This window comes from Neopsephotus bourkii, unplaced genomic scaffold (assembly GCF_033783945.1).
Source record: "Neopsephotus bourkii isolate Nb327-2 ecotype Australia unplaced genomic scaffold, CSIRO-AGI_Nbou_v1 NB_234, whole genome shotgun sequence".
NCBI lineage: Eukaryota > Metazoa > Chordata > Aves > Psittaciformes > Psittacidae > Neopsephotus > Neopsephotus bourkii.
Window position 1 is genome coordinate 19465236 of NW_026900744.1, and position 216153 is coordinate 19681388.

The 216153-nt window shown below is 38.1% G+C and overlaps 1 protein-coding gene across 6 annotated transcripts; it reads left to right on the forward strand.

Moving 5' to 3' along the window:
* Positions 1-657: 657 nt before the first annotated feature.
* On the forward strand, positions 658-193840 carry HMCN1 (hemicentin 1). 6 transcript variants are annotated; one of them, XM_061345724.1, is made up of 107 exons: positions 720-1151; positions 34299-34369; positions 38383-38541; positions 40192-40314; positions 52155-52326; positions 53971-54077; positions 58167-58287; positions 58847-59110; positions 59378-59522; positions 63291-63412; positions 67878-68153; positions 79942-80083; positions 80778-80905; positions 81626-81739; positions 82957-83115; positions 83824-84018; positions 84872-84970; positions 86441-86568; positions 88473-88617; positions 90104-90216; positions 90793-90952; positions 91754-91928; positions 94368-94495; positions 97009-97281; positions 98334-98429; positions 98835-99029; positions 100083-100213; positions 100888-101035; positions 101595-101721; positions 102609-102763; positions 106112-106390; positions 106964-107245; positions 107834-107942; positions 108609-108778; positions 108992-109146; positions 109913-110036; positions 111390-111491; positions 113611-113787; positions 116200-116354; positions 117130-117253; positions 121702-121877; positions 122184-122280; positions 124328-124450; positions 126128-126289; positions 127413-127694; positions 128916-129083; positions 132219-132332; positions 135799-135885; positions 136266-136457; positions 137212-137385; positions 138383-138496; positions 139880-140025; positions 141935-142085; positions 142793-142996; positions 143648-143761; positions 144750-144937; positions 145434-145530; positions 148440-148601; positions 149634-149747; positions 149880-150082; positions 150312-150393; positions 150521-150652; positions 150874-151023; positions 152395-152554; positions 153146-153270; positions 155021-155204; positions 155369-155466; positions 155857-156135; positions 156789-156979; positions 158146-158227; positions 159027-159163; positions 162221-162362; positions 163405-163549; positions 164375-164502; positions 164887-165043; positions 165217-165338; positions 165541-165705; positions 165886-165993; positions 166374-166511; positions 166676-166810; positions 167076-167345; positions 167700-167890; positions 168240-168453; positions 169031-169165; positions 169638-169828; positions 170735-170816; positions 171625-171894; positions 172757-172927; positions 173128-173298; positions 174231-174401; positions 175621-175791; positions 176369-176539; positions 178129-178299; positions 178746-178895; positions 179228-179365; positions 179688-179809; positions 181381-181618; positions 182421-182483; positions 183036-183155; positions 183405-183539; positions 183999-184112; positions 184386-184511; positions 185310-185438; positions 187814-188164; positions 190438-190557; positions 191175-191301; positions 192428-193840. In XM_061345724.1, exons 1-107 carry the CDS (start codon positions 884-886, stop codon positions 192792-192794), a joined length of 16923 nt encoding a protein of 5640 aa, XP_061201708.1. In that variant the 5' UTR covers positions 720-883; the 3' UTR covers positions 192795-193840. The 6 variants fall into 6 exon arrangements, with proteins under 6 accessions (XP_061201713.1, XP_061201712.1, XP_061201709.1 ...); XM_061345729.1 differs by lacking the exon at positions 187814-188164 and having other exon boundaries at positions 658-1151; XM_061345728.1 differs by lacking the exon at positions 127413-127694 and having other exon boundaries at positions 658-1151.
* The last annotated feature ends 22313 nt before the right edge of the window (positions 193841-216153 follow it).

Consider the following 216153-nt stretch of genomic DNA (forward strand, 5'->3'; position numbering starts at 1 on the left):
CTTTACTGTGGAGGATGTTAGAAAGAACTTGTTGATTTTTTTTTTTTTTTTGAGAGAGCATTCTTTGCAAACCATGAAAATAATTATGTTGAAGAAAGGCAAAATTACTTGACGCAAGGCTTTCTGCCTGCAAATTTCAAAGGCCTGCTGTAAAAAATCTAAACTCGCTCAGCCTAGCCCACAGTAGCCGAGGCCAGCCCAGCCTAGCCCAGCCCAGCCTAGCGTAGCCCAGCCAGCCTAACCCAGCCCATCCGAGCCTAGCCGAGCCTAGCCTAGCCCAGCCTTGCCCAGCCTAGCCTAGCGATTTCATTCTCATATCAAACGTTTGTAATTATGAAACAATAAGTACACTCCTCTGTCCTCCTACGGACAAGGTCAAGTCATCATCTCCGTCCTCACTTCCTTTGCCAGGGGTGGAAGAGGCCCCCGGTCCGTGATGGGCTGAGCGGAGAGGCAGCCGGCAGCCAGGTATGAGGGGCAGCACCGGCCCAAGAGCGGCCCACTACCAGCCGCCGAGGAGCGGGTCCAAAGGTGAGGGGAGGGGCTGCGGCGGACCACGGGAGGCGGGGCCAGGGCGGGCACCGCCTCGGTTCGTAGCCGTGGCTTTGGAGGTGGTAGCAGGAGCCGTTCCGGCAATAGCTCTCGCACTCCGCGGCATGGATGGGTCTCAGCCTCTTCCCTCGGGGCGGTGCTGCCCCAGCCCTGCCCGGTAGGAAAGGCGGAGCGGAGCGGCAGCCGCGCTCAGACAAAAGCTGCGGCGCTTCCTGCCCTTCGTGCTGAGGGGAGCGGGAGGGCGGTGGGCGCCGGTCTCCGTGCTCCTCCGGGAGGGGCGTTCGAGTGCTTTTCTTGGCCGCCACGGGAGCTGCGCAGGCTGCCGGGGAAAATGGCTTTTTGCAGGAGCATCGGAGCTTGGGGAGCAGCTCTGGGTACGGTGCTGCTGCTCGCCTTGTGCCCCCAAGCTGCGTCCGAGCTCGGTGGCGAGGCGGTGCCGGAGGGAGCCTCCACCCTAGCATTCGTGTTTGATGTGACTGGCTCCATGTATGACGACCTGGTACAGGTTATCGAGGGGGCATCCAAGATCCTTGAAACATCGTTGAAAAGACCCAAGAGACCGCTTTACAACTTCGCATTGGTGCCTTTCCACGATCCAGGTAGGGATGTCTCAGTGGTGGGTCAGGGAGGGATCCGGGCAGGGAAGAGGGGGCTCTGCCGCCGTTTCTCGAACGACGAAGGTGGGCTGGGGACGGGATGGGCAGTAGAGAAGTCCACAGAGGGCAGTGGAGGAGCGACGGTTCTGCTAAGGGCTGGCCTATATGGACGGAAGGCTGTGTTTTCTGCTCTTCTAGGGGAGGGTAAGTATTTTTATCGCATCTTAGCCGTCCTTGCTACACGCCTCTCCGTTGCTGTCCTTAGTGAGCTTGTCAGGAGGGAGTAACACTTTTTGCACCCCCACCGTGTCTCCTTGTGGACAAATACCAGCAGACCGTCCAAGAGCCTTCAGGGTAAACTGAAGTGGGCTCTAGGCGCGCTGTATGCACCAAAGAGTAGTTTAGGGGGCCAAATACGCCACATAATAATTCTAATATGAGCTGACATGGTTTCTCTCTCTTAGTAGAGATCATGTATACTAGTAATGAAGCTACTGTGTTTTTTTTCAGTGTCATTCTATGGGAGCAAACTTACATACTTAATACAGTTGTACTTTTCCTCCAATCTTGCCCCATGATTACATTCAGGAACTTGCACTGAAATTATTTACATAGTTGTGTTTTTCAGCTTGGGTTCTTACTTCTTTCCCTCACTTTAGGTCTTTTTTTGGGGGGGATTTTTTTTTTTTTTTTCTTTCTTTATGCTGTGCAGTATGTGTTCCTGTCTTTCAGCATCTGTTTTCTATTCCCTTCCTATCCCTTTTCTCTGGCTTTCTTCCTCTTTCCTTGTCAAATAACTTCTGGTGACTTGAAGAGGAAATAGGATCAGAATGCCCCAGGCTGGTGATGCATCCTGTACTATCCTGTAAAACCTCCTTAAAATAAATTAAAAAAAATAAAATAAATCAAAGAGTGGGGAAAAGCCCTTGGAAATTACCTTTCTGGTTCTAGTTTCCGTGGGATATCTCAGAATATGATATTCCAGAAGTTAGTTCTTAAGAATTCTGTTTTTGCAGGGATGTCATCATACGAAAACAGATACATCTTCTGCATTCCCTTAGACATAAAATTTCTGCTTACAAGATATATGTTTGCTATGGTTAGAAATACCTTAAACAAAATGCTTGGAAAATTAGAGAAAAACTTGGTTTTGCAAATTTTGCCATTTTGCAATCCGTAAGCTTGTATAGGGATTCTTATTTTATTTTATTTTTACTCATAAAGAATTCATCATTTTGGTATCAGAGTGTCTTGTCACAAAAGGGTCTGTTTATGTACCTGACTGTTTTCACCCTTAGTGTTTATAGAACAAACATATGGGACTTAAAAAGCATCATACTACAGAAGTAAGAAGGCAGAGATTTTGGTCAAGTGCAGAGCCTAGAACTCATATCCTTTTGGAAAAACAAGTTGAGTGTTCTCTCTGGAACTCTTTCTCTGTGGATGGGGCAGAAAAATCTACATGTTGGTTTGGGTGTGTTTTGGTTTTATTTTCTCCACAGTCACAATTTATGCATCTTCCCTTTCTGCTTACAATGTGATTCACTGTAAGAACTGATAGACCTCTTTATTTCAGAGGCCTTAGTTATCTATACCAACCATGAAAGCATCATGCACTTCTAGTTTGCAGGTTTGTCTGGATGGTTCTTTTTCTTGTGCATCGTCAGTAGAAAGAAGTTCCAGCTTTTGTATCACAGATAGCTCCAGTGCCTAGGTTTCGACATGGGCCACTTTCAAACCCTTTATTTCAAAAGCTACTTTTTTCTTTCTTATCCCACATGTTTTCTCTTCCTCATTCAGTTTTTCTTCTGCATGTTTTCTCCATTTAATTAATTGTCTCCCATCTCCTTGACTATCTTGAGCTCCTCAGGATCCTTCCTTCTGTTACAGGTCAATTCCTTTAATCATGCTTTGCTGTATCACCACCTGCTTGCTCTGCACATACCTCACTAGCAGCAAATCCACTGTCACTTTCCTTGGCTTGATTCACACTTTTTCCCTTCAGTCTTCTTGCTTCCTTGCTTCCTCCCTCATTCCCACTCTTTCCACAGGATATCCCTTTCTTTGGCAAATGTTAGATTTCATTCAGTAGAGTAGCTGAAACTTAAACCTGTAGAGTGCTGACCTATACAGCAAAGAACTGCTGGCAAACATCTATTGGTGTATCCTGTTACATGTCTCTATATGGGAAGTCCAATTTCCCTGCACAGCCAGAGGAGGCCTTACTTTTTAGCACAATGAATAACTTTAGAGGGCACAAAGGTGTTTGAAAGCAGAGAACGTATACTTTTAAACTTTGCTTTGTCTTATTTCTGAAAACTATTTCTCTCTATGTTCTTCTCAGAGTTAGAAGGACGCAGTACATTCCAGTGTCTTTAATTTTATGGATGTAGCAGTTCAGACTGCTGGTAAACTGGTATCTTGCACCTGATGATGAACAAGCCTACGCACTTGAAAAAAAAACTGCAAGAAATACTGTTGTGACCATTTCTTTAACATCTTTGTTTAATCTATAGAGAAGTAACTTTTCCCAAAAATCTAATAAAAAATATTGCTTGGATTATATTTCATAGCATCCATTTCATTTGCTTGGTAGTGTTCTTTCTGAAGACTGCTCCACTAAATCAATAATCATGAGATCATAGATTCTTGTTGTTTGGTTTCTGCGGGGGGGGGCCCCCCCCCCCCCCAAGTTGTCTGGTTATTTGCTGAATTGATCATTTTTCTTCAGAAAAGAGTGTTGTATATAGCTGCCCCACAGACAAATGTTCTTACTGTTTTTGTGAGGTATCATGCCCCATGAGGCAAATCAGACTATACAAGGAGTGCAACATATAGTTGAATGTCAGATCCAAGGAACTTCTTTTCTGTGTAAAGTTGCCCTGACCCAGATACACTATTGAGAGGTAATTGCAATATAACACTGGTGTGGATTTGGCTTTTAACTCCACTGTTTTCCTAATCTATGTTGCACAGAGTATGCTGAACAGTGCCTCAGTCACTCATCTTGCAGTACTGCTTGATTTGTACTGATTAGCGAAACAGCTCAGGTGCTCTCTGAGCACTATGAAGAAAGAGCTGTTGACAAGGAGAGTGTATTCAACAAAATCATGTATTCAACAAAACCATGCAAGAATTTGTCTTGGAAGTGTACTTGATATAATAAAGTACAACTGAATTAAAAATAATTTGAGTTATTTAAAAATCCTCCTATATCTTACTATTCTACTGGACTACATTGTTACCAAAGTGCTGCATATTAATGCTGCATTGTGATACACCAACATATTGTGGTCTTTAATGGTAGATTTAAATGTAATGTTATGACTATTGCTATGGTATTTTGTTAAGAGTAATAGAATAGAATAGGCATAGAATTGCAGCCTACAGGAAAAAAATTATAATGGGTTTCACATTCTGATACTGCTGTACCATCTGGTGGTATGCTGAGATCTCCATTTTGAAACAGCTTTTTGTTTTGGATTCCGCTTCATGTGGAAGCATGTGCAATGCTTTAACACATTACAGGAATTTTTTATTGTGTTTTTTCAATGCCTAAACATGACCGCAGAAGTTTTGTAGATAGTGAAAGGCGCTGTTGACAAAGAAATCTTTTGCCAGACTTGTGTTCAATGGAAAAACTGGAGGGGGGAATAAAAATGTCCCAAATTAAGAAGAGTTGGCACAGGAAAATTTTGAATTGGAGCTAAAGCTTAAGATCAGCAAATGCTTTTGTAGTTGCGTGTTGTGGATCCTGATCTCCTACTAACTCCCATTGTATCCTGTGGAAACGGGATTGGACTTGGAATGTCTTTATTTAACATCTGTGGCCAGCTTTTCTTTTTTTTTTTTCTTTTTTCTTTCTTTTTTTTTTTTCCCTTATGCCATTAAGGAATTTTGGAATGAAAAATAAGCCAAAGTGGACAAATTCATCTCTAGTATTTTTCTGTAAAATGATTGGAGTTGTACTGGTAATAACCAATTTTGCATGATTTAATCAAGCATGTCTTTAGTGTGAATGACGGTTTTATAGACCAAACTCCAGTATTTAATTTTAATCACAACAAAATTCAAGGTAATATATTATCTCTGGACTTACTACTGAAAGTCCACTTCTGGCACAGTAGAATGGCTGCCTGTTAATACTCTGTATGTCTACTTTGATATGATTTATCTATGTATGATCTAATTATGTCTAAAATTTGCTATGAGCATCTCCTGACCCTTTTGCCTGCAAAACAGATAGGCAACATACTCCTTATATGAGAAAAGAGAAAACATTGTTGCTACTTTGTTCAGATGGGAAAATAGTACTGAACTGAAATCATCATCTAGGATCACAGAATGTGTAGTAGAAACAGAAATACTCTTTTCTTTTTGTTGTTGTTTTATTTTTTTATTGCTTGCTCTCACTCCTGGTTTTGAGAGTAAAGCTCTGGTAATATGAAGTAAAGGCAGTAATTACATTTAACTTTATAACCTGGGATCTCCTTTATTTAAGAGACTTGAAATACTGTATCCATAACAAGTTAGGCTGCTGGGCCACATATTATTTTGGAACAAGTTCAGAAGGTCATATGAAAGGTCTGAGAACTTTACTTTTTGCAGGTTTGATAGTTGTTTTTTAGAAGCTATAATGAAGAAGAAATAATGTATTTTCCAGAGGAGGAAAGTAAGAAATTAAAATTGGGCTATTATTGGAATTTAGAATTTTCATACTTCCTGACATAAAAAGTATTGTGATTATACAAATGGATAATAAAGGGAGATGGAAAGCTGTGTGCGGAAATGGAGAAGTAAAGCTTTCCCGTACATGTTAACTTTTGCCTTGAAATACTCACTTGTGAGTGAAGAAGAATAAAATTGTCCCCTGAGGGTAGCATTAAAACTTCTCTACCCCTGCTCAGCTGAAATTCTTCCTGAAATTCAATTGCAGTGGCTGCGTGGCCAGAGCCCTCCCAGTATGAACCACCACTTTGCCTTTCTGTATCTGCAAGTAATCAGTACCACTGCCTCTTCACTGCCCAGCAGATTTCTTACATCAGATTCTTCTTGATAACTTTTCTCCAACATGACGCCCTGCACTTAGCCTTTTGCATTCTTCTGTCACTTGAGGTCTTTAGCCTCAGGCTTCACACCCAGATTTATGGTTGCCTATTAAACTTCTCAGGCAAAGGGCGAATGTATATAAATTGGTTGTCTAAAACCTTTTTCCATTCAGGAAAGTTGAATGTTCCATTTGGTGTAGCCTGAAGAAGGTGGTCATTGTTTTCAGCATTCCCTCTGCTTTCTTTGGGTGGAGGAAGAAATGCTTCAAGGCTTGATATTAGTTTTACTAAAGAACAGGAACATGGCTGTGGAGAAACTGTGTGGCAGTAGCTTTCAAAGCAGGGAGGATAAGTTTAAGGGAAATGTGGTATTTTGGACTGGTATCTGAGTTTGTCTGCTCCACAAGTGGCATTTGTACAAGGCATGGGGACAGAATGAGAAAAGTCTAGGAGCTTCTGTAGTGTGCCTTTGTAGTTCTCATTCCGGGGGGTCATGTAGACCTCTTGATGTCATTGCATTTTTGGGTAAGTAATAGCACTTATGTGAGGTTGGTTTGTTATCAGCTAGGTTGTGGTGTGGTACAAACTTCTTTAGTACTTGGTGGGTTATATTCAGCATTGTGTGATGTAATATAGTGGGGTTTAATCGGGCGTTGAGTACACTGTGATGGAACTGGAGAGATAAGAGAAGTGGTGGGGGAGAGATGTTACCTGTGTTTTACTGTGTATCCTTTGCTTAATAAAGAGAAAGATTCAGTGGGTTGTTGCTGTGTATGTGTTCTGCACAGACCTCATGTGAGTCTGTTTCATTCTACAGACTACATAGATTAATTGGAAATCCCTGCCCATTAAAAATTGAGGACTTGGTAGATTCTGGGTAGGTCTGTTTGTCTTTGGGTAACAACTTTCTGCCCACATTCAGTGGGTCTTCTTACGTTTATTGCTAAGTAAAACTGTTTTAAAGCTATCTAATATATGAACTAGAAAAATTATAAAGTTGGCAAGGAGGAATAAACTGCTTGCTGATTAAGCTCCTGTAGGCAACTGTTTTGCAAACACTGCGTATATTCCCATAGTTTTTATAGGAACCAGAGAAGAGTTGTCCCCTCTTTCTTTGGCAAGAGTAAGGTCAGAGGCAAAGAAATGTATTCCCTCCACTTAATTCTAGAAGTCCTCTTATTTTGAGAACTTCATATTTAAGTGGATTTCATATTATTCCCAAAATCCAAGGTGTGCAGAGGGGGATGTGATGGTGGAAATGTGCTATCTTAACAGATCTGATCTCCATGTACTGGTGCAGCAGCTCTACTGATACATCCCAGAGTATCAGGTTAAAGCTATCATGGTTGATCTTTCAAGACTAGGTGGCCCCAGAAATTTCAGAACACCCTATCTGAAAAAGTCAAGTTATGTAAACTGTTATTTTCTGGGGGGAGGAGATTAGGGGATGGGACTGGTTTATTTTCAAATTCCTTAGTCATATAGTGACAGCAATAATGAGTGCATGTTCAAGCTGTGAGTTTTTCTTTCATGTTTTAGGAGATGTAATATAAATTTAGAACTGTTCAGTGCTGTCTTTATATTTGAAGACAACCAGAACTGGGCATAATAGTTGTTAAATCTGCTCATTAACTGTTCAAGTGTCACTATTACTTGTTATTTTACCATTTACAATTTTGGCAGGAAATACTCCATTTCTTTAAAGCCTAAATTCTGTGTCTATGTTGTTTTTGCTACGAAGTTTTATTGCTGCTGTCATCAGTTGAATGACAGTCACCAATACTGTGACTATACAATAGCAAATAAGTCCAAGTTGATAAGGATAAAGTTTAAAGCACTTACGGATATTTTCTATCTCTGAGACTTCTTTGAAAACCATACTGATTGTATATGAAATGATTTAAAACCTTATAGTCATCCTTAATGGAGCCTTCTCTGGAAGGATTTGTTTAGGGTACCTCTAAAAATAGCTGTTGTAGGTTACAGAAGATAGCATTGCCAGTACCAGAAGTTCCAAAATCTGTGAAGCAGTCAAAATGTTGTAAGATCATTCAAAAACCTACTAGAACATCACCTAAAACTTTTTTCTACTGTCTTAACTCTATCTCTCCAGCCCTGAAAGTATGTACAACAGTAAATTGCCCCTCAGTTTCTTGAATATTTTTTGCAAGGGAAAGGATTTTTATCCCTGTTTTTACTTGAAGATACAGTGGTGATTGTAATTTCCTTTAGGAAAAAGTGATAATGCCTCAAATCTGTTATTCTCTTCTGCTTTGGATTATGATTTATTTTTCATGTTCCATTTGAAACTGTTGACTGCTGAACTTATGCAGAAGCTACTTGTTGTATTTTGTTTTGCTATCCCCAGCTCCAAGTGGTGACAATTACAAGAACAGCTCTGTAGCTCATTAGTAATGCATCCCAATGTTATTCTGTCCCAGTAATTATTACTGAGGTTGTTCAGCAAATGAGGCTTGCTGTTTAGCCCTGTATGCCTGTTCTTCATAGCTTCTGGGTTTTGCATAAAGGATACTTGAGGCATTGTGTCACAAATGGCAGTCGCTATTACAATGCGGTTGCCACCTCAAATATTAGGTATGCAACAATGTAGCAAACAATTTTACAGAGTTTTAAATTCACTCCTGAATACAGTGGTTTTTAATGGGAGAGCTTTCTGTCAGTTGCCTTAGAAGTTTTGCTATTATACCTCCTGAACAACTTTCACTTCTCAGAATGGTAGGTTTTCCTTTGTATCACTTACTATTAGTAGATCCAAAATGTGGACTTCAGAGGATCACACAGCTTGCTGAGAAGGGAAGGGTGGTGTGTAGGTTCTGTAATCTCTGCTCCAGATATAATCATGTCTTTAGATCACCTACAGGGAACTGAACCTGTTGAAAAACTGCTGATCACTGTTCCTGGGGACATGGGTATAGAAGTGTAGGCATACGTCACAAAATACACATTTGAAGAGCAGCACAAACCCACACAATGGCATAATGAAGCTGTGGTTGGTCTTTCAGCTGCTGCTGTTCTGTGCAAAGAGATTTGCTCCTGCCTTCCCATTAGAGGCTGCTGCCCTATTATTTCTGCTACTTTAACTATTTGCTGATTGATCTCAAAGTAAATATCACACAATACTGAAGCAGATTAGAAAGCGATTAAGCTGGTGCCACTTAAACAGTGAAGCCTTGTCCCAGATGAAAAAAGGCTGTGTAGTATATTTCATCATGTCCTGAATTACCCCAGAAATGAGTATGCTTTAATCACTCGGAAATGCAATGTGGAAGGAGAATGTCTACAAGCTTTATTCTCTGCCTGCCTGGGCAGCTGAAGATTGTGCCTTCTCCTTGTTGTAAAGTAGGAAATGTTACTCTTAAGTAAGGTGTCAGTGTCTGATAACTGGAAGCAGTGGGGAGAAGGTAGATACTGATGGTGTAAGAGCTGAATTCATAGTCTTCTGACCGCCCCCATTCTCCTTCTTCCCTTCCCCCCCCCATTTTGAATTTATTTCTCAAAAGTTACAGTAGCTTTTTTTCCACACAGTCATGTATAGAAGCCAAGTTAGTACTATCCATGGCATTAATTGTTAAACAGTAGGCCATGTTGGCTACAAGTCTTGATGGGAGCTCTATGGTATGGCAAAAAAAGATAAATTTCTGATGATGTATGCATGTACTGAATTGGTTTAAGTATCCACACAGCAAGTTTCTAATGATTTATAAAAAGCAGGTATTTTATGCAAATCCTCAATTGCTTTTAAGACATGATTCAGGCTGTTTGTGAGATTGATATACTATCTCTTACCTGGAGAAAACAGTTATTAAATTAACAAGGAGGCATAAAGATCGTATACATCTTTAGCTCGCTTTAACTAAGGCAGTAGTGCTCATTGTAAGATGAATTGTCAGTGAAATATACAGAAGGAAGTTGACAAGGAGGCTAACAAGAAAACATCTGACTTTTGAACTGACAACCTTGTTCTTTTAAATTGGCAACGCTAAAGATCATGGAAAACAATGCTTTCTGTGATGTAGAGTTAATAGCGAAAGCCTTTACTCAAGAGAGGAGCCTGAGTTCTCAAAGAAGGAAGAAAAAAACTCTGAACAAACACAAGAACTGAAGGCTGCTGAAAGTGAGACTAAACCTTAATCCTTGCTGAGTGCACGTTCATGTGCCTTTTGAAAGCTCTATATTATGTGATACAGAGCTGGGGCACATGTTAACTGCAAGGGGGTAAACAATATTTGTCCTATATAAGGGTACATGGAGTGGTGGCACTCCATTTGCTGGTACAAATTATGTTTAAACTTCTCTTAACCAACAGTGATTAAAATGAGCTTATATTGGGTTGGTACTTTGCCATGTGCCCAGGACATTCTTTGTCTTGCCATACCAACTTGTTTAGAAATATTCATAGTATTTTTCTGACTTGGGCTTTACAAGCGTTTGGTTTTTTTTGTTGTTCGTTTGTTTGTTTTTTTTGGTTTGGTGTTGGTTTTTTTTTTTTTTTGGTGTATTGGAGGCTGCTTGGAATTTAGACTAGAGGGCATTCAATTCAGTCAGCTGAGGATCTGGATAAACTGGATTAAGGAGTATGGAAAAGGAACAGATATTTAATTTAGTTAATAAATTTTGAATGTGGCCTAAAGAATGAAAGGAGGAACCCTTTAGACAGTGAAAACCCTCAGATGCCAGTTAGTATATATTTTCCAATCAATGATTTGATTTTTGGCATATGCTGTAGACTTTGATTTTGAAGTCAATGCATACATCAGAGAAAATATTGAGAACATATGTTTTTCAGTTTGCAAATGGCAAAACAATTTCTCTGTTGAAAGAGACCGATGGTGTGACCTGATTGGCCTGCCATGCCTTGGTACATTTTGTTAGGAGAAATAGGATGGATTAAATGAAATGTGTTCTGGGCTGTCTGCTTCATTTTCTTTCCTTACTACTGCCAGTGAGAATGTGTTTTACCCCTTAAATACATTGTTGAATATAATGATTTTTTTATAACATTTGTCAGTGTTGTGTGTTACACTCAGGTCTGATTTATGAGATCTTTCAGTTCTGCCTATTGTGAATTCATGCTGTGCAGTTACTGTTGGGTGAACTCTGGGTCCACGATTTGCATTTTGAATAAGGATAGTTTGCAATGTTACGTTTTTAAGCAGGATCAGAGTCGTTTAGGTCACGCATATCCCCTCGTGGTCTATGGTTAAACTTCTCTTGTTGCCTTTTTAAGAACATGTGCAACCTATTCTTTGGTAACTGTAGATGTGAACTGCGCTTTCCCCTGTTTCTTGCCAGAGGAGAAGCACAATGACTTCATGTTCCTGAAGTAGTTAAGTGGGATCATGTCAAGATATATAAACCCATGACAAAGAGGACAGGATTAATCCCATTCATCAAGCACTCAACTGAAGAACCTTTTCTGAGAGCCTAGATACCCAAAGGTTCCTTCTGTAATTGACAAAAAGAAACTGGCACCTTTGTGGGGCAGTTCACTGCTTGTGAATCTTTAAATACTCATTGAATGTCTCGTTTGGTTTTGTCAGCTGCAGAGGGAACAAGTTAGTTCAGCTGAAGCCCTGAAAATAGGAGGTATGAAGTCAAGCGAGAGGCTTTCTTACTTTTTCTTGCTCTGGAGCTGACTGTCCAAATAATAGCACCTGAGATCTGATTCAGGCTGGTTTTCATCCTGCCGTATCAATACTAAGTGCTCAGATGAGACTAGATCACTGGGAGAATAAGTAGTGTCTACACTGTGATGTCTTCCCTGGTTCTTCAGCCCAGCTGAGAAACATTCCTTGGTAGGGCACTTTGAGCTAAAGCTGAGTGGCAACCTGTGAAGGCAACTCTAGCATAAACTGAGGCACTTCTGCAAATCTGCTTTGACAAGGGTGTTGGTGGATGCCTAATGATGTGGCTAATCAGAATGTCTTGCATCTCATTTGCCCTTACTGCATGTTGTCAGCAGTTTGAACATTGGGTGTTTAGCAGAGACCATTCTGTGTAAGCCAAGGGAGTAATACTAGTAGCTAAGAGGCTGATAATCACTGTGGGGCAAAGCCACAAATGAGGTTCACGGTGCAGACGCTTAATGTGTATTGCAAATGTAAACAGGCTGTGTATATTTATAAAGATATGTTAAATTTTTGTTCTATATCACATGTACCCTTCCATCTTGATATTCTTTGGTACACCTCTTTACAGAGACAGTGTGTGCAGTTTTCAAGCTCTGCTCAAGTTGTAGCCTTTTTCCTAGAATATACTTTGCCTCAGATCTCAGTCTGCAAGACATTACTGGTAAAATATATGCATATTTAAAATGACATATTCCCAGATACCAGGCCAACAAGCTGCATACATCACATGCAACAAAATATAATTGAAAATGTTGAATTTGTTTTCAGTAATGTATGCCTATTAGCAGTCTCATCTGTTCACTCTGGAATAGTGGCTTCCTTACCATATGCTCTTGGTAATACAACAGTTAGTGTGTGATATTAGGTACAATGAATCAAGTATATAAGTGTTCAAAGCCTGTGTATAACATAAAGGCACTCCCAAATTAAACTTGGATGTATGAGCACTGTGTGGAGAGAATTTTCAATTATTCTTTTGAGGTGCCTTCATGAGCCAGCTATTACAGAAGACAGCTGGACCCTTCATGGTGCAGAGCCTGTGTAGAATTGCAATTGAGGGAATAAACTTTTTCTCAGTGTTTTCATGGGAACTGTAATGCTTCCTTCCTCTGCTTGTTTTGGTTTTGGGGTTGGTTTTGGTTTTTTTGAGTTTTTTTTTTTTGTAAGACTACAAAATATGAAGACAACTTTAAAAGACAGTTTCATGTAGCCTGATACACAGTAGAGCCAAAACCCCAGTATCAACTTTAGAGCTACAGGATAAATTATAACTAGTAGAGCTTTTTCTGCAATGAGATCTAACTAAAAGCAGAATGGGCCTCCAGTTTTCAGGATGGAAAAACCCTGCTAAAGTGGAGTGAGTGGGGGTGGGTTTACATAGTTAAGTGAAAATGAAGGAATGTCTTGTGTTACTATAGTCCCAGCTAAATGTAGGGTCTGTTTGCTCAGGATAGCAGCTCTAATCTATGACTATAGGTTACTGCTGGATTCCTGCCATCTTGTTTAAATTAAATCCATAGCCTGGGGGAGGTAGGGGGTGTAAGCAGGAAGCCATTGTAATTTTCATGCTTTGGACACCCGTGTATTTTCATGAGCTGAAGTGAAGTGTCTCTGGGGATGCTGAATATCACTGAAACATTTCCTGAGTTCTCTTAAGCTGTACAATGGTATGTCCGAGTCTGTTTTCCAAAGGACAGAGCTTTTTTGTTTAGTTAGTGAGGTCTTAGTTCACTGAACTAGTATGCTTTTGTACTTATAATTTATTGAGGAACAGAAGAAGAGGAAAGTTGTGCAGGAAAAATGAAGTCCTCTGTCTTAGAACAGCTAGGAATACTGTGGTTTCTTTTATGCCTCCATATTCTATTTCTGCTTAGTAAAATCCTCAAAAGGTTGTGTCTTTATAGCCACTGTGTCAGACCTCGTCTTTTTAGACTGTAAATAAGTGAAATTGGTAGGCAAGCACATGCTTTTAGGTAAAAGAACAATAGATGGAGTACCCAGCTAGAAGAGATTGGTTGCTGCCAGTCTTTCGGCAAATGACTTTGCATTATGGCACTTCTTTTCCATTTGTTGTTGCTTAGCTTGTAGAGCACCAACACAATAGTAGTGTGGTTTTAATTAGAGATCTCTATTATCATTGTGCACACACTACCCACTGTCTTTCGCCAGAGTTTGGGTATAAGAAGTACTGCTAGCTGCCAGCAAGTGGCAAGGACAAACCCAAACATCACATCTGGCAGACTGCTGAAGTGACACATGGTGTACACTTGTTGGTGTAATGTTTTACCTGCTTTTCTACAGCATTTAAAGAGCATAGTATGGTGCTTAGGCAGCGGTGCTTGTCCAGGATTGTTGCTTCCTGATTTAACATCATATTACTTAAAAGTCTACATCTTCATGGTTTCTTTTTGTATCTGGGGATGTGTTGGGGTTGTGTGGTTTTGTTTGTTTTGGTTTTGTTTGGGTCATGTCTTCCCCTTTTAGATTTTACACAAACTAAATCAAAGCACAGAGAATTTATGTGACATACTCCTGAGTCACATAACAACTCTGTGTTGACCACAAACCCTTAAATCACTTACTTGTCCCTGTAATGTTTATTCCTCCTTTTCCTTTCTTTCCTAATCTTTCAAACTCCCACATCTTTTTATCTTTTTCATCTCTGCCTTCAGCTCATTCCTTCCTCAAATTTTCCATTGACACGTTTCTCTCAGAGGTTCAGTGCCCCTTCTCAGTGCTCCCTTTATCTCAAGATTTTTTTTGGCAGTCTGGAGTATCTTTCATATATGCAGACTGGATCCTGGTGATGAAATATGTTGCTGCTAAAGGCAATATTTTCTTGCTCTGAAAGAAGTGCTGTGTTAGCCACAAAGAGGTTTATGCAGGAGATAATGGAGAAATCTTTCCCTTCCTGATTTCAGTGTGTCTGATGGCTGATACTTGCCTATGCATGAAAGAGGGTGGTAGCAAGGACTTGCATTATTCTCACTTTTCATATTGGCCTTGCAAGCAAGTACTTCTCTAGAGTTTGTTCTGAGTATGAATGGGACAGACTGACTCCGATATTTTGTTCTCTGAGACTTTGGCTGAATTTGTGGGCATGCATTTTCTTAAATGTGTCTCTGTATTGGAAAAAATTACTGCTCTGAGTGCTATCTGCTTCCCCCTTTGAGGTTATGGCCTTTTCTGATCCCCAGCCATGAGGGTTTCTTCTGAATTCCAATTCCAAAATGGTCCAGGTTATAAGCTTGTTAGCTTGATTACAAAGAGTACATAAGCAAATTTGCTGCCCAGTGGAGGAGGTGATAACTTGTGTTAGGGCTGTTCTGGAGAGCAAGGCTGGTAGTTTGTTCAACTGGCATAGCTGTAGTGAGAAGGGAATGAATGTCCCTAGTGCTAATGAACTGAATTGGACTGGAAAGACTGAACTACACAGGAGCACTGTTTATGTAAATCTAGATTGTCAGCATTCACAGAGACTATGGGAGAAAAAAAAAACGGTGTGCTTTGTGTATCTAGCTTTGTTCTAAATATTGCTACTGTAGCTCATGCCTGGGGTGTGAAAGGTGGAGATCAAGTCATTACTGTAAAAACTCAGCCTTTTCCCCACCCTTGAAAGTGGACTTGTAGTGTTCTGTTACCTGAAGTGAATTATGCTATATGAAGACAAAAATAATACACATTGGCTAAATTGCATATTAATGAATTTGGCGGTTTTATCACTTCAAGTGAATGTTTTAAGCCCCTGGTGGTTTTGCATAGCCACTTATACTGACAGGTTTTTTCTTTTGGAAGGGAAGCACAGAAATATTGCAGGCTGGTAGAGGTGTGTGATAACTTATGGAGATGGAGCTCTAGTTTAAAAGTGGTGTAAGAGGATAATTTTTTTTTCTGTAAAGTTCATGCAGGAAGAATCTTCAGATATCCTGTTGTATGCCTATTTTACAGGGATGAGTCTTGTTCCATCTCACTCCATACCCTTTGCAAAACCATTAAGAAAAGCCCTAAATCACAGAATCATAGAACAGTTAGGGTTGGAAAGGACCTTAAGATCATCTAGTTCCAACCCCCATGCCATGGGCAGGGACACCTCACACTAAACCATGTCACCCAAGGATCTGTCCAGCCTGGCCTTGAACACTGCCAGGGATGGAGCTTTCACAGCTTCCCTGTGCAACCCATTCCAGTGCCTCAGCACCCTTACAATAAAGAACTTCCTTAAAAATTAAGTGAATAAATAAATGAAGCATATTTTATATGAACTGTTTAATTTGTATTAAGCTTGTGTAGAAGCAGATATGAAATACATAAAAGCTTAGAAATTTTTGCCATGATAACTCAAGCACATTTTGCTTCTTGTTTTGTAGCTAAGTAGCATTAAACAGTTTCTTAGTTGCCATGAAATGTCCCCTTGTGTAGCTATAAGAGTCATTTTCCCGCTTCATTTTTTGTCTCATTGAATGGGTTTTGATCTCAGTTAAATGGTGTAAATCCAGGGTAATTCCGTTTGTCCTGGGTTCAGCAGTAGCAGTCATTTTTCTCCTTCTTAGTAGCTGGTGCAGTGCTGTGTTTTGGATTTTGGCCAGAGAACACAGCTGATAACAATGATGTTTTGGTTTGGCCAAGAACTTTGTGAGCCTCATGCTCTGCCAGGGAAGAAGGGTAAGCTGGGAGGAAGCAGAGACAGGACAGCTGACCCAAACTGACCAAAGAGGCATTCCGTACCACAGCACGTCATGCCTAGTATGTAACAGAGAGTGACCCGGAAGGGCTAGGAGACTGCGGGGTTGGAGGAAATATTGGTTGGTTGGTGCTTGGTTGGCCTGGGGGGGTGAGTTATCGGTCGGTTGGTGGTGAGGCTTTGTATTCTCTTCCCTTGTTATTTCCTTTTTCATTATTATTATTATTGGTGGTAGCAGCAGTGATTTCCATTACACCTTAGTTGCTAAACTGTTCTTATCTCAACCCATGGGAGTTGCATTCTTTTTGATTCTCTTCTCCGTCCCTCCAGGAATAGGGGGAGGGCAAGAAGGGGAGGAGGAGTGAGTGAGAAGCTGTATGGCTGGGTTTAAACCATGACACCCTTACAGTAAGTGATGTTAGTTCGGGCTTACATCAGTATAACTGAGGTCAGAGTCTGGCTATATCAATTTGCTATGTATTACGTATGTTCCAAATACCATAGAATCTTAGAATCGTAGAATGGTTTGGGTTGGAAAGGACCTTAAGATTATCTAGTTCCAACCTCCCTGCCATGAGCAGGGACAACTTCTGCTAGACCAAATCACTCAAGGCCTTGTTCAGCCTGGCCTTGAGCATTGACAGAAACGGAGCATTCACAACTTCCTTGTGCAATCTGTTTCAGTGCCTCATCACCCTCACAGTAAGGAACTTCTTCCTTTTATCTAACCTGAACTTCCCCTGTTCAAGTTTAAACCCAAAGCTATCCTTTCAGATCTCCTGTTCAAACCTTGCTGGCTTTTCCTATTTTCCCAAATTCCAAGTGTAACAAGGTAGGTGAAATTTACTTGATGAAATACCGTTTATGCAGGGTCTGTTTTTATTAGCTCAGCTGGTTTTAATTCTTTTCAGCACTGTTTGAAGTTTCATTGTACTCTGGATAGGATCTGAATTCGTCATGATTTTGCTACCTGACTCAATTTTGTCAGAAGTATGGTGTTTTAAATTCCAGGGTGCTCTCCCATGTTATCATTGAGTAAGATTTGTATGCCTCAGTGATATTTCAAAGCAGTTCTTAGCTCAAACGATCAAAAAAAGGTTGTGCCCTAAGGTATTGTTGTTAATCAGCAACATAACATGTTTGAAAGAGCTTAGTAAATGCAAGATGTGACTTTGGAGAATGAGATGAATGATTTTTTTTCCTGTTTTTGTTTATATTTCCTGACATGATGCTGCACTTTATTACAGAGTATTGTAATTCACCATGTGTGAGACACATCTGGAATTTTGTCTGTTCTGTTAGCTAAGTTTGGATTATTGTTGAAGTTTAGATGTTTAAGTTTGGATTATTGTTGAAGTTTAGATGTTTGGACAGTTTTATCTGTGTTTATATAATTTAGCTGATACTTTGGGGTCTTGGTCTGTATAATCGGACCAGAAATGAACCCATAATTTCCGCATTAAACTCTTTACAGTTGGTTTTCTACAGTTGGTACAGTGTCTCTGCCTTCACATGATGATAAAAATCCTGGCCAGAATATCCAGCTAGGGATGAAGAATGGATGGGACATGGGAAACCTCATGTCCCTCACAGTTTGAAGGCCCTGGCCACAAAGAAACTGTCTGTAGCTAAGCAAAACAGGAGGGACAGTGGCAGATTTAAACCAGTCATAGTTGACTACTAAAGGTCATTTGCCAAGGTGAGTAGCTCCACAGGGGCTGCCTTCAACACCAGAGTGAGGGGAAACACAAGTGTCCAGAATAACAGGAAGGACTTCTATAGGTATGTAGCAAATTAAAGACAGACTATGGATAATGTGGGCCTTCTCCACAAGCTGTAGGGAGAGCCGGCTACCTTGGATTTGGAGAAGGCTGAGGTTCTCAGTGCCTTCTTTGCCTCAGGCTTCACTTGCAAATGCTCTGACCAGACCACGGAAGTCTTGAAAGGCAGATGCAGGGACTGTGAGAATGAAGACTTTAGGCCCACTTCAGGAGAGGATCACGTTCAAGATCATCTTAAGAACCCAAATGTGCAGAAGTCCAGTGGGACCTGATGAAATCTATCCACAGGTCCTGAAGGAGGTGGTTTGAATGAAGTTGCTAAGCCACTATCCATCCTATTTGAGACATCATGAAGTCAGGTGAAGTTCCCAACAACTGGAAAAAAGGAAATATAACCCCCATTTTCAAGAAGGGGAAAATGGATGACTCAGGGAACTGCAGACCAGTCTCACCTCTGTGCCTGGCAAAATCTTGAAGCAGATTCTCCTGGAAAGCAGACTAAGGCACATGCAAAAAACCAAGGTGATTGGTGACAGCCAGCATGGCTTCACTAAGGGGAAACTGTGACTGACCAATCTGGTGGCCTTTTATGATGAGGCTACAGGACTGATGGATAGGGGCAAAGCAGTTGATGTCATCTACCTGAACCTGTGCAAAGAGTTCAACACTGTCCTGTACAACATCCTTGTCTCTAAACTGGAGAAACATCAATATGATAGATGGAACACTCAGTGGACAAAGCATTGGCTGGATGGCTGCATGCAAAGGGTTGTGGTCAATGGCTCAAAGTCCAGCTGGAGACCAGTGACGAGCGGTGTTCCTCGGGGATCGGTGTTGGGACAGATCTCCTTCAACATCTCTGTCAGCAACATGGAGAGTAGGATTGAGTGCACCGTCAGCAAGTTTGCCAATGACACCAAGCTGTGTGGTTTGGTTGATACACTAGAGGGAAAGATGCCATCCAGAGGGTCCTTGAAACACTTGTGAGGTGGGTCAATGCCAACTTCATGAAGCCAAATGTAAGGTCCTACACCTGGATCAGGCCAGTCCCAGGCACAGCTACAGGTTGGTAAGATCATCATTACCCCAGGACTGCCAAGACCACCACTAAAACATGCCACTAATGCCTCATCTACATGTTTTTTGAACACTTCCAGGAACAGTGATCCCACCACTTCCCTGGGCAGCCTGTTCCAACACCTGATCACCCTCTCAATGAAGGAATTTTTCCTAATATTAAGTGTAAACCTCCCCTGGTGCAGCTTGAGGCCGTTACCTCTGTCCTAAGTTCCATGTGGTGACAGTCTTCACCATGACTACACCAATGAGCAGTTCATAAAGACAGATGGTTCCTTGAACCTGCACACCAAACTGTTTAAAGAGTTAGTTATGCGCTTATGGTGTTTGTTCCTTGTCATTAGTGTTCAAGAAAGTTAGCCTGACTATTAGTGTGAATACCATTAAAGCCTGCATATTTTTGTTGGTTTTTTTAGGCTTCTTTTTGGCGCAAGAAATGAGGCATAAACAAAAAGATTTGAGTAGCTGTAGCACAGTCATCAGTTTGTGTACCTGTGCTTTCTTTTCAGAAGTTCCACTGAAGATGGTGACATTCATAAGTATATTTTCTTCAGGCCTGAACTGTTTAAAAGTGTCTGTAACCAAGATCGCCCTTTTCTAGGACTGCACTTTCTTGCTTTATAGTTAGGCTACCAGAGCTCCAGAGCTCTCATCACTAACAGGCTTTTTACTGTAGAAGTATGTGTGGAAAAGTGTGTAAGTGGAGGTGAAATGGGCAGTTGAAGATTTAGTGTTGAGTCACTGGATAGTTGGACTTACAAGTCTTGCTTCTTATGAAGAACATTGGGCATGAGATTGGCACTTGAGGGTGTGCCAGAGACTCCTTGCAATGGGAGCACTAAACAGCTCACAGCAGAACAAAGACAGAATCCATTATATAAGCTCAATATCAATTTATCTTAAGACTAGCTTCAGCTAGAAGTATATATTCTGTCTGAAATGTATATCTAGTGCTCTTGTTCTTTAAACAAAAATGAGTGACATGTGCTGTGTGACAATTGGGGCCATTTAAATTCTGAAGTTATTAATCCATACAGTCTATTGAAAATTATTCCTTTTCATTTCTACTTTAATGGTGTGGAGGTTTTGGATGAGTTCTCTCTCCCTCATTATTTTTTGTTTGTTTGTTTTTTTGTTTTTTAGCACTGCTAGTATGTTATCAAGCTCTCATAGCATATAATATTGAACAGATTTAAAAGTTAAATTTTCACCTTGCTCTGAAAAGCTAAGGAGTGCTCACTAATATGCCAGTAGTAATGAGCTACTTGAGGGTGACCGTTGCTACACTAACATTTAGAACAACTGCTACTGTTTAGTAAAACTCTTAGGTCTTAATGATATTGGAAGACTACACACTGAGATGAGAAGCCCATGGAGAAAATATAAAATAAAGAAGCACTGAAACCATGTCCCTAGGCATTTCATTCTTTGATAGCACAAATAGGGTGGGGAAATTTTGATAACACTGAAATGGCATCAAGAGCAAACTTCAGCTGATGCGATCAGGCTGTAAGCAGCTGTATTTCTACTCAACAACAATAGTGAATAACATATTCCAGGTTGTATTAAAACCATACTTTTGGTGTTCACCATGGCATCCTTAGTTAATGTACTTGGCTGCCAGCTGCAACAACTAAGAAATTAGCACCTACATTTCACTTGTGCTGACTTGCAAGGGGAGTGGTTACCACTTAAAATATTTTTGTGGTGGTTTTTTGTTTGTCTGGGTTTTTGTCTCCCAAGGTCTGGGTTGTGCCTGGAAGAAATGCTTTTGACGGACTTGTATTAGCAGTACAAGTTAGGTTGTAGCACTGATTTTCTGAGAGCTTGATGGCTTCATGGCCACAGATTCAAATTCTCCAAAGGAGAAAGCTTTGTGCGTTGTGGTGTATAAGCAGGCTAAACAGTTTAACAAAAACAATCATGGTAAATTATTCCATTTTTAAAACTTAATAATTCTTTCATAGTAACTTTGGTAATTATGTAGTGATTCATCTATTTAATTTCTATGTGAGAGTTCCATGTTTTTCCAATAGTCACCTGAGTACGTCCCAGTTTTTTTGGACTCTGCCAAATACAAGGTGAAATTGGGAAATACAGGGGTGAAAGGCAAAGGAGCTAGTTTAAACTAATTTCTGTCTAAACATAAATACTGGCATTAATTTGGGCAATTTTTAAAATATAGCAAACAGAAAACAAGGTTTCTGCATAATATATTCCTGTTCAACCAATTTAAGTTATCCTCATGAAAATGAAAAACACTATTTTGTTTAGGATGAAAAAGTTATTGTTCTCTTTTTTTTTTCTTTAACTTTTCCCTCCCTCCTCACATCTGCTTTCTCTATTAGTTTGGAGCATGCTTGCATACTTATACCAGTAAAGCTCAGTGGAATTTAATAATCAACAGATAATATTTGATGTTACTCTTTACTTCCACAGCTTTCTGAAACTACTGAACACTCAAACCTGCAACAAGAACAGAAATATTCTCATGACTTCTCTTTTTTCTTCCAAAGCCATGAAACAGCTTTTCTAAAGCCATTAACCTCCTGTTCTGTTCAGGTGTCCCACTGCACATTTGGATATATAATGTCGTGGTCCCCACAGTCAGTGCCAAGGGTAATGAGCCTTTGCGAAGGGGCAATAGAAATCTGCACAGAACATGGTCTGGCTCCTGCCAATTGCATTGAACTGTGCTGTGTTGATAGGTGTGGTGTGGGTAAATCTGGACCGATTAGTAGCTACTCAGTTAAGCTCTCATGAATCTTGCTGTAATGAGCTGCCTAAAATTACTGCTTGTGTAGAAAAGTTGGCAAAATGCAAAATACAAAATGTATTTGTGACTGCCAGTAAGGAAGAAACAAATGCCACTTCTGGGACTCAGATGGCATCTCAGTTCTAATGCAAGCCAAGTGGCAGGGCCAGGCCCTGTAACCTACATGTTATTTTTGAGCCGTGCTCTATTGTCTTAAAGTTAGTTTCTTATAAAACACTTCTAGTGGCTTAACTTAAAATTTATCCGGAGCTGTTTGGCTGCCTCCTTGTGCTGGTAGCTGCTTACGTAGTGAGGGAAGATACAGCACCATAGTACTGCTATGGGTTAGCAAAGGCTATTCCTATGCCTGCTCAGAGGGTGGAAAGGAGTAACAGCCAAAGCTGAGAGTGTGTTTATTTTTTTGCTGTGGAGTCCAAAGCATTGATAGTCTATTCAGCTTTAAGCTGATTTATGAAATCCTTGGGTTTATCTTTTCTGTGGAGACACTTGTAATATCCTTCAGCTTAGTAGGCCTGCATCATCTACTTCAAAAACTTCTCATACTCAATAGAATTGTCCGTAGTCTGAAAGATGATTAATAAAGTGGCTGATAACCTTTTAAGATGCTGACTCCTGAATGGAGCTAGCTCACATTGAGATAGTAGCATGCTCTGCCACTGCATGGCTGAGCTCTTAGTTATGAAATCTGGAGCTGCTGTTTTACAGCTGAAGAAACAAGCTGAAATTGGTACTTTCTGAATGAGTGCATGACTGTCTTCCACCTTTGGTTCTCTTCTGGTCTTAGTTGATTTAAAAAATAATGTTTTTATTATGTTTTGATTGCTGAGATGTCGATGTTAGATAATGAATGATTGTCAGTAGAAATGATGGACAGACATAAATTGGGGAATTGTTTATGTACCATGGAGCTTACATCAGGTCAGTGAATTTTCAGATTATCTTTCCGGAGTTACCAGTAAACACATCTGGCTTTCAGACAAATCCTTAGCAGTGCAGTCAGAATCAGACACTTCTGCTCAATGGGAATTATTTAAAAATATCCTTAGATTAATTGTGTGACTCTTGGGGGAGCAAGTTCTAGCTTTTGATTCTTCCACCAGATTAAAAGGATGAAGTAAGTGCAGTGCTAGAGGGGAGAAAAACCTTTTGTTTCTCCCCATGTGGTTGTTAAATGGCTCCCAGCTGCTAAAGTCATGGAGACTGCAATGTGCCAGTTGGGAAAGTTGACTAAGTGGCTGGTCCTCCCCTGTGCAGCCTGCACTGCTGCCACAGAACCATTTGCACATTGCTGTTTCAGGTCGAGAACTGGGGAGAACCAGAAGCTACACTGGCAGATGTTTTCTCAGGTTTGGACTACAGACATCAACGACATGCATGGGACCACTGTCATCAACAAGCTATTCTGGCGGTGGTGGAGAAACTCCACAGCCCAGCTATGTGACTCCTTACTCTTTACCCTGAGGTTCTGGTGGCCATTCAATTTTCTTAGGCTTGGTTCCCTGTAGTTTTACAGTAAGTTTATCCCTTACTGAATGATACATGTCGCTTAAAAGTGCTTTGGTGCCTTTTAGAAAATTACACAATTACAAATGGTGCAGGCAGAAGTTAAAGGATGGGGGAGAGCTGCTTCCAGCTGGTCTGCCAGTTACCAAAGTAAACAGTGCTTTAATGAAGGTTTTGAGAGACTTGTTTGGCCATGAAAAACTTGCAATGTCTTTCTCTCTAAGTTGTCATTTAAATCCAAACCACATTATTTTTAAAAATAGAAGTAAAATGTTTCAGTATTCTCTTCTGCCCAGATTGGCTCTGTCAAATACCCGTTCTTGTGGTCATGTTTTCTGCAGCTTTTTTCCATTGCTTTCTTGTGCAATAGACTTCTATAACAGCCCAGGTTGAAAGGGATCTTGAAAAATCATCTGGCCCACCTATGAAACAGAGCCTCACCAGGAGTAAGAAATGTGTCTGTTTAAAAATCTTCACTGTTAAAATTAATAATGGGATTTTAAAAGGACCAAAAAGTTTACTTTAACCTGGTACACCAGTAACTGACCCGCTAACATCTTTAAATAGGTGCTTTAACTTAACAAAGTAACTGATGCTTCTTTATTCATAACGGTATCTGAGGCACCACTGAACCATTGCTAGAGCCCTGGGGGTACTATTTGAAACTGGGTATTGTCAGACTGAATAATCAGTATATACAGACAGTGTTATTTTTGTAATGCTTGGAAATACCCATCCTTGAAGGATGGCAATTGGGTACATTGTAAAGCATTTTTTAATATTAAAATGAATATGTTCATGGATGCATGTGTGTGTATATATATACACACACACATGCATGCACATACACAAGATGTCATCTTGTAGCTGTTTGCTTTCATTCTCCTAGGATCTTCTTAAAGATTGTTTTCTTTTTCCTCTGTACCTTTATGTGAGACACGTGGCTTGGCATGAAAACTGGAGAAAACTTTAGTTGTGTTTTAATTATGCAAGTGTAGGTAGGACTGTGGTTAGTCTCATCTCTTCTCTTTGTTTGGGGCTAATTGACTAATTATGTGGTTTGATAATTTGCAGATATTTAACTATCTTTTAAAGGATTGTGCCTGGCATCTGGAAGGATTTTAGGTCAGCCTTTATTCTTTCGTTTCTCTTATCTTCTATGAAGGGAAGAAGAAAAAAACCCCAAACCCGAAAACTTACTATGCTGTGCATGAGCTTTGTATCTAACAGTTGTACTGTTCTGTTTTATCCTGTGTCCTGTAACTCCTTGTCAAAGAAACCCCCAGACCCATATAAGTTTGATACACTATATTTCACCTCTGATTCTCTGATTTATATATATTTTCTCTTTTTTTTCCTTTCTTTTTTTTTTTTTTTTTTTTTGTCTGTTGCTACATGAAGGCATTACCACAGCATAAGCCTGTTAAAGAACAACATTGTATTAGTATGGTAACTTTCACTGGAAAGTCCTTGTTTTCATGTCCTCTTGATGGTTTTAAACACCAACAGATTAGTGGTGTGACCTCCATAAAGCTTAGCAGAAGAATGGCTTCATGAAAGCACTGATTCCCAGTTTATTGACAACTAGGTAGTAATTACACATTAAGTACTGCTCCTGACTTGGGATGTTGCTATATGGTATGAAATGTGAATGTGAAGTATTCCTCATCATGACAGTACTGGGTTGTCCTTCTCCTCAGATGATCAAGCTGTTGTTGGTAACTTTATTTTCTTAAGTGGTCTGGTTTTATGTAAATGTGGGTGCTGAGTGTGTTAGTAATTCCATATCCTTCATGAAAGCAATGTGGCTGCATTTTCAGCAGGAAAGAGCCAGTTTCTTTTTCAATTTTGATTATGTCTCATGATCAAAAAGCTGACTTGGCTATAGTAAGGTAGCCCTCTCCAAGGATCTTCCAAGTCTCTTTGAAGGAAGTAATCTGTGAATATAATCTTCGAAGCAGCAGAAGTTTTTAATTAGACTTCATAATTGGATTCGTCTATCCTGGAAAAATAAAAGAAGCTGTGACTTTTTTGACGATCAGCCTGTGCACCCTTCCTAGGGTGACGTACATCTGGGGGCATGGTGGGAACCAGATTACAGAGAAAAAAGAGAAGGAGCCTTACGGGCAAGCTTGTGGTAGCCTGCAGTGCCAAGAGGATCCCGATGGTGGAGCTCGGATATTCCCGGCCGGCAGCCCAGCAGCCAGCGATGGGGGCAGTAGCTCAAAATGAATATTTTCTAGATGTTGTAGTAAATAAGTTAATTTTGTAATGCAATACCAACCATAATTTTTTAATTAAAATTTGAGTTTTAAATAGTATTTCACTTGAATCCAGCGTGGTAAGGCTATTAATCACAAAACAGCACTGTGAAATTTGTAGTTACATTCATTCCTGCCCTTTTCTTTAGCGCAAGTTCTTTATCCAGTGCTGTTACAAGTGTTGAAGGAATATTGCCAAAATACACAGACCAAGAGATGAGACAGAAATAGACCTGGACTGAGCTGGAATTCAGTCTGGAGAAAGAATTTAAAGAGCATTATGAACTGAATTGTGCTCAGTTCAGATTGTTGTTAACAAGGGGAAATAAACAAAACCAGAAAGTAATCTGATGACCTTTTCAGATGTTCAGTGGGAGCTGAAAGCTTGGGCCAGCTTCAGTAACTGGTTGCTGCTCCCATGCTGTACAGTAAGGAAGCTGTGGTTGCAGTCCTTATCAGCTGTTTATTCTTTACTGTAGACTGAGGGAAGCACATTAGTCAAAGCTTGCATGCTGTATAGTGTCAGCAGATGTTGTCTGTTGTTCCCCCTTCCCTTGTGTAAGCTGGTGCTTTGTCATCTTAGAAAAGAAGCAAAATGAACTCTATTATTTGCAGTACTGGACAGGCAAGCATAATACTGAAACCTTTTATGCACGGAAGAGATGCGTGAAAGTATGAGCAGCAGTTCTATATGTGCTTAGCTCACTGGGACAGCTCAAGGCTTGAAAGTAGGGGACCACCTAGTTGTACGACACTCATAATCTCCATGGCTTTTCCAGTCCTTTGGCCTCTTAAGGACTCTTAGCTGAGATGCCAGCTGTGGCTGTGTGTTTTGTGATTTGGGCAGTCATCCACTGAAAGCTGGCTGGAGGCAGGCAAAGTCATTTCAGCAATGAGGGCTGCTGGCCCCCTGATGAGAGCAAGACCCCCAGGCTGTTCACATAACCAGGGGGAGGGAGGAGGAAGGTAGGTCTCCTGCAGATACTAGGATTACAGAATCTGCATGCTTCCATGTCACCAGAAAGGGGGGGAGGGTGTGTGTGTGTGTGTGTGTGTGTGTGTGAAATAAAATTTGCTGTTTGTAATCTGTTTACACTTGGGACCTTATGTAGCCACTGGCATTACTCTGAAATTTAACCACACGGAGTCAAGTTTTCTGCTGTCTTTGCCTCTAATTTGTATATTAGCAATAGACAAAATCTTGTGGCCTGCAAGTAGAAGCTGAGAGGGGGTGTTCAAGTTGATTATTTCCTTGGAATAATAATCAACCCACAGACCTATTTAATTCAAGCTTTCTTCTTATTCCTAAGAAGATAGTGGTTCCATGGTGAGTGTGATGTAGTACTACTTGTGCAAGGGTTTTGCGAAGCTCCAAGGCTGTTTTGTGCATCACCCATTCAACACAGAATTTGTAGGGAACAAATTTATTTTAACGGTCACTGGGTAGAAGAGGTTACTCTGCGCATCCTGTGGTTTATTACTGTAGTTTTTTAGAGGCTGGAGTTAGCAGTGCGCTGGTGGTTACTGTGCTGGGCAAATCTACATCTGATGTTTGTATTTTGTTACAGCATTTTGTTATAATTTTTAGACAACTGCACTTGAGGCCCATAAGCTAAGCTTAGCACTCGTTGTAGACAAAAGATGGTAATGGATTTTATCTGCTGTAGGTCTCCAAGCTAGCTTTGCTTTTCCAAGAAATGTAAGCATATATAGTGCATTTCTTTTTTCTTTTTCTTTTTTTTTTAACCCTTATTATCACCCCTTATTTTCTTTTTTTTTTTCTTTTTCTTTTCTTTCTTTTTTTTTTTTTTTTTTAAGACATAGGCTCATGAATCTTGTAACAATGGGAAACAACAGTACAAACATCGTACTTACTGAAGCACATTTTTAATAAAACTTCTGTCAAATATTTAGTCTCTGTGTTTCATTCAGGCTTTGATCACTGCTCTGAGGTGACGGGTGAAGAATTTGCAAAAGCATGGTGAACATTGCATCCATGAGGATGGAACTTCAGTAATGCCCCCTTAATGTTAAATTAGGCAGTTTAGCAGCACTTTGCAGTTTGTGTGGACTATATATCTGTTTTTTATTTGAAAACTAAAGAAAAACTGTGGGCAGTCAGACTCCTTCCAGTGCATTGCTCTCTTAAGCTAATTTCTGCATATTAAAGTTAATTGTTGTAAGTCATGAAGCTGAAAAATTATTTAAAGGGGAACAAAAATGTGGCTACACTAAGGAAACATGAGCTTGCTGGGGCTGTTTGGCTTTTTTTTTCTATCTGATTGAAAATTTGGTGAAAGTTGCTCACTGCAGTTCTTGGGCTCTTAAAAAATTTAATTATTCCCAGGTTAGAATCTGAAAACTAAAAGCAACAGGGTTGTGAGGGAATATAATTTAGGAAAAAATCTTTAAACAGCTTATTACATGTTCTAGTGCTAAGCTTCCACTGAGAGGGTCTTTCTAGAGGGGTGTGTGTTAGCCTTGATTGACTTATGATTGTAGGCAGCATCTCCAATGCTGCTTGTGCTTCTAGAAAACTTTAGCAAGGTGTTTATCTACACAGCTCTCATAATCTTTAATGTGAGTTGAGAGTGTCCTTTACTTCAGAGCAGAAGACCTTATGTTCTGTTTGATTTTCTTAGAAGGTGGTTAGTAATGCCTGTCTAGCTTATATTTTCAGAATCAGTGCCTGGTTTGGGTAATCTACTATGGAAACGTGCAGTCAGAAGTGAAAAAGCATTTTATTTGCTTTAATGGTTAAAACAATAGTAAAAGATACTCTGAATGTATGTGTATGACAGCTCTTTGAGGAATAAAACTGTTTGCTGTAAATTCACATGGGAATTAAAAAGTATTTTTTCATTTAGTTGCACCTGTGATTCGATACTGTGGTGTTGAAAAGGACAAGAGAGCACTGTGGAATGTTTCTGATGGCTGCTCATGGCATGCTCATGGCATGCTCATCTGTAGTGGGGTGAATTCCTGATGTGTAGGACTCAACTTGCTGTTAGAAAATTAAAGGTTTCTGTTTATGTGCCCTTGGGACAGAGAGCTGGCTGGAGGCTGTTTAAGAGTAATGGTGTTGTTATACTTATTTTATTAATTCTTCACAGGCAGATACTCCTAAAAGTCTTCAGAAGGATTATAAGTAAAGGTTTACAGTGAGTTGGATACAGAGAAGGAAGCTTGAGAATTGAGCATTAAATCAAATCAAGCTCAATGCTCAGCACTACTAATAAACAGCTCTTAAGGAATAGTTGCACACAAACTTTTTTGGCAGCAGTCTTGGCTTAAGCATTTTAGCTGTCCCAGCTGATCATTCCAGATCCTTTATCATATCTTCACTTCATGGTGTTGGAAGTACTTGAGAATACTTGAGGAAACAAGAGTGGAAGGCAGATCTGATACAAAAAGTATTTTTATACATATGAATAAAATATGGACAGGCAGGGGTGTGTATATATATATGAAACCCATGTTAGCCTTCTGATCTCAAAAACTGTCAAAGTTGGTGTAGGTAGGAAGCAATACTTGGAATGGGAAGATGGCAACTGCTTAAACTGGCACTAGTCAAGAAATGAATGTCTGTAATCATGCCCAGTGTGTGATTTTTAATTTTAATTTTTATTATTTTTATTTTTTTCCCTCACCATCAGGCATCCATCTCAAGAGGCAAGTCTTGATGTATGTTAGAAATGTATGCTAGGGTGCCTCCACTGCGTTACCTGAATCAAAAAGTTCAGTGTTCTGAGTAGATGAGAGGTGGGCAAATGGCTTTTGTATTCCTCTGTTAGACCTCCTAAACCATCCAGCTGTCCAGGGCAGATAGCTGGTGCAGACATCCTACATGGTCAGGATTAAGGGAGTACCAAATTTGTGATTACTGTAAGTATTAATTATGCGTGGTTGTATGTCATTGGGTAATTTGTGGTTTTATAATTGTGCTTGCTGTTCAGCCTGTATATAAACATGTAGCCACGTGACATGTGGCAGAAAGTAATGGAAAAATGTCACGGCCTTTCAGAATGGACAGTTTCTCACCTTACTAGGGAGTTTTCTCCTTATTTACAAATGAGATCATTTTATCAGATTTTCCCCAGAAAAAATTATCAAGGTTCTTAATCTCTATCAAATGGACTGGTACTCAGCTTTGTTATCATAATTGTTTAACTACTTATGTGCAAAGTACGTATGTTCAAATACCATAGTGGTTATGTTGAATGTTGTGATTTCAGTTTAGGAAGTCAGGGCTTTGTTCAGTAAAGTGCAGCCATTCTTTTAAAGTATGTTCCCTTTCTTATGTTATCAGTTTTGTGTGTGCGCAAATAGTCTTGAGAGAACAGACATTTATGTTGCATTTTTGTGACAAGAGAGTTTAGTTGCTGCCTAACAAAGACAAGCTGTGTCAGAACTGAGTCTGGTGTGATTTTTTTTTTCAGCTTTTGCACAGTCACCTCTAGAGGACTGGGGACAGCTTTGGAGTAGTGAGCAATTGGGAGACCTCCGTAAAGAACTGGTCCTGAATATTCCTATATCGGTGCCTGAGAAGGGATTAATATTTCACCATCAGAACAGGCATATTCTGTTAGAGTATTTCATGTGCCAATCTTTGCCCAAAGAACTTAAAAAGAAAAGAAGTTAAAAAGAAAGAAACGTTGTTTGGTTTTTTTTTTTTCTTCTGCATTACTTGGCATGTTTGCAGGATCTAGTTTGAGTAAATATTCTTTATTTAGAATGATACATTTGTAGCGATACCTTTGACACATCGTAACAATACATTTGTTGCAATACATTTTATACCTTTTAGCAATACACTTGAAACATTCATAGATACCTTTGTAACATATGCTCAGTTGAGGAATGTCCATTCTGCAGTTACGGGCTTGACTTCTCCATGCAGTTATTGATGCTGGTCAAATTTGGATGTGGATAAATGGTCAATTAGACCTGTGAGTTTACTGGCTATGTGTATGACACTAAAGATGCACAAAAGAACGAAGTTATGCTATTCCTGCTGTTCTGAGTACCAGCACATTGGTCTCTTTCTTTTTGCAATTTCTACTATTTTCTTTTAACTTGACTGTATGCTCTTTTGATATCTTAGTGTAGTTTAATACCACAAAGCTTTTCAGCATTGTTTAGATGCAAGGTCCTACACAAGGTGAACTTTTAGAGTGGTACTGTAAAGCTGTTAAACCCTTTAGAATTCCTTCAGAGCTTTTCAAGTTGGACAGGGGTTTGAGAAACCGGGACTAGTGGATGGTGTCCCTGCAAGTGGCAAGGGGGTTGGAAGTAGATGATCTTTAAGGTCCCTTTGAACCAAACCTATTCTATGAAATTCTGCCTGAACTTATGCTTCCTGGTTAGTATCATGAAAGTGCTAAGAACAATTCTCCATCATGGTCTTCATAATTTTTAACAGTGCTGTAGTTTAGCATTACACAGGCATTAGTGTCTCAACTACACTGATTCTCAGATCTGCCTCTCTTCTACAGAGCCAAGACCATATTGATGACTAAAGCTTGATTTAGACTTCCATTTTTTAGGTTCTTACTGTATCAGTAGTTTAACTTTCTATAATAGCTTTCTGTGGTCCTTTGAGAGAACTTGACATTCTTTTCTGAAGTCCTTTTTAGAAATAATTTCTCTTATCACTTTAATCTATTTTTGAATGCTTTGAAGGCCTGTGTTTACCTGCATTGATGAAATGGTCTTGCTTGGGATGCACTTTAAGGTAGCAGAAAGAGGATAAAAGGAATTAACTTGGTGAAGGCTACTACTGCTTTTTTTTTTGGCAAGGGGGTCATATAAGCTGGAGGCCCAGCAACATGTAAAAGATAGTAGATGCTGGGGTTTTTGGTACAAGTTGATGAGCATTCAGGTGGTGTGAATCAGTCAGGTCATCATTTGGACCTAGAACGGTGGGTTTGTGAGCTACATGGGAAAATTACTGAATAACTTTCATACAACTGAGAGAAGATCAGATTATGTGGACAGGGAAGTGATGCCAGCCCAGAGTTGGATGGTTATTGCCATTGCAGACACCTGTGTCAGCAACCAATTAACTTAGTGCTGGCAAACTGACTGTACCTGTGGTAAGTTTACATGAAGTACTAGCATCATTGCTTACAGCTGGAAGTATTCCTGATGTCCCTCAAATAAGAGCTCATTGTAGAGTGACACGGTTGCTGTCCTACACAGGGAGTGTCATGGTCATTCATATTGCTGCTGTTTGTTCCTTAGAGGTTATTACTGAAGCTGTGAATGAACTGTTCACTCCTTCTGGGGCTTTGTTCAACCTCAGTGGAAGCTGATGGACTCTGGCCTTCTGCAGAACTCACTGGAGAGTTCCTCTTTATGGCCCCTGTGAAGTTCTCAGTTCTGTCCTGACACCAGATGACTCCCTATTTGAGGCTGAGTAGGCCATATTCCCTCTCCAATATTTAATCTAGGTGCCATTTAAAATGACCTGCTCTTATCTGAGTTTACACCAGAGGGCGGCCAGAGCTTTGGCGTGATCCTGCTGGCAAGGGATTGGGCTTGGCATCCGTGCATGCTGCCTGTGGAGAAACAAGGCAAAATTCTCATCCAATCTAAACTGGATGTGCTGTTTGAGCCTAGTTGAAGTGATGTTGCTTTTCATCCCTTTATTTTATAGGGGAAGAAAGTCTTTCCAAGGGATTTACTGCTCTAGAATAGAAAAAAGTAATCCCTCAGCTGACAGGGAATAATGGAGCTAGTGGCTTCACTGTATGTATAAATTCCATTCTGTTAATGCTTTAGAACAGTGGTTGGGAAGGGATAGAGTTGAAGCAAAACAATTTGGAGATAGCTTTGTTACAAGCATTTATTTCAAAGAATACTTAAAGGAGGATAGTATCTGATGAAGTGGTAGGAGCAGGGGCATGGCAGGACAAAGTATGTGGAGGAATGGCAAATCCCTTATAATGGTTCTTTCAATGACAGTGTAGCATTTCAGTAAATAACGTACACAGAAAAATGACTCGAAGCCATACCCTACCCTGGCTTGCTTCCCTTAAAACCTTCACCTTTCCAACAGTTTAATATTGTAAGAAAGATTTTGTGTGATATCTTGCGTGACTTTCAAATAAATTAAAATGTACACTTAGCAAAAGGCAGTCAAAAATAGAGGCCCTCAAGCAAATGCATGTGAGATTACAGTAGACTTCAGGGATGGCTGTTACTCAAATATCAGTGAGATAAAATTGTGAACTGTTTAAAAAAGAAAAATGTCTAGGTTATATGGAATATAATTACATATTACTTTTAGAGAGCTTGGAAAGCACTGTATGGTCACCTAAGGCAGCAATTCCATGTAAGCTACAGTTGTATTAAATTGGTATCACTGCAGTTTTATGGCAGCATAATTGTACCCCATTTTAAGTGTTGGTACTCAGCTGATCTCTGAGTGGTTTGGAGGCACTAAACTAGCAAAAATCTATTCTTTTTCTTTTTTGTGTGTGTCTATTTATTTATTTTTGGCTTAGTACCCTAATCCAGCTTGCTGAGTGAGATGAATGCTGCTACTGGCACAAGGACAGGACAGGAATGCCTGCCCAGGACAGGGAAAGAATGAAGTGCACATATGCCAATACAGATGAAGGTTAACTGTCAGGAAAGCACAGCCGTAGGAAAACAGCTGGTTAGAATTACATTTGATACCAATTGGGAAGGCAATTGTTGAAGGGGCAGAGGGAGGGCTTGTGGTACAACCAGTGTGACTGGGAAATGCTCAAATGTATCCTGCTGTTACACACCCTGGTCCACTGCCCAGCTAACTTCAGTTTAATGTCCTGGTGTTTCTCAATATACAAAGACATAGCAAGCACCACAAATAAAGTTGATTTTACTTCAGCTTCCTGATAAGCGCTGCTAGATGTGCTGAGGTAGGGCACTGGGCTCATACCAGCCTTTTCCAGTTAAAGGATGCATTTTTTGGAAAAATACAATTTTTTTTTTGTTTTGGTTTGAGGATTTTTGTTCCCACCTTTGTTTGGGGATTTTTGTTCCCTTCTTCTTACTAAGAGCAGTTAAATGATTGGTCAGGATCAAATGCAAAAGAAACACAACCCAATGCTTTATTGCTTTATGTGCCTGTAAATGTTTAAGACTCCTAGAAACTGGTAATACTGGAATGATATTAGGGTTACTAAATTTGGAACTGTAGACTCCAGTGCTGGGACTATCATTCTCAATTACATCTTTCTGTTAAATGCTTTTTTTAACTACCAGATTTTTATGAATCTGAAACAGCTCTTTACTTGAAGTTGACTTTTGATACCTTTGTGTTTTTCACATAATTTTTCTTCTCTTTCTTTTTTTTTTTTTTTTTTTTTTCTTTCCCATCCTAGAAATTGGCCCAGTGACAATAACCACAGATCCCAAGAAATTTCAATTTGAACTTAGGGAACTTTATGTTCAGGTGAGTAACCTGTTTGTTCTCCACATGTTTCTAGCAAAGGCCCTGTTTCCTCCCTCTAATCTTTTCTTTTATATTGATGTTCTTGCTATAATGTTTTGTCAGGATGTAGGCCATTTATATCTGTCATTTTACCTGCACAAACTGTCATTTTCCTGTTCTCTGATCACCTTAATTTATCATTATGATCAATAACTTTGCCTTAGTTTACATCATTGTATGGGGACTCAGTTCAATAACTCAAGAAAGAATAGTTAGATAATGCTAATGTTTATTCTGCATTTTAGTTATTCGTGTCACTTGTTCAAACACTTATGAACTGTTTTACTGTGTTCTGGAACCCATTTCCCATAAAAACCCTTTATTAACTAATTTATGTACCAAATGATGGTAAGACTCATCAAGTATTAAGTACTGCCTTGACTGCCATGCATTACTTAGCACTTACTGATTCAAAGGTATCAAGTTGACTTGGATATTCTTGTTTTATTCAAACCCTGTGAATTATTTCCATAGCTGTGCTCAGGAGGCAAGTGGCAGTCTTCGTGTTAGCACACTGGCCTGTCTCACTTGTTGGATTTTCTCTGTGTGAGAATGAGCCACAAATGACACCTGGATCAGGTGATGGAAAGAAGATGTATTGTAATGGCATTACACTTAATGAAAGAAAACGTGATCCTATTGTCTTTTCATCAAGCAAAGTGCTGCTGACCTGTGAAGAACCTTGCTAGAGTCAGGGCTAGACAGGCTCTCCCTTTGAAACTGGCACATGGTGTAATCCCTGTAATAAAAGATTGCTTGAAAGATAATAGTGCTAGTTTGTGAAGAATACATAGCTCAAAATTTGGCATAAAGTTTGAAATTCAAAGAAAACAATAGTCTGTTTTCAAGGAGGCAGAAAATGCCAGCTGTTATGTTTTATTTCTTCGCAGAGAAATTTAAACTTTAAAAATCCTTACAGTCTTCATTTTTTGGTTTTCTAAATAGCTATACTGGAAAATAATTGCAGCTATTTGTAAAAGGTATATGATTTAGATGGAGCTTTCATTTACAAGCAAGTTGTTTAGAAGTTAATGAATTTAAGGTTGTTTTTTTCCTCTGATCTTGATTGAAGGCATATTTTGTAATTACTTTCAAGATGTGGTCATTCAGCTAAATTAAGATATTCACTGCCTTGCATTTGTTCATTATATTGGTGAAAGGCCAAAATATAAATCTAAGAAGTGGTTAGAGCAGGACTGATGGGTCATCTTCCAGCAGTTCTCCCAGAAAGTGTGAACACTTTGTACATGCTTCTTGTTAGTATTTTTATTAGAAAGCCAGTTAAAAAATACAGGGATTAATATTGTGGAGGTAAAGGAAATTTTAAGATATGTTCATCTTGAAAAAGCGTGTAGAGTAAATATTAACACATACATAAGAGTCCTTAAAATAAAATGTATTAGATCAAAATATGCTTTCAAAGAACACAGCAAAACTTGTCCTCCCTGGATGTCAGGGTAAGTCCAGTTCTTGTTTTCCAACAAAGTCCATCTGGTTGCAGAACAACTGGGAGGGTCTGTACATAACATTAGAAGTAGGCTTTTGACTGGCATTTGACATGAGGTAAAAATTAGTCTGTATACATCTCACTGAAGAATCTGGGCTCTGCTTCTAAATTCAAAGTAGTGAAGAAAGTATTCCTTTGACAGCTCATAAGTTGATCCTATATTGCCTGACTCTAACTAACCTTGCTTGAATCATTCTTATGGACAGCATGACACTAGCTTGTCCTTGCGTAGCAGTGGGTTGTTAGTGGCCTTCCCTCCCCCCCCCCCCCCCCCCCCGATTAAATACAGTTTTTACAATGGATACCTATTTGCATAAGCAATATACTTAAATCTTGTCTCCATCAAAATATTTTAAAGTATATTCACATAGTTTGAGTGTTACGTAATCCTATAATACAGATGCCAATACACTTGCATCAACAGTTATGGAAAGGCTTTATTTGAGTATATCTTGGTATAAAAGTGGCAACTTAATGAAAGTAGTATTCTGTAAGAGTTGTTGGTAACGCTTTCTGAATTGGATACTAAGCTTATCTTTCTGTAAGTGGATGCAATGCCATTTAAGCGAATAGTTATATACATATTTAAATTTAGACATAAGAAATGTGAATAGTACAGATGAGCTGAGCTAACAACCTAAATTTTTGCAGAAAATGGGACTTGCTGAGATTTACTCACCTCTGTCTTCCTAGAAAACTTCACAGGGTAATTGTAACCATATTTAACTGCAATTTGGAGAGAAAGACAGGAAAGATTTAAAAGAAATTTTTATTCTTTTTTTAATAAAGCTAATACATTTCTGTTCCATAGTTCTACTTAGCTGCCTTTTCAGAATATCCTTCCTGTATTTTATGAGAATAAAGAAAGTTCATGCTTGTTTTCTGAATAACATTTAGCTCAGCAGTGCTTTTCCTATTATTTGTAGAAAATATATGATGTCATATAGAGTATTACATGAAACAATAATGCAGTAAACTTAAAGTAGGAATACAGATTTTCTTGTTCCAAGTAGGTGTCTGTAAAAATTAGCTATTGTCATGATTTTGTTTACAAATTAAAGCTTTCTGTGGAGGAGTCTTTTGCTAAATATGATGCTCCCTTTGCAAAAGCAGGAAAGAAATAACTTGGATATACCGATCTGTCCCATAGGATTGTTCAAACACTGCCAAGGTAAATTTCTGATGTGTCAAAAATGTTTTTGGAGAACTATCTTGAATTTCACACTGTCTGAAGTTGACCACTTGCTTTTCCCACACAAATAAGACTACATTTAGGAAGAATCAGCTTATAGAAAGAACAACGGTGATGTACCTATTCTTTAACATAGATGAGAAGTTTATTGATATTCTTGCTTTGAAATGGGATTAAGGATACTGATGGATTAAAAATCGTTACTGACATGAATATTTCATTGGTGGCAGGTGAAATTCTTAAAGACTGGAGACTGTGGGGGGGGTTATTTGGTTTTTGTATCTGTGTGAATGTATATTTCAAAACAATTTTTGATGGCACCTCAAGCATTAAAATTAGATGCAACAATTGAATTATCTTTTTCTTCCTTCCCAGGATTTGTATGTTAGAAATAAAAGAAATAACTTTCATATTTAAACTTGAAAGTGCAGAAGTCTCTTGCTATTTTCTGGGGCAGGTTTTACAGTTTCTATTCATCTCTTTAGAAAGTTCTGTCGTCAGTATGCCAAGTTAATTTTTATGTAAGTTACAGTGTAAGTTATGTCAGTTTTATTTAACAGTGTTTTCCTCTAATTCTTAATTTAGGAAGAGATCCTTTTACATAAAGTTGAATAAAGTTATGCTTGGAAGCATTTTGATTGAACACATGGTCTGAAAAATCTCCAGCTGTGAAGCTGTCTACTTAGCAACACAGATCACAGGGAACAACTCACCTGTGCCCTCTCTGCTGAGCTCCCTGCACTGGCTCCCACAGTATGAAGTCTAGGTCAAGTTCTTACTTACAGGGTCCTCCTGGAACTCAGCACTGCTTGGTTGAGATCATTTCCTATCTGCTTCTATGACCATGACCTCCTGTGACTGCTGCATACTACAAGAGCAATTAAATTGCCAGCCAGGAAGGGAGTGTGTGATTATAGGAAAGGGAGCTGTCACAAGAGCGGGAACTAACCAAAACATGGTGCTCCCAAAGATAGGACTGATTATGACACCAAGCATTTTCAGGGCTGACCACAAAGCTTCCCTTGATTTTTATTTCCCCTAAGGAACTGTTGCAGTTGTTGCTTGTAAGTGTGAGCCTTGACAGCAGCCTGCAGAAACTATACAATGCTTAGGATAAAAAAGCTGAATAAGTTATTAGAAGCTGAGAAAATATTTACGTTAAATGTTCCAAAAGTAAGTAACTTATTTGGTATGCCCTTGTATTTATTTATTTATTTATTTATTTATTTTGTTCTTAGAAAAAAAATGCTTTATTTTTCTTCCAATTTTGAACAGGGTGGTGGAGACTGCCCAGAGATGAGCATTGGGGCTATAAAGATTGCTCTAGAAATTTCTTTGCCTGGTTCTTTCATCTATGTATTTACTGATGCACGATCCAAAGATTACAGACTTACCCATGAAGTACTTCAGCTCATTCAACAGAAACAATCACAGGTACAGAAGGGGTTTACATTTTGAGCTGGTTCATATATTTAATGCCCTGTTTTCTTAATATTGAAGGGTAAAATTTTTCTTATGTGAGACTTGGTGAAATCTTTTTACAGAACAGACCAGAATACTACTGTTCTAGGGATTGATTGATTGTTTTATTTACTTACTTATATTTTTTTAATAGAGAATTAACAGATCTGGTTAAGAAACACTTGAAGGAATATTCCTTTTAATACTGTGGATTAAATAGGGAAGGGAAAATGTGGGCCCTCTCCTTCAGGAAACTGGGAAACCTGGTTGGCTGGGATATGGAGAAGGCTGAGGTACTCAATGATGTTTTTGCCTTGGTCTTCACTGGCAAGAGTTCCAGCCATACTGCCTAAGTTGCAGAAAGCAAAGGCAGGGGCTTGGAGAATGGAGGGCTGCCCACTGTAGGAGAAGATGAGTTTTGAGATCATCCAAGGAATCTGATGGTCCTCAAGCCCATGAAACCTGGTGAGATGTATCTGCGGGTCCTGAAAGAACTGGTGGATGAAGTTGCCAAGCCATTATCCATCATGTTTGAGAAGTCATGGCAGTCTTGTGAAGACCCCACTGACTGGAAAAGGGGAAAAATGACCCTCATTTTTAAAAAAGGAAGAAAGCGAGAGCCAGGGTACTACAGACCAGTCAGTCTTAACTCAGTGCCTGGCAGGATCATGGAGAGGTCCTCTGAGAAACTATGCTAAGGCACATGGACAGCGACTGGTGACAGCCAACATGGCTTCACTAAGGGAAAATCGTGCATGACCAGCAGGTCGTGGGGGGTGATTCTCCCCCTCTACTCCACTCTCTTAAGACCCCCCCTGGAGTACTGCTTCCAGCTTGGCACCCCCCAGTATAAGGTGGATGTGGACCTGCTCGAGTGAGTCGAGAGGAGGGCCACAAAGACAGGCTGAGAGAGGTGGGCTTATTCAGTGTGGAGAAAAAAAGGCTTTCTGCAGATCTTCTTGTGGCCTCCTGATACCTAAAGGGAGCCTACCAGAAATATGGAGAGGGACATCTTGTAAGAGGAAGTAGCAGTAGGACAAAGGAGAACTGCTTTAAACTGAAAGAGGGTAGATTTAGATTAGATATTGGGAAGAAGTTCTTCACTGTGAAGGCGGTGAGACACTGGCACATCCCTGGAAGTGTCCAAGTCAAGTTGGATGGGGCTTTGAGTAACCGTCTGTAGTGCAAGATGTCCCTTCCTGTGGCTGGGGGTGGAACTAGATGGTCTTTAAGGTCCCTTCTTACCCAAACCGTTCTGTGATTCTAAGTAGCGTAACTGAGCCTTCTACCTGTGTATTCTTGGTCAGCTTACCCCTTCTGTGTATGTTTTTATGGTGTTCTGGAATAAGTATTCTGTGAAGTACAAATACAGATAGATGAGTGTAATTTCTAAAGCAATTCTTGTCTGTTTTTCCTTCATTGCTCTTTCCTTCAGTAGTGAGTGCAATATGGCTCTTTCCTGCAAAGTAATATGAACCTATGCCAAGTGATACAATTATTTTGTCATGCCTCAATGTTGTCTTTGCAACTTTTTTTGCAATGTTTTCCTAAGTTTGCACAATGTACCAAATGATATTTTTGTTGGTGGTTTGGTTGGTTGGATTTTTTTGTTTTTCAATGTAGGTTGTATTTGTGCTGACTGGAGACTGTGATGACAGAGACCATATTGGCTACAAAGTCTATGAAGAAATTGCCTCAACAAGTTCTGGTCAAGTTTTTCACTTGGACAAAAAACAAGTTAATGAGGTAACTTTGCTTGAATTCTTTAATATGTAGAGAATATACTTATAGGCTTATACTCTAAATCTTTAAATGACCTGATCATGGGTTAGGAAGCATAAAGGGAAATTCTGTGTTCTACGGTTGGTGTGTGGACTCTGATCCACCTTTCTCTTCCTTCTTTTTTCTATCTATTATATTGGGATGTTATTCTGTGAATTTTATTTATGTTAGGGAAGTGTAAACTGCCATATCTGAACAGAACCTCATCAACTCCCCTTTCCTATGCCAGAAGGCTTCCAGGAGGACAGCCTTTAGAATAAGGAGCAGTTCTGTGCTCTGAGTAGTCCCGTGGCTTTACTGCTCTGAGTAAGAGTGCAGTATTGGCTTTAAATGAGCATTTTTTTTAGCAAGGAAAGAATTACTAATGAGCCTGGACAAAAGTGGTCCTCACATCACGGACAGATAGGTGTGAGCCAGCACGTTTCCACTGTTCAAAGTGACTGTGGTAACTTTTTAATTCAGGTTATTTTAATACTTTTGACAGCTCTGCTGACCTACTGGTAATCTCGATTGCTGACCCACAGCCTTGAATTACTATTTTCTTTGAAAACTTCAATGAATCTTAGAGGCAGAAATGAAATTTCAACAGCACATGAGAAAATAATTTGCAGAGAGGTGAAATCACATGTTAGTTATTTGGCGAGCTGGAATTGTTTATAAGTGTTGTAAATATTTTTCCCTTGACTTCCTGGTATAAGGCAATAACTAGATTTTTTTATTAAAAAGTTACTTCAGTTTGTTCTTTTTTCTTTTTTTCCTGGAATTTAAACAATGAGAGATAAATTTGAATGAATGTTGGAGACAAATTGCAGTTTTCTACTGTTGTTGTCTAGAAATATTGAAGTTCTTACTGGGGATATTATAAGGTATTGGCAGTGATGATCAAAAGAAGGAACTTCCCAAAGGATTTATCCCCCAAAAGTTAGTCTGAGGAAAAGAAATTAGTTGTTGGAATTATGTAGTTCCTGACCTGTGTTTTGCTCTTATTTGTGTATGAAGGGTAAAACGTGTCTCCATGAGACTCCGTGAAATCCCTTTTTACAGAAGGGATACTGCCAATGGGAAATGCTCCTTGCCAGGATTGAAGTTTTAGGATATGATTGCTCTGTTTTTGTTTTCTTCTGGTGTTCAGAGGTGAAAGTAAGCAGAAAAAGCCACTTGTAGATAGTGAGCAACATCATGTTCTGAAGTGTCGCTGGCGTGAGCCGTGGTGTTGCTGCCTACCCCTGGCTTCTGAATTTCTTGGCACTTTCCTGTTTCCAAAAATACCAGCTTTTGCTGCTTGAATGGTTAGTCTGTCTTTGAGTAAGGTTTTAAGCAGAGGATTTAGTTAGCCACTTTCCCCTCCTGCCTGTCTCATCTTGTCACTTTCTTTGAGTAAAATGGACTCCTCATCTGCAAACTAGATGGCCCGTGGTCTGCACAAGAGCCAGAGACTGATATCAACAAGTAGTGATAGCAGTAGGTGCTAATTCTCACAGGGATTTTTGAGGGAGTGGGAAGAACACAGTGTTCCATATAATTCTATTTTCAGTGGCCTCTAAGAGATGTCCTAGGTAAAAAACTCCTCTAAATCACTTTCAGAAGTCTTTCACAATAACTGCTGAACAATTTGCATTAAAAAAAAACCCCAAAAGACTCTGAAATAATTTTAGTGATCATGGATCTTACATAAAGCTGTGTCTGGCATAAGGGACTGTGAAAATGAGTTGACTAAAACACTCATCCCAAATAAGACCTTTGCTGCAGACTTCAGTTCCGGATCAGAAATCCTAATTTCAAGGAGCATCTCCACCAATGAGTGGATGAAATGAACAGGAGATGTAGTAATCTGCATCAGCTGTTCATGCTATATACTTAGACAAGTTTCAACAGAAACAAACCTTGCTCTCCTTTTTATCTGATTAGTCAAAATGATGTATAAAGAATGAAGTTTATAAATGCTGAAACATATTGACTGTTTTGGGCCTAGAGACAGCTAAGGCTGAATTGTAAATTAGGAAAGATCTATAAAGTCACTGACTGAATACCCTGCCAAACTAGTGTCTTGTATTGTTAAAATATTCTTGATTGCTCTACCCTAGAAAAACCCCAAACAAAGCTATTTTTAGCATATAAAGTTTCAAACCATAGCTTTCATGCTTGCCCTTTGTGCTTTAAGTGGCGAATGAAGCAATATAAGCTACAAGGAACACGATGAACAATACCTGATAGTTATCCAATGCCTGTGTTATCAAGAAGACTAAGACAGCTTATTGCCTTTTTTTCCACTTCTGACAGTATGTTCTCAAATATTACAATTAACTTAGTCACTGTTATTGTTAGTCAAGAAAGTTGTGTTGGGTTCATTCCACCAAAGCATGTATTTATGAAGATATGAGTTATAATATAATATTTATAATATTATAGAAATATTATAAAGAATATTATATATTATATATATTATATATTATAAGAATATTATACTATTATATATTATATAGAATATTATAAAGTTATAATATAATATTTATTTGCTGAAGCTCTTCTAACAGTATGAGAGGAAGGTCATATTTTAAGGTATATTCACTCATCTTGATGGTAACAATATCACAGAGATTAAATTAGAGAAGAATTCTTATCTTGGATGTTTTTGCACACTAGTGGATCCAAACCAGAATGTCAGTGATGTCTTGGAGTAATCAGAAACATGTGGGTTTAAACAGGATCTACATTGTAATAGGAAGAAGACCAGATCCAACAAAGTTCCACCAGGATGAACTCCTTGCTCTGACAGAATCCAGACTAAGCCTGAAGGAAAACACCCCATGGCCCATTTCCTACAACAGCTCACTACATGAGGGGGGAAACCACCCCAGCAAATAACAGACTCTGGGCTGGGAGGCCTGGGTGATAAACACCAGTTAATTGTAGACATTAGCACTGCTGCATTTGCACTAGTTTCTTCTGGCTCTTTCTTTCATTGGCAAATGACTTTCTAAACCAAAGTAGACTGGGCTTACGGCACAAGTGTGTTTCTTCTCATTATATGTTAACAAATTCATGTACGTAATAGATACCATGAACACTTCCAGCTCTGGAAAAGTTCTCTTCAGAACCATCCCCTTATTACAGCATGAGAGAACACCCTTGTGGGTGATCTCCTGTGGGTGATTCCCAGATGTCTGATAGGACAAATTTTAATGAAAGCTTTTCCTGCAGTCAGGAATATTGCCATGAGTGGGTTTTCTGTGGCAAACGGCCTGATCTTACACCAGACACTATGCAGGAGACCAACTGAGTTTGTTCTACTAATTTCCACACAACAAGTATGCATTTGCTATCTTAGAGACATCTATCCCTCTCTCAGACTAGAATGAAATTGGTCCATGCTGCAACTGTTATAAAGTCACATCAGCAGCTTATAGCCTCTATGCTTTTCTTCAACTTGCCATGGTTTCTGTGCATTAAATTAATAGAATATTCTTAAAGTCCAAAACACAAGTTTTGTTTCTTTTAGATTTTCCCTTTATTTGGGATATCAGGTGTATCACCATCTTCAGGGGTAATTCTAGACCCAAAAACCATAATAGGTATCTAATAGAGGCCAAATAGGTTTTCATCCTATTTGGTAAAATCTGATTAATAGTCTGATTCCAGGTCTGTAAGGGAAGAAGTGTATTTTGTAATCTGAGCCTTTAAAGGAGAGAGCTTTATGTTCAAATTTTACTTTCAAAGTAGTTTTAAAAACTTGAGCATGCTCCTGTACTTAAATTCCAGTTAAGTGGTCTTTGCTTAATAGTTTTTCAAGTTGCTCTCTAGTTTTGAGGTTTCTGGTTGTTTTTTTGTTTTGTTTTTTTTCCCCCTTTTTATTTTTTATCTTATTGAATTAGTTCTAAAATTAATGTCCTTCCATCCAAAAGAACTGTACCATCTCCATTTTGCCTCCAGTGTCTTGGAAAGGTAGTTATACTTGGTTTAGGAAAGCATTTAAGTCCAGATCCTGAAAGGTGTTTTTTTTAGAGTAAGATTTCCTTGCCTGTGGTGAGGTTGCAGAGGTTAAATTCTCAGGTTAGGAACAGAATCTATATTTTCATAACCATATACAATTTAATTGTATCTTTCCAGAAAGTACTGATTTTGACTTGATGTTATATGACACAACACTTATTCACCTCATAATAGAGTATTGTAAGAAAATTCCTGTAAATAGTTCTGATGCCTAAAGGTTTGAACTGATGCCATAACTGGTGTTAGCACGAACAGTGATCATTATCAGAGTATGAATTTGGTACAGCTTAAAACCAGTGGAGATTAATTAGTCATTGGTGTTTCACACCATGCCTCCAGGTAATTTTGATTGTGGTTAAAATGAGTCATTACTGTGTCTGATGGATTGTATGGATAAAGCTGGGAGTTCACAAGAACTGAGAGTGAATAGTAGTTTTCCATTTCTTCTAGTATTGAAACACTTACTTTATTTTTCTTATTCTAGCCTTCCTGCAGGAAGGGAAAATTTTCCCTAGGCTGCTTAAAAATTTAGCTTTCTTACTGATTTTTGAAATAACTAGAAATAGATGTTCCATATACAGAACATTGAGCTGAGGAGAATTGAGAGCATTGTGTTGACTTTGGTGGAAAAAGGGATTTCGCAGAGATATGAAAGGTGGATGAGACTGAAGGGGTGGGTGATGGGGAAGAGTTTTGAATAGGTAAGAAGTCTGTAAATAAAGTGCTGATGTGAATGAAAGGAGATGGGGAAGGGACTGAAGACAGGGATAGGACAAGACTGGTAACAGAATATTTTAAAAAGAATGGTGCAGAAAGGTCATTCTTGAAAGGAAAGTGCAGAAGGTTAATGTCTGTAAGATCACGTGGATGTGAAATGGAATCCACTATTCTTCACACTCCTGAATACTATGCTGTGAATGCAAGTCTCTAAAACCCAATGGAAAAGCATCCTATTTCTCCTGGCTGCTAATTCTCACAGAGAATGGCAACTTGGGAGTTATGCTGACACAGCTTAGGTTTATGTTGGAGGTCTGTAGTGCTGTTATGAACTGAGTGTATGTTTGGATGATGCTACATGAGGAAGCAATTGTGAATTTTGTTTCACTTTGTTAAAAACATAAAAAGCCCCTCCACTGTTTTACAAGAATAATAGGAAAATGGCAAAAGCAAAACCTCAAAATTACACCTTAGAAAAAAGGTTTCTTGCATGGTCCTGCTTCTTGCCTTTTCTTCTCCCACCATCCCAGTCAGTATCCATTTTCATAGGAAAACAAGGAATGGTTTCATGGGAGAGACAGCTGAATGCTGCCTTGGATAGTACACTTCTGCTCTGAAAATATGTACTGTACAGTGAATGCCAAACAAGTGAGGAAAAAAAAAAGTTACAGCTGTCTTTTCTCTATTTTGTATGAAACTTGGGTTTTCTGGAAAAAAAGAGACTGTGATCATGTGCATAAGGACTGTCATGAACCAACTGCAAAAGGATCTTGTAAAGACAGTTGAAAGGAGGCATGCTTAATCCTTGTGTTTCTGAACTTCGAGGAGCTTGAGATCCAAATCTAAAAATATGCTTTATGATTTATTTTCGTAGTATAACTTTCACATGCACTGAATCATATTTTTAGATGTGCATTTAAAAGCATTGTTAAAATATTTTTCTCTTTGGGTGGAAGAGAAAAATAAGTATAGTAAGTGCATATACTTAAGCAATGAAACAGTTAACTTCAAATCCTGTTGCTTTGACTGTTGGAGAAATATTCTTGAGACCCAGAGTAAACAAATGGGAATAGAGACCATGCTCCATAGATTTTTCCAGGTTTCAATATGCATTCCAAGAAATGACCTGACAGCAGGGCAGGTTGCTAGAACAAAATCTCTGGAGGAATGTTATAAATTATTTCTGTATTTGCCATTACCCCTCAAATAATATTAATCAAGTCACATTTTGGCAGAACAACAAAGCTGCTGTTGTTTTGGGGGCTTTCTGTAAGGGTCCCAGGGCAAAAAAAAAACCCACAACAATCTACTTCCAAACCAGTGTTACAACAGTACTGCAAACCTCTGAGGAATGACAGAGTTGGGAAATGGATCTCCCGGAGTTGCATATTGAACTTTGGGGAAAAATTTAACTATACAAGCAAGTTACTGCCAGACTTAAGACAGCTGGGTTATTCTGTTGCTTTGCATTTTTATTTCTGAAATAAAAAAACTGTTAGAAACTGAAGTCAGGTTCTACTCTGAATTTAAGACTCTTACTTGTTCTCAGCAGCTTCCACTTCTGCTATATACTTGGGTTTACACCAAAGGTGTTCTTGCTTTCTTTTTTCTGAAAGGATAGTTGCACAATGTAATTCTTCCCTGGGATGATACATTTTATTTTAAAGGAATTTTAGCTAGGGTTTACAGCATTTGCTGTCATATTTAAGTACTTGATTGCTTTATCTGTTCATGTAACACTCCTGTGTGGTGTGGCTAATGTAACAACTTGGCAGTTATGCAAAGTAATCGCACAAACTAAGAATACAAGAATGAGGACAAAACCCTTGTGAACTTATTCTGTACAATTATAGGAACTGAAGGGTTTAAAAATCATACTTTATATAACCAGAGCAATATGCATGTATAAATAAATGTATATAAAAATACATTTCCATATGCCTGATGTCAGTCAGTTGGCATAATATATGCTTGAGAACCTATGCATAAAGCTTAGAGTTGGTTAGACTTCTCTCAAGATCTTGAGCCAGCCCCACTTGATTTACTGTGAATACAAAGTAAAAATATAAAATGCATATGTCTGCTCTTCAAGCTTCATAGATTTCAAAAGCAAACTTGTTTTTTTTCTTTTTCAAAGTAACAATTGGTAAGAGTTGCAGAAGTTGGAGGTACTTCTTTTAGAATCTTGGCAGTGATTTGTTTTCATGTCCTCACTACTCAGCTGTTGGAATGAAAGAAAAAAGATTGACCTCTCAATTGTATGCTGGGTGGAAGAGTTCAATCGTTTAACCACTACTTTGTTTGGAAAAACCCATGACAGCTAGTTCCTGTCATCTTCCACTTTGTGTGCCCCAGAAGACAAGGAAAGATAATAGAATTGTGTGTCATTAATACTGAAAGATAATCGGAACCAGAAGAACCTTATGATGTGCTTCAAGAGCACACGTAGGTTTTCCCATTCTGTAAGATGCACAGATGACAACCTATTATACTTGAAATTTGTTATACACCTGAGATGAAACTATAGCAATACTTCTCTTTTAATTTTATGTTTATTCCATTAGGTAAATTATCAAACTGTAGTAGGTGACCAAAAGGGTCTACAAGGCACTTGCAGAGTGGAAGACTGTTTTCATTTATAACAAAAACCATCTTGGTGAAGATTTAAAACAGAGAAGTTTGACCTCAGTTTCTGTTCAGGACTCAGATTGGATCTTGGTAAATGTTCAAATATTTTTACATCCCCAGAATTTGTTTTCATTGCCTGCAAATTATCTAGTTCCAGCAGGGACCACAAAACAGTGTGTACTCAGTTGAAAATTCCCTTAATTCAAACTCAGCTGGTTTAAATTGATCCAAAAATCCAAGACTGAGGTGTTTGTGGGTTTGTTTTGTTTTTTTTTTTTTTTGTTGTTGTCTGCTTTTTGGTGGGTTTTTTGGTTCGTTTGGTGTTTTTTTTTTTAAACAGTCATTTTGAACCCTTCTGAAAGCAGATGGACATTAAGAATATCCTCACCTTGATTAAAAAAAACTTGGTCACATACAGTGAATCCTATGTTTAATTGTCTCAGCAAAGAAACCAAAACCTAAAGAGCTGATTGCCTTCCACACCCAAAAATGGCTGATGTGTGGTCACTGGGAACATGCCCAAGAGGCCCTCATGGTCTGTGTTTTGAAGAAGGGTGGCCCCGCAGAAGTTGAAACTAGTCTTTTAATGCCAGATATGTTTCTCCTGTCCAAAGACCAGTAAACTTCCTTGAAAGAATCAGAGTAGAATCACATTTGCAAGTATACTGGTTTCAACAATGGATCTGTGAAGAGTTGGGGTGCAAGGTAGGCTCTTCTTTTCCTAATGCTTTGTGAATTGGTGTTCATATTTTTGTGGTAGTCTTGTTTGAATTGACTTTATGGCTAACTGAAATGACTTTATTGTCATCGACAGGGGAAAGGAGTATATTGAATTCACATCACTTCCTTTAGTGAAAATTCCTTTTCTAATCTGAAAATGTTCTTTATTCTCCTGAAGTACATTAGACTGCTGTGCATCATTAAGTGTTGCCTGTGTTTTCAGTGATAGGAGACAGTAAAGCAGTTAATTAAAGCCTCATATAATTAAGCTTTGAAATAAATGAGTGTTAGGAACAATTTCAATGGTTCAGCTCTCCTGTCTGCCAAAAAGGATGGCTGGGGCTCAAAAGTATCTGTTTTGACAGACTTTTTTTTTTTATTTATTTTTATTTGCTTGCTTGCTTTGAAATAAAGGGTTGCATCCTGATAAACTTTCCACAGCCTCCCATGTTTGTAGAAGTAACATGGTACTGCAGAGTGAAATGAACTATGCTGTGTGAAAGTGAGATCTGTTTTAGAGGAGATCAATAAGATGTAGTAGATCAAGAGATGTAATTGGAGGAAAAAAATCCCACAACAAACAAACACGAAAGTTTTAGAGCTGAAAGGACCTGTCTAAAATTCTTTCCCTGAAGTTGTATACTGTGGGGTTTTGGTGTCTGTGGTTTAAGACATTTTCCCCCTCTTTGATGGGTTGTTTTCAACCCAGTTGCTTTTAATTATTCTATGATTCTAATGATCTGGCTTGCAACATGTCCCCAGAAGCAGGTAAGTAGGGGCAGTGAACTTTAGAAAGGAGAATGAGCAGTTGCAAGGAGGAAAGAGAAAGGAATTCTTTATGCTGCTTGCACCTCAGAAACAATTTCCATATTCCTGTGGAATGGTTTGTAAGTTTTAGTAATGCTTACAGATTGATCTAGAATTGCATTTTCTTTCCACTGGTGTTTTCTAGCTTGTATTCACAGTGAAATAATGGTTTTAATAGAAAACTAAACAAGTGATAAAGAATCTTTTATGAGGTTAAAGTAGGGAAATGAACTAAGCTGCTGAAAGCTTAGACTTTCTAACTCTTTCCAAGCATGAGTAGTAAGCACAGAACTAATCCATGACTGCTGGAATGTGTGGGTTGCCATCTCCACCTTGCCAATTGCTGTGGTTGGTGGTTGCTGCTTGGGAAGAGTAATGTCAGACTGATGGTAAGGAGTTGGGGATGAGGTAGTGATTACTAGAAGACCCCTAAAACATGTTATGGGTGCTAAAACTGTTACCTGATTTTGTTGTCAAAACAAATGAACAAAACATCTGCAAACCAAAACCCGCCAAACCAAAAAGTAATTGGAAATAACTGATCACGGTGTTCTTTTTCTATCATACCTATGTTACACCGCCATTTTACCAAATATTTAGCTTGTTATCTTAACCCTTCTGAGCTTAAGAAAGAATTTTGTATATAATTACCAATGTGATTCCAATTCCTGTAATGATGCTTTACCTTGTGACTTGATTTCATTAGGGACTGTAGTGATAGGACAAGGGGTAACGGCCTAAAACTTAAACAGGGGAAGTTTAGATTGGATATAAGGAAGAAATTATTTACTGTAAGGGTGGTGAGGCGCTGGAATGGGTTGCTCAGGGAATGCTCCATCCCTGGTGGTGTTCAAGGCCCAATTGGACAGAACTTGGATGACATGGTTTAGTGTGAGGTGTCCCTGGCCATGGCAGGGGGGTTGGAACTAGATGATCTAGATGGTCCTTTCCAACCCTAACTATTCTATGATTTATTTCGCTGAAGTCTCTTGAAATGAGTTTCAGCTAGACTGGAAAATTCCTTTATTCTGAAAATTCATATTTTACAATTAGTTTAAAAACATACCCATGGAGTTAAGATTCTGGAATAAAATGGAAACTTTTCCATATACCTAATACAAAAAAAGTGTCATGCTCGTTTCTAAATATAGCAAGTAGAACAGATTGACATTTCTTTTGGAAGCATTTTTGGAACCAAATGTATAATTTCTAAAGGTAAAACTTAAAATTGTCTGGATCTTTCTGAAGCCTGTTGCAGGCTTGTCTAAAGTAAACACAGTTCCTGAATAGCTGGTGTCACTAGCTGTTGCAGAAACTGTATTCCAATCACGGGTCATGTTACTTCGTGGATTTTGAGTAGCTAATAGTTAATTTTACAGTTACTTTTTTCTGTTCTTTTGAAAGCATGCCTAAGTACCTTGCTTGCTCACACCCTTATGGAGAGGGCACACAGCTTTCTTGTTACATGGTCAATGCTGTTTCAGTTCACATGATTTGGGAGCATTCAGCATCTCTCAGGTTAGACATTACTGATAGGGGAGGACAATAATTTATGAAAATGCTCCCCCACCATTTCAAATGCATTTTAAATGATGCCTTTCACTTATTTAAACTTCTTTCACATTTGCACAGAGATTGCTGAGCATTCATACTATAACATATAACAAGTACACTTTTATTTAAAACAGCCTAGAATCTAGTTTCTATCACAAAGCTGTCTTACACAGAAACTGAGGGTATAACTCATATTTTTAAATTGAGAAAGTACGCAAATTATGCCCAACAAGCCAAGGAAAAGGCTTTTCTGGTCTAGTGTGTTGAATGGGGTCCTAGAACTAAAGACTTACTCTTAAGCCCTCTATTGTTGACAGGTGACAGGTTAGTTTATTGTTGGCTTCCAAGTCTTGCTCACTGACCAGTCAGATGGGTGTAACTGAATGCTACTTTGAAGGATGTGGTTAACTATTTTGACAGGCCAGGTGTTTTGGGGGGGAGGTTGGGTTTTTTTATTGCAGTGGGCTAGTCTTGACTAACACCTGAGCTCCCACTCAGCTGCTTGCTCACTCCCTGCAGCTGGGCAGGGAGAGAAAATAGAAGGAATGGGTGAGAAACCTTCCAGGTCAAGAAAAGACAGGGAAATAACTTACCAATCACCACTGAGGGCAAAACAAACTTGACTTAAGAAAAATTAGTTTTGTTGCCAATTGAAATAGATATTTAATTACTCATTCAGGTAGTGGGAAACAAACAAGTATGAACACCTTTCTCTACCCTTTCCCAAGCTCAACTTCACTCCTTTGGTTTCGCTTGGAAAAGGTGATACAGACCTCTGCTTTTCCCCCCTTTCCTCTCCCCCCTCTCCTCCTCCTCCCTTGATAATTACTGGTTGAAATATTTAAAGTTAAGGACTATACTTCTGTAAGGCACACATTGTTCCCCTATACTCTGACCTGCATGATGTGCCCAATAGTAATTAGTATTAGGTGTTGGGGGGTGTGGGGTGGAAATTGAAAAAGTCTGTAGATGGAAATTAGTCAGTACATATGAATAAGAGAGCTTTCCTTCTTGCTTCAGGTAATTAGTAGTTAGTTAACAACCACAAATATGCATATATTCGTGCCCCTAAATCCTTTTTAAAAGCGTACACTTGGGTGTTGTGTAGAGGTGTATCCAGGTCTATATCTGTACTCCTTTAAACATCATGCTGATTGTGGCTTCAAGTAGTATCTTCTATTAAAAGATACATTACTATGTTTGCTCAGGTTGATGTGATAGCTGCATGTCATAAGACAGTAGGATCATAGGTGGAAGTAGTGATCTTCTGTTATAATAGAAGTTAAAATGGAATCTCTAGAAGACAGTAGAGACAGTATTTCAACAGAAAATATTTCAACAGCAAATACTGTTGACGGCATAATAACAACTGTTGTTTTTTCTTCTAGGTATTAAAATGGGTTGAAGAAGCTGTTCAAGCCTCCAAAGTGCATCTCTTGTCTACAGACCATTTGACAATGGCTGTAAATACTTGGCAGATCCCTTTTGATCCAAGTCTGAAAGAGGTTACAGTGTCTTTGAGTGGTCCTTCACCAGCAATTGAAATTCATGATCCATTAGGTGAAGTATTTTATACCTGCTTTTGTAATAACAAGAAGAGGCGAATGAAAAAAAAACAAATCTCTACTGCTTCAAATAGGGAAACATTCTAAAATACTTGCACATTCTGAAAACCAGTATCAGTGTTTCAGGATATTTTAAATTTTGTTTTATTTTTAAAATATAGGAACTTTGGATATTTGCACTACTGCCATTTAAGTTAATCCAGGAGTTCCAATTCTTTGACTTGGAGGAGACTGGAAATCTCCCTGTTCTGACTATTTCATTTCAGCTCCATCTACTTTCTTACTGTTTGTCCTTGTATTCCAAATTTCTGAACACTTTTGTTTTTCATGTATTTATGTAGTCACTGAACCATTGTTTAAGGGTTATACATGGTGGTTGTATTTTATGTGGTGAAAGGTAAACTGAGCTCCAGCCTCTTTGAACCCTAATCAAACCCTGACTTGTGTCCATCTTTAGCTGAACCATGTGTGAGAATGTAATGGCAGAATTGGATATTAATTTGTAATTGAAGGAATTTTTTTAACAAATTTAATGTTTGTTGTTATGTTGATGCTTTAGGAACTGGCAATAAATTCAGATCGTACTTCATCTTCTTTGACTGGCTATTGGCGAAGGTTATAGCTTAAATTTTGTTGTCTTTGAAATATTTTATGCATTAAACGAGTTTCCTGCAATATAGCCTGGTCTGTTCTCCACTGAGGCATTCTTGTTTGTTTTCAGGAAAGAAATTTGCTCATACTGTGTCTCTTCAAACCATGATAATGCACAATCCTGGGTGCAACTGTCAAGCTTAGCTGAAGTTGACCCCATCTGATGTTTTCCTTAGCTGAAGTTGACACCTTGTCTATATGTTTTCCTTTCTTTTTGGTCAGCTCCATGCACATAAATCCAAATAGTTTCACTGAAGTTAGTTGGGCCATATCCAAAAAGGCCTTACAAATTGATGATGAGACATCCCATTCTCAGCTTCAGCTTTCCCTTTAGCGCTGATGGTACTTCATAGTTAGCCTTGAGGAAGAAAAATGCCTCTATAGAGAACCAGTTCCTGCACACAACCATCATATATTTGTATGTACAGGTCTACATATAAGGTGTGGTGCAGTATGAAAATTTACACTCTTTAATGAATGTCTAGCAGGCTGCTAATACCCTGTGAAGATTTTGTATGTGTTCCTTCTTTTAGTCACAGGCTTATGCCCCTCTGCCAGGAGAACCTGGCTTGTCAGTACTTTTACTGTGGAATTTATCTTGCTTGAAATAAGTCTAGAGGGTGGAAGAGTAAGTGGGCTGGCTGTTAGGTTAGGGCAAGTCTAAGATATCCTTCCAGGGAGTTTGCTTCTGTGCTGCCTTTTTTCACTGAAAGTGGAATATTTTCTGTGAATAAGACAAGTTATTTTTCTTACAGCTGGGTTTCCCACAGCTGTATTGCTGCAGGCTGTATCAATTTTCCCAAGTGAATGAAAAGAGTGAAAATAAATGAGCATTCTTACTATTTTAGCAAAGTATTACAGGGAATTTTGACTGTGGTAAATTGTCATTCACTGCTAAGTAGTAAGTCAAGTCCCAAAAATGCATCAGTACAGAACAATAATACTGTAGTTACTCCCTGGTTTGTTTTTTGTTTTTTGGTTTTTTTAGGCAAGCAGATCAGTAAAGGATCAGGACTGAATGAATTGCTGAATATCCATAACTCTGCAAAGGTAGTAAATGTCAAAGATCCAGAGCCTGGAACATGGATAATTAAGGTAAAATTATTGCAGAAATTATGTATAACTTGTCCTATAGCTTAAAAGAGGTTGTATACTGACTTACTACATTTAACATAGATATTTATCGATAAGTTTGTTTTATAATAAATATCCTTTCTGACCTATATGTTGTGACTTATTTAGAAGCAGTAGTACACAACCCTTGTCACCATAGTAACATATTAACTGTTACTATCTTACATCAAATTCTTGGCCCATTCTTTCCTTTGGATGGCAAGAAGATGAAGTGAGTACCAAAATTCTGGAGGGGTGCTTTGGTAGGGTCTTTGCTGTGTGTAACACGTTTGGAAGATGGGGAGAGGGAGACAATGTGCACATTTCAGGCCAGAGATTATATTAGTAGGATCTCAAAGTCAATAAATATATATTCAATTTGAAATCCTTATCAGTAAAGTATTTAAATACTACAGTATGGTAAATGCACCCTAAAGGAATTGGAAATGTTAAGAAGTTAAGATCAAAATGATCAGCATTTATACCCAACAAGAAAGTATCATGAACTCTGCTGAAATGATCTTGAAACTGACTATAGTGACCCCTAGATTAAGCTCCCTATGTGAAAGGTTGCTACTCCTACAATGGAATGTAGGACAATTCCTTGAGTTTTCCTGAAGGATCCTTACACTGGTCACTGTACTGAAAGAGATGAAGAGCAATCATACCTGCTGGTTGTGACAGTTGTAACAATCAACCAGCTCCTGGTTAATGATAGATTAACATACTTGTTTCTGAAATGAAAGAGCAAAATATCTTAGTGAGGAAAGGGCCACTTGGAGCTATGGTTCTAGAGGATTTTCTCTGGGTGGCAGTGCTAGTTCAACTGTTTGCTGTTGGACTCAAGTGAGTGCTGTATCATGGTTGTGAGGCATGTGGTAAAAACGTGTAATGGGAATAACCTCCAAAAGCACTTATGACCTGCTGTTACACCAAAGACTGTGGGGCTATGAGCTGAAGCCAGTGTAGGTAATAACTTTACCATTCATAGATCAGTAAATGTATGCGTAAAACAGGTATAAGTCAGGAACTGAAAGTGGATTGTTTAGACTACCCTTAACCCTAATTTGGCAGAGATTAAAGTTAATACAGTTTAGCAGGCCAAAAACTTGCATACCTGAAACTGTAACAGGAAAAAGGGATAAGCAAGAGCACTCTTACTATAATATGGTAAATTCTGAGACACCTTAAAATCTGTGCAAGGCTTAACTGTTTATGTAGAAATCACACTTTTTAACTATGTTTTGTGGACAAATTATCTTCAAACAAATGCAGTTGAATCTGTACCTTGAGTTGGTTTGTAGGGGACAGCATGTTGTGACACAGGTGCTTAGGGTGGGGGAGAGGAAGGAATGCATAATGTTTTCACGTAATCTTTTCAACTCTTGTGTGACTGTGACCTAAATTGACTCATGCTTTGTCTTATTGTTATATACTTTTTTACATAGGTAAAACAGCATGATCTCAGCTTTCTTAAATTGGTGTGGGAAAAAATCATACTGGTATAGGTCCCTTCCAAACGCACTATTCTATTCTAGAAGTGTAAATACTATAGTGTCATTTTTGAGGAAGAAGTCAACTGTGTAAGGTACCTTCATAGCCGCATTCACAATGAAGTATACTGAATGGATGCGTGCTGCATAGGGCTGTGTCCATGACATAAGCACAGAGGAAATTTGAAAATGACTATTAATTCAAATACATCACTGTAGGGACTTACTGATACCGTATTGAACTGGAGCTAGAAAGCATGCTGAGCACAGCAGCTCTGTGGAGAATTGTTCGGATATCTGACAATGCTTCTAGGACCAGAAATGCTGAGCCATGTGGAACTACTTGCATGTGCCTGCACACTGTGTTGCCCAAATTTCTGGATTCTGGTAATTGCTGGAAGAGGAGCTTGTCACTCTTTTAGGCTCAATACGTAATACCTTCCAGTGCTAATAAGGTCTTCAAAAGCTGAGCCTGGCACTCACCATGGTGCAAACTGCCAAATGGCTCAGTTGGAATCAGGCCAGCACGCTCAGCTACATGCAAACCAGTCCTGGCTAAAGCATCAGGCTGATCCTGTAGTGAGGGCCTTTTTTTTGTTTGTTTTTGTTTTTCTAAAATCAGCGTAATGCTGTCTCCAGTTCTGTAGAGAATAAGGTATTAAAATGTAAGCATTTTGGGTTAAAAAACAGCCCAAAAAACAGTATAGAAAACAGTTGAAATATTGTAATTATGATAACTTCTATGAGTAAACCAGGTCTCAATTAGGCTTGTGCAAAGAGCTTATATAGAAATTTATCACTGGAAGTGCAAGAAGTTGTCATTCTAGTATGACAACAAATCATGGTGACCTAAACAGCATTAGCCACTGCTAAATCAACTGGAGAATTATAAATCCAAGAAGATTTCACCATAATCCACAAGCAAGTGTTGGTGCTCTTTCAATGCTCAGTGGGTTCTTTAAATCCCAGCTTTGAGTAATATAAAATGCATAGTATGCAGTCCAATTGCCTCCTGTGCTGCAGAACACCTCCAGTTGCCTTGAGGTATTAGAATTATGAGGATATCAAATATGGGCATGTATTTTATAACTAAGTTTTCCTTCCAGGTCTGCTTCATTACAGATTTTTCTGAGGAAAAGGTAGCCAAATAGAAGCAAATAGAGGTTGTTTTAATCAGGTAGACATCAATTTGTCATACTGTCTAAATGGCTGTTCCTAGAGAGCTAGTTACAGGAAACAACTGCTTAATATTCATATGCAGCTGTATCAGAGGTGGTTACTAAACTGAAGAAATTGTGTATTTGAAAATGGATCAGATACTACTCCTTAGACATATAAAGTTCAGTGGAATTATTTCATTTTAATACCAATTTTCTTTCACATTGCAAGTCTTGTGTGCTGTATCATCTCACTGGACAAGATATCTGTGTAGGTTCTAATGCAGATTTGCTCTTGGAATAATATAGCTTAGCTATCACTCTTCACAGCCTCTTGATTCTTACACACCCCCCATTCTCTCCCGCTTTGAAATTGTCCATGGTTTTGCCATTGTCAAGTCTGTAAAAATCTAACTCATGTTCAGTACAGTGCAGTAGTGGTGGGGTTTTTTTTGGGTGGTGGCTGTGTTTGTTTTGGCTTCTCCCCTCCCCAACACTCTAAGGGTGCCTGTGCACTCCTGGCAAGTAGCAGCTGTCCTTTTTCTTTCTCAGCACAGAATGATAGAAAGTAATGTAAAGATAAATCGAAATAATTGTAAAATTGAGGACTTGCATAAAAACAACTGTACCTTCAAACAACATGAAGCTCAAACAACATAAAGCTAAGCCTTTTCAAGAGTGGGTGGACAGGTGGGCATTGTGATTATCCCACACACACCTCCCTCCCACCCCACCATTAAACCAGAATGATGACCTGGAGGTGGAGAGTAGAGATGAGAAGTACTTATGCATCCTGTGCTTTCCAATTGAGACCTTGGCTGTGAAAGAAATGAATCATTAATATACAGTATTGATTGAGGCTGGTCTCTATTCACCACTTTTTTCATGAAATGCAGTGCCTATGATGTCTGCACATCCCTCATGGGTAAAATTAGGTTTGTGTATGTTTAAAAAGGGAACTTACTAATAAATGAAAAGGCAAGATAAATTATCGTAGTACTGGAAATAAATTACTTATATATATTATCACTGAAAATTTTACACTAATTTTTCTGTTGACTTGTGTTTCACTTGCTGTTACATAGTATACTTCATAATGGTTAACATCTTAACTTCTGTGTAGTCTCCCATTACAGTAGCAGGCGTGTGACAAGTGGTTGTTGCTCTTGTGTATTTGTGGTGTGATTTATGCCTTGCATCTTTTTGCTGACACTACAATTATAGCGTCCAGTATCTAAAAGTAAAACTTTATTAAAGGCATTTTTACTTGCAACATTTGACATAAGTCTCCTTTCTATCTTTTGGGGTTTTTTTAATGAAAGCTGATTTCTATCTACTGAACTCAGTTGGCTGAATCAGAAACTCTGCAACTCCTGAAATGCTGATTATGCACATGGTCTTTCGATCTGTTGCTTTTTCAGACCTCGAGCAGTGGAAGGCACTCTGTTCGGATCACAGGTCTCAGCACTATTGACTTTCGAGCTGGGTTTTCTAGAAAGCCAACATTAGACTTCAAAAACACATCCAGCAGGCCAGTGCAAGGTTTGTTTCCATTTTAGTCCATGGTAAACAACATACATTTTTGAGCCCACAAAATGAAGTAGAACTGTGTAATGGTCTCTCTGGTGAACTTTAAATTTGGGGCTGCTGTTGGTTGGTTCTTGGGACTTGACTATGAGAGCACAGCCAACATTCCTGTTTTATCATACTACGGTATAACTTTCTAATTAGCTTTTTTTTTTTCCTTCCCTACAAAAATCTGCGTATTTTTACCTATGAAATGCTTCCAAATTGCCACACTGTTTCTCTTACTTTTGGAGCTTCAGAAAGTCTTTGGCTCTGAGGCACAGTGAGGAGTTAATAAAGAGGCTGCTATTTCAGAAACACCTGTTGGAAATCAGTAATTTAAACCCTAATCAGTGTTGTGTCTCTTGACAGCTAATAAGCAGAGCACAGCTTGGTTTTTTGCTGCTTAGTATGTAAAAGCTGAAGCTGAATGGTGCATTCATGGGGTAGTGAGCCATACATATGGAATTTAACTCTTAATTTTTAATTGTTTATTTTTTTTAGCACTTAAAATAGCATGTTTCTGTTTTTCTAGGGATTCCTACCTTCGTGCTGCTAAATACCACTGGGATCTTTCTTCCAGCTAGAGTAGACAGACTGGAACTTCTGAGTATTACAGGGGAACTTCTTAAAACCTTGCCTGTGAAATACTATCCTGACAGAAAGCCCTATGGACTGTGGAATATTTCTGACTTCATTCCACCAGATGAAGCCTTTTTTGTTAAAATAATGGGCTATGACAAGAATGATTACCTTTTTCAGAGAGTTTCAAGTGTTTCATTTTCTAGTATAACTCCTGGTAAGAGATATTAGCCTGTCTTGAATTTGTATTTCTTGTATCTAAGTAAGTTAAAATTGGTATCTAGTATTTTTTTTTTTTTCAGACATACAAGTACTTTCTGTGCTGTTTCCTTAAAGAGTTCTATCTCTACATTGTGATGGAAAGCTAATGTTATTTAGTAGCTATAACTCAGTCAAAACCTGAATATTCCTTCAATAAAAGGAAAAGATACAAGGTACATTCATAACTACCAATAATCTTTTGGGGAATATTTTCTTTCTTCAGACGCTCCAAAAGTTACAATGCCCACCAAGACTCCAGGGTATTATTTACAACCAGGGTCTGTTCCTTGCCATGTAGAAAGTCTTATACCTTTTACTCAGCGTTTTACTAAAAGTGGAGTAAAACTAGGAGTGGATCAGTTCTTTAAGTAAGTATTGATTTATATTTTTTCTTTTTTTCCCCAATGTTGTTTTATTTCTGATTTATAGTCTGTGATTTCCATTTATTATTTACTGTTATATACTGCTCATATCCTGTTACTTCCATTCTGTTATTTTTGCTGATACTCACTATGGAGGATATATGCATAAATGTTTCAGGAGGGTGTATAATACATATTGATGATGAGAACTTATGGATCTTGCCAAAATCCCTTTCTAATGTGTATTCTTAAATTGTGATAAACTGTAATTTATATCTATATTTCTTAAAAATTTTGTATAGTGTGGTAGCTAGTTTTATTGGTGTTTCATTTTTTATCTTTTTCTTTGGAGCATACCACCACCCCCACCCCCCCACTGCACAGATGATTATGTAACATACATTCTAGCATTCAGTAGTAGGTACATGACTACCAAAATAAATATACTGAGACACTCCTTTGTACACTGGCAGCGTGAAATACTGCCGCTTTTTTAATTATTATTTTTAATGAGGTGTCATTTACCTTTACTTATTCCCAGCACACACTTAAGCAGCTCTTTCCATTTTATAGTTATCAAAGCATCCACTTCTATCCCTTGCTTTTCACATATCTGGCACCTTTATGATTATGCTGCTTTTTTTATTTTTGTATTACAGACCAGGTGAATGAACAGCTTACTCAAGTTATTTTAATGAAATATTTCTCAAGCCAAGTATTACTGATCACATTTAAATAGGCTCTAATTTGTCTTGTCTGTGTTTTGTTAGTATCGAAGTTCCATACAGGACTTGTCCAGCTTATTAGTTTAATGCAGATTTGAGCTGTATTACTGAGTTTGAGTTTTGGTGGCAAGATTTTGTCTTCAGTCATTTTTTTTATTTTATTTTATAATACATATTCAAGAAGTAAATGGTTTCTATGTTGAGTATTATTTCTCTGTCTTGACAGTTGACTATGTGAAAATACCATTCAGATGAATATTCATTGTGCTCTTAAAGTGAACATACCCAGAATTTGTTTTTGGTTGTTTTTGTTTTTTTTTTTTTTTTCTATTCTGATTTCAGAGTTACCATGAGCTATAGTAATAATTGCTAATTTTAAATGAGTAACTTGTAGGAAAAAAAATTCTCTAAAATTGCAGCAGCTTTGTTTTTCTAGATTTCTGCATCTTGTCATGGTCTAGTAAGAAAATTTGGATGTCCATTAACATCCTAGTGTATTTCTGAGAAGTCTGATTTAGGTGAGCAAAACCAGTAGTAAGCATCTCATTTCAGTGAGAAACCAGCAGGAACTGAGCACTAATATGTCTTTAATATCCATGGGTTTTAAAATTAATTGTAAATGCCAGATCACACCCACCTTGCAGAGGTCAGAATCAGAAAAATAATGTATAAAATTCTGACAAGAAAGGGCAATCTGTGTAGTTAATTAAAATAATAACTATAAAAATAATTTGAAAACCCCACTCTGAATCAACTGATATTTGAGGTTGTTAGTCAAGTCCAGTATCCGGTTCGCTAAACCATGCAGGACATATTCCTCCAAACTATGTGTTAACTAGTGCAGTACAAATGAATGTGATGTTTTAGATCAATCATCTGAGCCACAGCCCGCTGCTGGTACCCTCCCAGGTGAAAATGTGATATGGAGTTTGGTGGTTTATGGTGAGGTTAGCTATGACATGAATGTCACTGTGCTGTCTGCCAGTGTTTATACAGCTACTAATAATGTAGTTAGGGTTGAAAAGGATCTTAAGATCATCAGTTTCCAGCCCCCCTGCCATGGTCAGGGACGCTTCACGCTAAACCATGTCACCCAAGGCTTTGTCCAATCTGGCCTTGGACAAATAACTAGGATGCAACTTGGCTAAGGGGACATGTTTATATTTTCCAAATCAACTAGGTAAACACATTGATCAGTCAATTGCATAATTGTAAAATGATTTGGGTAAATAAAGGACTTTGCTGCTGAGTTGTCCCAATAATAAATGTTACAAAGGGCTGTGTGCAGTTGCTGCTTTTTAGAGTCAGTGGCAAAGTGTGCAGCAAATGTCCTGAGGTGTGTGTTTGTCATTGCTGCCATCATTGCATCTAAATTTTATATCTATTTTCTAATAGACCACTGCAGGTCTCTGTTTGCCAAGCTTTTCCACTGGAACATTTCCTTTGATGCTTCTATTCTCAAGGCTTCCACGTTAGACATCTGGTCTATAGCAAAAGTCAGGAATGAAGAATAGGATTACATAACTTCATTTTTAATATACATTCCATGAAAAGGAAATTTCTTTCTTTTTACTTGGAAGAAACATTACTTTAATCTTTAGTGTTGGCAGTTATTGCCATGTCCATTTGCCGTTACTGCACTGTAAGAAGTCATAGATTTGATTTATGATATGTTACTAGGGTAAGTGTGAAGTAAGAGAGAATAAGTAGGAAGCTATTTAAGGTCACTATATAAAGTTTTCATTTATGGTGTAGTTGGATTGTCTGTCTTATGGTGCTACAGCGTTGAACTTTCATGCATATTCCAAGTCTCTTTCTCTTGTTCTTTTTATATTCTTTAAGGATTTGATTTATCTATCTATTCAGACAAACAAGAGACTTAAAGGGTTCACTAATTCTGTGTTTTCCCATAACGAAGCAATTACTTGCCAAAGCTATCGCGGCTATTTCTGTTCTCATCAGTTTTGTTTATATGCCATAGCAACAGGCCACACGGAGTGCTGGGACACTGCAGAACAACCACTGTTTTTCTCATTTATGACATTATCTGTGTGTCTGTTGCACCATTAGTTGTATAACATGTGGGTTTGAATCTTGAGAATCTGTAAGAGCATGTGTTTTTAGGCACTTGTAACCACCAGTCAATGTAGTTATACTTTTATCTTCTTGACTTTGACATTGTATGTGGTACATGGTGGTATTGCCTATCAGCTTGGCCTTGCAGTGTTATATAGAAAAGCTGCAAGTATTTAAATAAATTCCTGTTAATACTTCCTTGTTCACATTTCTTCCCCATTTTCTGTCTTGAATTCATCAATTCTGTGTTGTGATGGTTTTTTTCTATGACTAGACAATCATTGTGCAGAATATTAGATGATCATAATTATTGCTGGTAGTTAATTTCAGGGATGCAGCCAGCAGAGCACTGGTCAGAGTCATCTTCATACGGTTACTTCATAATTTTTTGCATTGTAAATGTTTGTGATGGAGGTAGTCCCTGCAGTTTATAAAGTACAGAAATCTCTCTTGATGTAGTCACCTTGTAAGAAGGTAGATGCTTCCCTCTCCACTGTATAAGCATAATAGTAGATTTGCATATGGGGGAAAGCAGATTGTATCTGGTAGAGGATGAGTTGTCTTTACGTATAGCCACTATATGTATCTCTGAGTTTGAAAAACTCAAAGATGAACCGTTGTTACCCTTACTAGTAAGAGCCACTGGTTTAGTACCACATATTGGCGCTAGGTAGGAATTTGTTGGTATTAAGGAAAGGTATTTTCTCAAACAGTAAAATAACAAGTATGAGCAGCTGAGTGGCTGCAGTTACAGTGGTTTTGGTTATTGTGTGATAACTGTTGACGTATGTCAAAGGCATGTTTGTAGATATGCATTTAAGACATTCTGCCAAAACCTTTCTTAATACTTCTATACATTGTCAAGCTGTTTATGTTGTGAAAATCTCCTGTGTCTATAGTCAGGGAACTAGGTTCTAGTACTTTTTGATTCTTTCAGGAATTTAGCGATTATGCCTTTTTTTTTACCCCCCAGAGAATCGTCTAGTATGAGTTGGGAAATTGCCAAGGTCTCTTTGTCTGATGAAGGTTTTTATGAATGTATGGCAACTAGCAGTGCAGGAACTGGACGTGCACAGACATTTTTGGATGTATCAGGTGGGTAGTAGTCCATCCTTCTACACTGAAGTACATTGTGCTGGAACACTTATCAGAGAGCAATGTCACTGAATAAAATACATTTCAAATTCTGAGTATATTTTTTATTAAATTGTATTTAATAAAACATATGTTAGTATGTTTAATATTTTCTCACTCATGTACAAAAGTATGCTGATTGTTTATTCAGCCTGTTTTATATATTCCCTTGCATATGTTTTGATTAATTTCTACTATTAGTTGGACTAGATATTGCTTGTAAAGAAGAAATTGAAATCTTAGATCTTGATTATTTTCACTTTTATTTCAAGCTGTAGCAATTATACGTTTACTTGATTGTATGTATGTATTATCTGATAGATGAATAATTACTGAAGTTGCATTTGAAAATCTGGTGTATTTTTTAAAAGAACAGTTCACTAAATTATTGGAAATCTCTTATCTATTACTTTGAAATTTTAAAAAGTGAATTAAATGAGGAATAAATTGGGCTAATCAGGAAGAATATTTTGAATAAATTGTAATATTTAGTTGCTAGTCTTAAGATGGCTAACAGTCATTATCTATCCAATAGGTAATTTTTATTAACTTTCTTGAAAATTTATTTTAAAATGTTCCTAACTTCATAAAAATCTCAATTTAAAGGACAATTACTTATAAATCTGATCATCCATTTAATATGAATTAATGTGCCTTGTATGTTAAAGCAGTTTCAAAGCATAAAGCACTGATATTTCACTTGTTAAGGGAGAGGTAATTTTTATTATGTAAGTTAATGACCTGTTCAGACTCAGAGTGCTAACAAATTATTCCCTAGTAATTATTACTGAAAGTTATCTGTGGCAAGAGAATCATTCCTGAAAAGTGAATAGTGTCATCCTGATCAAGTTTTGAGCATTAAAAGTTGGAGTGGGAAGAAGGGAGAGAGTTGGCCTTCTGTGAATGCAAGTGGAGAGCTAAACTGCTTGTGTACCTGTCAGTCTGATCACTGGGAAACATGGATGCCAACTATTGCCTGCAGCTTATGATGTTGGGAGTTTTAATTGCAGATCTGCTAGAAATGTTTCCCAAATTAAAACAACAGGCTTTACTTAATGCAGTTAATCCTTTTCTCTGTCAGAGGAATTTAGTTTAATTAACTGTAAACCAAGATGCATTACAAACACAGGTGGAGAAAACATAAAACCAGGCATGGTCTTGAACTACTCCAGCAGACACTAGTGATCTGCAGGAAGATGACTTGCAGCAAAAATTAAGAAGAAAATCGTGCTTATGCATGTGGGTGGGTGGATGAAAACCTTGTCTGTTACTATAGCAAATTTCATCACTTAAGTTTTCACAGTTGCAATGTGGTCTTGGGGGAAGGGAAAAATAATTTGTTTTGAGAAAAAAAATCTGGTTTGTATAGCCTTCTGTTTGTTGATCAGACATCTGTCATGCAGAAGTGTAAACTATTGCTCTTGACTAGGGAAAAGAGTGGAGCTGAGTCAGTTAATTTAGTGGCAGTGAGGGTAGTAGAGCTCAGAATGACTACTTGAATTCAGACTTGAGGTTTTATATAATAGCTAAAAGTTGAAGTCTTGTATTCTTAGGGACTGTCATGATAGGAGAAAGGGTAATGGGTTAAAACTTAAACAGGAGAAGTTTAGATTGGATATAAGGAGGAAGTTCTTTCCTGTAAGGGTGGTGAGGCACTGGAATAGGATGCCCAGGGAGGTTGTGAATGCTCCATCCCTGGCAGTGTTCAAGGCCAGGTTGGACGAGGCCTTGGGTGATATGGTTTAGAGCGAGGTGTCCCTGCCCATGGCAGGGGGGTTGGAACTTGATGAACTTAAGGTCCTTTCCAACCCTAACTACTCTATGATTCTATGATATTATCTCCTCTAGTAGCTAATTCAGGTTAATTAACCTATATTATGAAGCACAGAATCATAAAACAATTTAGGCTAGAGGGACCTTTAGAAGATACCTAGTCTAACTCATAGCTCAAAGCAGAAGTGTTCTGAACTTGATTGCACTTCTCAGGAATCTCTCAATTCAAACCTCCAAGGGGAGAGATTTCACAAGTTCCATGGGCAGCGTTCAGTGCTTAACTACCCCCACTAGGAAAATATTTTGCACATCTGGTCAGAATTTCCCGTGCTGAGTATTATGTTACGACCACAGACTCTCATCTTCTCCCCCCCTCCCCTTTTTTTTCTTTCCCCCCCTCATTTTAACCTAAGAAGTAGTTGAAGAGGGTGGCTATCCCTTCATCTTCCCTTTTTCCAGGTAAAGATGTTCCTCAGACTGCAGTATTAGCAAATCCAGTATCATTGATTCCATGCAAGGCAAAGTCTGTAGAGAAATGGCCCTCTTAGACCATGTGGTAAATTTGAGAAGAGGAATATCCTTTTAGTCATGTAAAGTACTCAAGCAGAATGGAACAGTAATATCATTAATGTCCTAGCTCTAAAGCCCCACTTTATATTTGGGCTACAAAAACCCTTTAGGTGGACAGTATTCCTATATGCTTCTTTCAAATCATGCTTTGGAGGACAAGAAATCTTATATATTGCCCCAGAAATTGTGGGCACAAAAGATCCTTGGTCTTGGTCTTGAAGTTACAACCATCTTCCTCCTCACAGATGGATGAGAAAGAATCTAAATTTTTTTTCATGTGATATTGGTAGCCCTTGAAAGTCAAGAGTGATGAGGGGAAAAATTTGATAGAGCACTGAGAGATTGACTGAGATTGACTCACAATGTAAACATGAGCAATTAGGTCTATTTTGTGCCTTGCAGAGGATTAATGTGAGGGATTTGCTTTGAAATCCTTGTGTACAAATATTTGGAAGAAAATTAGATGAAATGTCTGCTTTCAGCAAAGTAAACAGTCTTTTCAAGTATTCTTAGCTTGTCCATGTAACAGACAGTATATCACAGATAATCCATTTTGTCAACTGCTGTGTGAAAGGTATTGGAACTGTATCAACATTTCCTAGTTGCTGGAAAAACAAACACTTGAGTTTGACTTCATCCTACTAATATTAAGTCTTTAAAATGCCAAATGGCTTGTTAGCTTGTGCAGGGACCTTAACTGAAGTGCCAGTAAAGAAGTGCTGTAAATTCAGCTTAGAGTTTGGTTGGGGTTTGCTGTGTCTGTGCGCTATTGTGGTAAGAGACTGGTGTAGCCTAAAAGATGTCATGCGCAACCAGAGAGTGATTTTAATTCAGAGGATTTTAGTCCTGTACTGCCTTAATCTCACTCCGAGTTTCTTTAAGTAATTTGGTGGTATGCTTATGGAAAGCATTAGATTTGTCTTTTCTCCCAAAGAAACCAAAACCTGAAGGGCAAGAGAGAAACTCCATTCTCAGTAAGCAGGTGTAGCTTTTCTTCACTCTCCTCTGCATGTGTTGAAATGCAGAGTTTCAGTTCTAAGGGTGACTACTGTTAGGGACTGCGTGCTATAGGGAAGCAGAGCTGCACACGCAGCATGCATAGTGCCAGAACAATATGTTACTATGCAGAGATTTAGCTTGAAGCTTGTGAACCTCATCTGAGACCCCGCATGAGACCTAAATAAGCAGCAGTTATGGCTGCCTCTGAGAACAGGAGTGACATTCACCCTTACTAAATACAGAATCTTTAATTCCCTGTTATCCTTGCTTTTCTTAGGATAAATGTGCTTTAACGTATATTGATAAAAATTTGATCTTGCTCTTACAGCTGTCTTATGTCTGCTAAGGCATCCCACTCAGAATACTATTCATTGTAGATCTTTCTTTTCGTAGAAAACAGTCCCAGTCTGGGGAAAACCAAATAAGGGGGTGGGGGGAGTGGGGGAGAGAGTGAAGTATTTTTTACCAGTTGCAAAATCTCTGTATACTGTATTTATTACCTCCCCTTTTCCTTATCCTATTTGACAAAGTCTTCGATCAGATAAACTTAAAAGAACAGATGTTTCTCTCTCCTTTTGTAGTCTCTTGTAGAAACCATTAGGGAAAGAACTCAATAATGATGCTTAGAGCAGCTGTTAACTTGGTTTTATTGTTACTGTTAGAAGAGCTTGGTAGTAATGAGATTTATTTTTTTTTTTCATACACAAGCCTGTAAAAGTCTAGTGTGTGTTTAGCTCAGATTCCACCATGTGTGGTCACACCTCAGAGATCGGACTCTGGGGCCTGGTGGTGGTTAGTTTTTATCTAATGTGATATAGTTTTGACCTAAATCAGGTGTATTCTTGTGATGTCAGCTCCTGTCAGGTAGCTTAGCATCAGGGAAGGAGGGTGCTGCCCTGGTTCTGTTTCATGGCTTCAGCAATGTGAAATAAAACTCAATATTAAGCCATTTTTTTAATTATTTTTTATTTCCCTTCCCCCCCCCCTCCCCCCCAATGTACTTGAGGTATCAAGAATCCACAAATGAAGCAAAGGTTCTCAAATATTTTTCTCTTATGACTTGGTCTTTATTCTTCCTACACAGAACCTCCACCTGTGATTCAGGTTCCTAACAACGTTACGGTTGTCCCTGGTGAAGGAGCCATCTTGACCTGCCTAACTTTAAGCACAGTGCGTTACAATCTTACCTGGCAGAGAAATGGCAGGGATGTAAGACTGAAGGAACCCCTGCGAATAAGGATGTTGAGTAACTTGTCTTTAGAGGTGAAGACTGTAAAGTTCATGGATGCTGGCGAGTACAGATGCATTGCTTCTAATGAGGGTGGATCTACCACAGCATCAGTTTTCCTTACAGTGCAAGGTAACAAGGAAGATGCATGTTAAATATACTCTGTCATGGTTTATATTTTATTTGCATTGTGAGCTGTCCTCTTAGTAACCATTGATAAAACCACTTGGAGACTGACAAAGCATTACCTAGTTCTTCACTGTTTGAAAATGACAATGGGCATCACCAAACAGCACTAGTGCTTATTTTGCAAGGCTGCTTTATGTTGTCTGTCTCATCTGTGATTTTATCCTTCTCCTTTAACTGTAATTCAACTGTTGTACAAGCAAATGAAGCCTGAAGTAATTTTGTTAGTGTTTCTTTCAGAGTAGAACACAGAAGTATCTACACATGCACGCGCGCACACACCACTCTCCAGTGTCTACAGTCTGCTTCTCAGTAGAGAAAACTTACAGGCTGGCTAGGTGGATTTTAAGGTGTCCCCCTCCCCTGAAACAGTAACTATAGTTATGTGTGTGTAACTAAATTGGTAAAAGTTTCTGTATTAATCTTTATAACAGAGTAATACTTCTGAGTTCTTCTATGCAATGTTATTGTATCTGTTTTATAATGATGTATGAAGAGCTAATCACAATTTCATGAAGCACTAGTTTTTATGAATCCAAGGACTGTATATATGCAGTAGTTTTTCTTAGAACAGATCTGTTTACAATTTGAAAGTACTGCAGGTTTTTCTGTTTGCCTTGGTCAGGTGGAGATGTGATCCTTTGTTTCCTTATTACCTCTCTGTGGGTAAGAAGAAACTAAACTCAATGTTTTTGAAAATAAGAAAAACCCTATTCCGTTTACTTGAATGTGACTGACAGGATATTTGCTTGCTGATAATATTGGGTTATGTTCTATGGGTAGCTTCATTAACTTTGCTGCTGTAATTCTAGTACTTTGTTAACTGAAAAACAGAATTGTGGGGAAAAAAAAAGAAACATTCAATGAGATTGCTTGGCTTAAAATCCTCCAAAACAGAGAAAGGTCAAAAGTAGAGTCATAACACTTACTAATGGGATGTATTTTTTCTTACAGGAAAAGCATGTTGGTTTACCAAGGTGGAATAAGTAGGTGTGCAATCAGTTATGTAGAACCTATTACAAAAAACGGCAGGAATAAAGTGCTTCTTCATTAATCATTTTGAGTTACCATTAGATGGCTACAGCTGAGTTAAATTGTTAAAACAGAGTTAAAACTGCCAAATTTCTAGCAAGGCTGAAGGGGGGGAAGCCATAGGGAAAAAAAAAAGTCAACCCCACCCCCCATGGAAGACTTTGTTTTAAATTCTACAAGATTTTTCCATTAAGGCAGTTACTCAAGCATGTCAAAGGCAGCAATAGAAGCACCTCCCTCACTCGCTCATTCATCTCTTCCTGAGATTTAGATTTTCCTCTCTAATGTCTGTAGACCAGCTGGGAGTTTCAACACAATGACTACTTCTGGCAGGTTTTTGATAATAAAGGTAAATGAAGTTTACTGCTGCTACAGCAAAATACTGAGTTTCAAATCACTTATACATGTAGAATGATTATATCAAATAGTTGTGAATTATGCTTTGGCTGGTACTGGTATTGTTATAGCTTTAAAGCACATCAGAGAGAGCACTCTTGGACATTTTAGACATGCTTAACTGACAGTCTGAGTTGTGTTTTCTTTCATTTATGATGAAAGATGCTTAGAACAGAATAAATATGTAGGCAATGCTAAGATGCAGCTGAATTCAGATTTATGGAATAGTGTCTCTGGAAAAAATAACTTACTGCTAACCTTTCAAATGGCTATACACAGAAGATGAATTGTATCAGAATGGTTGGATGCACTATTATTTGTGATAATTTTAATTTGCTTGGACAAAATGATTTCTATCAGATTTCTGGAGGTATTCTGTGTGATTGTCATGTACAATACAATAGTGCTTGTTAGTATCTAGAGTGGTATTCAAAAAAGCAGTTGTATTTGGCAGCAAAAGAGTAAAGGGTGGTTATATGTAAGAAGCAAAAGCTTTATAGGGTTGTCAGTATTAACATCCTGAAGAGGAAATCTTGAAGTCTTGTTAGTTGATTGAGATGGATTCATGCGTTGTACAGTTGTAAGTAATTCAGAATGTCAAATTAAATTCATATTGAAGCCCTTTATTATTGTTGGAACAATTCCATATAGATTTCTGAATTTTGGATCCTAAACACTACTTTCATCCTCTTTTTCTTTCTGGAGTGGGATTTAAGGCAGAGAACAAACGTTGGTAGCTCTAAAAATAACTTGGCATCTGCTTTACTTGCTTAAGTGGGTTGTAGTGAACCCTTGTTTTGAAAGCTATCAGTCTGATGTTGCTGTTTGTGAAAGGGAACATTCATCTGATTTATTTTTTTTTACCAGCAGCTGAACAAATACAGACTGAGATTTTGAATAAGGGTTGATGATTTCTCTCAGTTGCATGTTCTGTGTTGAGGAGAACATAGTAACTAATTGTTCCACACTAATAATGAGCACGGATAGATGAAGATCCCTTTAAAACTTTTGTCTATTTGTGGCCTGGTGGTATACTGCTCAGTCTGAAAAACCAATTAATGCAGCTTTATAAATTTCAAGGAATAAAAGTTCTTGAGCTATCTAGGCTTGTATTGGTGCTTATTGAGTGCTATGACTAACTTTTAATGTAGACACTCAATTTTGAACATTGTTAAATAGCTTCATAGTATGAATTGTTAAAGTCCTTCCACAGATTGGTCTTACATGGAAACAAATGGTTATTCACTACATTTCAGGTGCTTCATATAATTTGTCAGAAGCCTGGAGGAACATATTGCAGCCATGTGAGGCTAGAGATTGTTCAGGAGCATGAAACATATATAAACTTTTCAATTATATGTTCCACACTGATGCATGAAATTCCATGAGCATGTGAAGTTTTTCTTCCAGTTTGTTACATTCTTGCAGGCAAAATGTGTGTTATATGCATATTTATCAAGTTGAAATAGTATAGCATGTTTTGGTAGCTTTATTTTTTTTCTGGATGTACACATAAGAAGTATTAATTTGTGGCAGATTTTGAGGCATTTAGGCTTTTTTTTTTTAATTGAAATAATGATACAATGTGCATATTAAAGAGATTGATTTGTGGTGGGTTTTGTTTCCTTCCCCCTCCAAGAATTTCAAATACATAATTAAAATTGAGATCCCTCTAATCTGAGTGATGCTAAATGTGCAATATTGTTTTTGCCTGTTTTCTGGTGTAAATAAATAAGAGTAGACAAGGAAGCACTTCTTTTAATGATTGCAACTGTCTTTTACTTCTATAACACAGATGTATAGTATGTAGGAACTTCTATGTCTTTTGTGTGTGTTTATGTTGGTGATTAGGAGAGATGTTTGAGTTTAATAATCTCAGTATACAATGAATTCCATCAGAAGATTAACAAGAAGTGAAGCAACACTGAATATTTGTTCTTATTGGGAGCCATCTAAGGTAACCAAGTGCCAGCTGTTGTGCATTGAGCTCACTGATGAATAGCATGAAGGTCAGCGTACTATTCAGATGTATTTCTTTCTACAAGGAGAATAAAATCATACAAACTGTAGCTGCTGTTCCATTCATAGTGGGTCTCCTTTGCCTGCTTATTTGCCAAATATTTGAAAATGTTTAAATGCAGTCAGTATTGCCAACGCAACTGAAAGGCATTTTTAGTTATTGCTTACAAGTAGTGCTGTTAAATTCAATGAGCTGTGCAAGTGGCTAAGCCACACCTGCAAGTAATAAGCCCTGATGAAGTTTGAAGTTGCCAATGATACCAAACTTAGTGGAGGAGTAGATGTTTTTGGAGAGCCACACTGCAGGGTGACCTGGATAGGCTGGAAAAGTGGGCTAGTAAGAACCTTACCAAGTTCGACAAAGACAAGTGTAGGATCTTGGCACAATCTAAGAGTGCAGCACAGGCTGAGATCTACCTGGCTGGGGAGCAGCTCTCTGGAAAGGGACCTACAGGTCCTGAAGGACAGCAAGCTCAATATGGGTGAACAGTGTGATCCTGAGGCAAAGAAAGTCAACAGGATGCTGGGTTGCACCAACAAAGGTATCACCAGCAGAGATAAAAATGTCGTTATCCCACTTGTCAGGCCACACCTGGAATTCTGTGCTCAATTTTGGTACAGAAAGGGTGTAGACAGTCTGGAGAGGGTACAGGGCAGGGCCACAAAGATGGTCAAAGAACTGGGAAGCCTGCCATGTGACGAAAGTCTGAGAGAACTGCCTTTATTTAGCGTTGGGTAAAGAAGGCTTAGGAGAGACCTTATCATCATGTTCCAGTATTTAGAGGGTGACTACAAAGAAGATGGAGACTCCCTTTTTACAAGGAGTCACATGGAAAAGGTCAGGGGTAATAACTCTCTAGGATTATCTGCCACTCAGGAAAATTAATGAGTGTCACCAAGTTCGTTTGCCTTCTCAATGCAGCCACCATTGGTAAGAGGTTCTTTTATTTTTATTTTGTTTGGTGAAGGTGAACCGATGGGGAAAAAATGTTTGCACTTTGGGCAAATCACTCTTCTGGCCCCATTTACATGAATTGTTCTGGATTGTCTGGGAGGGTTTTTTGAGAGTATTCCCAGGGTAAGATTACCTACAGATCAGTTCAAAAGCAGAAAAGACAAAGTGCTCTCATCCATTTAGAAATACCTTTAAATTTTCCATTTCTTTTAGAAGAATTGTTGCAAATGTAAATAAATAAGTGATGATTAAGGTTTTGTATTTTTTGTAGTATTCAGATTGTCATAGGATGAATTCTTACTCCAAACAATTTAAGTCCTAACTTGATGAAAGATAAAAAAATTAAGTTATTAAACAGAAAATAAGTGTCATGCTTCATAATTTCTGTCATTTGATTTCTTGCTCATTATTTTCTTGCTGCTTTCTCACAAATGTAGGCAAATGTTGCTACAAGGAGTTTTAGAGGAGTAGAACCATAACATTTTTAGAAAATGGTTATTTCTAGATATCTTCTGCCCTACACAAACTTCTGGTTCAAGGCAATATACCATACGGATCTCTTAGAAACTAGCTTCTTGCAGGATACTTGATCTCTGTTACTGTAACAGCTAATAAAAAGCACAAGGAAATACTTAAACTATTAAATGTTGTATTTGTTGCTATAAAAAAGGTGTTGGATTCGTGATCCTTCCAGGGGTGTGCAGTCCTGGGTAATACATAGGAACATAAACAGGTTCAATTTGCACTTCAAGAAAGTGAGCTGTCTCTCTATCATGTGAAGATGGGGATACTTCCACTGAGAAAACCCACTAAGTTTTAGAGGTTGAAGTCCCCTATTTCACTTTCTGTAAAGAACTGGTTTTCAGAGATATTTCTTTATCTGCGGCATTCCACTGCTGCTCTGCTGGAGAAGGAAGCCTGGCTTTTTCATTTTCACTTACAAAGATGTTCAAGTATTTTTTTCCTGAATCTACCAAATTGTAAGGCTGAGTACAAGCCTGAGATAGTGATATGAAGAGGAAGGAGCCCATTTCCTGTCTTTCTGAAGGGAGGTGATTGTAAAGGCTGAGTATATGGTGTGTAGGATGTCAGCTTTCTTTATGGCCTCTTGCTGACAGCTGGTGAATACTTCTCATGTGCTTAATTTTTCCTGGTAGAGTCTGCATGTGGTGAGTGAATGCCAACTTAAAGGAAGTGAAGGGAGGTTATGGAAAATGATTTTGTGAGAAGACTCTGACAAGTATAGCTGCATGTCTTTTGGGGAGTAGCTTTTGACTACAGGGAGAAACTGAGTGGTCCTTCCCTCATGTCTTTCACAGTGCATGTACTTTCTTACTGCTGGGGTGGATGCTGTACAGTATATAACAGCAGACCAACTTGTCCTACCCTGTGGTAGCAAAGAGTGCTATTGACATAGGTGGAATTGCAGCTTGGGCATGCTCTCCAGCTGAACAGCAAGATCCAAATAATGCTTCCCCTCCAGCTTCAAGGAGAGTCTCACAAAAGCAACCATTAATGATACTTCTGCGTCTTGTTTAACAGAGCAGTAATACCATAAGCACACCAATACTGTAACCTGAGAGTTTATTATAAGCAGATCTTTCTATGATTTGTTGTGCAGCATCACCTTTGCAGATTGGCAGGGATGATGCAGGATGGCACTTCCGCATAGTTGTGGATGGATTAGGAAGGAGATCAGTGAGAACTTGGCAGCTAGGTGAGACAGCTGGCAGAGAATGAAGCAAAATAATAAAGTCCAAAGACAATATTTCTTTTTAGTTAGAGTCGCTTGGTTGATGCCAAAAACACTGATGAATGTGACTGGCTGATTAATGTTGAAGGCTACTTTTTGTTTATCCCTATTGAATGTTTTGATCATTATTCATGCTGTAAGAAATCTGTTCTCAGATCGCTATTCAAACAGGAGCCTTTGTCATTTTTTCTGTTTATGTGCAACTTTTCTTCTACACTTCTTTGATTTGGCTTGTGAGCAAAATATAAAACTGAATATTAATTCCAATGCATATTGCTAAAGCGTGATTTAAACTTACTAAAAATCAGATGAATGGAGAATTCATTTTCTGAATGTAATGATAGGTTATATGTATTTATGTTGTTATTTCATAACTTAGGATATAATGTGAATTTTGTGCCTGATCCGACATCAAAGTGGAAATCTACACTCTGGGAGAAATTCTTCATAGCCTCAATCTTCTGTTTCACACTGACATATGTTAATAGCTATCATAATGAGAGAGTAGGATATTTTTTTTTCTCCCCTGTGCTTTCCCAGTATGCACTCTTGACACTAACACAATGTAGGTTTTTAGACAGTTTCAGATCAAAGCCATTTGCTTCCTTTTGTATTTTTCCATGTGGAAAAACTAAGGCATATCCATAAAACAGTACCACAAGACTTTGTAGACATTGCTGTGGTCACACAGAACTTGAGTCAGAAAAGGATTAATTTTTCACACTGACGCTACAGTTCCTGTATTATTAAAAGTAGGGCTTTGTGATAAACATCTGCTCTTGCAGAGTCTTTGTAGATAGCTGCAAAAGTAGGTCAATTCAGACCCTTTTAATGGATGCTAACAATAATGGGTTGTTACTATAGAAAACTGTTAGTGAGCAGGCTGGACACAGAGATGGGGCTGTATCTATTCCTTGCCATTATCTGTGTGCATGTAGCTGTTCTTATTTAGCCTTAGTTAATGAACTGTGTGTCAGTTAACATGTAATCATTCAATTTTCCAAAAATGCTCTTAGTGTAAAAGGCAGAAAAGAATCTTAAGGGTGAACACAAAAATATTGGTAATGGTTCATTGAAATATCGTCTACAAGGTAGCTTTTGGGGGGAAATATTTCTGTTAAGGAAAAAAAAGCATGCATAAAGTATTGGAAAAAAACTTTGGAAATGACTGTTTTGTTAATAAAGGGTGATCTTATTTTTTATAATGTATGAAATAAAAATTTGGTATTTGCTATCCATTTCTTCATGCTTAGTTGAACTGCTTCACATGGCTTTAATGAATATTAGGGCCAAAAACAGTGCTTCAGACCTGGAAATCTTCAAACCAACCGTCTTTCTCAAGCCTTACATGGGATCTACGTTGTGTAATAGGTTTTATTTTACAGCCTTGAATGGGATTGGAGCTGTCAGAAGATTGTGCTTCTCTGGCTCGTGTTACAGATCTTCTTCCCTATGCTATGAAAAACAAAGCAAAAGAAATCATACTGATTTGTCATAAAAGAAAGCCAATTCTGTGTGCCTGCCTTGTTGCAGGCCTTTCAGCAAGAAAACAAGATAGTTAATTAGAGGCAAATGTGGCCTCACTGATTCTAGCTGGTAGCTTGTTTTTTACAGCTGTGTATATTGACTTATTGAGCTAATTTAATGACTTACATGTTAAATGCAAATTTCTTTCTTCATCATCTGCTCACCTGATATATCATTTTATGGAAATAACTGCATGAGCAATGGTGTGTTGCCAAAGCTTGATGAGTAATTGCCATCTGCGACAAACAGTTTCCTAATACTGTCATGAGAGGGTGCACGACCAGAGCATGCAGAATGTCTCCCAGTGTCTCTTGGCAGCATTTAAAACAAAATAAGAATAGCTGAGAAATCTCTGCACATCATGAATCACTTGAGGACAGTTCTGTAACTTGCATCCATTTCTTGCCTCTCCCTGCCCCCGCTCCTATCTGGATTTAATTCTAGTACTTCTGGAACTACGGTTCTGCCTTCCCCTGGTGCTTTTCCTCTGGGAGCTAAGAGATTTCAGAGTTGTTATGAAACATAGGAGGAACTTTTTCAAACCCTGCAGCTTTTTATTAGATCTACTTTTACAATCACAGAATAGTTAGGTTTTGAAAGGGCTGAAAGTTCATTTAGTTCCAACCACCCCCTGCCATGGGCAGGGACACCTCACACTAAACCATGGCTCTGTCCAACCTGGCCTTGAACACCACCAGGGATGGAGCATTTACAGCTTCCTTGGGCAACCCATTCCAGTGCCTCACCACCATTATAGTCGAGAACTTCTTCCTTATATCCAATCTAAACTTTCCCTGTTTAAGTTTTAACCCATTACCCCTTATCCTATCACTACCGTCCCTAATGAAGAGTCCATCCCCAAAATCCTTGTAGCCCCCCTTCAGATACTGGAAGGCTGCTATGAGGTCTCAACGCAGCCTTCTCTTCTCCGGGCTGAACAGCCCCAACTTTCTCAGCCTGTCTTCATACAGGAGGTGCTCCAGTCCCCTGATCATCCTCGTGGCCCTTATCCCGACTTGTTCCAACAGATCCATGTCCTTTTTATGTTGAGGACACCAGAACTGCACACAATACTCCAGGTGAGGTCTTGCCAGAGCAGAGTAGAGGGGCAGGATCACCTCCTTTGACCTGCTGGTCACACTCCTTTTGATGCAGCCCAGGGTATGGTTGACTTTCTGGGCTGCAAGCTCACACTGCAGCTGGCTCATGTTCATTTTCTCACTGACCAGCACCCCCAAGTCCTTCTCCGCAGGGCTGCTCTGAATCTCTTCCCTGCCCAACCTGTAGCTGTGCCTGGGATTGCTCTGACCCAGGTGTAGGACCTTGCACTTGGCATGGTTAAACTTCATGAGGTTGGCATCAGCCACCTCACAAGTGTGTCAAGGTCCCTCTGGATGGCATTCCTTCCCTCCAGCTTATCAACCGGACCACACAGCTTGGTGTCATCGGCAAACTTGCTGAGAGTGCACTCAATCCCCCTGTCCATGTCAGTGACGAAGATGTTGAGCAGAACTGGTCCCAACACTGATCCCTGAGGGACATCACTCCTTACTGGTCTCCAGCTGGATATTGACCCGTTGACCACAACTCTTTGTGTGTGGCCATCCAGCCAGTTCTTTATCCACCAAGTGGTCCATCCATCAAACTGATGTCTCTCCAATTTAAAGTCAAGGATGTCATGCAGGACCGCTTTGAACACTTTGCACAAGTCCAGGTAGATGATGTCAGCTGCTCTACCGCTGTTCATCAGTTCTGTAGCCCCATCATAAGAGGCCACCAAATTGGTCAGGCAGGATTTCCTCGTAGTAAAGCCATGCTGGCTGTCACCAAGCACCTTGTTTTTCATGTGCCTTAGCATGCTTTCCAGGAGAATCTGCTCCAAGATTTTGCAAGGCACAGAGGTGAGACTGACTGGTCTGTAGTTCCCTGGGTCATCCGTTTTCCCCCTCTTAATGATGGGGTTATATTTCCCTTTTTCCAGTTGTTGGGAACGTCACTCAGCTGCTATGAGGATACAAGACTGCCATATTTCATATCTATGGGACATTATGTACTCCCTTGCCTTGCAACTTTAATGTGCTGAAACTAATCTGTGTTATCCAGTGAATGTGGACCTGTAGAAGAACAGAAGCTTGGTTAAAGTCAGCTGAAGTGTGACTTCATTGCTAATATCTATAACCTTGCAAAACTGTGTTTTCCTATGCTGCTATTGATAAACCTTTTCATGTAAAAGGTGAAGAGCTCTCCTACTGTGCTTCTCTGCACTCCTAATTTGATGTTTGGGCATTTGAAAACCATTTTATTATTATTTCCTTTTCTGCTAGTCACTAATACCCCCTCATTACTGTGCTGAGATTGTAGGGAGAAAGACTAGTTTTGAAGTTCTGTGTTTTGATGCCATTAGCTTATAAATATGTTGACTAAAACCCAGTGGTTTTGCCTAACAATGAGGCAGAACCTGCCTCTCTTCTGTCCTAGAAGGAGCATGGTCTTCTGCAGAGAGATTCTTCCAGGCCAGAAACACTGTGGTTTATTAGTTCACACTTTTTAAAGGAAATAGTATTACAGCTTTTCACAAGAAAAATGATAAAAAGAAAAATGATATCCTTGCAATGATAATGAAGAGGGTGTACTACTAGTTCTTCCAGAAGGACATTTGTAGTAGCACTCTGAATTGTTTCTATTTGCATTAAGGCAGACCAAAGCAGAAGGATTTATGCTGCTTACCTGGAAGTTGCATGGCATCGCACATTCACCTTGTCCTTGATCTATGATTATATCATCCTATAGACTTGCACACATTTTTCTAGCCATGAAAGCATACCAAACATCACCCGAGTTGATAGGATGGTGTAATTTCTGCTGAAGGTAATAAAAGAGAACTATTCAGAGCTACCTTAGATTCAAGGTACCTCTGTGTTACATGAGTTTAGCCTCTTTCATGCTCACAAAAGAGTGTTAGGCTTAAGCTTTTCCTTCTATGGCTGCAAGTAGAGATTGTATGCAGAGGAATACATGTTAATGCAGTGTGCAATTAGCAATAGGTGAAGTTCCCCAAAGAAAGATTGCTTCTATTGATCCAATAGTAGCCAGTTTCATGCCATAACTAAGATGATGTAGCTGCAGTTAGTACTGTTAGTATGAGTTGCTACTTTTTCATCCATAGAGTGGTGTGATTCTTTTTCTTGCCACCATAACACAGAATCAGATGTACTACAGAAGAAAATGTCAGTTGACTCAAATTGTTTTGGTGGTATCTTTTTTTCACTGAGGAAATCTGTCAAAGATAATGAATCCTTTGAAGTTCACAAATCTCACTTTTCAGGTGAAAATACAGATGAAATATGTAACATCCATTGGCATTGTTAATGCTGCAGATTCAGTTATCTTAATCATGACTTAGCTGTTAATTTCTTTCTCTGTGTGTGCACATATATCATGACTTATTTCCATCACTCAGGTTATATTCTTACCATTGGCCTGCCTGAAGATTTATGCTCATTTTCTTTAATTTTCAGGAGTCTGAAATTTGTCTGGTTCTGTTGCTGCTTTGCTGAGTTTTAAGCATGCATTAAAAATTCTAAGTTGATTGTTAAATAATTACTGCATTCAAGTTGAATTCATGTGAAACCACTAATGTTCTCATAGTTTCTGTTCAGAAAGATGACCTTGCACAGCTTATGCTTATGTCAGCCTGGCTTTGTCACCTTGATGGATCATATTGGTGAACTTTGCTTGCTTCTGGCAGCATTTTGTAAGAATTGGTGCCCACGTTTAGGAACTCCAAATTCTGCATCAAAAAGCAAACCAAACTGTGTAGGAATGTGAATTAGTTTGGTTTCTGTACCCCAAATCCTGACTTACTATCTTTTATAAAGGTATACATGTTTTGTGCTGAGGAACTGGTAGACTGTGCTAGACAAAGTGAGGAAACAAGTGGTATCTGACATTTATTAGGATTGTTTTCTTTCTATGGAGCTGTTTGAAAATGGGAATAAAATGAGTTTTTTCTGTATGATTATTTTTAATTACTGGTTTATTTTTTTTACTAGAACCACCTAGGGTTGTCATTTCACCTAAGAATCAGACTTTTACAGAAGGCTCTGAAGTGTCTATCAGGTGTTCTGCAACGGGTTATCCAAAGCCGACAGTAGTATGGACACACAACGATATGTTCATTATTGGTTCAAGCAGGTAGGGGTTATGGATTTCTTTTTTTTTTTTTTTTCCTATGTGAGAAAGAAATTTTAAACAATGCCAAAATATTCTCACTAATTCTTTCACAGGAATCTGTGAGTTTTGGAAATAGCATCTTAACCTTCATTTTTATAAGTCTTTAATTTCAATTTTCTCAACTATAAAATAGGAACATTTTGCTTCTTCAGAAGGCTTTTCACAAGCTTCATTTAAAGGCTTTTCACAAAATGCATTGATATTTTCTGCTAGATATAATAATACTAATACTGTTGTTTAGCATGGGAAAATAAACCAGCAATACCTCTGGTGCCCAGCAATGGGACGAGGAGCAGTGAATGTAAAACACAAGTTTCACCTTAGCATGAGGAAGAAGTTCTTTATGCTGAGGGTGGCAGAGCAGTGGAACAGGCTGCCAGGAAGGTTGTGGAGCTCCACTTTCCAGAGGCATTCAAAACCTGCTTGGACATTTTCCTGTGTAACGTGCTCTAGGTGTCCCTGCCTTGGCATGGGGGGCTGTGCAAGATGATCTCCAGAGATCCCTTCCAACCCTAATGATTTTATGATTATGTTATTCTGTAATACCTGCTCATAAGCCATCTGGTTATCCTGCTGCTGTTACTGTTTGTAATGTGGCTGTGTTACTCTTTTTTAGTTAACTAATCAAGTTTTTTTGTCCCCTATCTGTTCGCAGGTATAGGTTGACCCCAGAAGGCACCTTAGTCATAAGAAAGGCAATTTCAAAAGATGCAGGAATTTATGGTTGTTTAGCAAGTAACTCAGCTGGGACAGAGAAACAAATATCCACTCTTACGTATATTGGTAAGTAAAAGAAACTGTAGGGGAATTAAAAAGCAAACTAATATATTTATTGTTAGGGAAGAAATGTTAAAATTAGTAGAACATACTAGTAGGAATCTAAAAAAATAGAAAATATGATGAATATTTTACAAATGTCCCTTTGGTTTTTTGTTCAAATCTGAGTAGTATTGTTAAGTGGCATTTGGGGCTTCATGTTTCGTATGCTGTTTTTAAGAAAAATAAATAAATAAGGGGTATTAAAGTGGGGTAGGCTTGCAAACCTGAGCAGGCCTTTGGAAAAGGAATCATGAAATTTCTGTGAAATTCTTATAGCATGCTTAGCACTCCAGAGTCCAAATTGTCATGTAAATTGTCTAAATTGTCATCTAAACACTATGTTAATATGTTAATAGCAGAGTATTCAAATGACCAACACCTGGCTGGAGAGGGAGAATGGCTTTTAACCTCTTTACTTTCTGTATGATGAAAATTTTCTGATTCTGTCTTTAAATTCCTTGCATGTCCTGCTTGTGATCCGGGTGCTCTGGGTAGACTATATTTTTTCATGTTTGCCAGTGTTTACCTTTCACCTTACATGATTTTTAAGCTTGTTTGATTTTAAATGTAAAAATTCTTCCATATAAAAAAGAAACTCAGTATTTCATTGTTTATGTCTTAAAAATGATGTATGCTTTGGATGAGCAACTGATTTTTTCTATATTGTTTTTTTTTTTTTTTTAGAGGGCCCAACATTGACCGTAGTTCAAAGTGAAATTCTGGTTGCTCTTGGAGACACAACTATTATGGAGTGTAAACCAACTGGCATTCCGCAACCCCAAGTTAAATGGTTTAAAGGTACACCCATTACTGTGTGTTTGGTGTATTTGTGTTAGCAAGAATAATGATCTTGAAGTGACTTCATTTCCTCAAAAATATAGTACTCAGACAGTGACTGACCTGTGCAATTCTCTTAATCTAGAGGATACGGAACTCGATCTCTAGGGCATAAATTCTTGCTCCTGTTTAAGTACAGTGAATTAACATACTGTATCATAATTATTATTATTAATAATAATAATAATAAAAAAGCTGAGCCTCTTGCCTACTAAAACAAGGTTCATTCTTCTGTCAGAAAATGTTGAGCTAAATGCCACAAAAAACAGAAGTAATTTTTTTGGTTTTCCCATTGGCCATTTCCTAAAATTCCTTTGCAATACGTTGGGAATTTTTATATGTTCCTTCTTCCTAATCTCAGAGGTATCTCATATAATTTGTTTAGTAATGTGTATAATTGATATCAAAACTGCAGGAGTTTTTACGGAGTTAAATGGGAGCCAGAGAATCCCATGTATCCATCGAACGTTTATTCTCAGAAAAGGCAGCTGGTTCCTGTGTGTGGTTGCATAAACCACCTGCTGATTTTCTGGAAAACCAGTCATGTTGGTAGGTAGATATTGGCACCAGACAGCTTATCTAGTCAAGTATTTCATCTCTGACAGTGGCTGGAGGGAAGCACAAAACTCTCTGTGGTCTGTTTGCAAATAACCTTTCTTCAAAGAAAGTTTCTTCTGAACTCACTGCAGTTAATGAATGGCTTGTATTCTAAAGCAGAGTCAGCAGACATTTGATATTCATCCCAAAGAGCACACGTGAGCCAGTTCTGAATGTTACACACCAGGATTGTGTCTCCTGCTGAGCTTGAGATGTAGCAGAGCTGTTTTCTAGGTTTGTGGAGATTCCAACTTGGTACAGAGCTGGCAGAGAAGTGGCTGTCCCATGTAGCCTGTAATTTGGGAAGAAGAAATACAGCCTGGTACACAGTCACTGCTGATCTCTGTCAAAAACTACTTGCATTTGTGTTCTCCTTGTGAAACAAATAAACAAATAAATAATTAAAAAAAGATATATCTAATGTAGTAATGATTTTTTTCTGTGCAGTTGAGAGGAAGTCTCATCTGCTGAAAGAATACAGCCATATTGTGAACTAATCTCAAACTTGGACACCGTTTTGTTGGAATAATTTTGGTAAATATCCTGTTATATTTCAGTTACTTTTTTCTGTCTGGACTTAGGTGACTTAGAGTTGAGGCCGTCAGCATTTCTCATTATTGATATTCATCGGGGTCTTTTGAAGATCCAGGAAACACAAGACCTGGATGCTGGTGACTATACCTGTGTGGCTACCAATGATGCAGGCAGAGCTTCTGGAAAGATAACTCTAGATGTTGGCTGTAAGTAGCTTGCAGTTTAGACAGTAAATACTCTAATTTTAGAGTTTCCCTATCTGGTCAATGGCTGCTTGGTTATCTGAACATCTCTCACTTGATTACTAAGCTGTTTCCTTGTCCTGTCTGAGCTCCAACTTTCCTTCACTCTCGCTTTTGCGAAGTATGAAAGTTATGAAGAGGAAGGGAGAGGCAGAGGAGGAGGAAACTGTTCAAACCTCAACCTGACATAGCTCTCAAATAGACAATACTATCACACTAACTTAAGTTACTATGTAAGTTTTCTATAACTTAGCCCTTCCTCTTCTCTTTTCTGAATTTCTTCTAACTGCTTTTGGCCTGACACTTCACGTCTTGTTAAATGTATGTTCCTATCAGGCCCATAGAATTTCTGGAGCAATGAGCAATGCTGTTAGAAGGAGATGAGTAACTTAACAATGCTAGCACTTGAGTATGCACTTTCATCTGATGGTGGTGGTTGTATCTTCATTTTTGTGAGATGTTTATCCTACTTCTGAGCTCTCCATTGTAAGTACAGAGCATATAAGGCTGCTTTTGTAAGGTGTTGCTAGAGCTGTGAAACTGTTGTTAAGAATAATTGTGCATATGGGACATAAATGTAGGTTGTCAGTAATGTAGAATGCTAATGACTTGTTGAAACCTCAATTCACATTGTTTATTGTTTTCTTTTTTTTTTCCTCCCTTCCCTACCAGCTCCCCCAGTTTTCACACAGGAGCCCAATGATGAATCTGTGGATATTGGCTCAAACATCACTCTGCCATGCTATGTTCAGGGTTACCCAGAACCAAAGGTTAAATGGAGGCGGTTAAATGGTGCTTCCCTTTTCTCAAGACCATTTGCAGTTAGTTCTGTCAGTCAACTGAGAACAGGAGCTCTGTCTATAAACAGTAGGTAGACTGAACTTCAGAAAAAAATAATTCCAGAAGGAAATATGACATATGCAGTGCAATGAAGTTGCTACGATACTTTATAAAATTGTAAAATTTGTAAAAACAATGGATTTTTGTCAGAGATTGTGTTCCTGATACTGTCTTCATTGCTTCTGAAATGCAGTTCATATTCCCATGAATTGCGGATTCAGTTATGTGTGGTCGTTGGCTTCACTCTTCTTCATAGAAATTATTGCACCTTTGTCCTTTAATTTTTTTTTTCTTTTTTCAAATTGTTTCTGAACTGTTTTTAGACATGTCCTAATTTGAGTAATATCTAAATATCCTCCAAGTGGCTTTGTGATTTTGTTTTTTTACAGCTTTTCAGTCACTCTTACGCTTAATGGTGTTATCCTGATTTCTTAATTTCTCTATATTTTAATCAGTAATTATTTTCTCTCTGTTTTTTTAATTAGTAATTCCTCTCTACTGGACATACAGTGCAGTAGTTCATGTCTTTTGTACTATTTTGTTGGTGTCTTCACATACAGACACATTGCTCTATGTAGTAAGCAATATTCTGTAGTCAGTGCACTATATGATAGTCTATGTATTTCTTATACACATTAGTGTATATATTTTGTGCTATAGATAAAGCAATGAAAAGTATCCTGTATATTTATATAACGGGTTTTGTTACTCTAGCGCTCGTATAGTCATTGCTTCTCTACTTGGTGACAGGTGGAAAAGAACCATCTGGCCGAACCTAAATATTTAACTGAAAAATAAAAGGATAAGATATCCATGTATTGCACACTTTCCAATATCATTTCAGATGCTGCAATTGGGTTTACTTTTTTTCACCCTCTAGATTTGTGGGTTAGTGATGAAGGAAGTTACATCTGTGAAGCTGAGAACCAGTTTGGAAGGATTCAGTCACGGCCAGCTATGGTCACAGTAACTGGACTGGGTAAGACTGATTAACGTCAGTGACAGCAAAGAAAGGGGAGGCTGGCAGCATTTCAGTATCTGGAGTACACTGGAGGAGGCAATAGTTGGTGGTGTTTATATAAAAATGAAGATACATCATGACATGCTATATACACATAAGTACGCATACATATACACAAATAGAATCAGAATACACTTGTGTGGAATATTTAACTGATTTGAGTGAATCTTGTGTGTTAAAACATTATCTTCTGACTGACTACATTAATTCAAATTAATTCCATCTACACTTTATAACATGGAGCTTAAAAAATAATTTATCGTGTCTTCTGTTTCTTCTTCCAAAGTAAACTTATTCAGGAATGAAATATCACCATAATGATGAATGCTAGTGATGTTTTTTTTGCCATTTAAAAAAGGAACAAAAAGGCAGCTCTGAACTTGCTTAGCATCAGTGTGTTGATATAACTGGGAAGAAATCTTAGTAATCCAAGAAGACAGTAAATGTCTAGCTTTGACAACAGCTGTGCTATTAAGGAGTTGTTTATTATCTTAGTCAGACAATTGGCAATAAAAAGAAAAATAATGCTATGGAATGTATACATTTGTGGGAGGGTATGAATGGAGTCCAACTGCCATCAAAGAAACCATTTGTTAACTTCAAACATGTAGTAGGAATCTGTAATGCTAGTAGTATTTAATAAATGTGTTTTTACCTATTTAAAAGTGTTATTTGATCCCCATTAGTTAAAATTATTTGACCAAGCATGTGCTCAGGAGTGCTTTCTGTTGGCTCTTTACAGAGAATGCAGAGTTTTCTGTGGGGCTGTTGACCTCTATTCTAACATTTTAAAATTTTATGCCCAAAGGAAATTACCACTTATTCTTTTCTTTTTCTTTTTTTTTTTTTTTCCTCTCCAAACCTGCTACTTCTGTTCTTTGGTATTTTACCCAAGTAAGAGAAAATAATATATCAACTTGGTATCAGGGGAACATGAGTTTTCAGGGAAATGCTGGTTTGAATCCAATTTCAGCTAGACAACATCTTCACTTTCTGCCATTCCTTAATCTAAAGATCACTATATGTGATCATTATATGTGCATTCCTTCAGCTTCCTTTCTGTCCCACCCACTTAATTGTTTTTTTTTCTCTTTTTTTCCTTCCTGCATTGTTGACATTTCAGATATCAGAATCCCATCTTCTATTTTTTTGTCATAAAATTGAGTATGTTGGACCTCTCATGCTCTTTGTTGATCACAACACTTTTTTCTTAACCGTTTCTTCCTTTCTATCTACACTGTATAGTTTTCACTGTAGGAAATGATTCTTGCTGTATATTTGTATAGTACCTTATGCAAGAACACCTTTGTCTGATGCTGCTGCATGTAGCATTAGTGACAGGACTAATAATAAAAATTCAAATTCAATATTTTTCATGAATACATAAAAATTCATAATAACATTTTCTAATTCTTTCTTTTGTTCAAGTTACACCCCTGATTGGAGTAAGTCCAGCCACAGCCAATGTAATTGAGGGGCAGCAGCTCACTTTGCCGTGCGTATTGCTTGCTGGGAACCCCATTCCAGACCGCCGGTGGATTAAAAACAGTATGGTGGTAAGACTACTTTGTTTCCTCTAAGATTTATTGGCAGAGTAAATCTACAACTGACATTTCAAGCCACAATAACAACTTGGTTTAATTTACCAAAGTTGATGTACAAATGTACTAATAGGTTTTAAGCTTTCAAATAAAAATGCCTCATGAGGTTGGACTGGCTCACTGGAAGCAATGATCCAATGTCATTGAGTTGAATTACAGCAGACAACCACTACTCAGTAGGAACTGTTGCCTCTTCAGGAGAAACCAGTTGGCTGTACCTGTAAGGCAATAGCTGCTTCTGAGTCTATGCAGGTGCTGTCATTCAGAGTGCAGCCATTCCCCTGAGAAATGAGTTTATTACTGTTCATAATATGAAAGTGGAAGTGTGGCATCCTGATGGTTAGGCTTCACTGATCACTGCCCATTCTTGGAAATATCTAAGTCTGAAGCATAGACGAGGATATAGGAGATAGTAGTGGCAGACGTAAAGGTCTAAAAAAAAACTGGGAACCAAAGTATTTGTGAATTGTCCTTTTATCTTCTATCTTACTTTTAAAGCAGTTTTATATGTCCTTGTTAACTCTTGAATTTCAGCCTTTGGCTATGAATATAGGAATGCTAGTGGAATATACCTATCAGAATGACAAAAGAATAAAATTTTTCACATTTAAGGTTTTTTTAACTTTATGCCTTTTATTGTTCTTGGTGGAATGAGGTAAATGTCAGTATCCCTATACATTTCCTAGTTGTGCACTGCTCTGGGCATGAAAGAGCATGTTTTCTTTCCCTCTTGGGAGCATACTATTGCCAATTTGTATCCTGTAGACAGAAAGGTGTTGTAGACACTACGCTTTACTAGCAGCCAAACACAGATTTTAACATCTATATGAAGCTTTGCCTGCTAATATCTCCCTAAAGCCCTTGCTCCACAGCTTTAATTAAAATATTATAGAAATTTTTCTTTTATTTATCAACACTGGGCAGAACCCTGGCACAACCTGACCATTCACTTGATGGAGCTTTTTGCGCAGTTTTTGTATCACTGTAAATCATTGGCCTTTTTTCAGGCTGTGTAAGTGCATGCAGCACAGGTTGTAACTTCTGTGAGAAATACTGGCAGGATCCTCCTTGTTGAATTGCTAATTCCTCTGTGTAGCAGTGCTGGTTCCTTGTAATTGTAAGCTCTTGGCAGAAGCTACACTCCAAGGACAGTGTTGGGGTAAGTTATATTTGGAGAAGAATGCAGCTTTTTTCTGAGAACAGCATGACTGGAACCATTTTGCATTCTAACAATCTTTCTGTAAGGCAAGTCTGTGTTGCTGAGTTCATGGATTTTTTGGGTGTTGCTATAACATACATAACTTAAATAAAACCCTGCTCTTTGGTGAAAGTTAGAACTTTTCTTATATTTCACAATGGTATGCATCAGAGCTGATCTCTTCTACTTGATGGGTATGGCAAGTTAGAAGGTTAAAGAAGGATCTCTTTGTGGAAGAATGATGAGCCATTGCCCTCATCAAGAGCTGATCTATGATCAAATTGAATAACCAATATTTAGTAACCAGACTGAGTAACCAAATATATTGGAGTAACCAATAAAAACTGCAGTAAATTAATCCATCTGAATTTCTTTTTCTTCAGTGTATGATTTTAAGCATGAGTGGCAGTTCTGTATGTGCTGTGGCAGAGCAGAGTTGCTGTTTCAGAACTTAATCTCATTCCAGCAGTAAACACTAGGTGCTACCAAAATTCTTATTTAAAAATTAGCTTTTTATGAAAGATGGAAAGTAGGAAAAACTAATAAAATTCTCCAGGAACATTTTTAAGAATGTGAAATGGTCAAATAAACTTACACTGCATCCCAAAGTAAACACTATTGAGTATTTTCTTCAGTAAAATATCACATCACTCTTTGGCAGCTTGTTCCCAATCCCTACATTAATGTGCGCAGTGACGGAAGCCTGCACCTTGAAAGAGTTCGGCTGCAGGATGGTGGTGATTATACCTGCATGGCAAGTAATGTTGCTGGGACTAGCAACAAAACTACTACTGTTAACGTGTATGGTAAGGAATACTGTCTTGTTGCTTTTGTGCCAAATGTAAGATGACAATGCATTTTTTGCTACCACTAGCTTTCATCCAAGCTTTTTTGTTAGTTATACTAATTTCTCAAATGTCATCCTTTGTAATGTTACATTCTAAATTAACATGGTGGGAAATTTGACCCACTGCACAGGAAAGAACCAAATGATCGAGACTTTTTAAAATCAAATAAAAATAACACCATTTGGTGTTTATAAAAGATTCTCACTTTTATGCATCTACAAAGGCTGGGCTGTGCAGTCTTCATGTCTAGCTTTATTAACAACACAGGCACAAGTGGAAGTTTACTGGCAAACAATGACAAGTGCTATCTGGTGGTTTCATAACTGATGTAAAGAGGCACAACTCATGGGAGAATTAGAACAAAAATGAATAATGAGTTTGGCAAAATGTGTTTCGTTGTTGGTTGGTTCCCCTCCACCTCCCTTTTTTTCTTTAATTAAAACACACCAAAAATTACACTGTCAGCAAGACAAAGTGTTAGCACTGTCTGAAATTCAGCTGAACGTATTTGTCTTAACACTGTGGGGAGTCACAACCACTTCATGGTTTACAGCCTAAAATTTTCTGATGTGTTAAATTCATCATGGGAGATCTATTTTAAGCTTCATTGAACTTGCTGGAACATTCTTTTATGCTAAGGCTGGCTATTATTTTTCAATACAGGCAAGTACTCTGTCTGATAAGCTTAATCTTCCATGTCAGCACTAGTTTTTGAAATATTTCACAACTTGAGAGCAGAAAGGAATATATTTGTATGGCTTTAGAAAGATCTCATTCTTGATATTACAGACTTAAAGATGACTTTTTTTTTTTAATTTTAAATTCAAAATCAGCTCAGATAATTAGGGGAACTATAGCTCTTCTTATTTCTCGTTACAAATTTTGTGAAGTGATCTGGTATTTTTATTAAAGTTCCTTTAACAGCCGGTCTCTGCAGAAATCATCACTGGAGTTATCACAACTTTGTAGTATTTATAACAAAGAGTGTGATTGACTCTTCACTTTCACGTCTACTATATTCAAAATGTTTTCCATCAATGAAAACTGATTCAGCACCAAAAATGCTGAATCCATTCTCATGAAAGGTGCTGTGTAGGTTGAATCATGTGCAGTCAGAGGATACTGGAAAAAGAATTTCTGAAACTACTGCAATCAAGTATGTGAAATACCTGCAGTTATTTTAAAGCTATGTGTTCCTAATCCAATGATCAATCTGTGGCTGACATGTTTTGATATGAACAGGTACCTATTCTGTCATGAAAGACTGCAGAGTGGAAGGGAAAGTGGATGGCCATTGTCAGTGCTAGGATTCAGAGGAGGCTGAAAACTCCCAAGCCCTACTGCCTGTATGCAGTAGTAATTGAATTTAAGGATTTTATTGTAAGATTTGTGCCGTGGTTTGAAATGTTTTCTACATGTGTTTAATGTTTGCATTTATTTTTAGTTATGCCTGTTATTCAGCACGGACAGCAGATATTCAGCACTATTGAAGGAATCCCAGTAACATTACCATGCAAAGCAAGTGGAGTTCCTAAGCCATCTATTGTCTGGTCTAAGGTAACTTCTCAGTTTTGAGCTGTTCGTGATGAAAGATCGTGAACTGAACCATAATTTAGTTGTCATAAAAACTAAATGCAAGAAACATGGTGAAAAGCATGAGTTCTGAGAGAACTGGAAATCTCCCTTTATTGATATCTGCCTTTGTTTCTCAGAGCAGTGCTTTCTGGCCATGGCCCAGCCATAGATCAATGTTCTAGTCTTTGGAAGGGTTTGCTTATTACTATATCTTTATGTTTTTAACACTATAGAAATTTTTCATATTCCTGTTATGGGTTGATAATTTGAGATCAGGCAACCTGCCAAAGATTGGAAGTTTAGTTTTGGTTTTGAGCTTTAATTCAAGATGACATTTTTCTCTGAGGAAGCTGTGTCTAATAATGGCATTCTGGGGTTAACCTTAACTTTTCCATCCTTTCCTTGACAAGATGCCCAGTGAGGAGGATCTCAGCCTTTTCGGGAATTTTTCTGAAAGTCATTCTTCCTTAGATTTTACTGTATTGCTGTAAACTTCAGTTTTTATTGAATTATATCCAGGCACTGTGGACTTTATTTTTTTTTTTTTTCTTTCCACAGAAAGGAGAAGTAATTCTTCCCAACAATGTGAAATTTTCTGCAGGGTCTGATGGAAGTCTGTATGTAGTTTCACCAGGGGATGAAGAAACTGGGGAATATGTGTGCACTGCAACAAATGCTGCTGGTTATGCTACACGGAAAGTCCAGCTGACTGTCTATGGTATAGATAAACTGAAATCAAATATAATGTTGTTGTCTCTCTCCCCTCATTGCATTCTACTTTAGACAATAAAACCCATGCCAGTGGATTGTGAAGTAGGATACCCACCATGCGAATGCAATTTAAACTAATCTCTAATTAGTGCTTTTGACTCTGTCCTACATCACTGGATCCACATACTAGGCATTTTTATAAATGGCTGATACTGAAAGGCCTAAACTTCTGGCATTATGATTCTTTCAAGACCTCTGGATACCTTTTATCTTGAGTTCAGGGACTAGGTTCTTGGGCTGATCATAATTTCATCTTTTATGGAAATGGATAAGACGTATCTGTATAGGAATAGAATTTGCTTCCTACCATCTTCCAGTATTATAAAATAAAAAATAAAAAAATTAATTCAGGTGTAGGCTTGCTTTGCAAGGCTTTTATGACCTTTTATTGGTGCTGTAGTGTAACATAGTTCAGGTATTGTTTACAAACTACCTATGGAACACAGAGTTGGGCATATGCATGAGCTCCATGTGTATGCTGCTGTCCAGCTTTTTTGGGTAAATAGTGCAGTCTCGCTGTTATTTGTGGTATTGTATGTAGGCATCAGCCAGTGTCTGAGCTACAGGGATTGTACTTCAGCTTTACAATGATTTTTGCTTGCTGTAGACATGTCATAAAAAAATGGGATTGTAATGTTAAATACCTGGCTGAAAAAACAGATGTTTAATCTGCAGTAAAATTGTATGCAGTTACATTTGTACAAATATATATATTAATTGCAGTTTCCTAACATGTTCTATGTCATAGTGAAACCTAGAGTATCCAGGCCTGGAGACCAGCAAGGAAATACATATGATAAACCTATAGAAATCTCAGTGATTGCAGGGGAAGATATCACGCTTCCATGTGAAGTAAAGAGCCTGCCACCTCCCATAATTACCTGGGCCAAAGAAATGCAGCTCATATCTCCATTCTCTCCAAGGTAACAATGTTTGGTGTTACAGAAAAGTGAAATTTCATCTAAGCTAAGATTTTCGAGGAGTATATAATCTATTAAGTTGTCCTGCATGAGAACAGTATTTTATTAAGTCTTAGGACTCTTTCCCAAACCAAGCATACTCATCTTTACAAAGGAATACTAAGACCATGCACTACTGTACAGCTTCAATTCCAGTGTGTTTATGTGCAATCTCAAGAGTCCAAGATAAGGTGATCCTGTTATATCTGTACTGCAGTGATGTACAGAGACCCACATAATCTGTGCATGATTATAAAGGTTTAAAAACTATTTTTCTTTTGTTAAGTACCTCATATTTGTGCTTGGGGATCATTGCCTGTTAATCATATGAGGTCTGGGCTGCCTGTAGAATACAGGTGCTGATAAATGTTTAGGAGTGCTTTCAAGGGCTCATTTCTCACTGTTTTTCTAAATTTAGAAACTCTCCAGGCATTCTTGAACATGTGAACACATAACTAAATTTTCATAACAAATGTTAGGCTGACAACCTTAGGGAATGAATAGGTGGAGACCATCTTGTATACAGCATGGACCACAATGTTGGAACTCTTATTATTTTAGGCTGGTACAAAATAAGAGAGGAGACAAGTAGGTGATTACTCTCTGTATGTTCTCAGTTGAAGTGCCAGGTCACAAGGTATGCTAGTGCATTCTAGTCTTCAAGATACCCCAGAAGAGGTAAAGGCTACAGCTGTATTCATAAATCAGGAAATGGAAATACTGGCCAAATGCACATTGTAGCAATTGTTGTGCCTGTTGTTGTGTCCCTCAGTGATCCAAGTGGAGGGAATCAGACTGTGTCTGAGCTGAATTAAGGAATCGTACAGTCCCCAGGGTAAGCATGTTTGTCTTTTGGCCAAATCTGCTGCCTCAAATGCACCCATTCCAGTGAGTCTGTGACAGCCTCAGCAGCTAATAGCTACTGGGTCATCCGATTTGGTAAAGGTTGCTTGTATTCGAAGACTTGATTTGTTAGTAATCTGTGGAATTTTCTAATGTCCTGCAAGTACACTCCATGCACTAATGAATCTGCCTTCTTGGTCACTTACTTGTCCTCATCTTACCTCAGGAGACACTGATAAATTAAGCTACTTCCTCATGGCTGTTGTGGAGAGATCCAAGTTGTCCAGGGTAACAGAAGTCCAGCTCACCCATTCCATACAACTGTTTACAGATGTCAGCAAAAGTTACAGAACTAGCCCAAACAAAATTGTTTGAGACCACCCAAAGATCATGTTAGAAATCTGACCAGTAAACAAAAGAAGAGTGAAATAAGAAATGAAGGAACTTTTATCACAAAGCCAATGTAATTAGTGGACAAAATAATGGAATATATCTGCTGGGTTTATTAAGGAAAAAAAAACCAAACAAGCAAACAAAAAACCAAAACAAACAAAAAAAAAACCCACCACCCCAAAACAAACCCAAAAAATAACCAAAAAAAAAAAAAAAAAAAAAGAAATCCCTCCAAACAAGCCCCTCAAACCAAACCCAAACACTTCCCATCCAACCTGGCCTTGAACACTGCCAGGGATAAGGCAGCCACAGCTTCTCTGGGCATACTGTGCCAGGGCCTTACCATCCTCACAGTGAAGAGTTTCTTCTTGATGTCTAATTTAAATCTACCCTCTACCATTTTAAAGCCATTACTCTTTCTTCTATCACTGCATGCCCTTTTAAAAAGCCCCTCTTCAGCTTTCTTGTAGGAGTAATTTTTTATTCCCTCCTCGTTTATTTTCCTTGTCTCTGTTACTTTAGTCTCCTACATAAGAAGACTTTGGCTTTGCTGGCCACTACGTCTTGTAATGTCAAAGGCCATGACAAGAACTGTAGTAAAAATTAATGCTATCTAATGAACTATTTACTGGTGAATAATGACAATTTCTGTAAACACCAGAACTGGCACTTTCAAATCAGAATCCTCTTTGGAATTATCTCTTCCATCTTGAATCAACATAACATCTTTTTGCATGTGAAGTAGTATGAAAAATGGTTTAACTTTCTGACCTTGGTGGCCTGGGCTAAGCAATAATATTTGACAGGAGGTTGAAGAGCTCTGTTTTTATATGTGTTTGTTGTTATTTGTTTTGTGGTTAGTTTTTTTTGTTGTCCCTCAATTTCTAGAAACAAGATTGATTTTAATATGTCCTATAAGTAGCTAGAACAAATTTTGTAATTTGGATCTTAAATTTTAGACATTTGCTGTGTATTCTGGATGTAGTGGGTCAGAAAAGAGCTGGACAAAATGAGTAAATATATCTCATATTTTAGTAATATGGCACAGGTCAGTGTGCCCTGTAGAATGGTGTTACTTTAACTTGTAGCAATCATTAACAATGTGTAAGTAGAGGTCATTCACCTTTCAGTACGTTTGTGCAATGTATATGTTTCTTATTTTTCCAGACACATTTTCCTACCCTCAGGGTCATTGAAGATCAGTGAGACACAAGTTTCAGACAGTGGAATGTATATCTGTGTAGCCACAAATATTGCTGGGAATGTGACTCAGTCAGTGAAGTTAAGTGTACATGGTAAGTTTTAACTTAAAGGATAATTGTTGGCAAGTTTCTGCATGGAATTTAGCAACATATAGAGCTTTTCAAGCAGTTTCCTTCATGTACATCAAATATTATTGACCTATATTCTTTCAGGTCATATTATATTCATATGTAAGTTGTTGTTCTTGGTTACTTGGAAACATACACACACACATCTGTACACATATGTACACATGTACATACACACCCTCCACTTCCTTTAATTTTCCTTAGACTTGTGGAAGAATTATACATAATATGATATCTGACTCTCTTTAAGTCAGCCAGAGGGATTTTAAGGACTGAAAACTTGTTCTAATTCACTTGGGTGTTTTCTGTGCAAGAGGTTTCTGTGCAGTAAGTTTGCAAACAGTGGCTAACAAAGTTAGCAAATTGAGAGAATAGCAAAGTGGACTGAGGCCAGGATGTATAGCTTCCCATGAACTTGATGGGGATTACATATCCAAACTTTCTTGGTGCCGAATGTTAAAGGTTGCTTAGGTGGCAGTGAAACCAGTGTGCAAGTGTGTCATCTGTGAATAGGCAGCCACTCCTGTTCACACACAGTTTTATGCATGTACATTCTGCTATACATACATTTGCAAACTAGTATCTTAACCTATCCTACTATACCTCCTCTGTTCAAGCCTGTATCCTGTGTTTGTGCCCACCTTCCTCTCCACTTCAGTAAAGGTGTCTAGTTGCTGCTTTAGGAGTTTAGGATGTATGTCCCCTTCCCTCTTCTTTTTATCATAGAACATCACATTGTCACTCCCTTGTCTCTTTCCTAGTCTCTGCATACTGGGGCACCAACCACAGTCTTTTAGCTACTTACACAGTGTCACATATTGTTAGCTCCATGCTCTTGCATTTATTCCTCTTCAACTGTGCCAGAAACACAGGTTGTGCCACATCCCTTCTGCCAGTGTTAAACCTCATTGGAGAGTGGGTGCAGGAGCCATGGCCTTGCACAGCCCAGGGGAGGCTGATTGATAGTAATTGTATAGATAGTTCTGTGGTTCATGTTCATGTGGAGTTTGGAAGTGCCCATTCCCAGATCTTTGAAGTGGATCACATACCTCAAATGTACCAGACTGGAATCCAGTCCCCAGCAGCTCTAACTATGCTAATTCAGTTGCAGTGGCTATAGAAGACTACTGACTGGTTACGTGTATAGAAAAGGCTGGTATCTGCACATCTTTATCTTTGTAATTTTACATTAACAGAGAGTCTAGAAAATTGGCACTTGTTATTGTTTCAGATATTCTTTTTAAGTCTTTTTATTGCCAATGTTCCTTAGAAGGAAAAACATTGTAGCAAAAGATTTATGGAGGATTTATATTATTCTTTGGGACAGCAGAATCTCTTCATTCATTTTTATATCTCCTTGTCTGAACTTGTGTTTAGAAGCATATAAAGATCAGGGATTAGGAAAAGGAAATTCAAATGTCAAAAGGAAAATGTTATTAACTCTGTCATAAAAACTTTCAAATTGTTTTATGTTATGAAAAGCCAGTACCCATAGCTCTTCAAATGTGTGCTGTATAATAATATTGCAATATTCCTATGGAAGTGATGCAGTAGATTTTGAAACCTAGCTTCTTCAAATAAGTTAAGCAATAAGGTATTGTATAACCTATTTCCAGTGCTTATAGGGTGGCTACAAAGGAAATGGAGACTTCCATTTTACAAGGAGTTACATTGAAAAAAGAAAGGGTAATGGGTACAAGTTACTGCTGCAGAGATTCCATCTGGACACGGGTAAATTTTCACAGTGAGAACAGTCACTGGAATAATCTCAACAGGGAAGTAGTGGATTCCCCAACACTGGGCACATTTAACATTTGGCTGGACAGGGTACAGGGAGATCAAGTCTAGGTCATGCTTTGCTATACGAGTTGGACCAGATGGTCCTTGAGCTACCTTCCATCCTGATGTTCTGTTCTATGCAAATAGCATACAGGTCTGCTTTCTTAGTCACCTGCGGGAATTTGGTTTCAGTGAATAAAGAAAGACATTTTTAAAAATGTCAAAAAATGGTAAAGAATTTCATAGAATCATAGAACGCCTTGGGTTGAAAGGGACTCTTAAAGGTCATTCAGTCCAGCTCCCCTGCAATGAGCAGGGACATCTTCAACTAAATCAGGTTGCTCAAAGCCCCATCCAACTGGACTTTGGATATTTCCAAGGACGTTGAATCTACCACCTCTCTGGGCAACCTGCTCTAGTGTTTTACCACCCTCATCATAAAAAATGTCTTCCTTATATCTAGTCTGAATCTCCTCTCTTTTAGTTTAAAGCCACTACTTTTTGTCCTATTGCTACAGGCCTTGCCAAAATGTCAGTCCACATCTTTCTTATAAGCCCCTTTTGAGCACTGATGGGCCACAATTGAGTCTCCTCAGAGCCTTTGTTTCTCCAGGCTAAACAACTCCAACTCTTTCAGCCTTAAGAATCTTGTACATAATTTTCTTCACATTACTGTGGACTAAACTTTTCTTTATTAGTTCCTCCGAAGATACAGCGTGGACCTCGAGTTTTGAAAGTCCAATCTGGCCACAGACTTGACATACCCTGCAGTGCCCAGGGGATCCCTCCACCAACAATCACTTGGTTCAAAGGCGGAAGTGCTGTGCCAGTAGATGATGGGCAGTTTATCTACAGCCTGGATGGAGCTCTAGGCATCAACAATGTCCAGCTTCCTGATGCTGGAAGCTACAAGTGTGTTGCTAGTAATGTAGCAGGCAGTGATGCATCAGAGATAACAGTGCAAGTTCAAGGTATTTATAATTATGGCTGTAATCTTGACTCCTGCCCTGGCTATTGCTGTCTGATTGAGTTTTGGAGGACAATGCTTTTTGCTGCTGAGTGTTACATAATGAAAATCTGTTTTGGATGTTAAGTTCTGATGTTAATTAAGAAAAATTAGAATACATAAATAATCTTTGAAAAGTTTGTAGAAATAAGAAAAAGAAATACTCTATATTCAAGCTACTTATGACTTCATTTTGCAATAGGCAATTAAAATCAGATTCCAGTATAGGAAACCTCTTTTTCAAATATTATCTCTGTATGTTCAGATGTCTCAGACTTTCAGAGACTGTCTTTAAACCTCAGTACCTGGTATCACAGCTTTAAATAGAACTGGAAATTTTTATGAGCTGGAATTGAGCTCTTCACTCAATCTGTTAATATGCTATTGAAATGGTGAGGGGGGCAACAGTGCTCAACATGCTAATGTACATATTTAGTATAATTCCTCTCTTGATGGGCTGGCATGCATTTAATGTAGCATGACTGACTTAAGCTAAGAATAAAGTATTCCTTCTTTGTAATAATTTAAAGGCAACATTCTGATCCCTTTGAATTAGAGATGCTGAGAACTGCTTGTTACAAGCAGCAAAGAACTTCCAATAACTTTACTTAATGATAAACAATATTCTTTGTATAGTCTCAGTCCACACACAAGTTTAAATTGAGATGAATAAAGAAAGTAGAAGTAGTACTAATATGTGGTATGAGGAAAAAAAGTGCAAGTAGCATTTTTCAGATTTTGCAGAAACAGTCTCTGCCTTCAAAACAAATATAGTAGGTTTTAGAGAGAACCAATTTCAGTCAGACTTGAAAGCCTCTTTGTACTGCTTACTTCTAAATATTCCCACTGAAATCAAGACTACTTGTATAGTTCACATTTTGATCAATGTAAAGAGGGTTATTGGAATCAGAACTTGTGTGAATGATAGAGACTTGGAAGCATTATGCATTGTCAGACTGTATTTTCATATTTGAAAGAAGAGGTCAAAAAGATTTTTGGGTCCTAATTTTCTTTCAGAGTCTCCTACTATTGAGGATCTGGACCCTGCGTACAATAGTCTCTTTCAAGTAAGAGTAGCAAATCAACGCACTGTGTTCCCATGTCCAGCAAAAGGTGTGTATCATTGTTACTGCTTTTAGTGACAAAAGTATATTTTTGTGACCATTTTAAATACCAAGTTTCCTTGACATGGTAAAATTGTACAATCTGCGCAGTATTTTGCTTATGTGCTTTATGTGGAAAAGATCAAACTAACAGTGATTTAAATAACCACTGTCTGCAGAAGTTCTGTGAAAAGTCATTGTTAGCCAACAAGGATGTTATAATATTCAGAAGTAAGAATTTTAGTATTCAAGTAGCACTATGACAGTTGGAACTTCCTCTAAATTTGAAAGCTCATGGCCCCCCTGTGCACCCTCCTTGCCAATATGACTTCCATCAAGCCGTGGGAATTGTTCAAATCTTTCTTATTCTGAGTTGAGCAAAGCATTTCTTAAAGTTTCACCTTTTTCTTGTTAGGTACTCCAAAGCCTGTCATCAAATGGCTACGTAATGGAAGAGAGCTGACAGGTAGTGAACCAGGGATTTCAATTCTGGAGGATGGGACACTGCTGATCATAGCTTCTGTTACACCTGCTGATAATGGAGAGTATATCTGTGTGGCAACCAATGAAGCTGGAAGCACAGAAAGAAAATACAGCCTGAAGGTTAATGGTAAATAATAAATGCAACCATCAAGGAACAGGTTTCGAAGAACATTTTTTCTTTTATTGTTGGAAATTGCATGCCACAAACCTGTCCATGTACAGTTAAATTATAAAATCTAGCCTGAGTACTTGCAGTTCTATTACTCTGATACCCTATGCTTTTTATATTGTTCCTGTTCTCTGCGACTGTGCACTAAGCATCTGTTTTGCTCAAAGAGCTAGGTGCGTCTCACTGGTAAAGGGCTCTTGTTGTACTTGAAAACTTTAATCCATATAACAAATGAAGACTTTTGTGCTGTAGAAATTAAAGATTGACGGATAAATCTACATTTCATACAAACATGAGAAAAGTTTTTTATCAGAATGAACATAGGAGAATTCTTGCTCCTGATAATCCCGAATCCCAATTGGAAAACAAAAACTTGACAGGCGGACTTGGGATATGTTTTGACATTTTGTTTCTTACAAAGAACTTTTTTTCCAGCCTTATTCACTTCTCATGATAGCAAGCTCTGGTGCCTGAACAGGATTATAGCCTTATCTTTATCCAGAGAAAAGGAGGAATTCCTTTTTGTGCCAACAGGGTTCATCAGTGGGGTTTGAGCTTTCTAATCCACTACATAAAACCATTCTCTTTGCATTCATAATGGAACAAATGATAGGCAGATCTTCTTGGGCATGACTGAAGCAGTGAAGAGGAATGATGTTTATCTGAAATCTGCTTCCTTTATATGCTAAGCAAATAACATGATATTTTAAGATTAAGCTTAAATAGAATTAAATCTTAAGATAATTCTCTTAACATGTTAATGGTGATCATATTTGAATTCATTTCCCTGGAATTCTGTTATTGGGCCGGAGGAGACTCTGTTTTTTGAGAAAGTGAAGAAAGGACCCAGGGAGATACATCCAGAGCCAAGAGGCAAATGGAAAAACTGGGGAGGGAAAGAAAAGGGCCCAAGAAATTCAGATTACAGTGATTCATGACTGGGGAGGAAGGAGGGAAGTGGGAAATCACTGGAATAGAAGTCTTAATACATGACTTTACACTTTCTTGTAGTTCCTCCTGAAATTAGAGATCAAGAAAAAGTGACAAATACATCTGTAGTTCTTAATCACCCTGTAAGTCTCTTCTGTGAAGTATCTGGTAACCCCTTCCCCATCATCTCCTGGTATAAAGAAGATAACCAGGTCTGTATGATTAACCTAAACAAAGTAACATAGCCATCATCAGCCAGTTATGTGTTGACTTTTGAGCACTTAGTATGAGAACTCATTTAAAATAAATGTGCATACATGCCTCTATGTATATTTAAACTGCACTAAGATCACCCACACAGAAAGCCAGCTATATATGGCTAATCCATTTATTCAGCTGTTCCATAAGTCAAAAGTAAACTCTATTTTTATGACTCCGCTAGGAATTAGACTTAGCAATCTCCCAGTATTGTAAATGCCAGAGTCCTTACAAAGGGGACCAATAATAGTATTTTCTTCATTCTATAGATGAAGAAATAAGAACTCTTGGAGGTTATTTGAATTCCTCAGGATTATTCTTGAGAGCTATGCTTCTACTTGAAGCTGATAAGTGGTAGTTTAAATGAGGAGAGACCACTATATGCACCTTTGCGGCTGACCATTTACTGACGGATGAAGAATTTCTTTGGTTTTCCCACTCCTTATTGTATGTTGAGCTGCAAGTCATATTGAATAGATTGCAGAAATTGAGGAGATTAGTGCTGTAACTGAAAGGGGAAACACATTATCCCTAGACTAAACCTACCATTTTCTTATAAAAATCCAGCTGTGATATTTGGCTGATGTAACTTGGATCATGTAAGTCTAATGTCTTGGGTTCTTTTAAGGTTGTGGAAAGCAGCACTCTACAGATTTTGCACAGTGGGAAGATACTGAAGCTCCTTAAAGCTACTACTGATGATGCTGGACAATATTCATGCAAAGCCATAAATATAGCAGGAAGTTCTGAGAAGCTGTTTAACCTAAATATATTAGGTTAGTTCCACGGGGCTTCTTTCAGGGAGGAGTGGGGTTTCTGTTTTGTTTGGGGTTTGGTTTGGGTTTGTTTGACTGATTTTGTTTTGTTGGGTTTGGGTTTTTTTTTTTATTTTGTTTTTTTTTCATGTTGGTGCTGTGAAAACCAGTTGATATTTAAGAAACCAGTAAATTTAAATTCATTATAGGTAGATTCTTCCTCTCACTGCCCATAAAGTATTGGCTGTCAAAGAGCTCATCATGATGGCTTTTGAATACCTAAGATTTACCATTCTTGTAGTGACACAGACAAAACGCTAGTTTCCATTTCTGGATTTTGGTCTTTGGTGCTTTGTTTTGTATTTTGGGTGTATAGGGGTTGTCTTACAGTTCACCAGCACAAGTGGGAAGTGCTTGTCATGGTAGAAATGATGATGTGATCTGACAGCTGTCACTTTGCAGTGAAAACTAAAGTTGTTTCAAGGAAATAGTATTATTCACTACTGCATTTCTTCCAGTTTCATAGCATACCTTCCCTGTCTAAACAAAGTTTCTTCCTGTAATGTTTGTCTTCTTAAAGTTCCACCAAGTATAATAGCTGCTGATACCCCTGGTGAAATTGCAGTCATCCTCAACCAGCATATCAGTCTGGAATGTCGAGCCAAAGGCTTCCCTTTTCCTGACATTCACTGGTTCAAAGATGGCAAGTAAGTATATTATAGCTTTTGTGGTTTGTGTCTAGGTTATTCTTTCCTTAGAACATAGAGGAAGAAGGTGCAGTGTAAGAGTAAGCTCTGCTTTCAAGTACTTAGTGTGAAGTTATTGTCATTGGCTACAATTAGTGGGGGTGTGAAGTGGCAAATTCTTTAATCAAAAGTTAGCAACCTGCTTTTCTTCACAAACTGTCCTATAACTGGCATCAGCACTTGCTAAGCTGATATATGGTATTTGAAGCCAGAAAATGCTTGAAGCTTGGTAATCATAACCATTTACTTGTGTTTATTCTGTCTGGATTATTTTAAATATAGAGTCAGTTAAAATACAGTTGTTTTGCTGACATAATTTTTTCATTGGTAGACTGTACCCATGTCAAACATGGCATGATGGCTTAAAGATTATCTGAAAGCCAAAATGGGCTGTGTTTTTTTTTTAACAGCATTGGTATTTAACAGCGTAGTTCAGCATAGACATTGGCTAGTACTCACAGACATTCTGATGTGACAATTCTTTAAACTTTGGTTTGATATGCTGACATTTCCACCTAGTAGTTAACATTTTGTTATCAGCAAATGACTGTTGTGACCTAATTAATTAGAAAAAGGAACTGAGGTCAGCAGTGGGCCTCTGGCTCTGATGGTGGCATCCTGGGTGACCTGAGTAAAGTACTTCTGTGTTTTGATTTCTTCTAAAAATTAGGAATAAAGTTAATGACAATAGTTTGTCACTTTATGGTCTTCAGATTAATGCTGTTACTCTAGTGCTAACTGGTACATATTAATGGTACAATTACTGCTGTTAAAGGGCCCCTTCTTACTACTGTCATTTAAATTAATGTTGAAAGCATGTGGTCAGAGTTCTGTGACCTTTATTCCAGGCCCTTGTTTTTGGGTGATCCCAATGTTGAGCTTCAGGACAAAGATCAAGTTCTACATATAAAGAATGCGCGAAGGATTGACAAAGGTCGTTATCAGTGCAGTGCCACCAACGCTGCTGGCAAACAAGTTAAGGAGGTCAAGTTGATCATCCATAGTAAGTTTATAGAATGCCAGATTCTAGAAGATCCTTTAATTTTACTCAGAAGATTTCTTTTTTGAATGGAGATACTCAGACATACACAAAGTAAGGCTCTGATCCTGCGAAATTTGTATGTAAACATAACCTAACACCTGCTCACAAAGTGATCTTTTTTAGTGCTTGCATGTGTGAAGTTAAGTATGGATGTATTCTTTGCAAGTTTGGTCTTAAAGTAGTGTTTATGTGTTTTTATGGTTTGGACTGTCGTGAGACAGGTTAGTTTTACCCTACTGATGATGTATTGTTGCAATAGTAATCCTGCTCAGTACGAGAGGAACCGCAGGTTCAGACCCCTGGTGCTTGCGCTTGGCTGAGGAGCCTCTGGCAAGAGGCTACCATCTGCGGGCTTATGACTGAACGCCTCTAAGAATCCCACCTAGACGCTTGATGTTGTGCTACTGCGTCATTGGTCACTTGTGATTGACCCAGGAGATGACAGTCTTGTTCAGAATGCGTAGGTAAAGCTATTCCCGAATCTTCGTTAGCGAAGACATGGCTTCCTCATAGGAGAAGGAAAACTCCTATCTTCAAACGTGGGCTGATGGAGCTTGTGTGGCCTTGTATGGTCTTCCATCAAAGAGGACACTCTTACAAAACCTATGACCTGTGGACTTTGCTGTCACTGTCCTAGCAAACTAGGCCGTGCCAGTTAAACCTCAGGTTTCAAGGGTGAGGCCTGTTCTGTGCAAGCTGCACTTCACCTAAAGAATTCACTGCGCAGGCTGGAAGGGCTTACTCTCACTTGTCTGTGTGAACAGGCGAGGGTCGAAACAGTAGGTGACAAGGTGCATGGCAACCTGCAGATCCAATCTTGCATGCAGGCGGACCAGTGCATGGGTAGCTCGAGATCGCTCAGGAGATGACAGTCCTGGTCGGACACTTCCTGATTGCATTAGCAACCTTTTTTCAACCAGATTTGCATATCCCACATGCCCTTACTCATTGTGCTTGTAGTAAGCGTGGCTAAAGCCCTTCCCAAATCTTCGCTCGCGAAGCCAAGCCATCAGTTTGTGAAAGCCAAGAGTCTTGAAGGGCCTTCTCAAATTTTGCAATTAATTAGTTTCAACTTGCTTATTTTATTAACACATTGGCTTTATTATTTTGATCTTAGGGAGAAGAAAATTTCTTAGATTTTAATACACTCATGGTCTTATTTTTCTAAACCTAGTACTAGGAGTAAATCCAGACAAAATAAGTTAAAGTTAATGCAAAAGTACGAAGCAAAGTTCAAAACCAGTAAAAATCAGACCACAATAGTTTTTGAAAAAGGATGTTCCAGACAATCTTCAGATAGTGTGGCATGTCATCTTGCTTAAATTGGTGTAAACATCATTTATATCAAGAGAGGTCATTTATAGGTAGAAAAGAAGCACTAGCATGAATATAGCCTTGTTAACATTATTATTATTATTATTACGAGGTTTATAGCACACTGGGTATACTTTCATGTTTTTGCAAGCAGTGGAGTCTTACCAAAGACATGGAGAACAGTCAATTCCTGTGATAAGTTTAATGTAAGTTAGGCTATTATCAGATGAGAGAAAATGAGGGGAAGAATTCATGGAAGAAGGAAGAGCTAGGTTTTGAAGGAAGACTTCAAAGAAGATGGGGAAAAATTTTCAATTTGGAAGACAAAAAAAACATGTTAGTCTAGTCTGACCTGAAAATTGATAGAGTACAGTGCTAGCAGAAATTAAGGGGAAACAAATTCAGAAATCTATAGGTGGCATAACACACTAGTGCCTGGAGTGTGAAGAGAGGAATCTGGATCTGTGAGCCCTTAAGCTGATGAGTCCCCATTTGGTATGGATTTGCTTCTGAAGATTGTGTGTCTTCTGATAACTGTGAAATTATTATACATTATTTCCCTTACGTGAGGTGTTTCTCAAGCGTGGAGCACCCACATGCACAGTAATATGCCTGTACATCAGTCATAGTGAAGTCTTTTGCATCAGAAACAAAGAAAGTGCTGTAAGGACTTACAGGCAATTTTGGCTGCTGTGAGATTTGAGGAGTAAAAAATCTCACACAAATAAAATCCTTGCAGAGGAGCAGACCTTACTTCAGGCTCCTCGGACAAAAGAGGTGAATTTATGGCAATAGAATGGAGTATCTCTACTTTTAAATTTCGCATTAAACTTGTCTGCCAACAAAGTAAGTGAGGAATGAAGACATCAATTTTTGCTAGTTCTTTTAGTTGTTTACCTCTACTTTTGGCTTTGAAATTTTCCCAAAATACTGTGTTAGAACTGTTCCCCATTTGCTGATAAAGGCGCTTGCCTTTGAACTGGGTGTGTTTCAGCATGTTTTTTAGGTTTGTGTGTTTTTGCATGCAAATTATATAATTAGAAATCTATTTCATCATGGTTTGGTAATCTACAAAACCCATCTCATAGGTCTAGATCTATTCACTTACATTTTGCTTTACATTTCTGCAGTAGCATTTTAAAATGAACACTACGAAAATAGTGGAAGTTGAGGATATACTGAACATGTTTGGCATCAGAGGAGTTAATGTGTCTGCCACATGTGTCTACTACTTTCAGCAATCATAAATTTAGTTGTTGCCAATTGCTCTGTGTTTTTATTACTTCTACAGAGATTTACAAACTCTTTATATTGGCTGATTTACATGAGAACTTGCTTGCTAGAAAATTCTGAGTACTGCTGCTTAGCAAGCAAGGGAAATGATCACGGGCCAAAAGTTTGAAGAGCAGGAGGATAAAGCTATACTGCTAAGCTTATATTTAAAGTGACTGACTTCATCTTCCGAAGTTTGGAGTACTGAGCATTTCTCGCTGCAGTTGTAGAGGCGATAAACGTATTTGGTACTTTAAATAGCAGGTTGTTCCTGGTTGCAAGGATGCACCTCCCAGGGTGTACAGGGATGACTCTTTACCCTTCAGAGGCAGGGAAGAGGCAGAGCCATGCCCAAATGCACTGCAGGCCACACGGAGGCCCAGCTATCCTTACTTTGCAAATGTGGGAGCCTAGAAGGTAGATGCTTCCGGGTACCACGAGGGAGGCAGCAATGCAGCATTGCACCTCAGTGTCACACTTGTTTCTTAAATAGATGGTGGCCCTGTATGTTGTATTCTCTTAATATTTTCCACTCTGTGTGTGCATAGAATGTACAGACAATGTATAACTCTGCTGGAGAAAAAAAGAATGAAAAACAGCAGGAAGGGTCGGCAGTCTGATTAAGCTAAAATTTTTTTATTCTTACAGCATTCTAATGTGTAATCCACTTAAATCTGCAGACTTGTGTACTAAGGATTTAATATTGTTTTGTCTCTGAAATAGTCCCTCCTAGTATTAAAGGAGGAAATATTACTACAGAAGTATCAGCGCTTCTCAACAACCTTATAAATTTGGAATGTGAAACCAAGGGAATCCCTGTTCCTACCATTACATGGTACAAAGATGGACGCCCAATTATTTCCAACCCCCGAGCTCTGTATGTGGATAGAGGGCAATTCCTGCAGATACCTCATGCCCAAGTGTCAGATTCTGCAAAGTACACCTGCCGTGTGACCAATGCTGCTGGAGCTGCTGAGAAAATGTATGATGTGGATGTTTACAGTAAGTGAGAGTTTATTGACCTTCCTTATTTGTCATTTTACAGGAAGCATAATGAAAGCTTTTCTGCCTCTGTAACATCAGCAACCTTTGCAGTTCTGTCAAGGGCACACAGCAGTCAATAGCTGAATGTAAAAACTGGCCTTTGTTAGCAAGACTACATAGAAGGAGCTTTACACCTTGTGTTTAATATGACTCTTGAAAAGCTTTTGAGTTGACAGGCCTTGATATCATGCTTTAGTGAAGCATCAAAACTATTTCTTCTCCATGTAAACAACACTTACCTGAAATAGTCACACTGGGTAGGATCTTCAGTGTACTGTTTTAAGACCGTATTTAATTCTTTTGTCAAAAAGCCCTGCAGATCCTCAACTGGTCAATACTGAGCTCATCATTTGACTTCTCTGTTTCCCCTTTGTCTTGGCTTGCCCCAGCAGTAAATTCGCACATGAAATTGTGCATGACATAACACCATGTAGAGCCAAAGTGGGTGGGGAGGAACTAACCCATTTGCTCTTAATACATTTTCTGGCTATAGAATTAATCGCTTGCAATACACTTTTTTCCTCTCTACAGTCCCTCCAGTAATTGAGGGTGATGCTGACACAATCCAGAACAGACAGGTGGTTGCTGGCAATTCACTGACACTGGAGTGTAAAGCTGCTGGCAACCCTCCACCTCTCCTTACTTGGCTAAAAGATGGTGTGCCTGTGAAAGCAAGCAACAGCCTCCACTTTGTATCTGGCGGGAAGAAGCTGGAGATTCTGAATGCCATTGAGGCTGACCGGGGCCAATACATCTGTGTGGCCACAAGCATAGCTGGAGAAGAAGAAATCAAATATGAAGTTGAAGTCTTAGGTGTGTGAGCAACAGAAATAGTTATTTCTGAGATTTTCATTAACCTAAAAAAATATGGTTTTATTTTTGTTGGTATTGTTATATGGAGATTTGTTAGACAACCTACGTATCTAGTTAACTCTGGGCACTGCACACTTTTTCTCTCCAAGGTTACAGGACTCTTTAAAGATTCTTACTTTTCAGGTTAGTTCTTGGAGAGTTTTTGTGCATGTGGTAGGTAGATATTATTCTCAGTAACCTTTACAATTCTTTTAACTTGCCTTCATAGAAGAATATTGTAGATATGAAAGGTATCCATTAAAAATAGCATTGGGTAGTTGCTTCTGGGAAGAAATTCTTCATGGTAATGGTGGTGAGATATTAGAACAGGTTGCTTAGAGAAGTTATGATTACCTCATGCCTGGAAATGTTCAAGGCTGAGTCAAACAGGGCTTTGAGTAGCTTAGTCTAGTGGAAGGTATCCGTGCCCATGGCAGGGGGGGGTGAATATAGCTGATCTTTAAGTTCATTCCAGCCCAAACTATTCTATAATTCTATGGTATTTCTGATCCTTAAATGTTGGTTTTGATGGATTTTTCTCTCTTACAGTCCCGCCGTTTGTGGAAGGTGGGGACGAGGTCTTGGACTACATTGTGGTTCTCTATAGCCCATTGGAATTAGATTGTTCAGCAACAGGGACACCCTCACCAACTATCACGTAAGGAGATTGACAATAGAAAAAAAAACAACACACACACACAAAAAACCCCACCAAAAACACCAAAAAACAAACCCAAACCACCCCCCCCCCCCAAAAAAAAAAAAAAAAGCTAGTTGTTTAGGTGAGCTTGGAGATAGTCTTTATGAACTGTCCATGTTGTTTAGTGATAGTTAATGCATGGAGAACAAACCCCTGGCTCCACTGAAGACAGCATCAGGAACACACATGTAAAGATTAGGATTTTATTTTAAGGTAGTTTGATATGTTGTGCCAATATGCACATCCTGGAAATGAGGATAGATAATGAGATCTGACAAAACTCGTATTCCCTTGCTAATGCAACAGTGCACTTCTCATCAGCCACCAGTGATTGTTTTTGCTTTGGAGATTTCTGCCTGCCTCTGTTGGTGGTAGCCACTTTCACTACTGCTTCCTATATGTCACCTTTCTGGTTTCTTTATGTTCCCCTAGTCTCCCTACTTCTGATAAACCATTGCGGTCCGTGGCATTCAGAAAAGCAGAATGCTACCTGACATCTCCAAACCTTCCCAGAAATGCAAACAGAGTTACTGAGACGTTCTGTTTAATAGAATTGTAGATATTTTAGTAGTGCTGTTGATCTTAAGTTTCATAGAAATCTGAGACTGTACTTTTTTTTGTTAGGTGGTTGAAAGATGGCCAACCAGTTGAAGAGGTATCTGGACACAAGATCTTATTAAATGGACAAAAACTTCTAATCTCTCGAGCTCAAGTGTCAGATGCTGGCCGCTATAAATGTGTAGCTGCAAATAAGGCAGGAGAACATGAAAAGGAGTTTGATGTTACTGTGCATGGTAGGTTACTTGAGAGGAGGAGAAGCAGCAGATCGTCTATATTTTATATTGCTAGCAAGAAGGTGCTCAGATTTTCTGTAAAAGTCTATTTATTTATGATGAGAGTAGATAAAATAGAAGTAGAGCTGCTTTTACCTGTAGGATATTGCTTCTACGTATTTAAATGCATATGTTCAAATGATACTTCATTTATGTTTCTGGTGCTTCTTGCAGTTCCTCCAACTATCAAATCAGCTGGGACTTCTGAGAGAGCTGTTGTGATGTACAAGCCTGTGACGCTGCAGTGCATAGCCAATGGTATTCCTAGCCCTTCCATAACTTGGTTAAAAGATGGTCAACCAGTAAACACAGCCAGAGGAAATATAAGAGTAAGCACCACTCTTTTATGGGATCCAAACCATGAAAGACAGTTACAATAAATTATACATGTTAGTGCTTCTTTTCCGTTTGCTTCCCTCATGCTGTGATATAAAGATCCTAAAGATCAATCCCGGATAGCAGTGGGCTTTTTACCTGTGTAGGACAGTATCTCAGGTTGAATAGCAGTGCTCAGTAGACTGAGTCCCATCAGAAGAGTCCATGACTGTAAATTCATCATTTGGCTTCTTTTACTTGTACTTTAACCTTCAAGGTATGGTTGTTTGCCAGTTACAAAGTGACTCTACCTACTCGTCACTGTGAGGCAGGATTAGATGAGTTTTTCTATAAACACTGCCATTCCAGCACCTACCCATAAGTTCTCTTCTCACCAATTTTCTGACTTTCAATGAACAGCCCTTCCCAGTGCTTGCATGCTTTAGGGTTGAGTGCTTGTAATGGCTTTGATTTACTTCAGGCTGGAGCAGTTTTTGATATCTTGCCAACAGCATCTCTCTCTGCCTGCAGTCTTCACTTTGCTTGCCTGTCCCTCTACCATCTAGGTTTTCTTACAGCTGTGCAGCTAATAATCCTGATGTCCCAGGAGCACTGAAGTCTCTGAACTACCAGGACACCTCTTGCATGAATAACCTAGCCCAAGGTTAGAAGAAAGATGAGGGGATGTATTCAGCGTAAACACCTGCTTTGCCATTATGCTTATTGGCTCTGCCTGGGATTGTTGTGTAAAGCTGTTCCCTACTCTCTGTTTTGGTACAGCTGGAGTCTTCGGGCCGTATTCTGCAAATTGTCAAGGCCTTGCTCGAAGATGCTGGTCGATACACTTGTGTGGCAACAAATGCTGCAGGAGAAGCCCAACAGCACGTTCGGCTTCATGTGCATGGTAATGTTTCTGCCTTCAGTTAGAAGCTAAATATGGCATTTTAAGGCAGCTTTTTTACATATGTATTCCCTTATATTTTAAGCTCTCTGACATTTATGTTGTCTCTGCACATCTACCTTTCAGTTTTCTTTCTTTGTCTCACCGCATTAGTAAGACGTGAGGGCAAAACCTGTCTTTCTTGGGATTTGGCCTTTCTTAATGCCTTCCCAGTTAACTCCTCTGTTCAGAGGTACCCCAAGAAGCCAAACACATTGCCCCTAACCCATCACTCAGAAGGTGGATGCATTCTGAATCAAGATATGGCATGCCACTGTTGGTATTATTGATTTGATTGTAAGTCTTCTGGGGATAATGGTATTCCCCATGACATTGCATGGGGAAATTTTACAGGAATGACTTTTCTGAGAAAAAAACATTATTTTAAGAGAGGTTGGGTTTTGGTGTTTTTTTTTGGTTTTTTTTTTTTTTTTTCCCAGACTGCTTAAAAGGAATTTTATTCTGCAGCTGAAAAAAAATAATAGAATCAGGAAAACTTGAGATGTTGTTGCTTGCATGTGAATTGCATGTGAATTTAATAAATGCTTTCACCATGATTTTTGTATATTTGACTCCAAACTGGTCACAAAGTATGTGTATTCTCGATGTGACCCAGTGCTCAAAGGAGGTGCAGGAATCCTCAGGAGATGTGGGAATGGACTGTGGCAAAATGGTTGTGATGAATATGATTGTGTTGACTTTAATTGTCAAACTGCCTCAGTAACTGGAAAATATTCAACTGAAATGAAGAGAGATTGCAGTATCTCCATGGATGACACTTAGAAAGAGAAAACACTTCCATCTTATTCTATGGTATAAGATCATACTTAATTTTAGTTTAAGTCCCATGCTCCTAAATACCTCTTTTGATCTCAGCCTTCATGTTCAAAGTGTCATTCTCTGGTGTTCCTGTCATGTTTCAAATGTAGAAACTTTAGTAAAGAGCCTTGCTTTGTAAAAGCCATCTGCAATATTCTGTTTAATGTTACCAGTCCAATCGAGATGAGCGTGCCACATTAGAAGAATTACTGTTCTGATTTGTGCACCCATTTCCTGCAAGTCCATTTTAAGTGTTATTTTCCTGAAAAAAAAAGAAATAAAATTAATGTATTGTTAACAGTAATGAAGTTGTGTAATTACAGAGTAATCCTAATTTAAAGATGAACTTTTTTGAGAAGTTCCTTTGTCATCCAGCAGTTGAAGCTTATGCAGTTCATTGCCTGAAGTTTCTCAGAGGGCAGATTACTTTTGAGATCAGATGTTTTGCTAGCTGGGTGGCTGAATTAATGAAAATCTGATGCCTTTGCCTTTCCCCAGAACCACCCAGTCTGGAAGATGCAGGGAAAATGATAAATGAAACAGTTGTGGTGAATAATCCAATCCATCTTGAATGCAGAGCATCTGGGAACCCTCTGCCAGGTATGCACATGCACCTTTAAGAACATGAAACGTATCTGATAAAAGGTTTTCACTTTTATGTGTCCTTTGAAAAAAATGGATATTTTTAACATGAAGTTAATTCTGTGGTGTTTAAGCTAGCTAGAAACTATTAAACACTATGCATAATAGAATATGTTAATATATCAACAGATGTGGAGTAAGTATTAAGAAAGTTAGTAATTCCCAACATTTTTAACTGAGCAGGTGAGAAACAGAAGGGTAATCCACTACCTTGTGTACAGTGATGGCCTGTCTATAGGCAAGAGTACTGTTGGATTTCTCCTAAATCAGCTTTAAACACATCCACTCTCTCCTCCTGTCAGGTCAATAATTTATATTGTAGGGCAGACTTAAACAATACCTTGTGGATTGAGTGTGCCTGTCAAATGTGGCCATGTCTGAGACCTTATCTCAAGTCTATTGATATTAATAGGAGGCTTTTTGTCTGAGTCCCTTGCATGTGAAAATGAGTAAGTTTTCTTTGTGTGTACAGGGCTTTCTTTGGCTTGCGCTGATGACAAATTATGAATTCGTGGCTCCCTCTCAAATTTAAGCCAAAATTACACCATGTTTTATTTTTCTCACACTTTCCTGGAGTTACAATATTTTTTTCTTTTTTTCTCCAAGTTTTCTTTAGAAATCATATATTTACCCAAGTGAGAGCTCAAGGAGTTTGGCTTCTGTTTAGACTGATGAATCTGTTGCATCTTTTTCGGAACTGCAAAACATATAAAATAGTTTTGATTGTCTGGATTTTAGTAATCTTGTTGGGATTCTTTCAGTGCTGGAATTCTTGGATCAGGTCTTTTTTTACAGTTAATCTCTTTGATGGTTTTTGAAATGTGTGGAGAAAAATTTGTTTCCATCTCTGTTTCATTGTGTGTTTTTTATTTCCATCTTCTTCTGATGAAATACAAAATTCCATGTTGATATAAGAACAACTTTCTCTGTTAATTATCATACAGCAAAACTTGGGGAATAGTATATTATTAATAGCTTATATCTAATTTATAGCAACTTGTGGTGATGATAGTAACATTTTCAGAAGGAAAGTATTACTAAGTTTCAGATGATCATACAGGTTTACTTTTTCTACCTTTTAAAGAAAACTGTTATAAAAACATAAAGATTTTGTGTCCTTTTTGCAACCCCCCCCCCCCCCCCCCCGCATCTTTTTTCCTCTGCAAATTGACAATTACTTTAGAAATGACAGTTACTTTGGAACAATTACAGTGAGCATTTCAGATAATTTATGCAATAAAAACAGTTTGGTCACCTTTTCTATGCATGATGTGATGCCACATTCTAGTGTCAAGATATAACATTAGGTTAAAAAAGTGGTAGCACAACATCACAGTGAAAAAGAGAAGATTGTGTGCAGTCTTGTTCATCAGTCAGACCAGATCACTTCTTGAATATGATTCTTTTCCAAAAAAAAGTGTGTTACAGAAAATTATTCTGTAAGTAGCAGTTTCATCTAACTGAATAGTGAAACGATCCCAGTAAAGCATTACACATTCTACTGATGGAGGGTGCCATCTTTTGGCTGAGACACAAATAAGTGCTCAGATTTTGCTGGTTATCAAGTTCCTATAAAGCACCAGTTTTCAGTTTTTCAGCCTGACAGTTGAACTTTTATTTGTTTGCTTGCATTTTGATTCTGTGAACTTTCATAGGTGGTTCAGTTTGATTTAGCAATACTTTACAGTAAAAGATGAAAAAAAATATATATTATCGTGTGTTTTTAAACAGCTAATGTTGACCTTGGTATGAGTAAATCCCCTATAAATATGATTTGTGTGATATTTTTTTTAACTTCAGAACATTTTTTCATAAATATCTGATGCACATGCATGATAACATCAGGTTTGCTATTGAAATCTGTGGGTGTAGTCAGTATTTTGCAAAAAATGTTACAAATTCCTCATTTTCTAGTTATTTTTTCTTTTTATTAATAATGATTAATATTTCTATTGGTTTGTAAATGTTGGTGTTATTTATCTGAAAACTTCAAAGGAAAGTTTGAATCCTATTTGGTCCTCTTGTTTGTAAAGGGAGTACTTTTGGCAGCTTTTCCAATTTTCCTTTCATTATGCAGCTATCACGTGGTACAAAGACAATCGGCCACTTGCCAGCACTGGGAGCACCACTTTTATGAATCGAGGGCAGGTTCTGCAGATTGAGGGTGCTCAGATCTCTGACACTGGTGTTTACAAGTGTGTGGCTGTCAACACAGCAGGCACAGCTGAGTTGTTTTACAGTCTTCAGGTTCATGGTAAGTATTACAGTATTTATGAAAAACACGTACATAGAATTATAGAATCATAGAATAGTTAGGGTTGGAAAGGACCTTAAGATCATCTAGTTCCATTCTGGTTAGCAGACTTATTCACCGCACCATCATACTGAAGAGATATGGCAGGGGTCAGAGGGAAGAAAATTCACTCTTCTGTTTTTCAGTTACATTAGAATATATGTTTTGAATTAGGAGAATGTGGTAAAGGATGTTAATTCTAAGAATGAGCAGAGATAACAGATTTGTGGAAGGTATTTATGTTATCACTTCAGCAGTTTGGAAGGCCTTGCAACTGCTGGGTTTTGCTGTAGATGACTTTAAAGCTCACAGCAGACAAAGAAAGGACACAAATCAAATCACAGTCCAAGAGTCTTAAAGAAAAATGTACTGTTTAGTAAGATGAAGTGAAAGTGTGGGTGTTTGCAGACATGAGAGACCTGATCAAAAGCCAAATTGGAGCTTTTCCACTGATTTCAGTGGCTTTTAGATGCGGCCATAATCCAAATTTTTATCTTTGATGCATGCATATATATGCATGTAGCTGGTTTTCTGTGGAAGTCTTCGATGCAAAACTGTGCCCAAATCTGGCACAGTGTCCCCAGCTGAGATGCACACAGAGTATGTCATTCCTATTAATTAACAAATAATGAGTTGGGCAGTGTATTTCCATGGAATTAATTATCATCATGGGAAAAACTGGGAGATCAAGACATGGTCAAGGGCAATTAACCCCACCCAGTGACTAATTTGCAGGAAATATTTAGAGCTAAGGTCATTATTCCTGTTAAACTGAAAAATTAAACATAATTCTTAAGTATATGTGTGTCTTTTTATGGGTGGCAGGATTTCAGTAGATATGTCCAGGGTTTGCTGGGGAACTGTGCAGTTGCAGTCAGAACTAATTGCATCAAAGGAAGCTGAAACACGTATCCATAAACATACTTAATTCACCTTGTGTTGTGCCTAGTTTACAATGAAGTGCTCTTTGAATTTACCATGAACAAGTTCATTATGCAATTTACTTAAGAGTTCATGAGTTTCAGAAAGCTTGATTTTTTTCCCCAATAGTGGAAGAAAGAATGATTACTAAATAGAGAGCAGACTTTGAAGTGTCAAGTACAGAAAGTCTGCTCTGGATTTCTGGATGGCAGTTGGCATTGTGAATGAGCACCTGTGTTGGACGATTACTGGTCATCATTCAGCAGCTTCTGTTGCTAATAGTGTTGTGGATGCAGTGGCTATGGTAGAAATTATCAAATGATTTTTGCATTAAAAACAATGCTTGATACTGCAGGCTAAACACTAAATGAAACTGGGCAGGCCTACTGAAGGAAGCAGGTTGAATTCCAGTTTAGTAAATTCATATGATTTCATTGTATGATTTTTTCCACTTCTTTCTCAGTACGATAACATTTATGGCCATTTGAGAACAATGAATGCCATTGTACTGAAATAGGGGAACTGTGTGCATGTATGTAAGGAAAAAAAAAAGATGTCAAAATCACACTTGCCCTTTTCCCTGTCATTTCTGCTATTACTGGAATTTATCTAAGAGTAGGTAGACTGAGTTATAGGCTGTTAGAGGTTGCTGAATGTATTAATGAATCCATTTCCTGTACAGAATTTCATACATGTTTTCCTCACATAGGATATGTATTAGAAGATCACACCGTTCTCATCTCTTTTTAGGAGTATTAAGTTTTGTACTGATACTGACTCTAAAGCCTTATTACTAATTTGTTAGTGACAGGAGCAAATTAAATTGTTTTGTTTCTCCTGGAAAATGAAACATCTCTCTTTTTAAATACTTCTTGTCTCCCTCTTTAACATAGCTCTGAAAAATTTGCTAGACTGTGTGCCTATAGTAAGTGTTTTGAGATGTTCCATTAAGATGGTTTTTATCATCAGACAAGCAGATGTTATACACTATAATCTGGTAAATGTTCACATATGCTCTGCAAGGCCAATCTATTACACTATGTATTTGATTTATGCAGTTTATATAGTGAACTTCTTTCTTTAATCCCCACCACTTTTAATGCCTCTCACAAGGTCTAAATGGAATATTATAAGAGATTGAGGGAATATTTTCTGGTTTATATTGTGATTCCTGAGTTTCACAGATGTCTTCTGGGCTGTGGGCCCAGTCTTTCTTACCTTGCCCACAGTAGTTTTGTTGAAGCTATCTAACTTCTTATGTGAGGAAATAGCAGGTTTTGGCACAGAGCAAACAAATGACATGAATTCACTAGGAGTAACATGAGAAATCATTCCAACACCATAGTTCTTTGCAGAAAGAGAAATACTGTACAAAAATAAGAAGTCTGTTTAATCTCATTGCGATTTATGCTCTTCTGTAGCTGTTACAGCTTTGTATTCTTCTTTTTTCAGTCCCACCATCAATCTCTGGCAGCAGCGATAATATGGTGACAGTGGTGGTTAATAATCTAGTGCGACTGGAGTGTGAAGCAAGAGGCATCCCTGCACCTATTTTGACATGGCTAAAAGATGGTAGCCCTGTTTCCAGCTTTAGCGATGGACTCCAGGTACTACGTTCAAATCCTGCTTACCTATGCTGTTTCCTGTTCTGGTAGGAGACTTTTAAGCTGGTGCAGTTTAATGAAACAGAGTAAATAAGAGGTTTTAGAATGACAGTATGGGGCAGGTTTAGCTCCAGTGATCACTGTGTGAAGTGGAAGATGGAGATATATTGAAAAAAGGTGTGCGTTTCAGCTGATTTTTTGTATTAAGAGTTTGCATCAACAAATTTTTCACTTCCTGACAGGAAGAGGAAATTGGACCACATTCCTATGTTGAAGAAATCCACAGAGCTCAAGATCATGTAATATCTAATTACACAAAATAATAATTTAGAAAACAAAAGACCAACCACTAATATAAGGAGATATTTCAGATTTAAAAATGAGAGGGCATAGTTGCTTTTTGAAAGCTAATTTGATCTAATTTTGATCTGAAAGGAAAATGAGGAAAATTGTGCACAGACCAAAGGTGTAATAGAATGCTTGAAACTGGTAAGAGGGAGGAATGTCCAGATCTTGCAAAGAGTGTGAATGCCTAGAGTTCCCTACTGATTTTCATGAAGTTAGACTTCCACTTGTGCAAATCTCAATGAAAAAGGAACAACAGAGTGCAGGGAAGAGTGTAAGGAAGAGAGAGATGGTGGGAAGCTGTGGCAAAACAAGTGATGGTGGGAAGCTGTGGCAAAACAAGTATTTAATTTTTAAATGAAACCTAATAGTTCTCTCTATTTGTGTTTTACATCGAGGCATGTATTCTGAATGTGTCATGCTTTTATTGCAGGTTCTGTCTGGGGGGCGAGTCCTGGCATTGACTAGCGCTCAGATTAGCGACACAGGAAAATACACTTGTGTTGCAGTCAATGCTGCAGGCGAGAGCCAAAGAGATATTGATCTCAGAGTTTACGGTGAGATTTTCTGACAAATCTCTATTGTTATTTTGGTCATGAGAACTGTTTCTGAATCTTTAATTAAACACACTGTGGCCCAGACCTTTAGCAACATTGAATAAAAATGGTTCCAACCCATAATGGAAGGCAAAGGAGCTGTGTGTATGTGTGTAAGTATATATATGCACACACATCCACATGCATTAAAATATGTAATTATATTCGTCTGTGCACCCTTGAAGAAATGTAGCTCAGCAGTGAATGTGTAAGTTCAATACATAAAGTTTCATTTATAAATGATAGGAGAAAATACGTGTTTCTGTAAAAAATAACATGTAGATGCCATGGGCAAAAGGTTTTATTTGGGCCAGAGTTCAGTTGTCTTTATGGAACCCAAATGAGTCAATGTGAGTTTGCCATACAGTTCTCCAGTTTCTATTCCATTTTCAAGCTTCACTATGCCTGCCTATATGATGGTGACTTTTTTGGTGCTAATAGTGATAGTGTATTGCACTGTACTGAGCTGAGCCAGCCAACATTGTCTCTTTCAAGTAGCAGGAAATATATCTCTTTTTGTATTTTGTCAGTTTTCCAAATGATGTCAGCAAGTTAATTCTAAAATCTTTTTGCCTGAACTCATGTAAATTAATCCTTCCTTCTGATTTCTTGTACCTTTTATGAGCTTCATCCTGATTTTTTGTAATTTGTATGAGATGTCATCTTATATTGCATTCTTAGAGATTATTGGTGATGTGCAGTTACCAAAACGTGACATACTGCCAGGAGGAATGCCAAGAAGTTTGGCTGTAGGAAGCTTTAAGTTTCCTTGGACAGCTCAGTGGTTTTGCACACCAGTGAAATGAGGATGAGCAGTGATCTGACACTTGGTTTAGAAATCTTATGGTTCCAGCTGTGGAGCGAAGATTTTGGCATTGAAGAACCTTTGTGGTTTTGCTTCTGCTTTCAGTAGGTCGTTGGAGAGAGAACTGGTTTTGCTCTGCCAATCTCTAACTAGCTTTATAGTAATCCTAAACAGAACTCTGGAAAATCTTGTGAGAAAATCTAGAAGTTTGGATTGTTTCTAAGGTGACAGCTGGCCAGTTTATTTGTTTCAAGTTTGACTTTCAGAATTGGTGTCCTTCTAAAAGCATAGTGGTTAAGATACTTGTGTCTTCAGTCATAGTTACTTTTGTGTCTGCAAGGGGCAGCTCAGAAAGCCAGAACTCTGGCACGGCAAGTGAGCTCAAAGTTAACATAGGCCGGAACAAGGAATATCAAGATTCCTTCTGGAGTTTTTTGTGTATGTACACATGACCACACAAGTGGCATGAATATATTTATTATTTCACTCTTATTTTCTGGAACCTCTGTCTATTTATCTAGAAGAAATTTAAGTTAGTTAGAAATCACGTATGGTTAAAATTACTGTTGTCTAAGAAGCTAGCCAGGATTGAGCTCAGCTTCAAGGCTGTCTTGAGTGAGGCTGTCACCAAAAAGTAGTATTGCTCTTAGGACTTGCCTCATATGGGTAATCTAATTAAGAAGTTACAGGAAGAAAATAATCTGGAGTTCAGATAGAGCTGAAATGGCTTGAAATGTGCATTGATCTGGGCCAGTCTAAGGGTTGGAACAGTCTGGGTAACATATAGTTACCATGAGCATAATTAGATTACTTTTAAACCCTGTTCCTTCAGAGACAGATGCTTTAGTGTCTGTCTGTCTCTGTTTCATAAACTCAGTTTCATTTTGAACACATTTTAATTCATTTAGCTGAGAGGAAAAGTAATTGGTGGAAAAGCGTTTGGAAATAAATTTGCCTTCTGCAGTAATGGATCAGCTCCAATTTTCAATTTCACAACACTTGCAAAGAATTTAGAGCTTTGTGAATTCTACAAAGAAAGCAAGATAAACATATTTTTTTTCAGTTACTGTATTTCTTATCCACAGGGACCAGACTTTTCCCTAAAGCATTTTCAAACTGTGAAATCAGCTGCTCTGCTTAGTACTTCCTGTGCAAGAAAAACAAAGCTTTATTGTTAATGTTATTTTTCAGGACATTTTGAGAACTGTATTGATGGTTTACTGAAAACCACTTTGAGGCATTTTATAACCTCACATGTACTAATTAATTCAGTATATTTTTGTTCAGCGTGAAATCCAGAGTATTTCTCACAGACAGTTCCACTTCTTTCCTTCTTCTTTCCTCCTATTTGGTGAAACCAGACAGGCAATTTCTGGAATGATGGATTGCAAAACTAAAAAGCAAAAGAAATGTGACAATAAAGGTTCGTATATTTGTCCCTAGTCAACTTTTTTGGGGCAAACTGAACAGTCTTAGAACACAAAAAAGCATTAAGATCCCACTGGATACATGTAACCAAAGTAATTATTGCTAGGAGTGTTTTTATTTTGGAAATATTTGAACCGCTGATCTAATGCTGTCTTAGCATCAAGAGTTTACAATGAACATGCTTTTTGGTTTTGAATGATAAGAAAGAGCATCCTTATGGATTGTTTCAAGGATTTAAGAATATACATGTCTTTAAGGGCATGAACAGGAATTCTCTTCTGGATTGTGCTTGAGCAGCCCAATGAAGTCACTTCTATTCTTTGCAGTTTGATGTAGTCACCTGTGTTAGTGATGAAAACAAAGAGACCTGAATTCTTGTGGTGTGCATTACAAGTGCTTCTGGGTTCTGTCCCACTGGCTCATCAGATCTAGGAGAGGAAACCTCTGGTAAAGAGCTGGTGATATGCAGGAGCAGTGCTGGGCATGATAATCTACGCTACTCTTATTATTTTTGGCACGTATTGGACACCAAAATACCTAAAACCACTTAATGAGGAATGTTTTCTGATCAGCTCAAAGCTGCCTGAGGAGTATCCTCAGAAAATTTCCTGACCAATGGTATAGTGAGCCATTTTGGAAGGACATTCTGGTCAGCCATGGATACTGATACAAAGCCATAGGCAGCAAGCAGTTTTTAGTCTTAAAGTTTTTTATTTAAGACCACCTTGTCAGTCTAACATTTCCTCCATGTTATTTTTTATGCCAGCTGTCGTAGTTTAAGCCCAGCCAGTAACTCAGAACCATGCAGCAGCAGGCTCACTCCGCTCCCTTTTATTAGATAAGAACAGTCCAGTAGCTAAGGTACAATACAAAGCCACTACTGCTACCACCAGTAACGATGATGATAAGGGAAATAGCAAGGGTGGAGAATACAATTCTCACCACTCAGCCTGACCCCAGCAGCGATCTGAGCCTTCCAGGTGATTCCCCCCAGTTTACATGCTAGGCATGACATGCTGTGATATGGAATACCCCTTTGGCTAGTTTGGGTCAGGTGTCCTGCCTCTGCTTCCTCCTGGCTTCTTGTGCTCTTCCTCACTGGCAGAGCATGAGACTGAAAGGTCCTTGATGGGAGTAAACATTACTTAGCAACAACTAAAACCACAAGTGTGTTATCAGCTCTGTTCTCAGGCTAAAGTTGAAAACACAGCACTGCACCAGCTACTAAGAAGGAGAAAAATGACTGATGTAGCAGAAACCAGGACACCAGCCATGAACACTTTCCCCATGGAAAATTGCTGACTTGCTGTGTTTCAAGGTTTAGTTCTCAGTTGCTTTGTTTTTCTCGTGGTGGAAACTAATGATTTTTCAAATGGTGGGAGGAAGTTTTCTTAGATCTTGACACTGTTCAAGAACAGCTAATGGGCTTTGATTTAAACATCTGGAAGGATTTTTTTCTTCTACACAGAAATCTTTCATTCAAAAAGCTGTTGTTTTTTTTCTTTCCCATAATTTGGAAATAATAGTACAAATCTAAACACAGTCCTCAGTGCCTATTATTGCAATGATTAACTGGCAGATCCCACACAAAACGGATAGACAATAAAGTAATTGTAGATTATGACTTGATGGTTAAGTCATTAACTCATTCATTTGGCTTCAACCACTAAGTTCTCCTTCTGTCTTCTTCATTTGGCATCTCAAAAAAAAAATCTTTCTTAAAGTCAGAGTTCTTGAAGCCATGCATCCATCTTTGCACTCTTTGGAACAGTTTAAAACATTTTTTTATTTTCTGAGCCTGATTATTATCTTCTGAGCCTTTTCACACATCATAATTTTTTTCTTTCTAGCAGGAATGTACTTCCCCATTATTTATACACAGGTGATTTTCCTTTCTAGTTGTATTTGAAGTATTATTTGCCCAGTCTTGACAACTTATCTGCATGGTTTCTCTGTAGTCGATATCTTACTGGCATATATCTTCTGTAGAGGATATTCTGTAAGTAACAAAGATTATTTGGTGCTTTTTGTGATGTAAGGGAGACTGAAGTTGTATATCAGAAAGATAGTAACTGTCATTTTGTTTTTCTTACATGAAAACTTTGAACTCTGCTTTATATTTACTACGGGAAATCTGCAATGGCCAAAGGTCCTTTGTTTTGATTTATTGCTGTAGTTCCACCAAACATCATGGGAGAGGAACAAAATGTCTCAGTGCTCATCAGCCAAACAGTGGAGCTGCTCTGCCAGAGCAATGCTATTCCCCCACCTGTTCTGACGTGGCTCAAAGATGGACAACCCTTGCTGAAGAAGCCAGGTCTTAGCATCTCTGAAGACGGAAGTATACTGAAGGTAAGCTGGGCTGTCAGGCTCTGGTGGCAATTGTTTTCTGGGGATTTGTACCCCCCATGAAGGCACTAGGTACCCATTAGAGTTTGGATAGCATTAGGCCCTCTGGTGCAAGAGTGGTAGATGAGAGGTGAGGGAAGTCATTGCCACCTGGATGTTTGTGTACAGGTTTTGCAGAAGTAATACTGTATTATTGCTATTCTGGGAGACAGGTGTAAAAATAAAAATTGAAATCTGAGCAACTTCTCCTTGCAAGTTTCAGGTATAACAATGTAAGAAGAAGAAATCCAGTTTTCATTTTCTTCCTAGATTGAAGGAGCTCAAATACAGGACACTGGCCGTTACACTTGTGAAGCAACAAATATTGCTGGGAAAACTGAAAAGAACTATAATGTCAATATTTGGGGTAAGATTTATTAAGCTTATTCCAGGAATGGGAACAAGGCTTAGAGTGAAATTATGATGCGAGACATTAAAATTCTCTGTGGTGCGTAAACACTTAATTACTGAGGTTCATGCAGAAAGATGTTATTATGTTTGCTGTAGTTTAATAGTCCAAAAAAAGTGCATGCATTTTTCACATTGGTTTGGTTTGGTTCTAAATTAAAACCAGCTACTTCACAGGTCTTTTTCAGGTTGGGTTTGCAATCATGGTTCTAGTCTAGAATTATAACTAGCTTGTTTTATATCAATATCTTATATTGATGTCTCTAATGCCATTAAAAGTAACCTATCAACTTTCCCCTTTTTTTAGATGCTGAAGTGTAGAAATTCAGATAAATAAAAGCTGGTTTACCTAGTTTTATTTGCTCTGCAAAGTTGTCGGTGATGAATCATAGATCTTTCATGAAATTTTTCTATGGATACATGATGAATGTGACTTAGGACATTTATTTTAACAATTGATTTTGAATGCTTTTTGTGTGCCATCATTTTCTCCCTATATGCAATCTGAAATGTGCCTTTTTTGATATTAAAAGTTAATTTCTTGCTTCAAAATCACAGGACTAGAATCATCTAACAGGCTTTGGAACAATAAGCTGAAATATTATTAAAGAACTCTGTCATTATGTATTAAAAAGAAACATTCCTGGTGTTTTACTTGGAGGTGGATATTGTAGTACCATGAAAGACCACAACATTTTCTCATGCTAAAGCATATGCCCATTTACTGTGCATGTTATGTTCAACTCTCATTTCTCCCTCCACAGATTTGTAAGATCTTCAGGGTTGCAGAGGACATTTGCTGCTGGAGGGCTATGGATTTCTTTTTAGTGCAGTAAAGCTGTTTCAGTAGGATTTTGGAGAAGGGCTAATTCTTTGCTAGTTAGCAGCTTTGATTAAATAAGCTTAATAGAAACCAAAAGTTGCCTCTGAAAGTCATCTGTGGATAACTGTTTAGAATTATAGTCTTCATTTACACCCAGGGACCAAAAGTCCTGCTTGCCATATTTTTAATTTTCAAATCCCAGAAGTGTATCCTCCTGAGGACTGGTGAGATCCTGAGAGCTAACCTTGGTTCCAGGAACCAGCCCATGTGTTAAGTATAAGAAATGCCTCCACAGAGAATGGCACAAAGGTTTTGACTAGAAGCAGGACAAACAAAGGTTTGAAGCCAGTACGGTACAATAAAGCCATTTTCAGTCAGTCATTCTGAAATGCATACATCTTGTTTCTGCTAAATACAGTTTGGAGTGTTAGAAGGAAAAGCTGTCATGTGCATAAAAAAACCTGCTCGATAAGTTTTCCACAAATCAGGTTTGCCTTTTTCAGCCTATGTTCTCCTCTGCTTTTTTTGATCTCTACCTACACTATACTCATCTGATAAAAATGGTTCCCCAGTTTCAAGAAGGCAATTATCCATACCCTTGTGATTGGTCTGAAGTTCTTTAATACTTTGAGAATCAGACTGAAAGCAGTGGTCCATTTTGTCTGTAACTAGTTAACAGTCATAGAGCCGTAGAGCAAAAGCTGGTACTCTGCTAGCATAGGGCAATTGGAGGATTAGGTTCTTAGCGCTGGATGCGGCAGCCAGTGTGTTGATGCAGAAAAAATTAAAAGGAAAGACTTATGCTGAATTTTCAATGTCACTTTCCACCTAATGGTGGTACCTGTAGGTTTATTAACTAAGGCCGTGAACAAGGCAGGCTCTTAGAGTTGTAGTCAGTTTACATGACTTACAGAAACAGCTTTGTTCTGTGAAATTCAGTCAAAAGTCAGCCTGAAGCAGAACTTACGCATGTACCAGACCTCAGAGGTGGAAGGATAGATGTCATTTGCAAAGCATATTATTCCTTACCCGGGGTCTGATTTACATTGTCAGCAAGAGAATACAACCCTTGTAACTGCTACAGAGCGTAATGAGACAAATTTTTATGAGGGTCATTTGAGTCTTACTATTGGCTGATAACGTTTTATTTCAAATGCTTCAATTACATGGCTTTTTTTTTCAGTGTCACCAAGTATTCATGGCTCGGATGACATCTCTCAACTGACGGTAACTGAAGGGAGCTTGATAAGCCTGATATGTGAATCTAGTGGCATTCCACCCCCCAGCCTAACCTGGAAAAAGAAAGGTGGGTAACTGTCCATTGTCCATTTTATAATGGAAGTGTGATAATTCTGACCCTCCAGTTTTTCTTTTTTCCTGTGAATATTTTAGATGTTATGTTCTGAGGAGTTCAAGCACAAAAGATATCCAAACAGTCCTGCTATTGACGATTCTCTTCTCTCTAACTGACCCCTGTTTCAATCAGGTGTCATTACCTCTAGAGGTGTGCAAGAGGGATTCCTGAGCTGATTTAAAAATAGACTGTGAAACACTTAATGCCTCTCAGTATGCTTATTTACCACAGTGTAGCAATACTTTGTGGATCCCATCCGGCAAGGCTGTGAATCACTGTGAAGTCCTGTGGTGGTGTGTGTTCAGTCCTATGAGCCACTGCATAACATAGATGTATTCTCTGACTTATTTTTTTAAATTGGCAGCCATGGCGTGCTGCCAAGTGTTGAAAATGCATCTAGTGATGGTAATTGCCTGCGGGATTTACTGAACCTTTCTCTCATCCCGTCTTAATATTTAAGAGTAGTCTGCACATGTTTTTGCTTTAGGGGTTAAAGTAACATTTACAAACACCTTCTTATGAATCACTAGACAAAAGCAGGTATTTTTAGCACCTTCTTTGAAGCATGGACACTGTTGGAGACAGGATATTAGAAGAAGTAAGATGTTGAACTCTTCAGGTGTGTTTATTTTTGTGTTCTTAATCAGTCTTAGCCTATTAATCTATGTCTTTCTAGATGGCACAATTCAGTGTGATATGTGCCTGCCTTAATTCATTTTCTTTTGTGGAAAGACCAGATTTTAATTACAAAATTATTTTAATGCATTAAATTTTCTGAGAAAATGTTTATGAAGTTCTTTTTAAACCCTGCATCTTGGAAGAAAAAAGGCATTGTATGACATGTTTTACTAAACGTACTGCAAGGCCAATATACTTGAATGCAAGAAAGGAAACTTATACCTGATTAAAAAGTCTGGAAGAGCAGTTAGGAAGTATTACAGTTTTGAATGTTATTCAAGAGCCAGATTTTCCATCATGTGGTGCACTTTTTCATAGAGAGGATTTTAACTACAAAAGTGGGAAATGAAAATTCAGCGTGCAAGAATTATCAGCGGCAGCTGTATTTCTTCTGTCATGAAATCTCCATCTTTGTAAAGATGAAGATAGTTGCTCAATCTGAGGTCTCTAAGTCTGAAAACTCTCCTCTGAGAATGCAGTATTATTTTGCTGTCATATTTCTGCTGAGGATTTCCTGGACAGAAGTCTATGCTCATGCACTCTGTGACACAGTACACAGGAGGTCTGTTTGTGAAAACTGAATTATATGCTTCTAAGCACTGGCTGTGCTGGGTGAAAGGATTCTACACTGGAAAATCTGTCAGATTTTATTCAAAGTGTTGAATTTGCTGCTTAGTGGAAGTATCCAAAGCTTTCTGGGTGGATGTGAGAGTTATGCTTTATCTCAGGCTGCTGTGGTTGATGTAGGTCATGAAGTCAGCAGTTAATACAGGAAGACCTCAGAATCTGCTTGTATGAGGTTTCTGCTATCTGGGAAAATTCTGATAGAACAGTTCTAAAATGGACAATCATGAAGCTCAGTAAATTTTAAATGAGTGAGTGGGCTTTACACCATGTGAGCAAACTCATTATCATTTTCTGTGGTTTTAGCTGAATAAATGTCTCTTGCAGGCTCTCCACTGGTGGCTGATCTTTCAGGAAGGGTGCGGATTTTATCTGGAGGCAGACAGCTACAGATTTCAATTGCTGAAATGTCTGATGCTGCATCTTACACTTGCATTGCTTCAAATGCAGCTGGTAGTGCAAAGAAAGAATACAGTTTGAAAGTATACAGTAAGTTACCAGAAACAGTTACGTTCATAATTGAGCAGTTCTGCAATAGAGTTACATTATTGAAAGTGTTATCAGCACAGTGATGTCAAGCTGCAAGATTTTCAGAGAGCAATGTCTAGCTATAGGACAATTTAATACATAGAAGAATGTAGAGCAGTTTAAAATGTTAGCAGCTTAGACTTGGAGGTTGACTAAGACATTGCATTTATCTGTTGAAAGCACTTGTGACCACAGATAGAATCATAGAATAGTTAGGGTTGGAAAGGACCTTAAGATCATCAAGTTCCAACCCCCCTGCCATGGGCAGGGACACCTCGCTCTAACCATAGCACCCAAGGCCTCGTCCAACCTGGCCTTGAACACTGCCAGGGATGGAGCATTCACAACCTCCCTGGGCAACCCATTCCAGTGCCTCACCACCCTTACAGGAAAGAATTTCCTCCTTATATCCAATCTAAACTTCCCCTGTTTAAGTTTTAACCCGTTACCCCTTGTCCTGTCACTACAGTCCCTAATGAAGAGTCCATCCCCAGCATCCCTATATGCCCCCTTCAGGTACTGGAAGGCTGCTATGAGGTCTCCACGCAGCCTTCTCTTCTCCAGGCTGAACAGATGATTACAGGGATGTAACTCCCTTAGGTAATGTAATGTGTCTTGTCACTTAATTGTAGTGATGAAGACAACAAATTGAACTTAGATTTCTCTTAGATTTTACTGCTACTTCTGTATTTTGGTCAGGAATAAAAGGAGGTACTTTTAAACAATTCCATGAAAGAAAATATCTTCAAAGATCTGTAATGATTTTCAGTGTTTGGGGCAGACTTTTTGAACTGTTTTTGTCTTCTGTTTGCATTTTTAAAAAATGTAAGCTGCATTTTAAAGAACATTTTTACTTTGTGGGGTGGTGGTGGGGAGGTGGTTATTCATGTCTTCTTTGTCCTGTGGAAAATGCTATGAGTTGCTGAGTGACCTTAACTGGTTTGTAAGTGGTAAGCTGCAAAAACTAGTCTTTACTAAAATGTTGATCTGTCAAACTTGATTATTGTTCTGTTCAGCAATAGGTGACCACCCTGAAATGTAGCTTCCAGTTGACTTCTATGCTGTCTTTCTTTTTCTTTCATAGTTCGACCAACTATATTAAATAGTGGTAGCCACCCATTGGAAGTTGTCGTTACCCAAGGAAATGAAGTTTCCTTGGAGTGCATGGTACAGGGCATTCCGGAACCATCAATAACTTGGATGAAGGATGGCCGTCCACTGATTAGTGGAAGGGACATAGGGATACTTCATGATGGTCGCGTTCTTCAACTAAGAAATACCCAGGTGTCAGACACTGGCCGCTATGTCTGTGTTGCTGCCAATGTGGCAGGGCTATCTGACAGAAAATACGATTTAAATGTTCATGGTGAGTATGTGCAAAATGGGACAGGCATAACAGAAACAAAATAGACGTGCAAATTTACCCACAGACAAGCAAGAAACAGTTGTGTAGCTAAATGAACGACCTATATCTATTGCAAACTTTACATGTGATGTAGTTTCAATTGCATATCAGTGATGCAGTTTCAACTGCAGTGTTAAAGAAATCTAAATCCAATTTTATAACTCCAGAATACTTTAAAATCTTACCTCTGTGTCTGATAATGTCAGTCCATCCCCAGTTGCTCCATCTCCTGAGGAGAAAAACAAGATACGGTAAAATTTCATAGAATATTGGTTGAGCGTCATGGTGGGAAACATTCTATTGTGGGAGATAAAAAAAAAAAATCAAGGTTTAACCAAGAACACCCAAGAACACCTGGCCACTGCTAGAGGATTTTACCCGAAGATAAACAGTTTCTCAAGTGTTTGATTATCAGGTTCTCCCATTTTGCACAATCAGATTTAAAGACTGTACCTCCAACTGTAATTCATCTCCATAATTCGACTTAATGGCATTGATCAGGACATTATCTTATGACCACTGTCACACTTTTGCATATGACTATGATTCGACAAACAGAACATTTATGTTTTACAGGAATTCTCATTATTGAAAATAAGAGGCCAAAATTATTTACCTTTTTTTATTATTTTTTTATTTGATGCATTTGCTGTACTGTATTATCAGACTTCTGGGTAGTAAAGAGAAACTTCAAACCCCCTCAGGCTGCTCAGAGTGCTGAAGGGTGTTGGTCAGTTCTTGACCCCAGACTTCATGTTTTAAAGTATAAAGTAGAACTGCAGAACTGCTTCCAAAGTGGAAATATTCTTATTCTTGGCAAAGAAAAGCTAAATTAGCGATAGTTATTTTAATAAGGATTGTTCTTTCCATTCGAAAAAGCATATAATTCTGTCGATGTTAAAATTTTCCATAGTGTTTCATTAGATACTGGAAATTATAATTAGTGTAGATGGGCAGAACTACTATAAACGTTATATACTATGGATCTTAAGCCATAAAAGTAGTAGAACTAATAGACTTTAATTTAAGTATTTCTATGCCATTACACAGTAAGAAGCTGTCATTAATATATAGCACTAAATGTCTCAGTCTTGTTGAACTTTACTTGCCAAACTTGCAAACTTTTTAGATCAAAATTATTAATTGTTTTGAAGCATGGCTTCTCTTTATTATTTTCTGCAGTTCCCCCAAGTATTGCTGGTTACCTGCATGTGCCTGAAAACATCAGCATTGTGGAGAAGAATCCCATCTCTCTGGTTTGTGAAGGTTCAGGAATTCCCTTGCCAACAATAACATGGCTCAAGAATGGATGGCCTGTCACTTTGAATAACTCAGTGCGAATCCTCTCAGGTACAAAAGTCGCAGTTATTAAAAAAAAAAAAAAAAGAAAAAGAAGAGGGAAGGGACAAAGGGCCCTCTACATCTACAGTGCAAGTATTTCACATGAAAGAGAGTTTGATTTAATAATCTGTAAAGACAAGGAGAGGCAAGAAATAGTTTTTCAATATGAAGCTTTTCAGTAGATGGGGTCAGATTAGCTGGAGTGCCTGATGAAAAGCTAACATAAATGTTTAAAATTGTTACCAAACTTTATGTGTATGGGCCAAAGGCTGGGAGCTGTTTGGTCATTGATTAAGCTGTTATTCTGGCTGCTAGCGTGTGTTTGTCTAATCTATATTACCAGAGATATGTCTGATGGTGACATCTTGCTTTGTCAATGCCAGAATATATACTGCAGTAGCTCTCTCATTTGATTAGTTTTTTCTTTGCAGTTATTTTACCTTTTAAAGGGGAAAAACCTTAGAGAGAATGAATATAAATGACAATAAACAAAATACATCTTTCATTTCTGTGAGTCTGTATATAAAAATGAAAGGAAATGTTCATGAACCTCATGAATTTCTGTTCATGAACCTCAGAAATTAATATGTATAAATACTTTCTGGCCTTGCAGCTATTTACAACTAACTGCTGTAAACTGAATCTAACAGCTAACTTGAATCTGATCTCCAGAATGTCATCTAATAAAAGTTGCAATTATATGGTCAGTCAAATGCAGAATGTTGCATTAACAAGAAGACTAATCCAGGAGATTTGGAGAAACTCATGATAGTCAAGCAGAGAAACAGATGCAATTCATCAGGGATCTTGATTTTCAAGACTTAACAACCTACAGAGAACTAGTTCAGATGCTTTTTTATGACAGTAGTAATTGACTGAGACATCTGAAATATGAGGGGCTTGGTACTTGTTCCTGTAAACCATTTTCCTGCAATACCATATAGAAGTAAGAATACATGGTAGCCTGTTGCAGTGATGTTAAAGCTTTGTATTTACAATCGGAAATTGAGTTAGTGTTCTTGAGGTTACAAACAGAAAATGCGTACCAAGCTGGCAACATATTTTGCATTGAATTCACGTGTGCGGGAATCAGCTTTGTGGACTGCATAGAAGTAATGAAATATCTGGTTACAACCAAGGTGTGTAGGTGACAATTCAGATTTTCCTTTGATTTTGGGTTTGTACTCATAGGTAAAAATCTAATGAAAATAAATTTTGAAGAAGTTTCTAATACTCTGACATAGCCACCGTGTAAAGCCAAACCCATCATACAGCGTGAACACAAGAAAACTGTGAAAGGTAAAGGAACTGGAAGGTGTTTAGAAGCTCAGCTAAGACTGGATTTGAAGCTGAAATCTTTCAGGATTTTTTTATCAGTGTAGCTGATGAAAAGTGTAGCTTTTTCATCAGGGTAGCTGTTAACATTACAGGTAGTCCTGTCCTCTACTTTCCTATTTTTACAGATGGCGCATGGAAAAAGGAGTAGTGTCTGATTATTATCCAGTATAAATCTGACTATCTGAATTGGTATGCGCTCCTTTTTGTGTGACATTGCCATTAACAAAAATGATGTCTTCTGGGCTTGATTGTTTCTGTCCTGTCTGTTGATTTCTACACCCACACTAATATCACCACCCGGATTGCAGAGTCAGGAAGGGTGAGAGACAAAAAGATGTTTATTGTCTCTGAATGTTAGCTGCAGTGGGAGCAGGGAAACAGGCCAGAACTCAGTGTTTTGTTTTCCAGCAAACTTTGTGCTTTAAAAAACTGCATTGTGGTGGTAAACTGTAACCAACACAGCATTTAGAACTTTATTTGTGCTTGTACAGCTGTAAAACACCAAAGCAGCAAGAACAACAACAAAATCTCCCTCTTCAACTAGTTAAGGAGGTAAAATGCTTTGCCAAAGCAAGATTTTGGTTCTGTTGATTGAAAACACACTTGGCATTGTAGATGATTTAAATGTGTGGACATGCTGCTGGCAACCTTTAATTTTTCAATTCAGATGCTGATGTTTCCTTCTGATGATGCTTCTTATATATCCTTTAGGGAAAAAAAAAAAAGGAAAAATAATATCCACCACTGTTTTCCTTGCAGACCATGCACTAAATTGCACACTAGCTTTAGGAAGGAGAAAAGCTTTGATTAGGTTTTAGCTAAATGTAGAAAATTATATCCTGCCTCAGCACTGAAGCCCTGGGTGTGCTGTGGTATGTGATACCAGAAAAAGTTACAGTCTCCTGCAGGCAGAGATCTGCTTCATTTTGCTTCTTATATGGCTTTGTTCAGGGTGTGGATGGGAGAAGGAATTAAGAGTGCTGCGAAAACTGAGGCTGCAAGAACTGAACCTTTTGTCTCAGTACTCCTTTCAGCAGGTAGAACTCCTTGGGCAGGGGCACACCCATTAACCAGGTCAGCACTTTCTTCCTTCAAAGCATATGGTCAGGAACATAATTTTCTGGGATATATATCCCAATAATGAGAACCTGTGGATACCCTCAGGCAGGAGATGTGTAGTTCAGGTATGATGTACTGTGTGGTAATGACTGCTTAATGTGAGAGCTACTAAAGAGAAACTGAAAAAGCTGAAGGATGGCCACTTGTTTTCACATTTAAATGCTCACTGGTGTTTGTTTTGCTGTTTTTCTGCCAAAAAGGAAGAAAAGATATTTTGCTATGGAAGAGCATGGATATTCTTGATCTTTGGGTCAAACATGCTTGCAAATCTTCTTCCTTTTAAGCTAGTGTGCCTGTGCAAAGTTTTTCTGACAACAGCTCTGCCACAGTATTAAGAGAAATCTGTTATTTTAAAACATTACAGATAAACCAGTACTGGGGTGGGGTGGGGGAGATGGTTATGCCAGGGTAGTTTGGAAGTTGCTGACTAGAAAGAACAGGATGATCAATGTGAAACACAGATCTAAAAGCACTGGGAAATGGTAGGAATAAGGTTAGACACTTTCTCTTACTCTTTGTTCAACAAAACAAAGCACATTAAAAATTAAACCACATTAAAAAAACATCTGTAAATAAGCAAAACATAAAAGATTAAGAGATAGCACAGACAATTTGGGAGCATGTGTTTGGAGAAGGACTTCAGTGATAGTACTTTTTCTTTTTTTTTTTTCCCCACTTTCCACTCAGGGGGCAGAACGCTCCGTTTGACACACACAAGTGTAGCAGATGAAGGTCAATATACTTGCGTAGTGACCAATGCTGCGGGGGAAGTGAGGAAAGATTTTGCCCTTTCTGTTCTAGGTAAGTACATGATAATTTTTGTTACAGAAGAAGAAAATCTAGTGTATACTCTGATAATATTTACAAAATTATTATGCCAAAATGTATGTCCTTGGGGGGGGAAGCTAATTTGATAACATGGTTAGAAAATAGAATTTTAAAGAGAAGTTACCTCTACATGTGAATTTTTTGTTTCTTTTGTTTCTAAAAAGAAGATCCTTCATGCATAATTTGGAATAACTGGCAGCTACTTGTGTTTTGTGGTTGGTTTGTTTCCTTTCTTAAAAGGAGCTATGTCAACAAACTGGCTTCAGTTAGGTTGCTGTTCTAGTCAGAGAAATCTGGGAGATGCCCACAGCTGGATTCCTATCCTCTCTTCACTTTCTTGTTGCTCATAGCTTCACTGTCCTTTGGGTGTGATGAATGAGGTGAATCAATTTATAAGTGATCTGGAAAAGTGGGGCGTTTGTGTTTTCCTGGTCATGTTAGTTTTCAGACAGATTAGTTCCCTGCTGTTTTACCACACAGCCTATGAATGCCAGTATTGGTGAAAGGAAGATGACAAGAATGAGTGGTCAGGGAAATAGTGCTATTTCTTTTGGCACAGGCCAGAATTTAAGCTGGTTTGAGTCAAAAGAAAACTGGCCCCAGGAAACCATATGAAAATCATATGGATCTGTATAACACTGGGTATAAAATGTATAAGTGGCATGATGGTAATAATCTATTGAAACAGAGATGTGAAGGCAAAGCCAAGACGGACAGGAAAATTATAACAGTGGAGCTGGAATTGTTTTTGCAAAATAGAAATCTCAGATCCAGTGGAAAACTTCAGTCAGTAAAGCCTTTGGTATTTTAAGGGTTATAAACCACGTGTGGTAGTGGGTGAGCCTGCTAACATGTTTAGGCAAGTATTGGTACAGCAGGCTCTTTAGGTTGCTATTTAGAACAATTAATGTGTGATTTTTTTCCACAATAATTGTTCTAAAAAAAAAATAATCCCCACACCTACAGTATTTTCCCAAGAAATACTGGGTTTTTTTTTAGTAACTATTTGTTATGAAATAGCAGGCCTGATGCAGGTTGTCTTACATTACTGTACATCATTTTCCTTTAGTTTCTTTTCTCTAAGGTGCTGACCACTATCAGCTTCTTTTGCCTTCCGCTGACTTATGCACATTCAGCCTCACATTCATGTCACTTCATGTTTATTTGATGAGCTCACAGAAGTGTAAGTCTGGTAGAATGGAAGAGATGGATAAACATTGAAAAGCATTCATTGTTTTACTGTTTTCTTTGGAGGCTTTTAGTGGCAGGGTGTTCTCGAGGGTTCTGGGAATCTATTGCATAGGCTTTGTTTGACTTGAGGAAAAATGCTCAGTGAAGCTGATTGCAAGTGGTCTAAGTGGAAAATTCTATTGTTCAGTCATCTCTTCCCTCAGTAATTCCTTTGTCTTTCTAGAGGAAAGTTACTGGAATGTATCCTGATAGCAACACAGAATATTCATTGGCTCACTGTAAATAGGAACCCTACAGAGACTTAACAGTGTTTCTCTAAATTGGAGGTGCAACAGGAGAGCCAGTTTGCATGGAGAGCTTGATGTAATAAGCATAATATTTATATTTGCAAAATATTTGGTGTGGCTTTGCCATATTTCTGAAATTAACGTGTTGATATCTTATGATATTATTTTGAGGCCAAAGTGATGAATTGCTCTGTTTGTTTACAAATAGTAACTTTTGGCCTGACTTTAAAGTTCTGAAGTTTATTATTTTAGGTTATATTTATTTCCCTCCATATAATTCATTCACTAGTTGATGCATCTTTGCCTCATTGTGTTTGAAATGAGAACCCATACAAAAGTCTGGTTTGCATTGCTTGTACAGTCACAACAGGGAATTTGATTATAATTGCATCACAAGCTGGTAAGAGTGCCAGTACTGGCAGCATCTTCCTTCCTGAATGCTAAATTCTACTAACCCACATCTCACCATGTGTCCTGTTCAGGGGCCAACTTTTTAGCCATACTGAAGCAGTATCTTTGCCATTCCAGTCAAGTGAGATGCAAACCTTTCTTTTTTTTTTTTTTTTTTTTGTATTTTTCACTGTGGTTTGTACTTTTCATTAGTATCTAAATCTGGTGTAGCAACATTTTTCTCTGTGGAAATGAATTCTACGTATTCACATAATCCTTATTTTCATAAAACTTGCTTCCAGTTTAGTGATAGATCACAAATAAGCTGCTGAATAAATTTTAATACCTTCTTTTTAGGTCTTCTACCTAGGCTGAGTTTGAATTTTGTGGGCTTATTAAAGGGTAGTATCTGGCTCCCTAGTCCCACATTTTTGTTAATAAACTTTCAAAAATCTCTTGGACATTAGGTGTCATTCTTACAGCTATAGGCGTCCTTTTCAACCTGCTTTATTCCATGCCTACTCTGATTTGTGATGCCATTTTATTTTGGCCTGAATCTACAAATGTCTCTACTTTGAAATAAACAGTTGATTGGATCTCTTAACCACTTTAACACATTCATAATCTGGCCTTTCTAATCCAAAAATACACGAGTGTGTGTAGTCCTGTTGGCTGAGATTATTTGAAAACACATCACCAACTAGTTAGCCATACAGTAAGAAGTAAGAGTTTTATTGTATTAACAATGGGGGGTGTGGTTGGGCATTTTAGGGGTATTGTTTTGTCTTCTGTTTCCTAGAGACACATAATCTGTATTGCTGCAAGATACCTTTAGAACTATATAGTTTGCTCATTTGCGTATGGAATTGGCTGTCATTGCATAAAATACATGTATGTTTTTAAACAACATCCATTTTTTTGGTAATGTATTTCAGAGCATGCTGGTAAGGAAAAAATTAAACAACATGGTATGTAAATAGGCAAATTGACTCTTTTTTATAAATCTGTTGGAAAACAAGCACCATGGTAACAACTCTTTTAAGTGCATGGTTTTGAACAGGTAAATCATTTGCTGCTTAATATGTATGACAGAATTTCTTTACGAACTCAAAAAGCTTTCCAGTGCATAAAATCAAATGTGGCCCCACTGACAAGTGCTCATCATCTTTGCCTTACTGCACATACTCAGAAATATTGCCCTACAGACCATATTCCTCAGCACCCTGAGTATCTCTCTGGCTCTGAAAATGAAGTGAGGTGAATGTTTGATGGTTCTGTGGTCCTTTCTTGCCTTTTGCATGTGCTAGTATGGTTAAGGGTGCAGAACACAGTGCATATATGTTGTCTAGCAGGTTAGTTCTACAATGTCTCACACCTGGACATGTTTCTGGTAGATCTGAGCCATTCACAGATTGAGGTGATTAAGGGAAGCATACACTGAGATACTGTCATTACTGTATTTGGAATCATAGTATCATAGAACAATTAGGGTTGGAAAGGACCTTAAGATCCTCTAGTTCCAATTGGTTGCAAGTAATATTTGCCGAACTTGTTGTCTTGTCTGTTTGCAGTGCCTCCAGGGATTGTGGGTGAAAATAAATTGGAAGACGTGAGAGTAAAAGAGAAGCACAGAGTTACCCTAACATGTGAAGTGATAGGTAAAAGTATACAATATTACTTATGAAACCCATGGTGTTGATCATCATTTATTCTGAACCGCATGTTTTTAATGGAATTTATGGTTCAGTGGAATTTCAAAAATTCAGATTTAACCATGGTGCTTATAGCAGGACTAAGGTCTCCTCCTTATAAATGTTACATAAAATGTAACATTTGCTGTGATATTTCTTCTCTAAAGGCTGGTGGAATTTAAGAGGTGTGTATTACTTGAAGAGGTTCAATAGAGTGCATATTCCAAAATGTTTCCCTAAAGGACGTATTTTTAAAGGGTATCTGAAATAGCTTTTTTTTGTTTGTTTGTTTGTTTGGAAATGGCTATGCCACAACTAATATTTGTGATACTCTTTACTCCATTAAGGGAACCCTGTACCACAGGTCACCTGGATAAAGGATGGGCAATCTCTGACTGAGGATGAGAATCACAAGTTTCTGTCCAGTGGCCGTTTCCTGCAAATCACCAATGCTCAAATCACTGACACGGGGAGATACACATGTATTGCATCCAATACAGCTGGAGAGAAGAGCAAAAGTTACAGTCTTAATGTACTTGGTAAGACAGCTGGGCTGGCTCTTGCAGAGAAAATATTAATCTCAGGAAAAGACAGATAATCACATTGGAATTTTGTAGTACTTTAATTACAGCTATGTGTAAGCTGCCTGTCTAAAATTAAAATTTTATAGCTTAGTAAATTACAAATAATAGTAGTTCAACATAAACAGCAGTTCTTTGCTTTAGACAATATAGAGCTAGAAAATGTGGAACTATGACAGGACTTGCCTGAATGGAATGATCAGGACAGTACATTGGCTTATTGTGATTCAAGAAAGAAGTATCTGAGAGCACTTCAGGTTGTGATCTCTTCATAAAAGCTGAAAGCATCTGCAGTTCTGTTGGTTGGGTGTTTTTTTTGCATGATGGTTATTGCATAACCACATACAAACAATGGTGAGTTTGTTTACAACATCCTCATTTCCTAGGATCATGCCTCCTACCAATCTGCTGCTCACAGGATCATCAAGCAGTGGGTCTGCCAGCTGCTGCGCAAGAAGTGATGGCTGGCTTCCTGGTGACCTGTGTTTGACAAAGGCTAAGGGTGGATGATTCCACTGACATGGGCCAATTGTTGACTTCAGGACAAAAGATAAAACCAGATGAATGTTGTCTCATTCTGGGTTTCAGCACATCTCATAGGAATGCCTCCCAGCTATTTCAGGCTGCAACCAGATTCCTAGACTGAACAGGGAAAAGAAAATTGGCTTTTCACAGAGGTCCTTCTTCTGGTTAATGATTTTGTTGTTCCTAGTGTCTCCAACTATTGTGGGTGCAGACAACCATGGAAATGCAGAAGATGTCACTGTTATCCTCAACAGCCCAACATCACTGGTTTGTGAGGCTTACTCTTATCCTCCGGCAATGATCACCTGGCTGAAAGATGGTAATTCTTTAGAATCAAACAGAAATATCCGCATTTTGCCAGGTAAATGATTAGTTGTTATTGAGAAATAATACTTTTTCTTTTTTATTGTTTAGTTTCCTGTTACAGATTTCAAAAGAAAAAAACGAAAGAATGTATTTCTATTGAGCTATGTTTGTACTTTTGTAGCATTTAGTAAAATTCCATTTTTCTGGATTACTAGTAGCTTGCCATTTTTAAGTTGTGAAGTGACTCTTACCTAGCACATCTATGGAGGTGGAAAACAGGAGCAAGCTTCACTGGTAAGACTGAAGCCATGTAGATGAAAAAGAAGGTTAGCATTGTTAACTGCAAGTGTTCAGAAAAAGTCGGTATTGATAGCAAGGAATTGAATAGTAATTCAATTGCATTTCTAGGAATGGAGTCTAAAAAGAGCTGCAGCCAAGTCAAATAGTGACTCACCTCTGAGAGTGCAGACTGTATAAATCATAAGTCAAATGGGTACTATGGGAAGTAAGTTGATGGATTTCAAAGTTGTAGAGGCCACCTGAACTCTTAAATCCTACCAATTCATTCATATTTGCAACTGACATTGTGGCTGTTGCTTCTGCTCATTCTTCAGAAGAAGTTAAGGACCTCTTTCATATGAAGAACTGCACTGAAACAGAAAGGCAGTTCAGGAGCTCACATCCACTCCATATATTGAATAAAGTCCTCTTGCTAAATCTTACTGATTATGCCTCCTTTCCCTTTTTCTGTGAATGAAATGTGCAGAACCCCAAATCATTTAATTCTGTCTAAATATCTTTAAGAAATTTCTTGCAGAGAACTGTGTTAACAGATTTTTCTGAGAATCTGTAAGCAACAGGATTCATGACCCAAAGCACTCCTGCAAATTATGCACTCATTTATTACACAGTATACAGGGCAGTCAGGTTTCTATGATTATCTAAAAGCAGAATTTGGACCAAAGGGTTGAAAATATGCAGCAGAAACTATTTAAATAGTTGGAAATCAGGAGTAAATGTAGATCTTTTTAATTAATTATGTCTTTTGGCAGGTGGTCGAACTCTGCAGATTTTAAATGCACAAGAGGACAATGCTGGAAGATACACCTGCATAGCCACAAATGAGGCAGGAGAAACTTTGAAGCACTATGAAGTGAAAATCTACAGTATGTAAATACTTCCCAATAATATTTTTTTTCCATTCCTGCATTTTTTATGCCTTTGCAGTGTTACTTATACTGTTGAATACACAGATTTCTGTTAGTAGCTCATGGCATTGCTTGAGGAAGGATAGTAGAATAGTTTCCTGTTGCAGCCTTCACAAATGCTGCTGTTGGAATAAAAATCTTAGTACCTCCCAGGAGAAAACATTTAAGAAACATTGAACTCCAGTTTCTTCTGAAATGCTTTTTTGGTAATGATTTTCAAATCAGATATGTACAACACAATGGGAGATGTGAGCAGAGAATCTTGTGAGCAAAGAAACTATTTTAGAAAAAGAGGAGATGAGAGGATCCATAACATCCAATGGGAAACTTCCTTGAGTAAGGTAAAACCAGAGGATACTAATTAAGTATCCTTCCATGAAACACCGTATGCACAAAAGCTTTCTTATTCAAGGCTTCGTGTCAGCACATTGTCCCTTGAGTATTTGTGCTTAATGCTCTATTTTAATGCACAAACTCTTCATTATGGGCTCAGTCAAGCATGATTTTTCATCTTTTTTAATTTTCTAGTCTGAACTGCAATTTGGTTTACTCCCTCACAGTAACTGTGTTGTTATTTTAATGACACTAATTTCCTAATAAGTCCCCTAAGTCCCCTTTGGATTCAGAATAATGACAAGATGACAAAAGACATCATTACTGAAGTATGGCTATCTAGCAACATAAAGCCCCGCACTTCCAAATGCCACTGCAACTGTCAGTTATTATGCTGCTGTAACCGTTAGGGAGAATTTAAGATGTTCAATTGAAAAAAAGGAATGGAAAATGCTTTGAAAGCATTTAAAAGATATTACAATACCAGGGTGGTGGTAGCTGAAGAATTCTGAAATATTATGGTTTTGTTCTGATTCAGAAGGAAGCAAGATTTTGCAACACTGGTATTTCAACGGAATGGAAATATTGAGTTTTGACTAGCTACTCTAAGTGTGGACTTCAGTTCAAATGTGTTTCTGAGAATATTAGTTTCCATTAAAATGCTTTTCAATGATTGCATTACACTGAACTTCATAGAATTGAAGCCAAACACATAATAAAGTTCTATAGCTGGGTAAGCTACGGTCAGGTTTCCATGTCTAAAACTGTTAAGTACAGTTTTATATATTTTATATATAATAAATATAGTAGAAATAGTTTTAAATACACACATATGTATATGCATATTAAAAAAAAATAACAGCTATGGGGAAGAGGCAGGCTATAGAGGAATGCACTTGCTTTCCCTGAGGTTATCATCCAGGTTTTCCCTATGTCCAGTTAAATTTGAAATGCTGCCTAAGGCATTAAGTCACAAAAATCACACTTGCTCTCTTTGGTTTTGCGCAGTTCCACCAACCATTAACAAAGGGGATATCTCAGGGATGGGTCTGTCCCCTAAAGAAGTGAAGATCAAAATAAACCACAGCCTTACTCTGGAGTGTGAAGTTCACGCCATTCCTGCTGCTGCCATCAGCTGGTACAAGGATGGACAGGCCAGTCACAAACTTAATTCCTTCTAATGGGCAGATTTTTGTACAGAAACAACTCCATAATCCCTATCACTACTAACAAACGTTCACACAGCCTAACAGGTTCATTTGCAGTGCTGAAGTCAGCAGGAAATCATCTTCCCACTGTCACGCTGGCTTGAGCAACTCTCACACATCTTAGGATGCTTGCTGTTGGTCAGACCTCTGCAAATTGACACCCTTGGTTTTTTGTGGGTGCTTGGCAGTGCTACTGAGACATCAGTTTCCAGGGCCTGTTACCGGCTCATACTTTAAAGAGGGGGGCCCTGCCCAGTAGTAGCACCCCATGATATGACCACATGTCCCTTTGCTGTTGTGTAAAATCCCCAAAGGTCATGTTAAAGAATGGCCTCATGCTTGGTTCTATTAAGTGCTGCCCTTGCAGAAGTTGCAGAGAGCCTCCTGCTTGGTTCTGGCAGAGCTCCCGAAGCCACAAAGGCATCTGGATCCTCTGTGAGGGGGAATGAGGCATGGTTCGTGCCACACACAGTCTTCACAAAAACATTGGTATGGAGAAGTTTGGAAGGACAATGCCACAGTACAGATGTGCATTTTACTCGGGGCTATAAATAAAACAGAAACTATGCAACTCCTTTGTAAGAAAGAAGACTATAATCTCTTGCTTTAGCTGTTCTTCTTAGGGCACTTACAGTGTGGCAGGCTACTGCACCCCTCCAGCCGGAGTAGCTCTTGCCGGATTTACAAAGCATGTCTGTCTGTTTTGAGCATATGCTGTAATTCTTGGACCTCCTGGGGGTACTGAATGTATTGCCAGTGAAAAATAATGCTGGGAGTAGTTGAGAGGTCCCCATAGATAGATAGTGGCTATAAGCAGCTTGCTGCCACTGTCAGAGCAGCAGCTTTTTCTTAGGTTGCCCCTAGGTAAATGGCTTTCAGTCATATGCATGGACTAAACTCATTGCCCCCTGCAGGCCAGGATTTCAGTGTTGACTGCCTAATGTGTTGTGTTTTCATTGAGAGATACAGATTGCAGTAGTGTAGTCTCTACTGTCATGTGTGATGTAAATTCTAGGGACAGTAACATCTAATGCTGTGTATCTCTGCATTGCTGCTGCATCCATTTTATGTTTACACTGTGCCCGTAAGCCGTAAGGGGCTGCAGATCCAAGTGGCTGTGTGGCTGTAGGGTGAGTTAGATTGAGTTGTCCACCTCATACACAAAAGTATATGGTAGTTTTACATGTGTAGATTTTCCATCAGCTCATTGACTTGGCCAGTGAGTTCAGGGAATTAAATCAGCCTGATTTAATCAGATGTCACAAGAGCCCCTGCCTGTTGGGGGTGGCATTGCTCCTTTACACAGCAACTTGCATCTGGGGTTATGAATGATGTAAAACCACATCCTCTTAGGAGACCAGCTACCAAGATCAGAAAGGTGAAGATGCAGAGTTTCTGGTAACCATGGAAAGAAAATCATCTCCAGAAACCTGGGGCTTGATCAGGTCTACTGAGGGAGAAAAAGCTTTTGGTGTGAGGCAAAGAGGAACAGACGAAAGGAGAGCTGGGCTTCACCACCTGTGGCCAAGGCTGCCATCCCAGGAGACCTGGCTTAGGGCTGTGTCCTAAAGTAGTGACCCTCAGTAATCTGATGTCCTAAGTGACTGCTTTTTTTGCATAGATTAAAAGCAGGCCTTGCCGGAAGCATTAACAAAAATTGAAGGATGCTCTGTTGTTAGTGGTATCAAAGCAGATGAAATACCAAATTCTTACTTCTAGTATACTGCCTTAGGAAGGATTTTGAAAAACCTAAATTTGACTCAAAGACAGATAACATCATACTACTTCTATGAATGTGGCCATTTCTAGTGTATATTTAGCCATGTATTAATTTCCATGTAAAATTACATTACAGCCACTTAAACCAGATGATCATGTCATTATCCAAGCTAGTGGTCACACTCTGCAGATTAAGGAGGCTCAAGTATCAGACACTGGTCGTTACACTTGTCTGGCATTCAACATTGCTGGAGAAGATGAACTGGAATTTGATGTAAATATACAAGGTAAGCAGAATTCAGATAATAAAGTTCATCTGGTAGCCTCCTTTTCTAATGTTCTGCAATGCTGGAAGTTTTATAATTTTACACCTTCACACCTGCTTGGACTAATCCAATGCTTTTGTGTTTTGTGTGATTTCTATTTCATTTGTATTTTGCTTATCTTTTAGAAATTCAGTATTTGGTTATTCTTTCTGTTTTTTGACATCTGCAGTGTTTTGGAATTCAGTAGAATGGCATGGTAACTCTCCATCTAAATGAGTCAAATAAGTTTTTAAGTTAGCATAAACCAAGACATCATACTGTATTTGTCTGCATTGAGTAGTACCTAGAGATCACAGACATAAGCATTTTTTTGGTCTACACACTGTGTGTAAATATAAAAATCATTAATAATTTATGCAAATTTACAGAAAGTTAGAACTTGAGTGAAAGCAGATAGCTTACTGTTTAAGTATTATTCCTGATTAATACTCTCTGTGCTTTGTTACCAGTTCTTCTTATTTATTAGTCTTCAGTAGATTGTTCAATTGCTCATTCTGACAAAAACAACTAGAATTTTCCTATGTAATTTAAATTAGAGGAGAGGGGTTAATTTAATACACTTATTTTTTATTGCTGCTACTTAACAATCACAGTATCTTTTAATTTATTGACTTTTAAACTAGTTATTTCGGCTGTAAAATTCTAACACTTTGCCCCCTTGGTTGTAGTTCCTCCTAGTTTCCAAAAGCATTACAAGGAATGGGAAGCTGGTAACACAGTAGATACAGGAAGAAGTGGAGAACGTAAAGATGTGATTGTTAACAATCCCCTTTCACTGTACTGTGAGACCAATGCTGTTCCTCCTCCAGTTCTTACATGGTATAAAGATGGCAATCCTCTGAGCTCTACTGATAAAATATTAATCTTACCAGGTGAGTATTGAAATGTCACTCTCTGACATTAAGAAATGGCTTTAGTGCTGTATTTGTGTAGTAATAACAAACTGTTCCACTTCAAAACACTGCCTTAATATCCTTTTCAGAATTTGACTTTCTTTCCTGTCTACTGCTCATCTGCTGGGAGACCTATGACAGCCATTCCCAAAATGTATTCCTTATTAGGTCCTCTCTCTGAAGCTGTTTACATGGCTATGCTTTAAATGAGGAACAGTGAAGAGTACCTATAGGCTTCAGAAGTAGATTTTCCCAGTTTGGAACAGGTTTACTGGAATATTCTATGTTTATATTTCCTTCTGCCTATTAGTTCTCTGTCACCTTGCTGAAAAAATATTTATGGTTTCGATTGAAGGATGTCTGGCTACATGTTGCTGAGTGGAAACGAATGTTATTGCTTTATGTGGAATTAATTACTCTTTTCTAACATTTCAGTATGAACATTGTTGAATTCCAAGTATCTGCCAGTAGAAAAAGTAGCTAGGAAATAAAGTCTTCAGTTACTTATAATTCAGAACAAATGCTGACCATTCACAAATTTGCTTGCTCAGGTCTCTAGTGAAATGTGGTGTGGAAATGATGGAAACTTCTTGATGCTGCATTTAAATCTTGAATGTGTTTTCCTTCCAGGAGGCCGAGTGTTGCAGATTCCACGGGCACAAGCTGAAGATGCTGGGAGATACATGTGTGTGGCAGTAAACGAAGCTGGGGAGGATTCCATTCATTATGATGTCCATGTGCTCTGTGAGCTTTCTTGCTTTTGTTTTTCTTTTTAATGCCAAAATGAGTTCTGTGGAAACTCATGAAGCAGTAAAGTCCAGGTTTACTTAATTTTTTAAAAAGTTTATAAATAAATATTTTTAAACTATAAAATTAATGTGTTTATATAAGGTGATAGAGTTTTGTAGAAACATACAGAATTGAATGAAAATAGTGTTAATGTTGTTAGTTCAGTAAGTTTTTAGGTTATTGCTATTGGAATTCAGTTGCATTACACCCATCACACTTCATCAAAAAGAAAAGTATAGGTAGAAATCCAGGTTTTATTTTGCTATCTCTTGTTCCCTAATTAATTTCCAATTCAAAATTCTGACATACTAGATTTTTCTCTCTCCTTATTTTGGTCATCATTTTCTAAAATATCTGCAAAACTCCCAAAGGCTTAAGGAAATCAGTGATATAAACTACTGAATGCCTTCAGAGTCCATATCCTATGAACTATTTACAAACATTGCACAGAAAGCTTTTGTACACTGCTTGCATTGTCTGTTGATGTACTCAAGGTTTTTGCCTTGGGAAACTCTTATTTCTTGACTTCTATTTCTGATACCACTAAAAGGACTGGTTTATTGTTAGGAAGGCATCCTGCCTTTGAAATCCTCTTTTGTTCTGATCACAAAGAACACGATGGACTAACTGGAAAATGAACTTTTACCTCTTCTTCATTATGGTTTCTGTGTATAAGTGTAGTTTTCCTCCAGTCCTTTGAATTATACTGATTTGTTCTAGCTGAACTGCTTTCAGGATTTTATTATCTCTCACTGTATCACTGAAAATTTCACTACTTTCTGTTAAAATCCCAATCTAAAAGATTGGTCTGTAATCTTTAAAAAAAACAAACCAAAATAAATGAAAAGAAAAAAACAAAATAAACCTCAAAACCCACAACCAAACAAAAGATACCAAGAGATACTAAGTCACATTATTCATATCACATTTTGCTGTCTTGTAGTACCACCATCCATCAATGGAGCTGATGGTGATCTGCCTGAAGAGGTGACTGTGCTTGTGAACAAGGTTGCAGTGATGGACTGTGTTGCAAGTGGCAACCCTTCTCCAAGTATTACCTGGCAAAAGGATGGCCACCTCCTAGCAGAAGACAACAAATACACATTTTTGTCCAATGGAAGGAGGTTACAGGTAACTCTTACCGAAAAACTCAATTTTAGCATCAGAAACACTGTACATAAAGACAAAACTGTTTAGGTTTTCTGAGTACGCAACTTTGAACTTTTTCTTCTACAAGGTGCTGCAAACCTAAGGAAATTTTGTCTCTTGTTCCTATCCCTCAGCTGCTGCTTCTCACTCCTGTGTAATTCCTTCAGTTGTGTTGACCCAATTGTTTATGAGGTCATCCTGTGAACTTCATCAGTGAGATCACTCAGTTTAAAGTAATGTTGAATGTTGTAGAGAACATTACCTGAGAGAATGTAATGACTATGAAATGCAGTGTTTTGTTTTGCTTTAAGAAAACAGTGTATTCTGAAGAACTCCCCCTTCTATCAATGAATGAAATTGGATGAAACTATTAAAACAGTGCTGAGCTCAATTCTCTCTGTCTGACTCTTTAACAGTAGGTTGCCTTACAGATTAGACCAACAACTGGTTGTTTTGCTATTTTTTTAATTCCCCTTAGATTCTGAATTCCCAAATAACAGATACTGGCAGGTATGTCTGCATTGTGGAAAACATAGCTGGAAGTGCCAAGAAGTATTTTAACTTAAATGTTTATGGTAAGTAATAATTTTCTGATTGCCATCTTTCAAATGTTAGTTTAGTTGACTGTTAATTTTAGCAGATTGCTCAGCGACATACTTAGCTTTTTGCATCTAAGTCATCTTATTGGGTGTAGTGGAGATTCTGACATACTAGAAATCAAAAATAAAGTATGTTGACAACATATGGCTTTCGATACCACATGATTTTAGTTCTTTCTATGTATTCCCCATAGACAGAAATTATTAAAGGAGCCTTATGTAGTGGCTGTGTGCGGACACTGTGTACAGGCTGCAACACCCTGAAATCATGAATTACAAACAGGTTGCATTATAGTATATTTTGATATATTCATAAAATGCTTTTTCCAATAAAATTGATTAGAAAATATGAAACAAAGAGATATTGCATTGTAGAAGCTTACCTTTTAAAATTTTACCTTTTTTAGATTCCTTTCTATTCTTTTTGCTTTATTGTGAAGTTAGAATAGGGTTACAATAAATTTTGGCCTTTGTCATCACAAGTCTAACCCAAATACAATAAAGAAATCAAGACATATTTCACTGTTAAAAATAGCCTCTCTACCACCTTCCATTAACTCTCCTAATTAACTTTTCTGAGTGAAACATAACTTCCCCTTTTATTTCTGCCTACTCTTCATGGCACCACTTTCAGCTTTCTGTTCTGAATTGAAGATCAAATAAGCATTACTCCGCATCATCTACATAATTACATTTTAAAAGCTGTCAAGGAATACTGGTGCATACATCTTTATCTGCTTTTACAGTACAATCTGGAGTCTTCTACATATGATCAGTATTTTTTGTCATACTTAGCTAGTTGATCTTCTGTATTATATACTAGTTAGAAAGCAAGCACTGTCTTCTCTCTCACTTCAATATAGCACCCATATTGCAGGAATTATTCAGGTTATTACATACAGAAGAAATTTTTTTTTTTCTCATTCACACATGTAGAAAATTTACATTCTAAATGAAACAAATTTAGAGTGCTTCTTTTCTCTACTCAGGAATACAATTAGCCAAACAAAGTGTTTCATGGGAAGAATTTGCCCTGGAGTCATTCTCTGAGGAGTTACTTTCTTTCAGTGGAGTCTATCCAGATATCCTGATGTTTGAGTTTTAAATCCAAATATTTCACTTTTCTTGACAGTTGTGTTTTTTTAAAACTTCTTGCATGTATTTTTTTTAATTACTATAGTCTAATGTTACTATTTTAAAGGAAATATTTGCATGATATTTCACTTATTCTTTATGAATGCATTTTCATTTGATAAATTAGGCTATAGTTAGGACCACACATGGTGATGCACTGATGGAAATGCATTATCACTAAGCAGCGTGATCTTTGTTTTGTCAGTGTCAAAAGAAGGCTATTTTCCAGCATTTCTGTATGTTTCTGATAGAACTGCTTTCACTAATTTAAATAAAATATTGAGGATAATGCTTTTTAATAAGTTGAAAATTCACTTCTTGTCTCAATGGTAACAAAATAAAACCTTCTAAAATGTTGAACATAAGCATCCTGTTTTAAAATCTTAACCTCTAACCTTAATAAATAGGTAATTTTCACATCGAATACTAAAACTGAGCCCCTTAATGCATCTGTATGCACATAGAAGCAAATTATGCTATGCAGATATGCAGATTACCTATGGTTTATTTGTGAGTGCTTTTTGAATGCTGTGGGGGCTGCAGAATTTGAAACCTGCCACCTACATAATTTAAGTATGATTAATTAAAAGATGGCTCAGATTTGGCCCTGTATATTAGATTGCCCACTGTATTGAACTGCCCATAATCACATCTGTGGGAAAGTAACTGGAAAAGTAAATAAGCATAAATAACTAAAATGTCATCAGATCAGAATTCACCATTTGTTCTAGTGAACCATTTTATGCTTATCATCAGGAATAACCTTCAGTTATTCCAAGTTGAAAAATATGGACTGAATTCACCCAATTACATTGATTCTTCTTGTTTCTGGTGTGTCACAGAGGAGCAATAAACTTGGCTTAATGACTGTTTTGTGTCATTCAAGTGACAGAAAGCAGCTGGAGTATTTCTGGTGGATCTCGTCCAAAAAACTTTAACATTTCTGTCTTTGAAGAAGAGGATTCCATGTGTTCTTTGGAATGATTTTTCCACCTAATAGAGCCAAGAACATGGTTTTGCTTTCCTCTTAAGTGTTTTATATATCCACACTGCAAAAGCATGGAAACTAAACTTCGGAGTTTAATAAAGGAAGAGATTTACAGTTATTTCATTTTAAATGGTTCTTGTAGAAAGGTCAAATGTCAAAATATTCTTGTATTTAAAAATACTGGGACTTGTAAACATAAAAATGCACCCCTTAGAGCAATGCTTGCATGCCAGAATGTTAAACTGCTTAGTGCAGTATGAGACAAGTTTGTTTAACAAAAGAACTCTGAACTGTATTAGAAGGAACCATTTTGGTTCACTATCATGAGAAAATGAACTATTTCAGGAAGAATATGAATCAGGAAGAAAGCATACTTAGTCATCCTACATATCCTATTTACATAGGTAAATTTAATCTGTCCTGCCTTACATAGCAAATGTTCTATGAGTACAGTGTTTTAAAATTGATAGTGCATTAGTCAGGAACTGCAGGATCTTAAAAGTTAATTAGCCTTCCCAAAACCAAAGAAGGACTGCAATGAAATCACTGAGGTTTTTTTGTGAATGACAGTAACAGGAATCACCATTAGGTTGGCTTTAGTCGTATTTCCAGATACACCCCAAAACCTGTGTATCCATTTATAGGATGTGAAAGATTTTTGCAACTTTGCCCTTCAAAATAAAATAAAGCAATTCAGCTTTATTTTAGTAAATTGGGATCTTGTGGAATATTGTTTATTGATGCTATGTATTTCTCTCTACAGTTCCTCCAAGTATTGTTGGTACTAATCCTGAGAATTTGACTGTGGTGGTGAATAATTTCATCTCTCTGACTTGTGAGGTCACTGGCTTTCCACCTCCTGATCTCAGCTGGCTCAAGAATGGGAAACCTATCAGTTCAAATACCAACACTCTTATTGTGCCTGGTGAGAACTCAGTTATTTCTATAGCCTTTCAGCCAAAGTTCTGTCTGTTTTGTCTTGATAATGGCACTCTTTATGGAGTCACTGTATTCTTAGTATTGTTCCAGTGAGTAGACAAGACACTCGGCCTACTGTGTTTAATAATTTTTTTGTCTGTTGGGTGGGCTCATTTTTAAAGAAAACTGGCTGAGACTGAACGCTGCAGTAAACTGCGTGGAAAAGACTAGAGGGCAAATCATGTAACAGAGGTGCTCTGACATAGGTATTCATTAAAGTTGAGTCACTTCGACTCACCTTTCAAAGAAATGATCAGAAATTTTGTGGAGCTAAGATAAATTCTGCTGGCTTAGATGTAAAAAGTAAAAATCTTCCCACTGACTTCAGTGGGAAACTGGATTAATCCTGAACTCTCAGGAAGAAATCCTTGTATTCTGAGGTCTTCTTAACCATTCAAAGCTCCTCACTAAATAAGGTCTGGGAGTGTCTGTCATTTTACTGCTGCTGCTTACCTTCAGCCCAGGGTAAAAAGTGAAGATCACTTGCTGTGCTGCTCAATCTTATCGTGCTGGTATAACATGATAGGTGGGCTGTGTTACAGCGGAGTATAAGGTGCAGACATGGAAATTGCTTTATGTCAGTAGAAGCATCTGTGCAGATTAGTGAAGTAGGCAGAGGCAATAAGCTTCACAAGTGAAGACAGGTGAGACTAAGGAATAAAGAATGAGATAGTGACAAAGTGGAAAGGGCATAATTATGTTAGGAGACAGTAGCTAGAAGCTATGAAACAAACAGGTCTAAAAGGAGTATTTATGGTCCAAGCAGTCATGAATTTGCCCTAAAATTTTAGTTCTCTTGGCTAGATTTTTTTTTTTTCTTTTAGTGAATCTTAAAAAGGAATGACACTGCAGTGCTTTTTTGAATTAAAGGTTAATTTAGTGCCTGTGTTCAGTCCGTTGGACCTGCTATTTTGAAATAGCATTTGAGATTGATAAAATAAGTACACAATAAATCTCAAGCCTTCTCTCTTCACTTCAGGTGCTCGGACTCTGCAGATTCCCCGAGCCAAACTACTAGATGATGGTGAATATACTTGTATTGCCAGAAACCAAGCTGGGGAAAGTCAGAAGAAGAGTTTCCTAACTGTCCTTGGTTTGTTTTTTACTAATTTCTGAAATAATATCCATTGCTTTGAAAATGCAGTATTTTGTATTTATTTTTATTAGGCTGGTTTTTGCCCTCTCACAAAACAAAGATAGGAATAACTCTGAGCTGCTTCTACAGTGCCTCCAAGCATCAAAGACCACAGTGGAACCTCACTGACAGTGCTGAACGTGAGAGTGGGAGCCCCAGTGATGCTGGAGTGCGAGTCCAATGCTATTCCACCACCAGTCATCACCTGGTACAAGAACAGGCGCATAATTTCGGAGTCTGCAAATGTGGAGGTCTTAGCAGATGGGCAAACATTACAAATCAAGGGTGCAGAGGTAGGCCAGGCTCGTGGGATGCTCCATCTGCCACTGCTCTGCTACCATTAAGCTATTATTTTGCCGTTTATTGGTGTATTCTACTGCCTGTACACAGGAGATGTATTTGCTGGGGAGACTCATTCTGTGAAAAGGACCTTGAAATGGCAGAGGCAAAGGCTGTTAATATCTCTAAAATGTGGCATTAAAATAAGACACCATAATTTTTATTTATTTACTTTTATTTTAGGTTTCTGATACAGGCCAATATGTGTGCAAAGCCATAAATATTGCAGGGCGAGATGATAAACATTTCCATCTTAATGTTTATGGTGAGCATTCTCTGCATTATCTGCAGTAGTTATAATACCGTAGATATTATAGAGTAGACAATTCAAAATCAGTCTACAAAACTATTTGGTAACCAAACTATTCTTATTGCTTCCATTCAATTTTTAGTGCCACCAAATATAGAAGGCCCTGAACAAGAGTTGGTCAATGTAGCTGTCAGTAATCCTGTTACCTTTGTGTGTGATGCTACTGGAATTCCTCCACCAACATTAGTATGGCTTAAGAATGGAAAACCAATAGGTATCCTTCTCTCATGTCCTTTACTTCTCTTTTTTTCCTCTTTAGGGTACCACTGTGATATTTGCTGTTTATTTCTTGTTTCTTCTTCATCTGTCTCTAGACAGACTGCTTTGTTAACTGATTGGAATCTTTGTTTTGAAATTTTGATTTAAAAAAAATCTCAAGATACGTTTGCTCTCTGAGATCTGCTTTGGAATGACTGTTTGTTTACATATTTGCAGAAAGTTCCGATTTTCTTGAAGTCCATATTTTATCTGGTGGAAGTAAGCTTCAGATTGCTCGCTCTCAGCTTCTAGACAGTGGGACCTACACATGTATTGCCTCAAATATAGAGGGAAAAGCTCAGAAAACTTTTGTGCTTTCTATTCAAGGTAAGGCATGAGAGTGCTGTGAGCAGAACTATTAATGCTGGTCGAGAATGACACTGTGTCTGTGCCAAAGACACTGAGATAACATAGACATGTAGAAAAGTGGAGAATTTGAACCATTGTTTCTATCATCTGCAGTCAGTGAGGAAAAACTGTAAAAGGATTATATACTTAGAAATTTGCATGAAACAATATTCTTAACCTTGACTTGAAACCAGGTGGAAGGGCTGTGTTTGCTGCTGATCACATCCTTCCTCCTGCACTTAAGATGTATTGGTTGGTTGAATGTAGAGCACCACACATTTATCAATGAAGAAGCAGTGATGTTACTTCTTGCCTTTTTTTGCCATAGCAAATAGGAGGTAGCAAAGAAATGCAGTCAGAATTTCCTTATGATTTTTCCCACACACACTCAAATAAGAAACCTTTGTTACAGAATTGACTCCTGCCTTGCTGTTTGTCACCCACATGCTGCATCTGTCTTTTCTTCTGTTCATAACAACTCATCCCCATTAATTGCGCTAGATACTCACAGTGTCCGATAACACATCTGTTGTATAGCATCTCCAACTCTCTGCCATCATCCCTTCCCTTGCCAGCAATTGCTAGTTGAGGAAGAAGCTGCATCAGCTGTGAGCTGAGTGTGGTGGCACACCCATGTGTGATGGCTGGCCATCAGCAGGCCAAACAGATCTGTTCGTCATAGTGATCATTCTCTGGGGCTGCTGGCTTTGTGTGTGTGTTCCTTTCCTGCTAGTTTTCCCCCAAGTTTAGGAATTTAATATCAAGCTGCTTGTTTGATCAAGTGTGTCAGAAATTGCTTGAAATGCTCCAAACTTACTATTGGGACTGACGGTCTTGGTGGATAGCATGGCTGTCATCCTTGTTCTTTAAGCGAACAGGTTAAAAATGGCTGCTGGTTAGGATGGATTATGTGGCTGTTAACAGGAACATGATGGTTATGAAGGAATAGAACATTTGACTGTGCTCTAAGCATATGATCAAGAGCTAAACAGGCATTCAGTCATAACAATGCATTGTGATGTTTAATGAAATGGGATTTTTTCATAATATTGTTGCATGTGTTCGCATCGTTTGAGGAGAAAGCTGTAGATATTAAATATAATGGCAAAGATACGTGTTTTTTATGATTTTGTAAATTGGCTATTTTAAGGAATGATTGAAGTGGCTTTGAATTTATATTTGCAGAACCCCCTCTAGAAACAATATAAACATGTGCAGTCTAAAATAGATTTGAATGGAGATACTGCAATAAATGCTAGTTACTAGTATAAGCACCTGCATTGTAACTTCTTATAGTTTAGATTGTTTCTTGCTGATGAATCTTCTCTTCCCTCCATTATGATTTTCCAGTTCCTCCTAATATTGTTGGCTCTGAAATGCCTGGTGAGGTCAGTGTCCTTCTGGGAGAAAGCATCCAGCTTGTCTGCAATGCCAATGGAGTGCCCACACCTGTTCTGCAGTGGCTTAAAGATGGAAGTACAGTTGCCAGTGAAGATTTACAAAGAATAAGGCAAGGAAAAATAAGCGAACACCTCATTCTCTTCTACAGTTCTAAACCTCAAAGGGTCCTAAAGAGGGAGCATAAAAAAGGCCCCTGAGGAATGAGTGTAAAGAGGGCCTGAGTCTTAGCTTAGTTTAGGAACATCATCTCCCTTTGTAGCTTCTATAAATCTTCTTTTTTCTTTTTTCTTTTTTTTTTTTTTTTGCATAGAGATAAGTGTATGAAAGCTATTTCTTTCTCAGTTAATAAATTCTGTTGAAGTTCTTCAGGTTCATTAAAGTTTATTCAGGTCAGTAAGTTCCATTAAGCTTCTTTGGAGGGAAAAGATCTGAGACATGGAAACATTTTACTCTTGATGCTTTTCATTATGGAATCTTTAAAAACCTATTTGGAATTGAATCCCAATGTGAGGTTAAACAGGTCTTCTCTAGGAGAAGATCTCTAGACTCTCTCTAATGAAAATATTTGCAAAAAACAATGGTTCTCTCACCAAATTCCCAAGAGGATAGAGATAATTGATTTAAATGTACAAAACTGACTACTTGCCAGATCATAGGAATATGTAAACAAATTCACTGTGTTTTATGACCTTCCTTGTAGAGTAACTCCAGATGGCAGCACATTAAACATTTCCAGAGCTCTCAGTTCTGATACAGGAAAATACAGTTGTGTGGCTACTAATCCTGCAGGCGAGGAAGACCGAATTTTCAACTTGAATGTATATGGTGAGTTTTCAAAGATGCGAAGCTGAAATCTAGTCCACAAACCTATCTTTGTAAGCACTCCCGAGAGAGGGCCAAGAAATGAATGCCTATCTTCAGTGTAATACTATATGCATGTGTTTCCTATTTCATGTACTGTAGATATCACAGTGTATTAACCAGAATGTTCTGTCAATGACAAAATGATTGAAATTGCTGGAAATGTGTTTTGTGATAAACAGAAACGAATTCCTTTGGTGTATTTGGAGTTTGTCATAATAGAGAAATTCTACTTGTTGTGATTTTTTTATTATTTTTTTTTCCCCTGTAGAGAAAGAGAAGCTTAGGGCTGATTTACTATGGTACCACTTTTTTTGTTGTGGTATTTTATCTTCACTAATTTCAATCAAAGCACATCAGCTGAAACCAGAGTAGCATGGTAGGGAACTAATAGTTACAGGTTCCTAGAATTTTAGAGAAAAAATGTTTGAATTTTGGATTAAATTCTTCTCTTGCACATTTTGACATACATAAGACAGTGAGCATGACTCTTCTTTAGCAGTGTAGAGACTGAACACTTTATTTTGTGAAAAAAGTGTTAATTAAGTGCAATGCCTAGTGTGAAAGAGTGAAAAATTCTTGTTGTGGTTCAAGCCCAGCAGTGATGGAACCATGAAGCCGCTCACTCAGTCCCCCACTTCTTCCCACCCTTCTCCTGGAGGGATGGGGAGGAGAACTGAAAGAATGGAAATCCCACAGGTTGAGATAAAAACAGTCCAGTAACTCAGGGATAATACAAAACCCCTACTGCTACCACCAATAATAATAATGATAAGGGAAATAACAAAGGGAGGGAATATAAAACTAAAAGGGGAAAGGAAAACAAACAATAAACACAAGGGATGCACAGTACAGTTGCTCACCACCCGCTGACCGATACCCATCCAGACCAGAGCAGCAGTCTGGCCTTCTGGGTAACTCCCTCCAGTTTATATACTGGGCACAATGTGTTGTGATATGGAATACCCCTTTGGCTAGTTTGGGTCAGGCGTCCTGTCTGTGCTTCCTCCCAGCTTCCCATGACCCTCCCCACTGGCAGAGCATGAGATTGGAAAGTCCTTGATTGGAGTAAACATTATTTAGCAACAACTAAATCGTGGGTGTTATCAGCATTGTTCTCAGACTAAAGTAAAAAACCAGCTACTTCAAAGGGGAAAAATATCTGTTACAGCAGAACCCGGGACATAGAGATAGGCAGCACTTCACAGTGGTGTAAACATCTGTCCCAGTTCTACAGAGACTCAGAATCAATTGGAGTATCAGCATGAGCAGAGTAACAAGAGATGGCCTTTGATATAAGTAACAATACTGAATGACCACATCACATCTTTGGGGGACAGAAAGGCACTACACAACAGTGGAGACCTTTTTGATTGCTTTGTATTGGTTGAGATTCAAGCAATAATGATCTTAAATGGTCTTATCTATGCAACTCTCATGGTGTATGATGGGAACTAAAGTCAGCCAATGCTTAGAGCTGCATGTGCCTGGGCCTTCTTTACAGTGAACAGATAAGTCCCCTCTTGCCCCGAAGACCAAAGCTTTCAAACTAACTTATAAAACCCTAATTTACTCTTAAAAAAAAAAAAAAAGTGAATCTTTTTATTGAATTGCTTGTGGGGCATTAGGTGCAGGATTTCCTGCAAGGTAACACAGTGGAATGATTTTAAGAGCTGGTTTTAATGTCTTTCTTTTCAACATTTACAAAATGTAGTTCCTCCAACAATAGCCAATAATAAAGATGAACCAGAGGACCTCACTGCCCTTTTGGAAACCTCCCTAAATATTGAATGTACTGCTACTGGAACTCCACCACCCCAGATAAATTGGCTAAAGAATGGCCTTCCTCTGTCTGTGTCCTCCCAGATCAGGTTGATGTCAGCTGGACAAATTCTCAGGTTGGTTTTCATCTATTTTAACTAGCTGAGTTTTCTCTTCTTTTTTGGTATATCATCACAACTCAGCTAGTATTTTTTGAAGCAAAAATAAGATTTCATCAAACCCATGCAATAATAAAGATAATGGTTTCCATTACACTTTGCTTAAAATTATTTTTCTTTAGATTTGCTAGAGTGCAGATATCTGATACTGGTGCATACACTTGTGTGGCATCTAACAGAGCTGGAGTGGACAACAAACATTACAACCTTCAAGTTTTTGGTAAGTTTCTCTGAAATGGTTATGTAAAGAACCTTATTTCTCTATTTCTTAAACCCAATATTCAGTTTTCTTTTTCACCAACACAAAGATTCAGACACAAGTATATCTTAAGTAATTAATTGTTAGGGAAACATTAACTTCAGTGTGTGTGTTTGGGTTTTTTTTAATGCAGTGTTTAACCTTAGAGGAGTCCTTACTTGAATTGACACACAGAATGTTACAGGTTTTTAGAAAGAATAATAATACATAATTTCCAAGTGAATTTTAACATGTGCTAAACATGAATGTAAGTGGGAAAATGCAAAAGGGTAACTGCATTTCAATTTTTAGATATCTAGAATTAACATCTGGGTTGTACTCTGTATGAATCAGATCTTTGTTTTTCGGCAGTACCACCAAGTTTGGATAACTCAGGAGGAACGGAGGATCTGACTGTAGTAAAAGGCAGCTCAGCTTCCATGAAGTGTCTTACTGATGGCACTCCTGCCCCTACTATGTCTTGGTTTATAAATGGACGTCCTTTGAGCCTTGGAGCTCACCTAACATCAAGTAACCAAGGAATGGTCCTTAATTTTGTAAAAGTAGAGATCGGTGACACAGGCAAATACACTTGTGTAGCATCCAATGAAGCTGGAGATACCAGCAAACATTTTTCCCTGAAAGTGTTGGGTAAGTGTTAATTTTTCAGTTGAATAAAATGTAAGCAGTAAATGAGTATCTACTCAGGACAACAATTAAGAAGTCTCTAGGGATAAGGAGTATTTTCAAGAAACATTTCATGCAATAAATGAGAAAAATAAGGAATTGGAAGATACCTAAAGATGTGTGAATGAGTAATTCAGTATATTTTTTCCCCAGTGTTTCCAGAGTACTGAAATATGCTATAGTTAATAGTAAACTAATTTACAAAGTAATTTATTTTAAATTAATAATTTTATTTGGTAGAAATTCGGCTTGAAAGGATGATAGTGCAGCTGAAGGCATTGCTGACAGTATGACAGCTAAAGGGCTTATATAATCCTTATATATATAAGTATATTATGCAATATATTGTGATATTATGCAATATATTATGCATAATATGCATAATATATTATGCAATATATTTTTTCTGGGATTATGAAAATATTTTCTAACTAATAATTCCACCTTATAAAATATGCAAATTAATAGACAAAGGCAGATGGAAATCTCATTAGATAGTTCATGACAGAAATAATACTAATGTAGAGTAATTCTACAAGCTCTAATCATAAGGCTGAGTATCATATTTTGTAGGCTTTTTGAATCAATAAAGAACTTGAATGTTCTTCCTTCCACAGAGCCACCCCACATCAATGGTTCAGATGAACCAGAAGAGCTCTCTGTCATCATTAACAACCCTCTTGAACTTCTCTGCATCTCTTCTGGCATTCCAGTCCCCAAAATCTCATGGATGAAGGATGGGCGCCCACTTTTGCAGAATGATAATATTCATGTCCTAAAAGATGTCCTTCGAATAACCAGTGCTCAGGTAGAGTATTTATTTCAAAATAGGCTCAGTTTTGCAAACCCTAGAGGAGTGTGCAGAACTGTCTTTTATTAGGACCATCTGAAGAGATGTCCTGAAAACTAAAAATCATCCACCTGCATTTGCAGTTAGAGGATATACTTTTTAAGACTTGCCTTGGAGTTTCCCATACAGAACAAATAGTAGTATTATGTACGGAGAATGTCCAAGCACTTCTGCCTCTCCTGAGCATTACTACTTTAATTTCATTTCAGAGTTCTGTATTTTTCAATTTATCGGTGCTTCTTGTTATAAAGCAGTGCAATTAATGCTGTGGGCTTGTCTTTTTCTGGGGTTAGTTCTGGTTTTAGTCTGTCTGTAATATGTTCTTGTTCATTTCCTACCTATTTGACTCTCATTACTATCTCTTGCTGTTCTTTCAGGTTTTATAGTTTCTTCTCAGGCTTTCTTCTCTATCTAGTAGCCCAGATTTTCCTAATATCCATTTGTTTCTCACATCATAAGCCATATATTGCAGAGAAAAACTGAATTTGCAGCCATCTGTGTTCAAATTAAGAAAAAATAAATAAAGGCAACAGAAAGACTTTTGGATTAATTCAGACAATAATGGAGTCCAGGGAAAAAGAACCTTTAAAGACTTGCACCTAAGGCTGTTTTCAGCTGTGAAAAGCCAGATTGAATTTCACCAAACGGAAGTAAGACAAGGCTTGGTACTGTTTGCTGGCTTGTTTAGCTTGTAAAGCAATTATTTCTTGTCACTATAATAAAGAGTTTACAGGAAGGATAAAGCATAAAGGCATTAATGATTTTGCATGCACAAAAAGATTTCCTTATTACCCAAAACTGATCCTTGCTTAGATGGATACCTATAGCTAGCTCCGTGTTACCTGTTGTAAAAACCATCACAAAGAGAAAGGTTCTTGCTGGAGGCACGTTATCCAGGGGGATTTTATGGGGTCCTGCAACTCCTAAGACATCTTTGTACAATCCCAGCATGCTAAATAGAGTTTTCTAGAACTTCATTAATTTATTTTCAACCATTCCTTTGTTATTGTGTTTGTTGTCAAGTGCTGCCTGTTATATGTTGTTGCCCATGTTTGTATTTCACGGTTTTCCTGAATTGTTCCCATAATCTGAGGTTTCTGCTGAAATTATTTGTGTGGTTTTAGGTGGAAGACACGGGAAGATACACGTGTTTAGCATCTAGCCCAGCAGGAGATGACGATAAGGAATATTTAGTAAGAGTGCATGGTAAGTTAAATTTAGGGGAAAAAATATTCCTTTAAATAAACCACTAAGGTATCTATCAGTATCTCATTTTACAAGTTATATGTTACAAAAGAATTACATGTTCTGAGACAGTGATATTACACCATATCATCATAACTAACATTTCTGAATAAGGGTAACAATTCTGAACATGATACACAATTAAAAAGGAAAGTTCCACCTGATGCAACTGGTTTCTGTTATAATCCCAAGTCTTTTATTTTGAATACTTAGGAGGTTTATAGATACCAGTATTCAGTTGGATTGAGATAATTGTGCTTACTGAAAAATAATGTGAAGTACACTGACATCTACCATAATCTTAAATTTTCAGTATAAAAAGGTAAGAACTATTTTTAGCAATGAATATGTAAAATATAATGACAATAAAGGAAATATAAATGGGACTTCTGACGTTTCTTGAAGACTATAGCTCCCGTGTTTATCGATTAACAGTTTATAGAACTTCAGTGATCTTTGCCCTGTCTGGTTTAAATGCCAATACTCTCACTGAGAATGGACTTTAATTTCTCTCACGGTAGTTTCTAGTGTGTGACTTAGGAAACATGTTCACGTGTTAAGAAAATGTGATTAGGAAACACGTTCACTTGTTAAGCAAATGTGATATATTTAACACAAGAATTAAAAAGTATAGCTAATTAATGGTACTGTAGTTTTCTATTTATTTTAAACTTAAGAAAAAAAATTGGGAATTTTCAATTAATAATTTTAATGGGTCTCATATGTGTGGTGTTAATTTTTTTCTTAATTCTTGTAACAGTTCCTCCTAACATTGCTGGTACCAGTGGTCCACAGGACTTCACCGTGTTGCAGAACAGACAAATTATTCTGGAATGCAAGTCTGATGCTGTGCCACCTCCGACAATCTCATGGCTTAAAAATGGAGAACTTTTAGAGGTATAGTGGTTACATTATTTGTACTAGTCTTTTGTTCCCTTTATTTTTTTACACACACTGCTTGAGGTTTCTTATTCTGCTCACTTGCCCTTTCAGTGCAGTCCAAGTCATGATGCCTTGAATTCAAGAGAAGCTGAGTAGCCCCAGTACAAATACAGTTAGTCCTAAATGAGTACCTGAAGCTAGCAAGCATGTGAAGTGGCCATCCCGCTGTTACTTGTTCTTTTTTCCTTTAGGGGGATCCCTTGCTCCTCCTGGATCCTCTGAACAATGCTAGAAGCCTTCGGTATACTCCTGAATGGCTTCCCAGGAAAGGTAGCTGAGAAAAGACTACACTATATATTTCCTTTGGGTATATTATGCATCCTCATATTATAGTAGTTTTTAGAAAGGAATTTAAACAATTTGTACTGGAAAAAAATAGAAAATGGTTTGCTAATCACCATAGTTTTACATCAAGTGCATCTTTTTCACTCAGAATTCCATGTAAAGGCATCAAGTCTTTGCTGGTTGAGAGACAATTAGCAATGTGAAGATGGTTTATACAGAAATAAATTTTTACTTTCCATCCTATTCCTTGAAATTGCTCAGAAACCACATGATTTCTAATTGAACAATTGAAGTCCAGTTATCAGTTAGACTTAATTGATAATTTTCCCTCAGTTGCTCTTTAGTCATTAATAAAGAGGAAACAAGTTCAGCTTATTAATTGTGCTCCCTTAACTGTAATCCATCAGTAGTCTTCACGCAAAGTTCCGCGTATTTGCTTTCCTTGTGACATGTCATTCTTCAGAGTCTATTGTAGATTTAGAAGAATGAAATATTAGTGGAAGAAATAAGAATATGGTGGGCAATTATGTCTTACTAAGTGCTGCTGGGGAATGTTATCTGTAGCACAGGAGCTAGCTAGAAACAAGACTAACTTAAACACTTTTTCTGAATGGTGAAATAGTTAATTGGATAGTGATTTTCAAATTTCTTTTTAATGAAAGCAAGGTTGAACAAGGATTGGAAGTTCAGAATGTGAATAATTTTGCCTCAGCCTTTCAAGAAAGCTTGTGTTTTAAAAGCAGTGCTTAACAAAAATGAAGCATGAAAAGAAGCCACTGCTTTATGGTGAAAATTTATAGCAGAGCAATTGAGGAACATTATGATAGATGTAGGTACTCAGCTGATAACCTTTGGATCAACTTTTGTAATATTAGTTTTCTTGCCTCATGAGAACACACATGTCAGTATGTGAGGGCTGAGGCACCTTGGTTGTGTGGTATAGTCAGTCTGCTGCCTTAGATTTAAATAGAGCAGGGGATTTCAATTCTAGAGATATCTTCAATCCAGAACTAAATTTAAGTTATACATTTATTTCAGACATGGTACTCTTAATTTGTCATGTGTACTTTAAGTAACAGAATTATGTTTATTGTGTTTTCTACCATCCTTTTCATTCTTTAGCTTAGTTTATATAAATATATATTCTAGATAGCAGGAAAACAGTGTCTTCCTGAATGCCTGGTTGTTTTCTCAACTTTGAAGAAATGTAATAGCCTACTAATACTAAGCAGCTGGGAAAGAGCTTTCCTTGGGTATGGAAAGAGGTGCTCTATGGCATATTCTTGTCCTTATCTTGGAAAAATTGAGGTTTCACAATGACAAGAGAGGATTGGAGAAAGTTTCTCAGGCTGCTGTGTTATTTCAATTTAAGTCATCACTGCTCTTTGTAATGTAGCCTTATGGTGGAGGGGGTAATTCCTCCTGGTTTTGTTACCTTCCGGTGTGCAAATTTTGAGGTCTAATTTAGGCCTCTATATGCTTAATGGTGTAATTGTGCAGCACCACCATTCTTGGTAACAGAACCATAGAATGATCTAGCTTCTAGTAGCTTTGGAGTCCTTGTACTCTTCACTGATATGGAAGTCCACACTAAGTGTTAAGAACTAGGTAGGAGCATCTTCCCCTAATCTGGTTTCATTTAAACAGTTGGAAAAATTGCTGAATCTGTATTGTTTCAAAGATGGGTTTTCTGACATGCCTTGAGAAGAGTGTAAGGACCATGTGATAGATTCATTGTCTGTCCTTTGTTGTCAATATGCTTCTATGTTTAGAAACCATAGGATAGGCTGTTTATCCAACAGGAAATACCAGTTATTACACAAAATCTGACTGTCTATAACCTACTCTGGTGGTGTGTCATTTCACCTGTGGCTCTAGCACTGCTGTTTATTCTGCATTGGTAAACTCTCTGAGTTGGTGCTTAGTACGGGACTATGTGTACTATGTTCTAGTGCAGAGAAGTGCAGAACCAGCAGAGTTTCACCTATCTGTTGTAGCTGCTATTCGCAGATCTTCTACCCAAAAGAGCAGATGGGAATATCAGCTTTCAACTTCACCCAAAGTGTGGGTAGCGCATACTGGAAAAGTCTGAGTTTCTGATATTTTTCTACTGTTCTCTACTCAGTTAAGTTCTTGAACACTTGTAGTTGATATCACCATTCATGCAGATATGACCCAAATAGGTTGTAGTAAAAATGCCTTGATTAAAGGGTTACCTATCTGGTGCTGTAGAGTCATTGTAGAGCTGAGAGGAATGGTATCCTTGTATTTGGAAATGCTGGCTAGTAAACTTAGTATCTAACTTTATGCTTACATCAGGACTGTGGTTTTTGAAGAACAGTGTGCAGAAACTTGTATTTTTTCTGCCTTTAGTGTACATGGAATTAACAAAATAAATAAATAATTCATCATGTTCTGTTAGCTGCCCCTTTCCATAAAAACTCAAAAGCCCTTTGGCTGCATAACCTAAAAAGCTCTCTTATTCAGGCACAAGTCCCAGTAGGGGTTCCAAGGGGGAATCATTATACAATGACAATTTTCAAAACTTTAATTACCCTATTACCTTTGCAGATGTAAATAACGTTAAGCCAGCAGTAAATTCAGTCTCTGGCTTATCTTTGGCCTTCTTTCATGGCTTTTATTACTTTGCAACAACAGAACGTTCTATCTTCATAAGGAGAAGAATAGTAAAGCTAAATTTGTCAAACTTTCTCTCTTTTCCATTAGGGAACTCCTCGAATTCGAATCCTATCCAATGGGCGATACCTGCAGATCAATAATGCTGACCTCAGTGATACAGCAAGCTATACATGTGTGGCAAGTAATATCGCAGGAAAAGTGACCAGGGAGTTCGTGCTGACAGTACATGGTAAAATCATGGATACAGTCTTGTGCATTTTGATCTTTGCATGGTATTTCTGCAGGAGTTCATACAGCAAGAAAGAACCTTTAATAGTCTTTTTCTAGCACACTGTTGGCCACTTAGGCTGAGACTAAACTGTGGCACCCTGTGTATTACCTTGTGTGTGCCATCATCTGAGACCACAGTTGTCCCCCACTCTAAAGGACCTGTTGGGGACTCACCATGGTTCGCTGTACAACTGGTTATGCTTCCTGCTAATGGAGGGTGCTCTGCATCTACCCATCATCCTGATAAAGAGTCAGGCTACATCCAGAATGATGAAGGATTGAGAAATATTCTTGGACAATTTCAGAGAAATTCTTGAAAGCACTTGACTAGCACCTTGGAGTCTAGGTTTCATAGCTGGCTTGTACACCAGTTTTGCAAATTACTTGAAAACTGGTTTCTTCTCTGCACCTGTATGCAGGAGATAGTAAGATAAGGCTTGAACGGTCCTATGCATCTAGATGCCCTGTCCAGTATTACCATAGACCTGAATTTCATTTTAAACCTATGTATTTTCTCACCTCTAGTCTAATGAGAAGCTATTATATTCTCACACTTGGGTGATGATATGAAACTTTTTTCCTATTTCTGATCAACTCACAGCCCAGTCATATGTACCTGCATTACATTGTTCCCCCAGTGACTGTTCTTACTGGTCCAGATAAAATTCTTTTTGTCCTTAATTTAAAATAAGGAAGAAATGATATCACCATAGCCTTACTTTACTGAACTAAATATGCTGAACTCTTTTACCATTTTAGCTGTATCATAACCTTTGCAGTAATTTGCAATGATCTTTAGAATGCATTTCAGACAAACTTTCTTTTTCATCCCCTGCTGCATCATGGCAATTATCATGCACTGTACAAAATGGTAAGAAACTTATTTTTGTCTTTGCAGTGATCCCCATACCTGTTGCTACATCTATTTTCATGTGTTTAGGGTTCAATCATTGCAGTGTGAAGTTTTTTCTTTAGATAACAAGCAATTTTTGGCTTTACAGTGGCTCCTACAATCCGAAGCAGTCCTCAGACTGCTGTTGTGCATATAAATGCTTCTGTTATTCTGGAGTGTATTGCAGAAGGAATACCAACCCCAAGAATTACATGGAGGAAGGATGGGGCTATTTTTACTGGAAACAATACAAGGTATTATCCAAAAATCAGCATGAATATTATTAATTGGTTTTTAAGAATATATGAACCACAGAAAGATTAATTTGACATCTGTGACTCATAGATTAGTTTTACTTTCACAAATTAGAACTAATATTTGTACTGTGATATCAAATGGACACAAATGTGGAAAATATGGTGATAGAAGCAGTAATATAAAGAGGTTTCATAGTTTTATTCTTAAGAAGGACAAAAAACTTATTTGGCAACCAAACATCATAATAATTCTTCTGGTATAAAAGATTTTGAATAGTAATTTAAAGATTTTGTTATTGTTGTTGTTATTATTATACTATTATTTTTATAACAGTAATGTATAAATATTATCTAATATATGGAACTTTCTATGTCTGTTCCAGTACCAACTTTCATTACAGTGAATAATTTCCATCTTTTCATTGTTCTACGGGGAAGTAGTTGGGATTTTCTAGAACTGAGCAAATGCTAAAGAATTCATTTATATTTCAAAGAAAAAAGTACAATCATTAGTTAGGCATTTTTAAAGGCTAAATGAGAAACCATAATAAAGGGCTTTTGGATATTTTCTGCAAATCTGGCACCATTTATATGGAATCACTATGTCAGCTAAATTTCATGATTTCTCCAGAAAATAGATGTGTTGGAAAAAATGAAGTCAGAATAAGTGCAACAAATGAGAAAACTCTATATGCCCAAATTAAGACATCATGTGTCTAGGCTATTTGTTGTGTACCGTGAGTCATGTTTTCCTTCTGCACTACCAAGATAGCCTATGGTTCTGTTTGCATAGTGGAAAAAAAAAATATGGCTTTATTTCAGATATTCCATGTTAGAGGATGGATCTCTGCACATACACTCAGCACATGTTACTGACACAGGAAGATATGTGTGTATGGCAACAAATACAGCTGGCACTGAACGCAAACGAATTGATCTGCAAGTTCTTGGTAAAAGTTTTGGGTTTAGATAAGTATACGTGCTTGAAGTCTAGTCACATCATTGTTCTTGTTCTGACAGATCATATTTTAAGTTTAACCCCTTTTTAGCTGCTCTGCTTAAGAAAATAAAATTGAATAATAAAAAACAAATATATTTGTGACCTTAGGAGTACAACCCAAATGTTTATGGAAAGAAAATATTTACTCCTTGTGCACTGGAAATAGAAAGACTTGATATATCCCATGCTGTATGTTTAGGAAGTTTATTACTGTCACTCTTTACAAAAATCAAGTAAATGTATTTGGCAGTTCAGGTCTATATAAAGGTATGAGAGGAGTCTGTGGGCATATGTATATAATTATTCTGAATAATTAAGCTTTGTTTGTCCTTAGTTCCTCCAGCTATTGCTCCTGGACACACGAATATCACAGTTACCGTAAATGTGCAGACCACTTTGCCTTGTGAAACCACTGGAATTCCAAAACCAGCAATTAGCTGGAAAAAGAATGGGAATCTGCTTAGTGTTGACCAGAACCAGAATATATACAGGTGAGAGTTGCTTTATTTTCACTGTGGGTTTAAAATTTTCTGGGATGATTTTGGCACTTTAAAAATTCAGCCATTCTTAAATGCAATGTTTTATAACAAGCGAAGTCAGTGGTCTGATTACCTGAGAAGAAATATTTCAATGTCTTTTACTTTCTTCTCTTTTCTTTGTTCAGACTTCTATCTTCAGGTTCCTTAGTAATCATTTCTCCCACTGTGGATGATACTGCTGTCTATGAGTGCTCTGTGTCAAATGATGCAGGAGAAGATCAAAGAGCAGTTGAACTCACTGTTCAAGGTAGAGGGAATATTGCTATTACATCTGTATGGCATCCAGGATTTCTTTGTGTCATTCCAATGTTGAGATCATATTTTTATATCATGCTTTTCTGATACTGATATCCATAAGCCTCTAGTATTCCCAAGAAATGAAAGTTATTTCCAAGAATTCATAAAACTGAAAAGAAGCAAGTAACCTTTACACTGATCTTTGTTTTTAGTGCCCCCATCCATAGCAGATGAAGCCACAGACCTTTTGGTGACAAAGCAGTCTCCAGTAGTGATTTCCTGCACTGTGTCAGGGGTTCCTGTTCCCTCGGTTCACTGGACCAAAAATGGCATAAAGTTGCTTCCCAGAGGAGATGGCTACAGAATTCTCTCTTCAGGTACTGTGTGTGACTGGAGCTCAGCCTCACATCTAGAAATAATGACTTAAATAAATGCAAACACCCCCTCTCCAATTTCTGAGAATAAAAATACAGATCTCTTCAGATGGATGCTGTATTCACAGTGAAACTCTCCTGTGAGATACTGCTGTATGTTGTAACGCAGCTTCTTTGTTGCAGGTGCCATTGAAATACCTGCTGCTCAGCTGGCACATGCGGGACGGTACACCTGTGTGGCCAGGAATGCAGCTGGCTCAGCTCACAGACATGTTACTCTTCACATTCAGGGTAAGATGGGAAGCTAAAGAGAAAATGAATTTTGTAAGTAAATGCTGTCGATTTAACACATACATGTGCTGCAGAATAATGATGAGGCCAGAGTGGACTGTCACAAGTAGTGTCTTGCTCAGCCAAATTGTCTTGCAGATGCACTGATTAATCACAAAGTCACTACTCTGCATGTTGCAACTCTGGTACCTTGGCTAGGGTCTCCCAGTCCATGCTGTGCTATTTTATTTTTGTGAGATTTTTTGTTTCTTTGGTTTTTGGTAAGTTAAAATGTATCTGTGATGGCAAATTGCAAGAAGTAAGGCTGTATTCTATACCTTCTCAGACTCTCAGATGAATTTTAGTACCTCCTGTATCTTCCTTTTAATTTTGTTCCACAGAACCACCAGTTATCCAGACTCAGCCAGGGACACTGGATGTCATTGTGAACAATCCCATTCTGCTACCATGTGAAGCGACAGGTACACCTCGACCCATAATAACATGGCAAAAGGAGGGCATCAATATAATCACAACAGGTATTCTCTTAACTTCAGCCTACTTGCTGTAACTCAGAAACTTGTTTTCTCTTTTCTGAATATTCAGACTTAGATATAAGGAACTTATTCATTTAAAAATGAGCAAACAAACCAATGAAAAAAACCAAGCCAAAAGTTTCGCACTGTGCTTATATTTGTTTTAGGAAACAGTTATATGGTTCTTCCAAGTGGCAGTTTGCAGATTGCAAAATCAACTATTGAAGATGCTGGCACGTACATGTGTGTTGCTCAAAATCCAGCTGGCACTGCTCTGGGGAAGATCAAACTGAAAGTTCAAGGTAAATCATCTTTTAAACTTGTAGTGATCTACAGACAAGAAATCTGTGTATCCTTTCTGTTAGTCAAAACACAATTCTGAGCAATAGAAATGGACTTAATGCTTTCCTATTTGATGACACTGAATAGAGCCCAGGAGGCTTATTCCCTCTTGTTGTCTAATTTATGATCAAGATACACTTTTAGGATTATTTTCTCCAAGAACTGAAGCATTCCATCCTTCTTACAACATCTAAGTATTTTGAAAATTTTCCTTATTCTTTTCAGTTCCTCCTGTTATGAAGTCTCACCTCAAGGAATACGTTGTTGCCATTGATCAGTCTGTCACTCTGCAGTGCGAGGCTGAAGGCTACCCTGTGCCAGAGATCAGTTGGCACAAAGATGGACAACAAATAACCGAGTCCATTAGAAGAAGAATTCTTAGCACTGGTGCTCTTCAGATTGTGTTTGTACAGCCTGGTGACACTGGCCTTTACACATGCATAGCAGCAAACCTGGCAGGGTCCAGCACTTCTAGCATGGACCTCACTGTACACAGTAAGTGGGACTTTATCGAAACATCATGCATTATCACAGCATAAACCTACACAGGGTAAGGAGCTAGGATGTAAGGGAGAAGCTCAGCAAAACTGCGCTACTTAAAGGGTGGGTTTTACTGGGTTGTAGTTGCTTAAATTTAGAAAGAGCTTTACATTTGTTTCACTTAGTTTATACTTTTGTTATAAGTAGTTCACACATTTCTCTGGTTTCCTTAATGGTGGTCATTGGTAGGGACTAAACACAATAAAGATCCAGACAATGGTTTCAGGTATTCAGTGCAGTATAGTATGCTTTTACAGTAGTGCTTGGATAATACATAACAATAAATCTTTTTAATATACCTTCTCACAGTTCCACCCAAGATTCGCAGGAGTGATGCTCAGTACACAGTCACAGAGAACTCCCAGGCTGTTCTGTCCTGTGTGGCTGATGGGATTCCAACACCAACAATAAACTGGAAGAAGGACAATACACTGTTAACAGAGATAGCAGGAAAATATCAGGCGATGCCAGATGGAGACCTCATTTTGGACAGTGTTGTTGTAAGTTTCCTGAATCTAAGCTATGCCTCAACAGGTTTGGCAATATTAAGACTCTGTTTCTCTTCATATACACCCACTTTTGGATTAATCTTTGTTTTATTTTGTTTTCTTGCTCTTAATGTTCCAAAGTAAACATTCAATTTTCCACTGTGGAGTAAAATCTGTAAAAAATTTAGAGTGATAAGGAAGGGCAAAAAGAAGGTCTTCAAATTTAGAGGAAACGAGAGAGTTCAGATGAGCATTTCTTCTGAGTGTTTGTTCCAACATTTTGAGATTCAGTTATTGTTACAAGGGCTAGCATTGTGTAGGATATATCATAGTTGAATTTCCCCAACACGCTTTCTTTTAGCATGAAGATTCTGGCAGTTACACCTGTATTGCGAACAATGCTGCTGGAGAAGACACACACACTGTCACCCTGATAGTTCATGTGCTTCCAGCTTTTACTGAACTGCCTGGAGATGTAGCTTTGACTAAAGGAGAACAGCTCAGATTAACTTGCAAAGCAACTGGGATACCAGTACCTAAAATAACATGGACCTTTAACAATAACATCATTCCAGGTAGGTGACACTGGGTTTTACAGGCCATTCTGCTCTGAAATATTTTCCCACACACACACAGCATTGCAATTAGTTTAGGATAAGGAAGAAATATAATCCAGAGGTAGCAAAGTTGATAGGCAGTGACTGTGTGAGGAGTATCTTCAATATTGTGCAATCATGTAATTAAATTGTCTTTGAGACAAAGCTGTAAGGACAATAATTAAGAAATTGTTCCTCTTCTGCCACCAATAATGTAGCACATAAAAAAAATAAATATATATTTGATTATATTTATTCAACATCCAACAACTAATGCTATTTCTCTTAAATCTGAAGAAAACCTCAGCAGTTCATAGAATGTAGATGCACAAAGCCTGAAATTAAGGGACAACTTAAGTGAATACAGGCATGTGAGCAAATGTTACAGCAGTGATTTTTCTGTGCATTGCTGAGGTATCTAAGCAATTAAATGGTACAATGCCATCGAGCTGTGTTGCTGAATAGCACTGTAATTCAGTCTTACAACATACCGGTCACTGAGATGTACACATTTAAAATCATTGGAGTAACCCTTTGCTCTGTGATCTCCCTTCAGCACAGTATGATGATGTAAATGGACACAGCGAACTTGTTATTGAACGAGTATCTAAAGATGACTCTGGTACATACGTCTGCACCGCAGAAAACACAGTTGGCTCAATCAAAGCTATTGGTTTTGTGTATGTCAAAGGTATGTAAAACATTAGTAGTTATGGTCACTGTTGGACAGCTTCACACAGCCATCTGTTTTGATAGTATAATCCTAGGATGGTTCAAGATGGAAGGGACATTAAAGATTACCTAGTTCCACACCCCTACCACAGGCAGGGACACCTTTCACTAGACCTGGTTGCTCAAAACCCCATCCAGTCTGGCCTTGAATACTTCTAGGGAGGGGGCATCCACAACTTCTCTTGGCAACATGTGACAGTCTTGCCACCAGTAAAGGATTTCTTCCTAATAGCTAATCTAAATTCATCCTCTTTCAATTTAAAACCATTACCCCTAGTATTTGGTACATTGTCTATGGCTAAATGGGAAAAATTAAAACAGTTTGAAATTCATACTTCAGAAAATCGGAGATGAATCATCCCTTCCAGCGAACCCATTAAGGGCATTTGATTTTGACTCTGCTATTTCTTTGCCATTACTTGTGTTCTCAGAGCCTCCAGTCTTCAAAGGTGATTACCACTCTAGCCGAATTGAGCCCTTGGGAGGCAATGCTATGTTGAATTGTGAAGTCAGAGGAGATCCACCTCCAACCATCCAGTGGAGCAAAAAAGGAGTTGGCATTCAGATTAGCAATAGGATCCGACAGCTTAACAATGGTTCTCTCGCTATCTATGGCACTGTAGTGAGTCACTGGTCTGTTACAATGTGTTTCTTCATTTTACTTGGTTAATCAAGGTATTCCAGATCATGATATTTTGAAAGGGCGAGGCTTGATGTTTAATGCACTTTTGCTTTTACCTTTAACGAATGTTGTTTTAATTCAGACTAGAATTAGACACAAATTGTTCTGTCAAAAAAAAACCCCATGGGACTATCCTTTAATTGTCAGAAACACTGAATCTACATACTAATTATTGATGTGTGAAATTGTACCCAATTACGTGGGACTTCTGACCTTAAAAGAGCCTTGGCTCTACAACAGGTCAGCTGAAAATCAATTGTGTTCTCCATGTGATATAATTTGGCATCTAAATTCCTAATGTAAATTGCAAGACATGTTGTTTTCCCCCATAAACACATGTCTACGTTTTGAAATGGGGTTGAAAGCTACAGGCAGGGAGGGACATGTTCCATTAGACCAGCTTGTTCAAGGCACCATGCAACCTGGCCCTGAATACTTACAGGGAGAGGACATCCACAACTTGGCAACATGTGCTATCTTGCCACCCTCACATTAAAGAGTTTCTTCCTAATAGCTAATATAGAGGGAAGAGATCTTATTAGATTCTTTGTTACACACTCATTTAAAGTTCTTTTAAACAGCAATTTGAGTTTCCATTAAAAAAGAAATAAAAAATCCTCAGCATTAAGGAGCTGAAGGAAATAAAAACTGAAATGTTAAAAATAATCAACACTATTAATTTAATAATAAAGGCAAAATCTTAAGATACTCTAGAACCAAACAGCATTCCTCTTAAGATCCAGGGCATGCCAGATTGTGTTGCAGAAAATTCACTTACAGGATGTGCACTGTAAACAGAAACCATCATTACACAAACATGGTGAGTATTTGCTTTTCGTTCTTTAGAATGAAGATGCTGGTGACTACAAGTGTGTGGCTACCAACGATGCTGGTGTGGTGGAACGCAGCCTGACACTAACGCTTCAGAGTAAGACTCAAATTGATAAGTTTAATTTCACTAGACAGGAGCAATATCCACCTTTCGATAGATGGATGCAGCTCCCATTCAATTTTTGAAGGTTGGGCACTGCACTGTAGGTCAGGATTCCTCTCACCTTTCATTGTTAATATGTTTAGAATCTAGTTTATGCTAGTGATTGAGGTCAAAGACGAGAAGCATGTATAGGATGATTCAAGTTCATTTTAGAAACCACCTTAGAGTAGGATGAAACATCTTTTGAAAGGGCCTGTTTCTCTTAGTTGACTAGAGAGCATGTTGATAGGACTGGATAAATTAGACTTTTAACTTTTAAATTAAGAAAGTTACAAGACATGAATCTCAGCTTTCACTGTCAATATTTTATTTTGGGCAGAAGGACTATTTTAGAATTATTTTTTCACCAGTGGTAGAATTTCTGAACATCCCTTTTCTGTGGTTACCTCAAGCATTGTTGATCTGTTACTTATGTCTCACTCGCCTCTGGACATAACTAAGTGCATTTTCCTACAGTACTTATTAAAAGCAAGACATTTAACAATAAAGACGTCTGTATATGCTCATAGAGTCAGACCTCAATCCCACATTTGGCCGTCAGATTGCTTCATATTAAAAATAGCCTGTCATTATCATTTTAACTTGATATATTTTGACAGTGAAAGATCAACAATAATAATTTTAGCTAAAGTAAACTGACATCAGATTTTTTTTGCTCTCATTCTGACCAGAACTCTAAATAATCAATATAACAAAAAAAATGTAACCATGTGCCATTGCCTAAAGAAACCTTGTCTTTCAGGTCCTCCAGTCATCACTGTTGAACCTGTAGAGACAGTTATAGAAGCTGGTGCCACAGCAATGCTGAACTGCCAGGCAGATGGGGAGCCTTCTCCAACCATCAAATGGTCCCGCCAAGGCCACCCAGCTGTGGGCGATGAGAGAGTGACTGTCCTGTCCAATGGCTCCTTGCGTATTGTTGCAGCACAGAAGGAAGATACGTCCGAATATGAGTGTGTAGCAAGGAATCTAATGGGATCTGTTCTTGTTAGAGTATCACTGACTGTCCAGGGTAGGTGAACAAAATATAGGATCATGGAATGGTTTGGGTTGGAAGGCATCTTAAAGATCATCCAGTTCCAACCCCCTGCCATTGGGCAGGGCCACCTTCTGCTAGACCAGTTTACTCCAAGCCCTGTTCAACCTGGCCTTGAACACTGCCAGGGATGTGGCAGTGTCCCACAGCTTCCTTGAGCAACCTGTGCCAGTGTCTCACTTGTGCTCAAGCTTCCTTGAGCAACCTGTGCCAGTGTCTCACCACCCTCACATTAAAGAATTTCTTCCTAATATCTGATCTCAATCTACCCTCTTGCAGCTTAAAGCCGTTCCCCCTTGTCCTACTACATTGCTTATAAAAAGTCCCTCTTGAGGACAGGATAGTGACTACCAAACTGGTAGACTACAGCATTAATAGAGATAATATGCGATCAAGATTTTATCTTATCCATATTTTATGGATATTTAATCTTACCTTCCATATACGAATAAGTATACATTAAGCCTAGTCTGAGATGTCAGTGGGGTTTTGTTTCATGAAAATTTGTTCCATTATATTCATCCAGCTGTGTGAGACAGATGAGCATGAAGCAGTGAGAGACATAGTAATGAATAAATCTTGAGCTAGATACCATCTTCAGAACACATATAACTTAATAGTGCCTTTAAAGAAAAGCCCTTATGAGCATAAGCAATAACTATTTCAGAGCAGCTGAAGTATTCTCAGAACTGTAGTATATGTTTCTGTAGTAATGAAGATGGGAAGTGAGTTGGATTTCCAAGTAACAGTTTGTGAAGTGCGCTTTTCACTTTGCTGTATCAACCTAAGAGAATTACAAGCAGAAGCATGATACAGAGCGCCATTTTTTCCATTGCAGTGCATGGTGGATTTTCCAATTGGCTTGAATGGCAATCTTGCAGTGTAACTTGTGGTCAAGGTGTTCAGGAGCGAGTACGTCAATGCAACAACCCTCTTCCAGCAAATGGTGGGAAGAGGTGTGAGGGGCCTGATACAGATGTACGGAGCTGCCACAACAAACCATGTCCAGGTATTTCTTTAATGAATTGATACTTTAAATGTGCCTTACGTTAAGGGCCCTAACAGTGAACTGTTATCACCACAGATATTCGTGAAATATTAGTTTTGCTAAGAAGTTGGAATAATTTTTTCTTTTGTGGAAAGAGGAAATTTCAATAAATACTGCAGAAATATTTTTTTATTAAAACAGTCGGGGTTTCTGTTTCTCAGTGGATGGCAACTGGTCAGAGTGGGGGCTATGGGAAGAGTGTTCAAAGAGCTGTGGACAAGGTAACAGGACCAGAACCAGAACCTGCAGTAACCCACCAACTCAGCATGGCGGGAAGCCCTGTGATGGCAGTGCTGTGGATTCAGTCATGTGTAATATAAGGCCTTGCCCAGGTAACAGAAGTGTGATTTAAAAATAGTTGCACAAGGGGTTTTCCATATAGTTTTTGGGTTTTTTAATTATTATTCTCTGAACCCAAATTCTTTCAGTTTATTTAAAATTATTAAATTATAAAATAATTAATCTCCTCCTTTTCGCACAGAAGTGCATGGAGAATTCTTAGCATTTCCCCTCTTCCCCCCCCCCAAAAAAAAAGTGCTTTTTTTTTTTTTTCATTTTACTGTTTTCCAGTACTTGTTATCCATGTTCTCACAGCGTAAACTCACAACCTTGAACATATTCTCCAAAACCAGTTAAAATGGAAAAATAACCAAACCCACCCAAGCAACTATTAAAAAGCCATGTAAACCATGATAGTTTAAGATATTATCTGTCCATTTTCCCCTGTTGTTTTAATTTTCAGCCACAGATTCCTCCTAACTAAACTGAATGTTCATGTTTCTTTCCTGTCTTGATTTTTCCCTTTCACCCTGGCTCTGCTACCACTACAATGCCAAATGTTCATCCATCAGCCTAAGATTCATTTCTCTAGATCTTGCCTCCTGCTTACTGGTAGTCACTGAAGCTGCATGGCAGTTTTTAACTAGCATGGCCCTTTCCCTGCTGAAACCTTCAGCCTAGCACAGGACAGTCAGACACAGGTAACTTATGAAAACACCAGATCTGATCAAGTGTTCAGTTCTGGTGTTCCAAGACTATAGTAAAGTGAATTGATGTATGTGGAAAACAAAAAGGAAAGAATCTTTTTTTGCAAAATGTTGATCCGTTTTGGCTATTGCTCAAGGCAATGGCATTTTCAACAGCTTATTCAGGGTATTTGTTGATATTAAGCAGCACAGCCTTTTGCCTTAGGCTGTGAAGCTGTAATTTCAAGTTAGAGGAGCTGTACAGTTTCAACAGTTTTATAGCTGTGATGCCTTTGCAGTTGACGGTGAGTGGAGTTCATGGATGCCATGGGGTCCTTGCAGTGAGACTTGCGGGAAAGGTACTCAGACACGACTGAGGCTCTGCAATAACCCTCCTCCTTCACACGATGGGTCATACTGTGAGGGGTCTGATGCACAGATGCAGGTTTGCAGCAAGAGACGCTGCCCAGGTAAGATGCGTTGGACACAAAGGGAATAATGACAGACTTGTAATTTCCTTTCCAAATTCTACTTAATTTATATTGAAAGCTTTCCAGTTCTGAAAGTGCAGTCCCTGAAAAAATTCCATTCAAGCCTTTAATTTTCACTGGTCCCTGCCACTGTCTTTAGCATCCCACTATAGGCCTAACATACGGGGTTTCTTCTCCTGTCCTTGTCTCTCTTCTCTTACCCTGTGACTGTGCAAAAGCAGCATTTAAAAACCTTAACTGTTAAATTACAGGTTTCCTAAACATTGTTTTCTTGGTTCTGTTATTCATCTATCCTGTTCTTCCACATTTCAGTAAGTCCTTCATGACGGAACAGGAGAACTCACAGTTTCGAAATACAGCCTCTTTATTTGGCTGCAGAAATAATGAAAGGGAAATTTCATTAAGTGGAATGTGCAGTAGTTCAGACTAGATCCTTCTGGCTTTGTGTTCCATTTTGCACATGCCAGACCCTGTGCTGAGTTCCCACTATAACTATCAATGCGTAGAAAAGAATATTGCCCTTCTGGTAGTCAAGCAAGTGAGGGTTCAATGTTGCACATTTATGCAGCTCCGCATGCTGCTGCTTGAGGATGTTACTGCTTACAGATAGTTTGTGACTAATTGGCCTGTTCTCGGTGGACAGCTTAAGTACTCACACAGATGTAGCTGTAACTGTTTGTGCCACCATGTCTTGGGAGATCAAAGTCACTACTACTCAACTGCTTAGACCTGATCTACGAGAGATAATTTAGTAATAACTCCTACAAAGACCTGAACCAGTAAATGAAAGGTTGGTTAGGATGGAGAAGGGTTACATCTTAAGACAGTACAGCTGCAGCCAGAGGAGGGTGCACAGGTGAAGGCTGGGGCTTTGGAGTAGCACTTTTGCCAGCCTGGTGTGTTAATTTCAGGTACTACTTTGTATGTGGTTCAACTTGCTTACAGGTATCTAAAAATGGGAAAGTGTCTGAGCTTGAGGAGTAAGTGATCCCTGACTATGTTTCGGGTCAGGCTTATAGGTTATTTAAGAGACAGGTCAGGCCTTTCTCCAGCTTTACTCCCAGAAATCCCTATGTAGCTGAGATGTTCTAGAGTCAGTAACATCCTACACCAGTTTTACCCTGATGTAGCACTGATTTACTTTGTTATTTCTAATGTCAGAGACACTAAGTGTACCATGCTATGCCTTTCTCACCAGTGGATGGGAAGTGGGCCACATGGAGCAGCTGGAGTGCCTGCACCGTGTCCTGTGGAGGAGGAAGCAGGCAGAGAACTCGTCACTGCTCAGACCCAGCCCCACAGTTTGGGGGTCACAAATGCGAAGGAAATGATATACAAATTGATTTTTGCAACAGTGATCTTTGTCCAAGTAAGTGCTTTGGATTAGGCTGCTTATCCACTCACTGGGTTTGTATATATGCATGAGAGGAACAAAGCCCTCCACAAATCACAAACTCCCACAGAAAATTAGGGGTGTCTGAACACAAGGAAGCAGTATTAGCTGCCTGGCAAGAGTGAAAGCATCTCTTCATCATTCAGTATGACTGGGTACTTCAAACTTAACTATTAGGAGGACAAACAGCTGCTGGCCATAAGGTCCTGCTAGACAGTCAGATGTCACACACCTCTCTAAAGTGACAACTGTCCAGTCAGAAAGTACTGCAAAGTGAATTTCTTTGTATCTCACAGTAGCATGCAGTGACTCATTTACTTAAAAATATATGCTGCACACTTTCTTACAAACAACGATGTTCTGGAGTTACTCAGAAATCACTGAATGCTGGACAAGGTAACTTTCTTAGATCTTTAACTGTCTGGTTCTTTTTATTTTGGGAAAATATATGAACAAGTTACTCTTCAATAGAAATATTTTCCTAGCTTGACTTTCTGGTTTTAAGTATCTGTTGTTAAGAGGAAGACAGATAAAATCTAGCGTATTTTTACAGTTCATGGAAACTGGGGCCCATGGAGTAGCTGGGGAACTTGTAGTCGAACATGCAATGGAGGCCAGATGAGGCGATACCGGACCTGTGACAATCCTCGCCCTGCCAGTGGTGGAAGGGCATGTGCAGGGTCTGACATGCAGATCCAGAAGTGCAGCACTGACCTGTGCCCCGGTGAGTGCTCAGACTAACAGACATTAAATGCAGCTTTCACTGGAAGACATCAAGGTGTACGTAACATGAGATTTACATATTATGAAAGGACACTTTTTTCTTTAAATTACTGTCACCTTACAAAGATTTCCTCCTTCATGCTTTAGATTTCCCCAAAACAAGATAGAATAATGCAAACCAAGAAACAGCATATGAAAATCTCTCCTACATCTAGTAATTTTACTTTCACAGTAAATACAGTTTATAAGGCTCCCATATAAACTCTCTTAATGTATTCCAGAGCAGGAAAAAATGCTAAGTTCAAATGCTTTAAACAAAATGACGATCAAAGCTGTAAATTGATTTCTTGACAATACATAACTAAGGGGTAATTGATGAACTTACACATTCAGGATCAGTGTCAGCAATACAGAAGATAAACCACAATGCTAGAGACATATTAAATGCCTATAAATTTCTAAACACCCTTATATAACTCTCCCCAAAATGATTATTATTATATTATTTTTAATTCTGATTTAATAGTTTTTGAAATCATTAAATCTCTGATCCACCTGTTGGTTGTTCTCATGTTCTTCAAGTAGTACCCTTATTCTCGGGTACGTGAGCATCTATATACTTTCACAATCAGGTTCTCCAACCAGGCAATGGTATCTTGCCACAGTGCAGCATCCCAGGTGGGTTTACCACAAGTCAACACTACAAAGAATCATGAAATGATAACTGTAGTCCAAGCCCCATGGTGGATGAACATCACCACTGGGGTATTTTAGCATGCTCTGGTCAGACCTGTCATTATCTCAACCCTTTGTGCTCATATTGGGTACCAAAAAGATTGTCGTGGTTTAACCCCATCCTGCAGCTAAGTACTATGCAGCCACTCATTCACTCCTTCCCTACCCCTGGTTGGATGCGGAGGAGAATCGGGGGGGGGGCCCCCCCCAAGGTAAAACTTTCAGGTTGAGATAACAATGGTTTAATAATTGAAATCAAGTAAAATATATAAATTATAATAATAAAAGGAAATGGAGAGAGGGGAATAAAGCTCAATAAAAACAAGTGATGCCCATTACAGTTGCTCACCACCCGCTGACCGATACCCAGCCCAACCTGAGCAGCAATCACTCCTTTACGAGTAACTCCCTCCAGTTTATATCCTGGGCATGATGTGCTGTGCTTTGGAATACCCCTTTGGCTAGTTTGGGTCAGGTGTCCTTTCTCCACTTCCTCCCAGATTTTTGTGCCCCTCCTTGCTGGCAGAGCATGAGAGGCTGAAAAGTCCTTGATCAGGGTAAGTGCTACTAAGCAACTACTAAAACATCGGTGTGTTATCAGCATTGTTCTCAGACTAAAACCAAAACACAGCACTGCACCAGCTACTAGGAAGAAAATCAACTCTATCCCACCTGAAACCAGGACACTGTTGGGAGAAGTGTTCCTACCCATCCTACACATTATGGTGTTTTTGTCATCCTTTGAGCTATTTCTTTAGCACATAGATTCAATCAAGGAGTGACACTAAAGCATCACTGATGCAGCCTGAAGCATTTAAAATGACAAGTTGCTTTCTTTGTTCTTTATTTATCCAGTGGATGGAAACTGGGCGCAGTGGCAAACATGGAGCCAGTGCTCAGCTTCTTGTGGAGGAGGAGAGCAGACCCGAACACGCCTGTGCAGCAACCCAGCCCCATTAAATCGTGGACGTCCTTGTCCTGGAGACTCCTCTCAGATATCCAGGTGTAATACCCAAGCATGTCCTGGTGAGTTATTTACAGCCTTAATGCAATGAAATATTGCGTGGCACTCCTAATTTGACTGGTACTCTTCTGTACCCATTCGACTGATTTGATTTCAATTTTTTTTTTTGCTTAAATCTCCCCTGCAACTTCAGCAGGAATATTTTTTTTTTTTTGTTAGCTTTTTGCATAGCGCGAGAGTAGGTTGTTAAACGATTGTTATTTCTCAGAGGTGAGTCTGTAAGGTGATTCTTGTGTTACAGTGAATCTACCTTAGACCACATATACAGAGATACTGTTATTTGCAGGTTGTGAGCTTTACTCTTGCAAATAACATAGTAACATATGCAGAAATATCCTTACTCCTTAAAATGCTGGACAACAGTTCTGAATTCTCTCCCTCAAGATATCAGGCAACAAAGTTTTCATGGGCACTTTTTTTCCCTTCCTCCCACTCCTCCCCTACCCAGGTGGGCCTTCACGTGCCAAAGGCAGCATCATTGGCAATATTAATGATATTGAATTTGGAATTGCTTTCCTGAATGCCACAGTAACAGACAGCCCTGACTCTGAAACTAGGGTAATACAAGCAAAGATCACAAATGTACCTCGGAGCCTTGGTAGGTTTTATTTTACTTTTTATCACTTTTGTTCCTTGGGCCAGGCTGAATTCTGTGCAGTCAGTTTTCACCACGTCATTTCATTAAGTCTCTCTGAAGAAATGAATCTGAAATTTTCATAGGCAAGGAGTAAAAAGGAATATTCAATATTTACTTCTAGTACATTAGTATTTGTAAAATGATTCCTCTGAATATACCAATGCATACTTTTTCTTTCTGGTTTAAATCTTCAAGGTTACTCTAGTTTTAGGTCTTCGTATTCAACCCCTACTGATGCAGGCTGCTTGATGTTAGGAAAAAAGCTCTCAAATGTTATGTCACATTTCTTTCAGGTCCAGCAATGAGAAAGCTCATTTCTATACTCAGCCCAGTTTACTGGACAACATCGAAAGAAATTGGAGAAGCAATGAATGGGTTTACACTCACTGATGCGGTGTTCAAGAGAGAAACTCAAGTGGAGTTTGCAACTGGTTAGTTCACTGTGATATACCAGCTCATTCTGTTTCCAGTGAGCTTGAGAGATACTGTATTTCTTCAAAAATAGCACATAACTGTTGCTGAACTTTGAGTCTTGTGCTTACACCAGTGTTTTCTGAATGACGTGGATTTCTGAGGCTTAAATACAGTTTTTAGAGCTGTCATTTGAAATGTAATGTTTTTTATTACTGGCATGGTATGCCTTAAAAAAATATGAGTATAAAATAACTGGTGGAGGTATCCCAATTCAGATACTGTGTGGCTAATTCTCTGGTTAGAATGTTTTATGAATCAATGTGCTCTTAAAATTCATAGGTGAGATTCTGCGGATGACTCATATTGCTAGGGGTTTGGATTCAGATGGATCTTTGCTGCTGGATGTTGTTGTGAGTGGCCATGTGCTTCAGCTCCAGTCAGTAGCTGATGTTAACGTGAAGGTAAAGCTGTTCAAGACACCACCTCCTACTCTCATCAGTACACTTCTCCATCTTCTGTATTAAAGCAGGAGACACTGCTTTAGTCCTGAAAAACTGTTGTATGTAAAACTTGGTTTGTGTCTGGTTTAACTGACAGATGTTAACATTGCCTTTAGAAACAAGTTATCATCAGGAAGGTAGTATTGGTCAAGTTTTTTAAATGTTAGAAGGTAATATTGAGAGGTGTCTTTGGAGCTCATTACCACAGGCTTTTGCTTTTGACAGAGCTATAAAGGTGCATCTTAAACCTCTCTTTCTGGCTTCCCCAAGGAGGACACCAGCTCTTTTATACCATGATGCCTTGGTATAAAATGTGCTGATAATTAGTCTACAGCTACAGTTATGCATATGGTGGCAGAGAAACAATCCTGTGGCTGATAAAGTTGCTAAAACAGGGATTAATATATTCTGATTCTTATTACATCACAAGGCATTTTATGTTTTCTTATCATACACATCCCTATGATGCTGATAATGATGTGCTTCTTTCTCTGCTATACCATCAGACCTTTGTCTTGCAGAGACATCTATTATGGCGAACAGCCCTATTATGCAATCCATCTGAAATATTTTACAGAATTTGCTTTTTCAAAGAATGAATCTTCTCTATGAGCTTTTCTCAGGATTGAGAGGGCAGTTTGCATGATCATATAACAAAACATAAACCTGATACTGAATTGCTCTGCCTGGTTTTTCCAGCAGATATTCTCTGCTACTTATAGTAAGATAGCTTCTATCACTGACCTTGTACTTCTAATAGAAAGATGGAGTTCAAAGGAACTATTTTTGGTGTAGTGCAAGACATGAAAAATATTTTGCTTATACCAATATGTGGTATAAACGTTTTGGTTTAAAATCAGGTTTTTGATAATTGGGTTTACTGTAAAAGCAAGAACATTCTTTGAAGTTGTCTCTGTAAAGGTGAGAATCAGTCAGTGGTAGGTAACCAGTGAAAATGTTTTAATACATTAATCCCACAGTATAATAAATATACATTAAATTCTTGATATTTTGATACACTGCAATATGTAGCATGTCCGATATTTATTTTTTTCCAGTGGCAGAATTTTTTCTTATTGTTTAGTTAACACAGTGTCAGCATCTGACATAGAATATGAAAAAAAAAATTCAGATCTCAAAAGACTGTTACTGAACAGTAAGATCATTTTCAGGTGGGTTTTTTTTTTGGAAATGTTACTCTGTGGCCCCCGTCATCAGGAAGCTGAGAACCACAGCCTGTTTCTTATTTGAAGAAATATATCATAGAATCATGGAATAGTTAGGATTGGAAAGGACCTTATTTCATCAAGTTCCAACTCCCCTGCCATGGGCAGGGACACCTCGCTTTAAACCATATCAGATGCTGTTAAGATGCAACAGTTAAAAGTAAAATAAGTATGTGTTGTGTGAAATACACTTTGTTCAGCTGTTAAGACCCCTTCTCAAAATACACCTCATAGCATTTTAAAATGCAAAGAACACAGTGGTATTGGACATACTCAGTGCCTGAAGCCTAAATTTTGCTGTTTCAGGATTACACAGAAGACTATATTCAAACTGGCCCTGGGCAACTGTATGCCCATTCTACTCGTCTCTTCACTGTAGATGGAGTTAGTGTTCCCTATACATGGAACCACACTATCATCTATGATCACACTAAAGGAAAGATGCCTTTCTTGGTGGAAACTCTCCATGCTTCCTCTATTGCAACAGAGTACAACCCACTGGAAGAAACAGTGGCTTTTAAAATCCACGCTTCCATTGCAAAAGGTATTGTTCTAATCTTTCACAGAAAGAAAACAATGGAAAAATAATATATCCTGTCTTTGCAGATTCCAATTCCTATATGCTCAAAAGCTGTTATGGTTTGAAAGAGGAAATTCTGTGAAACCTGGGTGACTTTATTGTAGATTCTGGGATCTACATGTCTTGTTAATATACTCATAGACTAATACGTAAAAGCTATTGCAGTTTGCACTTACTTTGTCTGTAGTTCTCATTAATGAGGTATGTCTGCTTTTGTTGACACAGCTAATAGCATCACCAGTAGCTTCAAATATTCAACCTAAAATATTTTCCCATTTCTTTGCATGTACCTTTCATTCTGTTAAAGAAGAAAATTCAAAACGCAGCACAAAAGTGGGTAAAATGTCATAAGTCATTCCTCAGATTGAACTTCTCTGGATTATTTGGTATATACAGAAAACATGATACTGAGCTTCAGCTTGACAAATTTACTGGTACTTTATGGATTATTTTTTTTTAATGTGAAACAAAATCGAATAGTCTTTATTCTTTCAATAATGAAAACTTTATGGAGGAACCTTGGAGGACATACCAGGCTTGGATGAAACTTCCCGTCACCCTAAGGGGCACCCACACATGCACTTGTTTAAGGTTTTTCAAACCCCATGTACTATAGACTTTCAGTGGCCAGAAAGAACACCCACTAATAAATCTTTTATAAATAGGTGAGCTGTAATTCTTAATGTTAAAGTGTTGGGGTTTTTTTAACTTAATAAATTGGCCATATTTTCATCCACAAGTAACATGTGCTTTCTTTGCTATACAGGAGATCGTAGCAACCAGTGCCCTGCTGGGTTTGATTTTGACGCAACTGGGCCTTACTGTTCAGGTAATGACGTGACAAGTGTAGTGTGTAATCACAGATTCACAGAATTATCTGGGCTGGAAGGGACCTTTAAAGATCATCCAGTTCTAGTCCCTCTGCCATGGCCAGGGATGCCTTCTGTTAGACTGGGTTGTTCAAAGTCCTGTCTGACCAGAGCTTGATCACTTCCAGTGATGGGGCATCCACAGCTTCTATGGGCAATATGTTCCAGTGTTTTGCCATCCTCATAAAAAAAAAAATATTATTCTGTATTTTCAATCTAAATCTACCCTCTTTTACCTATCTGTTCTGTTGAAGAAATTCTCTGAAAAAGATTGTATCAGACTTTCATTTGTCACAGTAGTAATCCAGTTCTGCAGAGCTAAAGCAAGATTCCAGCCAGCTGAGTTAGTGTAGGTTTGGTAACTGTAATGAGTGGAGAATGCACTGCTGAGCCATTTCTATGAAGCTGACCTATTGCTATATCTAGCTTTGCCCTGTGGGCTTTACCAGATACATAACCCTTAGAAAGGTTTGTAAAGTCTTCTGAAGTCTCACTGGTTTTCCTTGTTCCAGATGAAGATGAGTGTGCTGTGAGAAATCCTTGTTCCCATACCTGTCATAATACCATGGGTTCTTACTACTGCTCCTGTCCAAAAGGCCTCACTATCTCTGCAGATGGTAGAACGTGTCAGGGTAAGATAAGCATTGCTGTCAGCAGGCTGAATGCAGAAAGCCCCATGGCACTTAAGCTGCTAGGGAAATGTTCTGTTTGGGCTGGGCTATTTTCTCATTGTAAAAATGTAATCTATTGGTCATATTCTAATTATTTAATATATGAATACATTTGCAATCAAGTATTTCATAGATGATCATGCTCAAGACCCTGCTTTATCTGTGTTTCATTTTGACATAGTGAGGTTTACAGCTTGTTTTTAATTATAGATATTGATGAGTGTGCGTTAGGTGGGCATACCTGTCATGCTGGTCAGGACTGTGAAAACATCATTGGCTCATACCACTGTGTGGTGAGATGTGGGAATGGCTTTAGGAGGACAGCTGATGGATTTAGTTGTCAAGGTATGGATTGGTCCTTGGTTGCTAGCTTTCATAAGCTGATAATGCTGACTCTCATAGGAGTGAAAGTAACTTTTTAAAAGATGAACCTCCAAATACATTGTCTTTGAATCTTCATTATTAAGATTGTGTTGGTTTGGGGTTTGTTTTTTTTTTTTTTGTTGGTTTTTTTTTTTGGTAGTTGTTGGGTGTGGTTTGGGTTTTTTTAAAGCCTTTTGCTTTGTCCATCTTTAGAAATAAATTTAAAATCCTATCAGGGAATAACCTAACATTCTTGCCTTTGTGTTCCATGTGCATTTTCTTTTACAAAGAAGAGAAAAATGAACATTTCTGGACATACTTCAATAGTGTAATACAAATCAAATCAGAGTCCAGAATACTGACTCAACCAAAATACTGTTCAGGTAACTGATGACAAGGCAATTCACAGCTATGGTATCAAGGATTTGTATTGTTCAACAGATGTTAATGAGTGTCAAGAGTCCAACTCCTGTCACCAACGTTGCTTCAATACTATAGGAAGTTTCCACTGTGGTTGTGATCCAGGATACCAGCTGAAGGGCAGAAAATGCATGGGTATGAATGAATTTTTGAATGTTCATTCCCTCTTTCCAATGGCCATAGTTCAACATTTGTTTATTGCTGTATTTGTTGTTGGAAACCATCATAAAAGAAAATCCTACTATGGATGATAGTATGTATTCTGAATTAGTTTGTAAAGCAATACTAAAAGCTAGGAGAAGTGGGAATTGGGCTGATTGACAAATATGGATGAAATAAATTCAAATGCATGTACATAAATTACTGAGTTCATTTCCATTCTTGCCTTTTTTTTTTTCTTTAAATAAGATGTAAATGAGTGTAGGCAGAATGTATGCAGGCCTGATCAGCTTTGTAAAAACACCCGTGGTGGCTATAAGTGCATTGATCTGTGTCCCAGTGGAATGACCAAAGCAGAAAATGGAACTTGCATTGGTGAGTAAAGTGCTAATGTACTGTATAATGATGGTAAACATAGGTACACCAATGATGTTGGGGGTTTTTTAAATAATCTTGGACATAGTCTGGCTCCAGTTATTAAGACTTGCATATATTAAAGGCATCAACTTCATCTATGAGAACATATGTATTTAACTTTTTTGCAATTGTTATTTAAAGAATAGAAGTATTCTTGCCAATTCCAGCTTTCCATTGTTTTTAGGAAAGAACAGTAAGGCTTTTTTTCCTCAGCATCTTTTCTGCGCTGTCCCCTTGAATTCTACAGATCATTCATTGACTTTTGTAATGTTTTGTTCCATGTGTGAATGCTTCTTTAGAGTTTGTCTCAGTGGCTCTGAATCAAGATCACAGATCCTTGATGCTTATCAGGGATGCTTTTAAACACGACCAATGTTATATATACGACCAAATCATTTTTTTCTAGTGGGATATGACAAGAGGGATTATGTCTCATTGCAGAGTTGCTGATCACATTAGAAAACCTCAATGAAAAGTTTTAACAGAAAAAGTATGTGTAAACGCAACATGGTTGAAAAATTTTTCTATGTACCTGCTCAAAATCTGCTTACGAATCACAAATTGTGATTCGTAACACAAACTGTTACAGAGTAATGTCTAGTCATGGCACCAGGTAAGAAAAGTGTATGTTCAGAGGCCACCTCTATCTAGAGGGCCAAGTTCACTAGTGCTTAACTGCATTCCTTCTGCATCAAGAAGTTTAAAGCTGTACGAAGTTTCAAGAAAAATCTGACCCCCTTGCCTTGTTGCTTGCAGACGTTGATGAATGCCGGGATGGAACCCACCAGTGCCGCTATAACCAGATTTGTGAGAACACACGAGGAAGTTACCGTTGTGTGTGTCCTAGAGGATATCGGTCCCAGGGAGTTGGAAGACCTTGTGTGGGTAAGCTATCCGGTCACATTAGAATCATGTATTTTCTGCTGCTACTCTAGGCTGGGCTTTCTGTTGGAGCATATCCAACAATGTTATCAAGACTATGCTATACAGACACATCTGTTCTGAAGTTCAGAATTACCTGTCTAAAACAAAGCATCCCCTTTAAAACAAATAGTTGAAACTGAATGATTCCAAACAGAGATTTTTAGAGATCCACACTGTGAAACAAAATCATATAAGGGTCTTGGATTGCTGGTGGGTGAATGAGATAAGCTGCCAGTCCACAAGAGGCTTCATTTATAAAATTCAGGTCAGACGTGTTAGTTTAGACAGTGAAATGTGCCTGGCTGTATACCCTGGAATGTACTGATTCACACCTGAAGGCAGTCAAGCAGGAAGTGATGTGTATTCCTCTAAAGGAGAACACCCAAAGGAAGTGTGTTGCAAGAGACACAATACACACCCACCAGCTAGAATTGCAAAGGGTGTTCCCTATATGGGTTAAGTAGAGGAAATTGATACCCATTTATCATCCAACACTCCCCTTTCTGGTTTGGGTGGATTACAGTAGGGAAGGAGTATTCCCCTCAGTCACAGGCATCCTGACTTTGTATTAACTCTCCTATGTTATCTATGTAGAAAATTCTGGCATAAGAATGTGTAGAGCTTTCTCCCACGCACAGAGCCTTAGCATTTGAGGGGTATCTCATAGCTCTAATGTGGATAGTAGGACAGTGTAATGTATGGTGTTAGTGCAAGTGCATAAAACACATCCCCTGGTATTTAACAGCTCTCAGGTTGGCACTAGGATCATATAGATTCACCCCTTCCATATTTATGTAGAATATTTAAAATATAATAGCTGATCCACCCTGAAACTTCTTCTCAGTGAGGGTGACGGAACACTGGAACAGGCTGCCCAGGGAGGTTGTGGAATCTCCTTCTTTGGAGATATTCAAGACCCGCCTGGACACGTTCCTGTGTAACCTTATCTAGGTGTTCCTGCTCCGGCAGGGGGATTGGACTAGATGATCTTTTGAGGTCCCTTCCAATCTCTAACATACTGTGATACTGTGATAATGATTTATGAACGTTGGTGCATGACACTAAGTGAAGTTTGTTTCAGTTGCTCTCATGTATCATATTAGAGAAGCATTCCTTCATGATGACTTCTTCAAGATTAGCTTTCCTAAGAGATAAAGAGCTGCTTTGGAGAACAGGGCTTTCTCATTTAAACAACTGAGGATTTTGGACTACCACAAGCCAGGAATTTATTTGGGTTTTTTTTTTTGTTTGTTTGATTGTGTTTTTTTTAATTAAAGAGACTAAATTGCAGTAAGGAACTGTTTGGTATAGACGAAGACCTTACTTTCACCAGCTGCCTCTCTTTTGAAATAAAATTAATCCAGCCTCCTTAACACATTAGAACCACCTCAATTTCTGGGTAAAGTCCTTTGTGTCTTAAGCCCATCCAACAGACAGGGAATTATGATGCTCATCTCTCATCACAACATACACAGATATAGGCATGCCCACTTAACTGAATAACGGTATTTCTGTGAACTATGTTAGATCTCAATAATCATACCTTTTTCATTGTACAAAAGTTAAGTCTCCAAACTTTCACAGCTTAAGACCAATAAGAACATCAAAGGTTACAACATAACTGACTTCTTTCCCATGCAACCTTGTGACACATCCTTGAGATCTGATTTTTCCCCTGATGCATAGTACAATAATGGTATCAGATCTTATTGAGCTTCTCTCTGTGCCAGTTTGAATGTTGTACTTCTCAAGAATGCTCCATGTTAAGTATCCACCTTTAGAGAAAGGGCCCAACAGCATCTCCCACCCGTCTGTGGAGCATTTAAGAAGAACAAAAACTACTAAAGTAGCAGTGAACAGCATAAGCTGAAATGATGAACAGAGTGGGTCCTAAGGGCACCTTTATTTCTGAGAGCACCTTTTTTGGCAACCAGCAGGGGTCACAGCCAGCAACATTCAGGTTATTGCACAGCCCTGCTTCTACAAAAGGAGGGGAACAAACTTGGGGTCCCCATTTTACAGCCACATCTTATGTTCAGTGACACTTGAGGCATGACCTTCAGAGTTCTTGTCCTGTGTAAGCACAGTCTTCTGTCACAAGAAGCCTTACAGGAAGAATAAAGGTATATTAGTGTTCTGGCTAGAGAAGCCAACCTACTTGGCATTGTGTTTGCCATATTTTACTGTCTTCAAGATCTGACTTCTATGTCTTCAGTTTGTTCCACAGACTGAGATAAATATATATGTATATATATACATATAGTTATGTGTTGTTGTTTGTTTGTTTTTTCTCCTTTCCACATGGTTTGTTGCTCTGGATCATGTCACATGAGCAGACATTAATGAGTGTGAACAAGTGCCTAAGCCCTGTGCATTTCAATGCACCAACACCCCCGGCAGCTTCAAGTGTATCTGTCCACCTGGACAACATTTATTAGGTGATGGGAAATCTTGCGCTGGATTGGAGAGATTGCCAAATTATGGTGCCTATTACAATAGCTATAACTATGCTCAATTCTCCCCTGTGAGAGACAACTATCAACCTCAACAATATTACAGGCACTCCTCAAACCTCTACAGCTCCTTCTCAGAGTATAGAAACAGCAGAATACCTTTCTCCAGGACTAGAAGGAACATTAGAGAAACTTGTCCTGAAGGCTATGAGGCAAGAAATAACAGATGTGTAGGTAAATGTCAGTCATATCTATGCAATTGTCTTGTTTTGGTCCTTATCGTTAGGTTACTGTTTAATATATACAAGGGGCTGATGGTTTGTGGTGCTGTGTTGTGTTTTTTTTTCCAATTACCGTGATACATTTAGAATTCTGCATGTTCTTGTCTCTTGAGCATGTTGTAACAAAACTGTTTTCAAACCTCCTCTTTCATAACCTCTTATTTTAACTGTGCTGCTTATTTTGTGTTTGCAAATTATCTCCCTCTGTTATTCTCTTTCTTCTGATTATGGTAGGTCAACTTTGTGAATTTTCTCACACTTCAAAAAACACCAGCAGACCCAGTCTAGTCCTGGGGATGTTGCTTTTATCAGACTCCCACTGATGGTAGTAGTAATTTGGTTTCAAAAGGTTTTGAGTAAAAACTTTAGAACTGAGCATACTAGGGCCAATGCCAGCACTGCTACAGGGTGGTTAGTCACTGCCATACAGGTGATATAAGCAGAGATTTTAAGTGATCTGCAGTTATGATAGCAGGTGAGAGTGGAGAGACTGATTATAAATAAACAAATAGGGGATTTGTCGTAAGTTGTGACAATGACTGCAGTGCCCTTTCTTTTTCCCTGATGAGGAGAGCAGGGCAATTGTGGCAACTGGCAAGTTCTGCCCCAGGTTTTTGGAGGTTATGAAAAATTAATTAATTTTCCTAAATATGCTTCTCTTAAGCCAGACTTTGACAACTTAACTCACATTTTGAGTATTTTAAGAAAAGAAAAAAAAAAAAACACCAACATTCCCTTCATTTATTGTGATAATACTGCTGCATTCGGGTCTAACAGTACCACACGCTAGGCGTTCTTACAGCTTGTCCCACTGCATTTAACATAGTACTATACAGTATGTATGTACATACATATAGTATGTAGCTATGTACTTCACCCTAGCATATATGCCACTTCATAGGAGACACAATACCCTTCCAGGATAAATAGTGATCTACAGCTAGATTCTAACAACCAGAATTATCGGTCGGTTACATACCAATATATATTATATAATATTGGAAAATGTGAGCGTAATTTTATTAATTATGGATAGGCAGACATTAAACCTTATATTTACATTATAAAGAAATTTCAGTCATTGTATATATGCAGTTTGATATAGGTATAGCAATTTAATTGAAAGACCTAGGAATATAGCTACCACTATTAACTAAAGAGTTAAGCTAAAAATCTATGATCTTCACTCCAGCTTCCAGTTTGAATTAGTTAATATTCTTGTACTTCCATTTTATTGGAATAAACATCTGAATTTCAAAAATTATTGGTTAATATGAAAAACGCACCAGAGTGAAGCTTTCTAAAAAGAAAGCTCTCTCAACAGACAACTGCTAGTATCTGATACCATAAATTTCTAGTCACATCTGTTTCTCTTCTGTTTTCATTTTTATCTAATGCAACCCCTTGTAAATCAGACAAAGAGAGGGGAAGGAACCTTCCTTCCACTGTTTTAATCATGCAAGTCTTGCCACTTGCCTGAGGTTAACTTTAGTAGGCTCTCTATTGCTGTCCTGAATTTGACAGATGTTTCAAGTGGTATTATGATTATATATGATCTGTGTCTAAATCACACCACTCTGCTTTGAAAATTTTACATAAAGTGGTCTGGTACTTCTGTATCTGAGAGGGGAATTAAAAAAAAAAAAATCTAAGAGCATTTTATGGTAGTGTTCCCAGATACTGAGCTTAATTCAACCCTGTGGCATGGGGAAGATCAGTTTGGAAGGGAGAGAGCTTTGCCTGAGGAGAGATTAACTGTAAGAACAACTCTCCCACTGTCAAGGCTTCCTCTGTTGAGATAACTAATCCGGATGCTTCCTAAGCATATTGCTTAAAACATCATTACCAGGCACCACAGCTTGCTTTCTGGGGCAAGACTGTATTTGTATAACCTTGTTGATGTATATAGATTACACATCCCCCTTTTTCCACAGAACACTATCACAACTGATCTCTTCAGCTAGAGTATGTATTATGGTATGGCTGCTACTAAAAGGTGATGACCCCTCAAACCTGACTTTAATTGTTAAAAGTTACAAGGAGTAGCACAGGTAAGGTGTGAAAGGACTTGCTAGTCTTAGATGTTCAACCCCATCAGAAAAGAAGATCCAGACAACTTCCACCAACTCTGTGCATATGCTTGTACCTAAATAAGAGTAAAAAACCTCTGTTCGATACCAGGTTCAAATAATCCTGATGTGTACATGTTCGTGTTTCTTTCCACAGACATTGATGAATGTGAAACCAGACATACATGTCAGCATGAATGCAGAAACAGCCTGGGAAGTTACCAGTGTACTTGTCCATCTGGTTATCGCCTTATGGCCAATGGCAAAACCTGCCAAGGTACAGAGGTCCCTTTGAGTGATCAGAATCATATTCAGAATTTCAAGTTTCAGAAATGTTTATATTTTGTGTCTTAATGTTTAGTAAAACAAAGCAAATTATACAAGAGCAGCTTCTTATTCTCTGAGGTTCTCAGGTGACCTTACATTACACATCTAACTCCAGGCAAGTAGACAGTGGCTTCAGGGTCAAACCCAGTATAATCCTTAACCTGCCTCTGTCAAAAAAGGGTACTGTGGGTACTGTCAGATTTTCTGTTCCCTCCCCCCCCCACAGAAAAAACCCACAAAACTAAAAATCCCCAGACCTAGTTAGCTCTATTGACAAGAGAGCTCTATTGACAATACAAGTACAGTTTATATTGGATCAAGACTGACAGGCAGCTCTTGCACAATATGCCAGTCAGCACAGTAATAAAATGCCAACAATAACAAATGAATAAATGTGCAGTATTGGAACTAGCGACTCCAGTGTCTCAGACAGCAAGACAGGATTCTGAAAGATTTCACTGTGCGTAGAGGTACACTCTGCAGTCTGCTGCGCCCTTACCCAGCTAGTTTTTAACCCTTCAATTCTTCTACAGGCAACTTACCATTTGCATGTTTTCTTGCATTCAGATATTGATGAGTGCCTTGAACAGAACATTAATTGTGGATCAAATCAGATGTGTTTCAACATGAGGGGAACCTACCAGTGTATAGACACACCTTGTCCACCAAATTACCAGCGAGAGCCTCTTTCTGGGTACGTTTCATTTTCACCTCCTTTTCACTTACCCCAAGCTCAAATCCTTAAACTGTATTCACTAAACAAGAAACTTTGACACCAATAAAGCTCATTCTAGCAAAAGGTGAAGCTCTGACATTCAAGGCAAGCATCAGTATCTATGTTTCCCCTCAGCACAACCAGAAAGCAGCGGGTGCAGGTGAGCTGGCTGGCTGTCAGTATCCCTGCGACATTACTCTATTAGTTCAAAAGGAAATAGCACCAGAATGTTCCTTTACTATAGGAACCCCAGCAGGCAGCACACCACAATTCTTTCTGCTGATTTGGTGTCATTCAGTTGTCACTTACGGACTATACACACAATCACTTATGGACTATACACACAGACTATAGGGCTGCCTTTGCATCTGAGGTTTCTGGTTTCTCTAACATGTTTCAAAGCAGTTAACATATTCTTTTAGTCACGAAAATAATGCTGTCATTCATGGTGAATTTTGCTGGGTTTAAGTTACACTGTTTCCCTCTTTTTTCCCTTACAAAATATACTAATTTCTTGTAATCTTTTAATATACTCAAGGAAATAGCTTGCTTCAGTCAGAAACCATCTTTTGTGATCAAACTCAGCTGGAATGACACGTTGAAATGGGTGATGTTCGTTGACCTCTGTTAGCACTGACAAGCAGAGCTAGCAAAGACCTTCTAGTCTGACTTTTGATTAATGGAAGTAAAGCTTACTTTGCTCTTCTTCATTCCAAATTCTTTATTTTATGATCTAATGCACAAACAACTCAAATGGAGCTGCCTGGTGCATTTTAAACCAACCTTTCCAACTCTAATGTTCAAGACGAAGATCACAGAAGCATAGCACCACTGACTTCAATAACAAATATTGTATCTGCATCTTTATATTGCCTTTTGGCACTTTCTGAGATTATTCTGTTGAGGTGAAAATGGGACATTAAAATAGGCTGTGACTTTAAAGGAACAATGGATAAAGAGTGCATGAGCATATTATCTTTATACAGAAGTTTTAATCTGCATACTGCCACAGGGTAAACGGGAAGATTTTTCTCCTTTAAGACCTCTTGCAGTACTTATAATATTGTGCCTTCTTCCTCGACTAAAGTGCTCTGCTTATTCTTAGGTTCTGTCTCAAAAATTGCCCAGCCAACGACTTGGAGTGTGATCCGAGTACCTACGCCTTGGAATACAAACTCCTTTCCCTCCCCTTTGGCATAGCTGCTGGCCAGGATTTAATCCGGCTGGTTGCCTATACTCATGATCAAGTCATGCACCCAAGGACAACTTTCTTAATGGCAGATGAGGACCCAGCAATCCCATTTGCCCTGAGAGATGAGAACTTGAAAGGAGTAGTGTTCACCACCCGACCGCTGCGAGAGCCAAAGACTTACCGCATGGCAGTCAGAGCTTTATCCTACAGTGTTGATGGAAATATTGAGTATCGGACAACTTTCATTGTTTATATAGCTGTGTCAGCCTACCCCTATTAAACACCCAAACTACTTGACAGTAAACACACTATTTTAACCACATTTGTAAATGCTGGTGGGTATTATCACTTCCAGACTGACTTTAGTGCCTGCCAAACAGTTGTGAACCATGTAACTTGAAAGTGGTGCTATTCTCTTTTCCTTCTCTGAGGCTGCCTATCCAGTCGCATTATTTCATATCTAGAGGAAAATCCATGGCTTTGAGGACCTGTTACTGCTTTCTTTATTTATTACACTGGAGTAGTCATTTTCCACACTTTTTCTGAAAACCAGCAGAAAAATCAAAGTATGAGCTGAAGTATGAGATGAAAACAGTAAGCAAGGAGCAGCCTCTGTTGAAAGAAACTGAAGAAAAGCCTAACCAGAGGAAAAAGAATTCAAGTGGTCTACCTATTTTAAAGATTGCTGAGTGTTTTGCAATTTAATCTCTATTAGATTTTTTTTTCTTATCAAATACCGATAGAATTAGGGCTGTAATATATTGTCATGTGCACAGAAAAGCAAATACCACTGTACCTAATGGTTGCAAATACTTAAACAAATGATATTAAAGTTTCTTTTCAGCTAAAGGATCTACAGTTGAATTGGGAACTGGTGCAAGTTTAAGGATGCTACTATTTTTTAGAACAACCAGCAACATGGCTCTACTTCTACTTTATACAGCAGGTATTCTATAACTTTTTGTTTGTTTGTTTTTGACTGACATTCTTGTATAACCATTTATTTAGCTCAAACCCATATCCAGCTCAGTACTCCCAGCTCAGTTAAAATGTTCTGGGTTTTTTTTTTCTTTTGTTTTTTTTTTTTTTGCAAATGGAACATTTTTCTCCAAAGATGATGTAAGTTTGGTTCAGTAATGTCAATACACTGTACACAAGTAATTTTGCTGAGATGTATTCTATTTTTATGAAAGTGTATATATGTTTTTTTTCTTACATGTATTTTCTACGCAGTATCTCAAGAGTGTTTTACAGTTAAGTTTGCATAAAAGGACAATGTCAATACAGTAAAGAAAATAAAAATAAAGGTTCGAGTTGCCTTTGGGATTTGCTGGGAGTTTTGTCTTTGAAAAAAAAAAAATCCTTCCCATTTGTAATGCACTTGCATTTAATGCCAGCAGAGAACACAGGCAGTAGAGTGCTCAGCAAATGAGGGAACAGCATGCACAAGTGCAGCTATTGCCTGTTTTTTTGTGCTACTGGCTTCCCTACATACTTCAGTTTCTCAGAAAGTCAGGAAAACTGCTGCACTTACTGTAAGACCTCTATTTAAAAATTGCTTAAAATCATTTTGCTCTATATACAAATTTATGCAAGTGACAGACTTCAAACAAAACAGTTTTTTTTTCATGGAAGTCTAACTTGAAAAATAAAAGCAGTTTAGGAAGAAAGAGACAATAACTTTCATGACAAAGACAGAAGGGAAGGAGAAATAAGAGTAAGCTATACTAAGTACAGGTAGTGACCTCATTTCTTTCTTTTAAGGATAAGAATCACACTGAAAATAATATTCTAAAGGGAATTTAACTCCAGTGTGAGACAGGAAGAAAATTTCCATTATGATATGTTTTATAAGAAGAAAAAAAACCAAAGACACACACAGAGACGCACACAAAACCAAACTAAACTAAAAACAGAAAAACCCCACCCAAGGGCTGACAGTCTTTAAGGCAAATCTATTAATTCTTTTAGGCTTAATAACTTACCAGACAGAAGTCATTTAAGCACTCCCAGACTACTGTTTCTACTCTTTTTGCTTTTTCATCCTGTGCTTTTAATCTTGTTCTATATTATGAATTTCCAACCTATTTTCTTTAATAAGCAAATACACCCATTGCAGATCTACCACCACACACTATCTTTCCCTCTTATTAATAGGCTGAAAAGTCTGTTGTTTATTTATAAATTTTATAAATATAACAAATAGAATATCTACTGTATTTATTACTACTAAAAGTACTACTACAATTAATACTAAAATTACAACTCTAGCAAAATCTTAGATGTAATTTTCATTGTCTAAGGGTTATAAAGCTGAGCCTGCTGTCACTTTGTCCAATCCCCTCCATTAGTCTGTGGAATCAGTGTAAAACCACTGCACTCCCATGGCAAGATGATATAGTCTCTGCATCACTCGTCACAAGAGATTTTGCTAATTGTACCCCGTCACAAACAAGCCTATACAGAACTGTAATCTAAAAGGCTGTCTATACAGAAGGAAACACAGGTGCCAACTGGGACAGACAACATGCAAATACCTAATTCAGAGTAACTCCACCTGCAGGTATAGTCCAGACTACAACCAAATCGTTGTTCCCCATATCAGTAGCCACCATACCTCTGTCAGAGAGGTTGAGATTATAAGGATTTTGTTAGCAGGCAGACGAGCTCGTTGAGGGGGAATTTAAAAACCAGCTGATGTCCTGTTGACTTGACAATCTAGACACATCATCAGGCTTCTTCATCACACTCTCAGTAGCTGGGTGTAATTTGGGATAATCAGGGCTGGTACAGGAAGCAGTCCTGTATTTTCCAGAGGAACCCCATTTATGTGCTGAATTATGTGAATCCCATCAGTGCTGAAAGGGAGCTGCTGCTCTCTGCTGGCCTTATCTCAATCACCATAATATATTTTAATTAAAGAATGCATCAAAGAATGTTGGAAATTAATTACTTCCTAGTTAAGAGGCTGCTCATCATTCAGTTTGAGGAATACACATAGCCCTGTAACTGCCTCTTCAAGATCAACATTATATAGCCACAGATGCAGAATAGGAGCAAAAATCCTGACAGTGAAACCACAGGAAGCTTCCACTTCCAAAGGAGTGGAAGAAGGAAGAAACCAAGGAGTTGTAAGGTGTGATGAAAGGCACCATGAAAAGCAGCAGGAGCACTGTTACACAGTTAAATTATAGCTGTGATGTCTTTCTTTCCCAGAAAGAGTGAAAGTCCCTCTGTGTCTACTTAATTGCAGAGCAAGCTCTTCCTAGCTAAAAAGAAACCAAAACCAAACACCACACCACTTGTACAGCAAACAATTGTGTTGGTTTCGTCTTTTAAAGAAGGAGGTCCTAGCAAGAGCTATTGTTTTGGGATAGTTCAGAGATGTCCTGAATAAACATAAAATGCCTCAGTGCTACCTGGTGCATGTACTACCATCCTTTTGTAGAAGCCTACTACTTCCACTGCTTATCTGACTCACTAGGAGGTAAAGCAGCACTTTCTCACAGCCTTATGTTTGAAACACCACCCCATGACACTGGCTACCTTCTCCATTCCTAGGCACAAACATTAAAATATTTAATTAACTGCGATATCAAGATTAAATGTACATATGAGAGATGGAAATGTGTTTTTCTACATAAGAGAAATTAATTTATACATACTGGTAGTTCAAGCGTGATGTTTTGAAGCATTCCAGCAGCATATAGCTGGGCACCCAAGTCTCCCTGAAGCTCACCTCCACATGAAAACACATTAGATACAGGCCTCCTTGTTGCAGCACTTCCCAAGACCACTCAGTCCATATATATTCCAACAAAGCTACTACATCTGAGACTTCTATGAGGGCACAAGTCCCAAAAACAATCCTTCTTTATTAGAGTCTAAAGGACACTACATGGTAAGTGACAGCACTCTGCAAAAAAATTACACCATTCCTTCCAAATATAAGTTATAGCAGAGAAGTAAGGCATGAATAGGAGTTCACGGATGACACCAGGGCTAATTGCCAGAGAGCAAAAAAGTCTGCAACCACCACTATTGGTTACATGGCAATCATTCAGGAATTGAAGACAGATGAGGTACCCACCATCATACCTTCTGCAGAGATATAGCTTACCAATACCTTGAGAGCAGAAAAAAACTGGGGTTTTGTTTTAATCCATACATTGGCTGAATTTAAAAGCTATTGAATGGGTACAGTAATCAATCAATGCTGAATACATAGCCCTGTGGGTTAAAGGGAAAACAAGTTATCAGAGAGAACAATGCTCAGAAAAGACAAAAGTAGCAGTGCTTGAAGTTAAGTGTCCACTTGGCAAGTAAGATAGACAGTTGATGCTAGACAAAGCAGAAAGGCAATGAGTAAGGCAGTCATCATCGATCTAATATTGGTGTGGCAGTTACAGGCAGGACACTGCTCTTGGGTTGCAAGTGGGAGCTCTGGTGCCCTTTGACTTCAGAGGCATTTCTGGTTCTGGCAGCTCAAACCTAAGGTTGCTGCCAATAAAAATTTGGCATATTATGACCTTTGAAATCTAAGGCTTAGCTTATGAGGCTGGAATCCAACCGCCCGTGTCCCAGTTGCACACAGGCGGAGAACAGGACATGCAGGACTGTGTGAGGGGATACACATTGCCAGCACCATGCTGGTTGCGGTTAATCACCCAGCCAAATAGATGCAGAAGATGTCTAGCACATTTCCGTTTAAAATAATTCCTGCCCAGATGCTGTGCTGTACAAATGTATATATGGGAGAGGGATGCTGGGCAGGTCCCTGGGCTTTGTTTCTGTAGAAAGCCTGTGGGCAGATGAAGGCTCCTCCAGCCTTCTGGGCTTCAACTTGTGCTTCAGATGAGATTTTTGAGTCAACACAAAAATGGATAGATAGAACCACACTGAGCAATCAGACAGTGAAATCTGGAAACTTGTCTGGAAGTTTAAAACCCCTTCTACATGAATGTTCACTAACGCTGAAGAGCCTGAACAGTCAATTAGTTGCTTAAGCACAGGTGTATTTCTTGCTGGGAAATCAGAGTCAGTTTCAGCTCATTCACATAGAGCAATACTCTGGAGCTGTTGCTCCACATGGGCTGTGGGCCACCCTTTACTTGCCCTTTCTCTTCCTGGACAAACTCTGAGGCACAGGGTAGCTCTGGGTGTAAGCTGAAACAGAAAGGAAACAACAGAAAGGAAACACCAGAAAGTGACAGGCAATTACATGCCAGAGTTCACTGGGGTGTTACATATCATGCATCCAGTAACACTGCACTAATAAATGTAACATCTGAGCACATCATATCAAGCCATGCCCTATGAATAACATTAAATGTAATCCCCAGCTGGTAAGCAGACTTTTATAAACACATTTGCATGTCTGGACACACTGAACTGCAATAGCTTTTCAGATCACTGAGTTCTGCTCTTCAGCGTCTCCAGCATACAACTGGTGCCAGCTGATTCTTCAGATTTGACAAATTTAGCATCAGAAGGGGAAACAAAGAATACCTGCCTACAGCTAAAGGCATATGGATAAATAGAAGTGTATTTTACACAGCCATAGATTCAAATGAGAATTTACAAACAGCCAAATGTTGGGCACATCAGAAACATGATCAAGCCAAGAAGTTATTCAAGATGACAGAGCAAAGGTTAGTAACTGCTCTCACAAATGCTGTGCAATTGCTGCAAGGAGAAGAGAATTTTGGTTAATTTTTCACTGCAAGTGAGGTTTATAAAACTGTGGCCATTGTGGGACTGAGAACAAGCTCAGATTATTTTTTATTTTTTTTTATAAAACATGCGCTAGAAGCAAATACAGTGCTTACATTAAAAATCTTTCCTAAAATGGGAAGAGCAAAAATACGGACTTCACAACTTTTGTTCTTGACAGCTTAACTAAGTGGCTTGAAATGTAGTGAGATGCAGCTGGCTTCCTCATTAGTAACTTCTCACCCCACTTGAAGTTACAGACTAGTTTATGTACAGGTCAAGAGAAGACATCTGGTGTATCATCTAAGTATGCTTTTTAAAAATAAATAAATCTGTATGCTGCCTGTGAAAACACACAGAGTAAAACTGATGTGCAGAGTTCATCTGCAACTCAGAGGTTCAGCCAGCTAAGACAAAGTCAAGCACCCCCTCCAAACCTCTGAATGGCTTACCACATAGCAGGCATAACCCTACAAACCATAGCGAAGCCTTTCTTCTGCTTGGATCACAAGAAGTGTCTCAAGAAAGCTTTTCATAAAGAATGCATGAGAGCTGTCGAGAGATCCGGACTGTAGAGGTATGATCTAGCCTATAATTAAAGCAAGGCCAAACTCTCTTGATACTCAAAACCATGTTTGACAGTGGCTGTGCTAAAGCTGTATGTAAAAGCATCAAAAAAAGAAGGTATCTAATCTGGGGTCTGCGGTTTCAGAGGCAAAACCCAGCCGTGACCCCTGAAGAGAAGAATCCTGAAAGTGGCTATAATTACTACTGTTCCTAGTAAACACAGTGGTGCATAAAACACACCTAGATTCCAAGAAACTTTAAAGCTCCTCTCTGTAACAGCCTTCACAGGATTTTAGCTGTGTTGCCTCTAGAACATGATGCTGCAGATGTAGAAGGTGAGGATGGAAAAGCTGAGAGAAGAATGAGTTCCCAAATGCCACAAAACCAACAAATGTGCACCAGCTCTTCACTGAAACTAGGTCAACAAACATGACATATACATGTCCAAAAAGGAAAACACAGAGTGCTCCAATGCAACCGTTTGAGACCGAAATTGAAGCAGCAAAAATACCATGAGAAAGGAACATTAAAAGTACAAGCTGAAGGGACTACAGAAGCCTTAGTGATACACTCCTCAGGGCATGGCATTCCTCCAACAGAACAGCACTGTTTCTGCATAAATGTCCTGACAGTTCAACACCTGTAGATGAATCTTACATGCTAGAGAGCTTATAAGTAGTAATAGATAGGCTGAAAATAGGTTCAAATTTGTGACAGAGCTATCAGTCTCCTCCATGGCTTCTCGTCTTGTTAAAGGAACATCAAAAGACTTTGAATGCAAACCTTGTAAATAATTCTGATTACATCAAATTTATTCATCCTTCATCATTGTCTGCTTACAAAATTGGCTCACAAATCTACACATATTTACCACCACACAGGTCAGACTTCTCCTCTCCACTATGGCCTTGTTTCAAAGAAAACTTCTGTAGTTTGCTTACTGGTTCCTCTGCAGTGCTCTCAGTGATGTGAAGACTGATTGATAGAGAACCGCAAATTGGGTGTAACCCTGCAAAGACTTTGCCAAAATATTACCACTAACATTTTGCAGATCATGTTTTGAAAAGATTTTGGATGCATAAATGATGTTGCCCTTTTATAGATGAGGCTGCAGCACAGCAGTAGTTTGTTTTCAGCAACTGAAACACACAACGTGTCATGATGTTTTTTACCACGCGTAGTAGCTTTACTATAGACAAACAGCCGCGAGAGTCACATCAAATCAGTCACAACCTTGCCAGAAATACCTGACTGCCTTAAAATTAGACACCTCATCTAATCAAAATTCCTCTTAATCATATATTCTCAGCAGATACTAAGAACAATAGCAAAAGATTTACTTACACCTGAGGTAAAAAGAACATTCCTGGTAGAGATCTGAAAATTATAAACAGGGCAAAAAGTATACATCACAGAACGAATTACCACAGCATGAAAAAGAGCACATGCAGAGCAGTTAATAAAAACAGCCTGCATTTTGCAGAGAACTCGATTTTTTGAGAAGCAAAAGTGTTATGTAAAACTAATTACACTGAACCTGCTTAAGCAGGCAGGTTCAGCAGTGAAGTTCAGCCTTTGCCAGACCAGACACTGTTTGTTTATAAGCCCCTGCTGATTATCTATCTAAATAAATCACATAGCACTGGTTTTGATCCCACCTTGTGTGCTTGAAAAGAACTAATAGAAAATAAAAATCACTGGGTCTTCAGCCTGAAAACTGAATCTAAACCAGTCATGCTAAAATCTTGAGACATCGTCATGATCTAGAGATGTGAATAAATTAACTATCAGTACATTTTTTTTACCAATGTTTGCATGGGTGAGAACTGGCTGTGTCTGGGCACTTCATTTGCACAACATTATAATAGGCGCTGTACTATCTTCAACAAGATAGTACTTGAGGCCTCTTGCACAGCTTGTTACTATACATCTCTAAAATAATTTATTCCATACTTTACAGAACTCCTTTGTGCCATGGTCTGGTACTTAGCTAGTTTTCCCACAAAGAGAGACCTGAAAGTGGAAGATGCAACCATTGATGGGATTTTGACAAGACCTCTGACCACTTAAAGCTGAGCTGAAAAAAACCCCATACCTTTTCCTTCTAGCTAGAATAAATCTCAGCCTGACACCCCCTGATGGATGGATGTCTGCTCAACACGGCAAAACAAAACTGTCTTTTCACTAGCTTTTTTACTAGCTCTTGTTTCTTTCAGCAAATGCTTCTGATACTCTGATACAAAACTCAGATAATATCTTTAAGTTAGATATTTGTTCTGAATTACACTGAAGGAAAAGCCATCTCTGTTCACACCTAAAAAAGCTGCAGTGACTATTACAGCATGAGCTTTATATGCCTAAGCATCGACTTTCCAGCTGTCTCTCAATAATAGCAATAACCATTTCTCTGACCAAATCCTCCCCCTCTTCCCAATAATTCTGACTGCTGATACAAAGATATTTACCTTAGTTTAATAACAGAAGCCACTACTTTACTTTCGAGTCTCTACAGCCTTTCTTTACTGTCAACAGCTTTGCTGTTGCTTTCAAATATGTTTGCTATTCCTCTCATACTGGACTTCTTACTTGGCAGAAGTTCCCCACACACAGAAGCGCTTCGTTTTGCTCTTTAAAATCTTTCTGCAGAGTGCTTCTTTGTTAGGATGTCATTAGAGATAAAAGATAGTGAAATGCATGAGGAAAAGAATCTAACATAATTTTCTTCAGAAATTATCTAAAAAATTTGTTTTGGAAGATACTAAATACCTTCCTGTTTGACATCATATTGGTAAAGAGCACTTTTATAATGAAAGGGTAGTTACTGAGTTGTTTTTCTGTTTTTAGTTCTAGAAACTCTGTATCTGATAAACTCCATTTCATCAGCCAGAAAAAGCCCAAGATGATGCGTGCATGGATTTTAGAATCTATTCTTCAATGTGCTCCTAGGGGAAGGTCAGGGAGGTCCTCTGGGTGACAATCTTAGATATAAATGATGTACTGAAATATGCTCACTGATGCTACACCAAAACTTGTGATGCAGAGGAAGCATTCTTGAAAATATGAACACTTTTATCAACAAAAGCAGAGTTTTAGCTGGCAGGGTATGACTAAAACAAGTCCTTGTTGCTGCTAAGTACAAGCACACAGGAGGGGAGAGTGACAGATTAGTGGTTCCATAAGGAAGGACCCAGACTAATTCAATAAGCTTTGGGCTGTGGGTGGCCCAGTTAGACTTTGCCATGTACTGCAAGGAACATCTACTGCCACCTGCATTTGCAAGTACCAAATGATAGCCACAGAGAAGAAAAACTCCATAGATCAGTGAACATCAATGAACATGATTGTTTCACATTGATACCAAAACCCCCAATAATCAAAGAAAGACCTTCACCACATTTAAATCATAAAGGGCATGAGCAAATACTGGATCATATTTCATATTACACCATAGATTACAGATTTAGTCCAAGTGGGAGCTGTCACCGACTCCTGACAACTTCCTGAGCAGCTATTTACAGAGTATGTGAGCACTTACAAATGCAACCACACTTCCACAGCACATTGTGACAATTTCAAATCAGAAAACACAACTTCAGTCCATATTTACTGTAACAACAGACAGGATTTTTTTTTCTTAAACATGTTAGGGATTTCATTATGTTTAGTTTTTCCAATGAAAGCAGAACACACAGAGGATTAAAAAGCTTTTGGTTTATTCTCCATTACAAGTTTGACCTTAGTTCTGAACTTCTGGGGTGAAATGCTATTTTTTCTAGTGTTGTGCCAAGCACTGAAGGAATATGCACTTTTAATATTTATAAGACTATCAACAGAAATAAGCACCTGGCGCTTCTTGCATTCAGGCTTCTAATGGTGGAGAAAAATACACAACCACAATACAACATAAGGGAGGCAACAACAGATCACACATTTCGTAACCAGGTTTACCAGGCCAAACTTCTTTCAACTGCTGATTTGGTTACAATCTCTCTATCTGGAATTTTACATTCAACAGAATCTTGAAAGGGCCAGTTTCAGTACTTGAGTTATATTTTTATTAAGGATCAGGGCAGGGCAAATCCTAGCAGCTGACACGGAAAGCAGAAGACAGAATTAAAGTTGCAAAGTTGATCAGTTGAAGATACTTCCTCAAAAAACAGGATGCTGTTCAAGCATCAAAACTGACAAATTACACATTAGATGGGACAATACAGTTGTACAAATATAACACGCAGAATGACTGGTTCCTGCTTTTCAAAAGGAACCAAGGTATTACTGAGGATCACCAGCTAAATGAAAGTTAATGTTCTCACAAGGAAATGGAAAAATCTTTCTACTGATACATGAACAAAAGCATTGCATGCTAGACACACGATTTACTCTTCTTTAATTTTTTGTTAATTATTACACAATTTCATCTGAAGTATCACACCCAATTCTGGCCCTACCTTCCAAGCAAGCTGCAAATCACATTTGAGAGACTCTGACAGGAAGAATAATCATTGCTGTTGCCTGAATTATCACAGGATAAATAGAACATTTCCGTTGCTAGATGTTCTCAAAAGACATCGATTTATATTTTTTAGATTAAATCTGATATACTACAACACCAAAAAAAAATCAAATATTATGAAAATTGTAATTTCTGCTTTCAATAGCAGCATTAATATGACAGTTATTCAGTGAATTTTCTACTCCAGTTTTCCATAGATAGATTCTGTAAGTAAAGAAAGCATTTGATTAGATTTACCTATTATATAGAGGGGTATTTTAAGCTGTTTTGGTCTTTAAAACTTTAAAATAAGTTTACTTTATAGGATGAGCAACAGTACTTGTGAATCAGAACATCTGGTTAGACCCTGCAATCTGCCAGACAGTCTTGTGGATAAGTGTAATCACTCCAAATACAGTGTTATTGTAATGCTCTTTAATATTATTCCAGACACAGTGATTATAGACATGTAAAAAGCTTAAAAGGGTGGAAGTAACATCATATCCCTGAGATCATCACCAAGTGTCCATATTTTCTGAAGTTCACATATGAATCATGAGCAAACTACCATGCTGGCAGAAGTCAAAGGTCCCAGGGGGTGAACATGCATGATGTTCACAGGAAAAAAATAAAAGGAGAGAAAACTATAGATATTTATCATGCTCTATGGACATCTTCATTGTCCAAATGATTATTTGCAGTTTAACTGAGACAGCTAAATCTGAGACCCATGAATTAAACTGCTTTATTAAAAAACATAAGGTTGGAATAGACTTCAAAAGAACATAATCTTATTATGGTTGGGCTAATATGAATATTTCCTTTCCTTCAACAGTTATGAGGAAAGACTAATGGCAAATGTGTACATTTTCTTGCTGTCCACTATTTAGTGATGTGATTTTGCTACAAAATATGTGTACTAGGAAAGCTACATTTAAATTAACTTGTTTTAACTTAAACTGGTATTTTAGAGATATTTTTTCAGAGAGATCATCTTTGTCATTAGAAGATACACATTTAAATTTATCTTTGGTTCCAAAACTGCAGTAAAAGACAGCCTTGTACTGTGATCAAGATGGTCTAACAACATTACCTGCAACAAAAATATAATCATCTGAAACATTCCTTCTGGTACTAAAAGACAAAAAATAAAAACAAAACTAAAACTGTGTGGGAAACCGTTGAACAAAAAGGATGAGTAATTTATATCATTTTATATGACACAAAGCTGCAGATGCTATATGCCTTATCTCTTACTGCTACTGTGGTACCCATGTTTTTTACCCTAATTCTCATCAAAATTTACTTACATTTCATGCTTAGCAAGATAAACCAGAAAGAGAAACACAGAGTTCACAGAGCAGAAGGACAAAGTTTAGAGGAACAACTGAGGAGTTCTCCATCCTTACCCCAGGTACCACAAAAAACTGAGAAAGCTACTACTCCCAGAAGGAAGGGGATTGCAGTAAAATATTACAGCCATTGACATTTGTGACCCAGCATCAGGAAGCTGGGAAATGACTGTTGTTGCATCTCCATATAATTATGTAATGGCAAAATTTTACAGGCTGCCCAAATAAGACTCTTCAACAGATGGCTGTGATACATGACTTAGTAACTGGAAATTAATCAGATCCATTTACGGTGAAGTAATGTCTCTAAAATAACTGTCCCTGCTCTACTGCACTGCAGTAATTGGCTTGCAAAAATCACAACAGGTCAATAATACAACCTCAATTTCACTATTCTTTCAGTGATGCAGACTGAGAGGACAGCAAGAGAGAGACACCAGTAAGGAGCTCATTTGTCACTGAGATCCTTCTCCCACAGCATTTCACCTAGTTGAAAAATGTACACAGCTCCTTCCTAAAACTCATTTGATCAGAAGATTCTTTCAAATTATCAGTGATACAGTGTTTAAGAACCTTATTCTAATTTCCTGCATAATCTTTCTTACAAATGGCTTAAAACTACTTGACTTTTGGTGGCTGCTGCTCTTTAAGTAACTCTCTACACAGTCGTTGTCCCATTCCGCCCCCCCAAGTTCTTATCGCCTGAAGGTATTTACACACATAAACCAAAGCCTTTCTTTGCTAGAATTAACAAACTGAACTCTTCTATGGTTTCTGCTCACAACTTTCCATTACTTCATTTAGTATTGCCTGTCTTAGTTTCAGTAACTTGTGCACAGGCAGCCAAAAAAGTTCACAGTATTCCATATCATACCATGGGATTTGGTTAATACTTTTAGACCACTTGTTCTGCTTTCACTGAATCCACTGAATTTCACTGAATGGACCCTGAATTTCTCAAGCATGCTGGTCTAAATGTCACCAGAACAATCTCAACAACATGTCACAATAACCACAAAGTTTTATCTGACCACATAATTAACTTTGCTGAGTAACCCAAGCCCTCAGGAGAAGAAATCTAGGGTGTTGCCTTTAAGTAACAGAGTCATCAGCCCAGAGCCCTGGAACAGAATGTTACGAATACAACATCAGCCCTAAAATGGTGCCAAACTCCTGCAACTTTTGCAAATTCCACAGCCATCTCACACAACCCCCATAGGATTCCCAAAGGCAAAACCACAAACCTATCTGCTGGCAGCAAAGGCCATTCCTGTTTCCTTCATGACTGTATATTCCAGTTAGCCCCCACTGCCTACAGTTTGGTAGCTGGTCACTGACGCCAAATTCTGCTTCACCTCACACGTCCTGTGTCTGCAGCCCAACCCATTACCATCAACACCCTGTCAGCTAAACAAACCAATACATCATCTCCGATACTGAGGGATTCATTTATGCTTTCAGTCTTTAGTTATGTCTTCTAAGGTCTCCTTGAACCCTACTGCTCCAGGTTCAAGCATGCCTGTAACAACACTGCTAAACTTCTCATTGATATAATGTTTAAAATTATCTTAATTGTCTCAACTTGTCACTGGATCTAATGATGTGACTAGTTAAAACAGAACATATTTATCAAATATATTCAGAATATATATATCAAATGCAGTATAATCTATAGTCATCATTTATTTCAGTAAATGTGAGGTGAAATGAAAGGGCTCATCCCATATCTATACCACCTACAGAACAGGACAGACAGATTATACTACCAGTCTGTCCTTCATGTTTCCCTCAAAAATACTTGAAACACACACCACGATAATCTCAACAAGACTATTCAGGATTTGTATGTATTCTGAAACTCTTTTAGAATGGGAAAATACTTACCTTCTGCATAACTCCTAGGAATTTAAAAGCAAAGGAGTGTAAGGTTTAAAAATCTATTATACAAAGAAGGAAAAAGAAAAAAAAAGGCTTGGATCTTTTGTAGTTTTTCACTAAGAGGTAATATGCCTGAACACATTACAAAATACTATATTAATTTAGGCATATATTTTACTTATGTAAATAATTAATTTAAGGAATTTCTCTACTTGATGCCTTTCTATGATCATTTAGTAATTACTTGTAGCAAGGTCCTAAATTGAATATTTATCATCACATTTGTAAATTACTACAAATAACCGAGTTTCTTCTTCATCCTGTGCAAATTAGGCACAACATTTATACGCTCATTTTCAACGCACTTCTAGGAATAACTGTCGAAGCCCCATCAGAGGTTGCATAATATGCAAATTTGTCTCTCTTCCTTATATAAATTAAACTGAATGAAGTAGAGGTTCGCACTATGTTAACACATGCTGATTTTAATTAATGCTGGTTCTTTATCAAGCTGCAGAACAATGTAATTTGCTGCCAGCTATACTGAAAACACAAGCAGTCTCAACTCCTTACAAAAGTGTTTGAGATAGTTTCATGATCAGAAAGTCTTACATCAAGTAAAAAAGACAGCACTCTGTTGCAGAGTGATGCTGATATTCTGTATTGCTTATACCTGTGTAATACTACATCAGCCTGTCTGTCCATTTTCCTATGGTCCAGCATGGCTCATAGAGACAGTTCAAGCCACTGGGTTCCTGTTTTGGAGTAGTCTTGCACTTGTATCTTGTGATTTACCCCTCTGATGACATAAGCTTAAAAAAATACCTACCTGTTTGTTTTGCTTTGGTTTGTTTCTTTTTCTCAGAAATTTAACCCTTTAACCTGTCCTATTTTCATAACTCTAAGTATTTGGATATTAAAATCAAATTGATCTGGAATTTAAATACCAAGGCCTGAAACAATTCACTTTATAAAACCATTTTTACCAAAGCCACAAAATACACCTTTTTCAAAGCTTAATGGAGTTAAAAAATTTCAGAGAAACAAATAATAGCATAAAGACCCAAATGAAAAGGTCACAAACTTATGCCTAAAAAGCTAGAAGCAGTACTGTATCTCTACTTACAGTTTACATCTTGCTGGTTTAAACTTGTCTCATAATTTCACATGAGAACAGGTTTATTTTAAATACACTATCTTCACAAGAGTTCTTTCTTTATTTGCAAATACAAGCTGCATATTTCTGAGCATTTTGAAATTGATTTCCTAGAATTTGACAGACAATTTGTAGTCCTGCTTTAGCTTCTCCATCCTGACACCTTATCAAGTAATTATTCCTGTTAGTCCTAAAGATCCTTTTGAAAGTGCAGAGTTCATATAGTGTTTACACAAAGTTACTTCACACATTTCAGAAAGAATTGCTGTTCTCCTGAAATTACTGGCAAATTTGAAGCCTATCCTTAATTCAGACATGTGCTACATTCTTAGATACTTGATATGCCCACTCTAAGAATACTTGAAGAACCAAGGAAAAAAAAATAATTGAAACATCAAGACATCTGAATTTCCATTAAGTTTGGAATGAAGGACTAAGAAAACTTCTTCCCTTTTCAACTCATTTTTCTTTCAATAAATTCAGGACAACTAAGAACCAACGGTAAGGTCCCCAAGAGATAACAACTGTCGCATCTTTCTTTGGGCTGTCTGGCATTCCTCATGCAGCACCCACATTTATCTCAGACTCAGTTTTCGCTGTTATATCCCATCATTGTGTAGTCACTAAGCTCACACAGGAGTTGTTTTTGGCATGCTGTTAAACTGAGCTCTCCCATAAAATTGTCTGTCTATCCTGTTCATTTCTCATGTTTCTGGACTTAAGAGCAGCAATAATTGGTTTGAATCATTTACTGAAGTATAGCAGTGACTGTAATGTTAGTTGTCAATATTTCAGTACATATACCTACACTTCATCCTCAATTATCTCAAGGTTTTCACTTTCAGCAGTAAGGGAAATAATTAACTGAATTAACAATGCCATTTTATTAATTATATGTCTTCTGGAAGGTCATGGTTTTAAGCAGCATAGTTAATGTGTATTATTTTGGTTATGAAAAATCTTCGATTTGCAGTCTGATGAAGTCTATATAGATTTTTTCCTCAGGTATTGCACCCATAAATAAAAGATAAATTATGCTTTCTGAGAAGAATATTCTTATGTTAACACATATTCTTTATCAGTGTCTCTCAGATTTTCTCTTATTTCCTGAAATCTAGCTGAGCAAGGATGTTAACAATTCACTGAGTCTAATCTTTCTGGAATAGAACTGTCATAAGGGTGGTGCATTTTTTATAATTTTAATGTTTAAACCAATTGCTTTTCTCACAAAAACATACGACTCATTCTAAAAAGTATAAAAGAAAGCTGCCTGTAAGAAGACCCATCATCCAGATACATCTCTGATGATGTACTGAAATTAAGTTGTTAGATGCACAGGGTGAGGACTTTTTCTTCTTTGTTCTGAAAAGCATCTAATAGATTCTGAACATTATGAAAATATTACTACGAAACAATAGTAGCTTAAAAACCCCTGGTTCACTCAGGAATACTCAGCAGACAAAAAATCTTGGTTGCCAATATAAGAGTGCCCAGCAGAGGACAGCCTGCAAGGGAATACTCTAGCAGAGGTATAAAAGTCAAGGACAAGATTTTATTTGGAAGGAGCATATAATGATGACCTCCTACTTCCCTTAAACACTTTCCTGTGGCTTCCCAGTTACAAATGCACCTTCTTCCTCATTTCAGATTCTAACATCCAAAACCTGTTCTACATTTTTGGGGGGGGGGGGGGGGGGAGGAGGAGATTCCTTCACACAGTCTACACTAGAAAAGCAATCTTCACAGTCCAGCCAAGGAAAGTAAATAATTTTTCAAACTCAGCTTTTATTGATGGCAGTTATTTATTGCCCATATAGGTCCCACCTCATTCAGAGAGTGATGCAAACTCCTGAATTTTCTACCCACTGGAGAGACTTTCTGCTACTTGCAGTCCTCTACAACTCAGAGTCCCTCAAAAAGTTAAGGAGCCATCAGCAAACAGAATATTGTAACAGAAGGAGAGCAGACTATGTTCAGTGACACTAAAGTAGTGATTCATTCTCAGACGTTAGTTCCAGAAAACACAGGACATGTTTGCTGGAGTTTTTCCTTTCACAGTGATGACACTGAGGTGCAAAAACTTGTTGATGCACCAACACTTCAATGCTACACCTTACGGAAGAAAAAAGTCTCTTTTCCTGTTGCTAACTGAAGATTAACCAAGACCCAGAGCACAGAATTTGATAGCCCTTAATCTTCTACTACCTGGATATGCACCAGATTCATATATTCTACAAGCAATCATCATTGTTCTGCCTTCAGATTACATAGAGGTCACAAATTTCTGGCCTTTGAGTTTCCAACCCATAACCCTAAGTACATTGTACATTCTCTCCTACTAACACTAAATCACTGCTTAAGCATGCAGTGTCTGTGGAATACAGTATAGCACTATAATCGCTTAAAAAATGAAACAATTTCTTATCCAAGTATGGTTTCACCCCTCTTGTTTTTTAACAGATAATAACTCCAACACACATGCTCATGCTAAACTCAGTTATAAGAATGACACCAATCTTTGCAGTGAGTGACATGGGCAACTGAAACACACCAATACACGAAAATTTAGGTTGAAACTGAAACATGTAAATCGAACATTAATGAAATACACTGAAATGCTATTACTAAGCATATATGGAATATAACCATAAATAAGGATCCTAATAACACGAACCCCTAAACGCAGATGTTACTTGGGAGATCAATTCCGACAATAACACAGAAGATGATCTTCAATCCTTCTCCTTTTATCCTCTTAGTACCTGAGCTTCAAGCTACATGCCCTAAGTCTGAGTGCAAATAATATGCTTCGTAGCATGTATATTGATCAATCCTAACAGTATATGGGAGTAAACAGGCCCTGCCAGACAACTTCCTAAAACTGAAAGCCACAAAGTTGAATCACTAGAGTCTTACAATATAACTTCAATTCAAACCATAAATTTAATTTGAAGTCTAGAAGCAGGATGAATCATTTAAACAGAAAAACACCAGTCCTTACTACTGCCAGACCTCTTTTAACTCTTGGGGGTTTTAAAATCTACAGAGTTCTTGAAGACCCATCTTGCCAAAGCTTGACTTTGACCCCAACCTCAAGCATCTCAGGAAGGATATGGGACTAGTTCAGTTGCCCAACCCTAGCAGTAGCTTTTAATTATGGTAGCCCATGCTGTGAAAGAGGACTGCATAAGGGAGGTAAAGAACTCCCAGCAGGAAGGGAGCTCCTAGCTAACTGTGCTCTTGGGAAACAAGTAATTGGTGAATTTTCAGTTTTAGATTTCTAAAACCTAATATTTCAGTTCTAACCACAGACTTAAATATAGGTAAACAGAGACCAATGTCTATAAATCTCCTGATAGACCAGAAAAATATTTGGATGATAAACAACTAAAGCCGGTTAAATATCTTCATTTTGCCTTGTTATTCCCTCAACATATCAGGTTCAGAATCCTGCCTTTGCTGCAGATTATTCTTTTTTCAGAATTAGATCAGCAGAGCACAACCTGCAATGTACCATAGCCTTGCTGAATGATTTATATTTCTGCAATCATTTTACTTGTTATCAGAATCTTCCTGCTACATTTAAACTGCTAACAGGTTGCTGATTCTCAGTGCTCCGTTTTGAGCTCCTGCAATCATGCTGTGTGTGTTCAGCTTCTCAGGAGGACCGAGATCAGCATTGCTTGAATACATAAGAAGTGAAAGCTCAAGAATGTGTTAAAGGGATTATTTATAGTAGCCCGAGTGTGATGTTTCAGATGACTCTTCAAGTTACAAGAAAATTACTTCATACCAAGTCTGAAAAAAGCCCCAACAAAAACCATCCCAAAACTGTCTGACACTTTTTCACTGCTATTTTGCCAAAGCAAGGCTGTTATTCTTCAGTCATATAAAAAGTGGTGACTGTTTCTGGGTGTCTTTATTAGCAGTCCTGTAGGTGGTAATGAAGTAACTGTGGCCTGGAAGAATTTTCTGTATCTTTCATTCACAAATTAACCAGAAGCCAGTGCAAATTTGCCTGCGACTGTTAAACTGAGAATTCCTTGTTTAAATGGTAAGCATAATAGCTTGTTGTGAACAGACACATGTAACATCTTACGCTCCTAGATTTACCTTTTTCCTACCTGAAGCACCCTTTCTCATGTTAATTTTCCTTATTCTTCTTATAATGTCCCATCCTTCATATTAATCAAATCTTGCATGAAAATCTTTTCTTCCTATGGTTGAATCCCATTTTCTTCCAGCTATTATTCAGCAGAATTAGTCCATACACTGCATAAATTAAAAAAGAGCAAACAATATGGAATATAATTCATTTTGTGAAACATTTTACGAGGCAGTAATCACTTTGTACTAGGCTATCTTGATCCTAATCAATAACCCTTTCATTAAACCAAAGTTAAGAGGTGTATAGTTCCTATACTGTGAAAGAAAGACAATGAATATTTCTGATTTAGTCAGGTTCTATCCTGCCAGGTGTTCTTTGAGAGATTTTCTCCTGTACCTTTCTGTCACCAAAAGTCTGCTCAGTTGTAAGAATCAAAGCACGCAGTCCATGCACGATGAGACTGTGCTAGTGCAAATAAATCCATGCTCTATCTTTGGGATAAAAACCTTTACAATTCTTTTTAGAGGAAATTGTTAGAGGAAATATTATGACAGCTATAAAGACATGGTCTCGGGGCCAAGGATTCGGAGGAAGTCAAGGTAGATACATCTACAGATGTAAGCAGTCAGCTGCTCTGCTTCTGCTTCTGCTGCACTTCAAGATACTCAGTGAAGTCTGCAGCTGTACTGAGTCTAAAGGCCCTTCCAGAATAGTTATGTAATTATATATAGTTACTATACATTATATATATAATTACTATTTAAGTAACTCAAACATGCAGATCCTGTCCTTCTCATCCATTTATCATTATGGGCTTATTTATTATCTCTGAGGAAAAATCTATTTCTAAGTCATATTGTTCTAATTCTTACTTTACAAAATTCTCTCAACTTTTACAAATTGGAAAATGCAGTGAGTCTATATTTACATCAATGGATGATGCATGTGACCATCTGACACTTACTACTGCTAGCTGCTGTAGCAGCTTGCTACAGCAGAATTCATTGCAATATCACTGCTACTCATAAATCACAGCAAAACAATTGTTTTAATATTATTTTGTCTTAAATGTCAGCATATTTAGGTGTTCTTAAAAATCAAGATTTTTTTTTCTATAATCAAATAGAATTTGCCAATAAAATGCGGCCAGTTCCACCATGGAAAAAGAACTGATTGTAGAAGGCAATACAGGCAAGCATTCTTCAATCAATTATCAGATGCCCCACAGCAGAATTAATTGTAATTCCATGCCCTTCCCACACTAGGGCTTTTACCTCCTCTGCATCATTCTTCTTCCTTACCCCTCTACCACCATAAACCTGAAAGTGTGTCAGTCCTTCTTGCAAGAGCAAAAGTTTTCTGTGATACTTCATGGTTTTTCTAAGTAAGTCATTTAGTGATATTTCCAGCACTCTCACTTCACTTCCAGTTAAATTCCTGCTAGGTTAAAAATTAAAAAGAGATACACTAATCAGAGAGTATTTAACAGACCCAGGAGTACCCAGTACATGCTCTTCCATTTTCTTCACTCTTGCTCTACTCAGTTTCTCTATACAAATTCTTCTGGGAAGAATTTATCTGTTCTTAAAGTCAAAATCTCACAAAGATTCAGATCACTTCAAATGTAACTTTGTTTTTATAAAAATGAAAATAACACAGTATTTTGAGGATACTGAGGGGTTAAGAATGGGGTTCAATGATGGGACTGAAAAAGCAATAAAGCATTTGTCAGAGCAGATCCAGATTAACAACAGCTGTTGCTTGGGATTTCACTGGCTTGTATTTTCCATGTGATCCCTAGTGAATATGAACACATCCCAAAACCACTACCATAAATGTGACTGACTGATGAGCTTCTAAAAAAACCAAGGCCTGAAAAAGTTTAAGAATACAACTGAGCCACAGGCATCAATGTAAGGAATTCATTAATCCAGAAATAAAAAACAACAATAATAGTAATTTAAAAAAAATAATAGCAATTAAAAAAATTAATCAACAAATGAGGTTGGGAAATACAGATAAGATTTTGGATAGACATGGCAAAATTTAATACAGAGTTTATGCTGCCTGAAACACTTGTCAAATTAAATGACTGGTCAGTTGGTACCTACCTGAAGCAATGAGATATCAGATGAAAAGTAATGTTATCTCTTTCCAACTAGGGTGACCAAACACAGTATTAGGTTCCATATGCTGCTCAAAGACAAAATCAAAATGTGAAGCCATGAATCTTTACTCATCAGGAGAGTAATAAGTCCCTTTTCCCTAAATGCAGCAGAAATAAAAATAAGAAGATTGAACATTGTCCTTTCCCTCTTTTTATAGCTCCAAATCTGTTTTTTCGCCCCTCCATGCAGCTCCCTGATTACTTATTCATTGTAAGTCTTAAGACCCTTTTCACTGGCACACAAACCTTTGTGTAACAGTAGCAAGTAAACCCTGTCCATCATGAGCACCCTGTGACTATATTTAAGCGTATTTCTTAGTACCTCCTAGAAACCATAACAATTATTTAAAGCAGGATTTCAAAGTCCATCTCTGACAACAGAGGGAAGACCAGCAGAAGCCCTTCAGGTTATAAATCCCATTTCACTGCTGTCTGATCACATGCTGTGAAGTGCCTGCTTAGATACCATTTCAATGCCAATGACACGCTACAATTTAAAGGTGCCTAAAGTGTTTTCCACCTCCTGTTAATCCAGTCATAGAATTATTATCTTCTCATTGCTCAAGCTTTGGAAACCTGTCACCCCTGATGATCCAAAACCTTAATTTTTAAGAGAAATTAAATACAACCCTCCCAAAATAAACATATTGATGCCTAATAAATGCAGCAGCCAATCATGAGTTCTGTATGTACCTAATTGTCTTCATATGACTTAATTTAGTACTGACATATTAATAGAAGCATGTTAAGAATTTTGATCTTCTGTTACATTTTTACTTTGTATTCATTTCTTCACCTCAGATAGCTAGCCAGTATAACTGTGACTCAGAGCTGTGAAATGATGGAAGAGTCAGTAAATCTCTTCAATATCATGGATATCAAAGTAAGGATATACTCATAATGAACTCTTAACTGTTGTTCTTGATCAAATTATAAATTAAGTTTTGTACATTTTTGTAGTTTTCTAAAAAAAACTCTCATCATGTTTATGTAGCTACCCTAACAATTACTTCTTCCTTAGGCTTTAAATATCTATAGGCAGGTACTGTTCTTCTCAAACCAGAGTTTCTTTATCAAGTTATAGTCAGCTCCACTAAAGATAGCACTGAAGATATTATTATAAGGCATGTAATATGTATTTTCTTCTATGTATTATCTTGAATAAACTCCATAAGATCTCAGATCCTTGGGTTCCTTTTTTCAAAAAGTAGAGTAATAGTTACTTCATAAGCAGGTTGGCAGTGGGCAGGGAACACTGAATAGCAGATCAACATTACGTAGGTGCTCCCACTTAACACCTGTCTAAACAACTCTAAAAACTTCACAAAGATTTTATGTTTTCCTAGAGCAACGATTAAGCACTCTTTCATTGACTGGAATCAACTAATTAAAGCGTGGCTGTGATATGAAAGCAATTTGAAAATTAGAAATCCAGAAAGACTGAATGAAACTGCTTCTATTGGGATAATACAGAAATGAGAAAGAAATTCTAACATTAAAATACTACAGTTGCACAAAGTGCGCAACATTGGACAAAGTGAGGAAAACATTCAAGCACATGCATAACTAAACCCACTCCTTTTCAGAGGTGTCTACATTATTTTCCTTAAGAGACTCAAGCTCATTTTAAGTGCTTTCCTCAATTGGGATGAATGCATATTATACCATACTTCTTATTTTAGGATAACAGAATTACATTGCAATATCACAAGACAGAAGTATCAAAGTCCCCTGAACATTTCTGAATAAAAAAATCCTTCCCAAGCCCTGAGAGTCAGGATCATTAAAAATTTAAGTGGAAACCTCCTTTAGCTCCAAAACAGAGTTGCAAATAACTGTTTCAAGTATCCTGAATCTGTTATCAATAAACACAATGACCACTGAATAAATTTAGGTCTCTAATTCATTTTGATTCTTTATATATAATACATTCAATAAGTTTGAGAATCAACTAAATTCTTTGATTTCTAGCCAATACCTTGGCAAAATTTCCATTCAGTTCAGGAAAAAGCACTATATATTCAGTCTGGAACTGTTGAATTCCTAATGGCTGTATGAATTAGATCTTAAAACGTTTTGGAGAAGATTCACCATCAGTAGCAGATAACACTGCAGGATTTTTAGGCTACTGTCACCTAAGCTACATTTGACAGGAAAGAATATATAGTCAGCTTTTGCCTATAATGATTCTTTTTTATTGCTATGCA

Coding starts and splice junctions, on each gene's coding strand:
- HMCN1 (XM_061345724.1), top strand. CDS start 884: ATGGCTTTTTGCAGGAGCATCGGAGCTTGGGGAGCAGCTCTGGGTACG. Junction 102,764..106,111: donor GGTCAAGTTGATCATCCATA/GTAAGTTTATAG, acceptor TCTCTGAAATAG/TCCCTCCTAGTATTAAAGGA. Junction 169,166..169,637: donor TGGTTTTGTGTATGTCAAAG/GTATGTAAAACA, acceptor TTGTGTTCTCAG/AGCCTCCAGTCTTCAAAGGT.